The sequence below is a fragment of the Hyla sarda genome, chromosome 3 (assembly GCF_029499605.1).
Source record: "Hyla sarda isolate aHylSar1 chromosome 3, aHylSar1.hap1, whole genome shotgun sequence".
Classification (NCBI taxonomy): Eukaryota; Metazoa; Chordata; class Amphibia; order Anura; family Hylidae; genus Hyla; species Hyla sarda.
The window spans coordinates 232,018,480-232,306,837 of record NC_079191.1 but is presented as its reverse complement, the minus strand read 5'-3'; the positions used below and the strand labels follow the sequence as shown (position 1 = coordinate 232,306,837).

Sequence of the window (288,358 nt, the reverse complement as noted above, 5' to 3'; positions counted from 1 at the left end):
CTTCCTCCCCTCGCACACAGCAGTGAACTGAGCTGCCGAAGAGAACATAAGGTATTTAAATGAGGTTTTGAAAATATTAGTGCAGGGATAGAGTTAGTCAGAATCAGGGACAGATAAGGAAGGGGATTAGGGAGAGTGTAGATGATGATAGGAACTCTATAACGTAAAAAATGGGTCCGTCCTTAAGGGGTTCAATGGAAGCTTAATGCTGTGCCCCTGCTGGTGCCATCAAGGCAGTACAGCCATCAGGGGCCCAGGTGAGTTTAAAAGACATAAGGGGCCCATTGCTGCCAGCACCCTCCTCCAATACATCAGGGGCATAGCATTTGAAGCATGTGCCCCAGGTGCAGGGAGGAATCTGTTACCTGTGCAGAGCAATCTTCCCTCCACTGTTATACAACAGAGGGGTTAAGGACCTTCCTGTGAGTCACATGACCTGGAAGGTTCTAAAACACTTTGCACAGGAAGATATAGGCAAGTAAGCTATGTGTATATACAGCTATGTGTCTGTGTGTATCTTATCTTCCCTATTTGCTGTTACACCATGTCTTACTTCACAGAGTATATATTTTCCGTCTATCAACCAAAATATTTTCACAGAATAATAGACTTATTAAATGATACCTTTTATTACAAGCCCATAAAACAAGGGGTACCACAAATCAATTTACAAATTCAAAAAATATATAACAGGGTGGATGAACACCTCAATGGTTCTTCTGATGCGTCTGATAAAGCACATAACACAGTCCGTACCAGTCCACCCCAAAAACAACAGATGGATATGGATTATAGCACAAGATAATGATCAAATTTACAAGATGAGCGTAGGTATAGTATACACAAAGATGTATCTATCATACCCTAACCCCAGATGACTCAGCAAGGGATATGGTGAGGGATAACAGGGAGGCCAGGGACAGGAGCCTATTACTCCCTACACTCATTCCTGTTCTAGGCCCTATTCCTAGGTGAAATTGTCGTCCTAATAAGGATGGTCCCACACCGGAACCTAGCAACCACTCACTGTCCTTACCCTACGTTAGCTGACTTACTAAGAGGTATGCTAACTAACTAGCTGGGCCAATCCCTACGGCTACGTGTCAACAGTACAAGATATCCTACTCCAGTGTACTACAGGTCTATATTAATTCCTGAGAGGTATACAAAGGGTTAATGCTGTCAAACAACTCACACGGCTATAGGGAATTCCCCTATATTAGATAGTGTCTAAGATTAAATTGACACTATGACAATTATAGTCACTAAGGGGAAGATTTATCAAAACCTGTCCAGAGGAAACGTTGTCCAGTTTCCCATAGCATCCAATCAGATTGCCTCTTTCATTTTTCACAGGCCTCTTTAAAAATGAAAGACGCAAGCTTATTGGTTGCTATGGGCAACTGCACCACTCTTCCTGTGCACAGATTTTGATAAATCTCCCCCTAAGTGTATAGCGTGTGGCTGTGGAAAAATAGTGATGGGATCTGGATATAGTACACATTAAAGTGTATGTATATAATCGTGTATCACATTTATCGCACAGAGAAGAGGAAAACAAAAAGCTAGTAAACTGTCTGCTGTAAATGTTGGCATTAAGCAAATATATCACAATATGCCTTAATGCACCAATCCTAGATATCAAAAAGATGCCGAAAAAAACAAGATATATGGCAACATACATTAAAGCCACAAAAAATATGCTAACAGAGAAAAAAAAAAGCAAAGACATAGTGCAAGCCACATGTATACAGGATATATGGCAACACGCATTAAATCCACAACCAGTATGATAGCAGAGTCAAAATGTAGACAGATAGTGCAAGCCACATATACGCCACATGCATGCTGTTAGCAGACATAAACAATTATATTAGGCCCATAGAGATAATATTGGAAGTCATTAGATGATGCAAACAGCTAATATAAGCAAATAGTGCAGACCATCAATCTGTAAAAAATACCAACATAAGGCACAGGAATTATATACCTATCCCTGTCAAAGAATTTTCCTTTTCTCATAGGGACACTGTGCAGAGAGATAATATCATTCCACAGTGTACCTAGTAATTCCAGATCCACATAAACACATTATGGGGTATGAAGATATTTAAAGCGTATACTTATACAAGCTGATGTCAGTGATATTGAATAGACTCTCAACGCGTTTCTTCCATCACGGGCCATCAGGAGAGAGATAAGATGAGGTAGATGATAAGGCTCACACCCTCGGCGTTCCCCTGTGTAGAGATCCCATCTCGAGTGGCGGCGGTTTCAATCTGAATCTAGAGCCCTTTTACATGCCACCATGTTTGCGGCAGGTACGCCCCAGAACTCCGTTCTGCAAACTGATAGGATATTCATAATGGTGTGTGCCAGGCGCATACTAAGCTTTGCCTTGTGGGTTCCATAGTGCGCTCCATTTGGCGGAAGTGACCTCCTGCGCATTCTCATTCTATAAACTGATAAGGCAATCATAGTAGTGTTTGCCGTGCGCATAGTGGGTTTCGCCCTGTGCATTCCATAATGCCCTCCATTTAGTAAATGTGACCTCACTCGCATGCGCATAAATATGAATAGCATCACCGAGTGTAGTAGTGTCCCGGTCATCGTGCGCTCTGAATGTGTGCACCATTGGCCGGAAGTGATGACACATGCACATGCATCAGGCTTCGCTGTAACCATAATGAGCAGGAAGTGACTAAAGCGATCACTCCCTGCGTCTCTACAGGAACAGAAGCGTCCCTGCAACCATGGTAACAGAGCAGCGGTAACTTACTTTAACCCCTTAAGGACGCAGGACGTAAATGTACGTCCTGGTGAGGTGGTACTTAACGCACCAGGACGTACATTTACGTCCTGTGCATAACCGCGGGCATCGGAGCGATGCCCGTGTCATGCGCGGCTGATCCTGGCTGCTGATCGGGTGCCGGGATAAATACAGATCCCGGCATCTGCGGCAGTGCGCGATTTGAATGAATGATCGGATCGCCCGCACCGCTGCTGCAGGGATCCGATCATTCAGAACGCCGCACGGAGGTCCCCTCTCCTTCCTCCGTCCGGCTCCCGGCGTCTCCTGCTCTGGTCTGAGATCGAGCAGACCAGAGCAGAAGATCACCGAAAACACTGATCTGTTCTATGTCCTATACATAGAACAGATCAGTATTAGCAATCATGGTATTGCTATGAATAGTCCCCTATGGGGACTATTCAAGTGTAAAAAAAAATGTAAAAAAATGTAAAAGTAAAAGTAAAAAAAAAGTTAAAAATCCCCTCTCCCAATAAAAAAGTAAAACGTCAGTTTTTTCCTATTTTACCCCCAAAAAGCGTAAAAAATAAATTTTATAGACATATTTGGTATTGCCGCGTGCGTAAATGTCCGAACTATTAAAATAAAATGTTAATGATCCCGTACAGTGAACGGCGTGAACGAAAAAAAAAAAAGTACAAAATTGCTACTTTTTAATACATTTTATTAAAAAAAATGATAAAAAATGTATTAAAAGTTTTTTATATGCAAATGTGGTATAAAAAAAAAGTACAGATCATGGCGCAAAAAATTAGCCCCCATACCGCCGCTTATACGGAAAAATAAAAAAGTTAGAGGTCATCAAAATAAAGGGATTATAAACGTACTAATTTGGTTAAAAAGTTTGTGATTTTTTTTAAGCGCAACAATAATAGAAAAGTATGTAATAATGGGTATCATTTTAATCGTATTGACCCTCAGAATAAAGAACACACATCATTTTTACCATAAATTGTAAGGCGTGAAAACGAAACCTTCCAAAATTAGCAAAATTGCGTTTTTCGTTTTCATTTCCCCACAAAAATAGTGTTTTTTGGTTGCGCCATACATTTTATGATATAATGAGTTATGTCATTACAAAGGACAACTGGTCACGCAAAAACAAGCCCTCATACTAGTCTGTGGATGAAAATATAAAAGAGTTATGATTTTTAGAAGGCGAGGAGGAAAAAATGAAAACGTAAAAATTAAATTGTCTGAGTCCTTAAGGCCAAAATGGGCTGAGTCCTTAAGGGGTTAAGATATGTGTTATAAAAAAAAATTGGTATTGCCTCAATCTACATTCATCTTCCATCCAGACAAGGCAATTAATCCTGCTAAGGCCACATGCTGGACTATTGATGAAGCCCATAGGTAAATATAGACAAATCTGTTTTATAATTATTGATAATCTACAACAAATGGGGAAAGAAAAAGAATTGGGTCAAGATGGATAAGTAATAGATACATTACAGGGGCATATATCACTTTCAACCACCCCACATATGACACAGAAATTGCACATCTCAGCATGCTGATACTCTAGGGTTGGATCTCAAATTAGATAAGGTTTTACACATTTTTAGACAAAGATTAAAGATAACCAGTACTACAAGACACCGATATGTACTAAATTAAATGAAGCAGCTAAATGCCATTTCCTCATTTAGACCATGGGGGGCTTGCGATCTAATCCTATAGATCCATTGCAGCTCTTTTTCAATAAAATTCTATCAAAGTTCCCCTTTCAAGAGGAAGGATGCATAACTTCCAAAACAAAGAATTTTAGACTAGAGGCATCCCCTCCATGGCATTCATGTACATGTTTGGCAATTGACCTGTTCTTACTGTGGCGAATATCGCCAAGGTGTTCCCCCACTCTCGGCCTTAATTCCTTCAAAGTCTTCCCCACATAGTCCTTGGGACAACTACATTGACAAATATAGATCAGACCCCTCGATTTACAGTTGGAAAATTCCCAAGAGTAAAAGGTTTTTCCTATACTGGAGCTCATTACCCCATTCCATTTGGGAACATGCGGGCAAGCTATACATGACCCACAGGGAAATGTGACTTTAGGTCTAGAAGGTAACCAAGTACTTGTAGGTTTTGGCCGGGTGTAATGAATATGCACTAGTCTATCTTTGAGACTACGGCCTTTCCTACATGAAATAAGGGTCTGTCTGAAATAACGTGATCAAGCAGGGGGTCTGCCTGTAATACCCTCCAATGCTTGGCCAGTATCATATATTTCATCAATAATTATATAACAGTGCGGGCACTATCAGATTTGTGTATATTTACCTATGGGCTTCATCAATAGTCCAGAATGTGGCCTTAACAGGATTAATTGCCTTGTCTGGATAAAAGATGAATGTAGATTGAGGCAATACCAATATTTTTTTATAACCCATACCTTAAAGTAAGTTACCCCCGCCCTGTTACCATGGTTGCAGGGATGCTTCTGTTCCTATAGAGGCGCAGGGAGTGATCGCTTTCATCCCTTCCTGCTCAATATGGTTACAGCCTGACGCCTGACGCATGTGCATGTGTCGTCACTTCTGACCAATGGTGCGCACATTCGGAGCGCATGATGACCGAGACACTAGTACGCTCGGTGATGCTATTCATATTTATGCCGTGCGCTTTAGGCGCATGCGTGTGAGGTCACATCCGCTAAATGGAGCGCACTATGGAACGCACAAGACGGAGCTTAGTATGCGCATGGCAAACACTATTATGAATATCCTATCAGTTTGCAGAATGGAGTTCTGAGACGTAACTGCCGGAAACTCGGTGGCATGTAAAAGGGCGCTAGATTCAGATTGAAACCGCCGCCACTCGAGATGGGATCTCTACACAGGGGAACGCCGAGGGTGTGAGCCTTATCATCTACCTCATCTTATCTCTCTCCTGATGATCCGTGATGGAAGAAACGCGTTGAGAGTCTATTCAATATCATTGACATCAGCTTGTATAAGTATACGCTTTAAATATCTTCATACCCCATAATGTGTTTATGTGGATCTGGAATTACTAGGTACACTGTGGAATGATATTATCTTTCTGCACAGCGTCCCTATGAGAAAAGTAAAAATCTTTGACAGGGATAGGCATATAATTCCTGTGCCTTATGTTTTTTTTACAGATTGATGGTCTGCACTATTTGCTTATATTAGCTGTTTGCATCATCTAATGACTTCCGATATTATCTCTATGGGCCTAATATAATTGTTTATGTCTGCTAACAGCATGCATGTGGCGTATATGTGGCTTGCACTATCTGTCTACATTTTGACTCTGCTAGCATACTGGTTGTGGATTTAATGCGTGTTGCCTTATATCCTGTATACATGTGGCTTGCACTATCTCTCTGCTTTTTTTTTTTCTCTGTTAGCATATTTTTTGTGGCTTTAATGTATGTTGATATATATCTTGTTTTTTCGGCATCTTGTTGATATCTAGGATTGATGCATTAAGGCATATTGTGATATTTGCTTAATGCCAACATTTACAGCAGACAGTTTACTAGCTTTTTGTTTTCCTCTTCTCTGTGCGATAAATGTGATACACGATTATATACATACACTTTAATGTGTACTATATCCAGATCCCATCACTATTTTTCCACAGCCACACGCTATACACTTAGGGGGAATTTATCATTCTATATAGAGCTGTTTTTTGTCTATATTTTTTGTGCAAAAATATGCGCAAGTGTTTTTTTTGCGTCTTTTTTGGTGCAAATTTTGATAGAATTCTTCATCGCCTTGTCTATGGTTAAGTTTACAATAGAGCATTTTCTACTGTAAAATCAAATTTACTAACTGCATTTTTTTTGCGCAAAAAAAATACGCAAACGGTATTTTCTTGCGCAAATATACGCCACCTCGGAGGACACGTACCAAAGTGTCTATTTTGGAACAGTAAGGACTGCTATTCCCATCATGGACAGACTCTGTCCATGATGGGAGTTGTAGTCCAGGGGCTGAAGTGCAGATCGCAGTAGGTCATTATCCAGAGAACCCCTGCGGCACATGCGGCTACACTGCGCTGCCGCCGGCTCCTATAAACACTGTTATAATTCATAATCCCCGCCGCCGGAACACGGGAGCTCTGATTGGTGAAAAGATATTAACCAATCAGAGCTCCCATCTCCCGGCGGGGATTATTAATTATAAGAACTGTGCAGTGTAGCTGCATATGCTGCCGGCTCAAATGTGGATCGCAGCAGGTCTCTGGAGAATGATCTGCTGCAATCTGCCCCTCTGCCCTTGGACTACTACTCCCATCATGGGACAGAGTCTGTCCCATGATGGGAGTAGTTGTAGTACTGCGACGCTGCTGAGGAATGGCACTTGCACATCCCCCGGGCGGTGGGACTTTCAGGACTACTACTCCCATCATGGACAGACTCTGCCCATGATGTGAGTTGTAGTCCAGGGGCTGATGTGCAGATTGCACCGGGTCATTCTGCAGAGACTCGCTGCGATCCACATTTATTAACTGTTAAAGCCGGCGGAACATGCGTCTACACTGTGCGCAACGCCGGCTTCTATATACACTGTCATAATTCATAATCCCTGCCGCCGGGAGAGGGGAGCTCTGATTGGTGAATATGACAGCTGTATATAGAAGCCGGTAGCAGTGCGATGTAGCTGCATGTACCGACGGCTTTTTAATTTAAATGCGGATCGCAGCATATCATTCTCTGGAGATCTGCTTGAATCCACATTTATTAACTATACAAGCCGGCGGTACATGCGTCTCCACTGCGCTGCCCGTCGGCTTCTATATACAGCTGTCATAATTCATAATCCTCGCCACCTGAGCACGGGAGCTCTGATTGGTGAATACCTATTGACCAATCAGAGCTCCCCTCTCCCGGCGGCAGGGCTTATGAATTTTGACAGCTGTATATAGAAGCCAGTGGGGTGCGCAGTGTAGACGCATGTTCCGCTGGCTTGTTAACTTAAATGCGGACCGCATCGAGTCTCTGCAGAATGACCCGGTGCGATCTGCACCTCAGCCCCTGGACTACAACTCCCATCATGGGCAGATTCTGTCCATGATGGGAGTAGTAGTTCTAAAAGTCCGCAGCCGGGGGATGTGCAAGTGCCATCCCTCAGCAGCGCTGCGGTACTACAACTACTCCCATCATACGACAGACTCTGTCCCATGATAGGAGTAGTAGTCCAAGGGCAGAGGGACAAATCTCTGTTCACATTATGCGTTTTGCATAATGGGAACAAAGCCTTTCTGTCAGTGTGTTCCCAAACAGGGAGACTCCAGCTGTTGCTTAACTACAGCCCCCCATGATGGGAGTTGTAGTTTAGCAACAATTGGAGGCTCCCTGTTTAGGAACACGCTGCATTATGTGTGCTCTTCCCAGGGGAGAGCGCAAAAAATTGACCCATATTTCTTGTTTTTCTTTTCTTCTCATTTCAGATACGTGAATGCGGAGGACTACGTCAGATTCGGTGGACTGCAACGGTGACCAGCATTTTTTTTTTATTCCAATAAAATGGTTGACGAGGGCTGTGGGGGAGTGGTTTTTTTTTTTTAAATTTTTTTTTTCAATGTGTCGTGTTTTTTATAATTTAATTTTCAGGGTTAGTAGTGGAAGCTGTCTTATAGACGGAATCCATTACTAAGCTGGGGCTTAGCGTTAGCTCCAAAATCAGCTAACGCTAACCTCTAATTATTACCCCGATACCCACTGCCACAGAGGGCCCAGAAAGAGCCGGTACCAACAGGCCCGGAGCGTCAAAAATGGTGCTCCTGGGCCTAGGCGGTAACAGGTTTGTGTTATTTAGTCTGGGGAGGGCCAGTAACAATGGTCCTCGCCCACCCTGGTAACGTCAGGCTGTTGCTGCTTGGTTGGTAGCTGGCTGATACTGAAAATAGGGGGAACCCTATGCATTTTTGTTTTTTTTTATAAATAAAGTATCAGTGAGATACTAACCAAGCAGAAACAGCCTGACGTTATCAGGGTGGGCAAGAACCATTGTTAGTGGCCCTCCCCAGCCTAAATAACGCCAGCCTGTTACTGCCTAGGCCCAGGAGCGCCATTTTTGATGCTCCGGGCCTGTTGGTACCGGCTCTTCCCGGAACCCCTGTGGCGGTGGGTACCAGGGTAATAATTGGGGGTTAGCACTAGATGATTTAGGGGCTAACGCAAGTAATAGATTCTGTCTACAAGATGCCTTCCAGTACTAAGCCTGAAAAATCAATTATAAAAAACACAACACATTGAAAAAAAATTTTATTTAAAAAAAAAACTCCTCCACAGCACACGTTAACCGTTTCAGTGACATTTAATAAATCTGACATAGTCCTCCGCATTCACGTATCTAAATTTCGAAGAAAAAAAAAACAAAAAGTTTAGTACATTTTTTCTGTTTCCACACACCAGCAAAAACGCAAGAAAAAAAATGCAAGAAAGACTGACAAAATGCAGGAAAAAGCTGGGACAGTTTTTCTGGCGTTTTTGCTGATGGACAAAAAACCTCAATGGAATCCTGGCCTCAAAGCAATAGAACAAAATCCCTACGTCCAATTTTCCTGTGAGGTAGAGAAGGAGTACACGGTAGAACGAGGGGGAGTGTTTCTAAATTTGCACAAGATTTATCAAAGGAGTGTACAGCCTTAGTACATTTTGAGCAAGAGTGTAAATTAGACAAGCAGTGTAAAGGGGTAGAACTGTGTCTACAATAGACACATAATGATAAATCTCCCCCTTAGTGACTATAATTGTACATAGTGTCAATTTAATCTTAGACACTATGGGGGACATTTACTAATCTAGTCTATTCTGGGTATGCTTATAGACCAGCGTATGTGGTAGTCTCCTGTCTATTGTGCTCCTAATTTATCAAAGGTCTCACAGCCCTTGATAAATTCTGTGCTCAGACTTCAGGGTCTACAGCTTAAACTGCATTTAGACCTGCTCCAACATGGTCTGACATTTCAGCGTATTTTGGGCAGATGCGACTTGTCGCACAAAAGTCGCACTTGATAAATTCAGCACCAATGCATTTTCCAATGCATTTCCGTCTAAAATAGACTTGCATGCATCATGTTCTAAAAATCCTCAACAGCAAAAGTCACAGAAAATTCGCACATATTTAGACTGCGACTTTCTGTGCGACAAATTTAGACAGGAAAAACCATTCTAAATCCTTTGATAAATCTCCCCCTATATTATCTAATATAGGGGAATTCCCTATAGCCGTGTGAGTTATTTCACAGCATTAACCCTTTGTATACCTCTCAGGAATTAATATAGACCTGTGGTACACTGGAGTAGAATATCTTGTACTAACTGTTGACATGTAGCCGTAGGGATTGGCTCAGCTAGTTAGTTAGCATACCTCTTAGTAAGTAAGTCAGCGTACCATATTGTAAGGACAGTGAGTGGTAGCTAGGTTCCGGTGCGGGACCATCCTTATTAGGACGACAATTCCTCCTAGGAATAGGGCCTAGAACAGGAAAAAGTGTAGGGAGTGATAGGCTCCTGGCCTCCCAGTTGTCCCTCCCCGTACTCCTTCCTGAGTCATCTGGGGTTAGGGTATGATAGATACATCTTTGTGTATACTATACCTAAGCTAGTCTTATAAATTTGATCATTATCTTGTGGTATAATCTATATTCATCTGTTGTTTTTGGGGTGGACGTATCAGAAGAACCATCAAGGTGTTCATCCACCCTGTTATATATTTTTTGAATTTTTATATTTATTTGTGGTTACCCTTGTTTTATGGGCTTGTAATACAAGATATATTATAATAAGTCTATTATTCTGTAAAAATACACCATGTCTTATCCTTCAGTCACTATCTGCTGTTACATCATGTTATATCCTCTAGTCACCTCCAGAGCTACACTCACTATTCTGCTCTTACATCATGTCTAATCCGCCAGCCACCTCCAGAGCAGCACTCATTATTCTGCTCTTACATCATATCTTATACATTATTCACATTTACACCCTACGCCACAAAAACTGTCATTCATACCACAAAAACCATTGTGGTGTCCCAGTACGGAACACATTACACTGCCTGTCCTGTCCAGCAGATGTTGCTGCTCCCATCCCCAGGGAGGGGAATACTTCATAAAATTGATTCTAGGTTGATTATACTTTTGTATCATTAATTTATGTTCATTATACCCTTATACCCATAATGTGTGTACCTTTAAGGGGGACCTGCTGAGGAGTCATGTGATCAGCTATAGCCAAAAGTGATCTCTTGCCTGAGTTTAGTGACCTGTCTAGGTAGAAAAGAGTTCAGTGTGGAGGAGAAGTAGTGTGGAGAGAAGTCAGTCAGTGGAGTGTTGTACAGAGTGAGCAGAAGTCGTGGAGTCAAGTAAAAGTTCTGCAAGCGAGCCACAACACTACCTACAGGCGTTCTGCTGTCCAGGAAAAGTTCAAATCCTAAGTTGCAGGGAGCAAAATTTCCAACAGGGGCCCATAGCACAAGTCAGAAATCTGGTCCAAAAAAGTCCAAGCTTGGCGGTGAGCTAATTCCATGGATGCACTGTAGTGAGTCTCCAGTCAGTGTCCGTTGTCTGAAGTCTAACATCTAAAGTCTCCAGTAATAAAGTCCAGTCAAGTCAAGTTGCATAAAGTGGAGTATACTACAAGACCCAGAGTACACAGCCATTTCACTACTGACTACCTCTGCAGCGTTCTGTCCTACCCTGCTGTGAAAAGACTGTATTATTATGCTTATAACATCTGCCTGCAATTTTCCTAAGTAAACTCCTCAGTATTTTCCGTAACTTTGCATCTGGTGTCTTTATTGCTCAGCGTCTGGCCCAGGAGAACTGCTTTACCTTGGAGCGTACTGGTTAACGCTACCATTGCATCACAAGTGACTGTCTGTCTGATTGCTGCACCCCAACACTAATATTACAACACGCCATTTTAGCCGCCACCACAAATTGCCATTTTACAAAAAAGTTTTGGGCATACAGTGGTGGTAAAACAAACAACATATTTTGGCAAAACATAATAGCTACAGTATATGTACAACACAGGGACTGGTAAGAGCATGTGTGGGAGGGGGGGCCCAGGGACTCCAGCAGTAAGGGGCCCCAAAGTTCCTCATGGTGTGTCTGGCTGGTGCGCACAATTAGAAATTTTAACTTGTAGAGCCCGGAGAGGTATGGTGCTGCCGACGGTGATTCAAGACCACAGTGGCTTCTGTGACAGACTCGAGGAGGATACTGTCCCAGAGACTAGGTAGGTCAGTCAGCATGAGCTCAGCTATTATAAATCAATATGCCATTCAGGTGCATGGAAAAGCTAGGCATGAATTTCCCACCTACGTTTTCCGTGCTTCTGAATGGCATATCTGCTTATAATAGGTCAGCTATTATAAACAGATATGCCATTCAGGAGCATGGAAAAGCTAGGTGTTACCAGCTTCTTATAGCTGTTTGCACTTTATGCACTAATTAACTCATTGGAGAGGGGAGGTACATAGTATACAGCCATCTACTGTATATAGATGGCTGTATATGTATACTTGGGACAGAGATGTCCACTTAGATGTTAATGTCCTCCCCTAAGTTGACAGATGACACTGTTGGCTCCTGTGTTGGGGGCCCACTGTACGGAGCCTGCTGGTCTTGTTGCAGGCTACCAGGTGGGTCTGGTTATTGGTTTCCATCCATCTCCTCTACATCAATTACCTGGCTCTCAGGTTGAAGCCCCTTCAACCGTCTCTCTGAAATGATCAATAGCTTTGCTTTAAATGAAGCACCCTCTCCCATATCACCACTTTCCTCTGCTCCAAAGCTCTTTTTTTTAAGCCTGGAGCCTCTTAACCTCTGCCTGGATTACTGGCTTCCTCTGTTTTGGGGCCAGATCAGCTCTGGCACTAGCACAGCACAGTTCCTCCCAGAATCTCCTGTCAGCTTTACTCGCGTCTTCATACTCACAAAGGTGGCTTATGACCTTGAAGCCATAGGTGAAAATAGACTCCTGGGCCCTCTGCACTCCCTAGCCTCTCTCATCAAGGTCAGCTTAATCTTTGTGAGCACCCTGCTTTCTTCTAGAGGAACCCAGCTTTCTTCTGGCAGCACCCAGCTTTCCTGAACCTCTGGAAAGTCTCACCCCTTAATCCTCTTGTGTACAGGCTGCTTGCTGGCCTCTCCTGCAGCCTTCTTTGAATAACAGAAGCCAGGGCCTCGCCTTCCTCACTCATGCCTTGAACCTCACTTCCTCCCTGGGAAAGAGGAAGCAAGTCCCAGGTGAAAAAGATCTTCCTTCCAAAGAACTAAGGAGACACAACCTCAGCAGAACAGGACCACACTCAAAGTTAATTGGGGCTGTAATCCAGAGCTGTACGCATGATTTTTCTAGTGGAGTCACTGTGTACATACATTGCATTATGCATACTGACTTGTATTGAATTGTGGCGCCTAGGCTTTTGCTAGATCTCTTCTGGGCAGAAGTGACCTGCATCCTGCCAAGAAACGTGTGACTGGCATAGGCAGGGGGTATGAGTCTCTGACCTGCTGCGCGTTATGCTACCATGGCTGCATGGAGCTCCCTACTAATAGCCAACTGCAGCCTGTGCCCCAGCATGAGGTACCTTCGTCTACCACTTACTGAACAACAAGTTGAGGAAGCCCAAACAGAAGCAATACAAGGAGAGGAAAAATCTGCCGTCACAGAGGAGGACTGGGATGTTAATGCTAGGCTGTTCCGGGCATTTGTCCCAGGCGAGTGTGCTTGGCTAGGGGGGGCAGTATGCAGGTATCACACAATCAGCATATTACTGTTTATGTATATGGCTGCATATGGTACCATACAAAAAATGATGATAGGTCCTCCTTCATGGTCAGGTCCTGGGAAAGCTGGGTGACATCTAGTTGACTGTTCTCTTATAGCCGTGATCTCCAACCTCCAATGGAACTTCTGGCGCTGATTTGAATTCCGGGGGAAGATTAAACTTGTTCAGTCTTTCGGTGGAATCCATCAGGAAACTCTTGTTTGTCAATAGGACATCGCTTATGTCGGGCAAATTCATCTGGAGATAGATACCAAGTTCAGATCATTTCTCTTCCATTCAGTATATCACAGATTGTCAGAAGAATTCAGCAAGGAAATTTTCCTCACCAAATTGTGAATAGGTCCTATTTACTCACAACTAGGCATGAAAAAAATTAACAACTTGCATTTTTAATCTAAAAGAGTTTCACACTTTCATTTATTTTTTTTGGTGGTGGTGGTGGTGGTGGTGGTGGTGGGGGGGTTTGGGGGAGTGTTGTGATGGGCAGAGCCACTACAGTTTCTAATGCAGTTTTTCAAGCAAAAAACAGATGTGGATCTAACAGGAAATGGAAGCGTAAATTCTTTTTTTCCCCATTGCTCCTGAATCCACTCTTGTCTTTGACACAAAAAAATTAATGAAAAACTGTCACAAAAATGTCAATGGCCGACATTTATCATTGCCTTTAGGCTAAGTGTCCACTTGTTTTTTTTCTGTCAGTTTTTGGATATCTGCCACTGCAGTTTTTGAGCCAAAGCCAGAAGTGTATTCAAAACGAATAGGACATATAAAGGAAGGACGTACACTTCTCCTCCCTTAGGCTAAGTTTCCACTTGGCTTTTTTTCTGTCAGTTTTTGGAGATCTGCCACTGCAGTTTTAGAGCCAAAGCCAGAAATGTATTCACAAGGAATAGGACGTAGAAAGGAAGGACTTACACTTCTCCTCCCTAAGGCTAAGTTTCAACTTGGTTTTTTTTCTGGCAATTTTATGAAAACTGCCACTGCAGTTTTTGTGCCAAAGTCAGAGGTGTATTCAAAAGGAATAGGACATATAAAGGAAGAACTTACACTTCTCCTCCCTTATGGATCCACTTCTGAGTTTGGCTCAAAAACAGTGGAAACTTAGCCTAAGACTGTTTTTTGTGTCTAGAAAAGGTGCAAAAAAGGCACAAGCAGGTTTAATTTGCGTTTTTTTTTTAGCACTTTTTGGTTTACACATTTCTGCTGATTTTGAGTTGCAATCCACTGATTTTGGCAATACACATGATATGGAAGGGTTTTGTGAACTGCGCGTTTTTTTCAAAAAGGCGCAAAGCCACTGAAAAGTCTCTAAAACTACACCAGCCCAGACTTAGCTTAGCTTTTTAGTGTATGTGAAGAGAGAAATTTCAGAAAATGTGACCTGCACAAAATGTATCAAATGCTCTTTGACAATTTTATAAATTTGGTGCTCCTACACAGCACACAAAAAAAGGTGTAGAAATGCTTCACTTACACCTACAATGATAAATGCGGCGAATGTGTTCAAAAGAAAAAAACACTGTGTATGAAACCTGCAGATGGAAAGAAAATGTCACATGCAATATTTAAAAAGGGAAGACATATAGGAGGGTAATGTGGCAGCTGTACATCATTGCATGGAGTAACGCTTCTCCAGAGCACTTTACAAGGCACTGAAGCTGCACCTGCTATGGTTGTAGCTGGGTGTTATGCAGCTGCTGTAATCATACTGCTATCCGGCTGCTCCATTGAGCTGCAGTTAATTAGTTCCCTCACTGTGAATTATTCCAATTGCTTCCTGTGACTGCCCATTGAGACTTCACAATTGTTTATGCTTCTATCCTCTTGCCCTCCTGTGTCCTGTTTTGGTTTTGTTTGCCTGTTTGTCAAGCAGTTGCTTTGCATGTGTGTTATGCTTGAACAAAATACAGAATCAGACACTTCCCCTTACATAGGACCACTACATTTTGGTGTGCAGTTTTATGCCAAGCATACATTATTGTCATTTGGTTCATTTATTGTTTTAATTATTGTTTATTTGTTATTATTATTTTTTTTTTTACTAGTCGTATAAGCTTGACTAATATTGCAAATAGTTCCATCCATACAGATAAAAACTCTACACAGCTTCATTTTCTAAGGCAGAATGAGCGCAAGTGGAAAACAGGCAACATTTTTATCAACGGTAACCAGCCTTCAATTTTAATATTCAGCTGTGCTGGACAATTGGTTCCTCTGGTATGAAGTGCAGTTCCACATTAAAAATAATTTTATTTATATAGCGCCTACAGATTCCGCAGCGCTTAGGAGAGTTAGCCCATTTATGGAGAGTTAGCCCAGCCCTGCAGGCTAAAGAGGTAACTGTGGAAAGTTAATATCAACCCCTTTATCACCCTAGACTACCAGTTATTTTACTATTCTACTCCTGGAGAAAGCAGTGGTCCCGTGAATGGCTCCCCTTTATCCAACCTGCAGAAGTATTAAATGGGCTGAATAAAGAATTACCTTTCAACCTTCTAAAGTGAGTGTGCTTTAAAATTTTCCTTTCCTTACTCTGTCTGTAGTAAATAGGTTGGGTTGTAAGAACATGCCCCTTTTTCAGCCAGTCTTGCCTCTTTTCCAGTCGGCCAGTTTTTTAAATATATTGCATCACAAATTCTGGCACAGACATTTTGGTGTACAAGACGAAACACAAACGCTGGCCGTAAATGCATGGGCCCGTTACCTGCTGCTGCCGGCAGGGCTGGGATTCCCAATCCTCACCTGATGTTTCACCTGCCCCCACCTCTGCCTTTCTGCTCCGGCACGCGTGTCCCCATCCCCTAGGGTGCGTGCGTGCCAGAGCTTTAAGATTTAAAGGGACAGTGCACCCATTAGTGAAGTAACACCTGAGGCTCATTGATAAATTCCTCCACCTCCAACACTACCCTGCCGGATCTTCCCTGCCAGAGCCTTAGAAGAAGCACGAGTTGCCTTATCCCACCTATGCCTCGAATCTCCTCAGCCGCCTGTGTGGTTGAGCTGTGCCAGGGGTAGCGACCTGGGTGCCGCCTGCCGCAGCAAGTCCATCCCACTTTGCGGCGGGCTCTGGTGAAAACCAGCGGCACCTTAGACTCCGCTCCCTGGTACGGTCTGAGTCTACTGAAACGTGAGTGTTACAGTAAGCTTTACAATAGGAAATCAGGGTCCATAGTATCAGCATATTGCGATGTTCAAGATAAATGTTTGTCACTCAAATATGAGGTCTGCCATTTCTTCTTAATATATCCCCTCCTATTTCCTATGTATTTTTTATTGTCTTCATTACTACTAACCCTGTAATGTAATGTTCTTTGCAAATTACAAATAAAAAAATATATCTTCCTAAAAAGGCCAGTGACTTGCAGGCCTTCTATTTGAGTAATTCACTTTTTCAGTTCTACTCTTACTGGCCCAGACAACTTGTAACAACTTCTTCCAGCCACAACACAAATCTGCAGAGTTGACTGCTTCCTTTAGTGCTCAAATAGTAGTAGTGCCCTTCTTTGTGTTCCACATAGTAGTAGTGTCCCCTGTGGCCCTCCACACAGTAATTATGCCCCCCTTTTGCCTCACACACAGATAATGGTGCCCTCATACACAGTATAAGTGCCACTTACAGTATAAGTGCAAACTTTTAGTTCAGTACTTTCCACACAGTAATTGTTTACTACATAGGTTCTGTTAGGAGGATGATTTTTTTTGTCTTGTTTTAGATTTGCTGCACCAAAACCACAAGTGAATCCAACAAGAAGAAATATAAGTCCAATCTTTATATTTTCCATTCCTCTTGAATTTACTTCTGGCTTTGTCTAAAAAAAACTGCCATAAAAAGCTGTATGTGAAAGCTGTTTCCACTGGGATTTTTTGGACGTTTTGCCGAAAAAAACATCCAAACGGCCACATGGTGTTTTTCCACGGAAAAATGCTGTGGCCAGTTGCTAGTCCATAAGGAAACAAAAAATACCAAACCTACTTTGCGTTTTTAGGTTTGCCGTTTTTGCCCCTGAAATCTGCGTTTAGTCAGAAGTTTTGCTAAATCACAGAATGCTGAGACTATGGCATTTTTAAAGCAAAAACACCAATGTTTCAGCATCGGGGGAAAGTAGGGATGCCTAGGGCCGTACAGTTTTCACTAGGGGCGGAGCTACACTGGAGCAGCAGCCAGGGAGATAAGTCCACTTCTCTATCCAGTATACCCAGGTATCTATATACTGTATAGCCCCAAAGGTTTAGCTGATTAACACTTTCCTTGCAGGGCTGGCGCATAGCACTCAGCCCAGCAAGTGCTTATAGTAAAAGCAGCCATCTCTACAGATCACTGCTTTTACTGTATATTGTTGCTGGGCAGGAGGCATACGATGTATATCTCCTGTCCTGCATGAGCTGTAATGCACAGCTCATCCCTGCTAGGATCAGGGAGTCTCATCAGTATAGTGACAGGATTTCTTGCTCCTGTAATGTACCCTAAACCTAAAAACAAACCTAGCCCCATTCCCAAGGCAAATTAATGTTGCTCTGTCTCTTTAGGCTTGCAGTTCACAAAAAACGGTATCTAGTACACTTAAAATCACAGAAAAATAGCCATATCGGTACAAGGGCAGGTTCAAAACCATTTCCCAACATGAGGCAGACAAAGCACACTGCTACATGGGAGTGGTTGCTCAGTTTCATATACCATACTACTCATTTTTCTATGAACTTAGATGAAATGTGTAATGTCCATTCTTTTGTTTTTGTATTTGTCTGTTTAGGTGTGTATTCACACACTAGGTTGTTCTGAGCAGTTTGCTATTTTCCCTGGATAGGGAATAGTTAATGCTCTAAACCAATGAGAATTTGAGCGGTGTTATTTTAACCAGAGCTCTCCTGCATTCTGTTCTGGTTATTTGTGCAATACACTTCCATGCCTGCTTGAGCATGCACCTTGTATTTATTTTGTAATATTATCTGAGTTTTAGCCATGGTTATATAGTCTTGTTTGAAATAGTTTTTAGTCTGCTTGGTTTTATTGGACATCTGTCGGTTTTTAGGATTACGTATGTCCTTTCTGCTTAGTCTTTGTTCACACTGTGTTAGTCTTGCTTGTTACCTGTGCTCTGTACGTTATAATTCCTGTTTGGTATCCTGGAGTCTATTCAGACTCATCCGGTTCTGGTCTAGAGTTTTGTGTATTATATTTCGGTTTCCTACTAGGTCAGTATCCTGATCACACAGTGGTGTGTGCCCACTGGCTAGTAGTCTATTTGGCTTTATTATGCTGTCTACTTCTTCTGTGGAGTGGGGAGTCCAGTTTGTTTCTGTTCTGTGTCCCAGTGTGAACAGTGTTCTATGTTTCTGATTAGTTTGGTGTTTTCGCACTCAGTTCTTCCATTCATCCCCTGCATCTCTTGGATTCTGCTGTATTCTTGTTGCATACCTAGTCTTGTTCATTTTATCATGTCTGCCATTTATCTGGATTCCGATTCATGAACTGTTTGTTAATACACAATATTCTGCCCTGTTTGTATATTTGTATCCAGCCTGGTATGTCTGTTCTGGTATTTGTATTCTTGTTAGGTTTCTGGCTTGTGACTGACTATGTTTGTTATTTGTTTTTACGCCACTGCACTTTAGAGCAGGCAGGGACCTGCTCCAAGTTGTTGATCCCCCATTTAGGGTGGATGGGCAAGTAGGGTCAGTTTAGGGCTCACTCTCCCTGTCCCCACAGTCGGTTATGACAATATGTCTATAGGTTACACCCTTTTAGTTATCCCAATAGTATTCAGGCAGCCTGCTCAGTACCTACAAAAAGTACTGACACTCTATACTACCCCAGCATCACATGGCCAAACTGCACCCTAAGAAACATAATAAAATGAAGTATTAGTTGATATTTTGCTAAAAAAAAAATACATAGCAACCTGCATCAAGGGTCCTCATCATCTTGTGAGTCCCTAACACTATCATTACAAACATATTACAGAAGATGGAAAAGTAACTGTAAAGTTAGTGTAGTTCATAATGCAATGTCTGTATCTGTGTGTGTGATGGCTTTCTCACAATTCTTCATGATTTTAACCCCAATATTTATTTTTAACAGCATACAAAATGACTGTAGTGTCAGATTTTTCCCAGCTTGCAATGCGGCCAAGACCTGACTCACTAGTCAGCTGATGACGGGGAGCCTGTCTGCTTCAATGGGTGGAGTGATCGCTTGGTGGGAGAGAGATCAATCTGCAACTAATGCAACAGCTGTAGGCACCCTGATTGAAAACCACAGGTCTTTTGAATGGATGCAGCTCATTTATGTTTCAATGGGTGGGGTGGCTGATGTGTGGGAAGGAGGAAAATGGAGTTATGGGATTTTTAGGCAAAAAAGAAAATTCAGACAGGAAATACCAGTTCACAAAAAGCTAGCCACAGTGGTATGCTTATCTCATGACATAGCCATTTAGCCCCAAGACAAGCGCAGATCATTCCTAAGCATGTCCATTACTGTCTGCCAGGTAAGTACTAAAATCCCCTTATGGTGGATAACCCCTTTAAAATCACTGAAAGGCTTGTAGCTTTTGAGAAGCTTGGATGAGCCTCCTAAGCAGACAAGGGCAGGCATGATAACTTCACTACATTGTGTAGGTTTGTGCAATGATCCCTAACATTTAGTCCCTCCCTCTTTGTGGCTCCACCGGAACAGAGCCACCTATGACCAAAGGGGGCCTATTTTTAGTCTCAGTCTGGACCTTCACACAGCCTTCATCTTATTTTTATAAAGAGTCAAAATGTTGCAGCACTTCATGCTGACAGGCTTTTAAATGTTTACACTGATAAATGAACAAAATAATGCAATTCCTTATACAAAGTATATCACATTTTTATTGGATCAATTCACTGTAAAATCAGGATATCTTAGACCATATTATCCGTTATGTCTGTTTCCTTCTATTTGCATTTACCTTAGTTCAATGCAGTCAATATATGAGCACTGACAGCTAAGCTAAACACAAGACAAGAGGTGGCCTATTAGTGTTGCTATGGGAACATTCACATTGCTTCATCTTAACACATTTTTTACTTGAAAACAACTCTTTATACATAATTCTATTTAATGATCCCTATTTAGTCATTGATCTTCTCGGTATCTTTGGAATCTACCTTATATGTTACTGTTGTGAAATTTGTTCTTATAATTCATTGGTTACCATAAATATAGAAAATAGATTTTATGATATGATATGATTGTGCTACTAAGAACAGTTAAAGTTAAAAAAAACATTTCGTTTGGCATTAGATAATCCAGAAAGTCTGATGCTGTTATTTACAGCACAGGCTGCAATATAATGTTGAATTTTGAACAAGTGAATTTATAGCTTTTCAGTTTTGGAGGTGAATAGTGAAACGGTGCTGGTTCTTCAAACTGCAACATATTTCTAATCTGATGCATAAGTAGCAGTCTAATGTGCTCAAAAGCTCCTCTGCTATAGAAGAGGATACCAGTAATTCTGTATCTATCCATTTTTCTCATAGTAGGTGGGGTAACCTGTAACAGGTCTTGCATTGGGGCCCAGGAGCTTCAAGTTATGCACCTAGCTGTACCTTTGCCCCTCTCTGTCAGCAAAGGTTGCGGCTTCATAAGTTTGTACCTGATGCACCCCGATTTTGCAAAACCAAAACAATAAGATTGAGCTAATATAGGCAATTATGAAATATTACTGAATAAATATACTGGCGCAACTAGGTAAAAATAGAATTTATTAATAGAAAATATAAAAAAGATATTGCACAAGTTTCGAGTAGAGGATTGTTTAGCTTACAGTTCTTTGCTCGCTTGGTGGATAAAGTGTAGGTGGTACTGGACAAAAAATATATAATTATGTATAAGTACCCAGAAAAAGTAAAGTTGTGGGTGAAGCAAATGAGCAACAGAAATACTTTACCCACCTGTTCGGACTTCACCTGGTTGTGTCTGTGATATTTGTTCTTTTATATATATATATATATAAGGCCTGTGCGTGGTCCTATATGCGGGGTATGCAGCTGTTTTAACTATTAAATAAATAAATGGTAGTTAGTGCTGCTAAATGACAATAATGCTCCAGTGTTTATGTATGTCCTCTCACCTCATTCTTTTATAACTGTAATTTAAATTCTGGCTTCAGGGCCCAGTCACAGTTGTTACCACCACAACCCTTATAGCTACCCCACTGTCACCAAAAGATGCTGATGAGCATACTGTCTTTCCCCGAAAGTAGGACATCCCCCGAAAATAAGCCCCCCCCCCCCGAAAATAGGGGTGGGCGCTGCAATGTAGCTCACTGTGTGGCCACAGCGCAGCCAGAGCTGCTCAGACAGCGTGCGTTCACTTTAAATCAGTGAGCTGCGGTGGCCGGATCATTGGATGACAAGTAACGCACCTGATGTTGCGCAAGGGGACATCACTCATCATCACAGAGCATGCGCCGCCACACCAGGACAAACTACCGCCTGCTGGACAGAGTCTGAGTGAGTCTCTGAGGGGTGCCTTATAATAATATAAGACACTGTCTTATTTTCAGGGAGACAGGGTATACTTTCACAAATGACGTCCTTGCCTGGAAGTCCATGGACTGTTGTTCATGTTGATTGCTGCTTTTTTTTGCCAGATCATTACTATGTACTATATGTCATAGATGATTTTTCAAGATTTTCACTTATTTAGTCTGTTTCAACAACCTCTGCAAATGTACTGTAATTCCAATACTGGGAAAAATCTTTTCCACATGTGGCATACCTGAAAAAGTAAATACAGTTAATAGTCCTCCTTTCAAAAGCAAAGACTTTCAATCTTTTGCAAATAATCATGACTTCTTACATAGGGAAATAACTATTTTCAGACTAAGAATGGTTCAAGCAAGTTTTCAATGGAAAATGCACATTTTTTTTTTTATTCTGGAAAGCAGGGATGTGCACACTTAGACTCAAAAGGGGCCTTTAGAACCTGCCTTTTTAATGCACCTGCCCTTTTATGCCCTCACAAGCTGTGTCTGTTGTCACTGAGACTTCCTTGCTCAGAGCTGTAAAGCATTTATCTGCTTGTTGTCATGTATGGGCAGGGCCAGAGTGCAATAGTGATCTCACCCACTCCCTCTATCCCTGCCTACTTGCCTATCCACCCTAAATAGCGGATCGACAACAACGGTGACAGTCCCTCCCAAAATATGTGATGGAAGTCACTGTCAACAAAATAAACTACAATACAGACACAGGTCAGGATACAGTAAGGGAGCACACAGACTAACAGAAATAATATCTAACACACACATACAATAAGTCGCAGTCCATTAGCCGAGTCAATACCAGGAGTTGTCTAAGTACGAAAACGCTTATACCAGAGAGAAGTCAAGAAGTCAAGCTAAAAGTCATAGATACTGGGTAAACAGTAATAAACAGGTCATATGGCTAGCTACAGGAGGAAACTTCTTTTGCAGGCAAAGCTTGGATGCAAACTGCAGGTTTAAATAGGGAGACCACAGGTGAAAGCTAACGAGGTCAGCTGACTATTCCAGACAGCAAGGCGTAGCCCGGAAACAAAAAGAAACAACAGAAACTGTGAGAACCGGTTAACCCTACAGGGTTCTGACAGTACCCCTCTTTTTAGGAGGGGCCACCAGACCCTTAAATTTGGGTTTGGCTTTGTCTGGATGAGAGTTGTGGAATTTTTTGACCAAGGTGGAAGCATGAATGGAAGAAGCTAGAACCCACGATCTCTCCTCTGGAACATACCTTTTCCAGTAGACCAAATATTGGACAGAGTTTTGTACGCGATTACTGTCCAATATTTTGGAGACCTCATACTCCAGTTCTCCATCGATTTTAACTGGAGGAGGAGACACAGAAATGGACCATTATGGACCTTAAATGAAGTAGGCAATTTCAATCTGTAACAGACCGGATTAATGACTTCTATTATCTCATAAGACCCAATAAATCGTGAAGCCAACTTTTTAGATGCAACCTTGAGACGTACGTTTTTTGTAGAAAGCCACACTTTATTACCTACTTTAAATTTAATGCCACAAGTACGTTTCTTGTTGGCAAATTTACTTTGTACCTTTTGGGCATTTCTCTGGTTCTTCTAAACCTGGGCCCAAACTGTGCAAAGTTTATTTAAAGTAGTTTTGACCTCAGGATTATTACTAAGGGTATTAGTACAGGAAGAAAACCGTGGATGGATGGATGGAACCCATATACACAGAAGAATGGTGACATACCAGTAGAAGAATTCTCTTTATTATTCAAGGAAAACTCAGCAAGAGACAAAAAAGAAACCCATTCACCTTATCTATCTGATACGTAACATCTAAAATACTGTTCAACCTTCTGATTCATTCTTTCTGTTTGACCATTAGGTTGTGGATGAAAAGCAGGAAAAAAAAAGACAACTCAACTCACAACTGTTCACAAAAAGCTTTTCAAAATTTAGAAACAAATTGTACACCTCGATTAGACACAATATTTTTCGGAACCCTATGGAACCTAACAACATGTCTTAAAAATAAATTAGCAAGAATTTTTTACCGAAGGGAGATTTTTAAAGGGGTACTCCGGTGAAAACCTTTTTTCTTTTAAATCAACTGGTGGCAGAAAGTTAAACATATTTGTAAATTACTTCTATTAAAAAATCTTAATCCTTCCTGTATTTATTAGTTGCTGAATACTACAGAGGAAATTCTTTTCTTTTTGGAATGCTCTCTGATGACATCACGAGCACAGTGCTATCTGCTGACGTTATTATAATAATAACGCTTTATTTATTGTTGTCCTTAATGGGATTTGAACCCAAGTCCCCAACACTGCAAGGCAGCAGTGCTAACCACTGAGCCACCATGCTGCCCTTAGCATACATCTGCTATGCATGGTTGCTAAAATGGACAGAGATGTTAGCAGAGAGCACTGTGCTCGTGATGTCATCAGTGATCCAAAAAGAAAGCAATTTCCTCTGTAGCATTCAGCAGCTAATAAGTACTGGAAGGATTAAGATTTTTTAATAGAAGTAATTTACAAATATGTTTAACTTTCTGCCACCAGTTGATTTAAAAGAAAAAAGGATTTTCACCGGAATACCCCTTTAACCCATTAACCCCTTAACGATGCAGGACGTATATTTACGTCCTGCGCCGGCTCCCGCGATATGAAGCGGGATCGCGCCGCGATCCCGCTTCATATCGCGTCGGTCCCGGCGCTAATCAACGGCCGGGACCCGCGGCTAATACCACACATCGCCGATCGCGGCGATGTGCGGTATTAACCCTTTAGAAGCGGCGGTCAAAGCTGACCGCCGCTTCTAAAGTGAAACTGAAAGTGACCCGGCTGCTCAGTCGGGCTGTTCGGGACCGCCGCGGTGAAATCGCGGCGTCCCGAACAGCTGACCGGACACCGGGGAGGGCCCTTACCTGCCTCCCCGGTGTCTGGTCGGCGAATGACTGCTCCGTGCCTGAGATCCAGGCAGGAGCAGTCAAGCGCCGATAACACTGATCACAGGCGTGTTAATACACGCCTGTGATCTGTGTAAGAGATCAGTGTGTGCAGTGTTATAGGTCCCTATGAGACCTATAACACTGCAAAAAAAAAGTAAAAAAAAGTGTTAATAAAGGTCATTTAACCCCTTCCCTAATAAAAGTTTGAATGACCCCCCTTTTCCCATAAAAAAAATAAAACAGTGTAAAAAAAATAAAAAATAAACATATGTGGTATCACCGCGTGCGTAAATGTCTGAACTATAAAAATATATCATTAATTAAGCCGTACGGTCAATGGCGTATGCGCAAAAAAATTCCAAAGTCCAAAAAAGCGTATTTTGGTCACTTTTTATACCATTAAAAAATGAATAAAAAGTGATCAAAAAGTCCGATCAAAACAAAAATCTTACCGATAAAAACTTCAGATCACGGCGCAAAAAAGGAGTCCCTGTACGTGGAAAAATAAAAAAGTTATAGGGGCCAGAAGATGACATTTTTAAACGTATAAATTTTCCTGCATGTAGTTATGATTTTTTTCCAGAAGTGCGACAAAATCAAACCTATATAAGTAGGGTATCATTTTAACCGTATGGACCTACAGAATAATGATAAGGTGTAATTTTTACCAAAATATGCACTGCGTAGAAACGGAAGCCCCCAAAAGTTACAAAATGGCGTTTTTTCTTCGATTTTGTCGCACAATGATTTTTTTTTATGGGAAAAGGGGGGTGATTCAAACTTTTATTAGGGAAGGGGTTAAATGACCTTTATTAACACTTTTTTTTACATTTTTTTTTGCAGTGTTATAGGTCTCATAGGGACCTATAACACTGCACACACTGATCTCTCATGCTGATCACTGGCGTGTATTAACACGCCTGTGATCAGCGTTATCGGCGCTTGACTGCTCCTGCCTGGATCTCAGGCACAGAGCAGTCATTCGCCGATCGGACACCGAGGAGGCAGGTAAGGGCCCTCCCGGTGTCCTGTCAGCTGTTCGGGATGCTGCGATTTCACCGCGGCGGTCCCGAACAGCCCGACTGAGCAGCCGGGTCACTTTCATTTTAGAAGCGGCGGTCAGCTTTGACCGCCGATTCTAAAGGGTTAATACCGCACATCGCCGCGGGTCCCGGCCGTTGTTGAGTGCCGGGACCGACGCGATATGATGCAGGATCACGGTGCGATCCCGCTTCATATCGCGGGAGCCGGCGCAGGACGTAAATATACGTCCTGCGTCGTTAAGGGGTTAAGAGGAACAAGATGACACTGTTTACTGAACCTGTCCACCACCACCCATAGAACAGTTTTTCCCTCAGATGGGGGCAGATCAATCATACAATCCATAGAAATATGAGTCCATGGCCTCTTGGGAATAGACAATGTACACAACTCTCCTGCGGGACATGTCCGAGGAGTCTTTGCTCAAGCACAAATTTCACAAGCAACAACAAAAGCCTCCACATCTCTGTTGAGAGTTGGCCACCAGAATTTCCTTTGAAGCAATTTATTTGTACCCTTAATACCAGGATGACCTGCCAACGGGGAACAATGACATTCTTCAATAATTCGGAGACTAATCTGACTGGGTACAAAGATTTTGCCTCTAGGAGTCACTGGAGGAACCAAGCCTTGATTGTTCAATATTTCAGAAGTTAAATCTGAGGACACAGCTGAAATTACCGCACCTTCTGGGAGAATTGTCTCAGGATTAGAATCAATAGGCTGAGAAGCACTGAAACTCCGAGATAAGGCATCAGCCTTGACATTTTTAGTACCCAGACGCTATGTAATGATAAAATTAAATCAAGTAAAGAACAAGGCCCAACCAGCTTGGCAAGGATTGAAATGTTTGGCAGACTCAAGGAAGGTTACATTTTTGTGATCAGTAATTACTGTAACCTGATGAACTGCCCCTTCGAGAAAATGTCTCCATTCCTCAAAAGCCCACTTAATTGCCAAAAGTTCTCGATTACCAACATCATAATTTTGGACGTAACTTAGAAAAAGGCACAAGGACGTAACTTAGTCAAATAAGCAGTTCCCTGAGACAATATTGCTCCCATAGAGATCTATGGAGGGGGTGTGTCGTCTGTGGTCGCCAGTAATCCAGCACGGAGCGAAGATCGCTCCGTGCATGTGGATTACCGGGGAAAGGAAATAAGATGCCTAGGGGCAGAGTAACTTTTGACGCCACATCCCACTGTTTTGACCGATATGTTCACTGTTAAACATACTGGCTGACAGTACATAATGTAAAGATGGTCTCCTTCTAAGTTAACCCCAGGTGCCAGTATTTCTTTTAATATGGGGTCCATCTTCAATATCGATAAGTATTTTTTAATTATGCGTTGGACCACGGCAAGATGAGAAAGTAACAAAAGTAGGTTTACAAATTGTATTCCCATAATTGTAACCCTTATTTATAGTATTGTGTTTTATATAGTGTAGTCCTATCCATCTTTTTTGCCCTATTATAAATAGTTTTTAGTTTTATATCTGAATACCCTTTTAGTTTAAATCTGGATTTTAGCTTCTCCGCCTGAAAAACATCCGAACAATTATGTTTAAGCTGGAAAAATTCCCCATATGGTATATTTTGTACCACATGTTGCTGGCAGTTTCTTTAATAATAATTTTATCCCCTCTGGAAGACAAATTAATGTCCAAAAAATGTATGCTATCTTTCTCAAAGTGAATTGTGAATCTAAAATTTTGATTATTATCATTGATGTACTGTACGAATGCAACAAATTGTTGCTCTGTACCCCTCCATATAATGAGCAGGTCGTTTATAAAGTGACCGATTCAATGAATAAGATGGCAAAAAGCATTGGCAGGAGAAAAAATAAAATAGATCTCCCAAAAAACATAAAGATATTGGCAAAAGAAGGTGAATATTTTGCACCCATAGAAGTTTCCCTGGTCTGAAGGAAAAACTTGACATCAAACATAAAAAATATTATTTAACAAAAAATCTGTGGCTAAAATGAGAAATATCTTCAGACCAGGGGAGTACCTGCTATAGTGATCCAAATAATGGGACAGAGCTGTTAAATGCTCCTTCCAGGAAATGGAGGGGTACAGAGCAACAATGTCATGTGATGTCCCCACAAAATCTTTTCCCAAGGTATACCCTCCAAAATTCCAATCATATATTTGGTATCCCTGATAAATGTGGGTGTAATCATAGTGAGGGGCTGTAAATCATTTTTTCATTTATTTAGCTCCAAAATGCTATGGTCACACATAAGCTGGAAATCAGTAGGTAAATAAAAATGCACTACACACAACAGGAGCATGTTTGTTCACTTATTGAGTGTTTTTGGTCCAGTGACAGTTTTCTTTCCAAAACATAGTATACAGTTTTGTAAGCCGAAAAATGTCTGCATAAAAGTGTGTGTGAATGTGGTCTAAAAGCTTTTGAAGATTTTTTTTAAAGAAGTTTTCCTATGTCATCCATGGAACAGTGTCAGATGTTTGCTGACACTCTATGGGCCAAACAAAGATAGTGGAGGGCTGTACTTTGGCTGTCTTCATCTAGCTCATAATATTAAATTGAAAAGCAATAGGCAAGTCCAACTGCTGCACCATTCAAACAAGGGGGCACAGGATCCTTGTGCTCTTGATTAGTGTTGCTCGCGAATATTCGCAATTCAAATTTTATTTGCGAATATCGCATATTGTGCGAATTCGCGAATATTGTGAATATAGAACTATATGCATATGCAAAAATATATGCGCATATTCGCGGATATTGAGTCCTCCCTTATTTAATGGTATAGGGAACTGTGACTAGGGCATTAACTCTGTGATTTTTTGCCCATTGAAACCAATAGGCCCATTGTGGTCTATGGGGGATCTCATGGCATGTAAAACAGTAAGCTAAGCAGGACTGTCTCGGGTTCGAGTCTCGGAGTGGGATAGTGTTTTACAGTGTTGTGGTTTAACTTTACTTTCCTGGAAAAGCTGCTGAGTTGCCCATAGCAACCAGATTGCCTCCTCCAAACTGTGCAAAGTTTATTTAAAGTAGTTTTGAGCTCAGGATTATTACTAAGGGTATTAGTACAGGAAGAAAACCGTGGATGGAACCCATATACACAGAAGAATGGTGACATACCAGTAGAAGAATTCTCTTGATTATTCAAGGAAAACTCAGCAAGAGACAAAAAAGAAACCCATTCACCTTATCTATCTGATACGTAACATCTAAGATACCGTTCAACATTCTGATTCATTCTTTCTGTTTGACCATTAGGTTGTGGATGAAAAGCGGGAAAATAAGACAACTCAACTCCCAACTGTTTACAAAAAGCTTTTCAAAATTTAGAAACAAATTGTACACCTCGATTAGACACAACATTTTCCGGAACCCTATGGAACCTAACAACATGTCTTAAAAATAAATTAGCAAGAATTTTTGCCGAAGGGAGATTTTTAAAGGGGTGCTCCGGTGAAAACCGGTCAAAAATGAAAGAAGCAATCTGATTGGTTGCTATGGGCAACTGCACAACTCTTCCTCTACACTGGTTTTGATGAATCTCCCCCATAGAGGGAGATTTATCAAAACCTGTCCAGAGGAAAAGTTTCTGAGTTGCCCATAGCAACCAATCAGATTGCTTCCTTCCTTTTGCAGAGGCCTTGTGAAAAATGAAAGAAGCGATCTGATTGGTTGCTATGGGCAACTTTTCCAGGATAGTAAAGTTAAACCACAACACTGTAAAACTCTGTCCCACCCCAGGACTCGAACCTGTGGTAGTCTCCTATCCACTTTGTTGCTGAGACGATCCTGCTTAGCTTACTGTTTCATATGCTGTGAGATCCCCATAGACCACAATGGGCCTGCCTATAGGTTTCAATGGGCAAAAAAATCACAGAGTTAATGCACGAGTCATAGTTCCCTATACCATTAAAGAAAGGAGGGCTCAATATTCGCGAATATGCGCATATGCGGAAAACCAGTGTAGAGGAAGACTTGTGCAGTTGCCCATAGCAACCAATCAGATTGCTTCCTTCATTTTTGAAAAGGCCTCTAAAAATGAAAGAATCGATCTGATTGGTTGCTATGGGCAACTCAGAAACTTTTCCTCTGGACAGGCTTTGATAAATCTCCCTCTATGGGGGAGATTCATCAAAACCAGTGTAGAGGAAGAGTTGTGCAGTTGCCCATAGCAACCAACCAGATTGCTTCCTTCATTTTTGAAAAGGCCTCTGAAAAATGAAGGAGGCAATCTGGTTGCTATGGGCAACTCAGAAACTTTTCCAGGAAAAGTTTCTAAGTTGCCCATAGCAACCAATCAGATCGCTTCTTTCATTTTGCAGAGGCCTTGTGAAAAATGAAAGAAGCAATCTGGTTGGTTGCTATGGGCAACTCAGCAGTGTTTCAAGGAAAGTAATGTTAAACCATAAAACTCTGTCCCACCTCTGGACTCGAACCCGTGGTGGTCTCCCATCCACTGTGCTGCCGAGACGGTATGTATACCGTGAGATCCCCATAGACCACAATGGGCCTATTGGTTTCCATAGGTGAAAAATCACAGAGTTAATGCACTAGTTACAGTTCCCTATACCATTAAAGAAGGGCGGGCTCAATATTCGCGAATATGTGAATATATTTACGCATATGCGAAAAAAACAAATATAACAAATATGCGAATTTCGCGAATATATGACGAATATTCGTCCATATATTCGCGAAATATCGCGAATTCGAATATGGCCTATGCCGCTCATCACTACTCTTGATAAGTGCTGAGTGTCCTTCATGGAAAACCCCCTCAATTATAATGGGATAATACAGTTACATCAGTTTCAAGCCTAGGACAGTGGTAGGCAAACTTTTGGTAGTGCTGTGCCCAAATATTTTTCGAAGTTGCTTGGTGTCGGCAATATGGGTGTGACTTGTTGTGGGTGTGGCTTGCTGTAGGTGGGGATTGTGGGTGTGTGGCTTGTCACAGGGTGTTTTTTTTTTCCAGAATTGTCCCTATATATTGTTCTTGCTGTAAGGACCTTACAGTGAGAACAACCATTTTAACCCAGCCTGTATAATACAGGTCCCCTCTATAATACAGACCCCAGAATCAGTTCCCACCATAATACAGACCCCAGAATTAGTCCTCACTATAATACAGACCCCAGAATCAGTTCCCACCATAATACAGAACCCAGTATCAGAACCACCATAATATAGACTCCAGAATCAGTCCCCACTATAATACAGACCCCAGAATCAGACCCCACCATAATACAGACCCCAGAATCAGACCCCACCATAATACAGACCCCAAAATCAGACCCCACCATAATACAGACCCCAGAATTAGACCCCACTATAATACAGCACGGTACAGTCTATAGAGGATGTGCATAAGTTACAAGATGACTTGGATAGACTAAGTGTCTGGGCATCCACTTGGCAAATGAGGTTCAATGTGGATAAATGTAAAGTTATGCATCTGGGTACTAATAACCTGCATGCGTCGTATGTCTTAGGGGGGATTAAACTGGCAGAGTCACTGGTAGAGAAGGATCTGGGTGTACTTGTAGATCACAGACTACAGAATAGCATGCAATGTCAGGCTGCTGCTTCCAAAGCCGGCAGGATATTGTCATGTATCAAAAGAGGCATGGACTCGAGGGGCAGGGACATAATACTCCCCCTTTATAAAGCATTGGTACGGCCTCACCTGGAATATGCTGTTCAGTTTTGGTCGCCTGTTCATAAAAGAGACACTGCGGAGTTGGAAAGGGTGCAGAGACGCGCGACTAAACTAATATGGGGCATGGAACATCTTAGCTATGAGGAGCAATTAAAGGAGTTACAATTGTTTAGTCTTGAGAAGAGACGTTTAAGGGGGGATATGATAAACGTATATAAGTATATAAATGGCCCATACAAAAAATATGGAGAAAAACTGTTCCAGGTTAAACCCCCCCAAAGGACGAGGGGGCACTCCCTCCGTCTGGAGAAGAAAAGGTTTAGTCTAAAGGGGCGACACGCCTTCTTTACCGTGAGGACTGTGAATTTATGGAACGGTCTACCTCAGGAACTGGTCACAGCAGGAACAATTAACAGCTTTAAAACAGGGTTAGATACATTCCTGGAACAAAATAACATTAATGCTTATGCAGAATTATAAAACTACATCCCTTTCCCTTATCCCCTTACACCCTTCCCTTCAATTCCCTGGTTGGACTTGATGGACGTATGTCTTTTTTCAACCATACTAACTATGTAACTATGTAACTATGAATCAGACACCACCATAATATAGACCCCAGAATCAGACCCCACCATAATACAGACCCCAGAATCAGTACTCACTATAATATAGACTCCAAAATCATTCCCCACCATAATACAGACCTCAGAATCAGTCCTCCCATAATACAGACCTCAGAATAACTCCCCACCATAATACAGACCTCAGAATCAGTCCCCACCTTAATACAGACCCCAGAATGAGTCCCCACTATAATACAGACCCCAGAATCAGACCCCACCATATTACACACCCCAGAATCAGACCCCGCCATAATACAGACCCCAGAATCAGACCCTACCATAATACAGACCCCAGAATCACCACCCGCCATAATACAGACCCCAGAATCACCACCCACCATAATACAGACCCCAAAATCAGACCCCACCATAATACAGACCCCAGAATTAGACCCCACTATAATACAGACCTCTGAATCAAACCCCATCATAATATAGACCCCAGAATCAGACCCCTACATAATACAGACCCCAGAATCAGACCCTCCATAATACAGACCCCAGAATCAGACCCCTCTATAATACAAACCCCAGAATCAGACCCCACCATAATACAGACCCCAGAATCAGACCCCACCATAATACAGACCCCAGAATCAGACCCTCCATAATACAGACCCCAGAATCAGACCCCTCTATAATACAAACCCCAGAATGAGTCCCCACTATAATACAGACCCCAGAATCAGACCCCAGAATCAGACCCCACCATAATACAGACCCCAGAATCACCACCCACCATAATACAGACCCCAGAATCACCACCCACCATAATACAGACCCCAGAATCACCACCCACCATAATACAGACCCCAAAATCAGACCCCACCATAATACAGACCCCAGAATTAGACCCCACTATAATACAGACCTCTGAATCAGACCCCACCATAATATAGACCCCAGAATCAGACCCCGCCATAATACAGACCCCAGAATCAGACCCCACCATAATACAGACCTCAGATTCACCACCCACCATAATACAGACCCCAGAATCACCACCCACCATAATACAGACCCCAAAATCAGACCCCACCATAATACAGACCCCAGAATTAGACCCCACTATAATACAGACCTCTGAATCAGACCCCACCATAATATAGACCCCAGAATCAGACCCCTCCATAATACAGACCCCAGAATCAGACCCCTCTATAATACAAACCCCAGAATCAGACCCCACCATAATACAGACCCCAGAATCAGACCCCACCATAATACAGACCCCAGAATCAGACCCTCCATAATACAGACCCCAGAATCAGACCCCTCTATAATACAAACCCCAGAATGAGTCCCCACTATAATACAGACCCCAGAATCAGACCCCACCATAATACAGACCCCAGAATCAGACCCCACCATAATACAGACCCCAGAATCAGACCCCACCATAATACAGACCCCAGAATCACCACCCACCATAATACAGACCCCAGAATCACCACCCACCATAATACAGACCCCAAAATCAGACCCCACCATAATACAGACCCCAGAATTAGACCCCACTATAATACAGACCTCTGAATCAGACCCCACCATAATATAGACCCCAGAATCAGACCCCGCCATAATACAGACCCCAGAATCAGACCCCACCATAATACAGACCTCAGATTCACCACCCACCATAATACAGACCCCAGAATCACCACCCACCATAATACAGACCCCAAAATCAGACCCCACCATAATACAGACCCCAGAATTAGACCCCACTATAATACAGACCTCTGAATCAGACCCCACCATAATATAGACCCCAGAATCAGACCCCTACATAATACAGACCCCAGAATCAGACCCCACCATAATACAGACCCCAGAATCAGTCCCCATCACAATACAGACCCCAGAATCAACACCCACAATAATATAGACCCCAGAATCAGACCCCACCATAATACAGATCCCAGAATCAGACCCAACCATAATACAGACCCCAGAATCAGACCTCGCCATAATACAAACCTCAGAATCAGACCCCTATATAATACAAACCTCAGAATCAGATCCCACCATAATACAGACCCCCTCTTTACATAATTCAGACCCCAGTCATGTTGCGCAATAATATACACAAAGTTACAATAACTGACTCACAATTCGCGTCTTTTACAGTCTGCATCGTCCTCTTTCCTGGTGTTCTCCTTCTGGCTCAGACCACCATGAAGACTTCTTACAGTCAAAACCCATCACTGCAGCATCTGCAGGACAAACATCTCAGTTTCTGCATTTTTTCAGTGCTTTCCATACCTCAAGTATAAAGAGCAGAATTCGGTGGAGTTTATTCCATTCCAAACAGTGTTACAGAGCAGGCTACGTTTCAGTGATCTGTCTTCGCCTTTGTTAAGCATGAGAGGCGAGGAAAAGTATCCTGTTCTGTAACACTGTTTGAAATGGAATAAACTGCACCGAATTCTGCACTTTATACTTTGGTGAGCTACGATTTTCCTTGGATATAGGTAGATAGCTAACCAAGTAGGTAGGTAGGTAGCTATGCAAGTAGGTAAGTAGATATGGAGGTAAGTTCATAGGTAGATAGCAAGGTAGGTAAATGGGTAGCTATGTATGTATGTAGGTAGGTACCTGGGTAGATAGGTAGGTAACAAGTAGGTAGCTAGGTAATTAGATCGCTATGTAGGTAAGTAGCTATGTAGGTAGGTAGGTAGCCAGGTGGCTAAGTAGGCGTCAGGATATTATGAAGTCAATCACCAGCCCAGAGGCTAGACTGGGCTGACTTTAAATAGACACACCCAATGAGCTATTGGCTAGCAAGTCAAAGACTATTAACTATTCCCTGACCAGGGAACATAAAACTATACACACACAAGCATACCAATAACTGTGTGTTAACACAGGCCAATACAGACATAACACTACCCCCCTTTAATGAGGGGCCTCCAGACCCTCATAAAAAACATACCAAATATTTAAAAAATTACAAAAAATACCTGGGCGCCAAGGTGGCTCCACGATTGCCACCTGGACGCAGATGCTTGGCTAAGGAACGGAGGAACGAAATACTGCAGTCTCCAGGATTGGCCAAAGAGATCCTTGCATCTGGTCCACTTCAAACAGATACAGGAACAAAAACAAAAAAGTGGCACCAGAGGAAGTGGTGAGCTGGTGATTCTGTCAGGATATAATGAAGTCAATCACCAGCCCAGAGGCTAGACTGGGCTGACTTTAAATAGACATACCCAAGGAGCTATTGGCTAGCAAGTCAAAGACTATAAACTATTCCCTGACCAGGGAACATAAAACTGTTAACATACAAGCATACCAATAGCTGTGTGTGAACACCGGCCAATACAGACATGACAGTAGGTAGGTATGTAGTCAGGATATTATAAAGGTAGGTAGCCAGGTAGGGAAGTAGCCAGGCAGGTAATTGTGTAGGTAGCCAGGTAGGGAAGTAGCCAGTGCTCCTTCACATCCAAATCATCACCCCCCCTCCCTGTCAACTGCTCCTCCCCATCACTTGCACCCCCCTCCCCTACACCCTCCTCCCCGTCACCTGCACCCCCGTCCCCCTCCATGTCACCTGCACCCCCGTCACTATGCTAAACTTCTGTGTATCACAAAAGATTGAAAAAGTGTTGATATGTTTTTATTTTTATTTATTTTTTAATTTATTTATTATATCAAATGACAGTACAAAAATCAATCAACAATATCATTTACGTACAAAGTATCCCCTCCCTTTTAATACCCCACCCCCACTCTATATGCCTGCGTGGAGAAATCGAAAAAGGAAAAAAAAAAAAAGACAGAAAAAGAACCTCCTATTCTTACCTTTTCAAACTTTTTTTTTTTCTTTATTAAAGTTTTTCATTTTTATATATAGCATACGAGAATAATCACAGGTATAACCATAAAGTAAATGGGAGCCGGCGAGTTGTCATAACCCGCAAACCCAAGAGCAACAAATCGCTAGATAACATAAAACAGACCTTGTATGGAAAATGTACGGTAAAGGCCCAGTTAACGACTGAATGTACTTAGTGCGATAACAGTCAGTGCACGTAAACACATGCCCGGAAGATTTTGTTACAAACACAAGTGAAGTGTTCAAGTCCCAGATCCCAGACGAGCCAGGCTGCGAACCCTGCACACCAACATTCACTCACATACACACACACACACACACAAAGAAAAAATAAATAAAAATCTAGTGGGGGGGGGGGAGGAGGAGGAAGAATCAGGAAGCACAGTGAAGGTCATGAGAGAGGGTATAGGAACACCAGAGGAAGGTACATCAGGACTATTTCCTTAAGGGTACCATGCTCAATCAGCTGAGAGATGTAAGGGTCCCAGGGTATTATTACTGAGGGAAGCCAGAGAGTACCACTCAGAGTTTTGAAATGGTAGGACAGTAGCATCTATCTGAGATCTAGTCAGATGGGCGACCATGAAAGTTTGCCATTTAGCAAAGAATTTCCTTGCGTTGCGTTCGCGATGTCTTTCTGTATCCAGTCTGTCGACCTTAAGAAAATCCTTTAATTCGTCGATTACTGAATTAATGGACAGCATCACCGGTTTGATCCAGTCCCACAGGAGTATACGTTTGGCCACTAGGAGGATGACATGGAGAAATCTCGGAATGGTATCCTCACCTTCAGTTCCTGAGCTAGAGGGGTCGGGAGACTGGAACAGAAGAGTCAGGGGGGTCAGGGGGACACGTACTGACCAGTGACGCAATATGTAATCAACTACGTCCCTCCAGAAGCGTTGTGAGTGATCACACAGCCATATACCATGAAAAAAAAACAGTCGCCTCTGTATTGCATTTAGGGCAGGACAGGATCCTATCCGGAAATGCAGGGGTGGCCGGCAAGTTAAATCCGAAATAACCGAAATGCATCATTTTGAAAAAATCACATTGTCCCTAACCCTCTGCCAACCTCCCAGGATGTGATCTCTGACATCTGGGGTTTGTAATACCATCGCCCACCTAGCGAATACATCGCATTTGGACACCTTCAGTAAGCGGTCGTTAAAGCACTTATAGAGGGTGGAGATAGATAACTTCCTAGGTTGTGTCCCTACCAGGTCCTCAAAGTTAGAAGGAGCCACCTCAGGGGCGGGATCACGAAGTCTAGAGGTACAAAATTATAGTAACTGAGACACCTGGAGGAAGTGCGATGTAGGCAGCCCAAAAGTTAGCAGAATTTTGCCTGGTGTGAGCCATCTCTGTTCCTCCACATGCATCAGCTGTCTGGCCACCCTGAACTTTTTAGCTTGCCAAGTCTCAAATAGCCTGTTTTCCCTGCCCGGGATAAATTCCGGATGACCCCAGAGATAGAGTCGGCCGGAAAGCAAGAAGGGTAGTCCGAACGCCTTTCGGACCGCACAACAAGCCATAATTGTGTCCCTTACCATCAATGAACGCTTGATATGGGCGGGAAGGTCTGCGATTCTCAAACTTTTTTATTTTATTAACTAACTCTTTCCACTCGCTAATGTTAAGTGCTCTTGACGCAAACCATGTACAAGCAATAAGATATTTAGCCAAGATAGTCAGTTTTGGTATACATTTTTTCAACATGCCCCTCTCCAAGTCACACCTGGTGCACCACAGAATTTATATCCCATGCATCCTTATAATAAAATTTACTCTCAAGAAGTTCCCTGTTGTGCCCCCAAAAATCAGCCACCTTTTGGGCAACTATGATCACTTCTACATTTCATCTTCCCCACCAGGGAATAATACAATTGGTGTATGATTTTTTGTAATAAAAATTTAATTTTTTTTATTTCAGGGACATTTTTTGGCACCAGCCCAAACATTCTCCCACTCTTGCTCCTCAAATCTCACATTTACTTTTGCCTATTTCTTTTTAACTGTTTTTTGAACCGCAGTACTTGACTCTTTAATTAGACCTCTATATGTCCTACTTAATTATTTGGTTCGCTCTTGCTACAAAAGAGGTTAAATAATATGAAGTAATAAAAAGTGTGGAACAAGTAAAAGAAAAGGTATCCAGCTCCCGGTGAAAATTATCCAATAAAACGTAACTTTTAATCGTGCACATTAAAAAATTAAAAAACATTTTTACCACAGGGTGGTGAGTGACATGTCACTTCTATTTTAAGTGACATGTTACTTACCACCCTGTGGTAAAAAAAGTTTTTCATTTTTTAATGTGCACAATGAAAAGTTACGTTTTATTGGATAATTTTCACCGGGAGCTGGATACCTTTTCTATTACTTGTTCCTGTTGCTACGGGAAGTAATGGCTTCCTGCATCCGTGCCCCCGAAATATCATCAGATGTGTCTGCATATGGACTGATTGGTGAGCTGATCTTTGCTTCTTGCTCTTCTCTTTAATAAAAAGTGTGTCCTTATTAGATGTGTTCCTAAATGCCTCTCTTATCTGTAAATACCAGAAATTTTTCCCAGTGTCTATGTGAAATTCATTCGTAAGCATTTTAAATGTAACTCCCCTTTCTAATAATTTTCCCAATATATTTAAATCTATTCCTTTATTAAATTCCAAAAGGTTTGAGTTTCCCCATATTGGGGTAAACTCAAGACTATTTACCACCTTACAAATTTGTTTTATTTTACTCCATACTTTATAATACAGCCCCCAAAAAAGACAAAGACTTCCCTATGTGTCTCCCTGGGTGCGCTTCCAAGACTTCTATTATCTCATCATGTTTTCCTTCAAACAAATTCAAGATATAATTTAATATGGGGTTATTCTTCCCGTTCTTAATTTCTTGTGCCTTAGCAGAAAAGTTGTAGTTATAGAAATGCGGCAACCCCCATCCCCCTTCACACTCCAAAAGGGTCATATTTCTATACTTTATTCATACTCTCCCTCGCCCCCATATTAATTTATTTAACAGGGCTTTTAGACCTTCAAACCAATTTCCCAGTAACCACATGGGGGAGACTCTGATGACATATAGAATCTGTGGCAAAAGAACCATTTTTTAATAGTGCCACCCTCTCTGCTTGATTCAATAACATCTTACCCCATATATCAATTTTAGTTTTAATCTTAAGGAGCAAGGGCATTAGGTTTGTCTTTACAAATAAGTTTTTCCAGGCCAAGGTATTTCAACATAGCCCCTTTAAGAATCGCTATATTAGAGACTTTCGTTATGGTCCCATCTATCATCGGGAGCAACGAGAAATTTCACCGAATTCATTAACTATATTTATAATTTTAGGTAAAATCGTTTCCGGATTATCAAGGAAGAGTAAAAGATCATCCACGTATAACAATACCTTCTCATTCACTCCTTCTAACCCAAATCAGTGAAACTCTGTTGATCTCCTCAATAGCTCTGCGAGGGGCTCTATATATAAGACAAACAAAATAGGGGATAGGGGGCACCCTTGATGCGTGCCTCTAGAGAGTTGAAAAGGGTAGGTTAGCCTACTGTTGATGATAATACTGGCCTTCGGATCTCTATGAAGGAGTTGAATCCATTTAATCATTCCTCCACCAATATTATATTCCTCTGATAATTTCCAAAGGAACCTCCATTCCACCTTGTCAAAGGCCTTTCTTCGTGGAACAGAGGGGCCCACCATCTACTTCCAGGTTTACAAATACCCTTGCAATGTTTTCTTGAATTAACCTACCAGGAATAAATCCAGATTGATTCAGGTGAATCAACTCCGGTATGATTTTATTAACCGACCTGCTAAAATTTTCCCTAATAATTTATCGTCAACATTTAAGAGGGATATGGGTCCAAACGCTGCTGGATCCCCTACATTATCCCCTGTCTTTTTAGGTATAAGGGTTATATTTGCCTCTAACATTGAGTAGGGGAATGCTCCCATTTTCCGGGATTCATTCAATACAAGTAGAAGTTTAGCTAGAAGCACCTCCTCCCACTCTTTATAAATAGCAAAGGACAGTCCGTCCGGGCCTGGGGCAGACGACTCAGAGCCTACCTTTACTACTTTTTTTTAATGCCTCCATTGTTATGGGGCTATCCAGAAAATCCCTTTGAACCTGGGATATCCTTGGAAGCACCATTTTCCCATAAGTGTCTCGTACTTACTCTCCACAAACTGTACTTCAGATTTTTTGCATAAAAAGAGACAAACCCATCCCAAATTTCAGAGGGAGATGACGATGTCTCTCCATTTGGTTTAACAATATTAGTTAACTCTATAGGACTATTTACATTTTTATTAATTTTTTGTCAACAAGCTACCTGGCTTGTTACCTTCAATCATTTTTTTTTGAGAAGCCTTATGTTGATTTTTTTTAGTTCATATGATAACTAAGCCTCCTGACTTTCCTTCAGAGAGACATGGTTTGCCTGAGACGAAAGTCCTGTGCAAACTGAATTTCCCTAGCGTCCCTCAGCAGCACAATGTGGGGTTTCTCCGCCCCTGTGAGCTAATAAGACTGTGGATTTTTTTTTTTGCGAAAAACAAAATAAAAAACACTAAGTACCTCCCCTCGCCTATAAAGGCGCCCTGCTCACAAAGGACAGTGAGTTTTTTTCTGTCGTTGTGTGAGCAGGACGCTCCCACATCCCTCTTCTTACCTTAAATCTTCTTTTTTTTCTTTTTCTTTCAGCCTCGGCGATGGCTGCGTCTGCCTCCAGCTTCCCTCTGTTCCGGTGCACGGTGCCATCTTGCCGAAGACCGGAAGTCGGCAGAGGTGCAGCGCTGATACTATTCCCCTTCCGGCAAAGACACCATTTTGCCGTAGACCGGATGGGGTTAGCAGCGCTGGAGTGAAGTCGGCTTTTCCAATGCTGCAATTTAAATTAAAAGATGTAGTTTGGTGGTTAGAGGGGTTACTGCGGCAGGATGGGACTTCAATCCTGCCTTTTTGGGAGCATTGTTTAGTATTTATTTAGTTATGTAAGTGTGCAGGTACTTCCGGGGGAAGTTGGCGGAGCCTAGGGGGGGATTAGTATATATACCTCCCTCCTTCTCCTGGCTCAGTCTCTTGGAGCCATACTCTACTACCAGTTGCTAACTGTATGTTCTGTGTGTGTTGTGCTTTAAGAGATTATACTTCTGAGACTGTAGGTCTCTTTCCTTGAAGTTTTCTTTTTTCCCTTATTCTTTTCATTCTTGTTATTTGAATTTTTATTGATTTATTTCAGATGTCCTCTATGGATTCAGGAGGGTCTAGTGGACGCAGAGACCACCATGGGAAGGGCTCGCATAAGCACAGGCACCTGTAATGTTCTTCTTGCAAGATTCCCTTTCCTGATGGTTATAACCATTCTTTGTGTACCTCTTGTTGTCCGAGATTACCTCCTAATCAGGAGCCGTCCATGCATGACATGTTTATATGGGTTAAAGAGTTTGTAGGCGACTCAATTAAAGAGCTTAGAGATTCTACCATCTACCCCTCCTCCTAAGAGGTCTAAGCATAGCCAAGAACCCATTGTAGCACACTCTGAAGAGGAATATTGTGTCCTAGATGAGACAAAATCATCTAGTTCGGAGGATGAGGAGGTGCCAGGGAAGACGCAATTCCCTGCAGAAAAATTTCCAAATTTCATCTGTGCGGTGCAGCTAGAAAATGCACCAACTGATCAGGGTGACACACCCTCTACTTCTAAGGGGCCTAAAATGTTTTCTATAGATGATACCATTTCTGATATGATGAAAGCAGAATGGATTAACCCGGAAAAAGCGCTAGTCATCAATAGGCGCTTTAAGACCTTATACCGCTTGGACCAAGCCAAGTCCAAACAATGGATAAATCCCCCTGAGGTGGATTATGCAATTTCCAAATTGTCTAAAAGAACTATCATCCCATCTGATGATGGATCCAGCTTAAAAGACCCGATGGATAGCCGTCTTGAGATCACACTTAGGAGATCATATATGGCATCTTCCAGCCAGATTACAGTAGGCAGTGCCTGCTTTGAAGTTTGCAAAGCTATGAGATCCTGGATCTCAAGAATCCAAGGTGACATTGATTCCGGCGTCAGCAGACAGGATATCCTCCATTCTTTCAAACATGTTAATCTAGCCATGGATTATCTTCACGATGCGAATGCTCAGCAGATTAGATTATCTGCACGCACTATGGTGTTATCATCAGCTGCCAAAAGGGCACTTTGGCTGAGACCCTGGCCAGGGGATACCCATTCAAAATACATCCTCTGCAACCTGGAGTTTACTCCGGCCAAGCTGTTTGGGGCAGAATTAGACACAATAATGGATTCAATCTGACTGCATGGAGATTGATAGGTCCTTATTGAAAGCCCGAGGGTTTTCGGACTGCATACTCGAGACGCTATCTCACTCTAGGAGAGAGGGGACCAACAAGACCTATGCCAGAATTAGAAGGATCTTCATCTCATGGTGTGCTTCTAAGAAGGTAGATGCTTCTTCACCATCCATTCCTACAGTCCTAGAATTCTTACAGGATGGGTTTGATAGAGGACTTTCTCCAAACTCTATTAAAGTTCAACTAGCAGCCTTGTCTGCTGTCCTACAAAGAAGACTTACCCAGGATCCGGTGGTAAAATAATTCATCAAAGCTGTTACCAGATTACGTCCTATAGCTGTGAAGCCGGTGGCTCCTTGGGATCTGGCATTGGTCTTACAACAACTTTGTGCTAAACCCTTTGAACCTTTAGAGGAGGTGGAACTTAGGTTCCTCACTCTTAACACAGTCCTATTACTAGCTGTCACCACAGCCAAAAGGGTTGGTTCAGGCTTTACCTTCAGTGGAACCATATATTACCTTTTTACCTGACAAGGTCCTTCTCAGATTTTTGCCATCCTTCTTAACCGAAGTGCCTTCTTTTTTAAATATTAACCAGGTTATTTCTCTTTCACAGTTTTCACCTGAACCTGGGACTTCTCAGAAGGACCTTGTCATTCTGGACCTGGTAAGGTGTCTAAAGATTTATTTACACACAAGTAAACCATTTAGAAGGTCAGAGAACTTGTTGGTCTTTTATCAGGGATCCAAGAAAGGTGCTAAGGCATCTAAACCTTCCATTTCTAGATGGATTTGTGAATGCATAGATCTATGCTACACATCTAAAGGCCTGACTCCACCAGAGTTCACTAAAGCACATTCAACTAGGTCTGTCTCTGCTTCTTGGGCAGAACGTAACTCAGTTCCTTTAGAACACATTTGCCAGTCGGCAACTTGGCGCTCTCCGCTAACCTTTTTTAAAAATTATAGAGTTGATACTTTTCTATCCAGCGAAACAAATTTCGCTAGGACAATAATAAATTCTGCAATGCAGGAGAGCCCTCCCTAGGGGTGATTCTTGCTATATCCCCACATTGTGCTGCTGAGGGACGCTAGGGAAGACAAAATTTAAGTAGTTAATTTGTTTTCCCTTAGTCTCCTCAGCAGCACAAGCTTCCCTCCTTATGGTTTTTGTTTACTTTTTAATTAACTCACTGTCCTTTGTGAGCAGGGCACCTTTATAGGCAAGGGGAGGTACTTAGTGTTGTTTATTTTGTTTTTCATAAAAAAATTTCCACAGTCCTATTAGCTCACAGGGGCGGAGACACCCCCACATTGTGCTGCTGAGGAGACTAAGGGAAAACAAATTAACCCCTTAAGGACTCAGCCCATTTTGGCCTTAAGGATTCAAACAATTTAATTTTTACGTTTTCATTTTTTCCTCCTCGCCTTCTAAAAATCATAACTCTTTTATATTTTCATCCACAGACTAGTATAAGGGCTTGTTTTTTGCGCGACCAGTTGTCCTTTGTAATGACATCACTCATTATATCATAAAATGTATGGCGCAACCAAAAAACACTATTTTTGTGGGGAAATTAAAACAAAAAACGCAATTTTGCTAATTTTGGAAGGTTTCGTTTTCACGCCGTACAATTTATGGTAAAAATGATGTGTGTTCTTTATTCTGAGAGTCAATACAATTAAAATGATACCCATTATTACATACTTTTATATTATTGTTGGGCTTAAAAAAAATCACAAACTTTTTAACCAAATTAGTACGTATAATCCCTTTATTTTGATGACCTATAACTTTTTTATTTTTCCGTATAAGCGTCGGTATGGGGGCTCATTTTTTGCGCCATGATCTGTACTTTTTTTGATACCACATTTGCATATAAAAAACTTTTAATTTTTTATAATTTTTTTTAAATAAAATGTATTAAAAAAGTAGGAATTTGGGACTTTTTTTTCGTTCACGCCGTTCACCGTACGGGATCATTAACATTTTATTTTAATAGATCGGACATTTACGCACGCGGCGATACCAAATATGTCTATAAAAATTTTTTTTACGCTTTTTGGGGGTAAAATAGGAAAAAACGGACGTTTTACTTTTTTATTGGGGAGGGGATTTTTTTTTTTACTTTTACATTTTTTTACATTTTTTTTTACACTTGAATAGTCCCCATAGGGGACTATTCATAGCAATACCATGATTGCTAATACTGATCTGTTCTATGTATAGGACATAGAACAGATCAGTGTTATCGGCGATCTTCTGCTCTGGTCTGCTCGATCACAGACCAGAGCAGGAGACGCCGGGAGCCGGACGGAGGAAGGAGAGGGGACCTCTGTGCGGCGTTATGAATGATCGGATCCCCGCAGCAGCGCTGTGGGCGATCCGATCATTCATTCAAATCGCGCACTGCCGCAGATGCCGGGATCTGTATTGATCCCGGCACCTGAGGGGTTAATGGCGGACGCCCGCGAGATCGCGGGCGTCGGCCATTGCCGGCGGGTCCCTGGCTGCGATCAGCAGCCGGGATCAGCCGCGCATGACACGGGCATCGCTCCGATGCCCGCGGTTATGCACAGGACGTAAATGTACGTCCTGGTGCGTTAAGTACCACCTCACCAGGACTTACATTTACGTCCTGCGTCCTTAAGGGTTTAACTACTTAAATTTAGTCTTCCCTCTGCTCTACCCCTTCTAATACCTCCTTTTTTTCATCATGAATTGCCTTTTCTTAACATTAATTTCTCTGAATAATAGCCCCCTCAGGAAGGCCTTCAGACTATCCCAAACCATCAATATGCTAGCAGAGGGGTATTTTAATTCCCAAAATTCTTGAATTTGTAATTTAATTTAAATCCTTCCTGTAAATCCTTCCTGTAATGTAATTTAAATCCTTCCTATCTTATAACGATAACCAATGAGAATTAATTGCAAAATTATTGGGTCTACCCAAAATAGATCATCCCAAATCAATCTCAGTGACCACTAAACAGTGATCAGAAACTGTTTTAGGTTGGTAATTGATTTTCCTAACCATCCTGGTACTGGTCTAACAAATGGAACCCGGTGCAAAGCAAAATAGAGGGGAAAATGACTGGGCCCCAAAAGAGTCTATTATCCATTTTGACAGGAAAGTTCTCATATCCTCCATTCCAAGGTCCTCTGGGAATCCCACAGATCTTACATTATTCCTCCTTGTCTGATCCTCAAATTCTAGTATTTTGGATCTTAGTTGATCAACTTCTTTACTCCTACCCTTTGAGCTTGTTTTTAGACTGGAGAGATCTTGTTTTATTTTTGGGATTGCTTTCTCCATTTGAACTGTTCTTTCACAGATTTTAGTAATTTCATCTAGTATTCCATGATTTATTTTTTATTTGACTATGCTACAGGGGCTGTGAAGTTAGTGTAGTTCATAATATAGGGTCTGTACCTGTGTGTGACGGGTTTCTAACAATTCTTATGTGATTTTCACCCCAATATTTATTTTTAACAGCATACAAAATGACTGTTGTCTCAGATTTTTCCCAGGTTGCAATGCGGCCGAGACCTGACCAACTAGTCAGCTGATGACAGGGAGCCTGTCTGCTTCAATGGGTGGAGCGATTGCTTGGTAGAAGAGAGATCAATCTGCAACTAATCCAATAGCTGTAGGCACCCTGATTGAAAACCACAGGTCTTTGAATGGATGCAGCTCATTTATGTTTCAATGGGTGGAGTGGCTAATGTGTGGGAGGGAGGGAGGAAAATGGTCAAACAGGAAATGCCAGTTCACAAAAAGCTAGCCACAGTATTATAGTAATCTCACAACATAGCCATTTAGCCCCAAGACAAGCACAGATCCTTCCTAAGCATGTCCATTACTGCCTGGCAGGTACATACTAAAATCACCTTATGGTGGAGAACCCCTTTAACCTCTGCAGAGAGGGATCCAACTTGTGTATTCAAGCTACCCAAAGAAGTATTACATTTCTGGATTTCTTTTAAAATGCTAGGATTACTGGGTTATCTTGTATAGCTGCTTCCTCCTCCTCCCCATCTCCTATCTCCTGTAACACATTTTATCTTGACCCTGAGCTCGCAGAAATATTAGGCGATGTTGTATTCCTATTGCTGCGTGTTTTCAGAGTCACAGTGGCATTTTTTTAAAATGTATAAATTCAAAGGGTAAAACGATTCACAAATTCCCAGAATTATGTGTGAACAGTAGGAAGCTGTGCACTGTGAAAAAACTAAAATATTTCACTGAGATTTTTGTCAACTGCATAGGGCTGTGTGCATGTCTTTGTTAATATACAGCTAACCATAAATATATACCATAAAACAAAAGAAGAATAGAAGAATCACAGTTCTGAGCTAAGCTTGTAGAAGTGCTCAGGCTGAGAAAAGCTCAATCAATAGCAACATGTTGCTATGGTAGCAGTGAAGCCCTAAAATTGGTGCTTATTTTAGTGGTTATTGAACATGAATCCATTGTACAGTTTATTGAGCGTGGTCATTTCAGTTTCTAAACCAAAGCTTCTTCTTAAGAATCTGACATTTTGTAGACTCATTTAAGATTACATGTACGACCAACAACTGATGTAAATATTGGCCCTGATTTACTGTTGTAAACTGACCTGTTTTGTCGGGTTGTGCGACAGAATATGGTGCCAAAAATTGTGACTGCGTCAGAATTTGCACCAAAAGATGTAAAAACCCAACCAACTCTTCATTTTACTCAGAAACCCCCCAAAAGGGGTGTGGCCACTAGTGAAAGAGGGTGTGGTCACCACAAAGGGGTGTCCCCCCCCCCCCGACATAAAAAAAAAAAAAAAAAACAATCCCAACATATTTACTAAGGTTTCCACAGAAAATGTGGTGGATTTGAGCTCTGGAAAACCCCACAGCTCAGAAAAAGTGTAAAAAAGCAAAATGTAGGGAAAAGTGCAAAGCGTAGGGAAACATTAGTAAATGCAGTGGAAAAATATCTTTTGGGAAACAAAAGAAAACTACACTCCACTCTTCGTAAACCAGGGCCAATATGTATGCTATTATCATTAGATATGTATTATTATTAGATATGTATTATCCAGCCAGTGACAACAGTGATTTTCTAAGTTGTCACATTTGTCTGGTAAGCAAGGCATGCTATGGTGGGTGTGGTCACAACGCTGCATTTACTACAATTTGCCTGTTAGTAGGTGTTAATTGTAGTGACAATCTACATCAACTAGCTTGTGTAGATTTCTGAGGTTTCTCTTGAAGAATCTAGTGCAAGAGTGCACTGGCAGTGGTTAACTTAAAGGGGTACTCTGCCCCAAGACATAGGAGATAACATGTCTGATCATGGGCAGTCTAGCTGCAGGGACCCTTCATGATCTCCTGGCCAGCGCTGCAGCGTTACGGTCACGGAAGCCTGGGGCTTCTGGGATTGTGATGTCATGCCACACCCCCTCCATTCATGTCTATGGGAAGGGGCATGACGACTAGTACACAGCCGTCTTGCCCCCTCCCATAGACATGAATGGAGTAGGCATGGTGGCTGTGTTCGCCAGTCATACGGCATGGAACAGAGTTTGCTCCATGCACCGGATGAGGTGCAGGTGCCACTGCAGAGATCGCGGGGGTCGGGCTGCTGGGAAGAACATGTCTAGCAATGGAGTATCCCTTTAAAGAGGTTATTAAGCCAAAACTAAGCCAAAAAAAAAAACCATATACGTTAGCCACAATATCGGGAATAAGTGTCTCAAATCTCCACTGCTACCATAGACATAATGTGCATGCTGTTTTCTCCTCCGTGCAGCGGGGCCCCCCTCCAGCTCTCCCTACTACATAGAGCATCCACAGACAATGCACGGAGTGTGTGATGCTTATCCCCTGTACTATGGACATGGGATATGTTTTTAAAACCCCTTTAAGGTCAGTGTATGGAACACTGGTCTTAGTACATTCCTCCCAAAACTGTTTTGCCAAAAAGTGTGCCTTTATGTTTTTTTTGTTTCTGGTGGCTTGATAAATGCTGTGTGAGGCGGAAACATCACTGTCACGTTACTCTATGTACTTTATTACTTTTCGAGTAAAAAACTAAGGGGGAGATTTATCAAAACCTGTCCAGAGGCGAAGTTGCTGAGTTACCCATAGCAACCAATCAGATTGCTTCTTTCATTTTTTCAGAGGCCTTTTCAAAAATGAAAGAAGTGATCTGATTGGTTACCATGGGCAACTCAGCAACTTTTCCTCTAGACAGGTTTTGATAAATCTCCCCTTAAGTGTTTTGAATTAAGTGTTTTAACTACATCTTCCGGTGCCTTCAAGCTTGATTGATTACATTTAAGTGGAAAAAAATTGTGAAAACTCACATCCAAGTTAAATGGGTTATCTGGTGGCAGTTTTTATTTTTATTTTAAGCACTACTACTAGCACTTCCGCAGTGCCCCGTGTCCTTCTCCACTCTCCTGTGTGGTCCTCATCAGCCAATTGCAGGCTGCAGAGATGTCCTGCCTGGGCCAGTGATTGGCTGTGCAGCAATTTAACATTGATGCCAAGGCTCAATGTTGTGGCCAGCGATTCACTGAGCTGCAGCGTGATGTATCGGGCACAGGAAGCATGAAGAGGATCACGTAAGGGACCAGAGTAGGACACTGGAGGCACCATGGGAGCACTGGAGGTGAGTAGAGATTTATTTATTTTATACCAAACAGAATCTGCATAGCTAACACGTTAGCGACCATGGATGTGTATACACGTCCAGGCAGGATGCACGTTCCTGCACCAGGACGAGTATACAAGTCCATGGTTCTTGTGGGTGCTGCCCAGTGCACGCACGAGATTGCAGCAGGGACTCGGCAGTAACACACAGCTGGGACCCTGCCGCACTGCCAGGACCGAAGTAAACTTCAGTTCTGGCAGTTTAACCCTTACAGCCTCGGTCAGAAGTGACAGGGGGAGGGAGTTCCTTCTGTCTTCCCTGCAGCACCCCGCAGCGCGATCGCAGGGTGCTGTGTGTGATCCCCGGCAGGCGGAACCCTGATGCACTGCCAGGACCAAAGTAAACTTCAGGTCCCAGCAGATTAACCCTTACAGCCGCGGTCGGAAGGGACCGCAAGCTGTAAGGAGTTTTGACAGAGGGAGGGGGCTCCCTCTGTCTCTCTCCTGTAGCACCCCACAATGATCACAGGGTGCTGCTAGTTACCTAGGCAGCCGGGGGTCTTTACAAGGACCCCCAGGTCTGCCCCAGTTATTGCCAGAGGCACATCCTCATATGCTGCCTGCCAGTGTAAAACTAGCAGGCAGCATATGACTGTAAAAAAAAAGTGCAAAAAAACTGTAACCATAAAGTGTAAAAAAAATTATATAAAATAAATAAAAGTGTAATAACAATATGTGTAAAAAAATTTAAAAAGTGTAAAAATAATTTCTAAATAAAAATACATTTATTAAATAAATATAATGAAAAATAAAAATTTATAAAGTGTAGGATCACACGGCGCACATTCGCAGCATATTACATGCTGCGCATGCCCGCCAGCAGTCACAATAATGAGCTCCCTGCTGTGGCTGGGTAGCTTTGTGTGTCCACTCATAGCGGCAGATTTACCGCCGGCAGTCATGAGCAGACAACAGGAGCTACCCAGCTGCAGCAGTGATCTTGCACTTGTGACTGCCGGGGGCAGCCGCGGTGTGAAATATGCTGCGGATGCGCTCTATGTGACCCTACACTGCATCCTGTTCATACTGCATTTCAGCAGTATGTTAGAGGTATCCGTCAGCATCATGTCAAAAAAAAGTGATGCTGACGTATACTGTAGTAGCTCCATTCATTTCTGAATGAGACTGCTACAGAATACATTGGTATCCCTTTTTTGACATGACAACGGACACCAATACTGCAGAAATGCAGTATAAATGGGGGCTATCACCCAAGACCCCCTCCTCCCTCCTACAAAATAAGCCAGTTTTTTCAAGATTTTTTTTTTTTAACGCCCAGGGATGGATTTATTGGCCATGAGAGGGTATTATTCCCACAACATGATGGATATATCCATCAGCAACTTTAACTGTCACAGACAGCCGCATGTAACTGCTAGCCGACCAAGGACCGATCAGAGCGGTCCCTGGTCCAGCCAATACACTTGTAGGGGTGCGGTATTGTTCTGACAGCTCTGATCTTTGCAGGCATGGAGTGGGGTCTATAATTCATATAATGATGTCCTGAAAGCCAAAGGGGGCTCCTCTCCTTCTTGGTCCTACCAGGCAGTCAGGCAACCAGATATGGCCTAAGTAGGGGTACTGCCCAGCCCGGGACGCATGATAAAATATGGGGGCATTTCCTCCATTTCAAAAGCGATTTACCAAAATGATGTCCCACAAATAAAGAATTTGTGGGGAAAAAAAAAGCTAATTGCTATTTTTTTCCACTGACTTTGAAATAATTCTAGCTACACAATAAGGGCTCAACATACTCACTTTTGCCCTAGGTGAATACTTTAGGGGGCATAGATTCGAAAATGGGGTCACATCTGGGGGTGTGGTATTGTTCTGACAGCTAGAACGCTTTGCAAGATGAAGTGCGGCCTATAATTTGTATAATGATATCCTGAAAGCCAGATGGTGCTCCTCCCCTTTTGGGTCCCACCATGTGGCCATGCAACCAAATATGGCCTAAGCGGGGGTATTACCGAACACAGGACGAACAGTGTAATAAAATATGAATTGCCCTGAAAGCCAAATGACGCTCCTCTTCTTCTGGGTCCTACCACGTGGCCAAGGAACCAAATATGGCCTAAGCGGGGGTATTTTTAAACACGGGCTGAGCAGCTTAATAACATATAGGGTGCATTTCTTTCAATATCAGAAGCAATGTACAAAAAATATGTCCCAAAAATGATGCATTTGTGAAAAAAAGCAAATTTCTAATACCTTGAGGGGTCTAGCTTTTAAAATGGGGTCATTTGAGGGGGGGGGGGGGGGGGGTCCTATGTTCTACCACCTTCAAATTTTGCACACCTTGTATAGCATATGAAAAAAATTCAAGTTAAATTGTTAGGCTTCTAATTCATTTAAAATTTTGATTAAATACAAAATAAATGCTTTCAAAATAAAGTAGACATCTGAAAGTATAAGTATCATAAACTATTTGGTCAGAAAGTATAAATATTTGCAACCTATTAGTGTTAAAATAGCAAAAAATATTTTTTTTTTTATTTCATGATTTTTTGCTTTGTTAAAAAAAAAAAAAAACTACAAATGATATCGGCTTACTTTTACTATGTACATAAAGAACAACTTGTGACAAAAAGACAATATCAAAATTATCGTGATTGGCAAACCGTTACCAGAGTTATTCTCTAATAAAGTTAGACATCCCTGATTTGAATAAACAGGCCTGGTCTTTCAGGGGCGTACAGTTTTACTTGTATTTGTCCTTAAGGGGTTAAAGAAAAATAATAATAATCCCCTCCCATTAGATAACCCCATTAAGTATAGATATTAAAGGCCTGTGGGGCCGTGAACCTGCAACTATCAAAATAAAAAAAACATGCGAAAACCTGCAAATATCAAAAACCATGTCATTGCACCCCATATAGTTTGTACATTTATTATTCAACATCCTACATACAATTCATTGTTGTAAATTGAAAAGCTGGTGACAAACTGCATAACTTAATAGATAGGAAATACCCTGATCTAAAAAACATAAGGGAACAAGTCATTTTTACACAGGGTTAAAACCAAGATTGGATGCTACGGGTGGGAAATGTACATAGAATTTACCCATTGTAACAGAATAATAAACTATGTTTTGTTGATTATTTTGACATTGGGACGCCACCACTTTTGCACTTTTGGGGCTGCCACTCAGTTGGGGTCTGTCATTTTAGGGAGTCAACTAGGCAGAAACAAAGGTTAAGAGGGACTCAGGGTGGCATATATCCCTGTCCTAGGTGACATTATCCCAGGCTCATTACTTAGTACTATAGACATTATGACAGCTCTGGTAGAGCAGATGCAGGGTTTAACCCAGTTGGTACAAGATCTGTCTGAATGGGTTCAGGCTTAGGAAACATTGCAGGCGATGAAATTCTTGCCTATAAACAATAAGCATATAATCAAAGTACAGGGAACCTTGTTAAAAAGATGACTGAGTCAATGTAAATGCAGGCCTATACAGGATTATTAACAAATGCTGCCACCTGCTGGTAGCTATTGGTAAAGACATATAGGAGAATTTATTACTGTACAGTGGTCCCTCAACATCCGATGGTAATCCGTACGGACCATCGTTTGTTGAAACCATCGCATGTTGAGGGATCCGTGCAATGTAAAGTATAGGACAGTGGTCTACAACCTACAGACCTCCAGATGTTGCAAAACTACAACACCCAGCATGCCCGGACAGCCGTTTGCAACATCTGGAGGTCCGCAGGTTGTAGACCACTGTTAGAGGAAGTTGTATTCACCTGTCCCCACCGCTCCGGACTGTCACCGCTGCCCGGGATGTCGCTGTCCATCGATGTCGCGTCCCCGAGGTGTCCCCGATGCTCCGGCAAGGTCTCTGCTTCCCTGGCATCCGCGCTCTCCATCGCCACCATCACGTCGCTACGCACACTGCTCCTATTAGATGACGGGACGGCGTGCGCAGCAATGTGATGACGTTGATGGAGAGCGACGACGATGCAGGGGATCCCGGAGAGGACGCGCCGGAGCCCCGAGGATAGGTAAGTGATCGTCAGCGGACCACACTGGCCACCGTAATCGGCTATCCGGTGGCAGCTGAAGCAGTCAGTCCTGCCGGATAGCAGTTTATGCGATGGCCCCGACATAAAAAAGCATCGTATGTTGATGCTCTGAGAGGCCATCGTATGTTGAAATGATCGTATGTCGGGGCCATCGTAGGTCGGGGGGTCACTGTATTTACTCAGCTTTTTTGTGTATATTTGCTGCACATTTAGGGGGAGATTTATCAAAACCTGTGCAGAGAAAAGTTAAACAGTTGTCCCATAGCAACCAATCAGATCGCTTCTTTCATTTTTAAACATGTCTCTGAACAATAAAATAAGCAATCTGATTGGTTAATATGCAACTAGGCTACATTTCCTCAGCACAGGTCTTAAAGGGGTACTCCGGCGCTAAGACATCTTAGCCCCTATCCACGCCCTCTCCCATAGGTTTGCATCGAGGGAGTGGAGTGTGATGTCACACGCTCCAGGGACTGATTACAAACGGGGTGCCGCATGCATGATCACGGGTGTCCCCAACGGCGGGACTCCCGCGATCATGCATCTTATCCCCTATCCTTTGGATAGGGGACAAGATGTGTAAGCACCGGAGTACCCCTTTAAAGAGCAGCCTGCAGTGATTGAATGAAGAGATTCAGCATTGCACAGCAGACTCAGGGAGAAAGTGAATGCATGGGGAGTGAGGGCAGGCTCAGTGAGTGTCTCAGACACCCCCACTTCCTGAGCAGAGCAGAGGCATTTGTGAGCCAAAGGGTGCGTTCACACGGAGTAAATGAAGAGTAATTCACAACGAAAAGTTTATGGGAGGAAAAAAGAATTTAATTTTCGCAGGAAATTTGCAAGCAATTTGCGCAGAATTGCACGTGGAAATGGGGGAGAAAGAAGTGAAGGTTTTTTCAGCCATTTCCGTGAAAATTCCGTGAAAATTCCACGCAAAAACGATGTCGGGCGGGATTTTTTTTAACATTGACTTCTATTGATTTCTGCTAGCGGATTCCGCTTGAAGAATGAACATGCTCATTCTTCAAGTGGAATGGAATTCAGCATCGGAATTCTGCTAGCAGAATTTACACAGTGTGAACAGGACAGCGGAAATAACATTAAAGTCAATGGGCAGAGGAGATGTGCATTATCTTGGAGCGGAGAATTCAAGAGGATTTACTCGAAACTACAGAAAGTGTCACATAAAAAAGACATGTAGACATAAAACAAAAGCTTTATTTTTTTCTGTGATATGAAAGGTACGCTTGTAGCCTAAATTATGTTATATGCATCATCATCAGCGTATCACAGGCCGCAGCGATGTCCCGCCTTGGCCGGAGATAGGTTGAGCGCACTGTCATGTAAGGAGCCTGGGCCCCGCCTTCTCCCTGCTGCCCAGGCTCCTTACATGACAGTGCCCTCAGCCTATGAGCGGCCGAGGCGGGACATCGCTGCGGCCTGTGATACGCTGATCGCAGTGTGACGATTCGTGCACATGGAAGCAGGAAGAAGACCAGGACCGGAGGACCGTAGAGCTATAGCAGCCCAACTGGGGAATCGGCGAAAAGTGAGTTAAAGTTTTTTTTTACTTTTTGCGGCTGGGGCACAGTGGGATTAAAAAATAAAATAAAAAAAACTGCGCTTCTGACTGTCCCCACCACATTTCCCCAATATGCTTGAGGTGTACAACAGCAACCTGTCAAAAAAACAAACATTTCTAATGTATGCCATGGCATAATGACAGCAGGCCCATTGAGTTTAATCCAACTATCTAATAAAAAGATGGCCACCTGTTCTGCTGATTCATGTTCTTCTGCTCTTGGATTGTATGGATCTCTCTGGGTTACAGAGCTGGTTAGAGAGTAGTCAACTAATGACTACTAGTGATGAGGGGCATTGGCCATATTCGAATTCGCTATATTTTGCAAATATATAGACGAATATTCGTCCTATATTCCAGAATTTCGCGTATTCGTTATATTCAGATATGTGAATATTCGTATATTTGAGTAAGAAAACAGTGAGGGGGTGCGCAACTTTACTATTGGTTGCTAGGGATGTTGTTGATAACAGCTGACAAGTGTACAGTGACCCCCCCGACCTACGATGGCCCCGACCAACGATCATTTCAACATGCGATGGCCCAGGGGCGGACACAGACAGCATAGGGCCCCTGTGCAAAGAATGTGCCTGCCCCCCCCCCCATACATCAATTGTTAAGGTAGGAGATAAATATGAGATATGAGATAGATAGATATGAGAGAGATAGATAAATAGATATGAGATAGATAGATATGAGATAGATAGATATGAGATAGATTGATAGATATGAGATAGATATGAGATAGATAGATATGAGAGATAGATAGATAGATATGAGATAGATATGAGATAGATATTAGATAGATAGATATGAGATAGATAGATATGAGATAGATAGACAGATATGAGATAGATAGATTGATAGATAGATATGAGATAGATAGATATGAGATAGATAGATTGATAGATAGATAGATATGAGATAGATAGATTGATAGATATGAGATAGATATGAGATAGATAGATATAGATAGATATGAGATAGATAGATATGAGATAGATAGATATGAGATAGATAGATATGAGATAGATAGATATGAGATAGATATGAGATAGATATTAGATAGATAGATATGAGATAGATAGATAGGAGATGGATAGATATGAGATAGATAGATAGATATGAGATAGATGTGAGATAGATATGAGAGAGAGAGATTGATAGATATGAGATAGATAGATAAATAGATATGAGATAGAGAGATAGATAGATATGATATAGATAGAGAGATAGATATGAGATAGATAGATATGAGATAGATAGATATGAGATAGATAGCTAGATATGAGATAGATAGATAGATAGATAGGAGATAGATAAATAGATAGATATGCGATAGATAGATATGCAATAGATAGATATGAGATAGATAGATATGAGATAGACAGATAGATATGCAATAGATATTAGATAGATATGAGATAGATAGATAGATAGATATGAGATAGATAGATATTAGATAGATAAATAGATAGATAGATATGAGATAGATAGATATGAGATAGAAAGATATGAAATAGATAGATAGATAGATATGAGATGGATATAGATGGAAAGATAAATAGATATGAGGTGGATATGAGATAGATAGATAGATATGAGATGGATGAATAGATAGATATGAGATAGATAGATATGAGATAGATACAGTAGGTAGATACAGTAGATAGATAGGACATGAATATCTTTTTACCACCAGGGTGCCTCCAGATGTTGCAAAACTAAAAAACTGCAACTCCTGGGCCTTTGGCTGTTGAGGTATGCTGGGAGTTGTAGTTTTGCAACAGCTGGAGGCACCCTGTGGGATGGATAGATCGATAGGTAGATAGATAGTGTTTTCCAACCAGGGTGTCTCCAGCTGTTGCAAAACTACAACTCCCAGCATGCCTGGACTGTAGTTTTGCAACAGCTGGAGGCACCATGGTAGGAAAACACTGATCTATGCCCAGTCAATCTATCTATCTCAGTGTTTACCAACCAGTGTGCCTCCAGCTGTTGCAAAACTATAACTCCCAGCATGCCCGGACAGTCTTTAGCTGTCCGGAAATTGTAGTTTTGCAACAGCTGGAGGCTCCCTGGTTGGGAAACACTGCCTTAATGGATTAATAAAAAATAAACAAGCAGTGTGTCCACCTGTTGTGGCCCCAGTGGGGTCACTTTCCCTCCTCCGGGGTCCACAGGTCACCTACAGGTCACATTACAAGAACAATTTCTTTTGAAAAATCGCGACAAAAATGGCAGTTTTACCGCGATTTCGAAAAATCGCGGTAAAACCGCGCCATTTTTGCCGCGATTTTTCCCAAAAATTGTTCTTGTAATGTGACCTGTGGACACCGGAGCAGGGAAAGTGACCCCACTGGGCTGCTACCCCCCAGCCCCAGGTTATACTGCTAGTGAGAAGAGAGGCAGGACAGGGGACATAACTTCCCCTCACAGCCGCTGTGCTCCTGGGAGGCCTGTCCGCTCTCGGCCTCAGTCCTCTACCTGTGCTGGGGGCGGAGCCATGAATCAGATCCCTTCATCCCTGCGCTACTGCCTGTCTCCCTAATGATACCGGAGCAGGAGCAGCGCAGGGATTGTAAAAAAAAATTATAGCGCTTGTCTGAGTGGGGATTGGGACAACTGTCCTGGATCCTCACCAGCTGCACCTCTCTCTCAAGGGGGCCCTTGGCCAGTGCCTGAGGGCCCATGTGTAGTGGCGGGCCCCTGTGCAGCTGAACATGCTGCACATGTGATTTGTCCGCCCCTGCGATGGCCTCTCAGAGGCCATCGCATGTTGAAGGCAGAATCAACATACGATGCTTTTGTATGTCGGGGCCATGGCATAAACGGCTATCCGGCAGAGCCGACTGCTTCAGCTGCCGCCGGATAGCCGTTTACGGTGCCCCGTAAGCTCCAGTGATGGTCACTCGCCTGTCCGCGGCGCTCCAGGGCGTCATCTTCAGGATCTTTACAACTTCGTAGCCTTCAACGACTTTGCCGAACACCACGTGCTTTCCGTCCAGCCATTCAGTTTTAGCAGTGCAGACGAAGAACTGGGAACCATTTGTGTTAGGTCCAGCATTGGCCATAGACAAGATACCAGGTCCGGCGCTCTCCATCGTCGTCATCACGTTGCCGTGCACGCCGTCCCGTCATCCAATAGGAGCGGCTTGCATAGTGACGTGATGGCGGTGATGAGGAACAGAGACGTTCCGGAGCGGCGGGGATACCCCGGGGACACGACGGCAGCGATGGACGGCGACATCCAGGGCAGCAGTGATTGCGGGGACAGGTGAGTACAACGTCCTATATTTAACATTGCACGGATCCCTCAACATACGATGGTTTCAACAAACGATGGTCCATTTGGCACGAATTACCATCGTATGTTGAGGGACCACTGTATTTGCATCATTCTAATTGGCCCACAAGTGAAAAGAAGGAATATGCAAATATTCACATATGCGGAAAAAATGAATATTCGTAATTTCGAATATATGGCGAATATAAAAATTTGGTATTCGAAGCGGAAAAAACTGTTATTTACTCAAAAGTGAAGTGCCCAACATACAATATATACAAAGATGAGCGTATTTAAAATATTAAACACAAACCACAAAGCGTGGGGGATGGGGGGGGGGATAAGGGTACAGGTGAATGAACTACACTAGAGTTCCTACCTATCTAGGGTGGATACTCCTGAACTAAGTGTGGATAGGGAGCAGCGTCCATCGGGGTCCAGCAGCCACCATGAAGGACATAACAGCACCATTGGTTTCTCCCTCATCTTTTGGGATTTCCCTACGCTGTAACCCTGACAGCACCAGTGTAATCCTTATCTCCTAAGTTTTTGTTTTTTGACTGCTATCCTTAGTCCTCTCGGCACCTACGAGTCCGGGTGCTGGGTCCTGGTGCTCCCTGATTGGGGCTATATCGTTATATCATCAGCTCCACATGGTTATTTTCTTGGGTCTTACTACATATGTGCATTATTCTTGCATTCATGAAGCATCTGTCCAATTGATTGGGGTATTATTTGGCCATATATATAGCCCTAAGTTATGGCTTCAAGATTATAGTGTATCTGAGTTTGGTATAATTTTGGAGTTTTGTCCATGTGCACAACATAGTTTTGGACCGTACAAACCCCTGGTGACTGCCTGACTGACTATATCTGACCCACTGACGCTGTGCTAACCTATCTCTTCTTTTATTTGTTGTATCTAATATTATGTATTGACATCAATTGTGCCCACTTATCATGTCAACTAACATGTATGTGATCATTAACCCCTTAAGGACACATGACGTACTGGAACGTCATGTGTCCACTCCCGATCTATAACGCGGGGCCACGGCGTGGCCCCGCGTCATAGCGGTTCGGGCCCGGCCTCTAACAACGGCCGGGACCCGTGGCTAATAGCGCGCGGCATTGATCGCTGTGCCGCGCGCTATTAACCCTTTAGACGCGGCGTTCAAAGTTGAACGCCGCGTCTAAAGTGAAACCGAAAGCATGCCGGCTAGCTCAGTGGGCTGTTCGGGATAGCCGCGGTGAAATCGCGGCATCCCGAACAGCTGACAGGACAGCGGGAGGGCCCCTACCTGCCTCCTCGCTGTCCGATCGCCGAATGACTGCTCAGTGCCTGAGATCCAGGCATGAGCAGTCATGCGGCAGAATCATCGATCACTGGTTTCTTATGAGAAACCAGTGATCAATGTAAAAGATCAGTGTGTGCAGTGTTATAGGTCCCTATGGGACCTATAACACTGCAAAAAAAAAGTGCAAAAAAAAAGTGAATAAACATCATTTAACCCCTTCCCTATTAAAAGTTTGAATCACCCCCATTTTCCCATAAAAGAAAAAACACAGTGTAAATAAAAATAAAAATAAACATAAATGGTATCGCCGCGTGCGGAAATGTCCGAATTATAAAAATATATCGTTAATTAAACCGCTCGGTCAATGGCGTGCGCGCAAAAAAATTCCAAAGTCCAAAATAGTGCATTTTTGGTCACTTTTTATATCATGAAAAAATGAATAAAAAGCGATCAATAAGTCCTATCAATGCAAAAATGATACCGTTAAAAACTTCAGATCACGGCGCAAAAAATGAGCCCTCATACCGCCCCATACACGGAAAAATAAAAAAGTTATAGGGGTCAGAAGATGACAATTTTAAACGTATAAATTTTTCTGCATGAAGTTATGATTTTTTCCAGAAGTGCGACAAATTCAAACCTGTATAAGTAGGGTATGATTTTAATCATATGGACCTACAGAATAAAGGTAAGGTGTCATTTTTACCGAAAAATGTACTACGTAGAAACGGAAGCCCCCAAAAGTTACAAAATGGCGTTTTTTTTTTCAATTTTGTCTCACAATGATTTTTTTTCCCGTTTCACCGTAGATTTTTGGGCACAATGACTGACGTCATTACAAAGTAGAATTGGTGGTGCAAAAAATAAGCCATCATATGGATTTTTAGGTGCAAAATTGAAAGAGTTATGATTTTTTAAAGGCAAGGAGCAAAAAACGAAAATGCAAAAACGGAAAAACCCCCGGTGCATTGCCGTGGAATGAGATTTGCCATAGAATGAGATGGTCCGCCTCCATCACATCCTATTGGCTCTCTCTTGTCACGTGACATATTTAAACGTCACGCATCGATGCGCACAGCAGTGTCAGTTTGGCTATCACAGGGAGAGGATCTCCTCACCCTGTGATAGCTGAAGCTGTACGGAGCTCTCATGGCCTCTGTGGCCCGACAGAAGTTCACACATGTACGCAGCTCATACGGCTGCCTCATATACATTTACTGTTCATCCACAGCGCTATCGGGATCCCTATGCCCGATGGCGCTGTCATCAGGATCCCCACGCCCGCAGCTCTACACCCCGTCCCCCGCAGCTGTACTCCCCGTCCCCCGCAGCTCTATTCCCCGTCCCCCGCAGCTCTACTCCCCGTCCTACGCAGCTGTACTCCCCGTCCCCCGCATCTCTACTCCCCGTCCCCCGCATCTCTACTCCCCGTCCTACGCAGCTGTACTCCCCGTCCCCCGCATCTCTACTCCCCGTCCCCCGCAGCTCTACTCCCCGTCCCCCGCATCTCTACTCCCCGTCCCCCGCAGCTCTACTCCCCGTCCCCTGTGAACGCTCAGGGAGCGATCCACAGCGCTATGGGGATTCCTACGCCCGATGGCGCTGTCATCAGTGTGCATCCCCGCGAGCGCCCCATGCCCGCAGCTCTACTCCCCGTCCCTCCGTAGCTCTACTCCCCGTCCCGTTAACGCTCAGGGAGCGGGGAACAGAAAGTAGAGCATCGGGCGCAGGTAAAGTAGTACTGCGCATGCGCAGCACTACGCGAATAACTTAACCTGCGCCCGATGCTCTACTTTCTGTTCCCCGCTCCCTGAGCGTTAACGGGACGGGGAGTAGAGCTGCGGAGGACGGGGAGTAGAGCTGCGGGAGTGGGGCGCTCGCGGGGACGCACACTGATGACAGCGCCATCGGGCTCCCGATAGCGCTGTGGATGAACAGTAAATGTATATGAGGCAGCCGTATGAGCTGCGTACATGTGTGAACTTCTGTCGGGCCACAGAGGCCATGAGAGCTCCGTACAGCTTCAGCTATCACAGGGTGAGGAGATCCTCTCCCTGTGATAGCCAAACTGACACTGCTGTGCGCATCGATGCGTGACGTTTAAATATGTCACGTGACAAGAGAGAGCCAATAGGATGTGATGGAGGCGGACCATCTCATTCTATGGCAAATCTCATTCCACGGCAATGCACCGGTCCTTAAGGGGTTAATCATGCTATCTGATTTATCTTTACTGTGTTACCTGTTCGGCCTCCTCTCGTTCCCTGATGAGCCCCGTCTATTATCGGGTGAAACGCGTTGGTAGAGAGGTTTGCTCATTTAGTACTATTATTATCATTACATTTTGTCTCCCTTCCCTATCCACACTTAGTTCAGGAGTATCCACCCTAGATAGGTAGGAACTCTAGTGTAGTCATTCACCTGTACCCTTATCCCCTCCCCCCCATCCCCCACGCTTTGTGGTTTGTGTTTAATATTTTAAATACGCTCATCTTTGTATATACTGTATGTTGGGCACTTCACTTTTGAGTAAATAATAATTTCTTATATCTAGGTCTGCCTTATTGGTGTGTTTTTTCCGCTTCGAATACTCAATTTAGTACACCTAGGGCTTTGTTGTATCTTTCTGGTTTTGAGGTACCAGTTATCTATTACCGTTCTAAGTGTTGAATATAAAAATTTGAAATGCGAATATTCACGTCCAACACTAATGACTACGTTCAGTCCATTACAGTCAATGGGCTAGTGTTTCCCAACATGTGTCCTGCCAGCTGTAGCAAAACTACAACTCCCAGCATGCCCGGACAGCCTCTGGCTGTCCGGGCATGCTGGAGTTGTAGTTTTGCAACAACTGGAGACACATTTGTTGGGAAACACTGACGTAGCACGACACCATGAACAGGATACAACAGCGTGCTTTTTGTTGAGAGAATACCCTGTGTGTATAGGGGAAAGGTGATAGAGACATGACTGACATGACGCCCCTCTAGGCGTGTGGTAAGAAACACCCTCTGAGGATGAGCACTGACCATATCCGGCTGCTTGAATGAATGGGCTGTGTGCTTTTAGCAGCTTCCACATGTAATGCCCAGATAAATATCGACAAAAACATAACAGAACGCCCGCGCCCCCTGAGCGTCATGACTGGCAGTATGAGGGCGCCTATAGCTCCTGCACTTCACCCTATATCGTGACTGGCTAAACACCGAAGACACCAACCAGAAAAACATCTCAGGAACACCCTTATTATCCATGCCGCGCAGTGGATTCTGGGTATGGTAGTCTGGACGGGAGGGACGTAGTAGTACTTTTCCACCTGAGATCAGGCGAATGAACTACAGTTCCCAACAGCTCATGGGAAGCTGAGAGAGCGCAGGTCGGAAGCCGCACGGCTCTGTGTGTTGGTCACACGGCAGCGATAACCGGCGCTGTGGGTTACGGAGCGGTGACAGGATGGATGTGAGAGGCGGCTCTGTTGGTGACTCCCCCTGCTGTCCCGTCAGTGAGAGAGCAGCCGAACTCCGGGTGTGACAGCTGCTGCCATACAGCTCGCCGGGCTCCTTTTTCCTGGGGCGCTGGGGACGGATAGTGGTGGGGGCTGCGCTCCCCTAGTATGGAGAGAGCCATGGAGCAGCTTAACCGTTTGACCCGATCCCTGCGCCGAGCCCGCACCGTAGAGCTGCCAGAAGGTAATGGACGTGTGCACCTCATGGGATGAGGGATGTACCTAGTGTAGGGCCAGTGCTCAGCAGGTGTAACTCCTACGGGTCATCTGTCATATCATGAGGGAGAGGTGAATGTATCACTATGAGGTGTATTACAAGGGATGTGTACTCATCACTATGACGTGTATTACAAGGGATGTGTACCCATCACTATGACGTGTATTACAAGGGCTGTGTACTCATCACTATGACGTGTATTACAAGGGATGTGTACTCATCACTATGACGTGTATTACAAGGGATGTGTACTCATCACTATGACGTGTATTACAAGGGATGTGTACTCATCACTATGACGTGTATTACAAGGGATGTGTACTCATCACTATAAGGTGTATTACAAGGGGTGTGTACCCATCACTATGACGTGTATTACAAGGGATGTGTACCCATCACTATGACGTGTATTACAAGGGATGTGTACCCTTCACTATGAGGTGTATTACAAGGGATGTGTACCCATCACTATGACGTGTATTACAAGGGATGTGTACTCATCACTATGACGTGTATTACAAGGGATGTGTACTCATCACTATGACGTGTATTACAAGGGATGTGTACTCATCACTATGACGTGTATTACAAGGGATGTGTACCCATCACTATGAGGTGTATTACAAGGGATGTGTACTCATCACTATGAGGTGTATTACAAGGGATGTGTACCCATCACTATGACGTGTATTACAAGGGATGTGTACCCATCACTATGACGTGTATTACAAGGGATGTGTACTCATCACTATAAGGTGTATTACAAGGGGTGTGTACCCATCACTATGACGTGTATTACAAGGGATGTGTACCCATCACTATGACGTGTATTACAAGGGATGTGTACCCTTCACTATGACGTGTATTACAAGGGATGTGTACCCTTCACTATGAGGTGTATTACAAGGGATGTGTACCCATCACTATGACGTGTATTACAAGGGATGTGTACTCATCACTATGACGTGTATTACAAGGGATGTGTACCCATCACTATGACGTGTATTACAAGGGATGTGTACCCTTCACTATGACGTGTATTACAAGGGATGTGTACCCTTCACTATGAGGTGTATTACAAGGGATGTGTACCCATCACTATGACGTGTATTACAAGGGATGTGTACTCATCACTATGACGTGTATTACAAGGGATGTGTACCCGTCACTATGACGTGTATTACAAGGGATGTGTACTCATCACTATGAGGTGTATTACAAGGGATGTGTACTCGTCACTATGAGGTGTATTACAAGGGATGTGTACTCATCACTATGAGGTGTATTACAAGGGATGTGTACTCATCACTATGAGGTGTATTACAAGGGATGTGTACACATAAGCGGAGAGGTGTATGTACTTCAAGGAATGTGTAAACGTAAGCGGCGATGTGTACGCATCATGAGGTACATGTACACATTACTATGAGGTGTATGTATTATGAGGGACGAGTATACATCACTGGAGAGGTGTATGTATTTCAAAGGACATGTACACATCACAAATGACATGTAGGTTTCATGAAGGGTGTAAATGTATAACAAGGAATGTGTGTATATCACTAATGACATGTACACATCTTTGGTGACATGAATATATCATGTAGGCAACGTCTACATTGCTGGTGACATGTACGTATCATGAGGGACATGTACATATCACCAGATGGTGTTTTATAATGGGTGTTTTTGAAATCACCAATGACCTGTAAGTTTCATGAAGGAAGTGTATATATAGCAAGGGATGTCACAATCAAACAATAAAAGACGCAGATCTGGCACTCCTCCACACTTCACGACCTGCACGACTCTTGTAACCGGGGGTGCCCTGTATACATACAGCTTATACCCATCCAAATAGAAAAGAAATGAAAATGGCACTCACCGATATGTGAAGATTTCTTGTTACTTTATTCAATTGCCTGCATACATAATTAGGCATCAGGGAGTGCAAACAGTGGACCAGGGGCATTCTCAGGACTGCTGTTTCATGCTAATATACTTCCTCCAGCTGATAGTGCTTGACAGGAGCCCCTGCTCCTTTGTTTGCACTCCACACTGCTTGTTTATGCATGCACGCAATGAAATAAGTAACAAAAAGTCTTCATATATCGATGATAACAAAGCATGTGTCCATATCACTGGTGAGATGTTTGTATCATGAGGGATGTGTACACATCACCAGTGAGGTCTATGGGGGACATGTATCATTATTTGTGTATAGTAGAAGCATGTTACCCCTTTTCCCGAATTCTAAATTATGTGCAGAAGAACTACATTTATCAATCAAGTGCAATGAGCTTCATAAATTGCGGGTAAATATAGTAATCTCCTAAATCCACTCTTTGGAAAATAGAATCAATGATTTAGAGCATCTTGCTACGTTAAGTCCAAGATGGCTTATATTTGCGCAAAAAAACTGCTCTTGCGGCAAAATTTTTGGTGTAAAAAAAAAAGTACGCAGTTAATAAATCCATGTGTACTATAGATGTCACTCCAAGGTACCCTGATTCAGCCACATCTGGAGGACATGCTCTACCAAAACGTGCGCAAAAAAATTGCGCAAATAAAGGGCTTGCGCAAAGTTTTGCGCAAAAAAATACACACAAAACAGGGGTAAAATCTTTGATACATGTCCCCCTATGTGTTACGAGAGATGTGTAGATGTGAATATATCACGAAGAACGTGTTCATATCGCCAATGAAACGTTCATTAAATTTGGTATTTAGATGGTGACATCTGTGTATTATGAAGGAAGTGCATCACTGGTGATGTTTACATATGTGGGTGGTGTACACATTGCTGTGACATTTATGTATTATGGAGGACATATACACATGACTGGTGATATTTACATATGTGGGTGGTGTACACATTGCTGTGACATTTATGTATTATAGAGGACATATACACATGACTGGTGATATTTACATATGTGGGTGGTGTACACATTGCTGTGACATTTATGTATTATGGAGGACATATACACATCACTGGTGATATTTACATATGTGGGTGGTGTACACATTGCTGTGACATTTATGTATTATAGAGGACATATACACATGACTGGTGATATTTACATATGTGGGTGGTGTACACATTGCTGTGACATTTATGTATTATGGAGGACATATACATATCACTGGTGATATTTACTTATGTGGGTTGTGTACACATTGCTGTGACATTTATGTATTATAGAGGACATAAACACATCACTGGTGATATTTACATATGTGGGTGGTGTACACATTGCTGTGACATTTATGAATTATGGAGGACATATACACATCACTGGTGATATTTACTTATGTGGGTTGTGTGCACATTGCTGTGACATTTATGTATTATAGAGGACATAAACACATCACTGGTGATATTTACATATGTGGGTTGTGTACACATTGCTGTGACATTTATGAATTATGGAGGACATATACATATCACTGGTGATGCATATGCAAATTTAGGTTGGTCCATGTTTTCGTATATTGGCAATGGTAATAAATTCATTTCTTGTTGTGTCTTGCAGATAATGAAACTGCTGTTTACACCTTGATGCCAATGGTAATGGCTGATCAACACAGGTAAGTGGTTATGTGGTAGTTTATTAAAGGAACATAGTAGTTTATTAAAGGACAACTGTCACCTAAAATATGCAGGCAACATGGAGAAGGAGGAGGTGGACAATGTATAGTTTTGTGGAATAAGTTCCAGGATTGCTATTTCTTCATTTAAACCTGTGCTCATTCCGGGCTAAGTAGTCATGTGGGTGGTCCTACTCAGTGACTGACAGCTCTCTGTATAAGTGTGCGTATAGCAAGAGCGTTTAATCACTCAGTAGGACCGCCCACATGACTACTTAGCACAGAATGAGCAGAGATTAACATGAATAAACCAAAGTTATCCTGGAACTTTCCCACAATGATATATTTTAATCTGATCAGCTCCTCCTGTTCTATAACATAATAAGCCCGAACATTAGACTGTATTTCCAACATGACTGGTTCCCAAATGTTTACCCTACCTATGAAAACTGATGGCCTATCCTCTGCAGCATTTCCATGTTTTTTTGGGGGAAAAACGCCAAGAAAAATGCCAATTTTTTTCGGCCAAAAAACGCTGCGGCCAGATGTTAGCTGTAAATCAATGAGAAATCGCAAAATTCTTTTTCCACTTGCCGTTTTTCAGTTTGGCGTTCTTTTATACTTTAGGTGTTTTTTCACTTTTTTTTTTTTTTTTTTAGCTCCTTTGCGGTTTTGCAAAGTCGCAGCATGTTGAGCCAATGGCTTTTTTCCCCCCCTGAAATCGTGGCGTTTTTCTCCCATAGAAGTCTATGGGAGTGAAAAAAACGCCAAGAAAAACGCCATGTGGGTTTTAACTTTGGCGTTTTTGCCTGCGGTTTTTATTCCTTTTTGGACTTTAGCAATCCAAAAAAGTGATGGAGATACCTTTTTTAATAAAATTTCGTAGGGTACCATGGAAAAAATTGTATCCAACGAAATTTCCTTTTTAAAACACATTTTTTATTCATTTTTAAAACAGAGATCAATTTATGTGTTCGAGCATGGACCTAAAAATGTAGCCGACAATAATAAAAATGTAGTGTGTGTGTTTTTCACCTTTTTTTTATTTTAGTACATTTTTTTAGGTAGTACTACTACTCCCAGCATGGAAAACACTGGGATCCTTCTGTATAATGTATAGATGTGGCCGGCTGCTCTTCTATGGTCCGTTGTGATTGGCCAGATGGTTCCAGCCAATCACAACTCTGTGTGGGAAATATGAATAGGTGTATATATACGTCAGTGCAGGGGACCATAGAAGAGTGCCCGCCCGCATCTATTCGTTATTCAGGAGGATCACAGCGGGTGTCAGGAGTGACTTCCACTGTGATCTTTCCTTAACTGCAGGTACTACTACTCCCAACATGGAGCACACTCAGAAGTGACACTCGCTGCGATCTGTCTATTAATGCAGGTTCTACACCTCCCAGCATGGAGCAGAGTGTGCTTCATGTTGGGAGTAGTAGTACCTGCAATTAAGGACAGGGTGTCCCTCCTGACACCCGATGCGATCGTCCTATATATATATTGCAGAGATGTGGAGCGGCTTTCTCATGCACATCCGCATCTCTGCACTATACTCCGGCCAGTGATGTGAATAGAACATCACTCATTCATATTTCCCTCTGAGAGCTGTGATTGGCTGCCACCATCCGGCCAATCCCCACTCTGGGCAGCAAATATGAATGAGTGATGTTCTATTCACATCACTGGCCGGCCGGAGTACAGAGCAGAGATGCGAGTGCTGTATAGAGCTGCTCCACATCTCTGCTATATTATGGACGATCACATCAAGTGTCATGACTGAAACCCGGGGCGATATGTCTTAGTACAGGTACTACTACTCCCATCATGGAACAGTCTGTTCCATGCTGGGAGTAGTAGTACTACCTAAGAAATGTTAAAAAATTGAGAAAAAAAAATGTATAAAAATTTTGTTATAAAACAAATATAGATTTTGTAATAAAAAAAATTTCCATCACTACTGCATTCTTTTTTTATTTTTTTTTATTTTTTTTTTTTGGTTCTCAACAAATTTTGGGTACAAATAAAAAAACGCCAAATGGGCCAAAAATGCAATTTCCACTTGAATGCAAAAAATGCCAGAAAAAACGCAAGAAAAAAGGGATAAGTTTAGGGGATAAGTTTCTTTTCACTGCACAGCCCATTTAATAGCTGGAAATTCCCCCCAAAAAAGCTGGTCAGAAATTTCCCGACCTGTCTGTCCCCATTGTAAATAGAGTGGAATCATGCAAGTATAAAATATTCTCTACTAATAAAAACCTAACACCCTTAGTAAATTAGGGCCGCTTTGTTTATACTGTGGATATACTTAAAATAGTTTACTTTTCCAATGTAATATAAGAATGTTTTTCTCATATAAAAAGTTATTAATTTTCATTTTTTTTATTCATTTAGGTCTGTTTTGGAGTTGCTTTCTAATTCTAAGTTTGATGTTAACTATGCCTTTGGAAGAGTAAAACGAAGTTTACTTCATATTGCTGCCAAGTAAGAAATTTGCTACTTTTTTTTTTTTTTTTTTTTTTTTTAAACTTTAGTTGCATCAATAAGATAAACTAAAACAATGAAAGCCTAGCAATAACCTATAGAGCAGGAGAAGCTTTGATATACATTGCTCCAAAAAATAAAGGGAACACTTAAACAACACAATGTAACTCCAAGTCAATCACACTTCTGTGAAATCACACGGTCCACTCAGGAAGCAACACTGATTGACACTCAATATCACATGCTGTTGTGCAAATGGAACAGACAACAGGTGACAACAGACACCCCCAATAAAGAAATGGTTCTGCAGACCACTCCTCAGTTCCTATGCTTCTTGGCTGATGTTTTGGTCATTTTGTATGCTGGCGGTGTTTTCACTCTAGTAGTAGCATGAGACAGGGTCTACAAGCTGGCTCAGATAGTGCAGCTCATCCAGGATGGCACATCAATGCGAGCTATGGCAAGAAGGTTTGCTGTGTCTGTCAGCGTAGTGACAAGAGCATGGAGGCGCTACCAGGAGACAGGCCAGTACATCAGGAGACGTGGAGGAGGCCGTAGGAGGGCAACAAACCAGCAGCAGGACCTCTACCTCCACCTTTGTGCAAGAAGGAGCAGGAAGAGCCCTGCAAAAGGACCTCCAGCAGGCCACAAATGTGCATGTGTCCACTCAAACAGTCAGAAACAGACTCCACAGGTGGGGGTTGTGTTTACAGCCCAACACCGTGCAGGACGTTTGGCATTTGCCAGAGAACACCAAGATTGGCAAATTCGACACTGGCGCCTTGTGCTCTTCACAGATGAAAACAGGTTCACACTGAGCACACGTCTGGAGACGCTGTGGAGAACGTTCTGCTGCCTGCAACATCCTCCAGCATGACCGGTTTGGTGGTTAGTAATGGTGTGGGGTGGCATTTCTTTGGGGGGGACGCACAGCCCTTCATGTGCTTGCCTGAGGTAGCCTGACTGCCATTAGGTACCGAGATGAGATCCTCAGACCCCTTGTGAGACCATATGCTGGTGCGGTTGCCCTGGGTTCCTCCTAATGCAAGACAATGCTAGACCTCATGTGGCTGGAGTGTGTCAGCTGTTCCTGCAAGAGGAAGGCATTGATGCTATGGCCTGGCCCGCCCGTTCCCCAGACCTCAATCCGCTTGAGCACATCTGGGACATCATGTCGTGCTCTAGCCACCTACGTTGCGCCACAGACTGTCCAGGAGTTGGCGGATGCTTTAGTCCAGGTCTGGGAGGACATCCCTCAGGAGACTATCTGCCACCTCATCAGGAGCATGCCCAGGCATTGTAGGGAGGACATATGGGCACGTGGAGGCCACACACACTACTGAGCCTCATTTTGACTTGTTTTAAGGACATTACATCAAAGTTGGATCAGCCTGTAGTGTGGTTTTCCACTTTGATTTTGAGTGTGACTCCATATCCAGACCTCCATGGGTTGATAAATATGATTTCCATTGATAATTTTTGTGTGATTTTGTCAGCACATTCAACTATGTAAAGACGAAAGTATTTCATACAATTAGTTCATTCACTCAGATCTAGGATGTGTTATCTTAGTGTTCCCTTTATTTTTTTGAGCAGTGTATTTTTTTGTTGAAAAAGGTTAAGTGTAACTTGTCCCCTGGGGATGGTGAGGATAACGATTTTAGCATATATAACTCGTTGTTAAGCGTTATATATATGCTAAAATCTATGGATTGGTTCCCTTTTAAATCCCTGCTCATTTTGGGTGTAGGAGTCTTTAGGGGTTTTGATAAGTGACTGATAGCCTTCCCTTTATACTTGCTCATACATAGAAGATTACCAGTCATTGAATAACACTACTTGCTACACTCATAGATGTTAATAATAAGCTATACTATTTTTTTCCATAGAACTATACTCCTTGACAAAAAAGTTATGTAATAACACAAAGAGCTGGTGCTCAAGGTCCAAGATATATGGCACAAAAAGTAATAAGCAATATTTATTCTAAATGGTGCATAAACGAACATATATTAACCCCAAGGATACATGGGGTACTTGTACCCCCTGGTCCCGTTACTGCGTTTTGAAGCATCTTGACCAAATGAGCATGCTTCATACGCGGTGGGTCCTGATTACTATCAGCAGCCAGGACCCAGGGTTAATACCGATTAGGCCGATGCCCATCATTAACTCTTTAGACGTCGCAATCAACTTTGAAACATCTGGGGGGAAAAACAAACAAACATTCAGGCAGCTCAGCTGATCAGAACCATCGCAGTGAAATCTTGATGTCCTGATCATCTGAGAGGATGGTGGGAGGGGCCTTATCTGTCTCTTTGCTGTCCGATCGGTGCTCTGATGTCTCCATCCAGCCATGGCAGGCTGGAGCAGCAAACCACCGATAACACTGATCAATACTGAGCCAAAGTTGAATAGTGTATGCAGTCAAAAGATTGGATGGTAAAGCCCCCTATGGGGACTAAATAAATGAATAAAAATTACATTTTGAATAAGCCCATCACATAGTAAAAGTTTGAATCACTCCCCATTTCCCATAAATAATTTTGGTAAAATAATGTAATCAAAAATAAACATGTGGTATCGCCATGTGCTTAAATGTCCGAACTATTAAACTATAAGGTTAGTTATACCGCACGGTTGATGGCGTATACGTAAAAAAAAAATACCAAAGTCCAAAATTGTGCATTTTTGGTCACTCCCTTTACCATACAAAATTACCGTATTTATCGGGGTATACCACGCACCGGCCTATAACACGCACCCTCATTTTACCAAGGATATTTGGGTAAAAAAAGTTTTTTACCCAAATATCCATGGTAAAATGAGGGTGCGTGTGTGCGAGTGTATACCCCGATACACCCCCAGGAAAGGCAGGGGGAGAGAGGCCGTCGCTGCCCGCTTCTCTCCTCCTGCCTTTCCTGGGGTCTAGAGCCCTGCTGCCGGCCCTTCTCTCTCCCTGGCTATCGGCGCCGCTGCCCGTTCTGTCCCCCTGACTCGGTGCCAGAGGGAGAGAAGGGGCAGCGGCACCCATTGCTGGCGCCGCTGCCCCGTTGTCTCCCCCCATCCCCGGTGGCATAATTACCTGTTGCAGGGGTCGGGTCTGCGCTGCTGCAGGCCTCCGGTGTGCGTCCCCTGCGTCGTTGCTATGCGTGCATGGCAACGACGCAGGGGACGCACGCCGGAGGCCTGCAGCAGCGCGGACCCGACCCCGGCAACAGGTAATTATGCCACCGGGGATGGGGGGGAGGCAACGGGGCAGCGGCGCCGGCAATGGGTGCCGCTGCCCCTTCTCTCCCCCTGGCTGTCGGCGCCGCTTCTCTCCCCCTGGCTATCGGCGCCGGCAATGGGGCGCCGGCACCGATAGTCAGGGGGACAGAACGGGCAGCGGCACCGATAGCCAGGGGGAGAGAAGGGCCGGCAGCAGGGCTCTAGACCCCAGGAAAGGCAGGGGGAGAGAAGTGGGCAGCGACGGCCTCTCTCCCCCTGCCTTTCCTGGGGATGTATCGGCGTATAACACGCACATAGACTTTAAAAATAGGTAAAAAATTTTTGCCTAAAAAGTGCGTGTTATACGCCGATAAGTACGGTAATAAAAAGCGATTAAAAGGTTCCATCAAACCAATGGTACTGATAAATACTACAGACCACGGTACAAAAAATGGGCCCTCATATTGCCCCATATGCGGAAAAATAAAAAAGTTATAGAGGTCAGAAAATGACAATTTTTCAATATACAAATTTTGCCACATGGTTTTTATTTTATTTTAAAGTAGTAAATAAAATAAAACCTACATAAATTGGGTATCCTTGTAATCGTATGGACCTAAAAAATAAAGATAATATGTAATTTTTACTGAAAAGCACACTGCGTAGAAGCGGAAGCACCCAAAAGTGACAAAATGGCTTCCCCCCCCCCCCGCAGATTGTTATAAAATAAGTGATGTCATTACAAAGTACAATTGGTGATGCAAAAAAACAAGCCCTTATATGGGTCTGTAGGTGCAAAATTGAAAGTGTTATGATTTTCAGAAAGGGAGGAGCAAAAAATTAAAGTGCGAAAACGAAAATTGGCCTGGTCCTTAAGGCCAAAATGGGCTGTGTCCTTACGGAGTTAAAACAATTGTAGTAAAAGTACTGCCGACATCAACAAGGCCCTTGTCAGTGTGGCAACAATACTGAATCAAACTGATAGTGTGATACCAAACCCAAAAAATTAGATAGGTATGTATACAAATTTATATCAAATAGAAATAAAATACATATGACTTGTCTTGTTGGTCAAATTGCATCAATTGAACAAATTCATATGAGAATTTGATTGCTAGGAAGTATGCATCTGATAAATAAGTTCATAAAAGTCCAGAATGGGAAATAATTTTACTGTATTGTAAATGGTAGTACTCTATTAGAAAGTGCAGTCGGCTGCAAATAGTAAATATGAGTATGTAGTACTCTGTATCACTCACCCAATCCGAGCATGCAGGTCTCCTGGTTCTTGCCCTTAGCGATTTCAGAGCAGACCTCCTTGATAGCTGGCTTTAAAGGAGTACTGCAGCCAAATAGAATTTATCCCCTGTCTGTTTAGGGACCCGGAACTGCCGAGGCTCTCCCCATGCAGGAGGCATGTCAAATGCAGCATGACGCCGCGGCAGACACATCCCTCCATGTCTCTATGGGAGAGGCAGAGGATGCAGCGTTCTCATCCTCACCTCTACCATAGATATGCAGAGAGCTCAAAAGTTTTCCTGTATTCTAGCGCATTAATCAGGCCGAAGTATATGTATCAAATGGATTTATTCATAAAAACGTGTTTCGACCCTGAACTAGGGTCTTCATCATGTTAGTAACCTGATGAAGACCCTAGTCCAGGGTCGAAACACTTTGTTTTTATGAATAAATCCATTTGATACTTATACTTCGGTCTGATTGATGCGCTAGAATACAGGAAAACTTTTGATCTCTCTGCATATCTACCACATCGGATGCAGTGACTCCCGAACCAGGTTGTTTCTGAGGCCGCTCATCAGACATATTCTCCCCACATGCCACTGTAGGTGTTGTGCAACATCATTTGATAAGGGCAACGATTATCACCTTAACTTGCTCTGCATATTTCTTACAGGCTTCACTAGGGGCGCACCTGGGTCTTTTTTTCTCTTTTCTTTACACTTCTCCTATAGAGCTGAATGGAGGGGGCGTGTCTGTCGACCTCTTGGTAAGGTCAACGACACAAGCATCAGCTGCACAGCATAAGCCGCGGCAGTTCCGGGTCCCTAAACTGTAGATTTTGGGGTAGGGGTCCCAGCGGTCGAACCCCCAGCAATCAGACACTTATCCCCTATTTGCATGTCTTACAATTCCCTGGAGCATTTTATTTGTGTTTCATATTAAGTTATAAACATATTTTATTTCTTGTTTGGTATCATACTTTCAGTTTTATCCACTATTGTTGCACACCAACAAGGGCCCTGTTGATATCCGCAGTACTTTTACTACAATTGTTTTATAGGTTTGTTTATACACCATTTAGAATAAATCTTATTGCTTATAAATTTTTGTGCGATATATCTTAGACCTTGAGTGCCAGCTTTTTGTGTTGTTTATTGTTTTATCTTTTTACACCTGAGGTATAGGTGATTCTGGTCAGAGAGCCATCTCTCTTCTCTGTTTTGCAAAAAAGTAATGTAGCCATATAGAAATGACAGTTTGGGTAGTGTACCTGTTGGTGAGAGATTGTTGAACTGCCTCTACAAAGTACTTGAAGACATACTGCCTCATTGACAGACTTAGATAGGGGCGTATCATCATTGGACTGAGAAAAGCAAATTGTTACAAGAAAGTTGTACAAATTGTTGGTTGTTTTGAAAAATTGCCTGCCATCCAGGCTGTTGACCAAGCTGTTAGGAGGTGTGGGCAGCAGTGAGGACTCACACAGTGAACAGGCTCCGGACGGACCAGACAGACCCCTAGTAAAGAAGATAGCTTAATCCGACAACATGCACAAGCATGTCCCGCAGCTATGAATTTCTATGGGGTTATGTATAGAGTCAATACCTCTTCTATAAAAGTACTAAAGAATGTTAAATATACAGATATATGTAAGTATCTTATGATGTACTAAATGGAATGACCAGGCAAGTTAGACATTAGTACAAACAGAATGTCAGTAATAAATCTATTTAAAGTGTATCCGGTACAACTGGTTCTACAAGAAACTTCAACTGTCAACCATAATCAAACAATACGTAGTCTTGACAGCAATGCATACATGTACAGTCTGAAGAGGTAACTATAGGTCTTCCACTATTAGATCTTTTCATAATTCCGAAGGCATGTGTATTATGAAATGAAAGAAATAAAGTGGCTACAATTGTCTTCTTATTAGAATGGTGAACAGATTTGTAACCTCTCTTCAAAGCAAATTTTAGTAGAAGAATCATGCCTGTCATGTTGCTTGTACAGAAAGAAAGTACTTGAGTGTGTGATGCCAGATAGACAACATTACTCAAAGACACACAAAAGGCCACAAACTGAAGCATGTTGAAGAAAGATCAAAAACTATGTTAGACAATATTATTTCAGAGTAGTAGATGCTTAGAAGAAACTTCAAAGTAAGCGAACATATCGCTTAGGTTTATTATCTTCTCTAATTGTAATATTTTTTTTATTAATTTTTTTATTAGATGTGGGGCCATTTGCCTGTTAACAGCATTTAGATGTCTAGTTTGCATCAAACACAATGGAAATACACAGTAGATTGGCCTGGACCTTATTAACTAGAATGGGCATATTTTCTAGACCTGTTATGTGACCTGTCCAGAAGTAATTTCTGAGGAATGGGAGGCTAAGCTCTTTTTTTTTTTTTTTAATTTACAATGTAACTTAACATTTTTATTGAGAAATATTTCTAATGATTAATTTTTTGGTCTTTGGTTGTTGTTCTTTAGTTGTGGCTCTGTGGAATGCTTAGTTCTGCTTCTAAAGAGAGGAGCCAATCCAAACTATCAAGATATTTCAGGATGCACACCTCTCCATTTAGCAGCTCGAAATGGGTAAGTATTTTTTTCTTCTCTCTGAGATTGTTCTCTCCTACACTGTGGTAATCCAACTCCTCCTACTGCCTTTCACCATTCTTGGCTGTGTTGTCTTCTTAGTCTTCAAATAGTCCTTCTCACTGTAGCCTGTTGTGTGACAGCTAAGGCCCTGTTCACGCACTCAATGGGATTCTGCTGTGTAGATTACACTTTGTAAGTTCTGTAATGGAACTTCAATTATCTGGCAGAATCAAAAGCCGCAATGGAACATGTTCAATCTTCCAGTGGAATCCGCCAAAGATGTCCCGTCCGGTGAACAGCCACTAATGCTGACATTGTATTTACATTTTCCACTGCCCGGTATTGCCACGGAATTTAAATCTCCCGCTGCCCACATGTCAATCAGAGCTGCTGATTCTCTGTGGGGCGCTTCAGATCCAAAACAAGAACTGCCCTTGGTATGCACTACTACCACCACCATTGTGTGCTGGGCTTCCAAGGCTACCCAACACAAGATACTGGTAGTAGTGCGGGCAGCAGAAGATTTGTATCCAGCAATGATGTTGGGCAGCCTTTGTAGCTGTATACCAGAGGGAGGTGATTGTAGATCCTGGCTTGGAGTGCCAGTGCTTTGAGAGCTGCCCAAAATCACAGCAGGATTTAAGTCACCCGCTGTCCACATGCCAATCAAAGGAGCTGACCTCCTCAGGTGCTGATTCCTGATTATTTGTACTCAATTTGCGATGGAGCAAAAAGATCACGGATCCACAGAAGAAATTCCATGCAAAAATTCTGTAGTGGGAACTGGGCCTAAGAGAAGAAGCTTTATTTTCTGTTGCCAGGAAGAACAGCCTGTATCTGGCAGAATTTCTCAGCAGAATTCCATGGAAACTTACTGCTCCAAAAAATAAAGGGAACACTTAAACAACACAATGTAACTCCAAGTCAATCACACTTCTGTGATATCACACTGTCCACTCAGGAAGCAACACTGATTGACAATCAATATCACATGCTGTTGTGCAAATGGAACAGACAACAGGTGGACATTATGGGCAATTAGCACGACACCCCCAATAAAGGAGTAGTTCTGCAGGTGGTGACCACAGACCACTTCTCAGTTCCTATGCTTCCTGGATGATGTTTTGGTCACTTTTTGAATGCTGGCGGTGCTTTCACTCTAGTGGTAGCTTGATATGGAGTCTACAACCCACACCCCCAATAAAGGAGTGGTTCTGCAGACCACTTCTCAGTTCCTATGCTTCCTGACTGATGTTTTGGTCACTTTTGAATGCTGGCAGTACTTTCACTCTAGTGGTAGCATGAGATGGAGTCTACAACCCACACAAGTACCAACCCACACAAGTGGCTCAGGTAGTGCAGCTCATCCAGGATGGCACATCAATGCGAGCTGTGGCAAGAAGGTTTGCTGTGTCTGTCAGCGTAATGTCCAGAACATGGATGTGCTACCAGGAAACAGGCTAGTACATCAGGAGACATGGAGGAGGCCGTAGGAGGGCAACAACCCAGCAGCAGGACCGCTACCTCCGCCTTTGTGCAAGGATGAGCAGGAGGAGCACTGCCAGAGCCCTGCAAAATGACCACCAGCAGGCCACAAATGTGCATGTGTCAGAAACAGACTCCATGAGGGTGGTATGAGGGCCCGGCGTCCACAGGTGGGGGTTGTGCTTACAGCCCAACACCGTGCAGGATGTTTGGCATTTGCCAGAGAACACCAAGATTGGCAAATTCGCCACTGTCGCTCTGTGCTCTTCACAGATGAAAGCAGGTTCACACTGAGCACATGTGACATGACAGAGTCTGGAGACGCAGTGGAGAACGTTTTGCTGCCTGCAACATCCTCCAACATGACCGATTTGGCGGTGGGTCAGTAATGGTGTGAGGTGGCATTTCTTTTGGGGGCCGCACAGCCCTCCATGTGCTTGCCAGAGGTAGCCTGACTGCCATTAGGTACAGAGATTAGATCTTCAGACCCCTTGTGAGACCATTTGCTGGTACAGTTTGCCCTGGGTTCCTTCTAATACAAGACAATACTAGATGTCATGTGGCCGGAGTGTGTCAGCAGTTCCTGCAAGAGGAAGGCATTGATGCTATGGACTGGCCCGCCCGTTCTCCAGACCTGAATCAGATTGGGCACATCTGGGACATCATGTTTCGCTCCATCCACCAACTCCACGTTGCACCACAGACTGTCCAGGAGTTGTACCACAGACTGTCAAAGAGTTGGCGGATGCTTTAGTCCAGGCCTGGGAGGACATTCCTCAGGAGACCATCCGCCACTTCATTGGGAGCATGCCCAGGCGTTGTACGGAGGTCATACGGGCACGTGGAGGCCACACACACACACACACACACTACTGAGCCTCATTTTGACTTGTTATATTCAGTTGTAAGTTCCGTTGACTTCTGTTGCTGCACAATTCACATGGTGGAATTTCCTCGGCAGAAACTCTGATATCGAAGTCTGTAGAAACAACATGTTTAAATGTTTAATGTTTCTACAGATTCTGCCCGAAAATGCATTGCCTTCGCTGTTGCTGGGAATTAGGTGAAGAGTTAAAATGAGGCAAGCAGAGACACAAAATGCTTGCGCTGCTCATTACTGTTTTTTATAATGTCTTCCATGCTGCTTCTGAGGGTGTGCTATGGACGTATATAGAGAGATTTATCAAAACCTGTGTAGAGGAAAAGGGTTGGTGCAGTTGCCCATAGCAATCAATCAGATTGCTTCTTTAAATAGTCCTCTGAAAAATTAAACCAGCAATCTGGTTGCTATGGGCAACTGTACCACTTTTCCTTTGCACAGGTTTTGATAAATCTTCCCCATAGAGAGTATGAGTATGCAGTGTATGGGATCCATCATAAAATATTACTTCTCATTAAAGGGGTACTCCGGCGCTAAGACATCTTATCCCCCTATCCTATGCCTGATCGTGGGGGTCCTGCCACTGGGGATCCCTGTGATCTTTCACTCAGCAACCCGTTATCATCAGCCCCCGGCGCATGTTCGCTCCGGGTCTGATGACTGCCAATCACGGGGCCGTTACCATCCCCCCAGCCCGGGACCCCCGCGATCAGGCATCTTATCCCCTATCCTTTGTATAGGGGATAAGATGTCTTAGCGCTGGAGTACCCCTTTAAAGAACTCCGGGACAACTGAAGATTATAGATGGAGCCTGTGGAGGGGACAACTGTGCAAAAATGCCATTGGCAAGTAATATAATGGACAGATATAGTGCTGCTACTCACAAACCTATCGCAGCTTATCCTGAAAAGATTATTAAAATGGTATTCAGAATTTTTAAACCTAATTCTTCCCTGAAAATATAGGAAATGTGTATAATCTTTTTAACTTGCTGTCAAAATTCTTATAGGCAAAAGAAATGCATGAGCAAACTTCTGGAATATAATGCAGATGTCAACATTTGCAACAATGAGGGTCTGACTGCTGTAAGTGATAAGTACCATTATTTTAATATGTGTGTGTGTTTGTGTTTTAATGTTTGACCCATATTGCAGACACCATCCACTGAGTGAAAATATACATCAAAACAAAATTTCATTTATATTTATTTTGATTACATAGGCCTGAATGTTTGTTAATCCTAAATTACAGCTTGTGATAAACAATAAACTCATTTTAAAGGGAATAGGTCTATTGTTTAACCCCTTAAAGGGGCACTCCGCCCCTAGACAGCTTATCCCCTATCCAAAGGATAGGGGATAAGATGTCAGTTCGCCGGGGTCCCGCTGCTGGGGACCCCGGGGATCGCTGCTGCAGCACCCCGCTATCATTACTGCGCAGAGCGAGATCGCTCTGCACGTAATGACTGGCAATACAGGGGCCGGAGCATCGTTGCATCACGGCTCTGCCCCTCGTGACTTCACGGCCCGTCCCCGTCAATACAAGTCTATGGGAAGGTGGCGTGGCGGTCGTCACGCCCCCTGCCATAGACTTGCATTAAGGGGACGGGCCGTGATGTCATGAGGGGCGGAGCCATGACGTCACGCTGCTCCGGCCCCTGTATCGCCCGTCATTACGCACAGAGCGAACTCTCTCTGTGCAGTAATGATGGCGGGGTGCCGCAGCGGCGATCCCCGGGGTCCCCAGCAGCGGGACCGCGGCTATCTAACATCTTATCCTCTATCCTTTGGATAGGGGATAAGATGCCAGGGGCGGAGTACCCCTTTAAGGACTCAGGGCGTACCGGAGTCCCGTTAACGGAGTTTAAACCGTTCTCACTAGCGGAGAACGCGTTAAACCCCAAGGTTCCCGGTTTCTAGGGGCAGCCAGGACCCAGGATGCTGGGCACCGCCGATCAGGCCGATGCCTGGCATTAACCATTTAGACACCGCGATCAAAGCGGATTGCGGCGTCTAAAGTGAAAGTAATACTACCCCGGCAGTTCAGCAGAGCTGATTGGGACTATCACGACAGAATCGCGATGTTCTGATCAGCTTACTGGACGACAGGAGGGTCCTCACCTGCCTCCTGGTTGTCCGATCGGTGATCTACTGCTCCATGCCTGCTCAGCAGGCTGGAGCAGCAGAGCACCGATAACACTGATCAGTGCTATTCTATGGCATAGCAGTGATCAATGTATGCAATCAGAAGATTGCATGGTATAGCCCCCTGTGGGGGCTAAAAGAAAAGTTGTGTTAAAAAAAAAGAGAATTCATGTGAATAAGCCCCCCCTAATAAAAGTTTACTCAGAGTACTCATAGTGGCTCCGTTGGCCTCCCTGAGCCACTATGGCTCCGTTGGCCTCCCTGGCCCGGAGGGAGCTCCTCCTATCTGGGCTGTTCTGCTGCCCTAACTTCGGAGCTATGCGGCGGCTTATCAGGCGCTTCTAAGTGTGCTGCTCCGTGCCGTCGCCGCTCCGGAGGCTGCCCGCTGTGTGTTTTTTCTTATAATTCGGCTTGTGGTGTGTAAGACAGGCACACTACTTTGACTCTTGTTAATACCATGAGGTGCAGCGTTCAAGTCCCCAGTGGACCAAAAAGTAATAGTTTTGCATCTATTACATTTTAAAATGCAGCCTTGGAGAAGATGTTGAAAATAAATAAATAAATTTACACACACACACACACACACACACACACACTCTTCCTGGTCACTCTGACCATTTGGTGTAGTTTGGCACCCTCTTGTGGCCAATTCTTGTATTGCACCCTAATATTTTACAGCCTTGGCCGGCTGGCCATATCTATACTTCTCTGTTTAATATCTGCAGTCCTTTCCTAGAGTCTGCATTGGGGGCTGCTTTATTTATTTCAATCACCCTAGACAGTGACCTGCTATACACTATACATGAGCTGCTTAATGTATCCCTCTGGCGTACCTAATTCTGCATTGTTGCTCACTGTCATGGAGCATTTGCGAAACGCCGTGGCAGGTTGTTGCCAGGGATGCACGGTCCCTTGGAAACTATCGGGGATATATTCAAGCAATCTGTTCTCTCCTGCCACTGAGCGCCGTACCTTGTGCAAACTCTTGGCGTTCCTGACAGACACTCAGGTCTCTTTTGAGGTTCCTCATCTGTCATGTCTGCCGGCCACCTATCATGGGGTGTTCTTGGCATGTCATATTCTATGATCCCTTCTCCACAGGCTACGGCATCTAGTGCTCCGGCTCCTCAAATCCAGCTCTAGGTCTACATGGGAATATCCCTGTGTGGGCATGGTTTGGCTGATATCACTATGCCAAAATGTGATCTCGCCTGTCACTCATCTCACAGCTGCCTCATTAGCGGCTGGTACTCCGGTACCCCACTGCTGGTGCAAGGTGTCCAAAGTATTGCCCCGTTGTCTACTAGGGACCCATACCAGTCAGTCAGACAGTGGTCTGCATGGGTTCCTCTGTCGCCCGTCACACGGCTGATGTTTCTGTGGCTGGAGTTCCGATACTCCACTGCTGGGTGCGAAGAACTGACCCAGTGTGTCCTACGGACCCTATGACTTGTTGTCTACATGGACCCATACCGGTAAGCCAGACAGTGGTCTGCATGGTTTCCTACACCGCCTGTCACACATCACATGGCTGATATATCTGCGGCTGGAGTTCCGGTACCCCGCTACTGTGCGAGGTGCCGACTGGTTTAATCGTTGTCTACTGTGGACCCATATCAGTAAGCCAGACAGTGGTCTGCATGGTTGCCTACACCGCCTGTCCTACATCAAATGGCTGAGGTATCAGCGGCTGAACTTCCGGTACCTCACTACAGGGCGAGGTACCGACGAAATGACTCGTTGTCTTCTATAGACGCATACAAGTAAGCCAGAAAGTGGTCTGCATGGTTTCCTACACCTCCTGTCACACATTACATGGCTGGTGTATCTGTCACTGGACTTCCAGGACCTCACTACTGTGCGAGTTTCCCGACGGAATGACTCTCTATCCACTATGGATCCATACCAGTAAGCCAGACAGCGGCCTGCATGGTTTACTTCACTGCCTGTCACACATCTCCCGGCTGTTGTATCTGCGGCTGGAGTTCCGGTACCTCGCTGCTGTGCGAGGTGCCCGACGGCATGCCTCACTGTTCACTTGGATCCATTCCAGTAAGCCAGACAGTTGTCTGCATGTTTTCTTCTGCCGACTGTCACATGTTGCACGGCTGGAGTTTCGATACCCCACTGTTGTGGGTGGTATACGTAGAACTGACACAGCATATCCCACGGACTCTATACGGGATGTCAGGGATGCATTCCATGGCCCCTCTGCCGCCCTCTATCTCCACAGGGGGCTGGGTTTCTAGGCCTCCCCACCCTCCCACCTATGACAAAGGGGCACAGTTATCGCCTGTCTGACTGTTCCCATTTCGCCAACCGCCCGGGGGTGTTCTTGTTCAGCCAGACTGTCTACACTGTTTCCGCCGCCATCGGTCTCTGACCTCAGGGCTGCCGAGGATATAGCCAGGTTTCATGTATCTCTGGGTGTGTTGTGGGATCTGAAGTAGGGTCCTTACAGGTATACGGGATTGATACCTGTCGGACAATCCTTCGTCTGCTGGGTTTTCTTCACCACCAGGTCGCCTGTTGGATAGGCCGCACTCTTGTACCCCGCTTTCTGTGGGAGGTTGAATGGAGTGACACTGGATGCTCAGGTATCCTTTGCCTGCCGGCCAGACTGTTTTCCACATGGCTTACTACTACTTTTGGTCAACTTCTGTGCACTTCCACCCCGTGGACGGTAGTTCAGGTTACCCACTGCCATAATGTAGTTTTGGAGTGAGTCACCCCATGTTGCCCCATGGGCCTTATACAATGCACCACATACAGGTTTTCGGTGTTACCTACTTGGCCAGGTCCCTCTCTGCATGCCTGCTACTCTGTTTACAGGCTGGTACCTGACTCCACTGTGTGTTTCCGTATGTGGGACCCGGCGTGGCCACGGTCCCTTTGCCACATAGCCAGACTGTGTTTCCATGGTGTTCTAATCCACCTGGTCACCTCCCCCATGTCTGCCGATGCCGCGGCGGCAGTCGAGTGTCTCTTCCAGGTGCAGTTCCACAAAGTTTGTACCTGTGGGTTCTTGGGACCCCTTCTACCTGTAAGTCACGCGGTGTCTGTATTTTACCTGTCCTTTCATTCTTCATCTCCAGAGTCTGCATCTGCAGCCTTGGTGTCTGGCTTCCGGTAATTTTGTTTCCGCAGTTCTGCGGAGATTGAGCACTTCTGTTCTGACATGGGGCCTGCTGGGGCGACGGTCAGTTCAGCCCCTCCCTATGCCTCCAGGTGTTTTTTTTTTTTTTCCAGGTTTTCTGTCCGGGGGTGGCTCAGGCACCTACTCGTTACTGTCTGGAATGGCTCTGAACACGTTTTTTAGCCCAGCTCCAGTGTACAGAATTCCGATCCCTCTTGGGACACAAGGTGGCTCCTCCAGACAGCGATGGTTGCCACTGGGGCCTTTTATGACCACCCTTGTTTTCTCTCCTCTGGAGGGACTGTTTTGTTGAGTTTTTTTCTGCTGCCAAGATGATGCCATCTCGATTTTCCCACTATGTACGTGAAGTATCGGGTGGGGCCCCTGTTTTTTTGCTGAGAGCATTCAACAGGGATTTTTACTGTCTAGGCTTGTGTGCTTCCGGTCCAACATTACAGCCTGGCTCTCTTTCTGTTTTTTGGTTGGTTATCTACTGCTGCTCACGCCGTCTTGGCTCTCTCCTCTGTTGGAGGAGTTTGTACAATCTCCCTGGAAGGGGTGTGTTCTTTCTTCCCTTTTGTACTGCACTGACACCAAAGTCTTCTGGAGTAATCCTTCCTGTGCCCAGACCCTGAGAGTCCCAGCTGGGTTCTCCTTTGTTTCTCCCTCCATTCCCATTCTGGCGGGATGTTCCTTCAGTGTGCTCTGGTCTGCTCGGACCACTGGGGTCTATGACTGGTTGGTCTCCTTGGCTTGGACTCTGTCCTAGGAAGCTGTGGCATGCCTTCTTTTCAGGCAGCTCTTCCAGTTCCTTGGGCCTTGGTGATGGTACAGGCCTTGGACATGTGTAGTGATCCGGCCAAGACTCCTCCGCGATCCCATTAGTCGGGGTGTATTTCTTTGTTGGCTTCTCCTACTGCTTTGTGAAAAAACTGATTAGCTCACTTCCAGTGGGCAGGTATATCCTGCCAGGGAGGAGCCGACTTTTTTTCCTAGTGTCAGCGCCTCCTAGTGGCAAGAGCATATACCCATCAGTAAGGTGTCCCCCAATGAAGGCTACAAGAAAGAGATTTTACGGTGAGTACAAAAAAAATCTCCTTATCAGCATCATTGGGCCGGCCAGCTGCTGGCACTATGCCCTGCTGATAGAAATACTTTTCACATAGAGCGCTGCAGGGGTATATGTATATGGAAACGCTGTGAGGGGCAGATAACGCTACATGTCTGCCCCCCCAGCACATCGATATACATTAATCCCTGCAGCGCTATGTATGAAAAGTATATCTATCAGCAGCCCATAGTGCCAGCAGCCAGCTGCTGGCACTATGCTCTGTGGATAGATATACTTTTCATTCATAGCGCTGCAGTGGCATATTATGACAAATGCTCTGGGGGGATCACATTATAAATGCACTGCGGGGGTATATATATAAATGCACTGGCGGGACATATGTTTGTTAATGCGCTGTGGGGGGCATATATATATATATATATATATATATATATATATATAATATAAATGCGCTATATGTCTGCTCCGCCTGCAGGCTATATGTTTGCTCCCCCTGCAGCGCTATATATCTTGCCCTCCACAATGCTTTTAATATACATATAGCCGCCGCTGCCACTCACAATGTTCATTTTAAAAACCCCGCTGGTAGTCCTGAATGGCTCCTCAGTACCGGCCATTCAGGGCTCCCCGCAGGGGATTTAAAAATGAAAGTTAAAACACACGATACATCGCAGGGTTGAAGACTATGCTGCCCGCTCCCCTGCTTAATAACTTCTGATCGCATAGGGTCCCAGAAGTGAGGCCCAGTGTGATCAATCCCTCAGTCCCTGTACTACAACCCCAATCATTGAACAGACTCTGTTCCATGATGGGGATAGTAGTACAAACACTAATGTAGCCTCCCCAGCTGTCTGCAGACTCCCGCAGCCAGGGAATTACTACTCCCATCATGGAAACAAGTCTGTTCCGTGATGGGAGTAGTAGTAGTCACAGCTGTGGGAGTCTGTAGGCAGAGATGTTAAAACGGCCGTACATGATGGATGTTATAACCGGTCTTAACAGATGAATATGCCCATTATTTTACATAAGTTCGGCTTACTGGCTCCACAGCCCTGAGCATTACATTTACTGACAGAGAACTGCTTCTCATTACTGACGAGGAAATGGCTTTGGTGGCTTAATATTTTTTCCTTTTATTTCTTCTTTCCTAGATCCACTGGCTTTCTGTAAATGGACGAACAGAGCTCCTGCATGACCTTGTGCAGCATGTCAGCAATGTAGATGTGGAAGATGCAATGGGACAGACAGCACTGCATGTGGCCTGTCAAAATGGACATAAGACAGTAAGATTTTCCATTTTATATTTTCAATGTTTGTTTTAAAATTTGGCTACAGTTGATGTCGTGATAATGAAAGAGGACATACTGTGACATCCATGAGCTAACTTAAAGGAGTATTATCATCTGGACACAGCATAATGTCTATTAGATGCAGGTCCTGACTCTTGAACCGGTTCCTAGCTCATTAACTCCATATATATAGGAATTAATAGAAGTGCCATTAACAGTATAGCCCTGCTAGCCACACTACTGAAATTAAAGTTACATAAACTGCGTAGTTTGCAGCTCTCATTAATGTCAATAGGAGTTGAATAAACTACATTTGTTTTGTCTTTTTTTTTTCCCACTTCCAGTGCTCGACACCGGACTGGGCAGGGCTAGGAAGCCTCTTGATCTCGAGATCAAGGTTCTAAAGGTTGCATCTGTTAGACATTTATGGCATATCCTTTGAATGTGTCATGAATGTCCAGATAGGAATAACACTTTAATAGGACTAAGGGAATGTTTATATGGCTTGTAACAGCAATTCAGACCAGCGATTTGCCCGCGATCCGGGCCATTCGGGTCACTGGTGACCCGATCACCCGGAAAATAAGAATGATCGGAGCTGTCAGAGACAGCTCCAACCATCCTAAAGCATAGGAATGAGGTGGCAGTGTTGCCACCCCCTCCTATCCCCTGCCATTGGTCGGTCAGGCTGACCACCAATGGCAGGAGGGGGCCGGGGGGGTTAGAGTTCATTTCCCCCGCTCTGGCCACTCATCGGAAGTCTGTACAGAGCGGGGGAACACAGGCGGCGAGGGGGGGAACATGGCCCGACTTACCCGGACCGGTGGAGGCGGCATCCCGGAGCGGCGGCCGGACAGTGCGGCGGAGAAGGCTGCAGTGAAGATCGCGGTAAGTGATCTTCACTGTGGCCTTCTAAAAGCTGCAAAACTACAACTCCCAGCATGCCCAGACAGCCAAAGGCTGTCTGGGCATGCTGGGAGTTGTAGTTTTGCAACATCTGGAGGGTCACAGTTTGGAGACCACTGTGTAGTGGTCTCTAAACTGTGGTCCTCCAGATGTTGCAAAACTACAACTTTCAGCATGCACTGACTGTCTGAGCATGCTGGGAGTTGTAGTTTTGCAACATCTGAAGAGGCACAGCTTGGAGACCACTATAAGGTGGTCTCTAAACTGTAGCCCTCCAGATGTTGCAAAACTACAATTCCCAGCATGGCCAGACAGTCAGGGATGCTGGGCATGTAGTTCTGCAATATCTGGCCCTTCAGATATTGCAGAACTACAACTCCCAGCATGCCTGGACAGTCTGGGCATGGTTGGAGTTGTAGTTTTGCAACATCTGGAGGGCTACAGTTTGGAGAACACTACTTAGCGGTCTCCAAACTGTTCTTCCCCAGTTGTTGCATAACTACAACTCCCAGCATGCCCAGACTGTCCAGGCATGCTGGGAGTTGTAGTTCTGCAACATGTGAAGCGCCAGATATTGCAGAACTACACGCCCAGCATCCCTGACTGTCTGGTCATGCTGAAAATTGTAGTTTTGCAACAGCTGTAGGCACACTGATTGGGAAAAACTGAGCTAGAGTCTGTTTCCTAGTAAAACAGACAATTAAAAAGGAAGGTGCTTCTCCCAATAAAAAGTTATCTTTATTCTGTCAGCAAAGACATGAAAAGTTGGTATAAAAAGCACTTTCAACGCGTTTCTAGCTCGGACTGAGCTCTTTATCAAGACGTGCATGTTAAAAGGAGTAAAGACACACATAAATAGCAGCTCCAGTGATTGCACTGGCTGGGAAATTTGCCCGGTAATTGGTACAACCAAACACCTGGCTTCACTACAGGGTGTTCCAAGATGGCTATCCGAGAACATGCTGTGTCACATATACAAACAAAACAAAAAAATAATAATTTATTTAGAGAAATAACTGGCACATCCTAAAAATGGATCCATTTCTTAAGGACATACTTCCAGCAGCCCCCTTGGTGACGTTCAGAAGAGCCCCCACATTAAAAAAAACTTGTTAGCACCAAGCCAGATAAAACAGCATAAACATAAAATTACCACCGGAACCAGAATAGGGAGCTTTAGATGTGGCAAGACTCGTTGCCTATGTTGCCATGAGACAAGCCACTGAGTAACATCTGTCACATCTCGAACTAATGGGAACGCTCACCCTATCAAACATCATCTTACCTGTGAGACATCATACGTTATCTACCTTTTAGATTGTTGTTGTGGCAAACAATATGTGGGTAGAACTGTCCAATCCCTTAGATGCAGAATCAACAAGCATCGACAAAATATTAGAAACCACTTAAACATCGACTTAAGCATCGACCTTTCACAGTAACCCCAATTGATCACATTCCAGATACGGTTACCAACAGATTTGAATTGCTCCAAAAATGGGAGGTCTTTTGGATTTACAAAATGGGAACACTGTCCCCGGCTGGTTTAAACGAGATTACAGAAACCATCATCTAATAATCAAGGTCATATTCCCACACCCCTGTGCTCCGTTAGCATTCTATATCCACAGCAGGACAATTCTTCCATCCTAATTGTTCAGCACTAGCTAGGACTATCAACAATGATATCATCATTGATTTTACTCCCATAGTCAATATTATCCTTGTTTCATTATATTAAGAATAATTTCTGCTCTACTTACCCTCTTAATTTTTCATCCAGTCCGCATATCAGCCAGATATTTTACACTGACTTCATGTCATTATTATCTCTATGAGATTAACACAACTCATATGCAGCATTATGCTGCCACCTCATGGCCAATTTTTATAGAACACAAGACATATACGTCTTAACTTACAAGCAACAACAGTGCACTTTATTATATTCCCTTTATATTCCTTAAATGTTATGTTCCATCTACTAAGAATTACCTCTAGTTATGTATCAAACTGCATACCGAGGTAATATATGTGCACATAACTATCTTACCTCTCTTACGCTACCCAGCACCTGGCAACTTCGGATAATGAAACAAAAAGACCCACTGGTGGTCAAGAACACCGGACTCTAATTATAGGGTATGCAGATTGTAGATGCGCACACCTCGCTCCTAAACTAGGATTATCTGACAACTCGCGAGGATGCGCTTATATACTCTTATACTGAGGTCTATTGTCAGCCCACTACAGAGGACACTCAACTTCGTCATTCTACAGTGAATATTGGAACCAGGCATCACTTTAGCCAATCTTACTGTGATGGGGGACATCCTCCTGCACCTATTAGGTCAGGTAGTGGAGGTTTCTATCCACTGTGAACCACATCGGGAGTCCGCTCATCCAATTCTGCTAGACGCTGTCAGCCTGTCTGCAGGACTTGCTGCCACAATGTAATTAATAGTATCTCTAAGTAAGGGGATAGACAGATAACGATCGCTGAGTAGTGCTCGCTTGAACTCTATTCCCGTGCAATTCTGTACATCTACAGCGGAAAAGTTGGAATCAGTAACCTCCTCAGATAATGCAACAACCATAGGGTGCAATGCTCTGGACCTAACTACCATGGGGTGCAATGCTCTGCACCTAACAGATGAGTCAGAAGAGGCTTATACTCACTGCGAACCATACTGCTACTTCATTCACTATCTCCGCTATGTGCTGTCAACAGGACATGCGATCGCGATACAACAAATAGTATTTCTTGGAAAGGGTTACTGACGGACTAAGCAGAGCTCACTTTAACCCTATTACCTGTAGTTTCACACATTTCTTCTGATATGGGTTTTTATTATTGTTTCGTTGTTATTCTTGCATTTTATTGCAATTAATGTCAAGTTTTAATACATTGGGAAAAGTAATTGTTTTTTTGTTTTTTTTTTGTATATGTGACACAGGATGTTCTCGGATAGCCATCTTGGAACACCCTGTAGTGAAGCCAGGTGTTTGGGTGTAACAATTACCGGGCAAATTTCCCAGCCAGTGCAATCACTGGAGCTGCTATTTATGTGTCTTTACTCCTTTTAACATGCACGTCTTGATAAAGAGCTCAGTCCAAGCTAGAAACGCGTTGAAAGTGCTTTTTATACCAACTTTTTATGTCTTTCCTGACGGAATAAAGATAACTTTTTATTGGGAGAAGCGCCTGGCTTTGGAGAAAGTTTCTTCCTTTTTAATTGTCTGTTTTACTGCTGCCTGCCGACCTCCTTGGATGATCTGGTTCTCCTGGGCTGCTGACCCACTATTGATGCGCTGTTGTAGATGTTATGCTCTGAGCATAGCCAACTCTGGTGAGCACATATGTGTTGAATACTTTGCTTTTAATGTTTTTGATAATACACTAGGATCGCGCTCCTCTGTTCTTTTGGTCTTTTCAGTACACAGTCTGTTTCCTAACTCAGTGATTCCAACCCGTGTGCCTCCAGCTGTTGCAAAACTACAACTCTCAGAATGCACTGACAGGCCATACATGCTGGGAGTTGTAGTTTTGCAACAGCTAGAGGCACAAGGGTTGGAATCACTGAGCTAGAGTCTGTTTTCTAACTCAGTGGTTCCCCCCAGTGTGCCTAGAGCTGATGTCAAACTACAACTCTCAGCATGTACAGTCTGTCAGTGCATTCTGGGAGTTGTCATCTTGCCACAGCTGAAGGTTTGGGACGCCCCCCCCCCCATGTGAATGTGCAGGGTACATTCACACGGGCGGGTTTACAGTGGGTTTCCTTCTACAAGTTTGAGCTGCGGCAAATTTTCCGCCGCAGCTCAAACTCCCAGCGGAAAACTTACTGTGAATCCCCGCCTGTGTGAATGTACCCTAAAAACACTACACTACACTACCAAATAATAAAAAGTAAAACACTACATATGCACCCCCTTACACGGCCCCCCCCAAAATAAAAATGAAAAAAGTCACATACGGCAGTGTTTCCTAAAGGGAGCCTCCAGCTGTTGCAAAACCACAACTCCCAGTATTGCCGGACAGCCATAGACTGTCCTGGCAGGCTGGGAGTCTTTCAACAGCTGGAGGCGCCCTGTTTGGGAAACACTGCTGTAGGGTTTTACTGTAGGTAACCGGGTCCACCCCTATTGCAAATTCCTTATTTAGGCCTCAAATACGCATGGTGCTCTCTCACTTCAGAGCCCTGTCGTATTTCAAGGCAACAGTTTAGGGCCACATATGGGGTATTTCCGAGAAATTGCACTACAAATTTGGGTTTTTTTTTTCTCCTTTTACCCCTTATGAAAAGATAAAGTTGGGGGCTACACCAGCATGATAGTGTAAAAAAAATAAAAAATGTTTACAGTAACATGCTGGTGTTGCCCCATACTTTTCATTTTCACAAGAGGTAAAAGGAGAAAATGACCCCCAAAACTTGTAACACAATTTCTTCTGAGTACGGAAATGCTCCATATGTGTACGTAAAATTCTGACATGAACGCAAAATTAAAAAAAACACACCCACATGTGACCCCATTTTGGAAACTACACCCCTCACGGAACGTAACAAGGGGTATAGTGAGCCTTAACACCCTTCAGCTCTTTGACAAATTTTCGTTAAAGTTGGACATGAAAATTAAAAATTTGTTTTCCCCCTGAAATGCTGGCGTTACCCCAAATTTTTCATTTTCGCAAGGGGTAATAGGAAAAAAGCCCCCCAAAATTTGTAACCCCGTTTCTTCTGAGTATATTAATACCCCATATGTGGAAGTAAAGTGCTCTGTGGGTGAACTACAATGCTCAGAAGAGAAGGAGCGTCATTGGGCTTTTTGAGAGAGAATTAGGCTGGAATTGAAGGCTATGTGTGTTTACAAAGTCCCCATGGTGCCAGAACAGTGGACCCCCTCCACATGTGACCCCATTTTGGAAACTACACCCCTCACGGAATGTAACAAGGGGTACAGTGAGCATTTACGCCCCACAGGGGTCTGACAGATTTTTTGAACAGTCGTCCGTAAAAATTAAAAATGTAATTTTTCATTTGCACAGCCCACTGTTCCAAAGATCTGTCAAATGCCTTGGGGTATAAATGCTCACTGCACCCATTATTAAGTTCTGTGAGGGGTGTAGTTTCCAAAATAGTATGCCATGTGTTTTTTTTTTTTTACTGTTCTGGCATCATGGGGGCTTCCTAAATGCGACATGCGCCCAAAAACCATTTCAGCAAAATTCGCTCTCCAAAAGCCCAATGTTGCTCCTTCCCTTCTGAGCCCTCTAGTGCACCCGCAGATCACTTAACATCCACATATGAGGTATTTCCTTACTTGAGAGAAATGGGGTTACAAATTTTGTGGGGCATTTTCTCCTGTTACTTCTTGTGAAAATGAAAAGTTTTGGGTAACACCAGCATTTTAGTGTTTAAAATCAAGTTTTTAATTTGCACGTCCCGCTTTAACGAAAGTTTGTCAATCACCTGTGGGGTGTTTAGGCTCATTGTACCCCTTGTTACGTTCCTTGAGGGGTGTAGTTTCCAAAATAGTATGCCATGTGGGTATTTTGTGCTGTTCTGGCACCATAGGGGCTTCCTAAATGCCACATGCCCCCCAAAAACCATTTCAGCAAAATTTGCTTTCCTAAAGCCAAATGTGACTCCTTCTCTTCTGAGCATTGTAGTTCGCCCACAGAGCATTTTACACCCTAACATGGGGTATTTTCATACGCAGAAGAGATGGGGTTACAAACTTTGGGGGGCATTTTCTCCCATTACCCTTTGTAAAAATTGTAAATTTTTTTTTCATTTACATATCCGACTTTGACGAAAAATCGTCAAACACCTGTGGGGTGTTAAGGCTCGCTGGACCCCTTGTTATGTGCCTTGAGGGGTGTAGTTTCCAAAATAGTATGCCATGTGTTTTTTTTTTTTCTGTTCTGGCACATAGGGGCTTCCTAAATGGGACATGCACCTCAAAAACCATTTAAAAAAAATTCACTCTCCAAAATCCCATTGTCGCTCCTTCCCTTCTGAGCCCTCTACTGCACCCTCCGAACACTTGACATACACATGAGGTATTTCCTTACACAAGAGAAATTGGGTTACAAATTTTGGGGGCCTTTTTCTCCTATTACCCCTTGTAAAAATTCAAAAACTGGGTCTACAAGAACATGCGAGTGTATAAAAAATGAAGATTTTTAATTTTCTCCTTCACTTTGCTGCTATTCCTGTGAAACACCTAAAGGGTTAACAAACTTTCTGAATGTCATTTTGAATACTTTTAGGGGTGCATTTTTTATAATGGGGTAATTTATGGGGTATTTCTAATATGAAGGCCCTTCAAATCCACTTCAAAAGTAAACTGGTCCCTGAAAAATTCCGATTTAGAAAATTTTGTGAAAAATTGGAAAATTGCTGCTGAACTTTGAAACCCTCTGATGTCTTCCAAAAGTAAAAACATGTCAACTTTATGATGCAAACCTAAAGTAGAAATATTGTATTTGTGAATCAAAATATCATTTATTTGGAATGTCTGTTTTCCTTACAAGCAGAAAGCTTCAAAGTTCGAAAAATGCTAAATTTTCAATTTTTTCATCAAATTTTGTAATTTTTCACCAAGAAATGATGCAAGTATCGACAAAAAATTACCATTAACATGAAGTAGAATATGTCACGAAAAAACTCTCAGAATCAGAATGAAAAGTAAAAGGATCCCAGAGTTATTAATGCTTGAAGTGACAGTGGTCAGAATTGCAAAAAATGCTCCCGTCCTTAGGGTTATAATGGGCTCCGTCCCCAAGGAGATTACAAAAAGGCATCTGAGCTGAATTTTTAAAATATGTATATTAGAAAACTGTATGGGCTCTTCTATAAATGTATTGTGGGAGATTAGCTCAGTAGAGCCCAACAGATAATGTGAATTAGCAGTAAGAGACATTGACCCAGATGTATACATTAAACAGGGCTTCCCTTGGCTTATATGTAGCACAAAATATATGTACAACCTTTACCTTCAGGCATAGAAATTCAAAGTAAATCCTGCAGGTCAAAGTGCTAACTAAACAAAATCTTCCCAGTCTATACAAGTGACTTACTACCAGTCACCTGACCAAACGGTAGACATCAATACGTGTTAGGCTTGTGCATACCTCTCAGCTTTTATAGTGCAAATTGCACTATATGCCATAGCGTTTTAATTATTTATTTAGTTATTTATTTATTTTTACTTTTAGTAAGTCATGTCCCTAATCCTGCCCCAAAGGGTTCCCAAGAAATTTGGGTAAACTGCCGAGAGTAGGAGCTACGAGTAAGAGCTACAGATACCCCATATGACTCATTACAAAGACCGATCTTTAAAGGGGTATTTCGGTGGAAAACTATTTTATTTTTAATCAACTGGTGCCAGAAAGTTAAACAGATTTGTAAATTAATTCTATGTAAAAATCTTAAACCTTCCAGTACTTATCAGCTGCTGTATGCTCCACAGGAAGATCTTTTCTTTTTTAATTACTTTTCTGTCTGACCACAGTGCTCTCTGCTGACACCTCTGTCCATGTCACAAACTGTCCAGAGCAGGAACAAATCCCCATAGAAAACCTATCCTGCTCTGGACAGTTCCTGACATGGACAGAGGTGTCAGCAGAGAGCACTGTGGTCAGACAGAAAATAAATTAAAAAGAAAAAGAACTTCCTTTGGAGCATACAGCAGCTGATAAGTACTGGAAGGATTAAGATTTTTAAATAGAAGTAATTTACAAATCTCTTTAACTTTCTGACACTGGTTGATTTAAAAAATGTTTTCCACCAGAGTACCCCTTTAACATGATGCCTGCTGATTGCAATGCAGATTGAGACATGTACTCTGTAATCTCCTGTACAGGGCCCTGGCTACTTATCTCTCCTTGGCCTGCTACGGCCCTCACCTTCCTGAAGAGAAGCAAGTTACGGCCTGCTCAGCCAATTGCTGACTGAGGCGGAATATCTTGCAGCTTTTGTATAGGGGATAAGAGTCAGATAAGTTCAGTACCCATTTGATATGTGGCACTCATCAAAAATGTTGCCCTTTTGTAGCCCATAACCTTTTGGTCAGTGTTCAATATGTTTTTTTTTTAAGTAGCTTTAATTCATATTTATTATTAAGGAAATCTGTCACAGAACAACGCCTTACTAATGAACATCTATAAAATGCTTTTTGTAAAGTCATACAGTAATTGCTGCTGCACCCGCTGAACTGTACCATTCTAGTATAAAGGGTAGCAGCATAAGATGCATAAATGCAAAAATCCAGTATAACCAGAAATCCGCAATACTGAAGTTGAAATAATACAATGTGATGCAGTAAAGCGTTCAACTGTACATCAGAATGAGTAGCAAAATAGTTAAAGGGGTAGTCAGGGAAGAGCGTTCTTTACATATTTAGCAAGGGAGGAGTGACTTAAAAAACAAAACAAACACACTTTTCTCGCACCCGCACCACCACAAGTATCATGAAGCTGCAGTTCTTACTGTAAATATTTTTTTTGCTTTGCCGTACATTTTATGGTAAAATGAAAGGCGTGAAAAACAATTGGTCATGCAAAAAACAACCCCTGTCTATTACTTTTGCACCAGTTGTGATTATCTCCTTAAATGGGCACTGTCAAATTCAAAAACATTTTATATGTTGAACATCTTGGCAAAACATTAACCTTTCTAATATACTTCATAAGAAAATTTTACTTCCTTTTTATAGAAATCATGGCTTATAAAATCATGGCTTTGTCCAAGATGAAGCACAGGCATGGACAAAGTCCATTAAGTGAGGGTGGGCTAGCACTCCTCTGTGCTCTCGCTTGTCCGATAGGACTCCTCTGTGCTCTCTCCTGTCTGATAGTACTCCTCTGTGCTCTCTCCTGTCTGATAGTACTCCTCTGTGCTCTCTCCTGTCTGATAGGACTCCTCTGTGCTCTCTCCTGTCTGATAGGACTCCTCTGTGCTCTCTCCTGTCTGATAGGACTCTTCTGCGATCTCTCATGTCTGATAGTACTCCTCTGTGCTCTCTTCTGTCTAATAGGACTCCTCTGTGCTCTCTCCTGTCTGATAGCACTCCTCTGTGCTCTCTCTCCTGTCTGATAGGACTCCTCTGTGCTCTCTCTCCTGTCCTATCAGACAGGAGAGAGAGCACAGAGGATTGCTATCAGACAGGAGAGAGCACAGAGGAGTACTGTCAGACAGGAGAGAGCACAGAGGAGTACTATCTCATAGGAGAGAGCACAGAGGAGTCCGATCAGACAGGAGAGAGCACAGAGGAGTGCTAGCCCACCCTCTGGACTACTTGACTTTGTACATGCCTGTGCTTCAGCTTGGACAAAGCAATGATTTTTAAGCCATGATTTCTATAAAAAAGAATTCAAAATAAAATTTTCTTATTAAGTATATTAGAAAGGTTAATGTTTTGCCAAGATGTACAACACATAAAAAGTTTTTGTCCATTTAAAGGAGTATTCCGGTGGAAAACCATTAAACAGATTTGTAAATTACTTCTATTAAAGAATCTTAATCCTTCCAGTACCTATCAGCTGCTGTATACTACAAGGGATGTTGTGTAGTTCTTTTCAGTCTGACCACAGTGCTCTCTGCTGACACCTCTGTCCATGTCAGGAACTGTCCAGAACAGGAGAGGTGTCAGCAGAGAGCACTGTGGTCTGACAGAAAAAAAACAACTCAACATCCTCTGTAGTGTACAGCAGCTGATAAGTCCTGGAAGGATTAAGATTTTTAAATAGAAGTAATTTACAAATCTGTTTAACTTTCTGGCACCCGTTGATATTTAAAAATTGTTTTCCCCCGGGGCACCCCTCCTTTCTTTTAAAATGGACTATAATGTTGCCTTAAAAGACATTGTGGCCCCGTTTTATAAATCTGTCTTAGACAAAAACTGTCATTTGCCCACAGCAACCAATCTTGGCAAACTTCTGTTTCAAGTTTTGTTTCTCTGGTAAGAAAGTGACTTGGTTGCAGTAAACAGCTTTTGTTTCAGAGAGTAAATCCACACCTTTGCTGTAGATTGTCTTTAAGGGGGTACTCTGCCTGTAAACATTTTATCCCCTATCCAAAGGATATGGGGTTAAGATGTCTGATTGCAGGGGTTCCCAGGGATCTCTCCTGCAGCACCCCTCTGTCAGCTGGTGCATGGAACAAACGCCTCTGTGCCTGATACATGGGTGATACAGGGGCCGGAGGATCGAGATGTTACACCGCGCCCCCTCATGACATCACCCCCCCCCTCATGATGTCACGCCCCACCCCCCTCAATGGAAGTCTATGGGAGGGGGCTTCGCGGCTGCCACGGCATTAGATCATGAGGGGGCGGGGCCGTGATGTTACTAACCTCCGGCCCCCGATGTTCGCTCCGTGCATTAGATGACAGAAGTGTGCTGCAAGAGAGATCCCCGTGCTCAAACTTCTTACCCCTATCTTTTGAATAGGGAATAAGATGTCTAGGGGCGGAGTACCCCTTTAAAGGGTAATGTATGGAGGGATTTATTCTAATTGACATGTTTGGAGCAATAAAGAAATAGCTCTGCCCCTATACACAATAAAAGTTGGCAAATACTAAAGATTTTTTAGGTTATTTATTATATACTGAGCCCATCTTGATGCTTGTATTTCTTTATTCTTTAAAACAGACTGTGTTATGTCTCTTGGATAGTGGAGCAGATATTAACAGACCTAATGTATCTGGAGCTACTCCATTGTATTTTGCATGCAGGTAAGATGTGTGTTAGAAAGGTTGTTATTAATAAAATACTGCAATATTGATATCTGCAGCTAAGTGCATCCTAAATCATAATACTGAAATAGAAATAGGCATTACTCATTCTAGATTCCTCTTGTTAAAAATGTGTTTTTGTTTTTTTCCCTCTTTTATGTTTCTGCTTATACAGGGCTTGCTGACAACAGATAAGTCAGTACAGTGATTTAGTCTTAGAATGTATTTAGAGAGTAAAATGTATTGGTAGGACTGTACCTAGCATTGTCTCTGGAAACAAGTAAAGTTTGCTGCTTGGAGCAAAAGCACTTGAAAACACACGTTGGATGCAGGATTTTAATTTTAATATGTACCTTCTGATATACATCCTTGGGTAAAATTCAAAGCGTTACTGCCATTAGTAAGAAAAAAAAAATGCTTAAATCAGTGTAGTAATGTGCCCTAAGACCTATATGCTTAATAATTTGCACATTTTAATATGTAAAATACCTTTTGATCTATGTATTACTGTGATGAGTCTTTCTGAATTTCTTTGATAGACTGGGGGTGTTTCTCCAGGACCGTAATGAGCTCCTCACCTCCCCCTCCCCTGTCATGAAGTCTGCATAACATTTTTACATTTGTAAAGTTTCATACCTAAATGCTCTATATAACTCTAATGCAGCCTTCTTAACTATATGGTGCAATGACAGAAGAAAAATTAGCATTTTGTGCCAAAAAATAAGGATTTCCACAGCTTTGTCCACCAAAATGCATGCTTTTTATAACCCTAAAGCAGCCATGTGAAACCTATACGCACAGGAAATAAGGCCAAAAAATGACCAAAGATAAAGCATTTTGCATATAAATAATAGTTTTGCACCTTTTATTGCTTGTCACTGGGCATGTAAATGCTTCTCTTCTTAAAGGGGTACTCCAGTGAAAAACATTTTTTTTAATCAACTGGTGCCAAAAAGTTAAACAGATTTGTTAATTACTTCTATAAAAAAAAAAAAAAAATCCTTTCAGTACATAATAGCTGCTGTATGCTTCAGAGGAAGTTGTATTGTTCTTTCCTGTCTGACCACAGTGCTCTCTGCTTATACCTCTGTCCATGTCAGAAACTGTCCAGAGCAGGAGTGGTTTGCTATGAGAATTTGTGCCTGCTCTGGAAAGTTCCTGACATGGACAGAGGTGTCGGCAGAGAGAACTCTGGTTAGGCTGAAAAGAACTACACACCTTCATATGCAGCATATAGTAGCTGATAAGTACCGGAAGGATTAATATTTTTAAATACAAGTAATTTACAAATCTGTTTTTAACCTTTTGGCACCAGTTGATTAAAAAAAAAAACTAATTCTACCAGAGTACACAATAGCTGTCTGCATATTGTCTGTGCTCTGAGGCACAGATTAGAGATAACCATACCTCCCTCCCCTCAGATATTTTGGTCCTTTTTTTGATGGACCAAAAAGTCTGGATTTTCAGGGTTTGTTTGCAAAATTAAAAATACAGAGACCTCTAGTGACATTTTTTAAACTCTCTTTTTCATATCATCAGCAACCAAATTTTTTAATGAAGTATATTAGGAAAATGCTTCGTTTTTAAGGAAGTAGTAAATGGAAAAAAGTTGTTTCTAATGACAGTAACGCTTTAAAGATTTCAGGAATATTGTTTCTGCTTGTATAGTGCGGCATAAGCAATTTTTAAAGGGGTTTAATAAAAAGGGCTGGTGTACTCTATTTGGTCATATGTCCAAGAATGCGACCCACACGCACCAGGAGATAAATAGATATTGAAGGTAGACCAGTTCTCAAGGACCATAGTGGTTGTAGCTATTTTTTTTTAAAAGTATTTCTAAATTTTTTTGCATATAAGGTTAACAAACATCACCATCGGCGAAATAACACATACAAAAAGAACAGTACCTCCCGAAGGACCCAGCGCACCCAGTCAACCAGTACTAACAAAACAGGGTAAACCAGAGGGTATCATGAGGGACATTGAGGCTACACCGAGGCCCCAAGAGGGAACCAACACGAACCAACATCCAAGCACACATCCATACATACATCCCAGTACCCTCCCCCCCCCCCCCCACCCACGCCCGGAGACCGATCAAGCCGCAACCTCTCCTAACAAGCTACTGAAGTAGTCCACACGGCCTATCAGCAGACTCTGCTACCAACAACCAGGGGGTCCACACCATATCGAACTTCCTAGGGCATTTACGACTAACATAAAGGGCCTGATATAATGGGACATACTTGTTCACCAAGGCTATCCAACGAGAAAGCGGAGGGGTGGACGTATCCTTCCAAGTCATGACTACCACCTTGCGGGCACAAAACAGCAGAAAACCCAACAACAACCGTCGTTGAGGGCTGAAAATCAAGTCGTTAAGAACCCCTAAAAGATCCACTGAAGGGCTAAACACAGAGGGAAATTCTAAATGCTCACCCAGGAAACCCATCACCTCCCTCCAGAAGGCTGCAATAACAGGACAATCCCACACAGCATGCAGAAAGGTACCAATGTGCGTGGAACATCGAAAACAAAGGTCAGAGGGAGACCAGCCAAATCGCTTAAGCTTAGTGGGGGTATAGTACAACCTCAGAACATATCTAGATTGGATCAACAAATCCCTGCTACTAACAACAGTAGAGTAGTAAGAGCCCTCCACTTCCTTCCACTGACTCTCTGACAAATCTGGGATATCAGCCACCCATTTATCAAAAGCCAAAGAAAAGGGACAGGGCCCCAATGACTGCAGAAGGGCGTAGGACTGGGTGAGAGGTTTAGAGAGATCCATGGGGCCCAAGAGAAGCTCTACCTCCAAAAAGGCCAGGGTAAAGGTCAGGGAGCCAAACTGCACCTGAACCGCATGCCGTAGCTGAAAATACCTAAACATAGCAGACCCGGGGATGCCATAGCGCGGGCGTCCGCCATTAACCCCTCAGGTGCCGGGATCAATACAGATCCCGGCATCTGCGGCAGTGCGCGATTTAAATGAACGATCGGATCGCCCGCAGCGCTGCTGCGGGGATCCGATCATTCATAACGCCGCATGGAGGTCCCCTCTCCTTCCTCCGTGCGGCTCCTGGCGTCTCCTGCTCTGGTCTGTGATCGAGCAGACCAGAGCAGAAGATGACCGATAATACTGATCTGTTCTATGTCCTATACATAGAACAGATCAGTATTAGCAATCATGGTATTGCTATGAATAGTCCCCTATGGGGACTATTCAAGTGTAAAAAAAAAATGTAAAAAAATGTAAAAGTAAAAAAAAAGTGTAAAATCCCCTCCCCCAATAAAAAAGTAAAACGTCCGTTTTTTCCTATTTTACCCCCAAAAAGCGTAAAAAACATTTTTTATAGACATATTTGGTATCGCCGCGTGCGTAAATGTCCGAACTATTAAAATAAAATGTTAATGATCCTGTACGGTGAACGGCGTGAACGAAAAAAAAGTCCAAAATTCCTACTTTTTTAATACATTTTATTTAAAAAAAAATTATACAAAATGTATTAAAAGTTTTTTATATGCAAATGTGGTATCAAAAAAAAGTACAGATCATGGCGCAAAAAATTAGCCCCCATATCGCCACTTATACGGAAAAATTAAAAAGTTAGAGGTCATCAAAATAAAGGGATTATAAACGTACTAATTTGGTTAAAAAGTTTGTGATTTTTTTTAAGCGCAACAATAATATAAAAGTATATAGTAATGGGTATCATTTTAATCGTATTGACCCTCAGAATAAAGAACACATGTCAATTTTACCATAAATTGTACGGCGTGAAAACGAAACCTTCCAAAATTAGCAAAATTGCGTTTTTCGTTTTAATTTCCCCACAAAAATAGTGTTTTTTGGTTGCGCCATACATTTTATGATATAATGAGTGATGTCATTACAAAGGACAACTGGTCGTGCAAAAAACAAGCCCTCATACTAGTCTGTGGATGAAAATATAAAAGAGTTATGATTTTTAGAAGGCGAGGAGGAAAAAATGAAAACGTAAAAATTAAATTGTCTGAGTCCTTAAGGCCAAAATGGGCTGAGTCCTTAAGGGGTTAATAGAAGTAATTTACAAATCTATTTAACTTTCCGAAGCCAGTTGATGTATAAAAAAAAGTTTTGGCCTGGAATACCCCTTTAAGTTAGTACGGATCCTAGCCCTATGCTTATCATAGAGCAGGCGAACCCATGCACAAAATCAGGGGCCAAACCCAAACGCCCCCAACACCTCCCATAGATACGGCCACAAAACTGAGTCAAAGGCTTTATACATATCCAGACTCACTACCACACCGGAGGGAAAGCCCCTATCCACTGCCGCTATGTTAAGCAGCAAATGTTTCACATTCACATCTGTAGCCCTGCCCGGCATAAACCCCGTTTGGTCAGGATGAATGATAGCACCGATGATGCCATACAATCGGGTAGCCAAAACTCTAGCCATAAGTTTAATATCGACATTCAGAAGGGAAATAGGTCTATAAGAGCCAGGGAGCACAGGATCCTTCCCAGGCTTAGGGAGTACCACCATGAGCGCCTCCCTCATAGAATCAGGAAGGGAGTCAGCATCAGCTATAGAGTGGAACAATTTACACAGAATAGGGGTCAGATGCTCCTCATTCATCCTGTACCAATCACCTTCCAGCCCATCTAACCCCCGGAGTCTTGCCCCCAGGAAGATCCTTAATAGCCTGAGCTACCTCCTCCTCTGCCTGAGCCTGCGTAAGCGAGGGAAGAGCCAGGCCCGGGAAGGAGAGAATCTCCCCCTAACAGGGCACAGAGGGGGCAGCATATAAGGAGGAATAAAAGTCCTTGGAAGACTGCATTAATCTCAGACGGAGCCATAACTACCACCCCATCACTTCTCATAATACAAGGAATAGAGGCTTTTGGGCGGGAGGCCCTAGTCAAATAGGCCAATAGTTTACCGTTCTAATAACCAAAGGCAAACATAGCAGCCTCCCTATCCGCTAACTTCAGTTGAACCCTTTCTTTCTGGATGACTAACAAGGAACGCTGAGTCTTGGCCCACTCCCTTTCGGCCTCAGGTGACTGATTCCTAATATACTCAGCCTCTAGAACCCCCACCTTCTGCAAGCGTGCTACCTCCATGGCCGACCTACTTCTCCTCTGACCCGCCACCCCTGCAATAAAAGCACCCCTTATCGTGGCCTTGTAGGCATCCCACTGAACCAAGGCATCTGGATAGTCGGTATTGTGTTCCCAGTAGTCTGTATGAGCTTCCCCCAAAGCCTCCACTACCGCCTCAGCCTGTAACCAGAGTGGTCTGAGATCCCGCTAGAGGTGTAGGAAACGGCTCTTACCAGTGGAAGAAGATCCTCGGATGCCAGAGCCAGGCCAATGCGAGAAAACGACCTATGGGCCACAGAGTAAAAGGAGAATGAGGACCCTGCAGGGTACTTCCATCTCCAGAGATCGGTCAAGCCCCATGCCAGTCGCCAAGTATTGAACGCAGAGGAGCCCTGGTCAACAGCCGTGGTGCGGTCGAGGACCGGATCAGGAACCATGTTGAAATCGCCTACAAAAAGAACAGGGTCAGAGAGAAAAGAAAGCAGTTCATTAGTAAGAAGTTCCAGTACAGAAACTTGGAAGGGAGGGGGCACATACACAGAAACAAGTACAAAAGAGACAGACCCCATAGAACAGTGCAAAAGGACATACCTCCCAAATTGATCACAGGATACCCGAGAGACAACCAACGGCAGGGATTTAGTAATGAGCACAGTAGCATAAGTGGAGTAGGTAGCATAACCCCTCACAATCCAGGCCCGTTTAAGGGCCAAGATCTTCTGACCCGTAAAGTGAGTCTCCTGCAGACAGATAATGTGAGGAGACTGACGCATAACAAAATCAAGACAAAGGGCCCTTTTAAACTTGGAATTCAACCCCCTGACATTCCAGCTAACCACCTTTTGGAGTCCCCATCTGGATAAAGAGCACAAAGAAGAACCAGGATAGACCATCCCCTGACCAGGATCAGGGAGGATCGAGCACCGGGACCACACACACCCCACTCACCCATCAAACAGACACTCACAGAGACGAAGACAGCACGGACAAACAACATAGACAACAACATAGACAACAACCTTCCAACCAAGAAGAACAAATAATCCCCAAAACAATTCCCTGGGTAACACTAACTAAACCTGTGCAGACCTATACCCCGAACCAAAATACGTATCAGGCGAGTGCGGGAGCTACGTACAACTTCCAACCGCCACCTCCCGCCCACCCAGAAAGAACAAAACATTAGCCCTTGACCCACTAGCCAGGGAATCCCTAAGGGAAACTCGAACCTCGGACAGCTAACACTGACAGCCTATCCACTAATTAACTAACTAAGAAGGGTAAGCAGTCCAACCGAGAAATCAGTCTGGTGGCTGAGCTGCTCCAAGTGCCTCCTCCGCCCACTGTAGCGCCTCCACAGGGGAAGTGAAGAATCTGGTGGTGCGTCCATACACCACCCGCAACCGGGCCGTGTACAGCATGGCATACCGATACCCCTTGTAACGGAGTGTGGCCCTGACTTTGGTAAACTGTGTGCGCTGTTTCCTCAATTCCATGGAGAAGTCCGGGTAGAAGGAGACCCTGCTATCGCCAAAGAGCACCTCCCCTTTCATCCTCACAGCTCTCAGGATCACATCTCTATCCTTCAAGTGGAGAATCTTCACTAGAAATGGTCGTGGGGGCCCCCCCGGTCTAGCGGGGACCCTATGGGCCCTTTCCACAGTGAAGAAGGGAGAGAAAGTGTCCACGGGCAACAACTCTCGCAGCCAGGACTCCAAGAACTCTACGGGATCCGAACCCTCTGCCTTTTCGGGAAGGCCCACCAGCCTAACGTTGTTGCGCTGTAATCGGTTTTCAAAGTCATCCGCTCTATCCACCACACCACGGAGCTGCCGCTGCATATCAGAAATTTGTTGAGGAATTGGGCATAGGGTATCCTCAACCGTAGAGGCCCTATTCTTCACCTCCGTAGCTTTTGATTCTCATGTCGCAGGATGGCGAATTCTTGACTAAGCTCGTCCACCTTGGAAATCATAGATGTATGACAGGAGGTAATAGTGGACAGAATCTCTGTAAAGCGCAAGTCCAGGAGAGCCCCATCATATGTTATCTTATCCGGAGAGGGAAGAGGCGAAGGCACAGCACTGCCCGATGGCCGTTCAGATCTGGAGAACTGATTTAACGCCTTAGCAGCATTGGCCGCCACTTCAGTAGATAGAGGGGTCTGGGGCACAGATTCCCTCTGGGAGCAACCAATAGCCTCAGAGAGACAGTCATCAGAAGAAGCATCATCATCCATAGGAGGAAAAAACACCCCAACGCCTGACTTGTTGCGATTGGATCTACCCCTGGAGCCTCCCATAGTAGTATATTGGATAGCAAGTGGTTCCACAGCAAGAAATGCGTCAGCAGGAATGGGCCAGTCAGCAGCTTTAGAGCCCTCACAGCAACAGCAGCACAGTCCAGCACAGAGGGAGTTAAGTAAATTAGCAGAGTCCGTGCACTAGCAGGAGCCCCAGCCAGGACAGAGGGAGTGAAGAACAGCACAGTCCAGCACAGAGGGAAGGAACTGAATTTGCAGGGCCTCCACAACGACACTAGCACAGTCCAGCACCACAGGCCCACAGGCCCCTCACAGTCCAGGAGTACAGTCCAGCACCAAGGTAGCCAACTGGGACAGCAGAACCCCAACTGTAACAGCAGCACAGTCCAGCACCTCAGGGGTTAATAGGAAGAGCAGATCCCTCACAGAACAGCAGCACAGTCCAGCAGGGAGGGAGTTAATATCAGAGTATAGCACTTGTTACTCACTGCCACAGCAGGAACAGAGGCCAGCCAGCAGGAAGTCTCCTCCACCAGCAGTCGGGAGAGCGCCGCAGCCCAGGAGTAGCCCCCAGCCATCTCAGGAGCCCAGAGAGAGGGGGTTGCCTGGCAACCAGGCCCGGAGCAAGGCCCCGCCCACGAAGCTAAGCAATGGCAGCCTTAGCCTTGTAGTCCAGGAGCCTTCCAAGTCCCACAGAGATGTGGGGACACCTCAAGGCACCTTGTCACCTCTTCCAGGCACCACCAGAGCACAGCAGCAGACTCCGGTCCCAAGGCCACCTCCACAGAAGCACCGCCGCAGCCCGGTCCTGCTCGCAGTGTGCGCCTCACCATCTGCGCCGGGATGGATCCGTACTCCTCACCGCCAGCAGTGCCTACGTCCCAAGAGTCCCAAAGCACCCTCCGGTCAAAGGTACCGTGAGTCAGGGGGTTATTACAGGATAAATGCACAGGATGAGCGGGAGCTCGGCAGTAGTGCGACCGCTCAGCTCCACATGCAGGCCACCGGTTGTAGCTATTTTTAAAGGGTGCTCCAGGAAAGTACATATCAAAAAAAAAATCTCCTAAGCTCTAGGGACTGGCATCAGTGCATCCGCAGTGTGAAATACGCTGCGGATGCATTATGTGTGACCTTCCCTTAGTAAACCATATTAGTGGGGATTAAGGGAATCAAGATGACAACCCATGCATGACACATCAGCTAAAATAGATACGCACGAGGCATACACATACACTTTATATTGCTCTCTAATAATGGCCTATGCTAAAGAGTCCTTCTTTAAACTTAGATATGTTGAAAATTGGCTGCATCTTTTTGCCCAATAAATCTCTCTCTCTCTTATTTTAGTATGCTAGTGGAGCATTGGTGTTAGATTAGTACATTGTCTTTCTTTTACATTACAGTTTTTCCGACTGTTCACTGAAAGGAAATTATAGTAAATGCTTTTCTTGTGGAAGATAAGATAACATAAAATTAATTTTTCCTCCAGCAGTAGTTTGTAACAGGGAAAAATAATCGGAGATAGATTGAGATTTTCTGTTCACATGGCTTCTGGTCAGATTATAATTAACAATCCATCAAGTATACAACTTGTAGCACAAATGATTTCTTTGTTTCCTGCAGCCATGGACAAAGAGATACAGCACAGATATTATTAGTGCGTGGTGCAAAGTACCTGCCAGATAAGAATGGTGTTACTCCACTGGATCTTTGTGTGCAGGTATGTTTTCTTTATCAGGACTGCAACATCACTTGCTTATGTTTTGTTTGTAAACCAATATATACAGGTTAGGGTTAGGTTTCCACACAGGTTTTTTTCCGGCATTTCTTTTTTTAAACTGCCACTGCAGTTTTTGAGCCACAGCCAGGAATGTATTCAAAAGGATTGGGAAATATAAAGGAAGGATTTATACTTTTCCTTCCTCATGGGTCCAATTCTGGCTTTGGCCCAAAAACTGCTGTGGCAGTTTAAAAAAAGAAAAAAAAGCCAGAAAAACTGTGGGGAAACATAGCCTTAGGGAAGTGTTTTTCCACACAATGTGACAGCTGTTACAAAACTAGAACTTCCAGCAAGACCTGGACAGCCTTTGGCATAATCTTATTTTAAATCAATGTACAGTGACCCCCCGACTTATGATGGCCCCGACATATGATCATTTCAACATATGATGGCCTCTCAGAGCCCATCGTATGTTGAAGGCAGCATCGACATATGATGCTGCTGTGTGTTGGGGCCATGGTACAAACAGCTATCTGACAGCGCTGACAACTTCAGCAACTGACAGATAGTTGTTTAATGTGCCCCGTTCTGCTCCTGTTACTGCTAACTCACGCAGGCTTCCCCTGTGAGCTCCGTGTAAGCCCCCCCCCCCCAGTGCAGCCATAGCCAATAGCCTGCAGCATCTTGCTGCAGGCATCCAATGAGCTGCTGGCTGCCCTCCCCTTCCTTTCCTATAGAGCTGTAGTCGGCAGGATCGTAATGGAGGACATTCTGTCCCCCCTGAAGGTATTTAAAGAACTGTACAGTACTGTATGTGATGTCACACATCACATACAATACATATACACACTATACACCCCATACATCAATGTTTCCCTATCAGTGTGCCTCCAGCTGTTGCAAAACTATAACTCTCAGCATGCCCAGACAGTCAATGGCTGTACATGCATGCTGGGAGTTGTAGTTGTGCAACAGCTGGAGGCACCCTGGTTTGTTATACACTCCACATACAATGGTCATCCCAGAACCAATTACCAGTTTCCCATAGAGATATGTATTCAACTTACAATGGTTCCAAGGCCCCAGAACCAATTACCATTTTTACATAGACATATGTACTCGACATATGATGGTTTCAACATATGATGGTTCTCCTGGAACCAATTAATATCATACATTGAGGGACCACTGTATAGCTGAGTGGCTAATCTTTCACTTGACTTCAGTATGTTTTGAAAAGTAAAAAAAAGGGTTTGGTGTATGAAAAAACAAAAAAAAAAAACTTTTAAATTGTTCACTTCTGATTTCAATAATATTTACATATGTGGTTTATGAATAAAAATTTCTCATAAATTTCATATAAATATCTGGTTTACTAACTGTTACATATGTCATACAGTGGCATATGCTGAAGTTGAATAGTGAACTGTGTAGACTTTGATGTTGTGATTTGTTTTTTCTGGTAGGGGGGTTATGGAGAAACCTGTGACGTGCTTATACAGCATCATCCCAGACTTTTTCAGACGTTGATCCAGATGACTCAGAATGAAGATCTTCGAGAAAATATGGTACAGTTGTAGTAAAATTGAATGTGCCCTGAACATTACCCTCAGGGATACCAATTCATTTGTTTCAATAACATCTGTCTTATCTATCTATTAGATTATTCTAGGCATCAATTTTAATTTGAAGTCTCTAAAAGGTTTGGAACCTTGAAACACAGAGTAGTTATGTGTTTGGTCACAAGTGAGTGTGAAAAGGGCTTGAAGAATCTAAAATTGTCACATGTCAAATTTCAGGTGGGAAATGGACTGAATAATTAATTACCTATTAGCTTAATTAGTAAGGGTAGGTACATTCACAAGATTTATAGCGACTGAAGATGAGTCCTATACATCTTAATGGAGTGGTTTCTGCAGCATTTACGTGGATTTCTGCAAACCACTCATACTGTTGCAATCAAAATTATTTAACTGTCATTAAACCTCACCATTAATTCCCATTTCAGCCCCCTCATAAAAGACGACAAAATACAAAACAATGCAATTTTACTCCTTCGCATTTACCAAAACATGGTCCAAAGTTACCTTATTTAAGGATAAGCTATCAATAGTTGATTGATGACCAAAATCCCTCCTAATCAGCTGTCCAGCACATGAAGTATATAGTGGTGCTAGGGTACTGCAGCCCCACCATCTATTCACTTCGATAGGACCTGAGGCTGCCAACTGCATCAAATTTCCACAGATTCTGTACGTGTGAATACAGGCCGCGTTCACACGACGGAAATTCCACATGGAATCCCGCATGAATTTATTGCCCTTTAACATTAATGGGATTCCACACTGTCATTCTTACAGCAGAATTTCCGCATGCTGAATTCACTTCTAAAATTGTGTTTTCCGCGGCCCAGAAAAATCTAGGTCTGGTGTTATATTTTTCCGGACTTTGGCTGCGAAATTCTATTAAAGTCAATGGGGCTGACTTTCTAACGAATTCGTGCGGAATACCATTTGACTGTTTAATTAAATAAAGTCTATCTTTTACTGAGCTGCGGAATCCATGTGGAAATTCTGCATACATTCCGCACCAAGTCCGCACCAATTCCGCCAATGATAAATTTTTTTTAATTTTTTTTAAATGCGAAATTCTGCACAGAACCAATGCGGATGCAGAATTCATGCAGATATGTGGAACTTCTGTCGTGTGATTGCGGCCTAAGGGTACGTTCACGCAGACAGGTTTAAAGTTTCCCACTTCAAGTTTTGGCCACAGCAGGTTTTCCGCAGTGAAAAATCTGCAGCAGACCCCATAAAAGTCAATGTAATTTGTTGCAAATATTTTGCTGAGGAAAACCTGACGCCGCTCTACACACGGGGGGGACTTTCTGTGAATCCTCCTGTGTGAACATATCCTTAGGGGTACGTTCAGACGGGCGGATCCACAGCGTATTTTATGCAGTGGATCCGCCGACGATGGATCCCTAGTTTTGTTCCTCAGATGTGCCTGCTCGGAGCTAGGCAGGGAGCAGCCACAATTGTGTGTGAGTATACTGCGCATGCGCAGCAGTAGTACATCACAGCAGTGTGTCCGACCCGCACATTTCAGTGTGTCTGCGGTGTATTACCGCTCTGAGCAGGCACATCTGAGGCACCATGTAGGGGTCCAGCATTGGCGGATTCGCAGCGTAAAATACTCTGTGGATCTGCCCATCAGAAGGTACCCTTAGGCTGGATTTTTTATTTGCAAATCCATGTTTAGGCTCCATGGGGAAAAGTCCTTTAAGCTAACCTGTGGCAACGCATTGTATGGTAAAATCTTCTCCTTACTATGCCTGGGGGACGTTCCTGTCCACTGGTGAAGTTAAAAAGTGTTCCCCACCGGCCCTGTGAGTAGTCCCCCGGACGAGGAGGTATACTTGCCTAGCCCAGTCTCCTCCAGCTGTAATCATGCCCCCTCATCTTGATAGCCAGCCTGCAATCTCCCTAAGCAGACAAAGCAGTGCGATGATGCAGGCGTGCCGGGCTGTCATTTGTGCTGAGGGGGCATGATTACAGCTCAACAGACGGGACTAGGTAAGTATAGCTACCCGGACAGGGCACTATTTACCGGTCTGCTAAGGTACCGTTTCTAACTTCATATCCAGCCCATCTCTGCAGAAGAAATGTCTACTGGGAATGGTGAGGAAAATGATTTTACCATACATAGTACCTTGGCATACGTGCAGAAAAAATTAATTATCATGCATTATATATGGTAAAATCTCATGACAGGTTCCCTCCAGGGAAATAGAGGGGGAGACTAGAAAAGTCTGTCCATAGTCTTAGTATAATATTTAGTTAGTACTAGCAATGTGCAGAAAAATAAAATAAATGACATTTGGAGGCAAATTTCCTTCATGCTGTAGGCCAATGTTCTAAAATTTACATCTCAATTATAGTTTGCATTAGTCTCTTTATTTCTTTCACATTTTAAAGAATGCTAATGTCCAGACTAAAACAACTTTGCAGTTACTTGTGTCACGTTAGTGAAGAATGTCTATTAATTACATTCTAAGCACTGATTTATAACACTTGGAAACATTTAAAGACATTTCTCACAGTAGTTTTCTTTCTTTCAGTTTTGAAAAGTGAAACAATTTAGAGAATCTGTCTACTTCAGTGCATTATGTTTCTCAAACTAATGTTCTTACTCATAGTTACGGCAGGTCCTTGAACATTTGTCACAGCAAAGTGAAAGCCAATACCTCAAAATACTTACAAGCCTTGCTGAAGTTGCTACTACAAATGGTCACAAACTCTTAAGGTAATATTGAGGCTAAAAAACTTATTAATATTGATTTATCATATTCATAGATTATCATCAGCCAAAAGTCCTTATATATTTAGCCTATTGTGAATTTACTTTGTGAATAATTACATTTCGAGTCACTACATCTGTGTAGAAGTTTATTTATGCAATGCATACATTTTACATGGTCATGTTGTCATGCTCTGTTTGTGAACGTTATTTTCAAGGTTTTTTTATTGTGTATTTATAGATCTACTTTAAGAAACTTGGTTTTGTTTTATTGGCTACATTTGGCTGTGGACACGCATTAGTTATGTGGGTTATGTCTTTGATTCTACAAAAATAATCATTGTAATTGTATAGGTATGTAGTTGCATATGTCTGGGGCATACCTTTAATGGCACTCTTCAAATATGCATGTAAGTGGCCTGTACACCAGGGCTGGAAAGTTGGATGTACACCTAATCACCAAAATCAGGTTGCTTCAAAGTTATTATTGGCTCTTGCCTGTCCTGCTTTGTTGCTGTTGACCTCCTGGAGCCTTTCTCCTCTATATACCGCTTGCAAGGTGCTCTAGTCACTTACTATATATGCTTCTTTGCACATCTTTGTATGGTCATAGAAACGGTCACTTCCTTTCACGTCCCACAATACTCTGTACACACAGTGTATGGTCTCAAGCCACTAGATAAGTTAAAGGGTAATATCTCTTTAAAGAAACCACAGTGCTTAAAACTATTGTACAGTAATAAGAGCAGTACAGATATAACTATGGGGGGAAGAATAGGAAATAATTGTAGATAAAAGGGGAATTGGAGGGAAATTTAAAGGGTTTATCTGGTGGAAGACAACTTGTCCCTTATCCTCAGGATAGGGAATAAGTGTCTGATGGTTGGGACCCTTTGCTATCACCTGAACGGGAACACGACACTCTGAGAGAAGCACATTCTGCAGATGACATCTGCTCCATTTATTTCTATAGGAGCGCTGGAGATGCTAGAGTTCAGTACTCGGGTCTCTTCTGTGCTCCATTAGAGAATGAATGAAGCATGTGCCGTCTGCTTAAACCCTAAGGCAGCTTCAAGTTATTTAAAAAAATGTTCACCTCTAAACATTGCAACATAGTTACAGTTTCAATTAAAAGTAAGGAGAACCCTCTGGAATTAGCTGGTTTCTACATTGTATACTAAAAAAATCTGGTCTTAATGTTAGCTAAATCACACTAACAACCACATTTTAATTATCCTGATAGCATACAGTTGTACTATATCTTGTATTGAGCACATGGAGTAATCATACACAATGCAAGGAGCAAAGGCAAGCTAACTTTTGAATTTAAAAAACCCATTGATCCCTCTTAAATCAGCACTATAATATCTAACCACTTTTTATATGTTGTTAATGATGAAAATGAAAAACCTTTTTAATATGGTTGTTTAAAATGTTTTGAATATTTTGAAAACTGCCCCTGAAAATCCCACCACTAGGGCACTAACCAGTCCTGCAGCAGCATCAAGCTTGTTCATGAGTCATGGACAAGAGATGATTCATGGACAAGAGATGATTCATGGACAAGGCTGCATGAGCAGACACACCAATCACCTCCCACCACCACAAATGAGGGACACGCCCCCTTCCCCTGATAAGATTTCTAATGCTGGAAGCTTATGAAAAGAGGTATTTTTTATAATGAATATTGGTAATTGAGGCCTACAAATTAGATGTTCATGTACAATTTTCTATACGGTCTCTTCAGCTTGAGGTCATGAGCTGCTGCCCTTACATTCTCCTGTAAGTATTTTATTATACTTTACAGTCATTGCTACCTTAGGGGAAAGAAGCCAGCAAAGCAGCCTAAAACCATGATGCTCCTTTTGCTGTGCTTCACAGTTGGGATTAGGCTTTTCTGCAAATAGCTTTGTGTGATTCTATAACACACATTGTAAATAATGAAGACATTTTTCTGATGGGCGGCGGGGTGGTAAGGTTAGGTGTCATTCATGCTCTGTCTCTTTTTGACCTAAAGGGGAGGGGTATAGTCAATATCACATAAAGCTCAGGCATGTAAAGGGTTGAGAAACCCCTCGAGTGTTGTAATTTCTAACGAGGTGTTACTAGATTATGTAAGACCTAAGGAGAAACTTGAACTTGATGCTTTCACTGACACTAGTAATTTAAAAGATGTGCAAGCTGCGAGATGTTGCTGCATAGAGGGGCAAGGCAAAGTATTGTGCATAAAATGGCAAGTCTATATAAGAGAATGGCTATGTACACAGGGATTGGGTTTAGAAATATAAAATAATACCTCCGCACCAGGATGGTATATTACTACTGCAATGACTAAATGATTCTATCATACTGTTAAGAAATAAAAATCACTATACAGAACAATAACACCACTATACAAGGGACCGCTAACATTATCCCCATATAGTGACTAAATAATACCGATACTGATTTAAAAAAGCTGTCACCAGACCAATATCCCCCATACAGTGACCATATACAGCTTTACATATAATGCCCCCGTCATGCGCCCCTCACATATAATGCCCCCGTCATGCGCCCCTCATATATAATGCCCCCTGTGCTGTGGCCCATTCAATATTCCCTTTTCTCTGGACCCCCAAGTTTTTTAATTCCCCCCCCCCCTCCTCCTCCTCCTGTACGATATAGTGCCTAATGGGCGCTGAGCATACTCGTCTTACTTACAGTATGCAAGTCGTGGGAACAGGATCTCCAGGCGCTAACGCAATTATGTGACATCATCACGTCAGGCTGCTGTGGATCGCGTCCCCGTGGCTCACACGCTGTGTACTCGCAGCGTGTGAGGAAGGTTAGTGAATGGAGGAGCGGGAGCTTACAGCTTCCGCTCCACCATGGTAGAGTATGGGTTCCGCGGGCCGCAAGTTTGAGACCCCTGGTATAGGTGATTACACACTGGTTACATTTAGTGACTCATGGGTTGTGTCTTCTTATGTGTCGTTTTCTTCTTGATCTTTTTTTTTTTAATTCTTTATTTTTCATTTCCATTTCCAGCAGAAATACAACATTTCAAAACATAGATTATAACAAACATAATCTTAACCCCCAGACTTCACACAACCTGACTGCTCTAAGACTGGTGCTGCCCTCAGCTAAAATAAACTAATAGAATCTCCATTATATTCAAACACTTCTGCGTACTCCCTCGAGAAGGCAACCTCTTCCTAATTCCCACCCTTTTCTCCCCCTAATCCGTACCCACCCCACCCCCTACCTTCTCTCTCCTCCCCCCCCCCCCCCCACTTACCCTAAGCCGGGGTTCTCATGAAGGATGCAAAGTCTCCCCCTTCTTGAAATTGCACCCAATCTCTCCAGGTACAAAAAAAAGTCTCTGTTAGATTCTTGTCTCCCTGACCTCAAATTTTCCATTAGAAATATCTCATTAACTTTGGAAAACCACAATGCCACTGTAGGAGCTTTCTCTTGTTTCCATAGCACCGGGATGCAGTTCCTTGCTGACATCACTAGATATCCCAACAGAGAAATTTTGTATTGCTTTAGCGGTCTATCGTTATGTTGCAGTAGAAAAAATGCAGGAGTAAGTGGTACATCTTCACCTATTATTTTCCAGATTCCCTCTTTTACTTTTTCCCAAAAACTTCTCAACTTTTGGCATGACCAGAAGATATGAATTCCCCAACATTTCCCGTCACTATCGCTATGTCCCCTGCCACGTATTATTCTTGGGACCCTGTACCACAGGGGTGTGGAAATTTTATAAAAAACTACTTGTCCACGGGACTAAAATGGAGCAAAATCTATTTGTCCCTCATGAGGATCCACTTGTCCGGGCCAATTTTCGCTTTTACACTAATTTTTTCCTTCTCGCTCTATAATAGTCATAACTACCTACTATAAGGATACCTTTTAATTTTTCAATAACATATTCTCTGTTTCGGTAGATGAGGGGTCAAGGTTAACCCTATAGTTCGTGACGCCAGGCTGAGGGCTAGTATGCTGAGGTAATTCTCCGGCCTATCACCGCCCTTCCCACTAACAATAGGTGCATGCATAAAATGACTGAAGGTCCACAAGGTAGTTGAACTTGAACTTGGATAAACTTTACTTAAATGCTTTCGGTACATCCAATGAACAGTAACAGTCTCTTTAATACAGTCTCTATGCACTTCAGTGACTGACAGTTGTTGCGGACCTTGACTTTTCATATAAGTCTCTGAATTTAGGGTAATTTGCGAAGATCCGTCCGGATTTAGGGGTTAGATATGGTCTGTGATCTTGCAGAGTGCTAGGGATTGATGACACTCACAGTTTAGAAGATATCAGCCGTCGCCGCAAGGCTCGGGCCTAACTCACTGATGACAGCAGCACAAATCCTCCCTTGCTTGGAAGCGCAGGAACAAGAGAGCGAGAAATGGCCGCCGCTCCCTTATATGGGCAGGGCCGTTTTAGATTGGTCCAAGTAACTGTCACTCACCGTCACAGGGAGTGATGGGTAAAATACGTCATAGGGACCTCCAAAGGTCCTCAAGCATAAAACCATAGAGTTCACCTGAACACGTGACCTGCACGTCCTGCCACGCTCCGTACAGGTAATTAACCAATTATATACATTTGTACAATTATATTTATATAAATCCTAAATAACTGCTAGATAACTAATACCTAGATGAGAGGTGACAAGGGATGGACTAGATAAGAAGGACCCCGACGTCCTAGGGACTCTGGCTATGGGGACTTCTATACAGGTACCGTATAGGATGCGGTACCGGGACACCACAAAATAGTAAAAGATAATTTTGCAGATTTGGTGGTTTTCTTTTCTACACAATTTACCTTGTGGTTGAGGCAACATGTTAGTTTTATACTTTAGGCCGGCCTGATTACAGCGATACCAGATTTGTATCGTTTACGTCATGTTTTACTAATTCTGAACTTTTTCAAATTTTTTTAATTGCCATTTTTTAAACCCTGTAGCTTAATTTATTTCCGCATACCAGGCTGTATGAGGGCTCATTTTTTGCGCCATAATCTGTTTTTTGTATCGGTACCATTTTGGTATTGATCTGACTTTTTAATCGCTTTTTTACTTTTTTTTTCTGGGATATTATAAAAATTGCAAATCTGGGGTTTGGTATTTTTTTTACATTTACCATACGGGATACATAATGTTATATTTTAATAGGTTGTACAATTACGCACGAAGCAATACCAAATATGTTTATTTTTATTATGTTTACATGTTTTTATATAGGAAAAGGGGATGATTTGAACTTTTAACATGGAAGGGGTTAATGCAGCGGTCTTCAAACTGTGGCCCTCCAGATGTTGCAAAACTACAACTCCCAGCATGCCCGGACAGCCAAAAGCTCTCCTGGCATGCTGGGAATTGTAGTTTTGTAACATCTGGAGGGCCACAGTTTGAAGACCACTGGGTTAATGTGTGTCTTTCAAACTTTTATTAAACTTTATTTATTTATTTTTTTACACTTTATTAGACTTATGAGGAATCATTAGATTCCTCAGACAGATGAATAGAGTTCTATTAAACTCAATTAATCTGTGTTCTCTGTGATCCATTGATAGAGCCTGGTCCAGCCAGGATCTATCAATGACAGAGCAGGAAGCAGAAGTAAGCCCTCCGGCTACCTCTATAGTGGATCACCCTCCTGCGATCGCGCTCCGGGGGGGGGGGGGGGGAGGGGGGGGTTTAGCGATCCACCCCACTAACCCACCAGGGAGCATGTCCCTTTAGATGCCGCTGTCAGCTTTTACAGCGGGGATCTAAAGGGTTAATAGCCACCTGCGGCGATCGCCGCAGGCTGGCTATTAGCGGCGGCCCCCGGCTACTGAGAACAGCCGGGGGCTGCAGAGTATGGAGCGAGCAGGAATCCGGAGCCCGCTCCATACTCCCCTGTGAGCGCCGCATGCATCTCCCCGTGCAGACGTGCCTCCTCCCCCCAGCTGTCCGAAGCTAGAGCTGGGGGAGCGAAGGCAGAGGACGCAGGTCTGCACGGGGAGCAAGAAGCCACGCCCCCCTCATCCACCCCCGCACGTCTGCAGAGCAGGGGAGAGAAGACAAATACACAGCTTCTCATCTCCCCTGCTCTGCTTCGGAGGACACAGTTTTTTTACAGCTGGGGGCTCCATACAGACTGCAGATCGCTGCCACGCTTGTCAGGTCCGGCCCTGCTTGCCCGAAGCCGGGCTAAGGGCCGGACAAATTCACCTGCCCGGCGCCCGAAACTGCATGTCCCGGGCGTCAGGCGATAGGAATTCCACATCCCTGTACCACCTAGTCACCATCTTGTAATTTGATTCTTGCAGTATGTGCCAATGTCCAAATCTTACCCCACTGTTCATCTAATAACTGAATTCCTAGATCCCGTTCCCACTTAACCCCAAATGATGGTCGTTGTTCACTCCGTCCCGAAAGCCAGAATTTGTAAATCTTAGATAAAACATGTTGTGGTGTTTCACCCTCAGAGCATAGTTCCTCAAAATTCGTAGCTTCCTTCCGATAAAAATCGGGTCTCGGCATTTTACTTAAAAAGCACCTAAGTTGTACGTTTCTTCTTCATTTGGTTCAGACTGCCATGAGGATTTCTTCCCACGGTCTGCAGAATCTTCCAGTCAATCATCTTAGGCTCTGCACATTTTCTTCCTATTCCCTAACTTCAGTTCCCCAAAAAATGCTTCCCTTGGGGCTCTTCATACGATTGAGTGTGGTGGGGGTAGGATAGGAGGATTAGGTGTTGCTGAGTAGGTAATTCCCCCCTATTAGGTAGATGGCTTTTTTAACTTGACAATTCCCTCCTATTAGGTAGAAGCCCCCAGTATTTGGATAGTTCCCACTCCATTAGGTAAGTTCCCAAGTTAGATAAATAGGTACATACGTACTTACAGGCATCCTGTGCATGCTGAGAAGATCTCACTGATCTCAGCATGTACAGGTTGCAAGAGGGTGACAGGAGAACACAAATTACAGAGGAGGGTGACAAAATTGTGCATTTTCTCCTCTTGTTCCCCCTTGCAGATGTCCATGTTCTGAAAGCTGTTTGTATCAAGGCATTGTTCACAGTAACCAATCTTTCTTGAGAAGAACAGGTTTGTGCCCCTGTAAAACCCAAATTTCTAGTCTCCTCTCCATAACTGAACCAAATGTTGCCAATTAGATCTTAGGCTGCATTCACACCTCGTTTTTGCAGTACGGTTGCCGTATCCGGTTTGGTTTAAAAAACCGTATCGAACCGTAGTGCAAACCGTATGCATAGACATTTCATTGTAAACCGTATGCCAACCGTAGCATCAGGTTGTGTACGTTTTGCATAATTTACGGTTGTATACGGTTTTTAACGGTACACCAAACCGTAGTCTACTACGGTTTTGTGTCCCGGTCAAAAACCGCATCCATCCTGTATACGGTTATTTTAAAATGGAGTTCTATGGTAACCGTATGTAACCGTATGTGCATACAGTTACCTCCGGTTTGCACAATACGGTTTTTAATCTTTTTCTTTTTTTTTTTATAGAAATTCAATAAAAACAAGAAGAACTTTATTTAAAATGTTGACAAACTTTAAAACCGTATATATTTTTTTCAAGAAAAACATATTAAAACGTATGCAAACGTATATCCGATTTTAAACCGTATACAGTTTAAAAACGTGAGGAGGCATATACGGTTGCATACGTTTCGGTCCGGTTCGGTGACATGCGTTTTTTTAACAGAAACTGGATACGGCAACAGTATTGCACAAACGAGATGTGAATGCAACCTTAGAGAAGTAACTGACATATTTTAACTTGCTTTTCTTTCTTTGCTCTTTCACTTAATATGAACAGTATGTGTGTTTTTATCATTTTAGAAGTATTCACTTTTTCTCGAAACTGTACTGTCTAGCAATCAATATCTTAATGCTGTTTTGCCATGTAGAGATACAATTGATGTTTGCTTTACAAGTAAATATAGTTCTAAAGGAAGTAGAAGTTTATGAACCTCTCTATTAATAGTATCTCCAGTAGTTATGAAGCTCAAATGAAGAGTCTGCTGCGGATTGTGCGGATATTCTGCTACGTTTTTCGCCTTGGACCTGCTTCCCCGAGTAATGGAAATGACATGGGCTACAATGGAAACAAAACACCAAGAAACCAGGTGTTCAAGGTCAGAAAAGTATATGACGTTTTTAGGAAGATAGACGTAAACGAGATGAATGTGACAAAGCATGCATTCATTTATCACCCCCCTACTGAACAGGACGTAAGTTTGGTTAATATCATGCATGTCCATTTTCAGTTTAGTCCAATGACTCCCCTTTTATCTGTCAATCAAAATGCCATTTTATATGTTCTTGAACTCTTCTCCTAAAGCTCTTCTTTTTTGTCATAATATTTTCCTTTCTCATTTAAAGTAAAGCTTCATTTTGAATCAGAATATGTAAGAGATCAACACAAACTGAAATTAAGAGATACATTGTTCCAAAATGGAGCTTTCCTTTAGTTTTGCAACCCACTTGGTTTTAAACATTGAATTAGTTGGGTATTTAAGCAATTTAAAGGCATTTCTAATAATTTACTTTAAGGGTCTTCTAACACTAGTAAGCTAATATTCAGAACAAAGTCTCATGGTATGTTTTAGTGAATTTCTAACTCCAAACCTGTTTGTGGTATTTCATATTTCTCTACATGATAGCATGGTGTTGTGGTTTTAACCCCAAGGTAACTGGCTATGGAATGCAATTGAAGTACAAAAAAATATTTTTACTATGTGTAAATGCCTTTAACAGTCCAATCCATTGGACATTTAATAAAACTTTCTCTGATTTTGTTAAATGTACTGTCTTACTACTAGAGTGTAAGCAACACCTACATTTTTCTCCCAATGCTATATCTATATATTTACACCTATTGAGAACAGATTGGGGGAGGATTACAGTGTGCAAATACAACCTGGAAAATATTTTAGGTGAAATTGCATTTTAATTACATAAATTTTTTTGCAGTATGGTACCAGTCATTTATAGGGTGGAGTCATTTCTCATTTATGTGCATGAAAGAACTTCATTTTCTGCATCCCCAAAAAAAGTAGCTTTTACCATAGCGTTTGTGTGAACAAAACTTGGAATTTCTGTTTTGCTCCATGAAATATTCAATATTTCAGTAATCTTGTAGGATCAGTTTATTCATGTTCTGACATGTAAATCATGAATATCCTGTATTACCTAAACTAAAGACTTTGTTAATTCCCAAGTTGGGGTGCACATTTTTGTTTGTTTTCCACATTTATAATAATCTGATTTGATTGATTTTATACCATGTCATTTGGTCTCTCAAATGTGTTTTTATTTCAGTTTATTAACATGTTTTGTAAAAAAAAAAGTTTTACTTGTCCTTTTCTATTTGCATGTACATTAAAGGGGTACTCCGGCGCTTAGACATCTTATCCCCTATCCAAAGGATAGGGGATAAGATGCCTGACCGCAGGAGTCCCGCCACTGGGGACCCCCGTGATCTTGCACGCGGCACCCCATTTGTAATTAGTCCCCTGAGCGTGTTCGCTCCGGGTCTGATTACGGGCGATCACAGGGCGGGCGGGGTGTGTCGTCACGCCTGCGCCCCGTGTGATCTCACGCTCCACCCCTCAATGCAAGCCTATGGGAGGGGGCATGACAGCTATCACGCCCCCTCCCGTAGGCTTGCATTGAGGGGCGGAGCGTGACGTCACACGGGGGCGCAGGTGTGACGTCACACACCGCCCGCCCTGTGATCGCCCGTAATCAGACCCGGAGCGAACACGCTCCGGGGACTGATTACAAACGGGGTGCCGCATGCAAGATCACGGGGGTCCCCAGCGGCGGGACTCCCGCGGTCAGGCATCTTATCCCCTATCCTTTGGATAGGGAATAAGATGTCTAAGCACCGGGGTACCCCTTTAATGATTCAGAAACTGTCTAGCTGGACTGTAACAAAAAATTAATGTCCACAATATACTCATTTAACATTTGCAAATCCTTCAATCTCACTAGATAGAAGGCAGTTTTGGAATATAACAATAATGGTACTTAGTTCAATTTACTCAGAAGTTACTCAGAAGTGATTATGAGGTCTCAAAAAAAACTGGTCATGAAGATTGTTCAAGAATCTACAGGGTGGGCCAGTTATATGGATACACCTTAATAAAATGGGAATGGTTGGTGATATTAACTTCCTGTTTGTGGCACATTAGTTTATGTGAGGGGGGAAACTTTTCAAGATGGGTGGTGACCATGGTTGCCATTTGAAGTCGGCCATTTTGAATCCAACTTTTGTTTTTTCAATAGGAAGAGGGTCATGTGACACATCAAACTTATTGGGAATTTCACAAGAAAAACAATGATGTGCTTGGTTTTAATGTAACTTTATTCTTTCATGAGTTATATACAAGTTTCTGACCACTTATAAAATGTGTTCAATGTGCTGCCCATTGTGTTGGATTGTCAATGCAACCCTCTTTTCCCACTCTTCACACATTGATAGCAACAGCGCAGGAGAAATGCTAGCACAGGCTTCCAGTATCCGTAGTTTCAGGTGCTGCACATCTCGTATCTTCACAGCATAGACAATTGCCTTCAGATGACCCCAAAGATAAAAGTCTAAGGGGGTCAGATCGGGAGACCTTGGGGGCTATTCAACTGGCCCACGACAACCAATCCACTTTCCAGGAAACTGTTCATCTAGGAATGCTCAGACCTGACACCCATAATGTGGTGGTGCACCATCTTGCTGGAAAAACTCAGGGAATGTGCCAGCTTCAGTGCATAAAGAGGGAAACACATCATCATGTAGCAATTTCGCATATGCAGTGGCCTTGAGGTTTCCATTGATGAAGAATGGCCCCACTATCTTTGTACCCCATATACCACACCATACCATCAATTTTTGTGTTCCAACAGTCTTGGAGGGATCTATCCAATGTGGGTTAGTGTCAGACCAATAGCGGTGGTTTTGTTTGTTAACTTCACCATTCACATAAAAGTTTGCCTCATCACTGAACAAAATCTTCTGCGTAAACTGAGGGTCCTGTTCCAATTTTTGTTTTGCCTATTCTGCAAATTCAGTGCGCCGATCTGGATCATCCTCGTTGAGATGCTGCAGTAGCTGGAGTTTGTAAGGGTGCCATTTGTGAGTAGCTAATATCTGCCGAAGGGATGTTCGACAAATGCCACTCTCCAGTGACATGCGGCGAGTGCTACGCTGTGGGCTCTTGCTGAATGACGCTAGGACAGCCACTGATGTTTCTTCATTAGTGACAGATTTCATGCATCCACATTTTGGCAAATCCAACACTGAACCAGTTTCACGAAACTTAGCAAGTAGTTTGCTAACTGTAGCATGGGAGATGGATGGTTTCATCGGGTGTCTTGCATTGAAATCTGCTGCAATGCCCCAGTTAATGCGTTCACCACACATTAACACAATTTCTATCCGCTCCTCACGTGTTAACCTCGGCGACATGTCAATGGCTGTAAACAAAAAAACTTTTAAATATATGAAAGAATAAAGCTATGTTAAAACATTGTTTTTCTTGTGAAATTCCCAATAAGTTTGATAAGTTTGATGTGTGACATGACCCTCTTCCTATTGAAAAAAACAAGTTGGATTCAAAATGGCCGACATGGTTACCATCCATCTTGAAGTTTCCCTCCCTCACATATACTAATGTGCCACAAACAGGAAGTTAATATCACCAACCATTCCCATTTTATTAAGGTGTATCCATATAAATGGCCCACCCTGTAGATAATTCATTCCATTGCATACAGTGGGCTTTTTGCATAAAAGTAATTAGAATGTGTCAGTGTAAGTCATAGAAACCAATAAGATTTAATTTTTTTTATAGGGCTTGACTTCCATGGGCAACACATTCTTTTTAGATAGAAGAGTTTGTTTTGCATGATAAAATGCTTACTTATGGTGGTTTCAGGAGAATTAATCTTCCTTTTTTCCTCTCACATATTTCCCAATAGGATGTGTTTATAAGAATTGGAGTATATTACTTAACTTTATTTAAAATGTGTATTGCCCTTTAACCCCTTAATGACATAGGACGTAAATGTATATCTTGGTGTCCTGGTACCTAACACACCAGGACGTACATTTACATCCTGTACATGAAGGGAGCACCACAGCGAGGCTCGCTTCATTCACAGCAGATCCCAGCTGCTATCAGCTGCCAGGGACCTGCCAGTAATGGCGGACATCAGCTATTATGCTAATGTCCAACATTGACACCTGATATGCTGTGATCAATACAGATGCCATGTAGCACTTGTAATGGATGATCAGCACACCCTCGGCATGGCCGTGGTGATCCGATCATCCAAGATGGCGGACAAATGGAGGTCCCCTCACCTTCTCTGGCCACCATCCCAGGGTCTTCTTCTCTGGTCTGCCTTCCAGCATACCAGAAAAGAAGATTGCCGCTAATACTGATCAGTGCTATGCATAGCACTGATCAGTATAAGCAATCTAAGGATTGCTTTAGACAGTCCCCTATGGTGACAGAGAGAGTTAAAAATAAAAGTAAAAAAAAAAGTAATATAAAAAATGTGAAAAAGCCCCTCTGCCAACAAAAATTTACAAGGCCCCTTTTTCCCTTTTTTACCCCAAAAAGAGTAAAAAAAAATATACATATTTGGTATTACCGCTTGTGTAAGTGCCTGAATTATCAAAATATAATGTTAAAGAGCCCATACGGTGAACAGTGTTAATGCAAAATTGCTGCTTTTTTGTCACATCAATTTCCAAAAACAATGATTAAAATTGGAAAGTTAATGGTGGTTAAAATAGTGTAATTTCAAACCTACTTATTTAGTAAAAAAAACATTTTTTGAAAACAGTAAAGTAATAAAAAAGTATGCAAACATGGGTATCATGTTAATCATATTAACCCACAGAATAAAGAAAACATGTCATTTTTAACGCAAGTTGTACAGTGTGAAAACGAGACCTTCAAAAATGAGCAAAATTTATTTTCAATTTCCCCACACAAATAATAGTTTTCTGGTTTGGACGTACATTTTATGGTAAAATGGGTGATGTGATTAGAAACTACAATTGGTCATGCAAAAATATAAGCCCTCATATGGGTCTGTGGATGAAAATATAAAAGAGTTATGATTTATAGAAGGCGAGGAGGAAAAAACTAAAAAAAAAAAAAAAAAAAAAAACAGGGCTGTGTCCTTAAGGGGTCAAAGGAAACAAAATACTGTGGGGATTTACTAATCTAATTCTGGCTCGAGTGGCACTAAAATACAGGTGTTCAGGCCTTTTTTTTTTAGGTTTTAGTTTTTTTTTATCATTTTGAAAAGTGTCCAACAAATATGTACAATTGCGTATATCACTATGAACATTAATTTAGTTTTTTGGTATGTTCACACTACAGGATCTCTATGTGGAATTTTGCTACACAAATCTAACACTGGTGTGAGTTGCTCTTCCGTTCACCCATTTGCATCGGAACATTTTTTTTTTTTTTGATTCACCAAAAGAATGAAGATGGTCATTATTTATGCAGAAATCTGCAAGCAGGGAATGGGAAAGTGCCCTGTCCCTGCTTTAAATATATTGATACCTTTCTAATGTAAATGCGCCATGCTAACAGTTCTTGGGTGTACTGGGGCGGTTGCCCAGACCACTCCTGTACAATGAGCCTGACCCACCCTATCAGCAGTGCCATGAAGCCATGGCTAGGGCTTGGTGGTCAGGCAGGGCTACAGAAGGAAGGTAAGGGCAACTGGCCCCAGTGCACCAAGGAACTGTTAGGGTTGCCCATTTACACTACAAAGGTATCCCTATATTTTTTAGTAGTGGCAGTGCAAATGAACTCTGAAATCGGGAAAGGATTAGCTGCAATATTTGTCAAAATATTAACTATAGTATCAATTTGGGATCTTAATATATAACTTTTTATATTTTAGTTCCTTTCTAAATAAGATGATTGAAACGTCTTTGCTTTAAGGTCACTGTCTCTATTGCAGCCTTTAGAACTACTTTGGCATTCCTTAGATGAATGGCTTGTCCTCATTGCCACTGAACTGAAAAAAAACAAGAAAGACTCTTCCAACATCACTTGCATTTTACTCAAGCAAAATCCACTGGATCAACAAGATATTTCTCTCGATCATCAATCAACTATTGGAGAGAATGGAAGCACAGACCATCTTTCAGTATCGCCAAGCAGTACAGACTTCGCAAACTGTGAAAATGCTGGGAAGCAGGAAGCTGTTGCAGATGGTCAGGATGTTATCTCAATGACAGCAAACAGGCTCAGTGCTGTCATTCAAGCCTTCTATATGTGCTGCTCTTGCCAGATGCCTCAAGGGTTTGTGTCTTTTCTTTTTATTTGGGTGATAAATGTTGTGTACTTCATATAATCAGAATACAAATTGGAAGGACAACTTAAACTATAGACAAGGAATTATACACTGTTCGGCATTTGGAGACCTTTCTGTTCTTTGCTGATTTTTTTATTTATTTATTTTTTAATTATTTTACAATATTAACTTTATAAAGTAGGGAGAGAGAAAAAGAAAAAAGGGCGGAGCGCCACAGTGGGTGATACCATACAAGGCAACATATAATGTATCTTGCAATGAAATTACTGCTCACCTTATTGGGTTGTGGAGCAGCCACAACCCTGTAGTTTCATCAGTCAATCCCACTTCGGGGAGAATAGTTCTGCAGCACAGAGTCACTCCAAATGGCCCAGCAGAGACTAGCTTGGGGAATAATAATAAAAAAGTCATTTTTATAAAGTTGTATAACTGTCAAAAAATGTTCTCCGAAGAAGAGAGAAATGGCAAATAAGTATTATTCAGAAATCCTAATGTGCCCCACCAGAAAATAAATAAAAATACTGGTGTAGACAAGCCAAACCCCCTCTCCACAAAACAAAAACAAAAAAACAACCTTCTTTTATATGCAACATTCTAAATGGTTAAATTCTGCTCTTGTCACAAAGGCCTAAAACACCCCAATCATATAGGGTTAATGACTAGATTTGAGTGAACCTAAAGTAAGATTTGCCAAACCAAATCTTTTTTTATTTTTAGATTGGCCTCTAAAAAACAAAAGCTATCTGATCGCTATGAGCAACTGCTCCACTTTTCCACTGCACAGGTTTTGATAAATCTCCTCTTAATCCTGGAAAAGTCACTCTACTTTCCTGATGATCTGATTTCTGGAGAAATTGGGAATAAAAGTCCTCAGTTTTATTATAATTTGGTTGACCTTATCAAAGCCTTCAAGTATTAAAGTGTATCTGTCATATCACAGAAAAAAATGCTTGTGTATGTTACTCACTAGGTCTTGCAGATACTTTCCATGTCTTTTTTTTTATTTTATTTTTTTATATCTGTCTAGCTTCTGTGTTTGGCTCACATGTCCCTCTGGTCTGATGCTTGCCCATTCTGTCATCCATTACTCAGGAAGAGGAGTATCTGAGGCAAAAATAAAATATTTTGCAATAAATTAATAGTGTAACAAAAAATATAAATGGCCCTTTCCTAATAAAACCCTGTATTATCACCCCAACCCCCCCCCCCAAAAAAAAAACGCCCAAACCTTTATATAGTAGGTATTGCCAAGTTTGTCATTACAATGATAACAATCAAAAGGTAGCATGAATTGCAAAAATGGTACCGATAATAAAAAGTTCTCACACATGGCATTGGACGAAAAATAAAAAAAAGTTATCGCTGTCAGAACATGGCAACACAAAAAAGGTGAAAAAAGGATTTTGTTGAGAAAAGGAAAAAGAAGAGACACATACCAGATTTGAAAAATTGGGCTTGGTCATTTTAGGTAAAAACAAGTGGCGTTCTTAAGGGGTTAAGGCGTACCGATCGAAGTGAGGCGGAGAAGGCTGCAGTGAAGATCACGGTAAGTGATCTTCTCTGTGGCCTTCTAAAAGCTGCAAAACTACAACTCCCAGCATGTCCACACATCCAAAGGCTGTCTGGGCATGCTGGGAGTTGTATTTTTGCAACATCTGAAGTGGCACAGTTTGGAGACCACTATTCGTTGGTCTCCAAACTGTAGCCCTCCAGATGTTGCAGAAGTACAATTCCCAGCATGGCCAGACAGTCAGGGATGCTGGGCGTGTAGTTCTGCAATATCTGGCCCTTCAGATGTTGCAGAACTACAACTCCCAGCATGCCTGGACAGTCTGGGCATGGTTGGAGTTGTAGTTTTGCAACATCTGGAGGGCTAGATTTAGCCCTCCAGACTGTTCTTCCCCGGTTGTTGCATAACTACAACTCCTAGCATGCCCAGACTGTCCAGGCATGCTGGGAGTTGTAGTTCTGCAACACCTGAAGGGCCAGATATTGCAGAACTACACGCCCAGCATCCCTGACTGTCTGGGCATGCTGAGAATTGTAGTTTGGCAACAGCTGTAGGCACACTAGTTGGGAAACACTGAGCTAGAGTCTGTTTCCGAACTCAGTGATTCTAACCCGTGTGCCTCCAAGCTGTTGCAAAACTACAACTCCCAGAATGCACTGACAGACGTACCTGCTGGGAGTTGTAGTTTTGCAACAGCTGGAGGCACACGGGTTGGAATCACTGAGCTAGTTTCTGTTTTCTTACTCAGTGGTTCCCCACCAGTGTGCCTACAGCTGTTGTAAAACTACAACTCCCAGCATGTACGGTCTGTCAGTGCATTCTGAGAGTTGTCATTTTGCCACAGCTGAAGGTTTTGGGCGCCCCCCTCCCATGTGAATGTAGAGAATAAATTCACATGGGCAGGTTTACAGTGGGTTTCCTTCTACAAGTTTGAGCTGAGGCAAATTTTCCGCCGCAACTCAAACTTCCAGCGGAAAACTTACTGTGAACCCCCGCCTTTGTGAATGTACCCTAAAAACACTACACTAACACAAAATAAAAAGTAAAACACTACATATACACCCCCTTCCCCCAATAAAAATGAAAAACGTCTCATACGGCAGTGTTTCCTAAACAGAGCCTCCAACTGTTTCAAAACCACAACTAGGGCTGGGCGGTATGACCAAATGTGTGTATCACTGTATTTTTGTAAATTTTGGCGGTTCCACGGTATATAACGGTATTTCCTCCTCCTCCCCTCCCTTCCCCCAAATTAATTATCAGCCCAGCACTGCCCTGTCCCCATCGGGGTAAATAATTACCCGCAAGTGCTGCCCTCCTCATCCTACGATTTGTTGCGGCGGCCGGCGCTGACACTCTATACTATACTGTGCGGTATCCCTGTGCCCAGGCTGCAAAAGGAAAACAAAATAAACTAACGCATGTTCCGACGTCTGCTTTACGCTGGGGACGGGAACGTCGGAGAACCGTCAGCCTATCACCGTCCGCAGGGATGTCCCGCCTCGGCCGGTGAAAGGCTGAGCCCACTGTCATGTAAGAAGCCGGCTTCTTACATGACAATGGGCTCAGCCTATCACCGGCTGAGGCAGAACATCGCTGCGGCCGGTGATAGGCTGACGGCTCTCCGACATTCCCGTCCCCAGGAAGCAGATGAGGCTGGTACTGGACCAAAGGGAGATGAGTTAAAGTTTATTTTGTTTATTTTTTGCAGCCCGGGCATAGGGATACCGCACAGTATAGAGTGTCAGCGCCAGCGGCCCCAACAAAGAGGAGGATGAGGAGGGCAGCGCTTGCAGGTGACATGTGAGTATTTACCCCGATGGGGACAGCGCATCGCTGGGCTCATAATTAATTTGTGGGGAGGGGCCAAACCGGTATTGCGGTATGGGTTAAAATTCATATTGTGCAGCACAAAAATTTTGGTATTCGGTATGAACCTTATACCGCCCAGCCCTAACCACAACTTCCAGTATTGCCAGACAGCCATAGACTGTCCTGGCAGGCTGGGAGTCTTGCAAGAGCTGGGGCACCCTGTTTGGGAAACACTGCTGTAGGATTTTGGTGGAGACAAGCCCCATACTTGTAACAAAGTGCACCCCTATTGCAAATTCCTTATTTAGACCTCAAATGCGCATGCCGTTCTCTCACTTCAGAGCCCTGTCGTATTTCAAGGCAACAGTTTAGGGCCACATATGGGATATTCCGTACTCAGGAGAAATTGCGTTACAAATTTTGGGGGGATTTTTCTCCTTTTACCTCTTATGAAAAAGTTAAGTTGGGGGCTACACCAGCATGTTAGTGTAAAAAAATTAACATTTTTACACTAACATGCTGGTGTTGCCCCATACTTTTGATTTTCACAAGAGGTAAAAGGAGAAAAAGACCCCCAAAATTTGTAACGCAATTTCTTCTGAGTACGGAAATACCCCAAATGTGGACGTAAAATGCTCTGCTGACGCACAACAAGGCTCAGGAGTGGGAGCGCACTATGTACATTTGAGGCCTAAATTGGTGATTTGCACAGGGGTGTCTGATCGTTACAGCGGTTCTGAGATGAACGCAAAAAAAAAAAATACATGTGACCCCATTTTGGAAACTACACCCCTCACGGAAAGTAACAAGGGGTATAGTGAGCCTTAACAACTTACAGGGCTTTGACAAATTTTCGTTAAAGTTGGACATGAAAATGAATTTTTTTTTTTTTTCTGAAATGCTGGTGTTACCCCAAATTTTCCATTTTCACAAGGGGTAATAGGAAATTTCATAAGGGGTATTAGGAAATTTGTAACCCCATTTCTTCTGAGTATATAAATACCCCATATGTGGATGTAAAGTGCTCTGCTTCCGAACTACAATGCTCAGAAGAGAAGGAGCGCTATTGGGCTTTTTGAGAGAGAATTAGGCTGGAATTGAAGGCTATGTGTGTTTACAAAGTCCCCATGGTGCCAGAACAGTGGACCCCTCCACATGTTACCCCATTTTGGAAACTACACCCCTCACGGAATGTAACAAGGGGTGCAGTGAGCATTTACACCCCACAGGTGTCTGACAGATTTTTTGAACAGTCGTCCGTAAAAATGAAAAATGTAATTTTTCATTTGCACAGCCCACTGTTCCAAAGATCTGTTAAATGCCAGTGGGGTGTAAATGCTCACTGCACCCCTTGTTAAATTCTGTGAGGGGTGTAGTTTCCAAAATGGGGTTAAATGGGGGGGGGGGGGGGGGTCCACTGTTCTGGCACCATGGGGGCTTTGTAAACACACATGGCCCCTGACTTCCATTCCAACCAAATTCTCTCACCAAAAGCCCAATGGCGCTCCTTCTCTTCTGAGCATTGTAGTTTGCCCGCAGAACACTTTACATCCACGTATGGTGTATTTCCATACACTGAAGAAATGGGGTCAAAAAATTATGGGGGCTTTTTCTCCTATTACCCCTTGTGATAATGAAAAATTTGGGGTAACACCAGCATTTTATTGAAAAAATAATTTTCTGTATTTTTACGTCCCAATTTTACGAAAGTTCGTCAATCACCTGTTGGGTGTTAAGGCTAAATGTACCCCTTGTTATGTTCCTTAAGGGGTGTAGTTTCCAAAATAGTGTGCCCTGTGTTTTTTTTTTTTGCTGTCCTGGAACCATAGGGGCTTCCTAAATGCGACATGCCCCCCAAAAACCATTTCAGTTAAACTTGCTTTTCAAAAGCCTTCTCTTCTGAGCATTGTAATTCGCCCGCAGATCATTTTACATCCTAAGATGGTGTATTTCCATACTAAGAAGAGATAGGATTACAAATTTTGGGGGCATTTGGAAAAGTAATTCTTATGTTAAAAGTTGTAAGTGTGTGTGTTTTCTTATGTAGGATGACTTCTCCAAGATTTATTGAATTTGTCTGCAAACATGATGATGTTCTAAAGTGTTTTGTTACAAGGTAGGTTATAATTCTGCCTGTTTTAAAAGATCGGTTCTGTTCTTTACATAAAGAAAACCTGTTTCATGCTGCCAGAACCGCTGCACGGTAGTGTTCTGTAACCCCCCTCGCTGCATCTGTTTCATGCTGCCTGCGGTATGGCCAGCATTAAACAGGTGACTGGTTCCAACATGCATATTAGAAACTGTAAGGGTGCGTTCACACTGAGTAATTCAAGAGGAATTTACTCGAGTAATTCCTCTTGAATTCTCCGCTCCAAATTAATGCACATCTCTGCCCATTGACTTTAATGTTTTTTCTGCTGTCCTGTTCACACATCGGAAATTCTGCTAGCGGAATTCCGATGCTGAATTCCTTTCCGCTTGAAAAAAGAACATGTTCATTCTTCAAGCGGAATCCGCTAGCAGAAATCAATAGTAGTCAATGATAAAATACATTTCTGCTCCCAACATCGTTTTCGCGCGGAATTTGCGTGGATATGGCTGAAAAACCCTTCACTTCTTTCTCCCCCATTTCCGCACGCGAATTCCGGGAATTCTGCGCGAATAGAAAATTCTTTTTCTGCACGTAAATTTTTCAGCGTGAATTCCTCTTGATTAACTCAGTGTGAACGCACCCTTAGACCACAGCTAGATAATCATCTTAGTTAGGCAATTTACATCATAAAGTCTTGAATCACATGATTTTCGTCAGGCAAATTGTCTGCCTACTCTACTGTAGAAACACATGGTAATAATCTTAATTTACTTTAAACTTTGTACATTTTGTTTGCACATGTACCCTCAGAGTACCAAACTAATCATAAAGTCATACAGTGGGGATCAAAAGTTTGGGCACCCCAGGTAAAAATTTGTATTAATGCGCATAAAGAAGCCAAGGAAAGATGGAAAAATCCCCAAAAGGCATCAAATTGCAGATTAGACATTCTTATAATATGTCAACAAAAAAGTTAGATTTTATTTCCATCATTTACACTTTCAAAATAACAGAAAACAAAAAAAATGGCATCTGCAAAAGTTTGGGCACCCTGCAGAATTTATAGCCTGCCAGTGTCATGGATTGTTATCAATCCTCATCTGGGAAGACCAGGTGATGTCCATCTCAAAGGTTTTAAATGCCCAAACTCATCTGACCTTGCCCCAACAATCGACACCATGGGTTCTCCCAAGGAATTGTCAAGAAATCTGAAACTGAAAATAGTCGACGCTTACAAAGCTGGAGAAGGCTATAAGAAGATAGCAAAACGTTTTCAGATGTCAATATCCTCTGTTAGGAATGTAATTAAGAAATGGCAGTCCAGGGACAGTGGAAGTTAAAGCAAGATCTGCAAGACCAAGAAAAATATCAGACAGAACAGCTTGCAGGATTGTGAGAAAAACAATTCAAACCCCACGTTTGACTGCACAATCCCTCCAGAAAGATCTGGCAGACATTGGAGTTGTGGTACACTATTCCACTATAAAGAGATACTTTATAACAAATATGGTACAAATATGGTCTTAATGGAAGAGTCATCAGAAGAAAACCTCTTCTACGTCCTCACCACAAAAATCAGCGTTTGATCTTTGCAATTGAACATATAGACAAGCCTGATGTATTTTGGAAACAAGTTCTGTGGACCGATGAGGTTAAAATTGAACTTTTTGGCCGGAAATAAGCAAAGGTACATTTGGAAAAGAAGGGGAACAGAATTTAATGAAAGAACCTCTGTCCAACTGTTAAGCATGGGGGTGGATCATGCTTTGGGTTTGTATTGCAGCCAGTGGCACAGGGAACATCTCACGAGTAGAAGGAAAAATGGGTTCAATAAAATTTCAGCAAATTTTGGATGCTAACTTGATGCCATATGTGAAAAAGCTGAAGTTAAAAATAGGGTGGCTTTTACAAATGGATAATGATCCTAAACACACCTCGAAATCCACGGGGGATTACATCAAGAGGTGTAAACTGAAGGTTTTGCCATGGCCTTCACAATCTTCTGACCTCAACATAATTGAAAATCTATGGATAGACCTTAAAAGAGCAGTGCGTGACAGACAGCCCAGAAATCTCAAAGAACTGGAAGACTTTTGTAAGGAAGAATGGGCAAAGATACCTCAAACAAGAATTGAAAGACTCTTGGCTGGCTACAAAAAGCATTTACAAGCTGTGATACTTGCCAAAGGGGGGCATTTCATGCTATAAATTCTGCAGGGTGCCCAAACTTTTGCAGACACCATTTTTTTGTTTTCTGTTATTTTGAAAGTGTAAATGATGGAAATAAAATCTAACTTTTGTTGGCATATTATAAGAATGTCTAATCTGTAATTTGATGCCTTTTGGAGATTTTTCCATCTTTCCTTGGCTTCTTTATGCACATTAATACAACCTTTTTACCTGGGGTGCCCAAACTTTTGATCCCCACTGTACAAGAAGAATAGGGGCCCTGTTTACAAGAGATAATATGGGTGACACAAGGTAAAAGTACTTGATTTGTTCAGTAGCTCAGCCAACTTTTGCATAAATAAAAGATTCATAAAGTTGTGAGACACTCGATAGCCCCCCCCCCCCCCCAAAAAAAAAAAAAAAATCACAAAAAATAGGCCATACTTACTGGTTACTGATACAAGTGCAAGTTGGACACCCATTCCCACCATAATATTCACTACCCTGTCACTACTGTAATTCTATCAGTCTTTGTAATTGCTCTCCATAAGTTTTTGAGAGTCACTTCAATTATATATATTGTACAAAAGCAGCACAACCAGTCCAAAGCAGATATAGTAATAAATGGTGCAGAACAGTTCGAGTTTAGACACAAACCACTCCAGCTTGAATACAGAAAAGGGATCACACTGCAGCACACACAAGTTATCCAAGTAGCAAAAAGGTGTTTATTCCGTTAAAAAAAAACAAGTGTTGCAAAAGCAGCGACATTTCAACCGGCTCATCCGGTCCTGCTTGATAATGACTGGGTAAGCCAGTTAAAATGTTGCTGCTTTTTGTAACACTTTTTTTTGGGATGGAATAAACACCTTTTTGCTACTTGGAAACCTTTTGTGTGCTGCGGTGAGATCCCTTTGCGGCGAGATCCCTTTGCTATATATATCCTATATATTGCATGAAATGAGGCAACATCTGTAACTGTGTTTCTTGAAACAGATTTTTCTCCAGCACAGTAATATAGCTAAACAGTTCCTACTCTGGCCTCTGTCACAACATGTATGGTAAAGCCATTCTCCCTTACGTCTTTTTAGATCAAAAGGAGGAATGGATCATGGCACCAAGGTGAGGGGAAACATTCTGTAATATTTCCTGAAAGAATTTCTCCATTTTCCCTTGTGCCAAAATTAGACACTCAGACTTCTAAGACACATTATTCTATTATGATGATGAGATGGCATGGAGATAGCAAAACAAAATAAAAAGCCAGTGTTTTCTATTTAGAGCTGTTCAATTGATAGTCACTCCTTATTATATCAAATGGACCATACTTTTATAAAAGGTGTAAAGTAATGCTTAAAGAGTACTTGTCACCAAACTAAACTTTTAATATATTGTTCCTTATGTAATTATAAGACATTTTGCTATTTACTTGCTGTTTTCAATATTTTATATGTTTTTAATGTGATTGAAAAAACGTCCACTAGGTGGCTCTGTTCCCTGCTGCAAGTCAATCAATTAGTTTTGGTCTCCTGCTGGCCTGGCAGGAAACCAAACTTAGGAAGTGCGCACGGGGCATGACGAGGCACAGCTATTGCAGGCTTCAGTGACTTGTGCCTGCTGGGGAACACCCACTTTCTCCTGCCGAATGCGCACACAGTGTGAGCAAAGAGAAAGGTATGATACAGAGCTTTTTAAAGCTCTAAAAAAAATCAAGGGCAGGAGGGGCATTAGGAGTAGGTAGGGAATATAATCGGAGCTAAGAAAATAGGGTTTTATGGCAGATACTCTTTAATCAGACTTATAGGAAAACGCAGAAAAAAGGGTTATTGTCACTAAACAGCGTGTCTCCAACTGCAAGGCTGTTGGTACATGCTGGGAGTTGTTGTTTTGCAACCGCTGGAAAAAACATTGTTTGGAAAACACAATGTTATATTATAAGGGAATGCTAACTTATTTTTTACTCTTTCAGAAATCCTACAATCATATTTGACCACTTTCATTTTTTGTTGGAGTGCCCTGAACTGATGTCGAGGTTTATGCACATCATAAAAGCTCAGGTTAGTATAGTTTATTTTCACAAATGTCATATTTTTTTTTTAATTAAAGGAATCGTGGCCATACTGTGGGACATGTATAATTTATTATGACCACTTCTGTAAATGGTTTGTAATATTACAACCTAGATTGCCGTATTCAGATAAATTATGAACTCTGTAGCATTGTTTTGTTATCTTCTATCTTTTATATAAAAATAAATAAAATCAGTCAATCACCTATGACTCCAAACATCCAAATTGTCTTACTTCAAAAAGTATTAATTGGATTTGACTCGTTTTTAAAATGATGAGCAAAGGTTTGAAATGTACCATGAAATTTTAATATGGAAATCTGTTTCCCTCTTCATTTATACCGGGGAAATGTAATAGGACATTTGCTGTGAAATTTTAGGAGGTACATTCCTCTCCAGCAATAACAATTGAACTGGAAATTAGTAGAAATCAAATTACACTAATGAGCGTGTAAATTACGGTAAATTACACCAATGAACTAGTGATTGATTCATGGCAAATTACACCAATGACTGTGCGATTACCAGCAAATTATACCAATGCATGAGTGTTCTTTTCTAGTGTATGGAAAGATCAGTTTAATCCAAATATTCATAACTTATGAATATGACCTTAACATTACTATTTTTGAGGAGTGGGGCATAAATATATTGTGCAAGCAGTTTTCTCATTGAATAGGAAGAAAAAAAACACATGCCACGGTTAGTTTACTACGTGACCAGTTACCACATGGCAAAAGCGCGCCAATTTTACTGCAGTTTATGGATGTCTGATAAGTGATTTACCAATCTGTCTGAGACCAAAACTTTCTCATTTGCCCATAGCAACAAATCACATCTCTGCTTTTATTTACTGTAGCAATTTGAGAACTGAAAGCTGAACTGTGATTGGTTGCTCTGGGCAAATCACACCAGTTTTTGTCTCAGACGATTTGATAAATCTAGGCCACTGCTTTTAATGTCTGTCACCCATTCATTGCTAAATTTGTGGCGACACAGTAGCCTTTCCAGCTTAGGAACGGACCATGAAGCACACTTGTTTTTAGTCTTGGTGTTCTATTCTCTTAAAATATTAGATTTTTTTTTTTTTTTTTTTTAACAATTTCTTACCATGTTCATTTATACTATGTTGCCACAATTAAATTTGTTCCTCTGGTGGTCAGTCTTGCATGGTAGCATAAAACACTTAGGGTATGTTCAGACTAGCGGATCCACAGCGTATTTTATGCTGCGGATTGAATGCCGAAGATCCCCTACAAGGTATCTCAGATGTGCCTGCTTAGAGTGGCAATACGCCGCTACGAGCAGACACAATGATGTGAGAGTCACCGCGTGCATGCGCAGTATACTCGCACATCATCGTTCCTATCGGCCTATCTCAGGGAGCAGGGGGAGCGGCTACGATGTGTTCGAGTACACCGCGCATGCACGGCGACTCACGCAACGCAGCAGTGTGTCTGCTCGTAGCGGCATATTGCCGCTCTGAGCATGCACATCTGAGGTACCCTGTAGGTGGTCCTTCGGCGGCGGATCTGCAACGTAAAATACGCTGTGGATCCGCTCGTCTGTACATACCCTTAAAGGGGTACTCTGCTGGAAAACTTTTTTTTTTTTACTTTTATAAATCAACTGGTGCCAGAAAGTTAAACAGCTTTGTAAATTACTTCTATTTAAAAATCTTAATCCTTCCAGTACTTATCAGCTGCTGTATGCTACAGAGGAAGTTGTGTAGTTATTTTCTGTCTGACCACAGTGCTCTCTGCTGACACCTCTGTCCATGTCAGGAACTGTCCAGAACAGGAGCAAATGTCCATAGCAAACCGTTCCTGCTGTAGACAGTTCCTGACATAGACAGAGGTAGGGATGTCCCGATACCATTTTTTTAAGACCGAGTACGAGTACCGATACTTTAATTCTTGTATTCACCGATACCAAGTACGAGTACTTATATTTTAAAGGGAATCTGACAGCAGGGTGACGCGGTTTCTGGCGCGGTTTACCATATTATATGTGGGTCCTTGTTGTGTACAATGGAAGCGGCTGCTGTAGTATGAGCCAAGATTCCTCTCTTCTCCATTGGGCACAACAGGGAATTTGCATTGGTTACGAGACCGATGTACAACTGGTGAGCAGCGGTAGAAACCGGGTCACCTGCACGATCTACCCGTAAATACAAGTTAGTGCAGGTGACTCTGCTGTAATATTGCCTTTAATAGTAGGTAGTAGGGATCGACCGATTATCGGTATGGCCGATATTATCGTCCGATAATCACGATTTTGGGCATTATCGGTATCGGCAATTACCTTGCCGATAATGCCCCGCCCCCACCGCACCGCGACCACCCGCCGCACCGCGACCGCCCCCGCGACCCACCGTAGTGCTGGACGGTATTCCGGTATGAATCGGATACCGTTTTTTTTTCTCCCATGGTATGGATATTTGCCCATACCGCTATACCGGTCGGGCCCCTCCCCCACCCTCCGAGTCATTAAAAAAAAAAATTAAACTTACCCGTAATGGGGGTGGTCCGGGCCATCCATCCTTCCTGTAGTGTCCGGCGGCATTCCGGGTGGAGGGTGAACCGGTCCGGGCTGTCATTCTTCTCCACTCCGGGCACGCTCCGGCCTAGTACGCTGCATAGACGCCGCTACGCCGTGACATCAGGTGCGTCGCTGCGCACGGGCGTCACTGCGCAGCGCAGTCTATGCTGCGTTACTAGGCCGGAGCCTGCCTGGAGTGGAGAAGAGCACCCCCGGAGAAGAAGGGCAGCCCGGACCGGTTCACCCTCCACCCGGAATGCCGCCGGACACTACAGGAATGATGGATGGCCAGGACCAACCTGACAGGTAGGGGGAGAGAAGCGGGTGGTGGCGGCGGCGGCGGCCTATGGCACCGCAAAAGCCACTGCAGTGCATTGATTTAAAGCGCCCGCTTTAAATCAATGATCTGCAGCGGTTTCGCGGGGGGATAAATAGCCGATAACTTATACCGGAATATCGGTATAAATTATCGGCTATCCTCCACCGATTACTGGTATCGGCCCTAAAAAAACGATATCGGTTGATCCCTAGTAGGTAGTATCCCCTTACAGACATTAGCAGCAGCAGCCCCCCCCCCTATAGACTGCAGGCCCCCCTGTAGACAGCAGCCCCCCTATAGACAGGGGCTTCCCGTTTAGACATTAGCAGCAGCAGGGTCCCCCTTTAGACATTAGTAGCAGGAGGGCCCCCCTTAGAAATTAGGAGCAGCAGAGCCCCCCTTAGACATTAGGAGCAGCAGGGCCCCCCTTTAGACATCAGCAGCAGCAGGGCCCCCCTTTAGACATCAGCAGCAGCAGAGCCCCCCTTTAGACATCAGCAGCAGCAGGGCCCCCCTTTAGACATCAGCAGCAGCAGGGCCCCCCTTTAGACATCAGCAGCAGCAGGGTCCCCCTTTAGACATTAGCAGCAGCAGGGCCCCCCTTTAGACATTAGGAGCAGCAGTTAATAATCTAGATCATATAGATGATGTAATCAATGCTGATTATGGCATCTTTAGGGAAAATGGAGGTACCAGTAGTTTTGGTTGGACTCATCGGACCCCCGCAGTCACACTTTGAGAATCCAATGAGTCCAAATGGCGGTCAGAGGTCCAGATGGAACATTGTGCAGGCTATTACATATTACACAATGGTACATTACAATCTAATGGTTGCATGTAAAAGTAACCTATGGGAACTTAAGAAGTGTAAAACAAATATTAAAAAAATATATACCCTCCCCCCCCCCCCCCTCCCTAATAAAAATGAAAATCACCCACCTTTTCCCATTAGGAAAAAAAAAAGTTCTCAAGTGTCCGAACTGTTAAAATATAATGTTTATGATCTCACAATGTAAGAAAAAAAAAAAAACAACATAATTGATAATTTTTGGTCACCTCAAATTAAACCTACTTGGGAATTTCAATTTCAATTTTTAATTTTTTTGCTTCGCCGTATAATGTACAGTGAAATGAAAGGTGACTTGGTGAAGAACAATTTGTCCTGCAAAAAAACAAGCGTTATTTCTCTTAGAAGGCGAAGAGGAAAAAGAAAAATGTGAAAGCTAAAATTTGCTGTGTTCTTTTGGTGTTAAAGAATGCAGAATTTTTTTGGGAATACATTTTTTATTGAATATGAACAGTATTGTGTTTGTAGAAATCATGCAAAGAACATAGAGCAGTGGTGCTTAAAGTGAAATTGCTCTCCTTCAACATGTATAGAAGAATTTTCGGTGTTCTGTGAATGTACTGTATTTCTTAGTTTTAATTTTAATATGAGACAAAAAAGATGGAGGATATGGAAATAATTGCTGGTCTGTTTTGTAGATGTTTAGTGTTTGTTGGTCTATAAGGCTGTGTTGTTCTGTAGTTCTCTGTAGGTCTCTCCAGGCACTGTTTTGGCGGTTAGTTAGTACGATGATCTATTCCAGCTGCAGACTTATATACCGTACATTGTTCACCAATTTTATTCTGTGACAAAATTGGCAGCTTACAAGAACTTAAAAAGAAATGTAAATAAAGTTGTGAAATCTTTCTAGCTTTGAAGTATAACCCAATATGTGTAATGTCAGAGTGCTGTAAATCCGTGTACATGTAGCGGATATCCAGAGATCCCATTTGAGCCTTATCATTAAAATAGCATACAAGATGTGCTGTATAAAAAGAATACTGCAGTAATGCTTTGTGCAACTGCCTGTTAGAGTTGTCATTCCTTTTTTTATGTTTAAAAAAAAAAATGTCAGCCTTGTTTATGCTAAAAATCAAAATAGTTCTTTCAAGTATAGTTCTTTTACATTCCTCTCTACTGTAAATAAATATTTATTTTTACATGTTTTGTTAGCTTTCATTGTCCCGAAGTTATTAATATTCATAACATTTTTAAATTATTTTCAATTACTTAGGCTCCTTTCACACAATGGACATTCGTCCGTTATTAAACATCTGTTTTCTGTGTAAAAATGGATGTATAAACGGATGAAATAATGGGTGCTAATGGCTGAATAACTTCCGTCAAAATAACGTGTGTATTCATCCGTTAAGACATGTCATAACATCCCTCGTGTATGGCCGTTTTATCACCTCTGCCTACAGACTCCCACAGCCGGGACTACTACTACTACTACTAATACAGACTTGTTTCCATTATGGGAGTAGTAGTTCCCCGGCTGCTGGACTCTGCCGGTGACTGGGGAAGCTATGTTAGTGTTTGTACTCTGTTCCATGATGGGGATTGTAGTACAGGGGTTGAGGGATTGATCGCAACAGGTCTCACTTCTGAGACCCCATGCAATTAGAAGTTACTAAACAGGGGAGCGGGCGACATGCTCCACTCCCCTGCGATGTATTTTAGTTTCATTTTAAAATTCCCCACCGGGAGCCCTGAATGGCTGGTATGGAGGAGCCCCCCCCCCCCCCCCCCAGCAATTCTATATATCTTTCCCCACCACAGTGCTTCTATTTGAAAACCCCGCTGGGAGCCCTGGCTCCTCAGTACCGGCTATTCAGGGCTCCCGGCGGGGAATTAAAAAAAGAAAGTATAATACATCAAACATCACAGGGGAGTGTACCATGCCGGCAGCTCCCCTGTTTAATAACTTCTGATTGCAAGGGGTCTCAGAAGTGAGACCCGATGCGATCAATCCCTCAGCCCCTGTACTACAACCCCCATCATGGAACAGTCTGTCCCATGATGGGAGTAGTAGTAGTCCCTCAGCACTGCAGGAGTCTGCTGATCTCACCTCTTCTGAGCATGCTCAGAAGTAATAACGGCTATTATAAATCAGGTGCAAACAGATGACATAAAGGCTCATCCGTTTGCCATAGAGTTCAATGTTAAAAATAACGGCTGTTAATTCATCTGTTTCTTGTGACTGAAAGATTAGTGCATGTGCCATTTTTTTCTTTCCATCACAAATAACGTCCATTATTCATGACGGGCTATAACGGGTTATAACGGATAATCAAAAAACCCCATAGACTTTAATAGGATTTTGTAACAGATGTTTAACATCCCTTATTAAGGCTTTTCTAACTGAAGTTTATAACAGGTCTTTTAACGGAGCAACTTTATATTGTGAAAGGTGCCTTATCAGAGTAGAACATGTGGTACACAGTATCTCAAATAAGTGAATGCACCCCTCACATTTTGGTAAATATTTTCTTTTCATGTGATAACACTAAAGAAATGATACTACCACAATGTAAAGTAGTGAGTGCACAGCTTATGTAGCATTGTTTAATGTTGTGGCCTTTCAAAATAACGCCACACACAGCTGTTAATGTCTAAACCTTGGCAACAAAAGTGAGTACACCCTTAAGTAAAAATGCCCAAATTGGGCCCGATTACCCATTTTCCCCTCCCTGATTTCATGTGATTCATTAGTGTTCAAGGTCTCAGGTGTGAATGGGGAGTAGGTGTCTTAAATTTGGGGATATCGCTCTCACACTCTCCTATAATGGTCACTGGAAGTTCAACATAGCACCTCATAGCAGAGAACTCTGTGAGGATCTGAAAAAAATAAATGTTACTCTACATAAAGATGGCCTAGGCTATAAGAAGATTGCCAAGACCCTGAAACTAAGCTGCAGCACGTTGGGCAAGACCAAACAGTGGTTTTACAGGACAGGTTCCACTCAGAACAGGCCTTCGCCATGGTCAACCAAAGGAGTTGAGTGCATGCGCTCAGTGTCATATGCAGAGGTTGTCTTTAGGAAATAGATGTATAGAAATAGAGTACTGTCAGCATTGCTGCAAAGATTGAAGGGAGGAGGGGTGTTCATCCTGTCAGTGCTCAGACCATACACCACACTCTGTATTAAATTGGTCTGCATGGCTGTCGTCCCAGAAAAAAAGCCTGGAACCGGAAGCTTATTTGGTTCACATGGTGTCAAGTGTGTGTGACGTCAACTAGGTGGGGAGTACAAAGGCAAGTTGTCTTGCTTTCAGTCAAACATGATGGTGGGGGTGTCATGGTCTGGGCCTGCATGAGTGCTGCTGGCATTGGAGAGCTACAGTTCATTGAGGGAACCATGAATGGCAACATGTACTGTAAAATACTGAAGCAGAGCATGATCCCCTCCCTCCAGAGACTGGGCCACAGGCCAGTATTACATATAATGATAACCCCAAACACACCTCCAAGACAAACAATATGATGGACTGGCAAAGCATGTTTACAGACATAAAACCTATTGAGTGTCTGTGGGGAATTCTCAAATGGAATGTTGGGAAAGATCTCTAACATCCAGCAATAAAATATTCACACACATTCACACAAAATATTCAGTTATGATTTTTTCCAGAAGTACGACATATGCACCGCGTAGAAACTGAAGCCCCCAAAAGTAACAAAATGGCGTTTTTGCTTCGATTTTGTCACACAATTATTTTTTTTTCCGTTTCGCCGTGGATTTTTGGGTAAAATGACTAATGTCACTGCAAAGTAAAATTAGTGACACAAAAAATAAGCCATAATATGGATTTTTAGGTGGAAAATTTAAAGGGTTATGATTTTTAAAAGGTAAGGAGGAAAAAACAAAAATGCAAAAACTGAAAAACCCTGCGTACGGGGTTAAGGGCTTGCCCTAAATAAAATAAAGCTTTCCCCCATCAATCTGCACTTTATTCTCCATAATGAGAAGGTGAAAACAGGGTTTTAAAAATTTCTGCTAATTTTTATGAAAAAGCTAAACAATAATTCTGCATAGACAAAAGTATTGAGATGCAAAGTTCGCAAACGAAGCGTTAGAGTGATCTATTTACATTTTAGACAGGAATACAGCAGGTGTAAGAGTGTGGAGCTACTATGCAGTGGTAGAGATTAGGCACTGACCCTGCATAGCGAGAAATAAGATAGCTGCACAACCAATGTTGTAGCACCACCTAGTGGGCTTTTACTAGAAGACACGCTGTATTTCCTGAAAGTTTTAATCACCTATTAAGTTTTCACATTTGCTACAGTTTTAAATAAACAAGAACCCATTTAAGTATAGCTTTTCCATACTAACATTACAGCTGCTTGGACTTTTGTCATGCAGTGTTTTCATGAGGATATCACATATCAAATGATCACAGCACTCACACGATCAATACATCAGTATTACGTTATATTCTGTAGAGTACATTATGTAAAGCATACTTTACTGTATCATATAAATGTAACATTATTTAAAAATGCATAATAAACATAGCAAGAATTTATAAATGTTTGGCCCATTCATATTATGTTTCGGGCTCTGTCTGCAGTATGTAGTTACAGTGGGGATGAAAAGTTTGGGCACCCCAGGTAAAAATTTGTATTAATGGGCATAAAGAAGCCAAGGTAAGATGGAAAAATCTCCAAAAGGCATCAAATTACAGATTAGACATTCTTATAATATGTCAACAAAAGTTAGATTTTATTTCCATCATTTACACTTTCAAAATAACAGAAAACTAAAAAAATTGCATCTGCAAAAGTTTTGGCACCCTGCAGAATTTATAGCATGCACTGCCCCCTTTGCAAAGCTGAGACCTGCCAGTGTCATGGATTATCAATCCTCATCTGGGAAGACCAGGTGATTAAAATCTTAAAGGTTTTAAATGCCCAGACTCATCTGACCTTGCCCCAACAATCAGCACCATGGGTTCTTCTAAGCAGTTGTCTAGAAATCTGAAACTGAAAATAGTTGATGCTCACAAAGCTGGAGAAGGCTATAAGAAGATAGCAAAACGTTTTCAGATGTCAATATCCTCTGTTCGGAATGTAATTAAGAAATGGCAGTCATGAGGAACAGTGGAAGTTAAAGCAAGATCTGAAAGAGCACAAAAAATATCAGACAGATTCAAAACCCACATTTGACTGCACAGTCCCTCCAGAAAGATCTGAAAGACACTGGAGTTGTGGTACACTATTCCACTATAAAGAGATACTTGTACAAATATGGTCTTCATGGAAGAGTCATCAGAAGAAAACCTCTTCTACGTCCTCACCACAAAAATCAGCGTTTGAACTTTGCAATTGAACATATAGACAAGCCTGATGCATTTTGGAAACAAGTTCTGTGGACCGATGAGGTTAAAATTTAACTTTTTGGTCAGAATGAGCAAAGGTACATTTGGAGAAGTGGAACGGGATTTAATGAAAATAACCTCTATCCAACTGTTAAGCATGGGGGTGGATCAATCATGCTTTGGGGTTGTATTGCAGCCAGTGGCACAGGGAACATCTCACGAGTAGAAGGAAAAATGGATTCAATAAAATTTCAGCAAATTGTGGATGCTAACTTGATGCCATCTGTGAAAAAGCTGAAGTTAAAGAGAGGATGGCTTCTATAAATGGATAATGATCCTAAACACACCTCGAAATCCACGGGGGATTACATCAAGAGGCGTAAACTGAAGGTTTTGCCATGGCCTTCACAATCTCCTGACCTCAACATAATTGAAAATCTATGGATAGACCTTAAAAGAGCAGTGTGTGACAGACAGCCCAGAAATCTTAAAGAACTGGAAGACTTTTGTAAGGAAGAATGGGCAAAGATACTTCAAACAAGCTGTGATACTTGCCAAAGGGGGCAGTACAAGATATTAACTCTGCAGGGTGCCCAAACTTTTGCAGATGCCATTTTTTTGTTTTCTGTTATTTTTAAAGTTTAAATGATGGAAATAAAATCTAACTTTTGTTGACATATCATAAGAATGTCTAATCTTTAATTTGATGCCTTTTGGAGATTTTTCCATCTTTCCTTGGCTTCTTTATGCACATTAATACAACTTTCTACCTGGGGTGCCCAAACTTTTGATCCCCGCTGTATATACAGTATTTTCTGATATAAGGTATTCTGACGTGTGTCAGGAATTTACCACCAAAATCGCTATTTGTCTGCACTAGACTGGAAATAAGGATTAAAAAAAATTGTATCAAAGTAGTAGTAGTAAAAAAGTATCACTGCCACCACGAAGACAATTAAAAAAACACAAACCACATGATCTAACCACATGTATGGGATTTTCTACAGACTATTAAAAATCATTTAATCAGGTAACATGAGTCTTTTCCAGACTAAGGCAAAACTTAAGAAAGGAATATTTATTGTAAACAAACAATTGTCACAGTACATACAAAACAAATAACAGATGACAAAACAGATTATTTACACCCAGCAGATAAAATAAAAAGGGAAAATTTTGCAGAAAACCTAACTACTCACTTGGACGATAAGCAATGGAATGCACTGGCTGGTCGTGCAGTCCACAGTCAAGGAGGTTTTTGCATCATGCGCCATATGATAATGACAACTCGTTAGTCATCTGGTTCCTAACTAGTCACTGCAGTTTACCTGTGATTCGGGTCTGGCACGCTATACAACGCATATAGTAGGAATCATTCAACAGATGTGGTACTTTTTCTCTTTTCTTTTGGTTGGTCTAACAAATGCTGTTCAAACATATGCATAAAACCTTAAACTTTTAGCCCTTAACTTTTATGAGAAAAAAAAGATATATTATAGTGTATGCTTTTTGTGGCCCAGATAAATGCAATAGCTTATATTATTCAGCAGTAAAACATCCAGATATAAATCTGTCAACTGTAATCCAAAAGGCCAATGTGTATGTTACAGTATACAGCCTTGAAAGTTATTTTGGCATTCAGAATGTGACATAGATGAACAGAGCCTATCAATGCGTTTTATTGCTCAATAAGTGACATAATATTGGTTTAAATTGTCAACAATTAATAAAGTTCACACTGTATTGGGATTTATGCCAATAACAGTTTATTCGGTTCATGCTCAATCACAGCTCAGCATCCCAATCCTAATGACACATGCCTGCCATAACAGAAGACTATATTTGGATATAAATCTGAGCATGTATAACAAGGACAAAAGCCATAGGCGTTAATTTTATTTTTTGTGTGTGTAACTGAACATGTACTTTGTACTGAGTTGACTTAGCTGTATGTGCATTGAAGACATAAATCTGAATTTATTTTATCTTATTTTTCAGTCTTTTAAGGAGCGTTGCGAATGGTTTTACGAACACCTACATGCGGGGCAGCCTGACACTGATATGGTGCACAGACCTGTCAGTGAGAATGACATATTGCTGGTTCATCGAGGTATGGGTTTCTAAAGTATGAACCAATTTCATATGTAAAATGTTGGTTTTACAGAAAGTGTGATTAATCTTTTTACATCTTTAGATTCTATTTTTAGGAGTAGCTGTGAAGTGGTCTTTAAATCAAATAGTGACAAGCTCAAGCAGGGGATTGCTGTGCGGTTTCATGGGGAAGAAGGCATGGTATGTCATACTTCATAGTATATTAAGGCACATCTGTCCAGTACCTCATGATCTCCAATCATAGTATAGATCAGTATATTCTGGGCTCTATGATTTATAGTTTCCTAGAATTTGATTCATGTATTCATATATGCTGCAAGGGCTCATAGATAGAGCCTGTGATCCCACTTTCCCTCAACTACAAAGTGCAGTTGACAGCTTTTTCTATGTACAAATTCATACAAGAAAATGTGTTAAAAGTGTGTGAGCTTGGAAAATGGGCTCACCCATCCTGCTGGCATTTAAACAGTTTTTACATGAAGATATTGAATAAGAATATATAAAACAAAAAATTCCAAAGCATTGCCCTCTTTTTCATGTTGCCTGCTAATATGGTACCATAGACATAGAAACATAGAATGTGTCGGCAGAGAAGAACCATTTGGCCAATCTAGTCTGCGCAATATTCTGAATCCTATCAATAGTCCCTGGCCCTATCTCATATGAAGGATATTATGCTTATCCCATGCATGTTTAAACTCCTTCACTGTATTTGCAGTGACCACTTCTGCAGGAAGGCTATTCCATACATCCACTACTCTCTCAGTAAAGTAATACTTCCTGATGTTACTTTTAAACCTTTCGCCCCTCTTATTTAAAACTATGTCCTCTTGTGGTAGTTTTTCTTCTTTTAAATATGCTCTCCTTCTTTACCATGTTGATTCCCTTTATGTATTAAAAAGTCTCTATCATATCCCCTCTGTCTCTTCTTTCTTCCAAGCTATACAGATCTTAGATCCTGTCTGAGTTTGTTATTTAATTCCAGTGGTGGGAATTACAACCTTCGCTTATCAATAACCCTAATGTGCGAGTCAGGAGAATGTAACAGAGCCTCACTCCACAGAGCCCTCAGAGCCCTGCCTGTCCTTAGTCCAGGCCCTGCTTTTCTGCCGAAACTTCCTGTATGTTGTCTCTGCACAGAGATATACAGTGGGGATCAAAAGTTTGGGCACCCCAGGTAAAAATTTGTATTAATGTGCGTAAAGAAGCCAAGGAAAGATGGAAAAATCTCCAAAAGGCATCAAATTACAGATTAGACATTCTTATAATGTGTCAACAAAAGTTAGATTTTATTTCTATCATTTACACTTTAAAAATAACAGAAAACAAAAAAATGGTGTCTGCAAAAGTTTGGGCACCCTGCAGAGTTAATATCTTGTACTGCCCCCTTTGGCAAGTATCACAACTTGGAAACACTTTTTGTAGCCAGCCAAGAGTCTTGCAATTCTTGTTTGAGGTATCTTTGACCATTCTTCCTTACAAAAGTCTTCCAGTTCTTTGAGATTTCTGAGCTGTCTGCCACACACTGCTCTTTTCAGGAGATTGTGAAGGCCATGGCAAAACCTTCAGTTTATGCCTCTTGATGTAATCCCCTTGGATTTCGAGGTGTGTTTAGGATCATTATCCATTTGTAGAAGCCATCCTCTCTTTAACTTCAGCTTTTTCACAGATTGCAACAAGTCAGCATCCACAATTTGCTGAAATTTTATTGAATCCATTTTTCCTTCTACTCGTGAGACGTTCCCTGTGCCACTGGCTGCAATATAACCCCAAAGCATGATTGATCCGCCCCATGCTTAACAGTTGGACAGAGGTTCTTTTCATTAAATTCTGTTGTCCTTCTTCTCCATATTATAAGAATGTCTAATCTGTAATTTGATGACTTTTGGAGATTTTTCCATCTTTCCTTGTCTTCTTTATGCACATTAATAATAATTTTTACCTGGGGTGCCCAAACTTTTGATCCCCACTGTAGCTGCAGGGACTAGACAGGATTTTTTTTCACCCAAAAATATACACATTTTTTAACCAATGTATATTACAAATATACATATAGGGGGGGATTTATCAAGACATTTAGAAAGCTTTTTAAACGGCTTTTTTCTGTTTGTCATACAAAATATTGCACAATGAGTCTGTGCAATTTTTTGTGCGACAATTGCTTAAGTCTTCTTAGATTTTTACCCATTTAAAGCACTTTGTGCAGTGGGCACTGATTCACTAAGTACCGACTGTTTGCGGAATGTTCAAAATTGTCACAAAAATTGTCAATTCTAGAAGCAGACGTTTTTTTCAGGTCAAGTCAGCCCTGCCCTACATTTTCTGTGCGACTTTTGAGTCAGGGTATATGCAACTTTTCACACACAAGTCGCACATCCGCGCAGAATCTGCAACTTTTTTCGAAGTTGCATCAGCAAAATTTATCAGCCGTAAGCCGTTTGATAAATTTGGCAAATGTCTGCAACTATTACAGTAACTTTTGTGCTCTAAAATAGTTCAGAATTCACACCACTCTTTGTAAATGCCCAATTATCTCAGACTCAAATTATCTGGAGGTAGAGGCTGGGTGAGGCTGGGCCACATGCGCCCCTCACACATAATGCACCCCTGTCATGCGCCCCTCACACATAATGCCCCCGTCATGCGCCCCTCACACATAATGCCCCCGTCATGCGCCCCTCACACATAATGCTCTCCCTCACACATAATGCCTCTGTCATGCGCCCCTCACATATAATGCCACCGTCATGCGCCCCTCACATATAATGCCCCCATCCTGTGCCCCTCACATATAATGCCCCCATCCTGTGCCCCTCACATATAATGCCCCCATCATGCGCCCCTCACATATAATGCCCGGCAGATAGATATGACCCCTATCAGGTAGGGCTCCCCAGTAGGTACACCAGCCCCTATATAGATATAACCCCCTCTGATAGGGCTCCCCAGTAGGTACATCGGCCCCCATATAGATATAACCCCCATCTGGCTGGGCTCCTCAGTAGATACACAGGCCCCCATATAGATATGACCCCCATATGGTAGGGCTCCCAAGTAGGTATAGAGGCCCCAGATAGATATGATCCCCATCACTGTTGGGGGTAATGTCTTTCTGGGGGCCTGTCTACCTACTGGGGAGCCCTACCTGATGATCAAGGAAACAGTTTAGGGCCACATATGGGAAATTTCCGTACTCGGGAGAAATAGCACTTCAAATTTTAGTGGGCTTTTCTCCTTTTACCCCTTATGAAAAGAAAAATGGGGGCTACACCAGGCTTAGTGTAAAAAAAAAAAAAATGTTTACACTAACATGCTGGTGTTGCCCCATACTTTTTATTTTCACAAGCGGTAAAAGGAAAAGAAGACCCCCAAAATTTGTAACGCAATTTCTCCTGAGTACGGAAATACCCCATATATGGGCGTAAAATGCTCTGCGGGCGCACAACAAGGCTCAGGAGTGAGAGCACACCATGTACATTTGAGTCCTAAATTGGTGATTTGCACAGGGGTGGCTGATTTTACAGCGGTTCTGACATAAACAAAAAAAAATAAATACCCACATGTGACCCCATTTTGGAAACTACACCCCTCACGGAACGTAACAAGGGGTATAGTGAGCCTTAACACCCCACAGGTATTTGACGAATTTTCGTTTAAGTTGGATGGGAAAATGAAGAAGAAAAAAAAATTTTCACTAAAATGCTGGTGTTACCCTAAATTTTTCATTTTCACAAGGGAAAATAGGAAAAGGCCCCTCAAAATTTGTAGCCCCATTTCTTCTGAGTAAGAACATACCCCAAAATTTGACCGGAATTGAAGGTCACGTGTGTTTACAAAGCTCCCATTTTGGAAACTACACCCCTCACAGAATGTAATAAGGGGTGCAGTGAGCATTTACACCCCACAGATGTCTGACAGATTTTTGGAACAGTGGTCCGTGAAAATGAAAAATGTGATTTTTCATTTGCACAGCCCACTGTTCCAAAGATTTGTCAAATGCCAGTGGGGTGTAAATACTCACTGCACCACTTATTAAATTCTGTGAGGGCTGTAGTTTCCAAAATGGGGTCACATGTGGGGTGTCCACTGTTCTGGCACCACGGGGGGCTTTGTAAATGCACAAGGCCCCTGACTTCCATTCCAAACAAATTCACTCTTTAAAAGCTCAATTTTAGTAAAAATTTTTTTTTTTTTCATTTACACATCCAACTTTAAAGGAGTACTCCGATGGTAACCTATTAGGGGCGAAATGAAGCATGAATCAGTTATATAGCATTGTAATGTACTCACGTTGTCCATGTCGGCTTCTTCCCGGACTTCTCCTCGCTTTTCCATCTGGCCGGAAGCTGGGTCCTCTTATGACGCTCGACCGCGTCTTCTTCACGATCCGGCTCCATCTTCGCCCGGTGACTCATCGCTCCCATGAGTCACTGCGGGCTGTGCCGGCCTCCCAGCCCAGAGTCGGCTACTCCCCCAAAGTTAATTTATTCTGCGCATGCGCAGTACTGCGCAAATAGCGTAGTGTTAACGCTATGCTCCTATCGCTGCCTACGTTAGCCCTACACTATTTGCGTTGTGCTGCGCCTGCGTTGTACTATGTTAGCTGCGCATGAAGCTGAGAGCTGACAGGGAACAGAGCTGCGCTCGGCATTCTTGTGACACCGCTAGTGGGCACAGGGACCCCGCTAGCAGTGATGGTAGCGCTCGCGGGAGGCATTCTTGTGACAATGCTAGTGGGCACAGGGACCCCGCTAGCGGTCATGGTAGCGCTCGTGGGAGGCATTCTTGTGACACCGCTAGTCCAGGGTGCCTCCAGCTGTTGCGAAACTACAACTCCCAGCATGCCCGGACAGCCTTCGGCTGGAAGTTGTAGTTTTGCAACAGCTGGAGGCACTCTGGTTGGGAAACACTGCGCTAGTGGGCACATGGATCCCGCTAGTGGTGATGGTAGCGATGGGAGGCATTTTTGTGGCCGCAGCATATCAGTACATGTCGTGAGGGTAGAGAGGGCTGATGAGCTGGGAGGGGGAGGATGGGAGGAGATAAACACAAGGGAAGGAGCTGTGGGCGTCACTTTATTATAATTTATTATAATTTCCTGGGGGAGGAGGGGGAGAAAGCAGCAGCTAACAGGAAGCTGGCGCAGGGAGTCATGGGAAATGTAGTCTTTATGACATGGCTGCTTACTGCTACAGGTGGCAATTACAAGAGAATGGCTGGGCCAAATTTGACAAATGAGGTATCGTTGGAAAGGTCTTTGAAATAGCTATCAGATGAGGTAAACTTTTTTTTTTTTTTTTTTTTTTTTAAGTACCAGCGCTCCAGAGTACTCCTTTTACTAAAAGTCGTCAATCACCTGTGGGGTGTTAAGGCTCACTATACCACTTGTTACTACACTTGAGGGGTGTAGTTTCCAAAATAGTATGCCATGTGTTTTTTTTTGTTGTTTTTTTTAATTTATTTTTTTGCTGTGCTGGCACCATAGGGGCTTCCTAAATGCGACATGCCCACCAAAAAACATTTCAGCAAAATTTGCTTTCCAAAAGCCAAATGTGACTCCTTCTCACCTGAGCATTGTAGTTCGCCTGCAGAGCATTTTACATCCTAACAGTATTCTGAGTATTTCCATACTCAGAAGAGATAGGGTTACAAATCTTGGGGGGGGCATTTTCTCCCATTACCTTTTGTAAAAATTGTAAATTTGGGGGGAAAAACATTTTTTTTTTCATTTACACATCCGACTTTAACGAAAAGTTGTCAAACACCTGGGGGGTGTTAAGGCTCACTATACCCTTTGTTACGTACCTTGAGGGGTGTAGCTTCCAAAATAGTATGCCATGTGTTTTTTTTTTTTTTGTTGCTGTTCTGGCACGATAGGGGCTTCCTAAATGCGACATGCCCCCCAAAAACCATTTCAGCAAAATTCACTCTCCAAAATCCCATTGTCGCTCCTTCCCTTCTGAGTCCTCTACTGCGCCCGCCGAACACTTGACATACACATACCTTACTCGAGAGAAATTGGGTTATGAATTTTGGGGGGCTTTTTCTCCTATTACCGCTTGCAAACATTTTAAAACTGGATCTACAAGAACATGCCAGTGTAATTTTCTCCTTCAATTTGCTTCTATTCCTGTGAAACACCTAAAGGGTTAACAAACCTTTTGAATGTAATTTTGAATACTTTGAGGGGTGCAGTTTTTATAATGGGGTATTTCTAATAAGAAGGCCCCTAAAATCAACTTCAAAACTGAACTGGTCCCTGAAAAATTTCAATTTTTAAAATTTTTGGAAAAATTGGAAAATTGCTGCTATATAAGCCCTGATGTCTTCCAAAAGTAAAAACATGTCACCTTTATGATGCCAACATAAAATAGACATATTGTATATGTGAATCAATATAGAATTTATTTGGAATGTACATTTTCCTTATAAGCAGAGAGCTTCAAAGTAAAAAAAAATTCAAAATTAAAAAAAAAATTTCATCAAATTTTTGAATTTTTCACCCAGAAAGTATCGACAAAATTTTACCACTAATATAAAGTAGAATATTTCACGAAAAAACAATCTCTGAATCAGAAGGAAATGTAAAAGCATCCCAGAGTTATTAGTGCTTAAAGTGACAGTGGTCAAATGTGCAAAAAATGGCCGTGTCCTACACTGAAAATTGGCTGGGTCCTTAAGGGGTTAAGGGGTTAATCTTAAGGGTGACAGGTGTGAGTACAAAGTTATATCATAGTTAAATCTGGGACATATTTAAGATACCCAAAGGAAACGTTGACTTATGGAAACATTAGGTTACTGCTATAACATTGGCTCGGTTTTACCAGTCTGCCTGAGTGAGGACAATCTATTTTTTTTTTTTTCTCAATCGTAACCAATCAGAGTTCAGCTTTCATTTTGAAAACTGAGCTGTAATTAGGAAAACTGTCCTCAGGCAGTTTGATAAATCTTGGCTTTATTCAATACAATCTGTTGTATCGTAACACTCAGGCTGTGAAGTGAATTTCTGATAAGTTGGTAGCCCTAAAATATATTGATCCATAAATGTGTGACAAGTAAAAGCTAATGGAGCTTTCTGTGAACTTCATATCACAATAACTTTAGGGCACCCCTTTGGGGGTTTCCCCTAAACTAGGTCCCTCCCAACTAAAATGTAACTTTTATTAATATCAATTAAAATTGAGTATAAACTAATAAGGAGCAATTAGCAGATTGCCCACTAGATGTCAGGACCACACAGTGATTAAAAACACAGCTCCAGTCTTCCTATAGTGTAACTGACAACGGCACTTGTCCTACCGGGTGCACTATAATAGTCTGGCCCCTCCACTTTTTAGTGCTATTATTGGTTGTGAGTAAGGAGACTGTAGTGCTGCTATTTAAAAACGTTCATAGCCTATGTCTATAACGTTTCACTGGAACCCCAGCTTCATCAGAAAGGTCTATGTGGCTAAAAACTGCAACCACCAGTCCATACAAGTGAAAAGTTGGTAGTAGTAATGGCCACAGTTATCACAAAACTATAAAGAAATCTTCCAGGGACTATGATTTGTATGTAATTCTTCTCAGGCTGGAATAAAAATAAAAAAATTAAATAAAAAACCTATACTTATCTTCCTGATCTTCTGCCGCCAATCTAATGGTGTCAGTCCCCTCTGTCAGCACTTTCTTGTGTTATTGTTGACACACATTTGACTGCTGGCTGAGGCTAGACACTGCTGCTGTGAGAGAGGCCATTTCCTTGTACTGACACAGACAACAGGAAGAGCTGACATTGGGGACTGGCACTGTGAGAAAGAAGTTGATGAGAGATTGGGAAAGCTATATAGGAAGCTCTTTTTTTTTTTTTTTTTTTTTAAACCTTGATAGCAGAATTATATAGGAAAAATTGCCCTGGAATTCCCCCCTTAACAAAAACTACACCTACCACCTTCTTCCATGATTGCACATTTTTAAGGCTACCACTTTATCATATAAAAAAAAAAATTATCTTTTTTATATTGTAAAATTAATATTACTTGTATAAATTTGTCTTAGGGTCAAGGAGTTGTACGGGAATGGTTTGATATTCTGTCTTCTGAAATCATCAATCCTGACTATGCACTATTCACACAATCTGCAGACGGTAGGTTACTGAGAAATCGGTGTGGTCACATTAACATAAACAGAAAAGCTTTTTATATTTGCATCTTATTTCTCTTTTTTTTTGTTTGTATTTTTAAATAGGAACAACATTCCAGCCAAATAGTAACTCTTCTGTCAATCCAGACCATTTGAACTATTTTCGCTTTGCTGGTGAGATCCTGGGACTTGCACTTTATCACAGACAGCTGGTCAACATTTACTTCACCCGGTCATTTTATAAGCACATCCTTGGTATGGATTCACACAATTCTACTTTTCTTGATGTTAGAAATTGGTGCTGAGCTATCTGTATATACATATTTTGCTGTAGAAATATAGCTTTTTTTGAAGGGTGTTTCCTATTAACATTGTGTAACTTTCATGTAGCACAAATTTTATTGAAAAATCCATCCTTTTTTACATTGTTAGGCTCCCCATGGGCTATTCCCATATCCAGTGTTTTTTAGGCATTTTAACAGGATTTGCTATAAATAACTGATAGATGCGTGTTCCACATCTGGGACCCACCCCTAGGCAATCAGGATGCCAAAAACAATACTAAGAAGTCTGTCGCTCTGGGTCATGCATAACTGAGGCACACTGTGAACTGGTTTAGTTATAAATATACAGATAATTGCCCACAATTCCTGTATTTTGTCCCAGCCAATGACGCATAGGCAATAGCTGCAAGACAGCATTTTTCCCCCCCAAAACATGCACATTTTTTAACCAATGTATATTACAAATATGCGGTATATATAATGTTATCTACATTATATAAAAAGTTTTTGCAAATGACAGGTATGCGTTACACATTCCATTCATGTCTATGGGAGCGCCTAAGATGCCCAAGTGCGGTACTTGGGTCTTTTCGGAGCTTCTTACTGAGAGACTGGTCCCCTTTTAGAGAATATTGTGGTGTTTTTCACAAAAATTTTCCACTATATAAAGTACAATATGTTACGAAGAAAAAACATTCTCAGAATTGCGTCACACTGCAAAAGCATTCCAAAGTTGTTACAACTTAAAGACCCATGCTAGATAAAAAGAATGGGGCTTGGCCATGAAGGTAAAAACAGGCGGTTTCCTTTTAGGAGTACTTTGGGATACAAAGTTTTTAAATTCTGGAGTACCGCTTTAAGGGGTTAAAACTATATTCTGCCATGTAAGAGGAAAGGCTGCAGTCTAGTTTTGATTGACGGGTCACATCCTGGAAAGGAGCAATGATGATACCGGTAGTTATATAAAAGGGTTCAACATTTTTAAATAAAGTTTATTGCAAAGTTATTTTAATTTCATTCTATTTGTTTAATGCCATAATATAAAAACCCTTTAGACAAGCTGTACAAGGCATGTAGACACTGTGTGCCTATTTCTTTATTTCTACTATTTTACTCTACATAAGAAAGAATGTCTGTAAATGGCAATTTAGTATGTTCTTTTTGTTGTAAAAATGTGATTTAATAATTTCTATTTTTGTACTGTATTTGAAAGAAAATTCTGGAAAAAGTTCCATAGTGTAAGGCGGGGTTTAAACCATCATGTCTTCACTGCATTTCATAGTCAGTTGTGCAGAAATTTGCACCAAATTACAGCCATAAAATGTCAGGAAGGCAATGATAAAATATTGTTACTGAGCAAAGTCCTCTTGTTTACCAAAAAATAACAAAATTCACACAAGCAAAGTCATTTGTAATTGGTTCAACACAAACACATGTAAAGTACAATATTCTGTTTTTGTGTATTCATTGCTGTTTATAGGAAGGTGGCTGGTACCAATATTATGCATAGACAGATAATAGAAAACTAAGCACAACCAGCCATTAAGTTGTATGTGAATTATTCCTGAGTAAACAAAGCAGTCAGCCCTTATTTTAGTTAACTGCAGTACGTTAAGTCAACTGAAGAGGGCAGCCTTGTACTGTAAATGCACAGACTAGGGAATTGTATGGGAAGAAATCGCCTCCTAAATATCTGCATGCTTTAATACTGCAGGTATCCCAGTAAATTATCAGGACGTGGCCTCCATTGACCCAGAATACGCAAAGAACTTGCAGTGGATTTTAGATAATGATATTAGTGACCTGGGACTGGAACTTACTTTCTCCGTGGAGACTGATGTGTTTGGAGCCATGGAAGAAGTGCCCTTAAAACCAGGAGGGGCAAGCATAGTTGTTACACAGGAGAACAAGGTGAGTGATGAGATCAGAGTCAAGATGTGCTTGTAAACTGTCTCTGGAAAGATACACTTCACGCTCTGATATCGGTCCGAAATTACTGTATCTATCCCACTAGGGTATGATATCTGGACGGAAAATTCCATTCCTTTTAGGAGCCTCTCTGCTGCCATTAGTCAGTGACATTACTAATCCATCATATTATTAACAGTGCTAAACTGTTTCATTCATTGGAATTCCCTCAACATGAGCTGTGAGGTTGCAGGCTTTTGGCTCAACTGAGAAGTAACTGGCAGAGAAGTTGCAACAGATAACAGCCCATCAAGATGAGTTCCGCTGTTCCAATAAATTATACATTAATGCCGTGCACGATGTCGAGTGGTGGCACTCCATATTACTGGAAGCTCTGATGTTATTTTGGGTGCCGCGTTTCCCCCTATTAATATTTCTATTTAATCAGCAGCATGTTATCCCAACAGCATAGCACTGACGGAAAATTCTGACAATGTTCCATTTATTAGCTGCGTTTAGCAGAAGTAATATGCATTCTGTGTCGTGGTGCTTATATCCATCATTTGTCATAAAGCGTCAGCGCAGAAAAATGTTTAGATTCTGGTCCGTGCCACAATTTTAATTATGAACATCCATTTTCCTATGACAAATACACAGATTGACTTCAAGGGAGAACCCAGCCTTATGTTTCAGTAAATGTCTTCACTTTTTGTCTTGGGGGGGAAGCAGAACAATGATAAATGATTGAAGACTTGGGTGATTTAGGGCTGAAGGCTAGGTAATGGTGTGTATGCTATTTTTCTTTCATGTGTACAAATGCTGGGAAATTCACTGCTATAAATGATGTGTCATATATAAATAAAGCATTGGTTGTGTTAAGGAACATTTAGATCACCTTGCTATAAGACAAAGTGATAATTGCATTGTCTGACACAGACTAAAGAAATCGTGACGGTTACAGGTCAGGCTGGAGTTGTTCTGGGAAGAGAATGTAATGAATGTTTAACCATATACTCAATCTTTATATACAAATATACATATGGAAAATAGATTTTAAAGCGTGTTGCTCACCAGTTTCCCTTCATTCCTTTATTTATTTATTTTACTCACCCTACTTTTTTTTATACTTACAACGCTGCTTCTGTCCTTGTAATCCTATTTTAATGGCCCAGCTTATAATGGAAGGACATTAGAGTAATGATTTGAAATGTTCTTCATGGAAACTATTAACCCAGACAACAGCAGCACTACACAAATGAATGGAAATGTAATGTAATGTGTGTCGATAGATTATATCTTTTTCAGTTTCTAGGGGAACCAAGGAATATAATTTTTTTAATTCTTTTTTTGTTATACTATATTTTTGCATTTGTTTACAGCTTATAATATCTTTAAAAAGTATTTCTAAGATATTTGATTTAGAAACCTTTCTACTTTACTAGTCTGCATTGATTTCTTAGCTTCTTATACTATCAGCCTTGACATTCACTTTGCACTTTTATGATCGCCACCTACATTCTCCTCTTGCAAGTCTCCGGGAAAGACTTCTGCTGTTCAGCAATAGTTTTGTTTGCTGGCCTGGTTGGTGCAGTCCTTTTTTTACACCAAGGATCTTGGTACAGCACATTTCATTATCTGATATGCCTTCCAATACAGCATACACGTGAGAATTGTAAATGGCTACCAGAAAGGGAACAACAAATATTGTAATCATGGTCTTCAGTTTAAGAATATGTTCTATTGAGTGGATGGATGGGTAGATAGACCCATGCACACACCATAAACCTTGCTATCACTGTAAATACAGTAAGTGCACTAAAGTAAGTCTGAAGGAAATTAGATCACACAGCACATAAGTACATGCTTTATTCCAAGGATATCATTTTGAGATGAGTCTTCAGTTTTAATTGCTATGCTGATTCGGGTTTAGACAGCCGTTCAATTAACTATGAATGTGGAAACGCGCTTTGTATCCTTGGTGCACTCATTTTCCAGTTAATAGCGCTTCTGATAAAGCAATTGATAAAAACAAATCTCGTTGAAATAGATGCTGTGTTCCGTACCTGCTTGAATTCGCACTGTAAACATCTTTGCTGCATGTTTTTCTTTAGTCTGTAGAGTGCTGACCTCTTAACAATTGCTGGAGGGTAGCTCCGGCAATTTCTTTTTACCTTGTGAAATGCTCGCATCTGCAAGACACAAACGTTGTAGAGAAAAGCGCAGCAAAAAAAAAAACTGGGATTTCTTTAGGTAAGGTATTGTGAACGCTGGTACATATATGCTAGTGTAGCAAGATGTCTAGTGTCAGGCTTTATTTAGCAGGATTTAAGATCTCCTGCAGTCTAGGTCCTTTGTAATGATGAATGTTGATTCTGTTCTGTGGGTAAGAACTATTTGGTAAATCCTTTCAGTATTGTTACAGCTTTTATTGTAAAAAGCTTAGAATTCTGGAACAAATAACCTCTGTGTTAAATAAGCACTACAAGCACTTACTGTCCTGTTCTGTCTGGCAAAGCAAATTATCCAAAATATTTGCTTTTTTTTGTCTCACCATCCAGTATCAGTAGATGTGAAACTTGTTACTTTAATAATTTGTATGCAATAGAGAACCTTTTAGTAGTTCACCAACCAAAGATGGTCATAACCCAGAGCAGGTTGGTTTTTAAATTCATGACTGTTTGGACTGTGTCAGAAGTCTTTTAGACAAGTTTTACATTTTTTTAGTAATTTCAAGGTTTAATATTCTTAAAATATCTATATCTGTTGCTTTTTATTACATGACCAAAACATAATGTCAAAACTGCTCTTTATGTTTCAATCTTAACATAAGAGGCTGTACTTATCCCCCCCCCCCCCCCTCTCCATCGGATAAACTGCAATGTAGAGGTTTATCAATTGTAGTTGTAGTTTTGCAACAGCTGGGGGTACAATCTTTGTAAAACTCTGTTTTAGAGCTTGCATTCTTCAGCTGTGTGCCTCCAGCTCTTGCAAAATTACAGACAAAGGATGTGTGGGCATACTGGGAGTTGTAGTTTTGCAACAGCTAAAGGCAACACTTCTCTAACACAGTGCTTTACAAACACTGCAGCTCCAGCTGTTGCAAAACTACAACTCCCAGCATGCTTGAACAGCCAAAGATTTCTCTTACTCCTGAATAGAGAAAAACAAAGGCACTCCTTGTGGAGTATCGCTTGCAACAAGGATACAGAGGAGGGGGAGGGTAAATCACCGCTTAACAAAGGAGGTTGTGTAACAACATACACAACAATGGTAATCGTATATGGATTAAACTTGCCAACTGCAGCCTTCCTGGAACTTGAGATGACTGAGTGGGTAGGACTTCGTGGGTGCAGGAATTCCGGTGCTGATCAAGGCAAGGAGTCACGGAGGTAGTAGTACCAACCATACGGTTTATTAACAACAATGTTACTCATTTCGATGTGCATGCGCAGCTTCATCAGGCAGTGAAGCTGAGGCAGTGCACATGCACAGCGAAATGCTTTGCATTGTTGTTAATAAACCTCATGGTTGGTACTATTAATTCCATGGCTCCTTGGCTTGATCAGCACCGGAATTCCTGCACCCACGAAGTCCTACCCACTCTCTCTGACTTCTGAATGACAAAGAAGCTGATCAGTCATTTAGGAGTCTGTGAAAGCTGAATGACACACATAGTGACAGCTATGTTGATTAGCATCCAGCTTTACTAGGAACAGATAGAAAATGTATGCATAAACTACTGTGCTTGTATCACTAAAATCCTTGCACTAATTTAGAAAGATCTATTTTTATATTTACGCATTTAATATTGTTATAAACTCACCATCATTTCTCAGGAATACTGCAGGTAGGCAAACTCCAATAATCTTCTCTGTGTAACATGTACATCATAAAACCAGAGAGAAAAGGGTTACAGAGTGCAGTGATTTGCAGACTGCCAGGCTGCTCCCAGACTCAGAGCAGATAAGTCATCCACAGTGAGGGAGAGGCCCCCTCCACAATGCAAGATAACAAAGCAAGTGAGCAACATATAAATGCTATTTGTTAGGGTACGTTCACACTGCAGAATCTCAGAAGATTGTCAGGCGGCCGCTGAAGATACTTCGGCGGTAGGACTGCGGGGCACTGCGCTTTCACCATTGACGGCTATGTAGTACTCGCGGAATCCCGCTTAAAAAATTTACATGTTCTTTCTTTGTGCAGAACAATTTCAGAGGCGGTATTGTCCGCCGCTGAATTTCCGCAGTGTGAACGGGTCTCACGGAAGACCCATTCACACTGATGTTACAATTCACAGCGCTGAATTTTACTTGTGGAATTCTGCTCTCAGAATTCCGTGGGAATTCCGCAGTGGCATTTTAATGATTTTTTTTTTTTCTAGAGACCACAGAAAAATAAAGCTAAACAGGAACCAAAAAAAAAATAAATAGTGCAGTTTTATAGGGAGAGACAGTGTTTATTTAAGCTTGCATCTTTATGGTCTATTTAAACGTACAGTATTCTGCGCAGATTTGATGCGCAGGATTTCAAGCTGTGTTCAGTCATTCAGTTTACACTGAAATCTGCAGCAGAAAATCCTGCGCATCAAGTCTGCGCAGAAAACTGTATGTGTAAATAGACCCTAAAGATGCTAGCTTAAATGAACACTGTCTCTCCCTATAAAACTGCACTTTTTTTTTTTTTTTTTGGGTTCCTGTTTAGCTTTATTTTTCTGTGGTCTCTAGAAAAAAAAATCATTAAAATGCCACTTAAAACAATGCTAAAAAGCCGTTCTTTATTTTATTCTATCTCTATATAGGAAATGGGAGAATAGCTTCACAGCTTCTTCAGTTTCCTTAGTAAAGGAGTTAGTTGCTTTTTTGTATGTAGTTCCTGATTAATAATTAAAGAGGAAAGTGAAATAAAACTACAGCTGTAAGATATTCTGAACCTGGAATATCTGTGCTGTGACCATGTTTTCTGCATTAATCATTATTAAGGTGGTGGATGGCAGGGCCAGATAAAGGTTTTTGTAGGTCCCTAGGTGGTGGACCCTTCCCCAGTGGCAGTGTCATATAATCTCATTTAGTCTTTACTTAGAGGACCTGTTTGCTCTCCTGTCTTGGTGTTACCATTACCCTTGTAAATAGTGTGCATCCTTACAAAGTCAATTGTCATCACTGGTTAGCAAGACTATGCAAAAAAACTGTGGTATCCATTACCCATAGAGTAATATGGTATTCATTTTACTGATACAGAACTTGTTTATGACATATCTAACAGAGATGACACCATCGTGATGGAAAAATCGTTCATCACTAAATTGCTCCTTGATCGTACGGCAGTGTTCTTACGCAAAATTGTGAGTCCACTCCCTTGGATGAAAAGGTACCTTTTTTTTGCCGTATTTTACTGATGGCATCACACAGGACTTATGGTAGTGCCCACCTTTTCTTTTCCAGACAATACTCTTCTAGATATCCCAAACAGTCTGAAAGAGACTTCATCGGAAAAAAAAAATCTTTACCCGGTCCTCTATAGTCCAATCTCTGTAGAATGCCAGTCTGTTCTTGATGTTTCTTTTGCAGAGAAGTGTTTTCTTTGCTGACCTTTTTCACACCATTCCTGTCTCCGAAAGCATTTGTCTCACCTGCCTGCTGCCATTCCTGAGCAAGCTCTGCACTGGTATGAAACCAATCCAGTAGCTGAATTCTTTTTAAGAGATGATCTTGACATTGCTATTATTTAAACATCCTCCAAGAGCAACTTCACCCAGTGATCCAGGAGCAATTTGGTGATGACCAAAAAAAGAAAGTGATACGTTTTACAGCACTTTAGTCTAAAGGGACAACCTTTTTCTTTTTTGTTACCATAAAGTGGTTGTATCTTGGCAGGACCTTGTATACGTAGCTTATTCCTTTTGGTGATGAAGAATGATTTGGGAGAAACCTAGATATATACAGCACTCCCTGATGATTTAAGATCCAGCTGAATGCAAAGTCACCAGCTTTTGTGTCCACAGAACCCCAACATTCCAAAAAGTCCTTTGTAAAACAACCAAGAGGTGGGTGGGTAAGAACAAGTGACACAATGTATTCCTCATAGCAGAAAACCTACAAAATTTCGACCCCAACAAGGTCTTTTGCAAGAACTATGCTTTGGGTTGACAGACAGAAACACAGATATTGGGGAAAACTCCAAGTACTGGTTAGAGATTGGCCCAGAAACTGATATCCCTCATGTCAGGGCAAATTGTGGGAGTCCTAAATAATAACAGAAAACAATATAAATACTGAGTGTTTGCCAAAACTTTATATATTTGTAAAAAAAAAAATAAATGTAAAACCTATGACAGGCCTATAAACAGTACTTAAGTATACCACAGAAACATCTGACTAAAATGTCTAAAACACTGAAGCAGCAAATGTTGTGAAAAACAAAAAATGTGTCAGTCTCAAAGCTTTTGGCCATGACTGTGCTGCAGCAATTGAGGTCTTCCTCTGGCATATACAAATGCATAACTCTTTATTAATGACTGTGAATATATATTTTTTGTGTATTTGTACACCTGTGTGAATTTTTTGGGGGCGTTGCTGTACAGTGATTAGGGTGTGGGATGTATATACATTTATCAGTAGCTCGTTGCTTCTATCTATATTCCAATTAAATGACTTCTGGTATGTTACTGTGCACATATCCATAGCCTGTCATTTATAGTTATGTTTAGTATTGCTTTTCTTTGAGCCCAAGGTATATCAGAATATCATTAAAAAAAATTATAGCCTATACTGCGTTGTGGCCCTAGGCTATAGTAGTTAAAAAAAAGTCTAGTTGTGATTTCTCTATTTGTGGATTAGAAATGTGCTTTTTTTTTTTTTTTTGTTTTTTTTTGTTCTGATATATCTGTTTTAGTAAAAACATGCATTTTCCATAAAAACAACTATTCTTCTTAGAACTCTACCCCCCCCTCTCTTTTCTGCTATTATTCCAATTAAAAAATGCCAAATATTGCTGTTTATTACTGTTGTGGCTTCCGTTCTGTATAGAACCTCCCCTCCATACTGTACATATTTATTAGTGAATTCTAGTCAGAGCGAAGACACGTCATAATTTTATTTCAGTGGGAATTTGCATTGCAGTTTGAGTGACGCCAACTTCTTGTAATGCAGACTTATTAATGTGCATATCATAGAAAAAGGGACCTGAGATGGTTTCTGTGTCAGGGTAGATTTCTCAAAATGTGTACAGTGGAGCAGTTGACCATCGTAACCAATTAGATTTCAGCTTTTAGTTTTTCAAAAGGATCCCTGAAAAATTAAAGCTGGAATCTCCTTGTTTGCTATGGGCAACTGCTCCACTGTTCCTGGGCACTGATTTGGATAAATCTCTCCCAATGTATTCTACAAATGGTGCCACCTAAATGCTGTTAAAAGAATACTCATAAGCAACCCTTTAGGATACCCAGATTGAATTCAGGAGGATCACAGTATGTTAACAATTACCTCTTTGTAATGCAGGATTTATTTACTTAACCAATCGAACGCTATCTATAAGCTGTGCAAAAAAGAACAGATCACTTTTGTAACAGTTGGGAACTTTAATGCAGTTTACAGTCTTTCTTTATCAGGCAGTATGTTTCAGCCACAGAATCTATAATGCCCAGATTAGAGTTTTGTGGAATGAGTTTACAGTATACGTGTATTCATAAAGCATATTTAGAGCATATTGCACCATTCTGAAGTGTGCTGTATTCCTTGGGTTAGTAAGGACTCTTGCCTTCCACTAGATGTCACTGTACCTCTGCACTTGTGCTTATTTTTAATATCTGCCAATTTTACAAAACTAATCTTATTATACAATATTTAGGATGCATTTATGTGTATGTTCAGTAATTTGCAATGGTGTTTAAAAAAATGATTAAAAAAAATAATTTGTTGTACGCATTAATGCGGTACCTAATATGCAGCAGCCTTTAAGCCTTGTTACTGGCAACAAGAACATGAAATGATGCAAGATGGAGGAGCCCTTTTCCTGAAGAATGTGTCTCAGAATCTAGTTTGATAGTTTTTTTTTTCTATTTAAAAAAAAAAAAAAAAAAGACAAAGCCGTACTTGATGTTAGATGAAGGGTTACTTTAGTAATCAAACACACAGCAGACACGTTGAATTTGGATGGCTCGCTCTCTCTTTCTCTTTTTAATCATTTTTTTTCTATCTCAGGCAGAATATGTCCAGCTTGTTACTGAACTTCGCATGACAAGAGCCATTCAGCCACAAATCAATGGATTTTTGCAGGGGTTTCATATGTTCATACCACCTTCTTTAATACAGCTTTTTGATGAATATGAGCTGGTGAGCTTTTTACTGTTTACTATTGCTTTAATACATTCAAATGGCATTCTATTCTTCTTTAGAATAAATTCCTTTTAAATTGCTAGTGTTATATCTATTAGTGGTAAACATTTTTCACAGTCCCTGCTGATGATGGTCTTTTTATCCCCTTCTTTTATACTTTTTCATGTAATAGAATACCTGCACCCCTAACATAATGTGTTATATAGTCTATAGCTGGAACTATTAATATTCTTTATTTTAAGGGAAAAAAATTATTCTATTTAAATTTTTATATTCAGTACTTTCATGATCCAAAAGAAAGTATATTCTTGGAGGAAGGAATTACAGGTTTGTAGTGTCAATGATGCTATTGCAGGTAAGATGGTCAATTAAGAGTAAGGGCACTTTACAAAATGCCTGTATAGTTTTCTGAATATTTTTTGTTCTTTATATCTATTCCACTTGTACTATTCTTCATGACATGGCCTGGGTTTGTCAGCTTAATTTGTATGTGTTATCTCTGGTTCTACCCTCTCACCACTAATCCAATTGCACACACTTTTAGTAGCTTTAAATATACAAGGATTCCCCCACTCTGTTTACTTCTCTAAAGAAATACTTTATCCAGCATGTCCTTATAGAAAGGTAACATGGATACAAGGTATTTAAAGCTTTTGATGAAAAGTTCACAATTATAAAATGCTTATAAGATTTAACCCCCCATCAAAGTGCTGCTGTAGTAGTTTCCCAGTAGTTTCAATGCTACTGCCTTTAGCTGTGAAGTAATAAGGATTTCTCTCAGATACTAAATTAAAGACATATGAGGCCGTATTTTTATGAGACAACTAATATTTTTAGTTGTTATATTTGGGTACAAGGCCCACGACACTTGGTTTGAAGGCCTTTTCAGCATCCAGGCTTAAAGACATCAACTGTTACGGTTGAACAGACACTTTTTTGTAGATTGCCTATTACACAAAGTTCCCTTTTGGAACTTTGATAGAGTTTTCAGTAGAATGGATAGGAGGTGATTGAACAGGACTTTTGGAAGCCATTTATAATCTTGATTAATGTGGACATTGGGTTGATAAGACATATGGAGTATCAATTCTTTATTTGGCTTTGGTTGAAGAATAGTTCTTCTGGTCATAAATTCAGGGTTATGATATGACACTTAAAAATTACGGTATGTTGAAAATAGCTGTTAGATATGGGGGAGGACCAGTTTAAAGAGTAATATTCTTTTGAAAACCCATCAGGACCAAATGTCTTGTGAGCATGTGCGTCTGAGCAATAGCCACAGTCACTTTTTCTGGAGTTAACTGCCATTTTGCCTGTCCATGTATTTAGGTATTGAGAAGAATATTTGCATCCCTATGTTTTTGTATATTTTCGAGAGTGGGATATTGTATGGAGTGAAAGCAGGCACGGAGTAGGTCAGTATGGAGTTTGTGTCTTACATTGCTTGGAAGCATAGTTAGTTGTTTATGTGACCGCACGTATCTGCCTTTTAGGTTCCCAGAAAAGGAGGTACATACAGTGAGGGGATGGTTGGCCCTAGTAAAGTAGATGTTGCCCCCCTAGTAAGTGCAGAATTGCTCCCCACTAGGTAGTTTCCCCTCTAGTATTATCCCCTAGGTAGATAGTTTTCCCCATTAATCAGTTATCCTCCACTATGTAGATAGGTGCCTTTTTACACATAAATATATAACCCTTTTCCCTGCTCATACACCCATAGGTTCTTGTCATCCTTGGTCATGTGCAGGCTGTGGATGACTGATTTCCTCATGTGCATTTTGTGGCCTCAAAGAGAAAAAGGAAAACTGATGGACTATCAGTCCATCAGTTTTGCTTGTCACCTCTGCCGTCTGCAGGATCTGCAGTGGCATCAGCGCAGCCATACATTTCTGCAGTGCCATACATTTGGTTGTGGCCGTGCCTGGTAATGCAGATGAAGGAGCTCAGGTTACTCAAGTGAGAGGCATAAATTTGGTCAGCACATACAAAAGAACTATTATAAATATCAGGTGCATGCTGCCATGGCTGAAATACAGTACAATCACTCACCTTATACATAAGTATTAGCACATGCAGTCTACTGCTGTAAATGTTGTGTTTGTACTTGTATTTCAGCCATGGCAGCATGAACCTGCATGTTTATAATTTTTCTTTTGAATTTTCTGACCAATTTTTTGTTTTTTGCATTGCAAGTGGGGAGTGGCTGCCTCAGTCATGGCTGCGCATACCACCCATCCTCCTGGTTGGTTTTAAGCATGAATACATAGCTCCTATATGTCCAGAATTCGTAGGCTTAGTGCAATCCCAGGAAGGGCACATGTATAGTGTAAGAATTTTTTCTGATAAAGACCATGGTGGGATGTCTCTCTAAGAGCCTCTATTTTAATTTATAGCAGTATTCCAATTTAAAATTACTCATGCTTTAAATATATATTAGCACTTGCAAATTGGGATGCTATAATTTTTGTCCTTGCATTTAACCCTTAGGCAACACAGGGTATACATGTACACCCTGTGCACGCTAATAGACTTGAATAAGTTGATGAATAATGGCTGCTGCATGCTGCCTGGACACACTGCTAATGCCGTACAATGGTTAACAACCCTTTAGATCTCGCATTTGAAATTAAAAGTGGGATCTAAAATTGGTAAAATAGCATTGCCAGTGGGTTGGCATTTCTGGTGCAATCACCAGATTGCAACTGACATGACGGCTGGAGGTCCCTCCCCTACCTCCATGACATACTCTTGTCACGCTGCTTCTCCAGGCTGCTTTGGCAATAACACTGATCAATGCTATGCTATGACAAAGCATTGACCAGTGTTTGCAATCGAAATATTGCATGTAAAAATCTCCTATGGGGACTAAAATTTTAACCATGCTAATTTTCTTACATAAAGTTATAATTTTTTTAAAAGTAGCTCATAAAAGAAGCCCTTATATGGCCTAGTAGGTGAAAAGTTAAAGGGCTATTAAAAGTGAGGGGGGAAAAAAAAAAATGCAAAAAAGAACAATCGCTGCATTCTCCAGGGTTTAAAGCGCACCTGTCATGAAGTTTGGGCACAAACAACTTACCACAGTGTGTGTATTGTGTGTATAATATGTATTCAGTAATACTTTTATCTTTTTTATTGCAGCTTTTATGACCCCAAAAAAAGATTTTCTGTGCAACCATCAACAGTCGGATAGGCGAGGCCAGGGGTTGGCTTTGCCTCACGCCTATCCCCCCTGTACATCAGCGCTGGGACAGCTGTGTGATTGACACACAGGTCCCAGTGCATACTCCCCTTATCTTCTTTATGTGCGTGCCGACTTGAATTCTGAAAGCAAGCACTCACTCACCCAGCGAGCGCTCGCTCCTGATGTCTGCCACCTACATGCGCCTATACACTGCTAGAGGCAGAGACTGAAAGTTCACGTCCCCGCCTTTAGCAGTGCACAGGTGCATCGAGTGCTTGTTTTGAGAATTCAAGTCGGCACCCACATAAAGAAGATAAGGGGATTATGCGCTGGGACCTGTGTGTCAATCACACAACTGTCCCAGCACTGATGTACAGGGGATAGGCGGGGCATAATGAACCCCTGGCCACGCCTTTCCGACTGTTGTTGGCTGCATAGAAAAGCGTTTTTTGGGGTGATAAAAGCTTTAATAAAAAAGTTAAAAGTAATGCTGAATACATGTTATACACATAATACACACACTGTGGTTAGGGGATACGGCCAAAACATGATTACAGTTGCACTTTAAGTGAAAGGAATGGAGCTTCAGTACTAGGCACAGCCACAGTCAAGAGTATAGCATTCTGCCTAGTATTTATTAAATCAGTCTTGTTGCTTGCTGTAGTGCTGTTGCCTTTTTATTTAGCTGATCAGCAGGGTGCCAAAATTTAGATTATCACGGATCAGATATGGTAGGCCTAAGCTGTTCTGGAATAGAGTTTTCCATTATGGTGCTGCATGAAACATGGAATGAAATACTGTTAAATAAAATAATTTTGTGAGGTGGTATAAAACAACACTTAAATGGGCACTGTTGGATGCAAAATCTTTTTTTATATGTTGTGCATCTTGGCAAAACATTAACCTTTCTCAAATACTTTATAAGAAAATTTTATTTCATTTTTTTTTTTTTTTTTTTTTTAGAGATCATGGCTTATAAAATCATGGCTTTGTTCAAGCTGAAGTACAGGCATGGGCAAAGTCCTGTAAGTGAGGGTGGGCTAGCACTGCTCTGTCTGATAGTACTCCTCTGTGCTCTCTCCTGTCTGATAGTACTCCTCTGTGCTCTCTCCTGTCCTGTCAGACTGGAGAGAGCACAGAGGAGTCCTGTCAGACTGGAGAGAGCACAGAGGAGTCCTATCAGACAGGAGAGAGCACAAAGGAGTACTATTAGACAAGAGATAGCACAGAGGAGTCCTATCAGTCAGAAGAGAGCACAGAGGTGTACTATTAGACAGGAGAGAGCACAGAGGAGTGCTATCAGACTGGAGAGAGCACAGAGTAGTGCTATCAGACTGGAGAGAGCACAGAGGAGTGCTATCAGACTGGAGAGAGCACAGAGGAGTGCTATCAGACTGGAGAGAGCACAGAGGAGTGCTGTCAGACAGGAGAGAGCACAGAGGAGTCCTGTCAGACTGGAGAGAGCACAGAGGAGTGCTATCAGACTGGAGAGAGCACAGAGGAGTACTATCAGACAGGAGAGAGCAGAGAGGAGTACTGTCAGACAGGAGAGAGCACAGAGGAGTGCTATCAGACTGGAGAGAGCACAGAGGAGTGCTATCAGACTGGAGAGAGCACAGAGGAGTGCTATCAGACTGGAGAGAGCACAGAGGAGTGCTGTCAGACTGGAGAGAGCACAGAGGAGTGCTGTCAGACTGGAGAGAGCACAGAGGAGTCCTGTCAGACTGGAGAGAGCACAGAGGAGTCCTGTCAGACTGGAGAGAGCACAGAGGAGTCCTGTCAGACTGGAGAGAGCACAGAGGAGTCCTGTCAGACTGGAGAGAGCACAGAGGAGTCCTGTCAGACTGGAGAGAGCACAGAGGAGTCCTGTCAGACTGGAGAGAGCACAGAGGAGTCCTGTCAGACTGGAGAGAGCACAGAGGAGTCCTGTCAGACTGGAGAGAGCACAGAGGAGTCCTATCAGACAGGTGAGAGCACAGAGGAGTACTATTAGACAGGAGATAGCACAGAGGAGTCCTATCAGTCAGAAGAGAGCACAGAGGAGTGCTAGCTCACCCTCACTTACTGGACTTTGTCCATGCCTGTGCTTCAGCTTGGACAAAGCCATGATTTTATAAATAAGAAATAACATTTTCATATGAAGTATTTTAGAAAGGTTATTGTATTGTCAATTTTGCAAGATGTACAACATATAAAAAGTTTTGGTATCGGACAGTGCCCATTTGAGTTTTTCTTTTTAAGCCAAAGCCAGGAGTGGCAATGGAGGGGATAAGAAATATAAAGGAAGTATACTTCTTCCTTCTGGATCCACAGAATATCCTTGTGCCTCTAAAATAGGAAGCTATAAGACCAGTTAACTGATATTCCTTTTGTAGAACATATTTTTTGTTCCACTTCAATTGTTGATTTGCGAGATACGGTGGGATTTTAGGAGTTTATGCCTTCTTTTATCCATGTGCAGTTTTTTATAGATCATTGGTGAATTCAACGACCCCTCTTCCCACTCTACATAAAAATGTACTGTGATTGAAAGATCCTATCTTTTAAACTGTATGTTGCTGCTATTGAAGACGACATATAGTATGTTAGGATATAAACAACAGTGCTTTGAAAGAATAAATGTAGGTTATTTCTTTTCTATTCTTTTTTTTCTAAATTGCTATAATCAGCCCATAAATTGCCCAAGCCTCGTGTTTTGTTACACAACCTGTATTTTCCTTTGTTGGCTTTATGGTGGTTAGCACAGCACTGCATTGCTGATTTTTTTCCGCTGGCATCTAGCACTCATATACACAATACTACTAATAATGTATTATCTGCAATTATCTTTCTGTGCATATTTTAAATTGTCTTCTAAATGTAATCTACAGAGTAAATAAATCCAATGTGCTGTGAAGAGCTCCAATGCAAATAAGCTTTTCTGTAATTGCAAGATAGGAAGCCAGCATTACTGCACATTGCACATTGCAAAGACACACATTATTAACTATCAAAAGATAAATATGCACAGTCAGTTCTCTTAATTTCCTAATACAATTCTAGAGCACATTGTGGCACTCACGGGGGGACAAATAAGACACTTATTAATTGTTTACATTTATTATCTGGATTATAGCGCACATTTTATTCTGGAATTAGTTTGCAATAGAAAGGCTAGAGGTGCACTGTATAATTAAACATCTGAATGTGTACGTTTTAAAGCTGCGGCTCAGAGGTTTTGGAATTTGCTACACACACACACACACACACATATACATGAAATAAAATATATATGTACCTTTTTTTTTAGTCTTTGATATTTCAGTAACGTGCATGTCACTGCTGTTATTGCAGTTTTATATTTCAGAGGCAATGAAGGAGGAAAGCTCTAGAGCTATAGCATGTATTTGTTTTAGGAATAACACATTGGTTTGAATTATTAAATAGGCTCGCTATGTTGGGTTGTGCACCAGTAAGCTCTTTTTTTGGGTCACTAGTGATGTTCTACATTCAGCCAAGATGTGGTTACTTAGCTGGGTACGTGTTAGTCTTTGTAATCGCATCAATATTTTCCATCAGCACAATAGAGGCTAATACTAATTTCACCTATCAATCATCATCTTATGCAAGAAACAAGATGGGTGCATTGTACAGTTTGTGCACATATTTAGTTTAATTATTTGCATAGTAAATGGTGTCAGTGAGATGTAGAGTCATCCATGTAGCATGTAGAACAGCAGCTTTCATTCCTGTCACTTGTCTGACACAGTTCCTTAACAATGAAGTCCCACAGTGCATTCGCTGTTCACCTCCTTCACTCTGTAAACATTTCTAGACATTTTATTTGAGTCATTTGGTAAATGACTTATTGATGATTTTGTAATTTAAGGAACTTCTTCTGTCCGGCATGCCAGAAATAGACGTGAATGATTGGATAAAGAATACAGAATATACTAGTGGCTATGATAAAGATGATCAAGTCATTAAGGTAATAATTTTATCTATACAATTAACAGATATGTCTTTTTAAATCTAAATATTCTTTGAGATTGTTATGCTTTCACGGTGAGTGGGATTAAGGCCTAACACACCAGCCTACTACTGTGTCTGTAGATTTCCCAAGAGCCTATATGGATCTCGGATATCATATGGAGGCAAACAAGCATCCATAGACTTTTAAGGGGCCTTACTGAGCCTCATATTTGTTTTTCTGTGGGATTTCATATGATTTGGACAGAAAAAAAATGATGGCATGTATCATTAGATGCCATAGTACTAGGTCATGGTCTCCTTGAAGCAATGCCACTAGAAGAAAATATTTGTGTAGTACGGGAGCACTCAGAGTGCCTATAGAGTGCAGCGATTCTGTGTGCATAACTGCTTTAATGACACATTTAACTCAAGTGTTTTGTGTCATATTACAAAAAAGTGATACACATTATAATGCAGCAATTTTTTTATACATATTCTGTGGCCAAATACATCTGAAAACTGTTACATGTTTTATTGTTTATGTAAATATGGATAAGTGGCATGCCACTTATTCTGTTTAAACCTGCTTCAGAGAGCTAAGACTGGGATCACTTCTGTGGCAATAAAAAAAAAATATGCCACAAATCGAAGACTATGGCTTAGATTTCTGCAGTTTGAGATATGTTTTGGGAGGTTATGTTTCTTCTTCAAAAGACCATCAAAAGGTGTCTGAAGACTTATGGGTCCTTTATGCTTCACTAGGAATTAGAGATGAGCGAAGTTACAGTGATTCGATTCGTCACGAACTTCTCGGCTCGGCAGTTGAGGACTTATCCTGCATAAATGAGTTCAGCTTTCAGGTGCTCCGGTGGGCTGGAAAAGGTGGATACAGTCCTAGGAGACAGTCTCCAGCCCACCAGAGCACCTGAAAGCTGAACTCATTTATGCAGGATAAAGTAAGCAAACGCTGAGCCGCGAGGTTCGTGACGAATCGAATTACTGTAACTCCGCACATCTCTACTAGGAATTTTGGAAAAAAAGATATGCAAAGTAGGTCTCCCAGTCTCTCTCTGGTGCCTCCTTTTGGAAGTATCATTCCTGCAAGGCAATGTTTGACTTATTAAAGAGCCTTAGGGCATGACTGAGGATTTTAGTAACCAAGGAAGGATCTCTATTAGATCCATTAGATGGCTTTAACCAGCTAGAGTTGTTGTCCCTCTGTCAGTAAAGAGCAGGGTTCCAACTGACTAGCAGAATAGCATTTTTTTTTTATCGGACTTAAGGGAATATGTTACTTCTTTAGGAGAGTTTTTGTATAGGGAGAAATCTATTGGTCAATGCTGGTGGGGCAGGGAGAAGGCATTGGGGACTGCCCCCAATGACTTATGGTTCAGGCAGCATAAACGTTATGATAGGTTCCCTTCAATGCATGGTGGCTCAATGCTGATCATTGTTTCTTTCAAAGGTTCTCATATGGCCATTGGTGAAATCTCTATTGAGTTATTCTCCCTTCTTATCCAGGAACCCATGAAGTAATATCTGACTGTTCTAATGGCATTGAGTAGTAAAGTTGTTGAATAAAGATGTACAGTCATATGTGTCAGAAGTGGTTCAAAATGCTGATAAAAAATACAATTTTGTGTGGTGGACAAATGAGATTATTTCTAAAACTACTCCTGTGGATAATACACAGTTCCAAAATACACAAATATGCCTTTAATGGGCTTTTTTTTATGTGAAACCTCTTTGAGAAGTGGTCTTTCATGGGGGTGTATTCTCATAGAAAATGACCAGAGTGTATAATGTATTTGGAATTTAAAATATGTTGCATGAACAAGAGGGTGGTGGTTTTTTGGATAGATTTCACTGTACTTAGGTCATTCTGCAGTTTTTATTAAAGATAAAAAAAAAAAAATACAGAGTTAGTGGATGGTGGTTTATAAAAATCCTGTATACAATGTCACATGATGTTGAGGTACTGTAAAGTACCACAGTGGCCAAAACACAGTATTAAAGGTATATATGTCTGGGGCGCTTTCCCCATTAATTTAACATTGTTTTGTTTGGTTCTAGTGGTTCTGGGAGGTTGTACAAGAACTAACACAAGAGGAGAGAGTGTTGCTTTTGCAATTTGTAACTGGCAGGTATGTAAGACTCTGCCTTCAGGATTTATGTTGTTCAATTTACATTTGAAACCTCAAATTCTATCTTTCTGTCTAGTCTAGACACACATTGATCTTTTGTTTGTTCAGTAGTGTTTGCCTTGTAAGCTTTAAAGGGGTTTTACTATTTACTAAACAGATGCATTATGTGAAATGAAAAGTATATTCTGTTTAAGTGTAGGTTTATGCTCATGTGGAAAACCTGCTGTGAGTTCTGCTTCCATTCACTTCAATGGGTCCACAGAAAATCCACAATAGTGGCAGATTTGAAGATTAACTGCAAATCCATTGAAGTGAGTGGCTGTGAAACTCGCAGTGGGTTTTTCACACCAAGTTATGAGTGTGTGAATTGTATATGAGAGAGCTATACTTATTAAGCATCTATATGTCTTCCTTGTTTTCCCCTATTGCCCTTAGTGACTACCAGTTAACACATCCACTATGATGGGCAGGCATGCTCAGATTCACTTTATATTGCGAGTTAGTCTTTAGAATGTATGCAAAGCAAGAGGAATTATGGGAAAGGTCATTTTATGTGGTGCCATCTGATTCACACTGACTTTACTACCAACTTTGCTTTGTGAGAAAACCCCTTTAAGTCTTTTTAGAAGTAATATTACACATATGACTTTATTTACAACAACATTTACATAATATTTACTTTGTGTGTATATATATATATATATATATATATATATATATATTTATATTATGTGGATACCAATCTGCCGATCGCTGAAGACCAGACCCTTGAGTAAGAGGAAACTGTGTTTTTAGCTGCCTCAATGTTACATTTTTTATGTATGTTCCTATTAGCAAATAAATCTGCCTCCTTCCTCTGGCTCACAGTCTATTCCTGCGTGTTTCTTCATTACGATCTAATCTCTGTCTAAGCATAGCTTTAGTACCACTTCAGTGAAAAAAATCAAACATTCCTTTCCCTGGCTGCACACCATAAAATTAATTCAATGGATCTGGTAAAACAAATGCATTTATGATTGCAGCTTTTAAGATTCCTGAATGTTTTCAAGAATAACTGAGATGCCTTTGTCTCCTGCTGTATGTCTGCCTCACAGTAATAATAGAATGGCTTGAATTCTGATAGTTGTATTGTTTATGAAGCAGCACTGTGGTATGCATATAGATACATGTAAAAGTCTTTTTATGAGTCCTAAATGATAAATATGTTTGTGTCAAAAAAAGACATAGAAATGTTACCTTTATGTGCTAACCAGAAAAATATCTATTCTAATCCTTACTTCTATCATTTTCTTTACATGGTCAATTACCCTTAGTAATTCTTTTTATTGCTGATTGTTGTTTACTAATTAGTAATATTGCTAAAATTTGTAGTTGTTCAGTTGGTATATACAAAAAAAAATGTGTTCACTAATGCTGTGGCCGACCACTGAAATGCGTAGGTTTCCATTACCTTTTAACCTTCCCTTGGCTGCTGTACAGCAATAGGCAATTTTATTTTAAACATAGATTATAGTCATGTCTATAAAAGTGAAAAGCAGCCGAAAGGCAATGGCAACGGAAGGTGTAAATCTTACGATATATTTAATGCTCACATCTAACATCTCACCTAATCCTTTTGGGAATGAAATGTCAAGTTAAAAAGTCTTGATGAGTGTTTGTTCAGATAGTCTTTCATTGTTCTTTTCTTCTAACAACAAATATAAGTGAGATGAAAGATAATTTACAAAAATGGATATACTGCCCTGATCTGAAGAAGAATTTATCCCCAAAACACATTATTTCTGGATATTTTTAATCAAGGCATCTTTGTAGCACAGTGCCCAGATCAGTCTAAATTGACCTTCTGATGTACCATAGAGGTCATTACATTAAATCCGATTGTTAGGATCTGTCATAATCAGACTCTCTTCACTCCTGTAATGTGAATGTGACTATAAGTGGTTATTTCTAGGGCTGTAACTAAAGAATCAATTAGTTGGTTGATTCATTTTCCAATTATTCTGATAGAAAGCAGTGGACAAGATCATTTGTAAGTTAGATTAGAATGGAAGTTATTGAGGGATCTGTTCAGAAGGGAGTGAGTTAATGAGAGGACTGTGTAACAGAGGGGGATAAGGGTTTGACCAGACCGGAGGTCTTTTGTGTGTAAGGGATGCCTTGAAAAAAAAGAGTTTGGGGTAGGTTACTGGTTGAGTTTTGTGGCGGCTGAGAGGAGAAGACCAGCAGCACTCCAATCCATGTGAAAAAAGTAAAGGTGTTTTATTTCATCATACAATAAATACACATATATTTGTATTATAATGTATATTTTTATTTATATTGCACACACAGATTATGAGGTGCTGTACACTCGCATTGGGTACCTGTGGGAGGAAACCTGTGCAGTGTTTGGTTCATCTCTTTAGGTCTATAAGTGCAGCAGTCCAGGATTGAACATCTATACTATGGGCCATCTATTCATGCTATTTATGTGCATAACCATTATTGTCTGTCTGCATGTTTCCTGTGCACTAGACCTTTGGTGATTTATGGTCTTATAGGTGCTTAAGTATTTCACTCCTCCCTTGAACCTATTGGATATATGTAGCGCGGGGACCTGTGTGAGGAGTATCCTGCATGCAGGGATCTGTACACTTCACCGGTGTTCTATATGTATAGTTGTCTGTGCTAATGACTGGTATATCGCCTGAAGGTGTTACTGTAGTTACAGAAACGCATTAGAACAGTTATTATAATCTCAGTAGCACATTTATATTTACCTTTTATATTAATTACCCTGGCATTTGTATTTTAATAGGTTGTGGGTTCACAATACTATTTGTTGAGCTTTAACAAGTAGAAATAAAAGTTACGTATTAGAGCACTTCCCCTTGCACACTTTGTATATAATTTTGTACACTGAACTGTAATTTTCTGGTTGTCAAACTGGTGGTCCCATTTTAGAAAAAAAATTAAAAAAAAAGCTGAGTGTTATAAAAGCCCATCAAAAAGTCCAATGTATGCTGAAATGGTGCCAATAAAAACTACACATCACTGCACAGAAAGGAAGCCCTCGCACATCTCCATAGATTACAGAAAAATTAAAAAGTTACAGGGATCAAAATATGGGCAAAGCATTTTTTTAAGTAGTATTTTTTGTAGTAAAACAAAACTGTATACAAATCTACAAACTGTTAATAGTACAGACATGCAAAATAAAGCTAACATGTCTGTTTTACTGCCCGCTGAACAGTGTAAAAAATAAAACCCCTCCAACTTTGCGTTCTTTCCATTTTTCAATTTTTTTTCAGTTTCTCAGTATTTTTACATTAAAATGAAGGATGTCATTACAAAGAAAAAATTGACTGCAAAAAAAGCCTTCAGATGACTGTAGATGGAATAAATAAAATAAAAGATTTATGGCTTTTAGAAGTGAAGAAGAAAAACCTAAAGGGCAAAATTGAAAAGTTTGTTGTGTACTTAAGGAGTTAATCATGGGTAAGTAAAAAGGGAGATCCTCCTCCTTCCTAGGAGAAGGGACTTCATTGCCCACGCATTTGCATTCCGAAAAGTGTGGCCTACTTTTTTCAGAGCCTATAGTCATAACTCTAACTCCAAATGTAAGCTGTTACAATTACTAGCCTTTTAGTCATAACTCTAACTCCAAATGTAAGCTGTTACAATTACTAGCCTTTTAGTCATAACTCTAACTCCAAATGTAAGCTGTTACAATTACTAGCCTTTTAGTCATAACTCTAACTCCAAATGTAAGCTGTTACAATTACTAGCCTTTTAGTCATAACTCTAACTCCAAATGTAAGCTGTTAAAGATAAACAGAGGCGCTACAATGATCAGTCTGTACCTTACTGAGAGGCAGGAGATTATAAGACTGGAGCTATAGTTACAATTTATTGGGAAAACTTGAAACATACATACTAAGGTTATGGAGATTAAACAGAGAAATCATAAAAAAAGACTTCAAAACATATTTTACCCAAAATATTTCCAGCTATATTCAACAACCAAACTTCCTTACATAACTAGAACAGGTAAAGTTTGTAGGGGATGTTAGCGATGTCCTGTCCTCACCTTGTTTTCCCATCTATGTGCTGTATGTGTCTGTTGATGTACCTGCTAACTATACAGTATATGCTATGTGTAGGTTTTGTTTTTTTATTCGCCTGATAGTGACTAAAAGCTTTTCTAAGAAGCCTAAAAAATGTTTTATATAATGATATAAAGACTCCTGTTTGGCAGTTTTAATTCTTGCAATAACATTTGTGTTCAGTAGATATGTTACAGTGTACAGTATACCCGGGTTTAGGTCACTTTTACTTCTTGAGCTGCATGTTGCAAATGTTTCTTCTATAATCTCATCATAGACAATGCAGGTCATATGCTAGATGAAGTAATAGCTGCATCATAAAAAACACTTTTGTAGATCTTTTCAAGTAAACATTTGTAACCAGAAATGCTCAGTGTTTGATTTGTAAGTTGCTTCATTTCTTAGCTGACTGGGTTTCAATTTATTTCCTTCTTGTTTATGACATTTTGTATAATTCTTTCATGTAGTTTCATGTTACACATGGGTTGCAGCAATAACAATATGCATTTATGTCTACAATTCACATGCTGCCTTCATTACATTTTATCAGACATGTACATATGTAATAAGTCATGCTTTGTTTGTCAATTTTTGTTTAGCTCCAGAGTGCCTCATGGCGGTTTTGCATTTATCATGGGAGGAAGTGGGCTACAAAATTTCACCATTGCTGCTGTGGCATACACACCAAATCTGCTACCAACATCTAGTACATGGTATGTTTAGTTATATAACACCTTACATTTCATGTTAAAGTGAAAACATTTATTTTGTATATATAAAGATTTGATTTTAATTTTGGCACACAATGTTGCATTTGGAGCTATACCCCTTTTGGGTGGGCAAAGCCTCGTTGGCCCCAAAAGAAGAAAACATCTAAAGCTGATGTCACACCCTCAGTTTTTCTTTTTTCTTTATTTTTTATTTTTTTAACTACCACAGCAGTTTTTGAAAGAAAGCTAGAACAGGAGATAAAGAAAGGACTATGGGGGAGATTCATCAAAACCAGTGTAGAGGAAGAGTGGTGCAGTTGCCCATAGCAACCAATCAGATCGCTTCTTTCATTTTTAACAAGGCCTTTAAAAAATGAAAGAAGCAATCTGATTGGTTGCTATGGGCAACTGGGCAACTTTTACTCTGCACAGGTTTTGATAAATCTCCCCCTATATACTTCTCCTTCCTGCTCAATCCACTTCTGGCTTTAGCTAAAAAATGGTGGCAGTATCCCATAAATATGCTGTTTGTGACACAAGCCTAAAACACACAAATGCAAAAAGTGGTGCACAGCTTGTGCATGGCTTTATTGGCACATATTGTACCCGAATTCTGGTGCATTTGCAATAGTAATTTTATAGTAATAATTAATAGTATCAGTAATATTCTTTGTCTATTGCTTTCCACAATTAAGTGAACATGTAATCATGTTTCCATCGCAAATGAAATGTTATTAAAGGGGTACTCCAGTGAAAAAAATTTTTTTATTACATTTAACTGGTGCCAGAAATTTAAACAGATTTGTAAATTACTTCTATTTAAAAATCTTAATCCTTCCAGTACTTATCAGCTGCTACAGCTGCTACTGCAGAGGAAGTTGTGAAGTTATTTTCAGGCTGACCACAGTGCTCTCTGCTGACACTTCTGTTTGTGTCAGGAACTGTCCAGAGCAGGAGCAAACCTCTCCTACTCTGGACAGTTCCTGAAATGGACAGGTGTCAGCAGAGAGCACTGTGGTCAGATGGAAAATAAATTATGAAGAAAATAACTTCCTCTGTAGCATACAGCAGTTGATAAGTACTGGAAGGATTAAGATTTTTAAATAGAAGAAATTTACAAAACTGTTTTAATTTCTGCCAGTTGATTTACATTTTTTTTTTCCACCACATTACCCCTTCAAAGGTTTTTTTTGCCTTTCTGGGCAAAATCCAAGGCAATATGCTCCAAGAAAGCCAGCTTATGTTGGTTTGTATCTGGTCTTCTTTCAAATAGCCTTTTAAGTGTAGATGTAATTGTGCCTTCTTGCCAAAAGTAGATTGATGTATAGTTTTATGGGAAATTACTCAGTATATCTTGTAATTTACGCTGTCACTACCTGTTGATTCCAGGAATCATATACACTGTCAGCCATTGAATCAGAGTGAGCAGGGATTTAATTCTTGGAAAACCTGATAAAGTAATAGGAGGCCAAAATAGTAATGTTTTTTTTTTTTCATATATAATTTGGAAAAGTAGTAATCTGCTTCTGAGCTGGGAGGGCCCACTATGGAGGGGAAAACAGAGTGTGCAGCATGTGTACCTAGGCTTTGCTGAATGTGGGGTGTTATATTATCAGCAATATAAGATAGGTCATCTGTATTGTGAATTGTGTGCAGGATAAGATTGTTTGTTAGGGCCCATGAACACTACGAAAATTCATTCAGAGCATAATATATGTAGTGTGCATAGGCCCTTAAATGCATTGATTGCTTCTAAATTACTGCCACAAGTCCAAGCCCGACCGTGGGTCTAACCAAACTGAAAGTAGTAGGCTAGGTTCACATGTCTGAATGTCCACACGGAAAATCTTCATGGAATGTGCCGTCTCATAGACTGCTATGCATTTCATGCAGACTCCGCACATAAAATGAACGTGTTCATTCTTTGTATAGACACAGAAAATGAAATTTCCGTGCCGGAAACATCTGGCACTGAACTTCCGCCGTGTGCGCAACGCAGCAGAATCCTGTTGAATTCAACGGGACTCTGCTGCATCGGAATTTCTGTGCGGACTTTCCAAGCAGAATTCTGATGTGTGAACCTAGCCTTATAGCTCCCTGTGTGTTAGGCCGGGTGTGCAGCTGTAATACAAACAGAACTGCATCCCTTTTATGCTCCTCTGTTAATAGAGATACAAGGATTCACATCACTCACAATTTATCTCCCTCTTTGGTTTTACTTCTGTGACTGTTGCTTGCTCTTTATGGATTTAGTCAGACTGATTTACCCTTTAACAGCTGTATTCCAAAGATCAACTAATTGATTTGCTCATCCATACTACAGGCTATCCCTAAGTACAAAGCTCCTTTTTACCATTAAGAGGCACTATAGAATAGTAATAATTTATAAAGTGCCAACATATTTCACAGGTTACTGTACAAACAAATCCTATATTACTGAGAACCAAAATTATTAATAATTTAAAAAGTACCTATCACCAAATAAACTTTTCTAAAATACCTCAGGCAATCTCCCAGCAGGAGAAAGTGCACATTTCCCAGCAGGCATGACATCACTGAAGCCTGCTGGGGGACCACTTCCGCCCTCACATGGGTGCAGTGCTGTGATGAATAGAAGACCTAAAGCTCTGTGCAGCTTTCAGTGAGGCTCTTTGCAGCTTTCAATGAGGCTCTGTGCAGCTGTCAATCAAGCTCAGAGCAGAGAAACACTTCCTGAGTTTGGTCTTTTACCAGGCCGGAAGGAGACCAAACTCACTGTATTAATTGCAGCAGGGACCAGAACCATTTTATACATATTTATGTTAATAATTTTAAAAGCAAGTGAATGGGAAAGTGTCTGCTAATTACACAAGGAACACTAAATTATAAGTTTTATTTGGTGACAAGTACTCTTTAAACATGAGGGTTTTGCTCACCAGAGCATACAGTCTATGTGGAAATAGGGGTGAAACATGGAATTGCCTCACCATTACTATGGCATTTCTTAGGACATCAGTCTGCTGAAATGAGGGAGTAGAACTATATCCAGTCAAAATGATTCTCAATGTCATAGTAACATGTGACTGTTCTTTTCTTGCCATTGACTTAAATGAACTTTTGGTTACAGTTGGGGGAATTTATCATTATTGTAGACACAGTTCTATCCCTTTACACTTCTTGTCTATTGTACACTCTTGCTCAGAATTTACTAAGGCTGTACACTCCTTTGATAAAGCTTGTGCAAATATAGAATTTTCCCCCTCGCTCTACCGTACACTCCTTTTCTACCTCACAGGAAAAGTGGACGTAGGGATTTTGTTCTATTGCTTTGAGGTCGGATTCCATTGAGGTTTTTTGTCCATCAGCAAAAAATGCCAGAAAAACTGTCTCAGCTTTTTCCTTTGTTCTGTCAGTTTTTCTTGCGTTTTTGCTGGGGTGTGGAAACAACAAAATGTACAAAACTTTTTGTTGTTTTTTTTTCTTCGAAAATGTAGATACATGAATGCGGAGGGCTATGTCATATTTGGTGGATTGCGACGATGAACAATGGTTTTTTAAATGTCAATAAGTGTTAACGAGGGCTGTGGGGGAGTTTTTTTTAAATAAATGTTTTTTTCCAATGTGTTGTGTTATTTTTTTCATTGAATTTTCAGGCTTATTGGTGGAAGGCGTCTTGTAGACAGAATTTATTACTAAGCCGGGCTTAGCGTTAGCCCCCAAAACAGCTAGCGCTAACCTCCAATTATTACCCCGGTACCCACCGCCACAGTGGTGCCGGGAAGAGCCGGTACCAACAGGCCCGGAGCATCAGAAATGGTGCTCCTGGGCCTAGGCGGTAACAGGCTGGTGTTATTTAGGCTGGGGAGGGCCAGTAACAATGGTCCTCGCCCACTCTGGTAACATCAGGCTGTTGCTGCGTGGTTGTTATCTGGCTGATACTGAAAAAATGAGGGAACCACACACGTTTTTTTTATTTATTTATTTAAAAAAACGCATAGAGTTCCACCTATGTTCAGTATCAGCCAGATACCAACCAAGCAGCAACAGCCTGACGTTATCTGGGTGGGCGAGGACCATTGTTACTGGCCCTCCCCAGCCTAAATAACGCCAGCCTGTTACCGCCTAGGCCCAGGAGCGCCATTTTTGACGCTCCGGCCTGTTGGTACCGTCTCTTCCCGGCACCCCTGTGGCGGTGGGTAGCGGGGTAATAATTGGGGGTTAGCACTAGCTGATTTTTGGGCTAACACTATGCTCCGGCTTAGTAATGGATTCCGTCTATAACATGGCCTCCACTACTAAGCCTAAAAATTCAAATATAAAAAACATGAAACATTAATTTTAAAAAATTATAAAAAAAAAAAAATCACTCCCCCACAGCCCTCGTTAACCATTTTATTGGAATAAAAAAAATTGCTGATCATCGTCGCAGCCCACCGAATCTGACGTAGTCCTCCGCATTCACGTATCTGAAATGAGAAGAAAAGTAAAACAAGAAATATGGGTTAGTACAGAGTCTGTCCCATGATGGAAGTAGTTGTTGTACCTGAGGGATGGCACTTGCACATCCCCAGGCTGCGGGACTTTTAGGACTACTACTCCCATCATGGACAGACTCTGTCCATGATGGGAGTTGTAGTCCAGGGGCTGAGGGGCAGATCGCACCGGGTCATTCTGCAGATCCGCATTTAAGTTAGGAAGCCGGGCAGTACATGTCTCTACACTGCGCTGCCCGCGGCTTCTATATACACTGTAATAATTCATAATCCCCGCCAGGAGACAGGAGCTCTGATTGGTCAATAGGTATTCTCCAATCAGAGCTCCCGTGTTCCAGCGGCGGGGATTATGAATTATGTCGGTGTATATAGAAGCCGCGGGCAGTACGATGTAGCCGCATGTACTGCCCGGCTTGTTAAAATGCGGATCGCAGCAGATCATTCTCTGGAGATCCGCTGCGATCCGCGTTTATTAACTATACAATGCGGCGGTTTCATGCGTCTACATTGCGGCTTCTATATACAGCTGTCATAATTCATAATCCCCGCCGGAACACGGGAGCTCTGATTGGAGAACAGCTATTGACCAATCAGAGCTCCCGTGTTCCAGCGGCGGCGATTATGAATTATGACAGTGTATATAGAAGCCGAAGTGTAGACTCATGTACCGCCGCTTTGTATAGTTAATAAATGCGGATCACAGCGGGTTCTATATACACTGTCATAATTCATAATCGCCGCCGCTGGAACACGGGAGCTCTGATTTGAGAATACCTATTGACCAATCAGAGCTCCCGTCTCCCGGCAGGGATTATGAATTATGTCCGTGTATATAGAAGCCACGGGCAGCGCGATGTAGACGCATGTACCGCCCGGCTTCCTTACTTACATGCGGATCGCAGCGGGTCTCTGCAGTATGACCCGATGCGATCTGCACCTCAGACCCTGGACTACAACTCCCATCATGGGCAGAGTCTGTCCCTGATGGGAGTACAGAGTCTGTCCATGATGGGAGTAGTAGTCCTATAAAGTCCCGCAGCCGTGGGATGTGCTAGTGCCATCCCTCAGCGCTGCGGTACTACAACTACTCCCATCATGGGACAGACTCATGATAGGAGTAGTAGTCCAAGGGCAGAGGGGCAGATTGCAGCAGATCATTCTCCAGAGACCTGCTGCGATCCGCATTTATTAACTATACAAGCCAGCGGTACATGCGGCTACACTGCACTGCCCGCCAGCTCCTATATACAGTTCTTATAATTCATAATCCCCGCCGGGAGAGGGGAGCTCTGATTGGTGGATAGCTATTGACCAATCAGAGCTCCTGTATCCCGGCGGTGGGGATTATAAATTATGACAGTGTATACAGGAGCCGCGGGCAGCGCAGTGGAGCCGCATGTACCGCCGGCTTTTTAAGTTCATAAATGCGGATCGCAGCGGGTCTCTGCAGAATGACCTGCTGCGATCTGCACCTCAGCCCCTGGACTAAAACACATTCTCCTGCACTCATCAAGAACAGCGGGAAGTTTGAATTTTACACAGTGTGAATTGTGTTGGCAAGTATTTCACCCGCACTATAACCCGGTGTATTATCGGGTGTATTGGGTTAGACTGCTGGTGAACGGTTGATCACAAGTGTCCATAATCATTACATTGTTATTAAAAGGTACATGGAAAGATTTCAAGTATCACAGAGATAATATGACTAGTGGCAGAAGCAGAGTAATCTCTGCAATCCGCTCTGAAAAATGACATCGATGATTTAGAGCATCTCGCTAAGTGCAGTCCAAGACTGCTTATATTTGCGTTCAAAAAGGTACTTGCAGAAAATTTTGTCGTGTAAAGGAAAAGTACGCAGTTAATAAATCCGTGCCTACTATAGATGTCACTCCAAGGTACCCCGTATCTCGACATAAGGAGGAAATGCTGTATCAGAATGTATGCAAAAAAAAGACGCAAAAAAAACTTGCACAAAATTTTGCGCTAGAATTTACACACAAAAACTGTGTAAATTCTTTGATACATGTCCCCCAGTGTCTCTAAATTTCTAAACTGGATTATGTGAGCCATACGCAAAGAGGTGTGACATTTTTATTTCTACGAACTGGTCACGGTTGGAGAGTGTAGATGTTACCAATGTGTCACATGTATCTATGACCCATCAGGAGATCTTTTCGAGTGGATTTTACCTGTCAACCCCTTAACAACCCATGAGATTTATTTACAATATGGGGCCATTTACTGTGTATGGAAAGGGCTTGGGACTCTCATCCACTCCATACCCAGAGGCACCTGCCTGCCTTCAGCAGCTGAGTGGGTACCGTAATACCTGTCACTGAGCAATGTTCGCTGCCACCATTAACTGTCATTACCAATAATTCAATTGCTGTATAAGGCATTGAATGTTTGTTCATACAGGTCACTTAAGGGGACATAAAAAAAAAAAATTTGAAAAGTTTTAAAAATATTTAAAAAAAAAATCACAATTAAAATGACTACCTTTTTCAATTTTCCAAATTAAAAAAGTTAATAACACATGACAAAATAATCCACACTAAATAGAAATACTAATCACACAATTGCGTTTTTTTTTAATTTTTTTTATCATGTCGCATTTTGGAAAAATTGGACTAGAAAGTGATCAAAAAGTTCTGTCTACTCAAACATGGTAAAGCTAAAAACTACAGATCACATGGCAATAAAAACAAGCCCTAACACAGCTCTATAAAAAATAACAATAGGGAGATTTAAAGGAATTTTTTTGATCTGTGCCAATTTCTTAAAAGTAGTAAAACACTGCAAAAGTTTACACGTTGGGTATAATTTTGATAGTACCAACCTGGTGAATAAAGATAACATTTTATTTTTACTACAGAATATTTTTACAGTTTGGCAGTATATTTTATGGTAAAATGAAGAGTGTCATTTACAAAGTGCTATTGGTCCCATAAAAAAACAAGCCCTCATATGGCTTTGTAGATGGAAGAATAAGGGTTATGGAAAAGGGGAAAAATGTAATTCTCCCAGGTGGCTGATTTAACTGTTAAAGAGGACCTATGGTCACTCCAAAATTAGTTAGTGTAAACTTTAAACAACAACAAAGACGTGGTCTCAAATGGCAGGAGGTGCTCAACCCCTAATGCAGTTGTGCATATATACTGGGGACGCAGATCCTGCCCTTGTAGTCCGTTGCTAAGGGCGATCCCCTGCATAAAAATGCATACAATGGAGGATGCCTGCAACAGACTATAAGTGCCACAATAGCATCCTCCACTAGAAAAACGGTGTGGATGTGTAACAATTAAAATACAATACAGGAATTAAGGTGCACTACTGTGGTAGATGTATACAATGACATTGGCTATCCCTCAACACTGATGTTAAAATTGAGACATTCGCCAGTATATCCTTGGTGTGCAGGCTCTGGTATGTCCTTCATCTAACACCAAGGTTTCTCAAGTGGCACGGGACCTAACACTAACCTACCTGTGCGTGATAAGCAAAACCAGGGGCCAGTGGGCGATCACAGCAGCATTAGGCCGACTCGCAGCCTGCTCCCAGTTACCTCCCGTGTGACCGGGCACACATTCAATGGGAGGAGGGAGGCAGACTACAAGCCCCACCTAAGTTGGCTGATATGGTGTAGGATGCCATTGTGTCACTTGTAGTCTGTTGCAGGCATCCTCCAGTGCTCGGACCCCCCGCGATCTATAACTTATCCTCTATCCTTCGGAAAGGGGCTAAGTTATTTTGCACTATAGATGTCCTTTAAGGTTCACCTGTGAGGCCGGCACACATATCAGCCAACTTAGGTGGGGCTTGTAGTCTGTCTCCCTCCTCCCATTGCATGTGTGCCCAGTCACACTGGAGGTAACTGGGAGCAGGCTGCGAGTCGGCCTAATGCTGCTGTATTTGCCCACTCGCCCCTGGTTTTGCTTATCACGCACAGGTAGGTTAGTGTTAGGTCCCGTCCCACTTGAGAAACCTTGGCGTTGGTGTGCGGGCTCAGGTATGTCCTTCATATAAGGATATACTGGCTAATTTCTCAATTTTAACATCAGTGTTGAGGGATAGCCAATGTCATTGTATACATCTACCACAGTAGTGCACCTAAATTCCTGTAGTGTAAACTTTACCATTATGTAGAGGATAAAGGATCACATACGTTTTTTACAGCATTTCAATTGACCAGCTGTCCCCCAATATGAAAGATAGTGCTTTTTTAGCCCTACTGACGATTCAGAGCGGGAACGTTATTATATGTGTTGTGTTTGGCCTTAATATTTACTGTCTGGGGGATTGATTCAGTGATGGCCATAATCTTACAAAATCCTCTTCACTGAGCGTGACCAGCATTATATACACACCTCCGAACATAAACCATTCATGCCCTTCACGTCACCAAACACAACACTTATCATAATCACATTTCCGGCCCTCTGGCAGATTTTTTCAAGTGTCAGAGGGTGAGTGACCATAGGTCTTCTTTAAGGGGTTAAATTAATAAATTAGAAATTTTACCATAATTTTTCCCAGAAAGCTATATACCAATCTGCTTAGCTCTGTCTGCTGCATCACAGTCCTACAGAATCACTTTAATGCAACAGTAAGAGCATACAGTGCCAATATGGAAGTGGTGCCATCTTTCGAGAAATTATTTATTTATTTTTTATGTATGTTCTATATTTACATTTAAAAACGTTGTAGGCAGCAACGTATAACCTTACAGTACATGTTTTTTTTTGTCTTTATACTTTGATTTATTTCACAACTGTTGACTATCATTTGTAGTCTTAGATGTAATGCTGGCTTTGCTTGTTTGTGTCTTTCAGTATCAATATGCTTAAATTGCCTGAATACCCGAGTAAGGAAATCCTTAAGGACAGGCTTCTTGTGGCATTGCACTGTGGAAGCTATGGTTACACAATGGCATAATGAAGAACGAAAAACTCATCTGACTACTGATGCGCAATTCGGGGTGGCAGAACCAATTTAAAAATCTGTCAAGAGGAAAACAGGCTAGATACTGCCCACGGGCAGGGCTGACTTTCAAAGATTTGTAAAGTACCTATTTTCTTGTAGATTAAATGTTGTTTGTGTCGATCTGTGATTTGAAAAGGAGGAGAAAAAAGCCGGTCTTAGCTGTTGCATCATGATTTTCTGATTACAGCCGGAGAAACCAGCTGCAGTTTACGAGGAAGAAAACCATTGTGTGTGAGGCTAGTTTTATATCTTCAGGTTGTGTGGTGTCTTTAAATACTTTATCAATTTAATTTTAATCTGTTTTATTATTTTTATGAAGGTTCATTTATTGAGAAAGTGTGTGTGTGTGTGTGTTTCATATGTTGTAAAATCTGCAGCTGTAATTGTGCGCTGCACTTTTTACGATTTTAGTGTACATACGCTGTAAAAGTGAATTGTTTTGTAATCCTATCATGCCATTTCCAAAGCCGTACCTTTTTAATTTTGTTAATACCGCTTTATTTTCATTGTGCAGCAGGCCAGTCTCCTACTGAACAATGCAACTAAAGTGCTAGTTAGAAATCGCTTCATCTGTTTATCATTTTATAGCTGGTCAGGAAATGGACAGTCGTGTTTTATGTTTTACTCCTGTCAGTCCTTTAATATTACACCTTTTGGTCTGTTTAGTTCATACATTTGTTGTACAAAGTATCTCCCATGTATTTTTGTACAAATAAGCTTACAAAAATAAAATATTTTATAAATTGCATTTGATACTGTCACCATATTCAACAGTTATTTGTTTTTGTCCTTAATGTTGGGTTGTTAATGTTGAACTAAAGATCACAAATCATTGACAGCTGCCACAAAGGCTCTTTAATTGAAAAGATAAGAGCAGTAGCACTAAGCTTCAGTCATATTAAATAGAGAGGATAATTGGTGTAAATACAATACATTGGAGTGGTCATTTTATGGCCATACTAATAAATAAACAGCGGGCCAGGCAAAGCACTGTTCTTTTGGTTTATAATCAAAGCATTCACTAGTGTTAATAAGAAGTATTATGTATGTTAGCACATTTTAATGGTTGCCCTCCAGCTAACTACCTACTGTATTGGTTTCTGAAAAGTTTTTCTGCATTGTTCAAAAGCAAACTCATTCATTTTAGGAAGAATCTGGATTTATGTCTAATACAAGCATGTATGCTGCTGCTAAAATATGAGGTGATCATTGCAAGTCATTTTCATACATAAAATTAGAAAGGTTTGGGCAGATGAGAAATTGTTAATTTTGAGTTGACATATCATTTGGATTGCTTCTGGAGAAGAAAAACCTGATTTATAAATGCAAATGGTTTAATATCTTTCTGAAACTCCCAGGAGTGACTTTTTGCCTCTCTCTTTGCTAAATACAGAGTCTAGGCTGAGATAACATGTCCATACAGCAAATGTAGATTGTCAAGCTGATAAACATTGCACTGAGGGAAAATTCATGCGTAGAAACCCAATTAGATAAATAGGAATAGAAGAGTAGATAAAAAGATGAATATTATTGCTATTATAGCTGCTATTCTGTGGCAGTGTTAAATGAAAACTTGAATAATCTATGGCTTTCCAAACAATGATTCATTTGCATATTACTATTACAAGGAGAAATGCACACATGGGTAAAGTGTTGCAGATTTGCGCTGGTATAATCTGTGGTGGAATACAGTGATGGAAAAGAAGAGGTTTGTAATATCGCATCCACATACTATGGAAATCCATGCAGAATATGTAGCAAAACCTACATACTACACACCCTTGCGACAGATTTTTCCAACAGAAATGTGTGTGTATAAATCCTATGGTATTAGTAGAGAAGGCCTGCTAATTGTCATATCATATTGGTACTGTACAAAATCTATGTTACAAGTTGTGGGTTTAGGCTGGTGGAGGTTCAACCACTGAGGCCCCCATCGATTCTAAGGACAGGGTAAAATAGTTTCTTATTGTCATTCTTGACACCCAGGCCAGGTCCAGTCTTTTTGGACATGCTCATGGCATTTTCTGGTATCTAAACCTCCTCCAAAGCCAACTATACCTAAAAATTCAGGAGCATTCTGGTGATGAACAATGCTTTTTCCAGGATGATGGAGAATCATGTCACATGGCAAAATTGATATGTAAGTGACCATGTGAAAATATAAAAATTTTGAGTCCATGATCAGGAATCTCCCCGTATCTCAATCCCTTTGAGAAACTGTGATCACACCTCAAACAAAAACACAGGCACTGATTAGGCAAGAATGGGTTGCTAGGATTTGGCCCAGAATCTAATATTACCCCTTAAGGACCAGGGTTTTCCCATTTTTGCACTTAAATTTTTTCACCAATTTTTCACCAATTCTACTTTGTAATGACATCTGTAATTTTTCCCCAAAATCTGCGACAAAATCATTGTGCGACAAAATGGAAAATTTTGGGGGCTTCCGTTTCTACGTAGTACATTTTTCAGTAAAAATGACACCTTATCTTCTGTAGGTCCATACGATTAAAATGATACCCTACTTATATAGGTTTGATTTTGTCGTACTTCTGGAAAAAAATCATAACTACATGCAGGAAAATGTATACGTTTAACCCCTTAAGGACCAAGCATTTTTCTGTTTTTACACTTTCGTTTTTTCCTCCTTACCTTTTAAAAATCATAACCCTTTCAATTTTGCACCTAAAAATCCATATGAGGGCTTATTTTTTGCGCCACCAATTCTACTTTGGAATAACATCAGTCATTTTACACAAACATTTATGGCGAAACGGGAAAAAAAATAATTGTGCGACAAAATTGAGGAAAAAACACCATTTTGTAAATTTTGGGGGCTTCTGTTTCTAGGCAGTACATTTTTCGGTAAAAATGACACTTTATCTTTATTCTGTAGGTCCATACGATTAAAATGATCCCCTACTTATATAGGTTTGATTTCGTCGTACTTCTGGAAAAAATCATAACTACATTCAGGAAAATTTATACATTTAAAATTGTCCTTTTCTGACCCCTATAACTTTTTTATTTTTCCACGTACAGGGTGGTTTGAGGGCTAATTTTTTGCGCCGTGATCTTAAGTTTTAATCGGTATCATTTTTATTTTGATTGGACTTCTTGATCGCTTTTTATTCCTTTTTTTATGGTATGAAAAGTGACCAAAAATACGCTATTTTGGACTTTGGAATTTTTTTGCGTGTACGCCATTGACCGTGCGGTTTAGTTAATGATATATTTTTATAGTTCAGACATTTACGCACGCGGCGATACCACATTTGTTTATTTTTATTATGGTTACATATTTTTTATATGGAATTTGGGAAAAGGGGGGTGATTTAAACTTTTAATAAGGAAGGGGTTAATGTGTGTGTTTTTAAACTTTTTTTTTTTTTTTTTACACTTTTAGTCCCCTTAGGGGACTTTTAGGAGGAATCATTAGATTCCTCATACAGATCATTGTGGTTTCATAAAACCACAATGATCTGTGTGCTCTGCGCTCGATTGATAAAGCCTGGCTTTATCATTCAGAGCACCGGAGCCGCCGCAGCAGGAGAGGTAAGCCCTCAGGCTACCTCAGTAGTGGATCGCTCCCCCGCGATCGCTCTGCGGGGGGGCGATACACCCCACTGGACCACCAGGGACTTAATACAGGCACCTTTAGATGCCGCTGTCAACTTTAACAGCGGCGATCTAAAGGGTTAATAGCCGGCCGCGGCGATTGCCGCATGTCTGCTATTAACGCCGGCCCCCAGCTACAGGAATCAGCTGGGGGCTGGCCGGTATGACGCAGGCTCGAGTCGGGAGAATGTGTCATACCCCGGTAACGGCCATTAGACGTCCATGGTCGTTATCGGGTTAAAATTGTCATCTTCTGACCCCTATAACTTTTTTTTTTCTTTCCGCGTACGGGGCGGTATGAGGGCTAATTTTTTTTGCACACACCATGATCTGAAGTTTTTAGCGGTAATATTTTTGTATTGATCTGACTTTTTGATCGCTTTTTATTAATTTTTTCATGATATAAAAAGTGACCAAAAATAGCTATTTGGGACTTTGGAATTTTTTGCGCATACGCCATTGACCGTGCGGTTTAATTACCGTATTTATCGGCGTATAACACGCACTGGCATATAACATGCACTCCCATTTTAACAGGGGAATTTAAGTAAAAAAAATAAAATGTAAAATAAATGACTTGGACTAAATGCCACATCATCCCCCCAACTTTGTTTTCTTCTGCACCTCAGTTTGGTCCCGTCCCCTCCAGTGCCACATCATTCCTTCCCTTTTATCAGTCCCTGTGCCACATTTACCCCTCTCATCGCACCCCCCATGTCTCATCATCCCCCCCCATGTCTCATCATTTCCCCCTGTCATAGACCACCACTAACCATACAGACATTAAGCATTTAGTGCCTCCCCCACCATCATTTCCCCCTGTCTCACCATGTCCCCCATCATTCCCCCCTCATCATCCCCCCCACCCAGTCTCATCATTTCCCCTCATCATCCCCCCCACCCAGTCTCATCATTTCCCCTCATCATCCCCCCACCCTGTCTCATCATGTCCCCCATCATTCCCCCTCATCATCCCCCCACCCTGTCTCATCATGTCCCCCTCATCATCCCCCCACCCTGTCTCATCATGTCCCCCATCATTCCCCCTCATCATCCCCCCACCCTGTCTCATCATGTCCCCCATCATTCCCCCTCATCATCCCCCCACCCTGTCTCATCATGTCCCCCATCATTCTCCCTCATCCCCCCACCCTGTCTCATCATGTTCCCCATCATTCCCCCTCATCATCCCCCCACCCTGTCTCATCATGTCCCTCATTATTCCCCCCTCATCATTTCCCCCTGTCTCATCTCCCCCTCATCATTTCCCCCTGTCTCATCATTTCCCCCTGTCTCATCATTCCCCCCTGTCTCATCATTCCCCCCTGTCTCATCATTCCCCCCCCCTCATCATCCCCCCTTCATGTTCCTCCTATGGCATCCAGTGGTCTTCAACCTGCAGACCTCCAGATGTTGCAAAACTACAACTCCCAGCATGCCCGGACAGCCAACTGCTGTCCGGGCATGCTGGGAGTTGTAGTTTTGCAACATCTGGAGGTCCGCAGGTTGAAGACCACTCTTCCCCTTTCCTTACTTGTCTGCGCTTTGGCTGTCTTGCGGGGTCAGTAAAGCAGATGAGTTAGGTCCTCTCCCGGCTTCTCTGTGCTGCATCACGGATGTCACTTTTTGGCGGCGACTACAGGAAATGAAAAGTGACGTGAGTGATGCCGCACAGAGAAGCCGGTAGATCACGTAACTCATCTGCTTCACTGACCCCGCAAGACCCGCCGCCTGACCTGACCTGCCGAAGCGCAGCCAGGTGAGGAAAATAAACAAAACTATAAAAAGCAGGGAAAGGGGGAAAGATGAGGGAGGGGGAATGAAAAGTAAAACTCACTTGTCTCCCGCACGATCCACAGGTACTGGTGGATTGTGCGGGAGACGCTGATTAAAAGGTAGCGCAGATCCGGGCAAGGTAGGGCTCATTTTAATCAGCGTCTCCCGCACTATCCACCACACCAGTACCTGTGGATCATGCGGGAGAAAACAAGTGACAGCGGGGAGGAGACGCCGCTGGTCACTGATTTAGTGCTGTTAATACTTAAGCAGACGCTGCTGCGGCAGCTTTAATTTAAATCAGTGACCAGAATACTTATCGGCGTATAACACTCAGGCAGACTTTTTGCCTTAAATTTAAGTTTTAAAAGTGCGTGTTATACGCCGATAAATACGGTAATGATATATTTTTATAGTTCAGACATTTACGCACGTGGCGATACCACATATGTTTATTTTTATTTACATAGTTTATTCAAACCCCATATGTGGCCCTAAACTGTTTCCTTGAAATACGACAGGGCTCCGAAGTGAGAGAGCGGCATACGCTGTCTGGGCATGCTGGGGGTTGTAGTTTCGCAACATCTGGAGGGCTACAGTTTGGAGACCACTACTTAGCGGTCTTCAAACTGTTCTTCCCCAGTTGTTGCATAACTACAACTCCTAGTATCCCTTTCGGCTGTGAGTGCATACTGGGAGTTGTAGTTTTGCAACAGCAGTAGGCACACTGGTTGGGAAACACTGAGCTAGAGTCTGTTTCCTAACTCAGTGTTTCCAACCCGTGTGCCTCCAGCTGTTGTAAAACTACAACTCCCAGAATGTACTGACAGACCGTAAATGCTGGGGGTTGTAGTTTTGCAACAGCTGGAGGCACACGGGTGTGAATCACTGAGCTAGTCTGTTTCCTAACTCAGTGGTTTCCCACCAGTGTGCCTACAGCTGTTGCAAAACAACTCCCAGCATGTACGGTCTGTCAGTGCATTCTAGGTGTTGTAGTTTTTCAACAGCTGAACGTTTGTGTCCCCCCCCACCCATGTGAATGTACCCTAAAAACACTACACTACACTAACACAAGATAAAAAGTAAAACACTACATACACACCGTTACAAAGTACCCATGGTGCCAGAACAGTGGACCCCCACATGTGACCCCATTTTGGAAACTACACCCCTCACAGAATGCTCACTGTACCCCTTGTTACATTCCATGAGAGGTTCCAAAATGAGGTCACATGTGGGGGGGGGGGGGGTTGTCCACTGTTCTGGCACCATGGGGGCTTTATAAACGCACATGGCCCCCGATCCCATTACAAACAAATTCTCTCTACAAAAGCTCAATGGCGCTCCTTCTCTTTTAAGCATTGTAGTTCGCCAGCAGAGCATTTTATATCCACATATGGGGTATTTATAAACTCAGAAGAAATGGAGTGACACATTTTTGGTAGATTTTATTCCTGTTACCCCTTGTGAAAATGAAAAATTTGGAGTAACACCAGCATTTTTTTTGAAAAAAATATTTTTTTATTTTTACGACCCACTTTAATGAAAGTTTGTCAATCACCTGTGGGGTGTTAAGGCTCACTGTACTGTTACTTTCCTTGAGTGGTGTAGTTTCCAAAATGGCATGCCATGTGTTTTTTTTTTTTTTTTTTTTTACTGTTCTGGCATCATGGGGGCTTCCTAAATGCGACATGCCCCCCAAAAACCATTTCAGCAAAATTCGCTCTCCAAAATGCCATTGTCGCTCCTTCCCTTCTGAGCCCTCTAGTGCACCCACAGAGCACTTTACATTCACATATGAGGTATTTCCTTACTCGAGAGAAAATGAATTACAAGTTTTGGGTGGCCTTTTCATCTTTTACCCTTTGCAAAAATGAAAAAAAATAGGCTACAATAAATGTCAGTGCAAAAAATGGAGATTTTGATTTTTCTCCTCAATTTTGCTGCTATTCCTGTGAAACACCTAAAGGGTTAACAAACTTTTTGAATACTTTGAGGTGTGCAGTTTTCATAATGGGGTCCATTATAGGGGATTTCCAACATAAAGACCCTCATATTCACTTCAAAACTTTACTGGTCCCTGAAAAATTCAGATTTTGAAATTTTCGTGAAAAATTGGAAAATTGCTGCTATACTTTGAAGCCCTCTGATGTCTTCAAAAAGTAAAAACATGTCAACTTTATGATGCAAACATAAAGTTAACGTATTGTATATGAATCGGAATGTAATTTATTTGACATGTCCCTTTTCCTTACAAGCAGAGTGCTTCAAAGTTAGCAAAATGGCAAATTTTTAAATTTCAAATGTGCCTACATTTACAGCCATGATTGTAACTAGATGCAAATCCGGGCCAGCCCGCATAACCAACCAAAATATCGGGGGATGCGGGGTGGGTCCAAGTGCATCAAGCTATAAAAAACAACAACAAATAATTCAAAATTAGAGTTTAGATGCCTCTGTTCTATGGTGTCAAACTCATAATTTTTTTTGCTTTCAGCTCCAGACATCTTAACCCCTTAACGACGAAGGACGTATATTTACGCAGTGATCCCACGTCATATCGGGTCAGCCCCGGCGGCTATCAACGGCCGGGACCCGCGGCTAATACAGGACATCACCGATCACGGTGATGCCTTGTATTAACCCTTCAGACGCGGCAATCAAAGCTGACCGCCGCGTCTAAAGCGAAAGTGAAAGTATCCCGGCTGCTCAGTCGGGCTGTTCGGGACCACCGCGGTGAAATCGCGGCATCCCGAACAGCTTACAGGACACCAGGAGGGCCCTTACCTGCCTCCTCGGTGTCCGATCGGCGAATGACTGCTCCGTGCTTGAGATCCAGGCAGGAGCAGTCAAGCGCCGAAAACACTGATCACAGGCGTGTTAATACACGCCAGTGATCAGCATGAGAGATCAGTGTGTGCAGTGTTATAGGTCCCTATGGGAGCTATTACACTGCAAAAAAAAAAAGTGTTAATACAGATTATTTAACCCCTTCCCTAATAAAAGTTTGAATCACCCCCCTTTCCCCATAAAAAAAAAAAAAGTGTAAGTAAAAATAAACATATGTGATATCGCCGCGTGCGTAAATGTCCGAACTATAAAAATATATTGTTAATTAAACCGCACGGTCAATGGCGTACACGCAAAAAAATTCCAAAAAAGCTTAATTTTGGTCACTTTTTATACCATTAAAAAATTAATAAAAAGTGATCAAAAAGTCCGATCAAAACAAAAATGGTACCAATAGAAACTTCAGATCACGGTGCAAAAAGTGAGCCCTCATACCGCCCTGTACGTGGAAAAATAAAAAAGTTATAGGGGTCAGAATAGGACATTTTTAAACGTATAAATTTTCCTGCATGTAGTTATGATTTTTTCCAGAAGTACGACAAAATGAAAACTATATAAGTAGGGTATCATTTTAACCGTATGGACCTACAGAATAAAGATAAGGTGTCATTTTTCACCGAAAAATGTACTGTGTAGAAACGGAATCCACCAAAACTTACAAAATGGCGTTTTTTTTCTTCGATTTTGTTGCACAATGATTTTTTTTCCGTTTCGCTGTGGATTTTTGGGTAAAATGACTAATGTCACTACAAAGTAGAATTAGTGACCCAAAAATAAGCCATAATATGGATTTTTAGGTGGAAAATTTAAAGGGTTATGATTTTTAAAAGGTAAGGAGGAAAAAACATAAATGCAAAAACTGAAAAACCCTGCGTCCTTAAGGGGTTAATCATATAACTACCACCCCTCCAATCCTTCTTGACTACCTGAAAACCAAGAAAAGTTAGGCTTGACGGATCTTTAATATGTACAGTGCAGTACCTTACCCTTTTCTACTGTACATAATAAAGATCCATCAAGCCTAACTTTTGTTGTTTTTCAGGTAGTCAAGAAGGATTGGAGTTGATGCACTCCAACCCACCCTGCGTCCCTGTATTTTAGTTGGTGATGCTGGTTGGCTCGGATTTGCATCTAGCTATATTCTCAGCTACTGTCTTCTGTGATATATAGTTTCTTTTTATCCTAATATATTCTATTTTATTCTTTAGTATTTTTTGGTAATAACATTTAAATTATTTTATTTCATACTTATATATTTAAAAATTATTTCTTTCTTTTTTATTTCTATTTTTATTTCTATTAAGACCGTGTATATATATACAGGGTGGGCCATTTATATGGATACACCTTAATAAAATGGGAATGGTTGGTGATATTAACTTCCTGTTTGTGGCACATTAGTATATGTGAGAGTGGAAACTTTTCAAGATGGGTGGTGACCATGTCGGCCATTTTAAATCCAACTCTTGTTTTTTCAATAGGAAGAGGGTCATGTGTCACATCAAACTTATTGGGAATTTCACACGAAAAACAATGATGTGCTTGGTTTTAATGTAACTTTATTCTTTCATGAGTTATTTACAAGTTTCTGACCACTTATAAAATGTGTTCAATGTGCTGCCCATTGTGTTGGATTGTCAATGCAACCCTCATCTCCCACTCTTCACACACTGATAGCAACACCACAGGAGAAATGCTAGCACAGGCTTCCAGTATCCGTAGTTTCAGGTGCTGCACATCTCATATCTTCACAGCATAGACAATTGCCTTCAGATGACCCCAAAGATAAAAGTCTAAGGGGGTCAGATCGGGAGACCTTGGGGTCCATTCAACTGGCCCACGACGACCAATCCACTTTTCAGGAAACTGTTCATCTAGGAATGCTCTGACCTGACACCCATAATGTGGTGGTGCACCATCTTGCTGGAAAAACTCAGGGAACATGCCAGCTTCAGTGCATAAAGAGGGAAACACATCATTATGTAGCAATCTCGCATATCCAGTGGCCTTGAGGTTTCCATTGATGAAGAATGGCCCCACTATCTTTGTACCCCATATACCACACCATACCATCAATTTTTGTGTTCCAACAGTCTTGGAGGGATCTATCCAATGTGGGTTGGTGTCAGACCAATAGCGGTGGTTTTGTTTAACTTCACCATTCACATAAAAGTTTTCTCATCACTGAACAAAATCTGTGTAAACTGAGGGTCATGTTCCAATTTTTGTATTGCCCATTCTGCAGCACCTGAAACTAGGGATACTGGAAGCCTGTGCTAGCATTTCTCCTGCGGTATTGCTATCAGTGTGTGAAGAGTGGGAGAAGAGGGTTGCATTGACAATGCAACACAATGGGCAGCACATTGAACACATTTTATAAGTGGTCAGAAACTTGTAAATAACTAATGAAAGAATAAAGTTATGTTAAAACCAAGCACATCATTGTTTTTCTTGTGAAATTCCCAATAAGCTTGATGTGTTACATGACCCTCTTCCTATGGAAAAACAAAAGTTGGATTTAAAATGGCCGACTTCAAAATGGCCGACATGGTCACCACCCATCTTGAAAAGTTTCCCCCCTCACATATACTAATGTGCCACACACAGGAAGTTAATATCACCAACCATTCCCATTTTATTAAGGTGTATCCATATAAATGGCCCACCCTGTAGTTTGCTTTTTCCTTTGTGCTTGTACCACACTACTGAGGAAGGAGTCGTGTATTAGTACCCTGAAACTCGTTTAGTTGTGGACCGCTAAGACGCACTACTACTGCAAGAAGTTTTCCATTGTCTGCCAACTTTGGTAAAGCAATCTATTTGTTGCCCGGACTGAATAGCAGCATTCCACTCCTGTGCTTCCATTCAATCAGCCAGCCTTTGCTCCCAACATCTCACCCTATGTGTACTTTCTTCTGACGTCAGATGCCACTTAGCAAGAGCTCCGGTCTTGCTGATCGGAGCAACAAGTGTCTATCCTCTGTTAACCAACATCGAGTGCAGCAGCAGTTCAGTGTTGATGGCATGTTATAATCCATCACACGGCCCGTCGCTGATGGTGCCAGCCGTCCTCCCTCTGTCAGAGCTGACCTAGTATACATGACGTCCACGATACATCTGGTGAGAATATCATAAAGTGCTTCTATATGCCATTCCTCTAGACACATATCTTGTGTGACTATGAGCATTAAGGCTGATAGCTACGAACTTTTAACCCTCTGCTGCCATCTGTGCCGGTGTATTAGATGCCGGGTTAAGTGATACCTAACTGGAATTTTCATCTACCACCTTTATCCAGCATTTTATATTATTGATATCTTATCCTGTTAAGGACCCAGGGCGTAACTGTACGCCCTGAATCTGCTCCCGTTCTATAACACGGGGCCACGGCCGGGACCAGTGGCCGGGACCGGTGCCATGCGCTATTAATCCATTAGACGCAGCGTTCAAAGTTGAACGCTGCGTCTAAATTGAGAATAAAACAATGCCGGTTAGCTCAGGGGCTGTTCGGGATGGCTTCTGCTAAATCGTGGCATCCCGAACAGCTCACAGGACACGGGGAGGGCCCCTACCTGCCTCCTCGCTGTCCAATCACCGAATGACTGCTCAGTGCCTGAAATCCAGGCATGAGCAGTCAAGCGGCAGAATCAATGATGAATGGTTTTTATGAGAAACCAGTGAACAATGTAAAAGATCAGTCTGTGCAGTGTTATAGCCCCCTATGAGAGCTATAGTATAACACTGCAAAAAAAAGGTAAAAAAAAGTGAATAAAGATCATTTAACCCAAAGTTTAAATCACCCCCCTTTTCCCATTTAAAAAAAAACAAAACTGTGTAAATAAAAATAAACATGGTATCGCCGGGTGCGGAAATGTCCGAATTATGAAAATATATTGTTAATTAAACCGCACGGTCAATAGTGTACGCGCAAAAAAATTCCAAAGCCCAAAATAGTGTATTTTTGGTCACTTTTTATATCATGAAAAAATTTATAAAAAGCGATCAATAAGTCAGATCAATACAAAAATGGTACCAATAAAATCTTCAGATCATGGTGCAAAAAATTAGCCCTAATACTGCCCCATACATGGCAAAAAAAGTTATAGGGGTCAGAAGATAACAATTTTAAACGTATACATTTTCCTGCATGTAGTTATGATTTTTTCCAGAAGTACGACAAAATAAAGCCTATATAAGTAGGGTATCATTTTAATCATATGGACCTACAGAATAAAGTGAAGGTGTCATTTTTACAAAAAATGTACGGTGTAGAAACAGAAGCCCCCAAAAGTTACATACCGTATATACTCGAGTATAAGCCGACCCGATTATAAGCCGAGACCCCTAATTTCAACCCAAAATCCCAGGAAAAGTTATTGACTCGAGTATAAGCCTAGGGTGGGAAATACATCATCCCCCCTGTCATCATCCAGACCCGTCATTAACATCCTCATCATCCAGACCCTCATCATCATCACCTGTCATCATCCCCTTGTCATCATCCCACACATCCCCCCTTCATCATCCCCTTGTCATCATCCCCACCCCCCTTCATCATCCCCTTGTCATCATCCCCACCCCCTTCATCATCCCCTTGTAATCATCCCACACCCCCCCTTCATCATCCCCTTGTCATCATCCCCCCCCCTTCATCATCCCCCCCGCTTCATCATCCTCTTGTCATCATCCCACACCCCCCCTTCATCATCCTCTTCTCATCATCCGCCCTCAGTGGTCTTCAACCTGCGGACCTCCAGAGGTTTCAAAACTACAACTCCCAGCAAGCCCGGGCAGCCATCGGCTGTCCGGGCTTGCTGGGAGTTGTAGTTTTGAAACCTCCGGAGGTCCGCAGGTTGAAGACCACTGCGGCCTTCGACATCATCCAGCCCCATCATCCAGCCCCCTCTCACCCCCCTTTAGTTCTGTACAGTACTCACCTCCGCTCGGCACTGGTCCGGTGCTGCAGGACTGTCCGGAGAGGAGGTGGTCCGGTGGGATAGTGGTTCCGGGCTGCTATCTTCACCGGGGGCGCCTCTTCTCCGCGCTTCCGGCCCGGAATAGAGGCGTTGCCTTGACAATGACGCAGAAGTACGTTGGCAATGAACGTACCTCTGCGTCGTTGTCAAGGCAACGTGACTATTCTAGGGCCGGGCCCGAAGCGCTTAGAAGAGGCCTCCCCGGTGAAGATAGCAGCCCGGAACCACTATCCCACCGGACCACCTCCTCTCCGGACAGTCCTGCAGCACCGGACCAGCGCCGAGCGGAGGTGAGTACTGTACAGAACTAAAGGGGGGTGAGAGGGGGCTGGATGATGTCGAAGGCCGCAGTGGTCTTCAACCTGCGGACCTCCGGAGGTTTCAAAACTACAACTCCCTTGCTGGGAGTTGTAGATTTGAAACCTCTGGAGGGAAGACCACTGCGGATGGAGAGTTCACTCGAGTATAAGCCGAGGGGGGTGTTTTCAGCACGGAAAATCGTGCTGAAAAACTCGGCTTATACTCGAGTATATACGTTTTTTTTTTTTTTTTTTTTTTTTTTTTTTTCCAATTTTGTCTCACAATGATTTTTTTTTTCATTTTGCCGTAAATTTTTGGTTAAAATGACATTATTATCATTACAAAGTAGAATTGGTGGCACAAAAAATAAGCCATCATATGGATTTTTAGGTGCAAAATTGAAAGAGTTATGATTTTTTAAAGGTAATGCAAAAAACGGAAAACCCCTGGGTCCTTAAGGGGTTAATATATGTTATGTCATTATATTATAAGTGCAGTAATAGTGTGTACCTGCAGTTTTTTGGTTCCTACCCCTGTGTTAGGATCGATACATGTTTTTATTCTAATTATGCTCTGTAAATAAATGTATTAAGGATTTGAAGCATGGTCTCCTCATATTTTTATATTGTATTTTTTTACCACAATCATCCACCAGTATTTCTGGTAAGGTCCTGGAGGTTTCGGATTTTTGTTTTATTTATACAATCATTTAATAGCTGCAGGGACAAGACAGCATTTTTTTTTAAATCAAAAATATACACTTTTTTGACCAATGAATATTACATATATACATATAATGTTATTATCTACATGCCTTCAAATGATAGTGCCCATTTAAAACTTCATTATGCCATAGAAACACCTAACTAAAAGATCAAATTAGATCGACCCTATGAGGTTGAAGCCCCAGGTAAGTAGGTAGGGAACCCTCCCCTTTTAGGTAGAAGCCCCCAGTAGTTAGTCAGGTAGGTAGGGAACCTCCTATTAGGTAGATGTCCCCATAAAGTAGTTTTCCCCAATAAATTCCCTCCAAAAGAAAATAATACAAATCTCACTCCCCTTCCCTCCGCTCCTGCTCTGAGGCCTCTTCTTTGTTAGTGGTGCTTTACCTCCTCCTGCACCCCACACAATGACATCATTTAATTTCCTGGCAGGTCCTGCACCACTACGTATAACTTCATGAACAATGAAGAGGCCTCAGTGCAGAAGCAGAGGACAGGTGAGAGGGATTCTTTTTTGTCTGTAGGTATTTGGATGTGTATCAGGGACATTTGCATGTGTATTGGCACCAATACAAGTATTTGTGTCAGGGACATCCCTACTAAAAAAAAATTAAAAATAAAGTGAAGAAGCAAACTTTGTGAAAACTAAATTTTCAGTGTCAACTTTTGGTCGCAACTGTACTTTTATACTATACAGTACTCCAGTTGTATCTGCCAAGTATAAATGGATAGTACTGAAATTTATATTTGAATCTCTGTTTCCTTATTACTTGACCATAACAATTAAATTCAATGTTTGTGCTGATTTAGCAGTCCAAACTCCTTTAATATAGAGCCCCAAACTTCAAGTTAAGATGTATCAGGTACTTTGTACCCATGCAGTAGTAAAGGGGTCTCAAACTCAAATTATCCGGGGGCCACTGGAGGTAGCAGCTGGGTGAGCCTGGGTCGCATGCGTCCCTTACATATAATGCCGCCATCATGCACCCCTCACATATAATGCCCCCATTATGCGCCTCTCACATATAATGCCCCCATCATGCGCCCCTCACATACAATGACCCCATCATGCACCCCTCATGCCCCCCCATTCCGCCTAGCCCCATGTGGGAATAGCATGAGCTGACGGATGATGAGGGGATCTACTTCTGGGGTTTCCCCACATTAGGTAGGCAGCAGGCTCCCCACATTAGGCAGGCAGCAGATTCCTCACATTAGGTAGTAGCAGGTTCCCCACATTAGGTAGAAGCAGGTTCCCCACATTAGGTAGTAGCAGGCTAACCACACTAGGTAGCAGCAGGTTCCCTACATTAGGTAGCATTGTCGTTTCCCCCCCCCCCCACACACACACAAACACACACACAGACAGACACCCACACATGCACATACACACACAGACACACTTACCTGTCCTGCGCTTCTCTCCGGCGGCGGTGACGAGTCCTCCTGTGCGGGTCTGCGGAGGGACGTCACATGCGTGACGTCCCTTATCAGACTTGGGGCGGCCAACCGGAGAACGGGAGGAGGAGGGCGGGGTAAGTGAAGCGTTCCAGCATTTAGCACTGCTTGCCAGAAGCAGGGCTAAATGCCTGAAGAAACCACCTGCCCGATGCCCGGTACTGCAAGTCCCGGGCGTCGGGCAATACAAATCACATATCCCTGGTGCGGGCCACAAACTTTTGTTCCGCGGGCCGCGAGTTTGAGACCCCTGCAGTAGTACCTGTCAAATATTTGTATCATCCTATTGCAAATCCTCACATAACCACAACCAAATAGTAGCCATAGAGCCTGTGTGGCGCTGGCTTTATTTCTGTATTAAAGGGGTACTCCGCCCCAAGACATCTTATCCCCTATCCAAAGGATAGGGGATAAGATGTCAGATCGCTGCGGTCCCGCTGCTGGGGAGCCCTGGGATCCCCGCTGCAGCACTGCGCTATTATTACAGCACAGAGCGAGTTCGCTCTGTACGTAATGACGGGCAATACAGGGGCCGGAGCATCGTTACATCACGGCTCCGCCCCTCGTGATGTCACGGCCCGCCCCTTTCAATACAAGTTTATGGGAGGGGGCGTGGCGGTCGTCACGCCCCCTCCCATAGATTTGCATTAAGGGGACGGGCCGTGATGTCACGAGGGGTGGAGCCATGACGTCACGCTGCTCCTTCCCCCGTATGGTACCTATCCCAGATGATAATGTTAATTAATGTTATTTATACAGTGGTTTAGCCATGTTGAATAAATAGGGTAGATTACATAGAGGTGGGTGAATCAGTCACCAGCCAATCTCTAAATGTAGGGGATGTGTTATGTAGTGGTGGGTTAGAGAAGGGAAGGCCAATTAAAAAAACATTGCAGTAGTCAAGGTAAGAATAAATCGGAGAAACAATAAGATTTAGAGCTGTAAACAGTAAGAAAGACTGATTCTCAAGATATTTTTAAGTGTAGTTGACAAGAACGTGAAAGGGAATAAAAAATAGATCTGTGTCTAGCATAACTCTAAGACAGTGGGCATGCTGCTTAGGACTTACAGTAGTATCACATGGAAATGTCAGGCTTAGGTAGATTCAACAATAAAGAAAACCAGATATAAGTACTGGAAGGATTAAGATTTTTTTTATAAAAGTAATATACAAATTTGTTTAACTTTTTGGCACCAGTTGATTTAAAAAAAAAAAAAAAAGTTTTCCATCGGAGTACCCCTTTAATGTTTTGCCAAGATGTACAACATATAAAATGTTTGTATCTGACAGTGCCCATTTTAGGATAGAGTAGTTTTGGGTTATTGAGCAGATTAGGGAGATAAAAAAAAAAGATTGGGGGACATTTATCATAGTTTTTTTTTTTTTTTGCTTGAATGGGTACTGTCAGATGCAAAAACTTTTTATATGTTGTACTTCTTGCCAAAACATTAACCATTCTAATATACTTCACAAGAAAATGTTCTAATCATGGCTTGTAAAATCATGGCTTTGTCCAAGCTGAAGCACAGGCATAGACAAAGTCCAGTAAGTGAGAGTGAGCTAGCACTCCTCTGTGCTCTCTCCTGTCTGATAGGACTCCTCTGTGCTCTCTCCTGTCTGATAGGACTCCTCTGTGCTCTCTCCTGTCTGATAGGACTCCTCTGTGCTCTCTCCTGTCTGATAGTACTCATCAGTGCTCTCTCCTGTCTGATATTACTCCTCTGTGCTCTCTCCTCTCTGATAGGACTCCTCTGTGCTCTCTCCTGTCTGATAGGACTCCTCTGTGCTCTCTCCTCTCTGATAGGACTCCTCTGTGCTCTCTCCTGTCTGATAGGACTCCTCTGTGCTCTCTCCTGTCTGTTAGTACTCCTCTGTGCTCTCTCCTGTCTGATAGGACTCCTCTGTGCTCTCTCCTGTCTGTTAGTACTCCTCTGTGCTCTCTCCTGTCTGATAGGACTCCTCTGTGCTCTCTCCTGTCTGATAGGACTCCTCTGTGCTCTCTCCTGTCTGATAGTACTCATCTGTGCTCTCTCTTGACTGATATTACTCCTCTGTGCTCTCTCCTGTCTGATAGTACTCCTCTGTGCTCTCTCCTGTCTGATAGTACTCCTCTGTCCTCTCTCCTGTCTGATAGTACTCATCTGTGCTCTCTCCTGTCTGATATTACTCCTCTGTGCTCTCTCCTCTCTGATAGAACTCCTCTGTGCTCTCTCCTGTCTGATAGGACTCCTCTGTGCTCTCTCCTGTCTGATAGTACTCCTCTGTGCTCTCTCCTGTCTGATATTACTCCTCTGTTCTCTCTCCTGTCTGATAGCACTCCTCTGTGCTCTCGCCTGTCTGATAGTACTCATCTGTGCTCTCTCATGTCTGATAATACTCCTCTGTGCTCTCTCCTGTCTGATATTACTCCTCTGTGCTCTCTCCTGTCTGATAGGACTCCTCTGTGCCCTTTCCTGTCTGATAGCACTCCTCTGTGCTCTCTCCTGTCTGATAGGACTCATCTGTGCTCTCTCCTGTCTGATAGGTCTCCTCTGTGCTCTCTCCTGTCTGATAGCACTCCTCTTTGCTCTCTCCTGTCTGATAGAACTCCTCTGTGCTCTCTCCTGTTTGATAGCACTCTTCTGTGCTCTCTCCTCTCTGATTGGACTCCTCTGTGCTCTCTCCTGTCTGATAGGACTCCTCTGTGCTCTCTCCTGTCTGATAGGATTGCTGCTATGAATGAATAAGGAAGGGACAAACACTCGCCTAGGTAGATGTACTGCAATTTTATTTATTTTATTTTTTATAATTTACAATAAATGTGCACACAAGCCTTGAAATGTGCAGCAAGATTTGCAGTTCCAGGAAGAGTAGTTTGTTAAAGCTAATAGCTTGGAGAAGATAACACTGAATGGAAATAATGTACGGCCTATTGAAAATATAAGAGAATTGCAAACAGAAGGGATTTCTGCGAATACACTGTAAAATGTCAAGGCTATAACCAGAGCCCTTTTATACAGGTTACAAAACTGCATCCTGACCTATTGTACTAATTTCAATATTCTTTATTAACTCTTGAAATTTTACATTGAGAATAGTGCATTGAGAACTACTAAAAAAAAGAGCATTAGAATAAAAAATCCATTAATCTTTGCAAATGTCAAACAGCAAAATACCCAAGTATACCAGCACTGTAGTATATAGACTACAGTATATATGATTAATTGTAGCTAATGCTTGTTAAAGCATCTTAAATTGGGTTAAGCCTTGATATAACTAGTTTGTTGTTATGAGTTTTTTTTTACTCCTTTTAAATAATTTTGTACATAACATACAATATCATTAACCCCTTGAGGACATAGGATGTACCTGTACACCCTGCCCTCCTGGTACTTAGCGCACCAGATGCCTGCTGTTAACCTTTAGATAATGTAATCAATACTGATCACGGCATAGGGAGCCTTAGCTCTGCACACCTGCTCCAGGGCCGCTCTTTTGATCTTCCTATGGTCTTTTGGCAGGCCAAAGAAGTAGATCGCCGATATTACTGATCAGTCATCAGTAATTAAAAGTTTATTCAAATGTGAATAAGCCATTTCCCCCCAAAAAAATAATTCACCCCCTTTTTGGTGGTTTTTGGTCAGAACTTTAGGAAATGTTTGGTTTGTTACGAAGGCGAACATTGGCCAGTTCACTTCTGCTGTACCTAATAACATATAATCATGATAAAATAGGAGAAGTAAGGAGAAACATGTGGGGAAATTTATCAAACACAGTGTAGAAGAAGAGGGGTACAGTTGCATTTAAAAAAATGAAAGAAGCAATCTGATTGGTTGTTATGGGCAGCTGCACCACTTTTCTTGTACATATAGGTTTTGGCACTATGTGAGAATAGCAAAAGGAAAGAGGAACATAGATATGATGCCAGGGTATCCCAGAATGCCTGTGAAGTAGGAGGAGCACATGAACTCAGTATAGCAAATAATAATGCCTTCCATGCATTTCCCAGCCAATTAGAAGGCTGTATAGGTGTTGGGTTGGAGACACCAGAAAAGACTATAAATGCTGTCTGTCTTCTCGTAATCTGAGATTGAAGGCAGTCTGGTTGCTAATAATGTCAAGAACATTGTGACTGTGCTCTGTCTAGGTGGAATGACACTTTCTCTGTGTATGGCACATGGGCAAAATCTGGTCGTAAGACTCTTTTTAAAAATTTAAAATGTATCTCGCCCCCTGACGAAGCCCATACGCGAAACACGCGTTGGGGTACAGGTAGTGATCTCCCCTATTGGTGTATGGCAGGTATTTGTTACTTTATGCTATCTTTCATGCTCTCCTCTTTTTTATTATATAATGCTGCTGACTGACCTCTGAACAGGGCTAGGTGCTATACAATTAGTTACTTGCACTTTACTCATAGCCCGTTTGAGGACATATACCAGCTTTATACACTCATTATATGTATGTTTCATTATTTATTTCTACTATTTATGGGCATGTTGCAATTTGACATCTGTGGACTGTATCCCTGCCGTCCGTACTGTCTACCATTGTGGATTCAGTATCACTACCTCTTTCTGTAGCTTTCATCTGTATAGTACCTTGTATTTTATGTATGATTTTATAATGCACTTGAATAAAGTTTATTCACTATTTTTGTATTCAAATCAGTATACTGGTATCTTCTTTTTTTGGTGTAGTTAGGCTATGATAGGATCCAGTTTACGCAACTGCCTGTTAGCCAATTGTGTTTGTTCAGTGACAGTTAAAAATGTATGTAGGCCTGAAAGATGTGCTGGCCATGTCCAGGACAATTTGTGTTTGTTTTACTCTTTATTATGCATTTAAGCAAACTCCCCTAGACTTACAGCTCCAAAATGGTTTTCCTCCACACTGCTTAATCAACAACTGTGGAACTCAACCTTACACTTGATGAATCACCTCTAACAGCAGTGAAAAGAAGTAACTGATGCAGCAGATGGACAACTATTGCAGCCAGTGTAAATTGCTGCTGATCAGAGACATGTGTCACGTGCTCAGGCCTTTTGAAGAGGCAACAAGTTTTGTGGCAGGGACAACAGTATAATGAACAATATTATGCTGCTGATATTTCTTCCAGAGCAACAACAGGGAGTAGAAAAAGGGTCACGTCTAGCTCTTTGCAGTATGGATCTTGAGAAGGAGTTGGATGAGTATTTGGAAGCATTGTCTGAGGAGGATATCGAGACAGAATCAGTTGATGGGATAGGGGATGAGGCATCCACACAACATGACAGTGATGATGACCAACAATGGCAGTATAGGATGGAATCAAAACCAGACGGAGCCTTGGAAAATCTGGCAAGGATGACAAGCTGTATGCTTTGTTGCTTGCTTGCTATGTCAAATTGTTAGTATGAAGCAAAGAGACGAGTACTGGATAGCCACACTCTTAAACGCTCGGTTTTAAACAACATGGGGTATTTTTTTATAGAATAATGCTAAGGAGAAAACTTGCAATGCTTTTCCAACTGCAATCACCTTCTCGCCACTGACTCTGTCAGTGCTACTCCTTCAAAAGGCAATGGCAGCAGCAGCATATTTACATTGGAGGGATGTTCCCCACCACCTGAAAACCCAAAATGATCCATACTTGAGCTGTGCCCTTTCTTTGGCAGATACCATCAGCCCAGACTCCATGGATGACTGAATAGTGTCGCTCGCTAATATTCGCAATGCAAATTTTATTTGCGAATATCGCTTATTCGCAAATTCGTGAATATTCGACAATATAGCACTATATATTCGCAATTACGAATATTCGTTTTTTTTTTCACAGTACACATCACAGTGATCATCCCTCTCTGCTTCCAGCTTGTGTGGTGTAAAGAAGGCTCTAATACTACTGTGTGAGACTGGCGTGCAAATTTTCGCATATGCGAAAATAAAATGCGAATATTACGAATATCCGAATTTAGTGAATATATGACGAATATTCGTCCATATATTCGCGAAATATCGCAAATTTGAATATGGCCTATGCTGCTCAACTCTATGACTGAATCACCAGATTAGACAATGATATAAAATATTTTTGTAATATTATATCAAAGGACCTGTACATGACAGTACTAGTACAGGTAGCAGCAACAGCAGCCAGTTGTTGTGTGGTAGTAGTGGCAGCCATGTCACCTATCCCAAGTTCTCACTGTTTGAGAGAGGTTATGTGGTTTCAGAGGATGATCCAGCTTTTCTGGAATATTTCTGTCATACGACTTCTGAGAAGGAAGACTCTGACAATATGATGGTAAGCCACAAGGTCAGTGGATTTCTTCGTGACAACACTCACATGGAGAAGGGGAAAGGTCCATCCTTGATGCTGTGCTTCCTCATCTCTGGCTTTGCCTACCCCCTACTGCTACACAGAAGGATAGCACTAGCCACGAGGAAGAGTTGTGCGGGGACAGTCAAGTTTTGAAGTGTGTTGGTGAGGTGGTGGAGATAGAATCAGTGGTCAAGCCCAGCACAAGCTAGACTGGTGGTGGTAGGCATGGTGGGAATACCGTAAAGGCGTCAAGCTGGCTATCCTGAGGGGGGAGCAAGGAGCCCAAGAAGAGTGTCGTGGACGATAAGGAGTTTGATGTTGACGATTATGTGGTGTTGGACAGGACGTGGGAACCACCTGTGCATGAGCTGACATGTTCAGAGCTGGAGGTTTGAGGCAGTGTCTGCCAAGAAGAGCGTAGCCAAGGTAGGGGAAGAAAACCTGTGAAACATGATAGGTTTAGGGCCACTGGTCTGATGAGCTCAGGTGACGGCGATGCTGCAGCATGTTCAGGTTCTGTTAAAAAAACATCCACAGGAGGAGCACATTCAGGTGGTGCAGTTTCTGTCCAATATTCTGATGTGTGGAACTTCTTTTACCTTACCTCATGCACGGAACGTGGCAATATGTTGTCTCTGACTTTGGGGGGGATTTATCAAAACCTACCGGGGGAAAAGTTGCCCATAATAACCAATCAGCTTTTGTCTTTCATTTTTAACAAGGACTCTGTAAAAGGAAAGAAGCAATCTGATTGGTTGGTATGAGCAACTGCACCACTCTTCCTCTACACAGATTTTGATAAATCTCCCCCTTTGTCTCTATGTAGGCATATGGAGCGTCACCACAAGGCTGCATGGGAAAAACAAGAAGCCCCACAACATGAGGAAAAGTCATCTGTGTCATGTCCACCTCCCTGATCCTGTCAGTTATCCACAGGAGAATCCATGTATTCCAGACAACAGTATTCTCCCAGTCACCCTGTTGTAGTGTGCCTCAATTCATACCTGGCCAAGTTGTTGGTAGCGCAGGTCCTCCCATACCATCTTGTTGACTCCACGGCCTTCAGGCAGCCAATGGAGTATGCCCAGCCCTCGTGGCGCGTACCTAGTCGCCATTATTTTGCAAGGAACGCTGTCCCCGCTTTGCACAATTATGTGGCAGAGTGGGTGGGTCACTCCATGAACTTTTCTGTATGCAGAACAGTGCATACCATGGTTGATACGTGGAGTAGTAGCTATGGCCATGGTCAATATATGGCCAAACAATAGTTTTGCTCCATTGCTATAGTCTCAGTGGGATTCCCCAGCCAGGCCTGGGCCACCTGGCTGGGACATACATGGCCCCAAAAATTTTTTTGCTCTCTTGCTGTGGTCTCAGTGTGATTCAAATAGATTTTTTGGGGGAAACCTGCTACTTGGCTGGCTGGGGAAAAATTTAAATTGTTTGCAGTTACTTTTGCAAACATCCAGCGGCCAGCCAGGGTTGCTGGCCAAATTTAAATAGATTTTTTTTTTAGAAACCTGCTACTTCCAGCCAGGTCTGGGCCGCCTGGCTGGGGCAAAATTTAAATTGATTGCGGATGCTTTTGCAAACACCCTCCGGTCAACCAGGGCTGCTGGCCAATTCAAAATGATTTTTTTTGGAAACCTGCTACCTCCAGCCAGGCCTGGACCACCTGGCTGGCTTGGGTAAAATTCAAATTGATTGCAGTTACTTTTACAAACACCCTGCAGCCAGCAAAGGGCTGCTGGCCAAATGCAAATAGATTTTTTTGGAAACCTGCTACTCCCAGCCAGGGTGACTGTTTTCCTTTAAAGGTGTGTCAACCTGCTGCTTTATGCAGAATACTAAAACTTCCTCCAGTAAGCCACTATCACATGTTCTGCTGGTAGTTTCAGCCAGATCTATGCATACACAACCCATGCATGTCAGCATCACCAGTCCTGGAACAATCTTATTGAATTTTATTTTAATTTCAAAATTGAAATACTTCATTAAAACATTTTCAAATTTAATTTAAAAGCCACCACCTTCCTACTACTACCAGTCCGCCATCTCATCCTGTATGTTAGTTACATCTACCGACAACGAGGGATACTTTATGCTGCTTTATTTTGGTGTGAATGAGCCTAAAAATTGGGCGAGCTGTATTAGTTACCATGGGTTACCGCATGTTGCCATAACTGAGCCTTAAAAACTCTTTAAAACTACTTGAATACATTCCTAATAGTGTTAGACAAGGGTTTAGAGCTGTTAGGCAGTGTTCTAAATGTCTTTAGGGGCTTATTTCATTGCTGGTTCGAGTCGAACTGAGCCGAACCGAAAAGTTCAGCGAGTCCGGCGAACCAAACTTTTCAAAAATTAGCTCAACTCTAATAATCACTTATATAACCTGTAGCACCTTTGTAAAGCTGATATCTATCACTCTATTGTCACTTGGGGGGAGGGTGGGGTGTATGATGGCAATATGTATGGACACTATACATATTACCATTATCCTGTTACTGACCACATCCTGTATACGAAGACCAATAGACCAATAATTCCAGTACACAAGGAGGAATATTATCAGCAGTTTAAACTTTAACAAGTTCTCTTGGCCACATCTGCATGTCTAAATGCATTGAGTTGCTTCCATGTGTTGCCTGATTAGCTATTTGTGTTAAAAGGCAATTAAACAGGTGTACCTAACAAAGTGTCCAGTAAGTCTATTTATTTTTTATTTCTTATTGTCATTATTATTTTTTGTTATATACCCTATTAGTGCTATCGTGGGGGATGGGAAGGGTTTTGGGGAGGTGGCATCGAAGAGTGGCAGATGTTCTTAGGCAGGGGAGGTAGAAGGATGCCAGGCAACAGTGCTTCTCGCCGAGCTGGCGCTTTCTCAAGCCCTTCGGTGACAGTGTTTTGCTCTGAGCTAGCGCTTTCTCATTGCTAGGGACTAGGCTAGCCACTGTTCGTCCTGCTATCATGCTAAGCGCCGGTGATGTTACATGCCAGAATGTGTGTATGGGGGTAGGGATGCCAAATACTTTACCAACATCCTTTGTGAAAATGACTGCATATACAGTATCAATCTAAAAATTACCATAGTGAATTAAGAAGAAATTTTATCATTATTTCATAAAATTTCATAACTTTCCCCAAATAGGAAATGTTCACATAATCATGTAATGTACAGTTTTGTTTTTCATTATTTTGTATTTCTATCTTTGCACAACAAACTTGGGTGGATATTATGTCATTATAGGATGAGAACAGATGCCCTGTCAAGCCATAGATCATGAGCGCTCATTAACTTTTACAATCCTGTATAAAATGCTGTGCAGTAAAGTATCATTTTCAACAGGAGGAATATGTTAAGCTTCTTATGCCTTGAACCCATAAGAACTATATAGTGTGAACAGCAAGCAGTGTATATCCTGCTTGACTGAGACAATGTCACTATAAAAGGTGATAATGGCTGTTCTGTCTAGCAATTTTCCAGCATCAAGAAAACCCAGAAGTGATTAGATGTCAGCTTAAAAGAAATATGAAAGTTAAAACACTTTGCTGAGATCATGTTTAATGCATTTAAAGTAACCTCAACTATCTTCCACAACCTTAGATTTAATTTGATTTCTCGGCGTTCCCTTTTGATCTGTACCCTTAGGTTATGTTTATAAATAGCAGCTATGTGTTTAGAAAGTAGCCTCTTGTTCCTCCAGGTTTTCCTAACTACTAATTAGTTTTTCATTGCTGTGTTGTTTATTATAATATCATATTTTTGTCAGTTAATTTTTTTTTCCTGTAAATGGAGATGAGAAATGGGCTATAAATATACATCTACTTTGGAAATACTTGGGCAATAATATGAGGAGGGTTACACTATGTTCACCTCCTTCATATACTTTTAATTCTCTATTGTTTCTACAGTAGCTAGTCTATGTTAGTAGTATACCTACTCTGCTTTCATTAGGAGGCATTCATCTTTTGTATGTATATTAGGGACCTGCACATAATACATTTCTAGGGGCCCTCCTCAAAGCCATGTACAGATCTGTACGGTAAAAATCTGTAATACAACACACATAAATCACTATCACTGAATTTACTACTCCTGTGCAGTGTTAAGTTGCAATGAATACATTGTATGCATCGCTGCTAACTTTACATTTTGCTGGCTGGGTGCGAGAGCAATGTATATACAGAAAGGATGCTGTCCTTTTTTTAAAATAAATAATATGGGCTGTGTCTACAATGGGGTAGCACCTGTTAGATCGTGTCATGTAAGAGGTCATATGACTTTTTCTGCATTTTCCTCCTTTGTAGACTGGACAAAGCCTTACATTTGAGCCTCTTAAACTTTGTGCTGTGCAAACTGAGCCTGTGACCTTGCCTATGCAATGTTTGGTGTATTAAAGGCTACCTGCACACCGTACGTAAACAGTAGTATCCATTTAACCCCTTAAGGACCGGGGTTTTTTCCGTTTTTGCATTTTCGTTTTTTGCTCCTTGCCTTTAAAAAATCATAACTCTTTCAATTTTGCACCTAAAAATCCATATGATGGCTTATTTTTTGCACCACCAATTCTACTTTGTAATGACGTCAGTCATTGTGCCCAAAAATCTACGGTGAAACGGGAAAAAAAATCATTGTGAGACAAAATTGAAAAAAAAAAACGCCATTTTGTAACTTTTGGGGGCTTCCGTTTCTACGTAGTACATTTTTCGGTAAAAATGACCCCTTATCTTTATTCTGTAGGTCCATACGATTAAAATGATACCCTACTTATACAGGTTTGAATTTGTCGCACTTCTGGAAAAAATCATAACTTCATGCAGAAAAATTTATACGTTTAAAATTGTCATCTTCTGACCCCTATAACTTTTTTATTTTTCCGTGTATGGGGCGGTATGAGGGCTCATTTTTTGCGCCGTGATCTGAAGTTTTTAACGGTACCATTTTTGCATTGATAGGACTTATTGATCGCTTTTTATTCATTTTTTCATGATATAAAAAGTGACCAAAAATGCACTATTTTGGACTTTGGAATTTTTTTGCGCGCACGCCATTGACCGTGCGGTTTAATTAACGATATATTTTTATAATTCGGACATTTCCGCACGCGGCGATACCATTTATGTTTATTTTTATTTTTATTTACACTGTGTTTTTTCTTTTATGGGAAAAGGGGGGTGATTCAAACTTTTAATAGGGAAGGGGTTAAATGATGTTTATTCACTTTTTTTTTGCACTTTTTTTTTGCAGTGTTATAGGTCCCATAGGGACCTATAACACTGCACACACTGATCTTTTACATTGATCACTGGTTTCTCATAAGAAACCAGTGATCGATGATTCTGCCGCATGACTGCTCATGCCTGGATCTCAGGCACTGAGCAGTCATTCGGCGATCGGACAGCGAGGAGGCAGGTAGGGGCCCTCCCGCTGTCCTGTCAGCTGTTCGGGATGCCGCGATTTCACCGCGGCTATCCCGAACAGCCCACTGAGCTAGCCGGCATGCTTTCGGTTTCACTTTAGACGCGGCGTTCAACTTTGAACGCCGCGTCTAAAGGGTTAATAGCGCGCGGCACAGCGATCAATGCCGCGCGCTATTAGCCACGGGTCCCGGCCGTTGTTAGAGGCCGGGCCCGACCCGCTATGACGCGGGGCCACGCCGTGGCCCCGCGTTATAGATCGGGAGTGGACACATGACGTTCCAGTACGTCATGTGTCCTTAAGGGGTCAAAAAGTTTTTTGCTGGTATTCAGACATGCACACATCGCCTAGGGAATAATTGATGTGAACAAGCACTGAGACAAGGGCAGTAATAGAGAGGCAAAGGGTACGTTCACAAGAGCGTATCCCCAGCTCGTATTACGCTGCGGATCCACCGCTGAAGGACCGCTGTATGCTGCCTTTCCAGGTGCCTGCTCGGAGCGGTAATACGCCGCTACAAGCAGACACACTGAAGCGATGTGCGAGTCGCTGCGCATGCGCGGTGTATTCGCACACATTGTGCCCGATTCCCCTGCTCTATGAACTAGGCCGAGAGCTGCCGCAATGTGTGAGTATACTGCGCATGCACACGGCCACTCGCACATCGCAGTGTGTCTGCTTGTAGTGGCGTATATGTTCCAGCATCACGTCCAAACGGCTGAAGATATTAACATGAAACTTGGCACACATGTTACTTATATGTCAAAGACAAACATAGGATAGGTCATTTAACCCTTACTCACCCCCATTTGCCAGAGTCAGTTTTTTTTTTTATAAAGTTCCATACAAGTCTATGGGAAATATATGTTACTGGATGGCTTTCAAACGGCTGGAGATATTTCGAAAATACTTGGTCACATGTTACTTATATGTCCACTTAAAATATATGATAGTTAATTTAACCCTTAACTACCCCCATTTGTGAGGGTCGGGGTTTTTGTTTAAAGTTCCATGCAAATCAATGGGAAATGTATTTTCCCACATAACTACGGCTGGAGATATTTCAATAATACCTGGTACACATATTAGTTATATGTCAAATAAAAAGATATGATAGTTAAATTAACCCTTATCTTCACCCTTATATAAAAGATGATGGGATATGATGATGGGATATGAGGTCGGGTTATAAGGACTGGATATAAGGACAGGATATGAGGACGGGATAGGAGGTCGAGATATGAAGACAGGAGGTTGAGATATGAGGTGAGGTGGAGATATGAGGTCGGGATCTAAGGTCGGGATATGAGGACAGGATATGAGGATGGCATATGAGGACAGGATAGGAGGTCGAGATATGAGGTTGAGATATGAGGACGGGATATGAGGTTGAGATATGAGGTCGAGATATGAGATCGGGATCTAAGGTCGGGATATGAGGAAGGGATATGAGGACGGGATAAGAGGTCGGGATATGAGGTCTAGACATGAGGTCGAGATATGAGGACTGGATATGAGGACGGGATATGAGGATGGGATATGGAGACGGGATATAGGGTTGGGATATGACAACAATATATGGGGATGGGATATGAAGTCAAAAGCTTCTTCCTTTGTTGATTTTCCTCCCCAACAAGAATGAGGAAGGAAAAACCGGGCAACTTATTTCCACATTTTTATAGCATGTGTTTGAACTAAAAATGCCTTTCTTGGTTGTGGAAATAAACATATCCATTGCACATTACTTGTGCTGAGACCTATATGTTGTGAACTTATCCTGAAAAGCATGAACATTTTTATATTCAAATAGTATGACTGTGAAAATATACATAGATTCTTCATTTTGTGAGTGTGTTTATGATTTATGAAATTCAGAGTGAAGCAAAAATGTGTTTTATTAAATACTAGCTGAGTACCCAGCATTGCCCGGTTTTTCCTTATTCATCCTTCTTGGGGAGGAAAATCAACAAGGGAGGAAGCTTTTGACTTCATATCCCATCCCCATATATTGTTGTCATATCCCAACCCCATATATTGTTGTCATATCCCAACCCCATATATTGTTGTCATAGCCCAACCCCATATCCCATCCCCATATCGCATTCTCATATCTCAACCTCATATCCCAACATCACATCCCACCCTCATATCTGGACTTCATATCCCGACCTCCAATCCTGCTCTCATATCTTGACCTCTCCCGTCCTCATATCCTGTCCTCATATCCCGTCCTCATATCTTGACCTCATATCTCAACCTCCTATCCAGCCCTCATATCCATTCCTCATATGTCATCCTCATTGAAACATTCACCAGGAGATGCAGAGTGGAACATAAGTCCCATATACTCGCATGGGACATGAAACAAAAACCCATCTTTTATATAAGGGTGTAGATAAGGGTTAATTTAACTATCATATCTTTTTATTTGACATATAAGTAATATGTGTACCAGGTATTATTAAAATGTATCCAGCCATACGGAAGTTATGTGAGAACATACATTTCCCATTGATTTGCATGGGACTTTAAACAAAAACCCCGACCCTCACAAATGGGGGTAGTTAAGGGTTAAATTAACTATCCTATATTTTAAGTGGACATATAAATAACATGTAACCAAGTATTTTAGAAATAAATCCAGCCGTTTGGAAGTTATGCAGTAACATTTATTTCCCATAGACTTGTATGGGACTTGAAACAAAAACCCTGACCCTGGCAAATGGGGGTGAGTAAGGGTTAAATCACCTCTTCTATGTTTGTTGTTGACATACAAGTAACATGTGTGCCAAGTTTCATGTTAATATCCTCAGCCGTTTGGACGTGATGCTGGAACATACACACACACACACACATACACACATTGAGTTATATATAAATAACCAGCTGAGTAGCCTGCACTGCCCGGTTTTTCCTTCCTAATCCTTGTTGTGAAGGAAAATCCACAGAGGAAGTTTTTGACTTCATATCCCTTCCTCATATATTGTTGTCATCCCAACCCCATATCCCGACCTCCTATCCCGACCTCCTATCCCGACTTCTTATCCTGACCTCCTATCCCGACCTCTTATCCCGCCCTATCCAGTCCTCCTATCCTGTCCTCCTATCCCGACCTCCTATCCTGACCTCCTATCCCGTCCTCATATCCTGTCCTCCTATCTTGACATCCTATCCCGTCCTCCAATCATGACCTCCTATCCCGACCTCCTATCCAGACCTCCTATTCCGTCCTCCTTTCCCATCCTCCTATCCCGTCCTCCTATCCCATCTCCTATCCCATCTCGACCTCCTATCCTGACCTCATATCCTGTCCTCCTATCCCGTCCTCCTATCTCGACCTCCTATCTCGATCTCCTATCACGTCCTCCTATCCCGACCTCCTATCCCGACCTCCTATCCTGTCCTCCTATCCCGTCCTCCTATCATGTCCTCTTATCCCATCTCCTATCCCATTTCGACCTCCTATCCCGACCTCCTATCCTGACCTCCTATCCTGCCCTCCTATCCCGTCCTCCTATCCTATCCTCCTATCCCATACTCCTATCTAGACCTCCTATCTCGACCTCCTATCACGACCTCCTATCCCGACCTCCTTTCCTGACCTCCTTTCCCGTCCTCCTATCCTGACCTCCTATCCCGACCTCCTATCTTGACCTCCTATCCTGACGTCCTATCCTGACCTCCTATCCGACCTCTTCTCCTGTCCTATCCAGTCCTCCTATCCTGTCCTCCTATCCCGACCTCCTATCCTGACCTCCTATCCCATCCTCATATCCTGTTCTCCTATCTTGACATCCTATCCGGTCCTCCAATCTTGACCTCCTATCCCGACCTCCTATCCAGACCTCCTATTCCGTCCTCCTTTCCTGTCCTCCTATCCCGTCCTCCTATCCCATCCTCCTATCTCGTCCTCCTATCCCATCCTCCTATCTCGACCTCCTATCTTGACCTCCTATCTTGATCTCCTATCACGACCTCCTATCCCGTCCTCCTATCCCATACTCCTATCTCGACCTCCTATCTCGACATCCTATCTCGACCTCCTATCATGGCCTCCTATCCCGACCTCCTATCCCGACCTCCTTTCCCGACCTCCTTTCCTGACCTCCTATCCCGACCTCCTATCTTGACCTCCTATCCTGACGTCCTATCCTGACCTCCTATCCCGTCCTCCTATCCCGACCTCCTATCTTGACCTCCTATCCCAACCTCCTATTCCGACCTCCTATCCCGTCCTCCTATCCTGACCTCCTATCCCGACCCGTAATATATGTACCAGGTATTGAAATATCTCCAGCCGTTTGGAAGTTATGCAGTAACATATATTTCCCATAGACTTGTATGGGACTTTAACCTCTTAAAGACCCAGGACGTATGGGTACGTCCTGGGTCCCGGTCGTGCGATATAACGCGGGGTCACACGGTGTCCCCGCATCATATCGCAGCGGGCCCAGCGTCGTAGTGAAGCCGGGACCCTCCGCTAATAGCGCACAGCGCTGATCGCGGTGCCACGCGCTATTAACCCTTTAACCGTGGGGCTCAGCTTTGAGCGCGCGGCTAAAGGGTTAATAGCGCGTGGCACCGCGATCAGCGCTGTGCGCTATTAGCGGAGGGTCCCAGCTTCACTACGACGCTGGGCCCGCCGCGATATGATGCAGGGAGCTGTTCGGAATCGCCGCGGTATAATCACGGCATCCCGAACAGCTGTAGCACAGGAGGAGGTTGTCTTACTTTCTCCTGCGCTGTCCGATCGCCGAATGAATGCTTCAAGCCTGAGATCCAGGCTTGAGCATTCAATCGCCGAAAACACTGATTGATCCATTCCTATGGAGATGCATCAATCAGTATAAAAGATCAGTTAATGCAATGTTATAGCCCCCTATAGGAGCTATAATATTGCATAAGAAAAGTTTAAAAAAAATCATTAACCCTTTCAATCATCCTTCCCCTAATAAAAGTTTGAATCACCCGGCATTTCCAAGAATAAAAAAAACACAGTGTAAATATATGTATAAATTTTCCTGCATGTATTCATGATTTTTTTCTGAAGTCATACAAAATCAAACCTATACAAGTAGGGTATCATTTTAACCATATGGACCTACAAAATAAAGATAAGGTGTCATTTTTTCCGAAAAATGGACTGCGTAAAAACGGAAGCCCCCAAAACTTGCAAAATAGTGTTTTTTTTATCAATTTTGTCGCACATTGATTTTTTTCCCGATTTTTGGGTAAAATGACTAATGTCATTACAAAGTAGAATTAGTGACGCAAAAAAATAAGCCATTATATATAATTTTAGGTGAAAATTTTAAAGAGTTATGATTTTTTAAAGTTAAGGAGGAAAAATTGAAAATGAAAAAACAGAAAAAGCCTGGGTCTTAAGGGGTTAAACAAAAAACCCAACCTTGGCAAATGGGGGTTAGTAAGGGTCAAATTACCTATCCTATGTTTGTTGCTGACATATAAGTAACATGTGTGCCAAGTTTCATGTCAATATCTTCAGCCGTTTGGACGTGATGCTGGAACATACACACATACATACACACACACACACATACACACACACACACACACACACACACATTGAGTTTTATATATATAGACTAGCTGAATACCCGATGTTGCCCGGTTTTTCCTTCCTAATCCTTGTTGGGGAGGAAGCTTTTGACTTCATATTCCGTCCTCATATATTGTTGTCATATCCCAACCCCATATCCCGTCCTCATATCCCGACCTCCAATCCCGTCATCATATCTCGACCTCATATCCCATCCTCACATCCCGTACTCATATCCCGACCTCATATCCCGACCTCCTATCTCGACCTCCTATCCTGTCCTCCTATCCCGTCCTCCTATCCCGACCTCCTATCCCGTCCTTCTATCTCGACCTCCTATCTCGACATCCTATCCTGACCTCAAATCCCGTCCTCCAATCTCGACCTCCTATCTTGATCTCCTATCCCGACCTCCTATCCCGACCTCCTATATTGACCTCTTTTCCCGACCTCCTATCCCGTCCTCCTATCTCGTCCTCCTATCACGACCTCCTATCACGACCTCCTATCCTGACCTCCCATCCCGTCCTTATATCCTGACCTCCTATCCCGTCCTCCTATCCCAACCTCCTATCCCGACCTCCTATCCCGACCTCCTATCCCGTCCTCCTATCTCGACCTCCTATCCCGACCTACTATCACGTCCTCCTATCCAGTCCATCTATCCCAACCTCCTATCTCGATCTCCTATCTCGACCTCCTATCTTGACCTCCTATCCCGTCCTCATATCCTGGCCTCCTATCCCATCCTCCTATCCCGTCCTCATATCCCGTCCTCCTATCTCGACCTCCTATCCCGTCCTCCTATCCTGGTCCTTCTATCCTGACCTCCTATCCAGTCCTCCTATCCCGACCTCCTATCCCGACCTCCTATCCCTACCTCCTATCCCATCCTCCTATCCCATCCTCCTATCCCGACCCGTAATATGTGTACCAGGTATTGAAATATCTCCAGCCGTATGGAAGTTATGTGGGAACATACATTTACCATTGATCTGCATGGGACAAAAATCCTGACACTAACAAATGGGGGTAGTTAAGGGTTAAATTAACTATCCTATATTTTAAGTGGACATATAAGTAACATGTGACCAAGTATTATTGAAATATCTCAAGCCGTTTGGAAGTTATGCAGTAACATATATTTCCCATTGACTTGTATGGGACTTTAAACATAAACCCCGCCCCTGGCAAATGGGGGTGAGTAAGGGTTAAATCACCTATCCTATGTTTGTTGTTGACATATAAGTAACATGTGTACCAGGTTTCATGTTAATATCTTTAGCCATTTGGACGTGATGCTGGAACATACACAAACACACACACACACACGTTGAGTTTTATATATATATATATATATATATATATATATATATATATATATAGATTAAGCTACAGGGTAATATGTTCTGTGTGTACTGTAAGTACATTTCATTTAAAATAGGCTAAGTTATGAAAAAGAATATATTATTTTCTAGTATTCACCAACCACTGTGGGGTAGCTAATTAAGATAAATAATGTATTTTCTGTTAGTGGCTTAATATGCCATTTGGTGTATATATGGCAGACGAACAAAACACTTAAAAAGAAATCTAACAGCTTGTGTATTAGTTTACTTAGTGTTTATTGCTTTTTATTAGATTTCCTTCCATAAATACAGTGGAACACACTCCCATGGGTTTTGTGCTGAATATTTTGGTGATTCTATAGTTATCATTAGCAGAGCAAAGAATTTTCATTCTTATCTTTGGAGGGGTATGTTACCATTTCGCAATAGAAACATATAAGATTGACGAATAGCAAGTACCACGAAGGGACCTAAAACCCCCCTATTATAAGTCAATCAATGTGTATATAGAGTGCTGTTGGTCTCTGTCTTCTGTCACACAACAAGGAATGCAATTGGTGATGCAGGTGTGAACACAGGTTTACCAGTTTAGGGGTAAACTGTTCCTGGGTATTTTGATATTTAAAAGAAAAGTCCGTTATATAGAGCCTGAAAACTACATCCATAGAAGACCTGTCTCCAAGTAATTTAAAAAATCATCTATAGATCGTATACAGAGGTAGCCAGTGTTCAAGCATACCTGTCATATCCCACAAAAAATAATAATATGTGGTTCGGTACCTAATCCTGATCATGTACATAATTTTTTGATTTCTCACAAATTCTTTCTATCTGTTGCTCACTTGCTTTGTTATTCTGTGCTTTGAATGGGGCGTGTCCACACTCTATGACTTATCTTCCTCCTAGTTTTTTTCATCCAATCACTGCAGGCTGCAATTTAATCCTCTCCTCCCTTTTTTGCATGCTGCAGTCTGATCGGAAAGGAGTGAGCACAGAGGAGTGCGAGTCCCACCCTTTACTTACTAGACTATGACCATGCCTGTGGTTTGGCTTGGAAAACAATGATGCTGCAGCCAGACAAAATTATTTTCTGGATGGTATGGGGTGTTTTTTTTTATTTATTTTTATTTTTCAGTCATGATTGCTATAAAAAAAAGGAAATAACATTTTCTTATGAAGTATACTAGGAAGGTTAATGTTTTGCCAAGATGTACAACATATAAAAAGTTTTTCAATCTGACAGTGCCCATTTAAAGATGTAGTGCTCAGGTGCCAGTGTTAAAGATACCGCCCTGGCCATCTACTTTGCTACCTACTAGGCTGGCTACCTGGCTATCTACCTACAGAGCTACCTGGCTACCTACCTAGCTACCTACATGGCTATCTACCTAGCTACTTGACTACCTACCCACATAGCTACCTACCTAGCTACCTACTTACGTACCTAGCTACCTGTTCATGTACCTACCTCTCTGTCTACATAGCTACTTACCTAGTCACCTGGTTACCTACATATCTACCCAGCTACTTGGCTATGTTTCCCCCTGCATACTTAGCTAGCTATTTAGCTACTTACTTACTGATATAGATACTTACCTAGCTTCTTGGTTACCTACCTAGTTACCTACCTACCTAGCTACCTACCTACATAGCAACAGGAGAATACATCAGAACGCTGCTAGCACAAAGATATAGATAAAACATGAGTATATGGAGGTAGCCACTCCCCCGTATGTGTAATACAACCAAAGGATAAGTTAGCCAGCACTATTGATTCCAAACTATTATATGGACCTGGCTTACAGGTGCACGCTGCTGGGCTAAATATACAGCAACAGGAGAATACAGCAGCACACTGCTAGCACAAAGATGTAGATAAAACATGAGTATATAGATACAACATGAAAAGCTATACAGCTATGGTGCAATAAATGGACATATAACATTATGAAGTTATGAAATAGTGAAGTACTTAGCTTGCAATTTGGCAGCCAAATAGCTTGGACCGTCCCACCACGGTAAGGTGACCTCATTGGGACGGACCCTACACTATGAATATGCCTCTGTGTGATCAGTTCAGCAGGCATTGCAGGATCTGAAACATCCAAGACATCTTATATACACCTGATATAGGTGGGTGGGGTGCAAGAGCCAACATGGAGGTAGCCACTCCCCCGTATGTGTAATACAACCAAAGGATAAGTTAGCCAGCACTATTGATTCCAAACTATTATATGGACCTGGCTTACAGGTGCACGCTGCTGGGCTAAATATGTATGCACCTGTAAGCCAGGTCAATATAATAGTTTGGAATCAAAATGTTGGCTCTTGAACCCCACCCACCTATATCAGGTGTATGTGAGGTGTCTTGGATGCTTCAGATCCTGCAATGCCTGCTGAACTGATCACACAGAGGCATATTCATAGCGTAGGGTCCGTCCCAATGAGGTCACCTTACCGTGGTGGGACGATCCAACCTATTTGGCCGCCAAATTGCAAGCTAAGTACCTCACTATTTCATAACTTCATAATAATATGTCCATTTATTGCACCATAGCTGTATAGCTTTTCATGTTGTATCTATATACTCATGTTTTATCTATATCTTTGTGCTAGCAGTGTGCTGCTGTATTCTCCTTTTGCTGTATATTTAGCCCAGCAGCGTGCACCTGTAAGCCAGGTCATATAATAGTTTGGAATCAATAGTGCTGGCTAACTTATCCTTTGGTTGTACCTATCTACATAGCTATCCTCCTACCTACCTACTTATTAATGTACCCACCTGCTTATTTACCTTCCTACATACCTACGTACATACCTGGCTACCTACCTAGCTACATAGCTACCTACCTACTTATCTCCTCAGCTACTTGGCTACCTATCTATTTACCTACCTAGCTACATACCCACACCTACAAAACTAGCTACCTATCTGGCTACCTACTTACCTCCCTACCTGGCTAGATACCTACCGGGCTGCCTACGTATCAACATATTTACCTACTTGGGGGGTTGATCTGACTACCTAATGATGCATTTACCTGTCTTCCTATATTCCTGCTTATAGGGGGACTATCTAGTAAGGAAACTAACTGCTGTGGGACATAATTATCTTCCTAATGCCTATTTAATGGGGGACCTACTATTCTACCCACTTTTATTGTGCAGGATACCAAAGAGAGCATTATTACAGTTTGGGGCCTATCGATGGGGAGATTGTGTAGAAGTGGGGCGGGCACTGGAAGAATGTGAAGCCTAACATGTTTGTCTTGCAGACGCTGAAGAGACAAGATTTTGTCTGAAAGAAGTTGTCATAGCAATCTCAGCCAGAAGGGAAGGAGAAGAGGACAATGCCAAACAGAGAAGATGTCAATTTTCAGTCACTTCATTTAACTGTATGGGAAGGGAGAGGGGTAAAGTGTAGATGCACGCATGTGGGGGAGGTGAGGTGGTTGGACTGCTGATACAGCACCTCACTAGGAGGCGCAAAAGGCATTAGGTACATATCTGAGAACATAAGACAATAAGACAGAACAGTTATTGCTGCTTGGTGTCAGACAATATCTCACAATGGCCACTATCAGATTGGCTGCAAGAAAGGGGCTAGAGAATAGAGCCCTGTGTGGGACTGTCTTTTTAATCTTGCTCCCACTGCATTTTTGACCATTCCTGCCCACTCTCGCAAAGTGTATGTTCCACTCCCGCCCGCTCATGCAAGAAATGTTTTCAATCTCGCCCGCTCCTGTTAACATGTTTGTCCAATCCCGCCTGCTCCTGCTAAAATGCCCATCTGATCACCCTTGTGCCATTTTAAGTCCTCCCACCCTCTGTCCCATTTTAATGCCTCAGTCCCATTTTAACATCCCCAATCCCCCATGCCATTTTAACACCCCCCGTGCTAGTTTAATCTCCCTGTGCAATTTTCACATGCCCCCCCCCTCCACTGTGCCATTTCAACATTCCCCCTTCCTTCTCCGTCTGATCCTCTTGCTGTTACCTGCCCAGTATACTCTGGTGGGCTCACGCAGGCTCGGGTGCAGGGTCATGGCAGGTTTGACGTTCTCTGCACTGCACTGATGAATGACACCCCTGACGTCATGCCGCGGATTGGGAGGACGTCACTTGTCAGTAGACGTTTGACCCGCCATTACCCTTAACCTGAGCCTGCAGGAGCCCAGAAGAGGACACAGGACAGGCAACAGCAAGAAGATCGTTTGAGGGGGAAGAGGAGGTGGGTGGGGAAATTAAAATGTCAGTGCCAGCAGCCGCCACGTCTCACTGATTTAAAGAGGTGGCAGCCCGTCCAGCAGATCCTCAACAGGCTGCTTACACCACGACCACTTTAAATCAGGGGTGTCTATAAATTTGCAGGCTGTCATAGAGGCTGGGTCTGTGGTGTGCGAGATTTGCGAGACCCGCAGGCATAGCGCCTGACCCCCTCCTGCCTCCAGATTGGGATCCTGCAGGTTCCCAAACCCAATGCAGGGCTCTACTAGAGAACCCTTATAACAATGTCAAATGTGTATTTTGCTGTGTGTTCATTGCTTCTGATTACAGTGGTTGTCGCAGACTATGGCAAAAAATGTACCTGAATCTGGTTAATACAGCTTTAAGACTTTGTAATAAATGGGAAGGGAAGGGGTGAAGCAAAGAAATTAGGAGGATTAATGTACATGGAATTACAAAATGTATAATATAATCTGCTTGACATTAATATTAAGTAATTTTATAATATCATGTGCTTTTCATTTGTGCTAAGTAGTGATGAGCGGCATTGGCCATATTCGAATTCGCTATATATCACGAATATATTTATGAATTTCCCATATTCGTTATATTCGCATATGCGAATATTCGCATATGCGCATATTCGCATATGTGAATATTCGCATATTCCTTCTTTTCATTTGTAGGGCAATTAGAATGATGCAAATACACTTGTCAGAGGTTATCAATGAATATATTCGCAATATTCGCGAATTCGCAAATTTGCGATATTCACAATAAAAATTTTAAATGCCAATATTCGTGCCCAACACTAGTACTAAGCCCCTTGGGGTGCATGGGGGTTACTGATGGGGACAAAGGGGCTTGCTTACTAAAGTTAAAAGGTAAATAATGTAAGGCACATGGAGATCCTTAATTAATAATTCAATGTGTAACTGTGAATTAACTGTGTATTTTCCACACAGAGTAGTTTTCTTTAAAATTGTAGCATATGTGTTCTTAAATCCACATTGGCAAATCTGCAGCAAATTTGTGTCAAAATTGTCATGGTATTGCTGCAGCATGCGGCCATACCCTGGCTGCGTTCACACAAACTTTTCTGTGATGGTCCCATTTATCTAAATGGAGCTTGCAGAAATCCATGTGCTTTTTGCACTGTCAACCCAATTCAGATGAGTAGTACTGATTTTCATTTCAGAAATGTCTGCAACAAATCTGTTGTGTGAACAAGCATAATAGTAAGTAGCCTCATCATGTACCTCACAGTATTAACCACCATGTGCCTCACATAAGGGTTACTAATATGAGGCATTTTATGACTGTAAATATATAATGCCAATCGAGGGTTAAATTAGTGCTTCGGCTGCTCTTTCAGATTCTAGGAACCATTACACTTACAGTGACAGACCGGATGCCATTTTCCATAAATCAAATGTAAAATTCTTCTTGTTCTCCAAAGCTTAATTATCTCGGCCTACTGCAAGCTGCAAGTTAATGCACCATCTGAGAGTTGAGAGACAACTCCTGGCTGCTCGGGGGTCCAGTTATCATCTCCTATTACTAATATCTAATGTCTTGGCAGATAATCAGACTGTCTCTAATGTCGGATTTTTAACAATCATATCCTCGCTTGCAGACAGTGGCATCAGATATATCTCAGTGTATTTGCCACTCACAGTTATTAGAAAAAGAATGCACATCCTCTGTGGTTTTACATATCAGGACATAGCCCAAAACATCTGGTCCTTAGAAGGTCTTAACATTAGGTAAATGCATCTCAGATGCGGATGAAAAACAACAGATTGCACCGTGTCATTATTTATTTAACAAAAAGGAAGCTAAAATGGAAACGCCACGTGTGAAAAACTAAGTACACTCCATAAATCAATAGTTTGTAGCATCATCTTTAGCAGTTATAACTTAAGTAATTGTTTTCTGTATGACTTTAAGGCTGGAATTCCATTGAGTTTTTTTTTGTTGCAAAAACGCCGTAAAAAATGCCAATTTTCCCGCACAGCGTTTTTTCAGTGAAAAAACGCTGCGTCCAATTGTCAGCTGCAAGTCAATAGTAAACTGCAAAATGCCAGATTCACTTGGCGTTTTTCAGTTTGTCATTTTTTAATCCTTTTGGCCTTTGTCAGCAATTTCGGGCTCAGAGGCTGGATTTTCAAAACGCCCGACAAAACCTAGTCGCTCCATGTTAGGAGTAGTAGTTCTTGCAGGTAAGAACAGATCACAGCGGGTATCACTACTGACAACCCCCCAAAAAATTTTTGTGTAATGAAACAAACGAAAATCCAAATTTTGCTAATTTGTGGGGTTTCATTTTCGCACTGTACACTTTTCGGTAACAATTACATGTTTTCTTTATTCTCTGGGTCAATATAATTAAAATGATACCCATGGTTACATACATTTCTATTATTGCATTGCTGTTAAAAAATCTTTTTTTTACAAAATCAGTATTGTTACGCCGAGCGCTCCGGGTCCCTGCTCCTCCCCGAAGCGCTCGCGGCGTTTCTCTCCCTGCAGCGCCCCGGTCAGACCCGCTGACCGGGAGCGCTGCACTGACATGGCCGACGGGGATGCGATTCGCATAGCGGGACGAGCCCGCCCGCGAATCGCATCCCAGGTCACTTACCTGTCCCGGTCCCCGGCTGTCATGCTCTGGCGCGCGCGGCTCTGCTCTCTAGGGCGCGCGCGCGCGCCAGCGCTCTGAGATTTAAAGGGCCAGTGCACCAATGATGGTGCCTGGCCCAATCACCCTGATTAGCTTGCACCTGTTCCTTGCCCTACTTATACCTCACTTCCCCTGCACTCCCTTGCCGGATCTTGTTGCCTTAGTGCCTTGAGAAAGCTATTACTGTGTTTACCCAAACTGTGTTCCTGACCTCCTGCTATTGCCATATTGACTACGAACCTTGCCGCCTGCCCCGACCTTCTGCTACGTCTGACCTTGTCTCTGCCTAGTCCTTCTGTCCCACGCCTTCTCAGCAGTCAGCGAGGTTGAGCCGTTGCTAGTGGATACGACCTGGTTGCTACCGCCGCAGCAAGACCATCCCGCTTTGCGGCGGGCTCTGGTGAATACCAGTAGCATCTTAGAACCGGTCCACCGGCACGGTCCACGCCAATCCCTCGCTGACACAGAGGATCCACAACCAGCTAGCCGAATCGTGACAGTAGATCCGGCCATGGATCCCGCTGACGTGCCGCTGCCACGTATCGCTGATATATCCACGCTGGTCGCCCAGCAATCCCGACTGATCGCCCAACAAGAAAACCAGTTGTCGTACTTGACCACCATGACACAGCAACTTCAGTCACAGCTTCAGCAACTTCAGCCACAGCTACAGCAACTTCAGTCACAGCTACAGCAGCTGCAACAGCAACAACCATCTCCTCCGCCGGCTCCTGCACCTCCTCCGCAGCGAGCGGCCGCTCCTAACCTCCGCTTGTCCCTGCCGGACAAATTTGATGGGGACTCTAGACTCTGCCGTGGTTTTCTGTCACAATGTTCCCTACATTTGGAGATGTTGTCGGACCAATTTCCTACAGAACGGTCGAAGGTGGCTTTCGTGGTCAGTCTCCTGTCTGGGAAGGCTTTGTCTTGGGCCACACCGCTCTGGGACTGCGATGACCCTGTCACCGCCTCTGTACACTCCTTCTTCTCTGAGGTTCGCAGTGTCTTCGAGGAACCAGCCCGAGCTTCTTCTGCCGAGACTGCCCTGCTGAACCTGGTCCAGGGTAATTCTTCAGTAGGCGAGTGCGCCATCCGATTTCGTACTCTCGCTTCTGAATTATCTTGGAACAACGAGGCTCCCTGCGCGACCTTTAAAAAAGGCCTATCCAGTAACATCAAAGATGTGCTGGCCGCACGAGAGATTCCTGCCTACCTGCATGAACTTATCCATTTGGCCACCCGCATTGACATGCGTTTTTCGGAAAGACACCAGGAACTTCGCCAGGAAAAAGACCTTAATCCCTGGGCACCTCTCTCTCGGTATCCCTTGCAATCTACCCCTGTGCCTCCCGCCGAGGAGCCTATGCAAGTAGATCGGTCTCGCCTGACTATTGAAGAGAGGTCTCGCCATAGGGATAAAAATCTATGTCTGTACTGCGCTAGTACCGAACATTTCTTAGTGAATTGCCCTATTCGTCCTCCACGTCTGGAAAATGCACGCACGCAACCTGCTCATGTGGGCCTGGCGTCTCTGGGTACGGAGTCTGCTTCTCCATCTCTCTCTGTGCCCGTACGGATTTCTCCTTCTGCCAACTCCTCCTTCTCTGCTGTGGCCGTCTTGGACTCTGGTTCTTCTGGAAATTTTATTCTGGCCTCTTTGCTTGATACGTACTGCATCCCGGTGACCCGTCTCATCAAGCCGCTCTATATTTCTTCGGTCAACGGGGTCAAGCTGCACTGTGCGTTATCGCACAGTGCCCCTGCTTATGAACATTGGACCGCATCTCGAGGAAATTGAATTTTTGGTTTTGCCCGGCTGTACCTCTGAAATCCTCCTCGGTCTGCCATGGCTCCAGCACCATTCTCCCACCCTTGACTGGACCACCGGGGAGATCAAGAATTGGGGTCCTGCTTGCCGCAAGGAGTGCCTCACGTCTGCTCCCAGCTCCGTCTGTCGGTCCTCAGTGTCTCCTCCTGTGCCTGGTCTCCCCAAGGCCTGTCAGGACTGTGCCGTCCCCCCTCATAGTCCCCATCCTGGTGACACTCTGCCCCGTGTCAAACCTCACCCTCTGCCCCCCCTCCCCATTCCCACTGCTTCTGGACTGTCTGCCATGCATGGGCATACCCAGGACTTCGCTGTCCCCCGGAGGGAGACTCTACAGTCGCTCCCGATGTCCTCGTCCTCTGTTACGCCGAGCGCTCCGGGTCCCTGCTCCTCCCCGAAGCGCTCGCGGCGTTTCTCTCCCTGCAGCGCCCCCGTCAGACCCGCTGACCGGGAGCGCTGCACTGACATGGCCGGCGGGGATGCCCGCGAATCGCATCCCAGGTCACTTACCTGTCCCGGTCCCCGGCTATCATGCTCTGGCACGCGCGGCTCCGCTCTCTAGGGCGCGCGCGCGCTAGCGCTCTGAGATTTAAAGGGCCAGTGCACCAATGATGGTGCCTGGCCCAATCACCCTGATTAGCTTGCACCTGTTCCTTGCCCTACTTATACCTCTCTTCCCCTGAACTCCCTTGCCGGATCTTGTTGCCTTAGTGCCTTGAGAAAGCTATTACTGTGTTTACCCATACTGTGTTCCTGACCTCCTGCTATTGCCATATTGACTACGAACCTTGCCGCCTGCCCCGACCTTCTGCTACGTCTGACCTTGTCTCTGCCTAGTCCTTCTGTCCCACGCCTTCTCAGCAGTCAGCGAGGTTGAGCCATTGCTAGTGGATACGACCTGGTTGCTACCGCCGCAGCAAGACCATCCCGCTTTGCGGCGGGCTCTGGTGAATACCAGTAGCATCTTAGAACCGGTCCACCGGCACGGTCCACGCCAATCCCTCGCTGACACAGAGGATCCACGACCAGCTAGCCGAATCGTGACAAGTATGTTTACAATTGCCCTATTTGGACCACCTCTAACTTTCTTATTTTTCCATATTCAGGGATGTTTGAGGGCTCATTTTTTGCACCATGATCTGTAGTTTGTTTTGGTACCACATTTGCCTATATGTGAGTTTTTGATCGCTTTTTCTAAAAAAAAATTGCAGTTTGATGTGACAAAAAAAGCTGAAATTTTTTACTTTTTTTTTTTTTTACGTTAACGCCGTTCTGCTTAGGGGATCATTAACATTATATATTTATAGTTTGGACATTTATGCACCCGGCGATACAAAATATGTTTCTTATTTATCGTTCTTTTTACGCTTTTTTGTATTAATATGGGGAAAAGGGGTGATTTAAAGCTTTATTGGGGGAGGGGCTTTTTCAAATTTTTTTTCAATTTTTTAAAAACTTTTTTTACATTTATTTTACACTTTTTTAGTCCCCGTAGGGGACTATTTATAGCAATCATTAGATTGCTAATACTGTTCAGTGCTATGCATAGGGCATAGCACTGATCAGTATTATCGGCAATCTTCTGCTCTGGTCTGCTGAAAGGCAGGTCAGTGCAGAAGACCCCGGGAGACAAACAGAGGCAGGTGAGGGGACCTCTGCCCGTCATCTTGGCTGATCTGATCCCCGTGGCAGTGCCGCTAGCGATCAGAACAGTCATTATAAGTGTCACACTGCCACAAATGCTGTGATCTGCATTGATCACGGCATCTGAGGAGTTAATGGCAGACATCAGCGCGATCGCTGATGTCTGCCATTACCGGCGGGTCCGCGGCTGCTGACAGCTTTAGCTGTGCGCTAAATTACACTATGCAGCGCCGTACATTTACTGCGCATGTCCTTTAGGGTTTAAACACATTTTATTAAAAGGGCGTCATATATGGAGAAATGGAAATACAAAAAACTGGTATACAATTCACTGCACAATATCAACACATTTACAATATTTTATTAACACAATCACAATGGATAAATAAAGCGCAAATGCAGAGCAAACAACACCACATATATAGTGCTACGTTACCACAGGGATATATATACCCATCCAGGTCAGTGCATCACCTCAACCCATGTTTTGCTCACGCTTTGTCCAGTGGAATGGAAAGGAGTCCTAGAAAGTTATGACATTATAGGGGCTTGGTGTAAAGCTTCACCCCATTAATACCAATGGTTCCAAAGAAAATGAGTAACACAGATCAATGTTTACTTACAACCTAATGTCAGATTATGCCAAATGTACTATAATAACAAATATTCCCATTGACTCTTCTATGAATGCTTCTATGTTGTTTTTATTGGCATCTCTTCTTTTTTTCCTGTATACTAACCATCTTATATAACCGTGATATTGATTGTGTGCAGATCTATGGATTTATTTTTGCAGCATTATCACATTTGAATACATGAGCTTAGCAGGTTGCACCAGTGTTATTGTGATGGCATGAATCCAGTGAAATACCAAGCTCAAACTTTCCTGCTAGATGAGGAATTATGAAGTCAAGTCAGTGAAATCTTTCCCTTTGGATTTCTGTTTTTTCAGCTAATGCTACTCATTCCAACTAAGAACAGATGTTGAAAACCCAATCGTATTATCAGTAATCATATCTTATTAGCTGGAGATTGTGATTCCATATGTGTCAACAAAATCCTAATTAAAGTCATTGTAATGGCACAACAATATATTTACTGACAGATTGCAATTGAGGCGTGTAAGGATATCTTTTTAATAAGGAGATTAATTGTTGACATATAATACATTGTACACTTCACAGATGTGTTCTAAATTACGTATAGGAAATGAATCTTCTGAAATTGCTCAATCCTTCTGTGTATTTCTGTGTTTGTTACGTTTAAACAATAACTTTGTGTAAATTTACAGATATTGCAGAATTATTATTTATTTTAAAGCACCATGAATGTAAGGGTGTTGTCCAAAAAAATTAAGTACAAGGAACAAGCATTATAAACATAAATGTGTAATAGACTCGTACATAGGTAAATATTGCCTTCTTTATTCTTAAAATCTATAGGGGAAGGGGGGGAAGAAAACAGTAGATGAGGGTAGAAGCTACTCATATGGTGGTGTAGTGGCAGCAGGGTTATTGTAGGTTCACTACCTTACTGAGGAGATGGACTTTCAGATTGCTTTAGAAGCTTTTAAAAGTGGGATAGAGTCCTAATGATTGGGGCAGTAGGTCCAGAATGTGTGTGATGTGCGAGAGAAGTATTGAAGACGGTTGTGTGTGGAGCAGGCAGGAAAGCAAAAAGGGAAGTCTTACAAGGATTGGAGATTATGGGGTTCATTTACTAATGTTTTCCCGACAGTCTTTTGTCCTCTTTTTTGTGACTTTATTGCCGCACGGTGTCTGCACCATGGCACGCATAGTCTGCGCCATGGCGTAAACAATGTGTGACTGTACGCGACATACATTCCCAATCAGCCCGATATTTTCACTCAAGAACCTGAATAAGTGGCATTTCCCCTATGATTTGCAAAAACCCCACCAATTTATAAAAAAATCCAACTAAAACTAGTCGGGTTTTTCCCTTATAAAACCTACAACATGAGACCAGGTCGAAAATGTGTTTGCATTTTTTTTTTATGATTATTATCTGTTCTTTTGCCTAATAAAAACGAAAATTATGTTAATTTGATGTTCACAAGGGGGAGGCTCCAGCCTGTCCTATAAATGTTAAACCAAATGTATTATTTTAAGAATTTGATCTGGATATTATGCACATTTGTAATGCAACTTCAATTTGTGGCATTGCTAGTGTGTTCTGTCATCATCTGCATTAGCACCCCACCCCCAGGTGCGCTCCCCTCCTTTTCCCCCTCCAGGCCTGAGGCAGCCACTGGGGTGTGCGTGCATGGATACTGCTGCCCGGAAGAAGAGAAAGGTTTCCCCCCTCCCCCGGAATATGACAAGCATCTCCACCCCCCACTGCCGGAATATGACACCTACCTCGACCCCCCAGGCCCCTCGCAAACTGGTGGCGCTGCTGTGGCACAGGCTGCCTTGCTGGGAGCAGAGGAGCAAACGTGCAGGCGTCCTAGCCCCTGAAGTGCCGGCCGGCGGGTCTTCCTGCGGCTAATCTGTGAGCTCCAACGCTGTTTCTCTGGGACCACAGCTCAGACCAGACAGGCCGACTCAGGTGAGGAGCACACCAATGCCATAAATTCAATATATATGCTTGGGTTGGTAAAGGACGTCATGCACCCAAAAAAAGCTGTGCAACACAACTCAGCGCCAGATTAGTAGATTAGAAGGGAGATAGGAGTCAGGAAAAATCTGAACCCGATGAAGCAGAAGCCGACTCAATAGTAAATGAGCCCCATTGTGTGGGAAGGTAAGGGGAGATTAGGTAAGGGATGGGACAGAGGTGACGAAGACACACAGCATTTGTGTTGACTTGGGAATTAGAAATTAACAAATAAAAGTCAGGTGTGGTAGCTGAAGGTGGTAATGGCTTGGACGTGTGGTTTGAACAAGACTTGAGTGGTATGGGAATATGCATTGTCTGGCCACTTAGAGGTTAAGTGGCGATGCTATGCAACGCCACTTAAACATCTCCTTGCTGGACTGGCACAAAGCACTCAGCCCAGCTCCTAGATGGGGAACAGTGAGCAGCAATCTATATAGATCCCTGTATACTGTCTGGCCCCCATGGTGGTAAAGGGGAAATTCTTTGATTGAGTTCTTTTTTAAAAACTAGTCAGAAAGGAGTTAAGTAAAAAAAAAAGAACCCACCCTTACCTTCCTCATTCCCACACTGCTGGGATGACAGAGCTTTTCTGCCTGCTCTCGAGCACTTCCGTGATTATTCATGTGATGTCAAACAACTGCTGATCCAATAAGCGGTGACAGAAATGTCCTAGCTCAGTCACTGGTTGGGATGTGACATTATATTCCCAAACTTGGAAGTCCTGGACAACAGACAGCAGAGCTCTGATATAGCAGCCACTTCATGAAAATTAGTGTTATTTGTGGGACAAAAAAAATATTTTTTTGCAAATTTGATTTAGAAGTTTTTCATTACGGCATAGAGCACTTTCCAGTACAAATGACATATTATGTTTATACTGTAGGTCAATAGGATTACATTGATAACCAATTTATATAGGTTGTGTTTTATTTAACTAATTTTAAAAATTATACATTTTTGTAAAAAAAAATCATGTATAAAATTGTCCTCTTCTGACCGCTATAACTCTTCTATTTTTCTGTATACGCTGTATTAAAGCTAATTTTGCGCGCTGTGATCTTTAGTTTTTAATGGTACTTCTTTGTTTTGATGGGACTTTTTTTATCACTTTTTATTAACTTTTTTTTCTAATACATGAAATGACAAAAATTCTGGACTTTGATCATTTTTTACGTTTACGTCATTCGTCATGCATTTTTTATTACCATATCTATCAGCGTACAAAACGCACTGGTGTATAACACACACCCTCATTTTAACAAGTACATTTTTGTGTAAAAAATAAATTTAAATAATGACTTAGAAACTTGAAAAAGAAAAAAACTGAACTTTCTTCATTGCCATTTTCTGACACCTTTAACATTTTTATTTTTCAACTTATGGAGCTCTGTTATGGTTTATTTTTGTGCCATGAGCTGTAGATTTTGATGGTACCACATTTGTGTAGTTCTGGTTTTTTGATCACTTTTTATTCAGCAATTTGTCAGCTGCTAATAGCAGCTGGCATCTGCCGGTCATGTCGTGGACCTGACTTGTGGCTCCACCCCATATTCCCCTCACCTGACCCATGAGGTACATGTATTGGGGAGGAGTATATTTTTCTTTACTGTTTGAGAGGTCCTTGCTTAAGGCTTTAATTTAAGAGGCCCATCCGGATCCCCTTTCTCTTGGGTTCTGAGAGAGCTGTGCAGGGGAAAACTGAGCAGCTCCCTGTGGCTTCTCTTCAATCCCCCAGGACCAGTGTATACCATGCATTATCAGTAGAGATGAGCAAAGTTTAAAAAAATGTTATATGGGCGATTCGCCGAATTTTTCAAAAAAATTTGGTTCGATACGAATTTATTTGCGGCGAATCTATATTAACCCCTTAAGGACCGGGGTTTTTTCAGTTTTTGCATTTTTGTTTTTTGCTCCTTGCCTTTAAAAAATCATAACTCTTTCAATTTTGCACCTAAAAATCCATATAATGGCTTATTATTTGCGCCACCAATTCTACTTTGTAATGACGTCAGTCATTTTGCCCAAAAATCTACGGTGAAACGGAAAAAAAAATCATTGTGCGACAAAATTGAAAAAAAACGCAGTTTTGTAACTTTTGGGGGCTTCCGTTTCTACGTAGTACATTTTTCGGTAAAAATGACACCTTATCTTTATTCTTTAGGTCCATATGATTAAAATCATACCCTACTTATATAGGTTTGATTTTGTCGGACTTCTGGAAAAAATCATAACTACATGCAGGAAAATTAATACGTTTAAAATTGTCATCTTCTGACCCCTATAACATTTTTATTTTTCCATGTATGGGGCAGTATGAGGGCTCATTGCGCCATGATCTGAAGTTTTTAACGGTACCATTTTTGCATTGATAGGACTTATTGATCGCTTTTTATTCATTTTTAAATGATATAAAAAGTGACCAAAAATGCACTATTTTGGAGTTTGGAATTTTTTTGCGCGCACGCCATTGACGAGCGGTTTAATTAATGATATATTTTTATAATTCGGACATTTCCGCACGCGGTGATACCATATATGTTTATTTTTATTTTTATTTACACTGTGTTTTTTTTTTATTGGAAAAGGGGGGTGATTCAAACTTTTAATAGGGGAGGAGTTAAATGATCTTTATTCACTTTTTTTTTCACTTTTTTTTTGCAGTGTTATAGGTCCCATAGGGACCTATAACACTGCACACACTGATCTTCATCATTGATCACTGGTTTCTCATAAGAAACCAGTGATCAACGATTCTGCCGCATTACTGCTCATGCCTGGATCTCTGGCACTGAGCAGTCATTCGGCGATCGGACAGCGAGGAGGCAGGTAGGGGCCCTCCCGCCGTCCTGTCAGCTGTTCGGGATGCCGCGATTAGCCGCGGCTATCCCGAACAGCCCGACTGAGCTAGCCGGCAACTTTCACTTTTAGCCGCTAAAGGGTTAATAGCGCGCGGCGCCACGATCGGCGCTGCACGCTATTAGAGGCGGGTCCCAGCTTCACTATAACACCGGGCCCGCCGTGATATGACGCGGGGTTACTGTGTAACCCCGCGTTATATCAGGAGAGCAGTACCAAGGGCGTACCTGTACGCCCTTGGTCCTTAAGGGGTTAGAACACTTTGCTTTGTTCTAACGCGCATATGGAGTGTGCTGGGGTAGTGAAATAATACTGTTATTCCGAATGACATGAAGATTACAGGCATCGCTTTTAGAATCACTTCCGCAGAGCGGCACAATGAAAGAGCCTTGAGGTGGCATCAGTATGAGGAGACCATATAGTGGCTGAATGACACAGTGTGGAGGTGTTGGCAGCATGAGGAGACCATACAGTACAGTGGCTAAATGACACACTGTGGATGTGTTGGCCGCCTGAGGAGACCATATAGTGGCTGAATGACACAGCTTGGATGCGGCTGAAGCATGAGGAGACCATATAGTGGCTTAATGACACAGCGTGGAGGTGTTAGCAGGATGAGGAGACCATATAGTGGCTAAATGACACAGCGTGGAGGTGTTGGCAGCATGAGGGGACAATAAAGTGGCTAAATGACACAGCATGGAGGTGTTGGCAGCATGAGGAGACCATATAGTGGCTAAATGACACAGCTTGGATGTGGCTGAAGCATGAGGAGACCATAAAGTGACTAAATGACACAGCGTGGAGGTGTTGGCAGCATGAGGAGACCATAAAGTGGCTAAATGACACAGCATGGAGGTGTTGGCAGCATGAGGAGACCATATAGTGGCTGCATGACACAGCTTGGATGTGGCTGAAGCATGAGGAGACTATATAGTGGCTGCATGAGTCGCACACTGTCGCAGGACCAATGGCCTGAGAGCATGGAGGAGGAAGCAGCGTGACCTGTCCAAGTTGGTATTTTGGCTGTGCAGGAACCACATTCACCCAGTGAGCGGCCTGAAAGAGGGAGCGGCGTGCCACTGGGTGATGCAGCAGGCTGGACCACTACATCGGAGCCACGGTTCTCCCAGACTGCTTTATGGTGGTGAAGCATATGTTGATGCAGGGCCGTGGTGCCAACATTGGGACCCTGTCCACTCGTCACCTTCTGCCGACATATCTTGCATGTGGCTATGTGGACCTCTTCCGGATGCTTGATGAAAAACTGCCACACTGCTGAGTAGCTGATTTTCCCACCAACAGTCCGCACTACCTGACTGCGACTGCTGCCGTCTCGAGGAACCCCTGTTCCACTACCTACTGGGAAGGGAGGCTGCCGCAAAGCAGGTGGTCTCCCCCGGGCACGTTTGGCTCCAGAATTTCCACTTCTGCCACCATGCTGACTGCCAACCATGCTACCACCTTGCTGGCTCAGCTGCTGCCTCATGGGCAACCTGCAACTCTCTTCTCCCGATGATGATGAAGCCCCTTCTGCACCCAGCTCCTAATTGCGATCGGCTTCATCATCATCAACAAGTGTCTACACGTCACTGATGTCCTCCTCAGGTTCCTCAACAGTGTCTGCTTCAGGACCCTGAACCCTGGCAACACCGCCTCCCATGTCTCTTCCACTTGTTGGCTGGGCAGTAGCTGCTGACTGTCCTCTATTAGGACGTCCTCAGTGAATAGTGGATCTGAACCCACAGCATAAGATACTTCTATAGGGGAGGGAACAGCATAGGACAGAGGCAATGGGAGGACAGGGACTGCTCCCGGGCCATGCCAACTGAGGGTTGTGTCTGAGGTGATTACTTTTGCCAGGACTTTCACAGTATGTAGGCTCTTGACAGATTAACAGGTACAAAATTGTACACTACTTAGATGTACATATGTGGTATGCACTTATGAGGGCAGAAAAATGCAGTACAGTACGCTTAAAAAAAAGTATTTTTGCACAACACCAGCAGAACACAACAGTAATGCAGCACAAAAAAGCTGTGTACTAAACACAAAATTTCACTCTGTCAAAGACTATTAGGAATGGACTGTTGGGTATTATACCATCTACAGACTAGTATAACCAGCAGATGATTTGTTGTGAAAAATGATTCCTGCCTCCTCTGCTAAGGTTTATGAAGTTGAGGCAGCTTGTTGAAATGTAAGAGGCAACACACAGCTATCTGCCCCTCTCTGTAATACAATGCTGCAGAAAGTGTCTGGGAGGTTTATGGCTGCAGTAAAAATCCTTTTCAGTGAAAAAAAAAAACTGCTCGCTGTCCACCAGAACGCTGATGTGACTAGGATGGGAAACTCTGCTGGAATTAGCTTTTCTGTATAACACACACACAGTGATGTCCATCCTATCTCTATGCAGTGTAATTACGAGCTGCAAAATGTCTGCCGAATATATAGGGCTGTGACATCACAGGGGTGACTGGCTGCTGCATCATGCATGTGATTCAGGGTCATCCCGCCTAATTCCCTTCCTGCCTTGCCTTCCCTGCGTTCCTGGCCCCATGTACTGACATGTGGATTAGCCATTTTAGATGCCCTGGAGCCTGGGCCGCAGTTAATGGAGTTTAATGAAGCGATTATTTGCAAATTTAATAATTCATTAAATTCGTAACGAATTCGGGTTTGTCAGCTTCGATTCGCTCATCTCTAATTATCGCTGTATAACACTGATATTTCCTGCCTGATATTTTAGTTTTAAAAGTATTACAATAGTAAAATATAGCATACGAAGCACTCACCATATGGAATCTTAGTAACATAGTTCATAAGGTTGAAAAAAGACCAGAGTCCATCAAGTTCAACCATATCCTTAATGAGTATGTGTGGTCTGACTAGTGATTTGTACAGCGGTAGAATTATTTCCTTGTTGTGGGCAACTATGCCCCTATTGATGCACCCCATTATTTTATTTGCCTTGGCAGCAGCTGCCCGACACTGGTCACGACAGCTACATTTACTGTTAAAGGGGTACTCCCGTGGAAAACTTGTTTTTAAAATCAACTGGGGCCAGAAAGTTAAACAGATTTGTGAATGACTTACTGTATATTAAAAAAAATCTTAATCCTTCCAGTACTTTTTAGGGGCTGTATACTACAGAGAAATCCAAAAAAGAAATGCATTTCCTCTGATGTCATGACCACAGTGCTCTCTGCTGACCTCTGCTGTCCATTTTAGGAAATGTCTAGAGCAGCATATGTTTGCTATGGGGATTTTCTCCTACTCTGGACAGTTCCTTAAATTCCGAAGTCCAAAATTGCGTATTTTTGGTCTCTTTTTATATAATGAAAAAATGAATAAAAAGCAATCAAAAAGTCCAATCAATACAAAATGGTACCGCTAAAAACTTCAGGTCATGGTGCAAAAAATTTGCCCTCATACCGCCCCGGAAGCGGAAAAATAAAAAAGTTATAGGGGTCAGAATATGACAATTTTAAACATATAAATTTTCCTGCATGTAGTTATGATTTTTTCCAGAAGTACGACAAAATCAAACCTATATAAGTAGGGTATCATTTTAATCGTATGAACCTACAGAATAAAGAGAAGGTGTCATTTTTACCCAAAAATGTACTGCGTAGAAACGGAAGCCCCCAAAAGTTACAAAATTGTGTTTTTTCTTAAATTTTGTCACACAATGATTTTTTCCCCCATTTCGCCATAGATTTTTGTAAATTTGACTGATGTCATTACAAAGTAGAATTGGTGGTGCAAAAATAAGCCATCATTTGGATTTTTAGGTGCAAAATTGAAAGAGTTATGATTTTTTAAATGTAAGGAGGAAAAGACAAAAGTGCAAAAACTGAAAAACCCGGGTCATGAAGCAGTTAAAGAACATTTTGGGGTTAGTTTTACTCTCTACTTTTACACCTTTTATCAGTATTTTACATATTTTACATTTTTCTCTATAGCTTTTTAATGCGTCTTCACTGCCGTCCTGTTTTAGTAGCTTTATTTTTGTAATTTATTGCCCCCTAACATTTTTATTCATCCAAATTTCCGCCCGGAGATTCCGAGTGCGGCCAGTGCTGACTGAATCAGTCGGCGCTAGGACCGCGCGAACACTGCAGTCTCCAATAGACTGCAATGTGTTCCGCGCGGCTTTCCACCTGAAAAAAGAGCAACGCCATTCTTCCGGCAGAAATTTCCAAGCGGATTTTCCGTTCACAAATTCTGCTTCGCAAATTCACACTTCGCAATTTGCAAAGCAGAATTTGTGAACGGAAAATCCGCTTGGAAATTTCCGCCTGAAGAATGGCGTTGCTCTTTTTTCAGGTAGAAATCCCCGCGGAACACATTGCAGTCTATTGGAGACTGCAGTGTTCGCGCGGTCCTAGCGCGGAAGCCCATTCACCGCACTATACATTTTAGCAAGCGGAATTTCATAGTCTGAACCTATCCTTACAGTGAGAATTTAAGATATTTTTAGAAGTCTCTCATTTAGTGTCAGTATTCTTGTTTTTTTAGGACATTATTACAATTTATATAGTTAGGGGTTTCTCTGAGTTGATCAAACTTTGCTTTCCTAAAGTTCGTAGTTTTTGGGGCCCCTCGAGAGATTCCCTTATTGCAGAAAAAGTTATAATGTATTATATTATGATCACTATTTCCTAGGTGTCCTTCTACTTGCACATTAGTTACTCTATCAGGTCTGTTGGTTAATATTAAGTCTAGTAGGCGCCCCCTCTGGTCAGGCCCTGCACCATTTGGGACAGATAATTGTCTTCAGGGCTGCCATCAGAAATTTTGGGGCCCCTTACACAGCTTGTAGTCTGCCCCCCCCCTGCTCCCCACGGCAAACACTAGATTTTATCTTTGTATCGGGCTTAGAAACATAAAATAATATCGCCACTCTGTATTCATTTTGTAGTGAATACTGTAAGGAAATAAAAGCCACTATACGCAGGCCAGTATCACTAATAACACCACAATACAAGGGACATATATATAATTCCGCCACACCATGATAACTACCATTACTACTGACTAATACCCCTATATTGTTATTGAATAAAAACCACTATACAAATTCCAATATCCGCCATACAGTGACCATACAGAAATAGATACCGGCTGCACACAGGTGCTGTAGACCATATAAGTGGTTATAGTTATATACTCACAGGGGCAAGTAACATTTTAGGCTCCTCGCTACAGCAAAGTCCTCAACTGTACACAAACCCTCTATATGTATTACACTGCCCCAGATAGTATTTGATCCCTCTGTGCAGCTGTATAGTATTAGGCCCCAACATTGTCCCTATAGATTAGCAGACCCAAACATTGCCCCCATAGGGTATTATGCCCCTCATATTGCCCCCATAGTATTTTACGCCCCACACATTGCCCTTCACTGTACATTATGCCCCTCATTTTGCCCCCATTGTATATTATCCCCCTCATATTGCCCCCATTGTATATTATCCCCTTTCATTTTGTCCCCCTTGTATATTATGCTGCTCATAATGCGCCACCTTTCTATATTACCTCTTGATATTGCTCCTCTTTCTATACTACCCCCTCATATTGTTCCCCAGGGGCGTAGCTTGAAACCACAGGGCTTCGATGCAAAAAATTTCCCTGGATAGTGTGGTAGGTAGCTAACCAGTAAGATAGGAAGGAAGACAGCCAGGTAGGTATGCAGTTAGGTTGCAAGGTAGTTAGGTAGAGAAATAGCCAGGTACCCAAATAGGTAGGTTGCTAGGTTGGCAGGTAGTTTGGTTGAAAGATTGCAAGGTAGGTAGTCAGGTATAATAAACAGGTAGGTATAGCCAGGTAGGTAGATAGATAGATTGCCAGGTAGGTATGAAGACATGTAGGTAGGTAGTTAGCTAGGTTGCCAGGTAGGTAGGTAGGTAGCTAGTTAGTGTACTAGGTTGCCCGGTAGGTGGGTAGCTAGGTAGGAAGACTGTAAGACAGGTAGATACGTAGGTGGGAATACACTCAGGTAGGTAGGCAGCAGGTGGTGGAATAAATCTCTCAAAAAGTAGCATGGGTAATACAGTGTTTCTCAACCAGGGTGTCTCCAGCTGTTGCAAAACTACAACTCCCAGCATGCCTGGACAGCCAAAAACACTGTCCAGGCATGCTGGGAGTTGTAGTTTTGATACAGCTGGAGACACCCTGGTTGGGAAACACTGCTCTTTGTTTGTGAAATACTGAATTGGCTAGAACAGTGTTTCCCAATCAGTGCGTCTCCAGCTGTTGCAAAACTACAACTCCCAGCATGCCCTGACAGCCTTTGGGCATGCTGGGTCTTGTAATTTTGCAACAGCTGGAGGCACACTGGTTGGGAAACACTAGTTTAACATAATGTGTTTGCTGAATATGCTAGCACAGTGTTTCCCAACCAGTGTGCCTCCAGCTGTTGCAAAACTACACTCCCAGCATGCCCAAAGGCTGTCAGGGCATGCTGGGATTTGTAGTTTTGCAACAGCTGGAGGCACACTGGTTGGGAAACACTAGTGTAACATGATGTGTATGCTGAATAGGCTAGGACAGTATTTCCCAACTGGTGTGCATCCAGCTGTTGCAAAACTACAACTCCCAGCATGCCCTGACAGCCTTTGGGCATGCTGGGAGTGTAGTTTTGCAACAGCTGGAGGCACACTGGTGTAACATGATGTGTGTGGTTCCCATACATCTCCCCCCCCCCCCCCCCCCCGCGTACAAAAAAATAACAACAAAAAAGAGATACACACCATGTCCCACGCAGCGATCTTCAACAGCCGGTTTGTGTCCTATCTTCTCCATAGGGCAAGCGCCGATGCTTTATATCATCGGCGCCTGCGTCCGGGCAGAGGTCATGGCCTGCTCTGAACTGTATACAGCTCAGAGCGGAAGTTGGACAGCAGCAGTGTGAAAAGTGCTTGTTTTTTTATTTTTATTTTTTACCGGCGCGTGGGCGGGCGATGGGGAGGGGGACCTCCCGCCAGCCACTGCAGATTTAAAGAGGCAGTGGCCGCCAGCCCCGGAGGTATGTGTGGTTGCTGCATTCTGACTAATTGGCTGACTGTATGTTGTCAGTCAATCAGTCAGCATGCAGTGGACAGTGGCGGGCCCCCAGCGGTCAGTGAGTGACAGACGCAGTCACTCACTGACAAGCAAAAAAAAAAGAAGGACAGGGTCGGCCGAGCCTCCCTGAAGCTCCGGGCCCCTTACAGGAGTATGGGTTGTACCCCCCTGATGGCGGCCCTGATTGTCTTTAGCTATAGTCAGAAACCTGTTTCCTTTATGAGATTCACAGGTCTCAGTCTCCCAGTTTATATCAGGATAGTTAAAGTCTCCCATTATTATCACATCATTCTGATTTGCTGCCTTGTTTATTTGACTCAGTAATTGATCTTCTGCCTCTTCCATTATGTTGGTGGCTTATAGCAAACCCCTATCAGAATTTTTTTTATTTTTATCTCCATATATTTCTACCCATAATGACTCCACATTATCGTTTCCCTCCCATTTATCCTTCCGCAGTGCGGCCTTCAGACTGGCCTTCCCATAAAGACAAACTCCTCCCCCTTTCCGCTTTGTCCGATCCTTCCTGAATAGACTATACGGCCCCGTTCACACTGAGTATTTTAAGAGGAATTTACTCGAGTACCGTATTTATCGGCGTATAACACGCACTTTTTAGGCTAAAATTTTTAGCCTAAAGTCTATGTGCGTGTTATACGCCGATACACCCCCAGGAAAGGCAGGGGGAGAGAGGCCGTCGCTGCCCGCTTCTCTCCCCCTGCCTTTCCTGGGGTCTAGAGCCCTGCTGCCGGCCCTTCCCTCCCCGTGGGAATTTCGGTCCCCGCTGTGCACCGTGTGGGGACCGGACCGGGGTGACTGCTGATATCTATAAAAAAAAAAATTTTTTACACTAACATGCTGTTGTTGCCCAATACTTTTAATTTTCACAAGAGGTAAAAGGAAAAAAAGACCCACAAAATTTTTAACGCCTGAGTAAAGAAATACCCCATATGTGGGCGTAAAGTGATCTGTGGGCGCACACCATGGCTCAGGAGTGAGAGCGCACCATGTACATTTGAGGTCTAAATTGGTGATTTGCACAGGGGTGGCTGATTTTACAGCGGTTTTGACATAAACGCAAAACAATAAATACCCACGTGTCACCACATTTTGGAAACTACACCCCTCACGGAATGTTTGACGAATTTTAGTTAAAGTTGGATGTGAAAATGAAAAAAAAAATTTTTTTCACTAAAATGCTGGTGTTACCTTACATTTTTCATTTTCACAAGGAAGAATAGGAAAAAGACAAAAACTAAATTTGTAGCCCCATACACATACCCCATATGTGGATGTAAAGTGTTCTGCCGGCAAACTACAATGCTCAGAAGAGAAAGAGCGCCTTTGGGCTTATGGAGAGAGAATGTGTCCAAAACAGAAGGCCATGTGAGTTTACAAAGCCCCCATAGTGCCAGAACAGTGGACCCCCCCCCCCACATGTGACCCCATTTTGGAAACTACATCCCTCATGTAATGTAATAAGGGGTACAGTGAGCATTTACACCCCACAGGTGTCTGACAGATTTTTGGAACAGTGGTCCGTGAAAATGAAAATAAAATTTTTCATTTGCACAGCCCACTGTTCCAAAGATCTGTCAAACGCCAGTGGGGTGTAAATGTTCACTCCACCTCTTACTAAATTCTGTGAGGGGTGTAGTTTCCAAAATGGGGTCACATGTGGGGGGGGGGTCCACTGTTCTGGCACAACGGGGGGCTTTGTAAACGCACATGGCCTCCCACTTCTATTCCAACCAAATTCTCTCACCAAAAGCTCAATGGCGCTCTTTTTCTTCTGAGCATTGTAGTTTGCCCGCAGAGCACTTTACATCCACATATGGGGTATTTCCATACTCAGAAGAAATGGTGTTACAAATTTTGGGAGGCTTGTTCCCAATGCTGAAACACAAGCATTTTAGTGAAAAAAAGATCTAATTTTTCATTTTCACGTCCAACTCTAGCGGAAATTTGTCAAGCACCTGTGGGGTGCTAAGGCTCATTGTACCCCTTGTTACGTTCCTTGAGGGGTGTAGTTTACAAAATAGTATGCCATGTGTTTTTTTTTTTGCTGTTCTGGCACAATAGGGGCTTCCTAAATGTGACATGCCTCCCAAAAACCATTTCAGCAAAATTTGCTTTCCGCGCCCCCTCCCATAGACTTGTATTGAAAGGGGCGGGCCGTGATGTCACAAGGGGCGGAGCCATGACGTAACGATGCTCCGGCCCCTGTACTGCCCATCATTACGTGCAGAGCGAACTCGCTCTGTGCTGTAATGAGAGCGCGGTGCCGCAGCGGGGATCCCAGGGCTCCCCAGCAGCGGGACCCCGGCGATCTGACATCTTGTCCCCTATCCTTTGGATAGGGGATAAGATGTCTAGGGGCGGAGTACCCCTTTAACGAAAAGTCGTCAAAGTCCTGTGGGGTGTTAAGGCTCACATGACCCCTTGTTACGTTTCTTGAGGGGTGTAGTTTCCAAAATAGTATTCCATGTTGTTGTTTTTTTTGCTGTTCTGGCACCATAGGGGCTTCCTAAATGGGACATGCCCACCAAAAACCATTTCAGAAAAACTCACTCTCCAAAATCCCACTGTCACTCCTTTCCTTCTGAGCATTGTAGTGCATCCACAGAGCACTTGACATCTACATATGAGGTATTTCCTTACTCGAGAGAAATTAGTTTACAAATTTTGGGGGGCTTTTTCTCCATTTACCCCTTAAAATTTCAAAAACTGGGTCTACAAGAACATGCAAGTATAAAAAATGAAGGATTTTGAATTTTCTCCTTCACCTTGCTGCTATTCCTGTGAAACACCTTAAGGGTTAACACACTTTTCTGAATGTCATTTTGAATACTTTGGGGTGGTGCAGTTTTTATAATGGGGTAATTTATGGGGTATTTCTAATATGAAAACCCCTCAAATCCACTTCAAAACTGAATTGGTTCCTGAAAAACTCTGATTTTGAAAATTTGGTGAAAAATTGGAAAATTGCTGCAGAACTTTGAAGCCCTCTGATGTCTTCCAAAAGAAAAAACATGTAAACTTCATGATGAAAATATAAAGTAGACATATTGTATATGTGAATCAATATATAATTTATTTGGAATAGCCATTTTCCTTACAAGCAGAAAGTTTCAAAGTTAGAAAAATGCTACATTTTCAACATTTTCATGAAGTTTGGGTATTTTTCACCAAGAAAGGATGCAAGTAACGACGAAAATTTACCACTGTGTTAAAGTAGAATATTTTCACAAAAAAAGGTCTTGGAATCAGAATAATCGGTAAAAGCATCCCAGAGTTATTAATGCATAAAGTGACAGTGGTCAGAATTGCAAAAAAGGGCTCAGTCGTTAAGGTGTAAAAGGGCTCAGTCCTTAAGGGGTTAAACACTCCTCCACCCTTCTGGCCATCTCCTCCCCAAGCACAGCTGCAACCCCCCCTTTGAGGTGAAGCCCGTCCCTACGGTAGAGCCGGTATCCGACAGAGAAATCGGCCCAGTTCTCCATGAACCCAAACCCCTCCTTCCTACACCAGCTTCTGAGCCACTTGTTTACCTCCCTGATCTCCCGCTTCCTCTCTGGTGTGGCTCGTGGTACAGGTATTATTTCAGAAACTATTACTTTGGAGATCCTTGCCTTAAGCTTGCGGCCTAAGTCCCAGAAATAATTTTTAAGGACACTCCACCTACTTCTTAGTTCTTCATTGGTGCCAATATGTACCATGACTGCTGGGTCCTCTCCAGCCCCACCCAGCAACCTGTCAACCCGATCAGCGATGTGCCGAATTCGAGCGCCAGGAAGACAACACACTGTTCGGCGATCCCGATTTTTTTGACAAATCACCCTGTCTGCCCCTAATAAGATAGTCCCCCACTATCAGTGCCTGTCTGGCCTTCCCTGCATTCCTTCTTCCCTCCTTACTTCACTTGATGGCAGAGAAATTCTTTATTATACTCACAACATTAAAAACAGCAGCAGGAGAGTGGAGGGTGGGGGAGGACAGGCAACGTCCGTATCGTGCACTATGCACTTAATCATCCCTGACAAAGCGCATAGAGCACGATACAGCTGTTACTTGTCCTCCCCACACCTGCTATCAAGTGAAGATTCCATCTGGTGAGTGCTTTGTATGCTATAGTCTACTGTTGAAATACATCTTACCTGTTTGATTTACATGGGAAAATTAGGCATTATTTAAACTTTTATTAGGGAAGGGGCTTATTCACATTTGTTAATGAAGTTAAAGATTTATTTTTCACTATTCTTTAGTTCCCCAGAAGACCATTGTATGCAATCGATAGAAAATACTGTTCAATGCTATGCCACAGCTTAGTATTGATCAGTGTTATTGACGATCGGCTTAGACAGGCTGCCTGTACTTTCAGAGTGCCGATAGGATGGAGGCAGTTAGGAATCCTACGGCAGTTGTCTCAGCTGATCAGGACCTCACTATTTCAGTGTTAAAGGTGTCTAGGGCAGCATCTGCTTTAAATACAGGCCTGCAAAGGGGACACTGTAACAAGTTAAACATGTTAAATGATTGTTGGGGTTGTGAAACAGAGAAGATATGACAGCAACAAAGTAGTTAACAGTATGAACTTGCTGTTTGTATGTGATAAAGACTTACTTGGAGTGCATTGCCTTCCAGTGCTACTCTGCAACCATGGAAACTTACCTCAGTTTTTCTTTGCCAGTCTGGTGCCAGGGCTGTCTATTGATTTGTTAAGTTCTTTTGTGTGTGAGAGGGATGAGTCGAGAGCCAAAGAAATTGTAGTGTTCAAGAAAACAGTTTCTGTGTTTACATACTAAAGTAAGGATATGGTAAAGAGTGCTAGAGAAGAGTCAAAGAATGTGTTACTATTAAGATGTGTAAGGTTTCTATGGGGTTGTGATAGATTGTTGACTGTGAAGGCAGTTAAAGGGACAAGGGAAGAAAGAATAGCAATAAAAGGTGGTTCATTGTGGGCAGTGGCAAGTTTGATACATTAGATAGGTAACAGAAGTGGGTAAAGAGTCTAGGTCTTCTATGCGTTCCTCTCTGATAGTAGCTAGTATAGAAATACTATGAGTGTCAGATTTCCCTAAATAACAAGTCTTTGGTACAATTATTAAAAACAGTCCATATACTGAATTATAGCAATAGTAGCTGGCACAACTCCTTCACTGTCTATACAACACAGGTCAAAAAGTGGTGGTAGCCAGGTTTTTAAGACATTGGTGGTGCTAAACTTATAATTATAGCAACGTCCAACGCAATGTTTTTAAGATCCAACATGCCTCAAGTGGCAATAACTTGTGCGGTTCTGTCCATTCTTAGCAGACACTTTTTCTATGCCTAGGCATTTTATTATTGATGCATCACCCCCATGACTATTCTGTACATACCCTATCAATCTTGGCTTTCATTTTCCAGATTTTATAGACTAGATAGGCTCTCTCAACCTGCTATGGAGTGCACATATCGTGCTTCAAAAAATAAAATAAAAAATAAAGACCTTTAACATAAATACAATGACATAAACTACATAGTGTGTCCTGCAGCAAATAGTCAGTAACAATTATTTGTTCCCCTCCCATGGAAATAGTTTTGCAAGGAAAAAATTGGGGGTACCATGTACAGTTACCACACTTGTAGACCACGTATTGTAGACTTATCTAGCCAAGTTTTTTAATTATTGCTTTTGAGCCCACTGCACACAAGATTATCTCTCAAATTGTTACTGTGTCTGAAAGTGATCGTAACAGCAACAAAAGTATGGGCACTACTAACAATATTTAATATGTGGGTGCAACTACCTTGCAGATATGGTAAAATAATACAAAATAAAAAGACAAGGGCAAAAAAAAGTGTACAGCCGCTAATATACCTAACTTTTATTACACAAGTATGAGGTAAAAAATGAGAAATACATAAAATCTATTAAAAACACACACCACCACCAAAATTTTGCAGAGATAAAGTTACATCAGACGAACCTGAATGCAACAATATGCATAGGGATATACTGTATACCATGCAACCAAATGAAACAGTCATACTCAATACCTACTAATAGTAAATAAATGCAGGTGGCTGAAATACTACACAATGCTAAATGACCACAATACTATACAATATGTAAACAATATTTACATTATAAATGCACAACATAAGGCGCAAAGTTTAGTAACCCAGTCTGCACTAAAGTATAGCCCATAGTTTAGGAGGAAACAAAAGCTAACAAAGGGGGAAATGCCGTCATAGTGACAGTAGATCACTACAGTTATGTTTAAGTCTAAGCTACAAACACGCCTTAGGGAATATGTAGAAAAAAGTGTTCTATCAAAAAGCATGGCAAAAAAACACTCACCCCAAATGTTGGTATTATATAAGACATTATTGCCCCCACCTGGAAGACCTCTTGTCTCTGGTGTGGAATCACTAGTCGCTGTCAAAATACCTTGATTGGTTATTGAGACCACTACTTAAGAATTTTCCATCTTGAAGGGGTATTCCAGGATTTTTTTTATTTGACTATGCTACAGGGGCTGTAAAGTTAGTGTAGTTCATATTATAGTGTCTGTACCTCTGTTTCATGTCTCGCAATTCTTCTGTGATTTTTGCCCCAAGGTTTATTTTTAACAGCATACAAAATAACTGTCGTCTCAGGGTTTCCCAGCTTGCAGTGCAGCTTGAGACATTACATCACTAGTCAAGTGTTTAGAGGGAGCCTGTCTTTGCTTTAATGGGTGTAGCGACTGCTAGGTGGGAGGAAGATCATTCTGTTTTTGCAACAGCTGGAGGCACTCTGGTCAGAAAATACTGGTCTATTGCATTGAAGAGATCACAGGTGTGTTTCAATGGGTGGGGTGGCTAATGTGTTGGAGAGAGAAAAGTGACCTAACACTTACAAACAAGGAATGATGGGATTTGTAGTTTAAGGGAACAAACTCCAACAGGAAACAGCCAGTGTACAAAAAGATAGCCACAACCTTATGGTGGACAACACAGCCATTCAGGCACAAGGCAAGTCTGGATCCTTCCTAAGCATGCCCATTACTGTCTCGCAAGTACATACTAAAATCACCTTATGGTGAATGACCCCTTTAATTAAAGATATTAATTACTTTTGATTAGCTTTGGGAAGTATACACTGGCAAGAAGGCTTTCTATTGGCGTCTTTCAATGTCGAAAGCCTTTATACCGGTATTCCACAACAGAAAGGCACCGCACCGCAAGCAATGCTCTTATGTTCTTACTAAGTCAAAATTATTTCCAGTTTAATGACACATGATTTACCCAAATTAATGGTACCACTATGGGCACTCCTGTCACTTGTACATTTGCAAAAAATGGTAGCAGTATTTGAACGAAAACATGTCTTTACAGAAGTATATGTTAAGAACCTAATGTGACTTTCCATAATACTGCACGCTGCAAGCGCAACTTATATCTGTTTTGGAATTATTGCAACAAACCAAGGACTATTGAATTGTGCTGACTGACATCTGCCTGTTTGAGTCTCTTTGTTTTGTTGAAAGACTGTTTCAAGGGTCCCGTTCTACACCCCCTTGCGACATTCACAAGAAAAGATATATTAAATATCCAGAGACCGATTATCACTTTCAGATGTAGTAAAAATTTTAGAGCGATAATCTCATGCTCAGTAGTTTCAAAAGCAATAAATCAAAAACTTAGCTATATAGGTCTATAATACAAGGTAACTACAAGTACATTAACTGTACATGGTGCCCCCAATGTTACAGACTTTATTTGTTGCATGACAAACTATGTATTTTATGTCAATGCAGGTATTTTTATATTGGAAGCACAATATGTACACTCCATACCATGTTTAGAAAATCTGGAAAGGATTTCAAAGACTGATAGGGCATGTATAGAATACTCACAGGGACGGTACATTAGTATTGAAATTCCTAGGCATAGAAAGAGTGTCTGCCAAGAATGGCCAGAAAAGACAGCACATGTTATTGTAGCACAAGGAATATTGTATCTCAAAAACGAGCCCAAGAATTGATTGGACTAAATGATAGGATGGATATGAATATATTTGTATGGATTTTACTTTGCTTTTAATGGAAAATCTTATTCATCGTATCTATCACAGGCTCAACTGTACACGTCACACGAGGGCCGGCTACATTAGTGCTGACATACAAGAGGTGGGCATGTCTGTAGAATGCCAATTACAGTGAGAAACAGCTGTCACCTGAGCTCACTACAAATAGCACTGAGTGCAGAGAAGGTTTGTGTCTTTGTATTTACCTGCTCTTTTCTATAAGAATAAAAAGCACAAGAAGGACTACTGGTGAGTTGTTACTTCTCTTTATATTTTGGGCAATTAAAGAGAAGCCAAAGATCCAACAAGAAACACTAGTGGTGCTCAGATACCCTATAACTAAGAATGTATTAAGTTCAGGCTAAAAAACATAAGTTTAATATGAAAGACAGTAAGGTCACTCAGAGTCAAAGATAGTGGAGGATACTGCAAAACAAATAGGGGTAGTGGTGTAAAATGTGCCCTCTTCAACTTATCCCCCAATAACTCTCCCCCTGTCTTTTGGGGAACCTACCTCCTTAATTGGATGGCTCCAACCATGGAGACAGTCCCTTACCTTACTAAATGTGGGTCTTAAAATGATAAACTGGAAGGCAGATATACAGATTGGGTTAGAACTATTAAAGTCGGTAACCACAACTCATAGCGACTACAAAAAAACACAGACAATAAGTGCAGTAAAAAATTATATATACAAGGCCAGATTTATCAAACTGTGTGGGAGAAAAAAGTGGAGTGATTTTCCCACAGCAGCCAATCACAGCTCAGCTAACCAACTCTGGTAAAGTGAAAGCTGAGCTGTGATTGGTTGCTGTGGGGAAATCCCTCCCCTTTTTCTCTCACACAGTTTGATAAATCTGGGCCACAGTGTTTACCAATATTTACAATCTCTGATGATGTCATGTAGATAAACAGATAAAGCCTATGCCAGATCCAATCATCGTTTCAATGTGTTTCTAATTGTATGCAATTTTATCAGGGAACTGTAATGTCTGTATTCTGTGTTTTCTGTGTTGGTGTGTATTCACACCTGTTTTTCTTGCCTGACCAGTTTTTGCATGTTGTGTGCTTTGGTCCGGATAGTGTTAATTTTTCCAGAGAATAGGCTCCTGCTCTGCTATTTAGACCCCAGCTCTGCTGGTATTCCTGGCTGCTATTTACCCTATGTTTCACATAGCATCTTAGTCTGTGCACATGTTTTGTGAGTTCAGCCATGGCTTCTTATCCTGTAATCTTGTATCTAGATTTTAGCCTTGTTATGTTTGTACTATGCTCGGGTTTTAGTGTTCCGCTTTGTATATATTTGATGTGCCTTGTTTAGACCCATGTTCAGATTGTATTCTGTTATCAATCATGTTTAGTTCTTTTAACAGTCCTGTATAGTTCTTGTTCTCAGTCTAGTGTTCAGTATTCCTATTTAGTATCTTGACCCGTATTCCTCCATTTTATGGAGTTTGGCTTTTGAAGTTTTTCTTGGAGTATGTTTAGACTAATTTGGTTCTAAGTCCAGTGTTCGGTATTTAGTATTCCTGTTTAGAATCTTACCCGTATTCCTTCATGTTTTGGAGTTTGGTTTTTGAAGTTTTTCTTGTATCTGTCTAGTGAATTGTGTTCTAGTAATCCTGACCTGTATGGTGTCTGACATCAGTTAACCCGTTCATCCCCTGCATATCCTTTTATTATATCTACCGTTAATCTTGTCACTGGTTCCTGAACTGATTGTCAGTATGCTATATCTTGCTTTGATATTTCAAATTGTTGCTATTTAGCATTCCTGCTTTGTATTAAGTTCTTAGTCCTGTTAGTTGATTATTGTGTTAACCCTTCATGTTGTTTCTTATTTTGAATGTGATGTCCCAGCACATTAGAGCAGTGTATGGATCAGCTCCAAGTTGTGATTCACCGTTTAGGGTGTCATTGCAAGTAGGCAGGAAAGAAGCTTTAGGGAAAGTTAAAGCACACTTCTTCCCTGCTCTATGTGACATGATCATGACAGACTAGAGCTGGGCGGTATGACCAAATATGTTTATCACTGTATTTTTGTAACTTATGGCGGTTCCACGGTATATAACGGTATTTCTTTCACCCGCCCCCTTCCAAATCATGTGACCCGCGAGCGCTGTTCTGCTCCCCCCCCAAATGATGTTACCCTCCAGCGCTGTTCTGCTCCCCCCCCAAATCATGTTACCCGCCAGCACTGTTCTGCTCCCCCCCAATTAATTATCAGCCCAGCGGGGTACTACTCACATATGTCACCCGCAAGCACTGCCCTCCTCCTCTTTGTTGCGGGCCGCTGGCGCTGGAACTCTATACTGTACGCCAGTGGTCTCCAACCTGCGGACCTCCAGATGTTGCAAAACTACAACTCCCAGCATGCCCGGACAGCCAAAAAGAAAATAAACTTTAACTTACCAATGTCGGCCTCACACTGTTCCTTGGGACGGGAACGCCGGACAGCCGTCAGCCTATCACCGGCCGCAGCGATGTCCCGCGCCGGCCATTGATAGGTTAAGAAGCCAGCCAGAGCTCTTTACATGACAGTGGGCTCAGCCTATCACTGGCAGGGGCGGGACATCGCTGCGGCCGGTGATAGGCTGACGGCTGTCCGACGTTCCCGTCCCAAGGAGCAGCATGAGGCCGACGTTGGTAAGTTAACGTTTATTTTCTTTATCTTTTGCAGCCTGGGCATAGGGATACAGCGTACAGCAGTGGTCTCAAACCTGCGGCCCTCCAGCTGTTGCAAAACTACAACTCCCAGCATACTGGCATGCTGGGACTTGTAGTTTTGCAACAACTGGAGGTCCGCAGGTTGGAGACCACTGGCGTACAGTATAGAGTTCCAGCGCCAGCAGCCCGCAACAAAGAGGAGGAGGGCAGTGCTTGCAGGTGACATATGTGAGTAGTACCCAGCTGGGCTGATAATTAATTGGGGGGGGGGAGCAGAACAGCACTGGCGGGTAACATGAATTGGTGGGGAGGAGCAGAACAGCGCTGGCAGGTAACATGATTTGGTGGGGGGAGCAGAACAGCGCTGGCGGGTCACATATGATTAGTTCCCCCATGTGGGGACAGCGCTGCGCTGGGCTGATAATTCATTAATTCCCAAGGGGGAATGGGAAAAATTTATATCATGCAGCACAAAAATTTCGGTATTCGGTATGAACCGCTATACCGCCCAGCCCTATGACAGACCCTAAAGAAGCATGAATTACTACATCAAGCTGTGGTAGGACAAGGTAGAACAAACGTGACATATCTCATATCACACAGAGATAAAGTGATTAAAAGAATAAGGTACCCAGACATAACAGTGTATGCCATCCAAACATGGTATTAAGTTATCCAGGGCCAAAAGGTGCATTTAACCCCTTAAGGACTGAGCCCTTTTTCACCTTAAGGACTGAGCCCTTTTTCGCAATTCTGACCACCGTCACTTTAAGCATTAATAACTCTAAGATGCTTTTACCGATTATTCTGAGAGAGTTTTTTCGTGACATATTCTACTTTATTTTGGTGGTAAATTTTCGTCGTTACTTGCATCCTTTCTTGGTGAAAAATCCCAAAATTTCATGAAAAGTTTGAAAATCTTGAATTTTTCTAACTTTTAAGCTCTCCGCTTGTAATGAAAATTGATATCCCAAATACATTTTATATTGATTCCCAAATACAATATGTCTACTTTATGTTGGCATCATAAAATCGACATATTTTTACTTTTAGAAAAAACTTAGAGGGCTTCAAAGTGTAGCAGCAATTTTCAAAATTTTCATGAAAATTGCAAAATCTGAAGGGACAGATGTTACAGAACTACAACTCCCAGCATGCCTGGGCAGTCTAGGCATGTTGAGAGTTGTAGTTTGGCAACATCTGGAGGGCCACCGTTTGGGCACCACTGTAATAGTTGTCTCCAAATTGTGACCCTCCAGATGTTGCAAAACTACAACTCCCAGCATGCCCAGACAGCCTTTGGCTGTCTGGGCATGCTGGGAGTTGCAGTTTGGCAACCACTAGGAAGTGCAGCAGTAAATATCGCTTACTGCCCCCTTCCTTCCCCCCCCCCACCGTCGCTTCCCTACCTCCGCCGCTGATGTCCGCAGTCTCCAGCGATGATCGGCGGTCCCCACGGCATCTTCTGTTCAGGTAACCGCTGCCATCTTCTCCCCCTATTCTGCCCAACATCCAGGGGTGGGCAGAATGGGGGGGTTCCATGGCAACCCCCTGTCGTGCACTGCCATTGGTCAGAACTCAGTTCTGACTAATGGCAGGGGATAGGAGGAGATCGCAGCACTGCAACCTCGCTCCTATCCCTCAGGATGATCGGGGCTGTCACTGACAGCTCTGATCATCTCTATTTTCCGGGTGATCGGGTCACCAGAGACCCGATCAGCCCAGAATAGGATAAAATCGCATGTCTGAATTGACATGCGATTTTCTCCGATCGTCGACATGGGGGGTCTCAGGACCCCCCTCGTCGATGTGTCGGGATGCCTGCTGAATGATTTCAGCAGGCATCCTGGTCCGGTCCCCAACCGGCTAGCGGCGGGGAACGGAATTCCCACGGGTGTATCCATACGCCCTCAGTCCTTAAGGACTTTAAAACGGGGGCGTATGGATACGCCCTCCATCCTTAACAGGTTAATGAGCTACAGGGCTTAGCCTAGTATGATACAAAAATCATAAATCATTGGGAGAGTGACAAATACATAATCTTACTACATATGTTCCATGTAGTCAAAATAGTCACAATTCAATCATGATATACCAGAGAATGGAGTTAAAATAATAAAATGCAAGTTATAAGAACATCTCCAAATAATTTATTTCTCCAAATTAAGTACTGGCTATTAAGTACTGGCAGTTAGTAAGAGGCCCAAAAACTTTAAAGGGGTATTCCCGGCAAAAACTTGTTTTTATATATCAACTGGCTCCGGAAAGTTAAACAGATTTGTAAATTACTTCTATTTAAAAATCTTAATCCTTCCAATAGTTATTAGCTTCTGAAGTTGAGTTGCTGTTTTCTGTCTAACTGCTTTCTGATGACTCACGTCCCGGGAGCTGTGCAGTTCCTATGGGGATATTTTCCCATCATGCACAGCTCCCGTGACGGGACATCATCATTGAGCAGTTAAACAGAAAACTTCAGAAGCTAATAACTATTGGAAGGATTAAGATTTTTTAATAGAAGTAATTTACAAATCTGTTTAACTTTCTGGAGCCAGTTGATATATAAAAAAAAGTTTTTGCCTGGAATACCCCTTTAATGTCTAGATTACTCTCAGTCCCCCACTGCTGCTGTCACATTGATGCATGAGGCCCATATAGTTAGTTTAAAGGAAAACTGTCAGCTTGCTCCCCCCGCACTAACCAGCGGTACTGGCTGATCAGGAGGAATATTGATGAGCTGGGCGGCGCTGCGGCCGGTGGCCGGTGCCAGTTAGCACCTCATTAGCATATACCGAAAATAAAAGATTACGGCTGAACGGCGTGGCGGATCCGGGTACAGTAAGCATCAAACTGATCAGCGTCCCCCGCACTATGGTTAGTGTGGGGGGAGCAATCTGACAGTTTTCCTTTAATCGCTAGGAGAAGAAGCTAATCAGACTTGTAGTAGCAAAGATCCTCTTCCTTGGATTCTGTATACACTGGTGATTAATAAATATGTTCTCTTAATGTAAGAATGACAAAAAGAATTAAGTTCTAATACTTATTTGGGCACTTGCCATTGGAAAGTGGAACAATCGGTAAGCAAACTTTTTAGCAACTGGGATTGTCTTGAATTCCCATTTATGAGCTAAGACAGCCTTGTCAGAAAATTGTATCGAACACATAAATGTTTAAGTTACTATCATTCCAGTGCTTATTAAAATGCAGGATACTATCAGTAAGACACAGTACCCGGCTACAAACATTTCGCAGAGTCGTTTAAAATATCCTATTGGTTAAACATGACAGTTCTATCTACAGATTACTGAAAACGATATATTTTTCTTCCTGGAAGAAGAGAAGAAACCATTATTCATGGCATCAGACAATAGATTTCATTTTGTTTTAGAAAACAAATGTTCATCTGTGTTATAACTCTGGGCAGAGAGGAAGTTGTATTCACTTGTCTTTTGTTATTAATGTCATCCTTTTTTGCAAAAAAAAAAAAATTTACAAAAAATACATTTGTTTTCTGGCAAAGCATCTCATTGACAAAATCGGATGATATATCCAGATTCCATTAAGCTATGATTGGTTCACCAGAAGTGGTGAAATTAAGTCACTTCATCCTGGAGAAGAGAAATATAGATTTAAACATAAATAAGGATTTTATTAGCACTGGCTCAATTGATTTCTTAGTGTCATAAGCCATTGCTGAAAAGATGCAGTTTGAAAACAGTCATCAAACTGTTCTCTGTCTAACTTATAAATACTTCATGACTTTAAGAAACGTGTTAGAATTGAGGTAATGAAATGTAAAAATGGAACGGAGAGAAATCTACAACTCTGGTTCGCTGAGTGAATGCAACAATATTCAATTTGACACAAGTCTTACATATTAGTTGATATAAAACACATAGTATATCCAATAATACATAAAACATCATAAATAAGAAAATGAAATAAATATTACTTGTGCACTTAAAGTGTACATCCAGTGATGCAAGTCAATCTATGCCAAATCCATACATTTAATGCCCTTAGTCTTGCGCAAGTCTTAAGCTCGGACGGGTCTGCCAGTGCAAAAATTATAAGCATATATCCTGCCAGCCATATATAGAGCCATCACTGCTTGTACGCTGTATGATACAGGTAGACTTTCAATTTAAGCCTTAAAATTTCTTTATTTGTCTTTATTGGTGTGAAATCTACCTCCTGAAACCCTTCCTTTCTCATGCTTTATACTGCAACTTTGCTTGCTTATACTGGGTGCTGTGTACAGGGCCAGGTTGCAGATTAGGTGGGCCCCTTGGGTGATAAAGTTACAGTAGGCTTCTTAGACTGTGTCTAAAACTTCTGTCTCAGATATTAGTCTAAGGGAATTTTCCTACAAAATCTGACTGTGTTACATTCAGATTTTGCCAGGAGCTCACAATATACCTTAAGTAGGTGACATCCATTATGAAAGTCTATTGCATTTACAGAACATAATGAGTATGCTGTGGATCTGAAAATCTGCAGAAAATACTTTTTTTTCCCATGCAGATTTTTTTTCCACTACATCAAGATTGGGTATTCAAAATCCCATTCCCCTGCATTCTGTTGATTGCTGGGGATTTTCAGTGCAACAGTGTGAATTTGTCATTGGGCCAATTGGACTCAATAAGCCATTTCCCTCCCCAGTGTCATGTGACCAAAGGCCTCACCATGGTTGACCAAAGAAGTTGAGACATTATAGGTATGTACATAATGTGCCCGGGTATTTGTATATTAATATGGGGGGGGGGGGGGCATAGGGTAGGGTTAAATATAGACACAATCATGCTAAAGTACTGTTAATGATGGTATATGCTAATTACGGAATTTGATGGAATATGATATATATATATATATATATATATATATATATATATATGCTTTTTGTATAGATGTTCCATAATTGGCTAGCCATTGATAATCATGTTGATAAGTATATTGTATTATTCGAACTTTGTGTGATTTTGAGAGACGTGTATGTAATTGTTATTGTGTGGATAATATATTAAAAAATTTACCTCTGGTGACATCTGGTGATCGTATGGAGAATAACATTTGGTTTCTAACTGTGAGTTTCCCATGCACATGCATGGAGTACTCGGGCAATAGTCGGACGCAAAAGTGACAAGTAAGGGCGGAATCTGTCACAGTCATGTGACCGCTGAAGGAGATGATTTCCGCATCCGGGACTCTGTGTGTGCTCCGATTGGGGGAACTCTCATTTATATAGAGGGATGCATGGGGTATACTGCACCTCCTAGTGAATACTACAAAATGCCATCAAGAAGGCATGCGGGTCCCCATACGATCTACCACTATGTTCAGTCAAGGTAATTATGCTATATGAGCAACACTATATGATGGCATTCGGTATAAATTGAGGTTAATGGTTGTCACAGCTACTGAAGAGTGGATTAATTGTAGCATTTATGAATAACATTATCATATGGAACTGGTCCGTGTCTATTGTTCAGTGGTAATTGTTTTTATGGGTTAGCGGTCTGTCTATGTTTGTAATTTTTTGTAAATATTAATGAAATTAAAAAAAGATTTATATATTTTTTGAGAAATGGTTTTTGGTTTATTCAGGTAGCACTTGTAGGTTACATGCTTTATTTGGTGTGGTACCTGTCAGTTAATATTCTTTTCTGAAGGAAGAGTGTAGGTTTACAGTTATAACTAGCACAGGGGGGGGGGGGGGAACAAGCCGACACATACATCACTAAACACAAGGAGAAGCACGAGGAAGCACGTAGAACTGACTCATATAAGCCTGTAGCGGTGGTGTTCAGTCACAACAAGTCTAGCCCTGTCCTCCACCACTGCTCCCCTGCCTGCCACCCGTGAGATGTTTCTCCGTTGAGAATAAACACATCCCTGTACGGTGATTGCCGTCTACTGCATTTTTCTTTACACTGCTGGATTCTTCACCTTGTTGTGACTGAGCACCACCGCTACAGAATTATATGAGTCAGTTTAATGTGCTTCCTTGTGCTTCTCCTTGCGCTTAGTGATGTATGTTCCAACTTGTCCCCCCTTTGTGCTAGTGGTTGCTTTCCTGTTTCTGTCCTGAGCACATATCAGATAGCCAGTATGGATACAGATGCACACAAGATGGAGACTGACTCTGAACCGGGGATGCAGACAGGGAGAGAGGAGGCAGGGTCATTTTTCCTGGCATGTAACACCAAGGATCAATTGACATTCATGGGAGTAAGAACATTAGAACAACACATTACCACCTTAGCGAATAAAGATTGCCGACTGTTCTAGACCATCAATCCAGTCCTATTAAGCCAGTGCTCGAGCCCCAAGAGGCTTGAAAAGTCCCTTCTCAATAGCAAGACGTCCCCGATTTCCTGCTTGAGTGGGAGCAAGCCCACCTGGATCATGGTGCCAAACTGACCGGTATCGTTTTAAAGAGGAGCCAGCCGAAGTAAAGTACCATCACAGCTGAGTTCTGTAAGACAAAAACAGAATACAGAACCCGAGTCAGTGAGTTCGTGACCTCCACCTTCTTAAAGAAGTTAGATAAGAAGTTGATGGTCATACAAGGAGAAATAAAGGAACGGAAAAGGAAGAAATTCATGCGGGACAAGACTGACTACGACACAACCCAGATGTTCTCGTGGAACAACAGAAAGTTTGCTAAACGCCAGAGGTATCCCTCAAACCGGAGCCGTGGGAATTTTCGAAAACAGCCCTCAGACTATTGGACTTCAGAGTCGGACGAGACATTATCTGATGAGTCACCTGGCACCCAGAGTAACCGCCAACAAATCTCTCTCCCAGGTCCTCTCCCTTTAGGAGAAGACCAGGAGGGGCCGAGGGAAGAAAATACATTCCGACCCTTGTGGGGAAGAGAAAGGAAGTGACATGGAGAGACTAAGGACTGCTCCTGTAACTGACCATGTCGTGAATCTGACCGACGTTCCCCTTACAGACAAGTGTACGTCACTCCTTTCCAAGGGTCTCAACTTCGATTTGTGTTAACCGTTTGATTACACCCAATTTGAGGTGGATCTGTATAAAGCCACCAGAAAATTAAGTTACATAAGATGTTTAATAAAGCACCTTCATTTAACAACCCCGAGACGTTGAAAGAGGGAGAGGTCCCAGCAGCAGTGGGTCCCTTAGGCTTTTCTCACATTCTACAGCTTACTTTAGATGATAGGGACACCTTAGACACATTGTGCACTTTGTAGATACATCCTCACGTACCACCTCGATTGAGGTACTGCTTTTTAAAGGAGGTAATCCCTCAAGGTTTTCCCCTCCTACTTTGACGGGTAGTCCGATTGACTTATTCGTCAGAGCAGTGACAAGAGATGTAAAAGCCCATGTCTATGCCCAGGTTAAAGGCAATCTCACTCCTGGTTGGTTGGCGTCCAGACCCGATTTGAAAATCATAAAGGCTGATAAAGGTGGCAGCACAGTTGTAATGATCACAGAGGCCTATGACATTGAAAAGAAGTGCTTACTTGGTGATGCCTCCACCTACAGACCTCTCTCATCTAACCCTACTGAGAAAACCATAAAACAACTTAGTACTTTTCTTAGAGTGAGTAGTGAGTACACACCGGCTGGTGTTGGACACAAATACTTTTTTAAGCATACTGTAGCGCATTGTCCTCCCCTCATAGGTGCATACCAAATACATACATCTAAGTGGTATACTATTTTGTTCCTGCTAAAGTCTCAGGGTCCTATATACTGTGAAAGGCCAGGCAAAAGTACACATCTGCTAGTGTTGTAGACAAATTCTTTTTGGAGCATATCATAGCGCATTGTACTCCCCTCATATACATACGCACTAAGTATGTCAGGCAGAGAAGTGCCAGGACATGCACAGAAGAGTGTCATAGGCCTAAATTCATCAGGCAGAGGTAGCGGCAGACTAGGATCGAGTGGCAGCAGGAGACGCAGCGAGAGGCCTGAGCTCCCGGTGTGAGCTAGCGGTCGATTGGTTAACATGGTCATCCACTTCATCACAAGAAAACTCATTGTAAGAAAACTCACTGGCAATATAAAAGGGGGAACCCAAGGTTGAGCTTAGGCAAACTACCGTTAGTACCTCCACAGAACTTACTCCAGTACACACCAAACTCAAAACAAAGTCCAGTTTTTATCCCCTCCAATCTAGAGACAGCTATCTGGACACCTTTTTAAGTATGGTTTTCCCTGACCTAGAGGAACTCACAAAGAAAAACACTAAATATTCCAATAATCTAACATATAACGAACATCAAACATTGAAAAAGCTAGCAGAGAACTGCAATATTGTGATCCCACCAGCAGATAAAGGGGGAGGTGTAGTTATTTTAAACACAGAAGACCACATTAAGGAAGCTAGCAGACTACTAAATGACCCCAAATTTTATAGAGAACTTCCCTCAGACCCAACTAAAATATACACTGAAGAACTGAAAAACTTGGCCAATGAAGGTTTCCAAACAGGAATTTTAAATAAATCTGAAAAAGACTTTATCCTCATTCATGAACCTGCCATGCCTATTTTTTATTATTTACTGAAGGTACACAGAAACACCAAAAATCCACCAGGTCGACCCATAGTATCCAGTATTGGTTCTGTATCCTCCAATCTATCGCATTACTTAGATCTACTGTTGCATAAATACGGTTTTAGCCTGACATCCTACCTCAAGGATACTACCGATTTTGTCTCTTCCATTCTAGAAGTAGAATGGAAGAAGGAATACATACTAGTCACCATCGATATTACCTCCCTCTACACCAGAGGTGGGAAATTATTTTTTCCATGAGGCCACATTAGAAACTAAAAAATTGTGAAGGGCCGGGTAGTTTTCCCCCAGATTAGGCAGCATAGTTCCCCCCAGATTAGGAGCATAGTTGTCCCCCAGATTAGCATAGATGTCCCCCAGGTTAGGAGCATAGTTTTCCCCCAGATTAGGATCATAGTTTTCCCCCAGATTAGGCAGCATAGTTTTCCCCCAGATTAGGCAGCATAGTTGTCCCCCAGATTAGGCAGCATAATTGTCCCCCAGATTAGGCAGCATAGTTGTCCCCCAGATTAGGCAGCATAGTTGTCCCCCAGATTAGGCAGAATAGTTGTCCCCCAGATAAGGCAGCATAGTGGTCCCCCAGATTAGGCAGCATAGTTGTCCCCCAGATTAGGCAGCATAATTGTCCCCCAGATTAGGAGCATAGTTGTCCCCCAGATTAGGCAGCATAGTTGTCCCCCAGATTAGGCAGCATAGTTCAACCAGATTAGGGAGCATAGTTGTCCCCCAGATTAGGCAGCATAGCTGTCCCCCTGATTAGGCAGCATAGTTGTCCCCCTGATTAGGCAGCAGTTGTCCCCCAGATTAGGAAGCATAGTTGTCCCCCAGATTAGCATAGTTGTCACCCAGATTAGCATAGTTTCCCCCTAGATTAGGAGCATAGTTTCCCCCAGATTAGCATAGTTGTCCCCCAGATTAGCATAGTTGTGCCCCAGATTAGAAGCCTAGTTGTCCCCAGATTAGAAGCCTAGTTGTCTCCCAGATTAGAAGCATAGTTGTCCCCCAGATTAGCATAGTTTCCCCCCAGATTAGAAGACTAGTTGTCCACCAGATTAGAAGCCTAGTTGTCCCCCAGATTAGAAGCCTAGTTGTCCCCCAGATTAGGAGCATAGTTGTCCCCCAGATTAGCAGCATAGTTGTCTCCCAGATTAGGATCATAGTTGTCCCCCAGATTAGCATAGTTTCCCCCCAGATTAGGAGCATAGTTGTCCCCCAGATTAGGAGCCTAGTTGTCCCCCAGATTAGGAGCATAGCTGTCCCCCAGATTAGCATTGTTTCCCCCCAGATTAGGAGCATAGTTGTCCCTCAGATTAGCAGCATGGTTGTCCCCCAGATTAGCAGCATAGTTGTCCCCCTGATTAGGAGCATAGTTATCCCCCAGATTAGGCATCATAGTTATCCCCCAGATTAGGCAGCTCAACCCCCCCCCCCACACACACACACACACTCACTGACACAGACAACACATACAGAGACAGGCACTTATAAATACACACATAAACACACACAGACACATATACACACGGATACACAGACACATATATACACAGACATATATATACACAGAAACACTCACCCGGTCGGAGTTTAGAGCTGAGGGGAGGGGGCGGAGGGAGACAGGATACACGGTTTGTCCTCTGCCTTCCGAGGTTCTAAGACTGCACGGCAAAGAGAAGGCGGGGAGGGGAGAGAGTGCACGCCCCCTCCCTCTTCCTGTCATTGCACGGGAGCTCAGTGCACAGGCTGGTGTCAGACCTGGGCATTGTATGGCCGACAGTCAGCGAGGGCCGGTCAGAGCCAATCAAAGGGCCGTATGTGGCCCGGGGGCCATACAATGCCCAGGTCTGCTCTACACTGTTATCGACCATAATCTGGGGATTGACGCAGTGGCCCACTTTCTCCCCCAGGCCCAACATGATTTTATCCTTAAAGGTCTCCGCTATATTTTAACACACAATTATTTCAAGTTTCAAAAACGTATTTGTGCACAGAATACAGGCACTGCAATGAGGTCTAGAGTGGCACCCAGCTTTGTTAATTTATTTGTGGGCCTGTTCAAGGAAACCTTTGTTTTTTCACATCATTTATTTCAACATTGTGTATATTTTAAGCGTTTTATTGATGATATATATGTTTTTTTATCTGGAATCCATCCACAGTTTTACTTGAAGAGTTTTTATCCTCTCTTAACAATAATTCCTGGGGGCTTCATTTTACGCACAGTGTTTTCAATGGCAATGCTGAATTTTTAGATGTTGGAATTTTTAATGTTGGATGAGGCTCTGGAGAGAGCTTTCGCCCTTCCTTGTGAAAAACTTTTATTCCAACAGTCAAAATCACAAAGAAAAAAACGTGTTAATAAAATAAAATAATCCCCAGACACAAATCAATTGTCAGATAAAAGTTTTACCTTTTCGTTTGACTACAGTCCGATGGAAAGTGTAATACGCAATGCAATAACAAAAAATTGGCACATAATACAAGCGGATCATTTATTGAAGGATGCGGCTGTCAATAGACCTGTTATTACATTCAAAAGAACGAAAAATCTACGTGATGTACTGGTAAAAAACAGGTTAACAAAAAATGAAGCACCCCATAGCGATGCGAATTGGTTAAAAAAAAAACAATTACCGGCTGGTAATTTCAAATGCGGTCAGTGCAACATTTGAGATCTCTAAAGACAGGCTTAGGCAGTACAAGATTTATAAAACGTATGCAGGAGGTACATTATAACAATACTAAGGATTTGAAATGTATGGGGTTGCATTTTCAAAAGGTTTCAGATAGAGGTGGTGATAGAAACAAATTACTGTTACAGAAAGAAACTGAAATTATTTTACGTACTGAAGCGTTGGGGTTCTAGGTTTAAATACCAGAAGTGATTTAAGTACGTTCCCCCTAGATTATTAACCGCCTACTAGTTTAGCCCATATTTTTTCACGATGAATACTACATATGTTTTTGAGGGGTTTGCTCCTTTTGGTTTTTGCCCGTAATAATTTTTGCCATTTTTGCATATTTGGCATATTTATTATTTTGTAGCTGTCGTTATTACTGTTTCATTTTTTATAATAATGTATCTGTGGTAACCTTGGGGGGATAAAGCCTTGTAGGGTGTAGGATAATTAGGGTGTTGCTGTTCAGGATACTAAAGGGTGCTGTTAACCCTTGTCACTCGTGATGCCAGGGTGTGGGTTAAATACTGTAATCTTGATTGGCCTATTAACTGAAAACTTGCAGGAACTTTTACTGAAGAACTTCTGTACATGCAGCAATAGTAAAAGTCCAGATAACAGAGTCTCTACAGATATAGCTGAGCAGCGATTGACAGTTGGTTGGGATCAAATAAGCTCAATTTAGCTTCTCAGAGATTTTGTAGCATAGATCCGCTGGATTTAAGGGTGCGTTTAGGTCCAGTGATCTTGCGGAGAGTAGCGGGGGATTGCTTAGTATATGCGCTTTGTTATAGGCTGAGGCTGCAAGGCTTTGGCCTAGTAAATTGTCTTGTAAGCTGCAGAGGTCCTACATTATCCAGAATCAGCAACTCAAGAGAGTGATCAAGATGGCACAGCTCCCTTATATGGGCAGGGGCTGGCCGTTTTGGATTTGTCCATAACAACTGTAACTCACCGTTACATTGCATTGTGGGTGATCACGTCATGAGAACCACCAAAGGTCCTTTAGCAAAACCATAGAGTTCTGAACCTAATCACATGACCCGCAGGTCCTGCTACGCTGAACAGGTAGGCATTTGAATATATACATATTTATACTTATATTTATATGAATTTCTATACAAATATGAACCAACTAAGGGATGACGAGGGGATAACTATAAAAGAGGGACCCCGACCTTCCTAGGGACTCTGTCTATGGGGACCTCTACAAAGGTACAGTATGAAATACGGTACCGGGACACCACATATCTATTTATGTGTTGCTATAAAATATAGGTGCAAGGTTTATCTTCATTATAAGTTATACATTTTGTACTATGGAAGTGTGAGGCTTATTTTTGTACATCTTAATGTCTAGTGATGTCTGTTGTTAATAAAGTTGGGCATATCCCAACTTATTTAAGGTGGAGGTAAAGAATTCTGGGATAGGTCATGAATAAGCGCATTTAGAGTGAAACGGCATGTTGACTGATTGCCTCCTGTGACCGTACCTGAATAAAGTGTATGTGTTGCATCCACGAGTGCCTCCTGCTTGCTTCTTCTATGGTGCTGAATTTTTAGTTGTTTTCCACAATGGCCTGGGATCCCTCAACACCAAAACTTTTTTTTAAAGTAGACAGTAATAGCTACCTTGATTTTACCAGTTCACATTACAAGAAATGGCTCGTAAATGTCCCCTACGGACAATTTAAACCTATTAGGTATAATTGTTCCAAATACTAGTGATTTTAAAGAGCAAAGTGACATTTTAAAAAGAAGATTTAAGGCTAAAAATATCCTAAAGCCATTGTGGATTCTTCTTTTAAAAGGGCGAGTAATTTATCACAACGTGAATGTCTGACCAAGGTACAAGAAACCAAAAATAATGAGAAACATTGGTCCATTAACTTCATTACAACTATTACCAGGAAACACAAACTTATTAAAGAGGTCTTGCATAAACACTGGCCGATCCTGAAGAATGACTTTTTACAAGACACACTTCCCCAGAAACCTGTTGTCACATACAGGAGAGGCAAAGCACTCCACAATATCGTAGCCCCCAGCAGACTAGTCTACAAGCTCACAACTCCCAACCCATGAGTTTTTTTTCTTGACCACTGGTTCTTATAGATGTGGGCATGTTCGCTGCAAATTTTGTGCCAATTTAAAACACCGGGCCAGAACATTCTCATCCACAACCACGGGAGAAACCTTTCCCATCAAAACACTATTAAACTGTACAATACGTTATTTATCTTCTTGAATGCCAATGTAGTGTACAATACATGGGGAGGACCATTAGGTGCCTACTGGAGAGAATCACGAAACACAGAAATAATGCCACCAATGGTTTTCTCCTGCATAGCGTCTCCAGGCACATAGCACAACACCACAACCAAAACTTCAATGTAATCTCAATTACCCCTATAGAAAGTAAATCCAAAGACAATTCACACAGGTTTAATACCCTCCGGAAGAGAGAAAACTATTGGATATACAAACTACAAACCCTGGTCCCCGCAGGCCTCAATTAAATGATTGAATGTTCCCTATAACCACTTCATTGGCCCACATATTTCTCTATCAGTACTTTTATATACATTTTACATGCATAAATACCATTTTATCATTTTATTATGCTTTTATGTTAGTTATTATTAATATGTATTTACCAATATCCCCTCTTATACTATCTGTTTTTGTCCCGTTCCTGTGATAAACCACATAGAACCTTTTTAATATATATATTTTATCCCCAATATAATTAAGTTTTCACACTACACCCTCAACCTGATCCTGGGTTCCTCTATTTGACAGCTCTACATATTTAACAGTATTAACTTTATATATATATATATATATAACGTAAACATTTTTACCCAAATATCCTTGGTAACATGAGGGTGCGTGTGTGTGCATGCGTATACCCCGATACACTGTTTCTGAAGCCCCCAGGAAAGGCAGGAGGAGAGAGGCCGTCACTGCCCGCTTCTCTCCCCCTGCCTTTCCTGGGGTCTAGAGAACTGCTGCCGCCGCTTCTCTCCCACTGGCTATCTGCGCCGCTGCCCGTTCTCTCCCCCTTACTATCGGTGCCGGCGCCCCATTGCCGGCGCCGATAGCCAGGGGGAGAGAAGCGGCGTTGGCAATGGGGCAGCGGCGCCGATAGCCAGGGGGAGAGAAGGGGCAGCGGCACCCATTGCCGGCGCCGCTGCCCCGTTGCCTCCCCCATCCCCGGTTGTATAATAACATGTTGCCGGGGTCGGGTCTGCGCTGCTTCAGGCCTCCGGTGTGCGTCCCCTGCGTCGTTGCTATGCGCTGCGAGACGCAATGACGAGTGACGTCATTGCGTCTCGCAGCGCATAGCAACGACGCAGGGGACGCACCCCGGAGGCCTGAAGCAGCGCGGACCCGACCCCGGCAACAGGTAATTATACAACCGGGGATGGGGGAGGCAACGGGCAGCGGCGCCAGCAATGGGTGCCGCTGCGCCTTCTCTCCCCCTGTCTGTCGGCGCCGCTGGTACCGATAGTAAGGGGGAGAGAACGGGCAGCGGCGCAAACGGGCAGCGGCAGCAGTTCTCTAGACCCCAGGAAAGGCAGGGGAGAGAAGCGGGCAGTGACGGCCTCTCTCCTCCTGCCTTTCCTGGGGACTTCTGCGGGGTCAGAAACAGTGACGCTTCTCTCCCCCTGGCTATTGGCACTGGCAATGGGGCGCCGGCACCAATAGCCAGGGGGAGAGAACGGGGAGCGGCACCGATAGCCAGGGGGAGAGAACGGGCAGCGGCACCAACAGCCAGGGGGATAGAAGGACCGGCAGCAGGGCTCTAGACCCCAGGACAGCCGGGGGCAGAGAAGCCGGCAGCGACGGCAGGTCTCTGCACCTACAAAGCCGCTGCAGTTCATTGATTTAAAGCGCCCGCTTGAAATCATTGAACTGCAGCGGCTTATCGGCGTATAACATGCAGATAAGACTTTAGGCTAAAAATTTTAGCCTAAAAAGTGTGTATTATACGCCGATAAATACGGTATATATATATATATATATATATATATATATATATATTCCAGTAATAACCCTTTTATACCAATTGTTTTATTCTGGTCCCTGTGTATTTCTATATAGTGCCTGAAGTACTTTAAAATATATACCTCACCTCCTATAATATCTATACACAAATGTTATACTTAACTGGGCTCCCCCATGAGATTACTCTACCTATATATCATATATAGATTAGGACCTGCAGCCACTTACAGTGGGGATCAAAAGTTTGGGCACCCCAGGTAAAAATTTGTATTAATGTGTATAAAGAAGCCAAGGAAAGATGGAAAAATCTCCAAAAGGCATCCAATTACAGATTAGACATTCTTATAATATGTCAACAAAAGTTAGATTTTATTTCCATCATTTACACTTTCAAAAAAACAGAAAACAAAAAAATGGTGTCTGCAAAAGTCTGGGCTCCCTGCAGAATTTATAGCATGCACTGCCCCCTTTGCAAAGCTGAGACCTGCCAGTGTCATGGATTGTTCCCAATCATTATCTGGGAAGACCAGGTGATGTCAATCTCAAAAGTTTTAAATGCCCAGACTCATCTGACCTTGCCCCAACAATAAGCACCATGGGTTCTTCTAAGCAGTTGTCTATAAATCTGAAACTGAAAATAGTTGACGCTCACAAAGCTGGAGAAGGATATAAGAAGATAGCAAAACGTTTTCAGATGTCAATATCCTCTGTTTGGAATATAATTAAGAAATGGCAGTCATCAGGAACAAAGGCGTAATTCTGGAGAGGAAAAAATGGCAGAGCTCCTCATGGGACAAGTATCATTTGATACACAGTGTGTTATAAAGCAAGTGGTGTGCAGTGGGTGTTAGTGAACCACTCACCTTGCTTAACTACAAATGCGCTTGGGTGATCATGCAGGTGGTGCAGCCTCCTGGTCCCGGATCTAGGAGTGCTCCTGGCCGGTAGGTACAGTGGTAAATATGAGATGTTATTAAGTAAGACAATGTTAAACTCTTGTGTCTATCATTGGCCTGGAGCTGGTAGCCACGCCCAGGGGGTGGGGCTAACTACACTTTGGCACCAATTTTGAACATAAAGAGCACTCCTGCACTCAGTTCTGTCATACTGCCATGTTTACTTGACGAAGGACTCCAAAGCTCTGAAACGCGTTGTTTCTTTGGCAAATAAAAATTCTTTTGAATAAACTATGACCCATCCTTGGTGGATTGCGCCGAAAACCTGGTAAATTTTTACTCTCATATTTACCACAGTCATCAGGGACAGTGGAAGTTAAAGCAAGATCTGAAAGACAAAGAAAAATATCAGACAGAACAGCTCGCAGGATTGTGAGAAAAACAATTCAAAACCCACCTTTGACTACACAATCCCTCCAGAAAGATCTGGCAGACACTGGAGTTGTGGTACACTATTCCACTATTAAGAGATACTTGTACAAATATGGTCTTCATGGAAGTGTCATCAGAAGAAAACCTCTTGTACGTCCTCACCACAAAAATCAGCGTTTGAACTTTGCAAATGAACATATAGACAAGCCTGATGCATTTTGGAAACAAGTTCTGTGGATCGATGAGGTTAAAATTGAACTTTTTGGCCGGAATGAGCAAAGGTACGTTTGGAGAAGAAGGGGAACAGAATTTAATGAAAATAACCTCTGTTCAACTGTTAAGCATGGGGGTGGGTCATGCTTTGGGGTTTTATTGCAGCCAATGGCACAGGGAACATCTCACGAGTAGAAGGAAAAATTGATTCAATAAAATTTCTGCAAATTTTGGATGCTAACTTGATGCCATCTGTGAAAAAGCTGAAGTTAAAGAGAGGATGGCTTCTACAAATGGATAATGATCCTAAACACACCTCGAAATCCACGAGGGATTACATCAAGAGGCGTAAACTGAAGGTTTTGCCATGGCCTTATCAATCTCCTGACCTCAACATAATCGAAAATCTATGGATAGACCTTAAAAGAGCATTGCGTGACAGACAGCCCAGAAATCTCAAAGAACTGGAAGACTTTTGTAAGGAAGAATGGGCAAAGATACCTCAAACAAGAATTGAAAGACTCTTGGCTGGCTAAAAAAAGCGTTTACAAGCTGTGATACTTGCCAAAGGGGGCGGTACAAGATATTAACTCTGCAGGGTGCCCAAACTTTTGCAGACACCATTTTTTTTGTTTTCTGTTATTTTGAAAGTGTAAATGATGGAAATAAAATCTAACTTTTGTTGACATATTATAAGAATGTCTAATCTGTAATTTGATGCCTTTTGTAGATTTTTCCATCTTTCCTTGGCTTCTTTGTGCACATTAATACAAATTTTTACCTGGGGTGCCCAAACTTTTGATCTCCACTGTATACCTTGTGGCCCCACTAGTATAGATTATGACCTGTAGCTAGCTATACCCTTTGACTTCACTATTCCTTGTGTGTTAGCTGCCACTTAAACCCCCTATTATGGCTGCAGCTCCTCTACTCCCTGTGTGATATCTGCACACTGTGTGCTGTGTATACTACCTCCGTGCCACTCACTAATAACCTACATTGCAGCCTGTATTATACATACCCAGCATCCTGATTGTTACCCGGCCGTACAACCTATACAGCCCAATATGCGCATAAATACCTGCATTGTACATACTAATCGCCGACTATTCCTCCATAAAACCTGCATTAAAATCCCTCTTACTGCCTCGCCGTCTATGTGCTCTGCTTGCTGTCAAAACCGCCCGCACGTGGACACCTAACATAGCAACGTGTCCTGGGCAACCAGCCCTTCGCGGCACGCGCACACAGCGTACTGCACTCCACACATGGAGCTAATGTTTACCCAGTTCACACACCGCAGTGGGTCATTTCCGGCCCACTGCAGTTCTGTAGCAGTTGCAAACCACACCTGCCCATGATAAATCTGTATTGTTTCTTTAAAAATCCTCAATAAATATGTTTATTTATGTATGCCCAGAACATGTATTATGTAATTTTACATATTTTTACACTGTATTTTGATTTTAACTTTTTACTGTATAGCCCTCCACTTTGTCTTTGGTGCCCATTTTTGGGCTATATAAACCTGTTACTACTGTTACTACCTCACCCTGATCTGAGGAAGGGAGGTATCCTCCCGAAATGCGTAATCATGTCCATTTTTTTTTTCTAATAAAGTGTCCTGTTGAGGACTTTTCCACCATCTCTGGCATTTGCCTCATCCTTCTCACAAGAGTCAGCAGCGCCAACTTCAAGGGTTTTTTCCTGCCTTACTTCTACCACTTCATCACAAGTGACATCTGACACCCCAGTCAACAGTCGGTGGGTTCCTCAGACACAACCCTCAGCAGTCCCAGTCCTCCCATTGCCTCTGTTCTATGCTGTTCCCTCCTCCACAGAAGTATCTTTTGCTATGGGTTCAGCTTCTCTATTTGGGGAGGATGATCTAGAGGACGGTCAGCAGCTGCTGCCCAGCCAAGAAGTGGAGGAGACATCCATCGCTTCCTCCGCTAGGCGGTCAAGTAGTGATGAGGAGAGTGGCGTGGGAGGTGATGTTGTGAAGTTCAGGCTCCTGAAGCAGACACTGTTGAAGAACCTGAGGAGGACATCAGTGACGTGCAGACACAACTCGATGATGATGAAGCCGATCGCGCTTCCAGGATCCGGGTGCAGAAGAGGCTTCTTCATCATCATCAGGAGAAGAGGGTTGCAGGTTGCCCATGAGGCAGCAGCTGAGCCAGCAAGGTGGTAGCATAGTTGGCAGTCAGCATGGTGGCAGAAGTGCGAAGTGCATACGGTTTCATCCAGTTTGCACAATACGGTTTTGCAGTTTTCACATGCACAGTGCACGCCGAAAGTTCTTCCCACAAATAAAACAAGAACTTTAATTAAGGACAAACATAAAACCGTATCCGTTTTTTTTTCCAAAAAACGTATTAAACCGGACATCAATTTTCAAACCGTATATGGATTAAAACCATACAGAGGTATATACTGTTGTATACGGTTCGGTCCGGTTTTGAGATATACGTTTTTATTTTTTACAAAAAAACTGATACGGGAACCGTATTGCAAAAACAAGATGTGAATGCATGGCACACGTGTTCAATCTGGTTGTCAAGTGGTTCTGAAGTGTTCCCCCCATCTGCAAGACATCCTAACAATGGGAAGGAAACTTTGCATGCAGTTCAGCCACTCGTACACCACAAAGCACACCCTCCTTGAGCTGCAGCGTCAGAACGGTATCCCCCAACATAGTCTGATTTGCAACGTTTCCACACGTTAGAATTCCACCCTCCATATGGTGGACCAATTTTTTGATGATCCATGTGAATATGGGGACTCCCCTGTGTAACTTCAATGTCAACCAGTGGCAGCTCATATGTGACACCTGCCGTTTGCTCAGGCCCTATGAGGAAGCCACATTATTAGTCAGTTGCCAGGATTATGGGATGTCATTCCACTGCTTCATCTACTACAACACGTGTTGGAAACGATGGCTGGTCAGGGCACTGGAGACGTGGCGCCTACATCTCACGGATACATGAGACCTGTGGGGGCTGAACTGGAGGAGGAGGGGGAGAGGCATAGTAGAGCACAGTTTAGGTTTCGCGAGATGGGCAGTTTTTCTAGTCATCTAACAGGAGAAAAGGAGCAGGAGCAGCTAGAGGAGCTAGAGGGTTATGAGAAAGGCGAGACACAGGACCCAGACACACTGTGGCAGTATGCAGTAGAGATGGAGGCAGGGAGTCACTTGCAGGGAGTCACTTGCACAAATGGCACGATGCATGCTCACTTGCTTGCATAGTGACTGCTGAATTGTCACCATACTGGAGCGGGATGACTTCTGGCTCTCCACCTTATTGGACCCTCACTAATGGCACAAAATGGGGGCCTTTTTCACACCCACTGAGAGGGAGGACAAACTGACCTACTACAGAGACATCCTACGTAAATTGGCCGATGCCTATCTGCGCCATCGTCCATCCTCTCGCAGGTCTGACTTGTTGTGCCCTCTGCGTCACCTTCCACTGCCATGGCTGCTGGGGAGGGGTGGGGTGGCAGGAGCAGTACCAGCTCTATTAGCAGCAGCCTGAGTCTACAGTTGCTGATGAGTAGCTTTCTTCACCCGCATAGAGAAGCAACTAATCAGCAGCAGGTAGACCTGGAGCAGGACCTGAACCAGCAAGTGATGACATACCTTGACATGACCATGCCAACACACTTTGAAGATCCGCTGGACTTCTGGGTAGCCAAACTTGATTTGTGGCTAAAACTAGCAGAGCTTGCCCTGGAAAAGCTGTCCTGCCCGGCCAGTAGTGTACCTTCAGAGCGGGTGTTTAGTCCAGCGGGGGCCATAGTAACCCTAAGGAGAACTCGTCTGTCTGCGAAAAATGTGCAGAGACTGACCTTTGTGAAGATAAATCATGCATGCATCAGCCAGGATTTCCACCCACCAATGCCTGATGCATCAGAGTAGATTGACCATGGTGCCACACCAACGCTTCACAAATATGGATAGTGCAAAACATGTTTAAGGTGCTGCTCCCCAGTTTTTCTCAGGATAAAATATATGTACTGAAAAGTTTTTTTTAAATCAAACAAAATGAAAGGTATGCAAAAACCACCATGTGCCACCTACACCACCAAATATTGTTAAGATGCAAAGACCTTTAAAAGGTGGAAGGGAACAACGTATGGTCCATTGTAACTGGTGGAGGTAAAAACTTCCCCTGTAAGACCCTACTCTGGCATTATTAATTCCCTTCTTGGCAAGTGTTCCTCTCCCTAAAAAGGGCGGTCCCACACAGGAACCTCTCCCTGTTTCCCCCTACAAACACTGCCAGGGTTTTTAGGTGGAAACAGAGAGAGTTTCCTGTGTGGGGCCGCCCTTTTTAGAGTGAGTAACACTTGCCAAGAAGGGAATTAGTAGGGTGACATTAGGGCCTTACAGGGAAGTTTTTACCCCCACCGGTTACAATGGATCATACGTTGTTCCCTTCCACCTTTTAGAGGTCTTTGCATCACATCAATACTTGGTGGTGTAGGTGGCACATTCAGCCACTATATGCTGCCGTCAACTCCACGCTGTGTCATTCAGGCACTATATGGTCTCCTCATGCTGCTGCGACCTCCACGGTGTATAATTCAGGCACTATATGATCTCCTCATGCTGCTGCCACCTCCACGCTGTGTCATTCAGCCACTATATGGTCTCCTTATGCTGCCGCCAACTCCAGGCTGTGTCATTCAGCCACTTTATGCTGCCGCCAACTCCATGCCATGTCATTCAGGCACTATATGGTCTCCTCATGCTGCCAACACCTCCAGGTGGTGTCATTCAGCCACTGTTTGGTCTCCTCATGCTTCTGGGACATTACCTAAAAATTTTTATGGTAGTACTAGCTATCAAAAATCTTCAATTAAAATTTGAAAATGTACATTTTAATCTTAGCAGCATGATGGGTCTATAAGGCCTAACAATCCCTAAAATTAAAAGATACATTTTCAAATTTTAATTGAAGATTTTTGGTAGCTAGTACTACCATAACATTTTTTAGGTAATGTCCCAGCAGCATGAGCTAGATATATATATATATATATATATATATATATATATATACATACATACATGCATGCACACACATATATATGTGTGTTTATTACATTTTTTTACCACTTTTTCCCCCTAAATGCACTAACCTATTTTTTTTTTCTTCTCATTTCAGGATCCGTGTATGCAGAGGACTACTTCAGATTCGGTGGACTACAATGACCATAATTTGGTTTAATATTAATAAAATGGTTAACGAGTGCTTGTGGGGGAGTGCTTTTAGGAATAAAAGTTTAGGAGTGCTGGGAAGAGCTGATACCAACAGGCCCGGAGCGTGAAAAATGGCGGCCTAGGCTGTAACAGGCTGGTGTTATTTAGGCTCTGGAGGACCAGTAACAATGGACCTCGCCCACCCTGGTAATGTTAGGCTGTTGCTGTTGGTTGGTATCTGGCTGAGCATGAAAATATGGGGAACCCCACACATTTTGCATAAATAATTAAATAATAATAATAATAATAAAAAAAACACATAGGATTCTCACTATTTTTATTCTCAGACAAATATTAACTAACCAGGGTGGGCAAGGACCACTGTTACTGGCCCTCCCTAGCCTAAATAACGCCAGCCTGACATCGCCTAGGCCCAGGAGTGCTATTTTTGATGCTCCAGCTCTTCCCGGCACCCCTTTGGCGGTGGGTACCAGGGAAATATTGGAATTCTACTACTAAGCCTGCAAAGTAAATAAAGAACACAACACATTTAAAAAAAAGTTTTTTTTTCCAAAAAACACTCCCCCCCACAAGCCCTTGTCAACCATTTTATTAACATTAAGCCAAAAAGAAACGCTGGTCATCGACATAGTCCATCGAATCCGATGGGGTCCACAGGCTCCACGGACCTGAAATCAGAAGAAGAGAAAAAATTTAATGGAAAATAAGTTAGTACATTTATTGTCCCCCGCCCACACATCTACCACCCACGCTGCATGACTACAACTCCCAGCATGTCTTCACTGTAAGGGCATGCTGGGATTTGTAGTCATGCGGCGAGGGCAGGGAGATGTGCGGGGTGGGTGACAAGCTTGCCACCCACCCCCACTGCTCGATTACAACTCTCAGCATGTCCTTACTGTAAGGGCATGCTGGGAGTTGTAGTTGTGTGGTGGGGGCAAGTGATAAGCTTGTCACCCTTCCCCGCTGCATGACTGCAACTCCCAGCATGTCCTTACTGTAAGGGCATGCTGGGAGTTGTAGTTGTGCGGCGGGGGGCAAGTGACAAGCTTTTCACCTGCCCACACATCTCCAGCCTGCGCCACACAACTACAACTTCCATCATGTCCTTACTGTAGAGGCATGCTGGGAGTTATAGAAGTGCGGCCGCGCGGGTGACAAAGAAGCGAACGGCATTGTGCTCCGTTCCCTGGCTTCCCAGTGGTAAAAATTAAATTACGGCACTGTAACTTCATATTTGCAGCTGGTAGCTGTGATTGGCTAGGTGGTCCGGGCCAATCACAGGTCCGTCCGGAAAAAATATTAAATTACAGTGCCATAATTTCAGATCTGTGTAGGGCCTTTTTTTTTTTTTTTGCTTACATGCGACTTTAGCATTTGATAAATTCATGACCACTGCAGAAGTGAAAACTGAAAATTGCTTAGGTAGGACTGATTGGTTACCCACAAAATTCGCACAAATAATTTCTTAGGCGCACGTGTGACTTTTTGTGCGACTTTTGTAACCAAAACCCCCCCCCTCTAAATCTCTTCATAAATCTCTGTCATTATGTTTACTTAAAAATCTCAAGCTTTTCAGTACTTATCAGCTGCTGTATGACCTGAAAGAAGCTTGAAATTTTTAAGGAGAAATAATTTACAAATCTATATAATTTTCCGGCACAACAATTACTTTTCTCAGGCATACCCCTTTAATGGTTTAACTGAAAACTGAAAATATTGACCCATTTCTTTTTCAACTGCAGTGTATATTATCTGCTGACGGCCTCACAGATTGCTCAGTGTAATGGAAATGGTCAATATTTTTTTAACCAATTTATCTTTGTAATAGTCTAGTAAATTCTGATTAATATTGTCTGTCACAATGAACCTCGACAATACATATTTTTTGCCAGATTCAGTAGCTATAAGTTAATATTAATTTGCTCGTGTGATATCATCTCAAGCATAAATGAAATATTCAATGGAACATTTTTCCAAATCAAATTTGTTTTGATTTTTATGGGCTGTAGACAATTTTTGTGCAAAATGTATTAACTTTCTATGTACTCACCACTTACATTTTGTGCTAGTATCCTTTTACAGGGTCTGTATACATTTTTCATTAAAGGGAAAGTGACTGCAGGGTTTGGTGGGAGAAAGCAGTGCACATTTAGCAGCAGCCCACCTCCATTGCTGATAAGAAGAAATTACCACATTAGCAACAACAGCTGCGCCAATTTTCATCCAGTAAAAAGCATTATAAACAGGGTTACCCACACTATCTACCTGTATATTTAGGTTAGTGCGGGTGATCCTGCTGTCAATTTCCCTGATAGGAAGCTGATGGGGCTGATGCTGCTGAATTTAACATAAATCCATAAGAGCACATCCCTTGGTTTTCTTAGCTCTCTAGGTTCTTCCTCTCCTTTCTCATAGTTTTATAAATAGCAGCATGGAGGAGGTGGCATATAGTAAAATAAAGTGTGCATATTTGTGCGTTAATACATCCAAGGAGTAGTGAGGAAATCACACAAGGAAATTAGCTAGGGGATGATCACATAGGCTGTGTACATGTTTACTAGAACTAGTAAAAGACAATATGAAGACCCCGTCCCCTTTCCCGGTAACTAATTGTATTGTCTACAGTTGCAAAATGATTTAATACATTGCAAATTAAATTTGACTAAACTTTAAGATGTTAAAAAAAAAAAATTAAACAAGAACAATTTAAATAGTTCAACACAACTAATATAACACATGGTTTCTCCAAATTCAACTCAAAATACTACTTCTTATGACTACTGCAGTCTCAAGACTTTCTTCACCCCCCTGATGACTTAAGCAGACCCTATGCAACTAATTAAAGGGATATTCCAGGCAAAAACTTTTTTTTTTTTTTTATATATATATATCAACTGGCTCCTGAAAGTTAAACAGATTTGGAAATTACTTCTATTAAAAAATCTTAATCCTTCCAATAGTTATTAGCTTCTGAAGTTTTCTGTCTAACTGCTCAATGATGATGTCACGTCCCGGGAGCTGTGCATGATGGGAGAATATCCCTTGCATGATGGGAAATATCCCCATAGGAGCTGGACAGCTCCCGGGACGTGAGTCATCAGAAAGCAGTTAGACAGAAAACAGCAACTCAACTTCAGAAGCTAATAACTATTGGAAGGATTAAGATTTTTAATAGAAGTAATTTACAAATCTGTTTAACTTTCCAGAGTCAGTTGATATATAAAAAAAAAGTTTTTGCCTGGAATACCCCTTTAAGTGCTTCCTTTATTTTATAGGGTGTACTTCAGATATAACACATTAAATACCTGGACTGGCTGGGCTCTGTTGGTCCAAGATGTTAAATGATCATTGTCTTTCACAAAAGGAGCAAAGGAACTGAAGGTTTTTAGAAATACAGATGGAAGCATAGTTTGAAAATTCAAAGTTAAAGAACACTACCTATACTGCCCAGAGCTGTCACTAAAAGGAAACTATCATTGCCTGTCACCTGATTTCTGAGAATGCAGGTGGTCAAAAACTCTCAAGTGACTGCGAAAGACCTTCAGCAAGATTTGGTGGCATCACTGAGGTGTCTGTCTGCACAGTATGGTGCCAGGACTCCAAGACAAATACCTTTCTTGACCCAAAATCATAAAAAATGTCAGCTCCAATATCCTCAAAACTATACAAATAAGAAGGAATGAAGCGGAGCACTCACCAGGATCTTTCATCAGGTGCTTCTTTATTGCTTGTCACGGCATGCAGGGGAACAGATGGACAGGACAAGGGGGTTAGGAGCTGGCAACGGACCGTTGCGCGCCAAAGCGCTTCGTCGGGCCAGAGTGTGATGACATAGGGGAAGGGGTGTGCTTAAAAACATACAAGTTGCCATGGAGATGCCGGTAAACAAACATATAACAAATCCAACTATTACATATAGTGAACAAATAATAATGTCAAAATCAAACCTCAACCTAGTGAATCAATTAGAGCAGGGACTAGTAATACCTATTCAAAGGAAAGTCCCAATAGTCTAGATTATTCCTCACAGTATACAGTATAGAAAAAGTTTTTAATTTAATGTAGGGTGAATAATTAATTTTTTATTGGTGTTCACAAAGTAGGTAAAACACAATAAAAATTTTAAAACATATTTGTTAAAATTTTTATTTATTATTGTAATGGTTGCATAACCTTTTGATGATATAACATAATGGCTGCTTTGGACATAAGTCACAAAATTTCTGAGAAAATAAAATCAGAACAGGCATTAATTTTTCTTTCCAAATCCAAAATACAAAGGTAATACAGAAATAAGATATCTAAATGCCCTGGTCATACACAGAATATGATGTAATGCTTTTAATAAAAAATAAATAAAAAAACTGAACTGTTATAGAAGCTTTATTTATGGCAGCTTTATTAGAATTAAAATGTCATAATCCTTTATGAATTCCTTGTTGTACAAAAATGGTGAAGGCTTTGACACAACCCACTGGTCAATTATATCGAATTAAAGGGGTACTCCAGTGAGCAACACATTTTTTCTAATCAACTGGTGCAGGAAGGTTAAACAAATTTGTAAACTACTTCTATATAAACAGGCCATCTCTTATGCTTCTGGATATCAAGTACTGGTGAGTATCAGGTACTACCATCCACTAATTTACCAACGCAAGAATATTTTATATATTGCTTCCTGATATCTACTTGAGGTAGATGATGTATGGGCCCATATGTACAGATGGGGCTGTACATAGTTGTACCCTGTTGAAGTCATAAGGGAGCAAAGCAGCGTTTGGAAAGGTTACCACTTTGGAGAGTAGTCTCAGCTGTGGGAAGAAATACCTAGTTGTCAAGTTGATCTGAAGTGGTATAGGTGTGAAGATGCCTTTACTGGCTCACTACACAGAACTTGCTTCAAGGCAGAACCTTGCTTCAAGGCAGAACACTCTGTGGCTCAGAGCTGTAACAGTCGTACTCACATAGATGTCACGATGTTACAAAACCCTATCAGTCATCTGGTCCTAACTGACTCTCCACCTGTAACTGGTAGGTACGGAGTGGTCCGTCACTAAATGCTCTAAACAGCAGATGCATTTCACAAGCTTTCTTAGTCGCAGCTTCACTTGCAATTGATAGGTTTCCTACACCTAGACAGCCAGTAGCAATCAGCACTGAAACAGTGCCAGCACTTCACACACCAGGAAATGTTTGCTGACTCAAACAACGCTCCTCACAGTTCTCCTGCCAACACATACATCAATCACAGTCTAGCTTAGGGCTTACCATGCTAGCCCTGACTCTCTGACCTCATAGCCACTAGGTTCCTTGTCACCATATTTCCAATCTATACAGTAGCTAAAGCGTACTGTAAACGTACAGTGCAGAGTCAAAAGGGGTTTATCTTAAATGGGCACTGTGAGATTCAAAAACTTTTTTTTATGTAGTACATCTTAACAAAGCATTAATCTTTCTATTATACTTCATAAGAAAATTTCATTTCCTTTCTATTGAAATCATGGCTTATAAAATCATGGCTTTGTTCAAGCTGAAGCACAGGCATGGAGAACGTCCAGTAAGTGAGGGTGGGCTTGCACTCCTCTGTGCTATCTCCTGTCTGATAAGACTCCTCTGTGCTCTCTCCTGTATGATAGACAGTACACCTCTGTGCTCTCTTCTGACTGATAGGACTCATCTGTGCTCTCTCCTGTCTGATAGTATTCCTCTGTGCTCTCTCTGGTCTGATAGTACTCCTATGTGCTCTCTCCTGTCTGATAGTACTCCTCTGTGCACTCTCCTGTCTGATAGGACTCCTCTGCCTCTCTCCTGTCTGATAGGACTCCTCTGTGCTCTCTTCTGATAGTACTCCTCTGTGCTCTCTCCTGTCTGATGGTTCTCCTCTGTGCTGTCTCCTGTCTGATAGTACCCCTCTGTGCTCTCTCCTGTCTGATAGGACTCGTCTGGGCTCTCTCCTGTCTGATGGGACTCCTCTGTGCTCTCTCCTGTCTGTTAGCACTCCTCTGTGCTCTCTCCTGTCTGTTAGCACTCCTCTGTGCTCTATCCTGTCTGGTTGGACTCCTCTGTGCTCTCTCCTGTCTGACAGGACTCCTCTGTGCTGTCTACTGTTTAGTGCACTGTACCCCACTTTTTGCAGTTGAACTGTATTTATTATTTGCGCAAAATCATACTTAGAAGTGTTTTTTTTTTGCACAAAGTCTACTGTTTTTGTGCAAAACTTTACCATTTAAGAGGACACGTACAAAAGTGTCATATGCCAGAGCACAAAGCTTAAATCAATCTCTGCAGCTCACAGGTTTCTATAATTGAACAAAGATATCAAGTTCTGTGCACCTTTTTAGTGAATTTTGAGGAATTGTGCAAATAATACACCAAGCAAACAGGGCTAAAATATATTCTACTTTACACCAACATTGATAAATGTCCTCCAATGTGTTTAACTAGATTTTCTATTTTATTAAGAGATTTGAACACAACAAGAAGAAAACTGTCCACACGTCAAATCATTCTTATGAATGTTCATCATGGGGAAGAATATTGTATAGTTTGTCCTTAGAGCAAATCTTTACAAAGCTTGTTGAGAACATGAAATTATATTTAGAAAGGTTAAATTCTCATACAGAGTTTTGTACAGAGTATTATTACGGTTCACAGGGCAGTCAAAACCCTTGTAAATATAATGGAAGCTTTCCTTGTGGTTCACATAACATTTGCCCTTTTATCAAAATGGGACACTGGCTGTGAAAATAAATTGAAAAAAATGAGATGTAATAGTAGCTGTAGAAGGAAGTTAGTGACATATTTATATACAGATAGTTGTGAATATGTTTATTTGGTGAAATATCAGAGGTAAGATTGTGGATTTAACATTGTAATTTGGAGGGAACATTGTGCACTGAAATAATTCAGTTGAAAATAACACTGACAAAACGGAAGCTACTGAAATCCTGTTATTTTTTTCTTTTGCTGTTAATTCTAAAAGCTTTTTGCCACTGCTTGCTGCGACTACTGTAAAATGAACTTTCACTGTGCAAATCAAAAGGGTACTCCGGCGGGTACTATCGTGATCACGGGGTTCCAGCTTCTGGGGACCCCCACAATCTTTCATGCAGCACCCCGCTATCATCAGCCTCCGGAGCGAACAATACTCTGGATCTGATGACTCATGATCACGGGGCCAGAGTATTGTGATGTCACAGCTCTGCCCCGTGTGACGTCACATTCCACCCCCTCAATGCAAGCCTATGGGAGAGGGCGTGGTGGCTGTTTGGGTAAGGGATAAATTCTGTTAGCGCTGGAGTACCCCTTTAATAACCTGAGCGACTGCTATGTAATCAAACGTCAAAAGGTAGCATCTATGCTCTCAGTGCTAGACTCTATACTAAGTTTAATCCCCTATGGACTGGGATTTGGGTCCTAGAGACCAAGCATTGTTTCATTGTCACATTCTAAAGGTGCTTGTTGCGTTATGCGCTCCGGCCGCACACGCTGGTCGTGAGCGCATGGTCCCGTTTCCTGCTGCTGCCGGCAGAACTAGGATTCCCATTGCATCGCATGCGAAGCCCAGCCTGTCACTCTCCTGGTGCTTCCCCTGCCCCCACCTCTGCCTCTCTGCTCCAGCGCCAGAGCTTTAAGATTCAAAGGGCCAGCGTGCCCATTAGTAAAGTAACACCTGTGGCTCATTGATAAATTCCTCCAACTCCCACACTTCTCTGCCGGATCTTTGTTGCCCTAGTTCCTGGGAGAAAGCGTACCTAAGAGTTGCTTTGCCATGTATCATACCCTTTGCTCCAAGACCTGACCTTGCTCATTTTCCACCTGCCTACTGACTATTTGCTATGTTTCTGACTATGCTACTGTGCCGCTCTACCCTGACTCCTGCTATCCAGACGACGAGTTGCCTTATCCCACCTGTGCCTCGAATCTCCTTAGCCGCCTGTGTGGCATCTGCCGCAGCAAGTCCATACCGCTTTGCGGCAGGCTCTGGTGAAAATCATCGGCACCTTAGACTCCTCTCCCTGGTACGGTCCGAGTCATCTACCACACAGGTCCAGCGGATTCACTACCATCAGTGTTCCAGTCTACTGAAACGTGAGTGTTACAGTGCTCCAGACAGTTACAGATTTGTAAATTACTTCTATTAAAAAAAATCTTAAACCTTTCAATAATTATCAGCTGCTAAAGTTGAGTTGTTGTTTTCTGTCTGGCAACAGTGCTCTCTGCTGACATCTCTGCTTGTCTCGGGAACTGCACAGAGTAGAAGAGGTTTGCTATGGGGATTTGCTTCTAAACTGGATGGTTCCCGAGACATGTGTCATCAGAGAGCACTTAGACAGAAAAGAACAACTCAACTTCAGCAGCTCATAATTACTTAAAGGATTAAGATTTTTTAATAGAAGTAATTTACAAATCTGTTTAACTTTCTGGAGTCAGTTGATTTATATATATATATATATATATATATATATATATATAGTTTTTTCCTGGATAACCCATTTAATGTAGCTGTATGATGGCTTGTTTATTCCTGGACAAGATGGATATTTCCATGTCATATAATTTATTGACTGTATTATTTTAAAAAAATAATAACATAAATAAAAAAATAAAGTAAATTTTTTATTCATCCAGGCATTACAAGTATAACATTTTTTAAAGGAAACTGGCAGCTTTCTATCCCTGCACTAACCAGCGGTACTGGCTGGTAGTGCGGGGGATGCTGATCAGTTTGATGCTTACCGTGCCCGGATCCTCCGCGCCGTTCGGCCCTAATTTTCTGGATATGCTAATGAGGTGCTAACTTGCACCGACCAGGCTAACGGGCATTCTGACGTCAGCACCGCTGGCCGCAGCACCGCACCGCGCCGCTCATAAATATTCCTCCCCTCTCTCTTCATTACAGAGCGGGGAGAAGAGGGAGAGGCGGAGCGAGTGTCCCAGATCCGAACTACTATTTTAAGAATAGTTTCAACTTACAATGGTCCTGAAAAGACCATTGTATGTTGAAAATATTGTAACCTAAGGCCATTGTAACTTGTAATTTTGCTTTTAAAGGAATTTACAAAAAAATATTTTTTCCTACAAGAAATGATTTTATGCTTATATTATCTACTTTATGTTCTGAACCATAAGGTGCACGTAAGCTCTTCTTTTAATAAAAAAGTAACATTAAAGAATTATCCTTGATTGAGAGACCCTTTAAATGGGTACTGCAATGGAAATACATCTTTTCAAATCAACTGGTGCCAGAAAGTTAAACAGATTTGCCAATGGAAAGTGTTGCTAACCAGGCCAATCCGCAGTGGCACCAGCGTTCACACTACCTAGAGGTGGAATATTTAAAATTATGCTTGGTGTCCAAGCCCTGCTCTTGATTTCAGTGTTTCTGTGTTTATGCTCCTAATACCTTTTTTGCTTTGTCTGTGTTGTTGTTGGCCTGCTTCCTGACTACTCTCCTGCCTGTCGTCCTGTACCTTGTTGTCTGTCTGGCCGACCCGTACTTGCCCTTTGATTACCCTTTCATGTAGATCAGATCATTAAGTGGGCAGAGAAAGTGCCTGTGGGTGAGCTTAGGGCTGCACTCATCCATGCCAGACGTGGCCAATATACTCTATATACTGTATGTGATTTTAATCATCCCTATCAAGTGAGGTTTTCTGAGGATATAAGGGGAGATTTATCAATACATGTGGAGAGTCAAAGTTGCCCAGTTGCCCATAGCAACCAATCAGTTCGCTTCTTTCATTTTCCAGAGGCCTTGTTAAGAAA

The 288,358-nt window shown here is 42.3% G+C and overlaps 1 protein-coding gene across 4 annotated transcripts; it reads left to right on the top strand.

Annotated features, from left to right (window-relative positions):
- The first annotated feature begins 62,432 nt into the window (after nt 1-62,432).
- HACE1 (HECT domain and ankyrin repeat containing E3 ubiquitin protein ligase 1) lies at nt 62,433-189,370 on the top strand. Of its 4 annotated transcripts, none has more exons than XM_056566201.1 (24): nt 62,440-63,114; nt 66,684-66,738; nt 69,136-69,225; nt 76,176-76,280; nt 79,658-79,733; nt 86,152-86,283; nt 97,850-97,932; nt 106,908-107,004; nt 108,471-108,572; nt 111,203-111,309; nt 119,311-119,557; nt 125,316-125,659; nt 131,042-131,110; nt 135,225-135,312; nt 146,333-146,444; nt 146,529-146,626; nt 154,484-154,571; nt 154,673-154,822; nt 156,566-156,762; nt 164,958-165,089; nt 172,139-172,237; nt 174,295-174,365; nt 179,050-179,163; nt 188,465-189,370. In XM_056566201.1, exons 1-24 carry the CDS (start codon nt 63,039-63,041, stop codon nt 188,565-188,567), a joined length of 2,835 nt encoding a protein of 944 aa, XP_056422176.1. In that variant the 5' UTR covers nt 62,440-63,038; the 3' UTR covers nt 188,568-189,370. The 4 variants fall into 4 exon arrangements, with proteins under 4 accessions (XP_056422179.1, XP_056422178.1, XP_056422176.1 ...); XM_056566202.1 differs by having other exon boundaries at nt 62,447-63,114; nt 119,311-119,461; XM_056566204.1 differs by lacking the exon at nt 179,050-179,163 and having other exon boundaries at nt 62,433-63,114.
- Nucleotides 189,371-288,358: the final 98,988 nt, after the last annotated feature.

What these genes read in the sequence shown, in the direction of transcription:
- HACE1 (XM_056566201.1), top strand. Translation starts at nt 63,039, where the DNA reads ATGGAGAGAGCCATGGAGCAGCTTAACCGTTTGACCCGATCCCTGCGC. An exon ending in TTACTTCATATTGCTGCCAA is followed by an intron (nt 69,226 to 76,175) that starts GTAAGAAATTTG and finishes GTTGTTCTTTAG; the next exon opens with TTGTGGCTCTGTGGAATGCT. An exon ending in AATGGTCACAAACTCTTAAG is followed by an intron (nt 111,310 to 119,310) that starts GTAATATTGAGG and finishes CTCTATTAATAG; the next exon opens with TATCTCCAGTAGTTATGAAG.